We start from the raw sequence: 288,358 nt of genomic DNA, 5'->3' as shown, positions 1-288,358 counted from the left end.
TGAGGTATTGAGCATGTGCTTGGTTTGATAATGGGTGCCCACCACTGCCCACTGCATCCCCCAAACCCACTAGGTGCAGTCTCCTCTCCATCCCAAGATTGGGACTTCACAGTTCTTAGACTTCCTTTGTACCTAGAATCTCAAATATCCTCTCCTCTCCTGTCTTCTCCTGCCCTCTTCCTCTCCTCTCTCTCTCTCCTCCACACTCTCCTCTGGAAAGTCCCAATTTTCACTTAAAGACCTACTTAACCCCAAATACACATAACCATCAAGATACCCCTCTGACAAAAAAAGTCCCTTCTTCAAAGAAGGCTCCATTGTTCTTCCTACAGAAACAGCTCTCCAATCTCCCATAGAAAGTGGGGTCTAGCTGCTTAGCAAGATACCACCTGGTGACACATCTCACATTGTTTGTGTGGGATTTTTTTTTTTTTGTCAGTAGTGGGGTTTGAACTCAGGGTTTTATGCTTGCTAGGCAGGCACTCTACCACTTGAGCCACTCTGCCAGCTTGTGTATGATTTTCGAATGTTTTTCTTTTGTTTTCCTAATGAGCCAATGAGCTTCTGAGGCCAGGTCTTGGGTCTTACAATTCTGTGTCCTCACTTTGGTGTACAGACAACACTGCAATGCTTGGTGCTTCCCAATTTGAGGACCAAAAAGACTTCCTTTAGAAGAAAAAAATTCTCTGACACTCTAAGCTCTTGAAATATTGCACTAGAAACTGGCGATGACTTGGTTGTCAATGGAACAGTAAGTTTAAATGCACAGTTGAAAAATGCTCAATCAAGCAACAATTAATATCAAAGTGAAAACAGGAAATTTAAACATCTCATAAAACTCTTAGACTCTAAATGTATACCCATCCTCCTCTTTCACCCCATCCTTGCTCCTCACTTCCCCTCCCACTATAATTCAGGTTTGAGAATTATCAAAATATTGAAATAACTCACCCATTAACACCTTAGCTCCAATGATCTTGTTAGATTAGTCAGTTCTCACTTAGCAGAGTGTGAGGAGAGCTTGCAGGGACCAATGGTGGGGGGAGGGGAAGGCAGGAAAGTTCTAGAGCTTGAGATCTGCAAGCTTCTCTAGATACAGGCAAGAACCAGGAGGAAAACCATCAAGGGAAGCAGGAATTTCCAGAACCAGGAAGTTGTTCCTGGTGCCAGATGCTACAGACAGGCGGCATGGACTCTCAAAAGTGACAGATTTTGCAATGCATTGTCCATCAAGAGAGTCATGTCAGGAAAACAGGAAGATGAGATGGAGCAAGATTAGAGCAGTAGATCAGGTGTTAAGTAGGTGGTAAGAAAACAGAGGTAGTGAGTACATGGGGGAGCAGAAGCTGAGGAGGGACAGGGGTAAAATGAAGCCTTCATTTATGTCTTTTGCAGACAGGGAGATGAGCCAGCATGGGACAGAATCGGGGTGCAGGAGGAGGGGAATTAACTTCCCCTGCTGAGAAGCAGGTGAACATTGCTGATGTGATAATAGAGGTCCTTGTAAGTACAGAGTCCAATTTAAATCTAAGTTAAAAATAAGAAATAAAAGACAGAGTGTGGCTGGGGGTCTCCAGCCCATCCAGAACCATGACTCCTCTCTGTACTGTTCTCAGATTCTCTCCACGTCTGCCTCATTCTTCTCTTAGCCTCCACATCTTCAGTCTGCCATTAACACCCAGTGGTTACATCTTCACAGCTGCAGCCATGGGAGAGAAACTGGGCTGATTCTCTGCTCTAAGCCAAAATTCTAGAGAAAGCTTTCTCCTGGTCCATTGTGAGTTTTTAGGAGCCAAATCACGATCAGTAAATTGTGACTAGGCTGTGGACAGGAGGTCCTCCATAAGCACATACCAGCCCCCATGGGACACACAAGGAGTGGAAGGAGGGTGTTATGATGTGAACATGAAATGATCCCCCAAAGGCTTGTGATTTAGTTGCCAGCTGATGGGCTCTTTGGAAGTGATGGAATGCTGAGGTCTTTGACTTCATCAGTGGATTAATCTGTTGACGGATTCATAGCATGATGGTGTTGTTGAGGGTAGAGCCTATTTGGAGGAAGTAGCTTTCTAGAAGGATATATCTTGTCCCTCGCCTCTTTCAGCTTCCTAGCTGCTAGAAGATGAGTAGCTCTGCTCCTTCATGCCCTTTTCCCATGATGCTCTGTCTCCACACAGGTCCAGAAACAATGGAGCCAGTCAGTCATGGGCTGATGCCCGGGCAACCATGAGCCAAAATAAATCTTTCCCTCTTTAAGTTGTTTATGGAAAGCTGTCTAACACAGAGGGCAGTTTTCATCAAAGAGAAGGTATGGTAAACACAATGACAGGTGTCCAGTGACAGACCAAAAGTGGAAAAGAGTTTAGATGGTTTGAGAGTTTCCTATTTCAAGTTTTATTTTTTATTTTTTTTTTGGTTTGTTTTTATGTTGCTGTTCCTGGTGAAGTTAAGGACTTTTTTAAAGAATTTATGGGTAGATAGGGATTCAAACTATGGAAGGAAGGTTTAGAACTCTACCACATGAAATGAAAAGACCAACAAAATGAGTGAACAACATTGAGCTGCATCTGAGGGTAGAAAGTGTAATTGTGTCATGGGGTAAAACCTAGGTTTATTCACTTAATGAACATTATTGATGTTCTCTTTTATCACCCAGTGTCCTGGACACAGCAGCAATCAAAATAAGTGGTTGGTTGATCCGAGGTTGGAGAATGGAAACAGAGGTGCTTCAGGTACAGTGGGGCAAAGGAGCTGAGGTTCGAGGAAGGGCAGAAGTAGGGGGAGACCTGTCCACAGAAGGGGACTATGGACAGATGAGCTTGGGGAAGAAGGCAGAGAACTGGGAAAGACATCAGGGAGGAACTAACGCACTGATTTGTCTCTTATGATGCCCAATGGAGATGACCCCTTTAGTAGGACAAACACATCCTGGTTTGCTCAAGAAAAACCTATGCCATTATCAGTAGTGCCCTCTTTTTTTTTTTTTTTAACCAACTCATGTGACCAGCCCCCATACAAGGCCAGGTCTGAAGTGAATGAGGAAAATGGCCTCTTAGGGATGTCACTTCTTTGTGTGTTATAGTCCCCAGACCACATGGTCTGGAAAGAATAAAGCCCAGATCTCAACCTGCTCCCCTCCTCTAGGTCCTCCCAAGGGAAATGAAGACTCCCAGTAGTCTCTTGTGCTGGCAGACTTGGGGTCTAAACAGAAAGGATCCTAAACAGAAATTAAGCTACCATGGCCTGGCTTGGTATGCTGGTTCTCTGTAAAGAGAGGCTACACAAGCCTGAAGCAAGAGGAACAGCTCCATGCTTGTTGGCAGGAGGCATAGAAATATTGTCTGTACTCAAACTGGATTCCCCCAGGTGATCTGATATACCCAGGGTGCCTTAGGCCAGGAAGTCCCACACATCACATGTAGTTTCTGATCCACACTTCAGCTTTGCTTCACATGGGGAAAGGCAAAGGCCACACCCAATAATCTTTGTGTCTTTCACTGTGGAGACCAATGATGTCATGTCTAAAGTACATTCTCAACATATACTTCCATGATCATAGGGATGCCCCTTCAGAGTACACTGAAGCTGTCCTGTGTCATAGGTGTTCTGGTTGGTGGTCTGAACCTGATTTGTAGAGCTCAATGTGCAACAATTCGCCACAGAAGATGCGTGGGTAGGAGAAGCCTGGCAAGAGTGGAATGGAATTTTTTCCTGATCCCAGGTGGTGATCAGATTATACCCTAAAGCAGAAGGATTAATAACCTGGGCAATTTTATTCCAGTCAGAATGCAACTACAGATGTGGGCTTATTGGGTGAAACAACTAATCCTTTCTGCATTTGGCTCACTTATGAAATACGATGCCTGGGGTTGTCAAAGCACTGTTTCAGCATGGGCCGCTGCTGGGCACAGCTCTCCTCCCCAGGGCTGAGTGGGCAGCTGTCTGGGACTGTCTGGGCTCTTTTCTATTGGGTGAGCTGACTTCTTACTGTACTGATGATGGAGAGGAAAGGAAGAATCCCTCACCTCCGCACCCCACCACTCGCGCACGCGCGCGCGTGTGTGTCTGTACTCTGGGAGAAAAGGGTGAAGAAAATGCCAAGTTTGGAGTAGGTGAGAGAAAAAGAACTCTTGGACAAATCTGATGTTCATTGAAATCCCAACACCCAAAGCCTTGAGGGACAGGGAACAACAGGAGGCAGCAAGGAGGTTGAGGAAAGGAGTGCACCTCTGGGCGTACACATGTCCTAGATCTAAGCCAGCAGGCACCCGGGGATTTCCAGCGTGGTAATGGTCGGAGCCTCTAAAGCCAGGAGACTCGATTAATCAAAGTGCTACTGCTGATGGAGCAAAGATGAAAGCGTTCCCAGGCCAGCCAGTGATATGCTTGGAGCTTTTCCCCAGGCAGCCACCCCGGGTAGAGTAACAAGAGACGCGGTTCGCTCGGAGTGCACAGGTCTCAGCGTCTACTGCGGGGGCGGGAGGGAGCCAGTTGGGACACAGGGAGTGGGCGGGGCCCCGGACGAGGGGCGGGGCCCGCCAGTGACGCCCGGAACTCGCTGCGGAGTCCGCGCGCGGCTCCCATGCCCCGGCCCGGCCCAGTGTTCCCGCGCGCGCACGTGACTGCCCGCCCCGAGGTGCCCCTCCCGGGCGGGTCTCTGCGCGCGGCCGCCTGCTGGGCGTGGCCCACGGTGCAGCTGGACCCCAGGCTTGCAGTGTAGACGTCTCCCACCTGTCCCCAGCTGGGGTGCATGGCGGGCCCAGCCTGGGCGGGGCTGCACCTCGGGCACAGAAAGCCTTGGCTCACTCACCCCAACCAAACTGTCACAGGCTGGGCTCTGCGCGCCCAACCCAGCGTCCTTCTTTTTAGTCCTAAGATGAAGGCGCAGGAGCGGTTAAAACTTCATTCCAGAGTGCTTCGTTCCAGAACCTTCAAGAAATGTCCCGGGGTACTTGGAAGACGATGAGAGGAAAAAGCAGTGTCTGGCAACCCTATCCAAACGCTCCTGAACCAGAGACAACCTTTGACTAAGGAGTCCTGCTGAAGGGGAGAAAAGGCACGGAGACCAGGCGCTTTTTATAAAAACTTTTTGTCCGTTTTCTTCCTTTTTCCTTCTTACCTTTTGTCCTTAATACACGCCCCAACACCCCCACCCCACCCCAAAGAATATGGAGCCTAAAATCCCTCTCCCACAGGCGGGATGGGCCATGGGAGCGCACTGCCCAGCCAGGGAGGCCAATCGGGCTTCTCAGGGAAGGATTTGGTCTCCTGGGCAGGCCTCTGGATCTGGAGGCTTACATCGCCATGGCAACAGGTTCTTCCCGTGGGAATAAGGAACTCCCGAATGTGGAGCATATTGGAAAGGGACCTTCTGAGTGCCAGCTGGGGCTCCAGGAAGGCGGGGTGAAGGGAGGAGTTTTGCGCGGTGGGGGTGGGGCGGCGAGTCTGACCAACAACCCCAAGCATTGGCTGCGCTGTTTGGGGCCACACATGCCGGGCATGTGATGTGACACGCTCTTCAGTCGCTGCCAGTGAGCAGATGTGTTTGGTGACTTGCTTAGAACAGCCACTGCTAAGCATTGGCCTGGGCTAAGAGGGGCTGGCTGCTCCCTTCTGTGAGTCTGCTGGGGTCTCCCCTAGCTGGTGATAATGAGACCAGTAGCCTATTAGGGAAGAGAGGAGTTTAAACTATGGAATTCAATTCTATGCGGTTAAGGTACAGTGAGTTCTTTTTACCTTTTTTCAAGTTTTAAGAGTTTTTAAAATCAGAATTCTTTTCTGTTTCACAAAAAAAGTGTGAAAATGACCCACAACTCCCAATCATTTACTAAAAGATAACCGTTGTTAACATTTTGTGCTCATCCTTCCAGATTTTTCCTGTGCACTCACACACATAGCAGCCTAGGTGTATTTACAAAATTATATTACATTGCACATGTTTGTCACCTACATTCTCACTTAACTTGCCACAGACATGGAGATATGTAGAATATCTGTGTCATTATTTCTATTGACAACATAAAATATACCATAATCTGTTAACTAACTTGCTATTGCTGGAAATTTAAGTTGCTGCGCAAACTTTATGCCTCTACATGGTGATAAACATCCTCATACATTTTTTTCACATTCTGTTAGTTTTCTTAAGGTAAACTTCTAGAAGTACAACTACTGGATCAAAGGACATGGTATTTAACATATTAATGCACATGTCTATATTCTGGGTCTGTGGATTTTTGGGGGAGCCAGCAGGCTTTTCTTTTCTTTTCCATTCATATTGAGAATTATAGGGAAAGGCCTATTATATATGGGTCTTTTTGGATTCCCACCCCAAAACCTGAATCAAGTATTTGGATGCAAGTAATTCTTCTCAGAGGCAATTCAGAAAGCATTCTGAGTAGTGAGCAATGAAAGGAACATTCATGAAAGAGTTACTGCATGGGACAAGTGGGCCTCAGTTCTGCTGAGGACTCTGAGAGACCATCCCTAAAAACTGTTCCTGTTAGTGTCTCCTAATCTTTTGACTTTCTGCACTGTTACTTGGAAAATATCTACAGGTACATTTTGAAGTAGGCCATGGGGATAAGGCTGGAGCACCTCCAGCCTGGGCTACAAATGAATTATGACTCCTTCCCCGAACCCACGCCAAGGGATGAGGTTAATCCAGGACAAAATTGCATAATGGGTTAAGATTTTCATCTGTCCTCTACCTTCCCTCCCTGTTCCCTAAACCATCTCTTGGTGCCAACTCTAGCTGTCCAGTATCCCAATGGATTTAACTCTTCAAGGCACAGCAAAGATACAACTGATCTTCTCAACAATTTGGAGTGTTAAGAATAAAATCTGCTGCCTTTCTGGACACATTAACATTTTAAGACAGGAACCAAAGGGGAAGATGATGCTTAACTGAAAGAACTAATGACAATGCTGGCATTTTAGGCTCTGTGGCAGTTAAATGTTTCTTTGGCAAGGACCACTTAAGCCTGAAAATGTCCAGCAGGGGAATTCTGCTTGTTTCTTTTTGGCTACCAGCAGATAAGTGATGCCAGGATGAAGGCAGAAGTGGCCAGGGTTTTAGTTTCCTCCCAGATATGACACTCACTGGCATGAATTTTAGAAAATGAGGCAGGAAAAAGAAATAGAGCTGAATTTGTTTCTGGGGGGAGGGATAGTAAAGAAGTGAGCCCACTGAGGCAAAAGAGGAAAGAGATGGGCTGTTGAGAGAAGAAGAACTGAATAGAGAAGAGAATGATGAAGAAGCTGGACATGGTACATGCCTGTAATTCCAGCTACTCAAGAGGCAGAGATAGGAGGATCATGGTCTGAGGCTGGCCCCAGGCAAAAAGCAATAGACCTAATATGAAAAACAAACTAAAATCAAAAGAATTAGGGATATAGTTCAAGTGGTAGAACACTTGCTAGCAAGTGGGAGGTCTTGAGTTCAAAACACAAGTATCTCTGGAAAAAAAAAGGAATGCGCAAGGAGCTTGCCTGGCTCTGGGCTAAATGAGGTACTTTAATGAGGGAGTCCTCTCTGCAAGTGATCTCTACCCTTTCTGCAGGCTCATCTTGCCACCTTCCTCTTCTCCAGCTGTACATGCTCTCAGCATCACTGATTTTTCACAGCATACCTGCGCTGCACGATGGCTGGTCCAGCTCTTTTTCTTGGAGCTCAGGGCCTAGTAAATCCAGAAGTTGCAACAGTGGATGGGATCCCACTTTCTTCAGCTTCTGTTTTTGTTCTGTGGTTGTCTTCATATTTGAAAGCAAGTGTCCCCAATCAAGATGTGGGCTTCTTGAGGATGAGGTCATTGCAGGTTTTTACCTTCTTGTCTAGCCACATGCAATGACCATAGACACTGGTTGGACTGACCATGTAGGAGTTTCTCCACCAGTACCATTTGGGGTCAGGACAGGCTAAGGTCTTGCTTCTAGACAAGCACCTTTATTTTTACTGATACAGCCCCCACCAACCATCTTTAGTTAATAGTAGCCATGTGCTTACCAGATCTAGGAATCATTTCTCAGTTCTCATCCTTACTCTATCAGCAGAATCTGGCCCTGAGTCCAGTTCCACCATCTTGAAACTTAATCTTCTCTTGGCCTCCATAACATCATACTCTCTGATCATTCGTCTGTCCAATGAGCTGTTTCCTTTTGTATCCCAAACACAGTTCTCCCCTAGGGCTCCATCCTTCTGAGCAGCATGAAGTAGTGGAAAGAATGCAGGTTTTGGAGCCAAAGCAACTGTGTTTGATTCTGGGCTGCATCATTTATTAGCTGGGCAATCTCTCTGAGCCTCAGTTTTCTCCATTGTAAAACACAGATAATCATGAGGGTTGAGGAGATTGTAAGTAAAGGGCCAGCAAGAGGTAATTGCTAAACACATGGCAGTTATAGGTGTTTCTGTGTGACTCTGCCAAATGTTATACAACCGCCCACTGACTCCCTGCTCACCTCTGGGTGGAGGACTGCCAGCTCTGCTCCTCCATCCCTGACTTCCCTCCTACATCTGGTCCTTGTCTTCACATATCTGCTAAGTGTTTCCACTTTTGATGTCCTGCCACAACCTGAGAAATGACCTGTACAAACCAACCTTGTCATCCTTCCCTTTCCAAAGCTTTTCCTGTCAGGATTTCCACACTGCTATTTCCCAGACGCTCCAGCTTGAAAAGCTTAGGAGAGTCATGAATTCAGCAATCTCTTTTGCTATTTGGAAGTTATAATGGTTATGGGTAGAATGCCTGCAATGTCTTTCTAACTTGCCCTACCAGTACTTTGAAGCAGGCTAGAATACAAAAGAGGCCTGGAGGGGCAAAGTAACCAGGCTGAGGAGAAAGAGTGTGTTAGAGGACTCAGAGTCAAGCCCAGGACTTGCCTGTTTCTTGCAAATTCCCACCTTGGAATGACTGCTGGTACTAAGTCCCACTAACTAAAGATGCTGAAGTCTCTCTGTCATCATAAAAACAAGCTGACAGACTGTTCCTAAAGTCTCTCTTCAGCTCCCAGCCTTCTCTTACGTCCCCTTCATAGATAAATTTGTAGACACCTCTCAGCTTGACTTGTCCTCTGCTGTTTAGTTCTTTGGGCACTGAAATCTCACTTTCATCCCACCCCTGGAATGACCTTCACCAAGGTAATGAGGTGACAGGAACACTTTGTGGTGAGCTTCATATATAAGCTCTACTTAACTCTATAGAGGAGCCCCTCTTCTTCACACCTTTCCCCTGGTGGATTTCCTTCCACCGCTTGCTGTTCTCTCCTGGTATCTATTGCTCAGACTGCCACTTAAATGCTGAAAATCCTCAGATTTCCCTATGCCCCCATATTTTCAAGCTACACATTCTCCTTGGTTATCTCATTTATCCTTATGGTTTCATTTACTACCAATATGTTGGTGACTCCCAATTCTTTTCTCTTCTTCTCTCCTCTCCTCTTTTTTTTTCCAGGTATTTCTCCTTAGCTTTAAATCTACATATCCCACAAAAAAAGAGTTCTGATCCTTGATGCACCACTTATCAGCAGGGTGACTGTGCTGATTGACTTTTATGACACAATGTGTGTCCAGACATTTGGTCAAACATTATTCTGAGTATGTCTGTGAGGGTGTTTATGGAGGAGATTGAAATCCACCACCAACAATGGAGAGTGTATTTCCAGCTAGCAAGGGCCTCAGGTTTAAAATTTGTTCTGAAGAATACTCCTGTTGCCAACTGTCTTTGGGGGTGTCTCCTAAAGTCAAAGTCTGAGACTGGGTCTGGAGTGTGCATGACTCACTGAAGGGTGTTATCAGGAGAAAGGGAGAAGTAAAGCAGGATGGGATGGGTAAGGACTTCGGCAAGAAGGTGATCTCAGCTGGATTCTAGACACAGTTTGATGTCTGGTTGCATAGAGAACCACAGAATCAGCTCTATCTTGAAGCAAAGGAGCCAGCCTTTCTTAGCTTGCTGTCAGCTGGTCACTAGTTGCAGATTTCTGGAATGGGGGTGTGAGTGTGACCTGTGTGAGGCAGCTCCTGGCTCCTGTTTGGCTGAGGGAGAAGCTTGGTAGTTGGCAGATGGTACACTACCCTGTAAAGTGATCTGGGCTGGGCACCAGTGACTCCTAAGATTATTTCAGCAAATACCACCTCCATCCAACAGTTGCTCAAATTAGAAACCTGGGCACCATTTTTGTTTCCTTTTTTTCAACCCTCAGTCCAATCCAATCACTCTCAAAATATGTGTTGAATCTCTTCTTCCATTTATTCTTTTCTATTTTTGTGGTCATTATCCAAGTTGACACCACCACTTTTTTTTTCATTTTTCTTTTATTATTCATATGTGCATACAAGGCTTGGTTCATTTCTCCCCCCTGCCCCCACCCCCTCCCTTACCACCCACTCCACCCCCTCCTTCTCCCCCCACTCAATACCCAGCAGAAACTATTTTGCCCTTATTTCTAATTTTGTTGTAGATTGAGTATAAGCAATAATAGGAAGGAACAAGGGTTTTTGCTGCTTGAGATAAGGATAGCTATACAGGGCATTGACTCACATTGATTTCCTGTGCATGGGTGTTACCTTCTAGGTTAATTCTTTTTGATCTAACCTTTTCTCTAGTACCTGTTCCCCTTTTCCTATTGGCCTCAGTTGCTTTAAGGTATCTGCTTTAGTTTCTCTGCGTTAAGGGCAACAAATGCTAGCTAGTTTTTTAGGTGTCTTACCTATCCTCACCCCTTCCTTGTGTGCTCTCGCTTTTATCATGTGCTCATAGTCCAATCCCCTTGTTGTGTTTGCCCTTGATCTAATGTCCACATATGAGGGAGAACATATGATTTTTGGTCTTTTGGGCCAGGCTAACCTCACTCAGAATGATGTTCTCCAATTCCATCCATTTGCCAGCGAATGATAACATTTCGTTCTTCTTCATGGCTGCATAAAATTCCATTGTGTATAAATACCACATTTTCTTAATCCATTCGTCAGTGCTGGGGCATCTTGGCTGTTTCCATAACTTGGCTATTGTGAATAGTGCCGCAATAAACATGGATGTGCAGGTGCCTCTGGAGTAACAGTCTTTTGGGTATATCCCCAAGAGTGGTATTGCTGGATCAAATGGTAGATCAATGTCCAGCTTTTTAAGTAGCCTCCAAATTTTTTTCCAGAGTGGTTGTACTAATCTACATTCCCACCAACAGTGTAAGAGGGTTCCTTTTTCCCCGCATCCTCGCCAACACCTGTTGTTGGTGGTGTTGCTGATGATGGCTATTCTAACAGGGGTGAGGTGGAATCTTAGCGTGGTTTTAATTTGCATTTCCTTTATTGCTAGAGATGACACCACCACTTTTAATTTTCTATATTACCACAAAGCTCCCAACTAACTAGTTTATTACCTATGAGGCAGTCAAAGCAATCTTTCTAAAATCCCCATCTTTTTGTGTCACTTTCTTTATTAATCTTTGGTTTCTATAAGAACTTCAAACTGCTTTAGATGGCTTAAAAGGTCCGGCATGACCTTTGTTCCACTCACCATTCCTGGCTCTCCTCTCACTACTCACAACTTCAAATACCTGGCTCAAGTTGACTTCTTTCAGTTGCTTGAATATGATGCTATCTAGTTTCTTGAGCATATGTTTTTGCACACATTTTTCCTCTGCCTGCAACACCCTTACCATTTCTTTACATTCATCAAGTATCTGCCCCTGAGAAGCCCTCCTTATTTCTAACTCTAGACTCAAATCAGTCCTCTCTTTGCATGGGATTATAATTGCTTCATTAGTTCCTATATCCCTGGCTGCAGTACTGTCTCTCCACCTTCCTTCTCTTTATTCCACTTTCCTTCTCCCTTTCCACCCCTCCATCCATTTCCTTTATTTTTTTTACTTATATTTTTTACCTTCCCACATTTCCTATTTTTTTAAAAAATAACTTCCTTCTATTTTTTCTCCTGTAGTAGTTTGGCAGGAATACATCTGATTTCTACTCTTTAATTATTTAAGATGAACTAATAGCTACTTAATCTAAATTCTAAGACTTTTGCATCAGGGATAATACCTTCATTACTTATCACTCTATTGCCAGATCTAGTGTTTGGATGAGCCCAGTGGATGCTTTTTACATGAACTAAAAAATAAACAAAAATATCCTATTTTTTTTCCCTGCTGGTCTAAATGGTAGCACTGTAACTGTGCCTTGAGTATAGTGAGTACTTAATTAATTTTTATTATATATGTATCTATATGTATATTTATCTATATCTAAATCTATCTATCTAATCTATGTTATTTATCTTAATATTTATCTAGCTGTCTATCTATGTACTTACCTATCTATCTATTTATTTTGCCAGGTTGGGGATCAAACATGCTAAGCAAGTACTCTACCACTGAGTTATACATTCAGTCTCAGTAAATATTTATCTAATTTAACAATGAGCTTAGTTTTTCCTCTTTTTTTTTTTCCATTTGCATGAGAGCTTTCTTGCCTGATTCAGATTCTCAGCACCTTTGAGCAGTGTCATGTAGCAGAGAGTGACATCAGCACAATAGTGGATCAGGAAGCCGTAGGTTCTCATTTCCTCCATGGAAGCATTGTAAAAAATAAAAAATAAACCCAGAAGCTGTCTTAGTCAACCTTTTAGGAACTCTAGGAAACAGCAAAGGTTGTAGCAATCAACCAAATGCCCAATAAAGGAAAAGCTACCTTCATAATAGAAGGACATTTTTGTAGACTTTTTACTCATCCTGGTCCTAATGCCCTCCACTTCCACTCCAGTGATGGTTTCAGTCTTGAGCAGGCAGCAGCTCAGTTCCCAATTACACCCTAGAACTAGAGGAAGTCGAACAGCCATACTTGGAAATTATTGTGTACATCTGTTCTAAGCTAATTGGGGATTACCTGAGGACTAGTAAAGCACTATTCTCTCTTCCACACACCTCAGAGTGGGAAAATCAGCATGCACTACTTATAAAAGCTGCAAGACAACCACAAATCCAGAGACGCTGGGACAAGTGATTCTTGATGGAGACATACTTTGGACCGTCTAAGACCTGGAGGAGAAGCTGAGGTTAGAGGAAACGAGGACATTTGAAAGTAATCATATATATAGGGAGATTTAGGAATTTATGGATATGCATAGGCAGGGATTAGGAAAACCAGGTCAAGATTTTAAGCTTTCACTCTGGGCTGATCCCAAGGTTTAGAGCAGATCTAGCCAAGTAATGACTATCACAGAGCCAACCTGCAAAGACTGGAAGAGGGGGATGTTCTCTCATTTTGGTTTCATTTTGTTTGCTTCTTTCAGTTCCTGACATTCCAGAAATCTCTGTTAAAATATTTTCTGAACACAAGCTAAAGAATAGAAACTTTACTACATTAAAAGGCATGAATAGTCTTTGCAAAAATTATTGGTAAAAGTTTTGAAACACATGTAGTACTTATAGCTTTCAACAATAATGGAAGAAAGAAAACTAGAAATCGTAGCAAATTTTACTTCCAGATTTACTGCATTATAATAATGAAATGCCCAATTTTCATCAATAACAACAATGAGCGTCACAAGACATATAAAGAAGCGGGAACACGTGGTTCATTCAAATGAACAATATTGACAGAAGTGGTCTTTGGGAAGTAACTAGACTAAGGCTTTAAAAATAACTGTCTTAAATATGCTTAAAGAGCTAAGAGAAAACATGGACCAAAAACTGAATAAAATCAGGAAAATGATATATGAACAAAATGAGAATATAAATTATTAAAAGGAACCACACAGAAATTTTGGATCTAAAAAAGCCCAATAACTACAATTCACTAGATTGTTTTTGTTTGTTTGCTTAATTATTTTTTGGCAGTACTGGGGTTTGAACTCGGGGACTTGTACTTGCTAGGTAGGTGCTCTGCCACTTGAGCCATGCCATTAGCCCTAAATTCACTAAATTCTGGAACAGCACATTAAAGCAGGCAGAAGAAGGTCAAAAAACTTGAAGATAGGACAATTGAAAGTGTGGAGTCTCAGAAACAGGATCCAAAAGTGAAGAAAAGTAAACAGAACTTAAGAAACTTGTGGAAAATCATTAAGTGGACCAAATTTTCATTGTAGAAGTTACAGGAAGAGAGGGAGAAACAGGGGTCTAAGAATTATTTGGAAAAATAATGGCTAAACACTTCCCATTTGAGAAAAGACATAAATCTACTAATCCATGAAGCTCAGCAAACTCCAATAAGAATAAACCCAAGTTCATGTTCTGGTCAAGCCGTCAAACAAACAAAAACAAACAAACCAACCCAAAATTTTAAAAGTAGCAAGAGAAAAGTAACTTGTCACAGGTATATTACCAACTGATTTCTTGTCAGTCACTGAAGGCAGAATGTAATTTTATGCTATATATAAAATGCTGAAAGAAAACATTTCAACTGAAAATTCTTCATTTGGTAAAATTTATTAAGGAAGTAAATAATTCTGTCTACCTACCCAGATTAGTTGTCCTTAAGCAGGGCTTTTTGAAATTGTTATTTTACTGAGGATATTTCCATGGTTCCCCATTGTCTACAAGGTAAAATTTTAATTCCTTCCAATTTATATTCTTATCTCAATTTACCCTTCCAGTCCCACCTTCCACTGAACCTAGCTAATATTCTACTAGATGCCTCCATGTTTCTTTCCCTCTCTCTCCTTCTTGCCTACCTCAATCCTAATCTGGCCTCTTAGGGGCAATTTATTTTTCTTTTTTTAGTTCTGGGGCTCGAGCTACTCCACCGCCCTTTTTTGTGATGGGTGTTTTCGAGATAGGGTCTCATAAACATATGCCCCAGCTGGCTTCAAACTGCGATCCTCCTGATCTCTGCCTCCTGCGTAGCTAGAATTACAGGTATGAGCCACCAGTGCCCGGCCCTATTAGGGTAATCTTGAACTCCATTTCTTTTAGGAAGCTCTCCCTAAACTTCCTAATGCTGATAAGTCATTTCTTCCTTTTGACAGCAAAATTGCTATCTGTGTTCTCATGTGGTTTGGCCAAAGCCTTCATCCACTCCAGCTGCTCACCTTTATCTAAAACAGTGTAACTCTGATTAAGACTGGGGTAGGAGAGCTCTGAGGGCCTTTTGACCTGATGCTCAGCTGTGGGTTCTGGCCTAGTAATATCTTGTTCTCACTGGATTCTGCCTCTCTTTTTCCTGAAGTGATTCTTTTTGAAAATGCTATGGAAGGTTTTTTTTTTTTTTGTGGACATTTCTCAAAAACAAATTGTAAAGATTATGTGTTGGAGAGACTTTAGAATGGCTTCCATGATGTCTCCTGATGCCCATGACCTTGTGTAATTCCTTCCACTCAATTGTGACTTATGACCTGTGACTTACTTCTATCAACAGAACAGGGAAAAGCTACTGTGATGTCACTCTCATGATTAGGTCGCATTAGGTCTCTTAGCAGACTAGTTCTAGAGACCCTTCTTAAGAGTTTAATGAAAGATACGGCATGTTGAAGAAGCCCACATGTCAAGGGGCTGTGAGCACCTGTAGGACTCACAGTGACCTCTAGCCAATAGCCAGCAAATTGCTGAGGCCATCAGTAACATAGCCATAAGCAAATGAATTCTATCTACTTCCCCAGTTGAGCCCCTAGATACAAACATAGTTCATTTGCAACCTTGGGATTCCAAATAGGAGACTCAGGTTCTTGGCCCACAGGAACTCTGAGATAATAAATACATGCTGTTTTGAGCTGGTAAATTATGCGGCATAGGAAACTAACACAGACTGGGTTCAGCTAATAGATGGTAGCTGAGAATGGAATGTCCTTAAGGGAGTTTGATTGTACTACCCAGCCTTGATTTGAGAACCCAGGGACTGAGCAGTTGTTGCAATGGGTCATGCTTGCATGATGTTTGCTTTCTCAGCGTGAATTGACCTACTTAAAATTCAAATGTGTGGACACATAGACAGGCAAACTGTACTGATAGGCAAAGCCCACAATGGCAGTTGCTTATGGCATGGGATGATAAGAAAGTTCAAACTTGCTTCTCTCTTCACACCCACATGTGTACTCAGGTCCCACTTTTCCAATGGAATTGCTAAGGTGATGCTATTAAGGTACAGTCTAAATCCCAATAACCTGATTTAAGTGAGACAGGAGAAGGCAGGAGAAGAAAAGGAACCAGTCTCGAATGATAAAATCAGATAAAATATTTTGAAATAACTTACTTCTTAACACTTTCAAATAATTAAAAGAAAATCTAGTGTTAATGAATTCTTATTAGACTTGTTTTTATGATAAAATAAGCATTCTTTGTAATTAGCATATTAATTGCTGCTTTTCAGATAGGAGTTTGAAGATTTTAGCTTTTTAACATAGACTCGATATTATTCCATTCTTGGTTATGTTATTAGTTTGAGTTTTAAGATGTAGCTATGATGCAATTGCAAATAGCACAGCCCCTACTTTTTTTAAAGTCACAAACATTAAATGAGTTATATACAAATTAAGGAACGTCTACTCTGTGCTCAAAGGGTCAGCAGACTTAAGGCCCATTTTGCTGTCCAGTCACCCTCCATGAAATTGCCAGTGGCAACAGAGGAGGGAAGGGCATGTCTTGCCACTCTCTGCCCTTCTGGCTTTTCAACAGAATGGAGAAGGAATGGCACGGTCCCATTCCCCACAGCTTTCTTAAGCTGCTTCCCTTAGTGCTACATAACATGTATCTTTCTTCCCTTGGAAAACCTTTGAAAAACAGCCCTGGAGTCCATCGGGGGTGGACATAAGACCCTGTGGGGACCAAATGGTTGGGTAAATCAGATACTCTCCAGAGAATTTGTAAGTTTGACTCAAAATTGAAGTTAGCCAGAAAAAGTTGGCAATTGTAACTATGAGGTAAAGCAAGGAAGTATGGTCCTGAGTTCTGGGCCTCTGTCTGTCTCATAATGCCTCTTTTTCCTGTTTCCACTCATTCCAGAAACTACTGAGACCAGGCAGGCACCCAAAACTGTCACTCTTGAAGAGAGAGCAACTTTTCAGTTCTGTATCCTGAGGGAGAATCCTGACCTTAGAGTTGACTGTTCAAGTGCAGCTGAGGCAGTAACACAGAGAAGCTCAAATTCAGCTTTTGCCAAAACCCCAGGCTGCTTTTCCTTCCAGAAAATCTTACCTCAGAGGTTAAGGCACTGAACTCTTGTGAAACACTCAACTCTGGCACAGAGACTAAAGGGAGAGAGGCCACAGAATGGGCACAAACCTTGAGCAGGCTGCTTGCAGTCTGGACATACACTGTGTGGACAGAGAGAGCGACCCTGTTCAGTCTTAGAACTGTTCCTTGGGTGGGTCCGTTCCTTGGCCCCACATATTCCTGAGGCAACCAAAACAGGCTGCAACTGAAGGTGGCATAACCCATGTAACAAACAGGACAGAAGTCAGTCCTGCCTCCCTGGCCTAGCCATGTCTTCAGGTAGATCTCAGCTGCTCTCGGTTTCTTGGTAGATCTCAGCTGCTCTGGGCTTCAAACTTCCAGCAGACTTTCTTTCTCTCTCTCTCTTTCTCTCTCTCTCTCTCTCTCTCTCTCTCTCTCTCTCTCTCTCTCTCCTCTCTCCACTCACCCCTCTTTTCTGTGGAATACACCCTGTTCCCCCTCTGGTGTTTCAAATTCCTGAATGTGTTCCCATCTCTTCCTGGGTGTAACATCTTAGCAGAATCTTTGATAAGGAGGAAGGAGTCCAATTTTCTATTCCTTATGTTAAACAGGATTTACTTGGCTGTATGAACAGAGGCTCCAAATAACAATGACCTGCACAGATCAATTTTTCATTCATTCTACTATAAAAGTCTGAAGCACTTCGGGTGGTAAGATGGCTCAGAGGTCATCCCCAAAGGAGGCTTTCCTTTCCAGACCACCTGCTCAGCTCTTCTGAGGACATGGTTCTCAGAAGCTGCAACTGTTACATTGGCTATGTCTCCAAGCAGGAGGGAGAAGTACAAACACTTCCTTTAGCAAATTTCTTTCTTTCAAGGTTTATTAGTATATAATAGTTGTACAGGGGGTTTTGTTTAACATGTCCATAAATGTGTACAGTGTACTCCGTTTAGTTCATTGACTCAATTGTTCTTCCCTTTCCCCCTTCTTAAAATGACTTTAATAAGTTTCAGTGTTCCATATGTAAATAGAAAGTACACCACCCATATTCACCCTCCTTTTTGTCCCAAATGTAGTACACATTCTTTTGTCATCCCATTGGTCAGTAGAGTCAACTGACCACAGAATAGGTAGAGAAATATGGCCACAAACCCATGAAAGTATGGGGTGACTTATTGAATGAAAAGGAGGAAATAACTGAGGCTACACTTTTTTCCTTAAACATTTCTACTGTATTGCTTTTGAGATTTCAAAATGCTTGCTAACAACACATCAAACAACACAACGGTATATAAGGAAAACTCTAAGGGAACAGATGTTAACAGTGTGATGTGTATTCTTTCATACCTGTCTTTATAGTCATTCACAAAATACACAAAACTTTCTGTCTCTTTGTCCACTTTTAATTATTTGTTAAAGAATGAAGTTATTCTAAACACAATATTTTCTTCTTGTGTGCTATACAGAATGGACCTATTTATAGGCGATAATGTGGCTCCAACTGCTCTTTTAATAACCACATAATACCATAGCATGATTTCATAGTGTGGGTGTGCTGTATTTGCTTCCAAAATGTCCCCCAACTGAACAACTGAATATGCCTATATGTTATTTTTTGTCACTATAAACAATATTGCAATAAACCTAGTAAATGTATCCTGAGGTATTTATTTCTGTAGGATACTAAATTAAAACATATGTACAATCTAAATCACAGTACATACCAGCTGGTAACTGTGAAAAAATTGTCATCAGTCACACATTATAAATGGCTATGGCATGGGCAGCAGTCTCCTTGCAATTAGAAGGAGGGGCTATGGGACACAGCAAGATTTTGAGGAAGGCTTTGCCTGGTCCAGCCTTTGCTTGGGCATCCATCCTCTCTGCTCCCAGAGAGGGAAACAATGAGGTCATCTCCCTTCACTGCTTAGATGGATGAAATCACAGTACCTGCCATGCAGGCCAGCCCTGCCACAAGGGATGAAGACTAACAGAATGAGGAGGAAGGAACTATGTGTCCCATGGAAGGATGTGCCCATGAAGCCAGGTTGGGGAGCTGGGGGTCTGGAGGTGGGGCTTCAACCCCATGGCAGATGGAGCACAGGCTGTATTTCCCACCTGGGTGTTGCTTACCTGCTTTTCATAGATACTTTAATGCCCTGCTGCCCATTGTCCGGATGAGGATCCAGAGGCTCAGGGACCTGCCAATCTTGCCCACATTCACTGGGGAGAGCTGGTACAGTGTCTGGAAATGGGGATCCCATCCCCCATTCCCAGCACTCACAGTCCTGCATGTAGCCAGCAGCTCCAGGCTTTTTGCCTTGAGTTGTTCTTTGCTTCTTGGTAGCCTGGTGAAGCTGTGGGGATAGCCACTCCACAGGCTGGTCACGTGTAGGTGTGTGAAAGTTGGTGGTGGGTAGACAGGAGACCCCCAGTCCTTAAGGTAGCAGGAGCAGGGGCTATAGCTAGGGGGTGGTGGAGAAGCAGCTGCTCACTCCTGCTTCTCCTCTTTCTCCTGGGTCTTCTCAGCTTGCAGGGGAGCAGGGGATACATGGATATCCAGCAAGGGAGACCTACATGGCCAGGTCCTGGTAATAGACACCAGTCACCTAACAGCAGATGCAGGTAAGGAGGGAGCCAGCATTTCCTAAGCATCTAATTTTCTCTCCTCCTCTCAGCTCTAGCTGGGAATGAAGAGCTGGAGTCCCACACCAAGGATGACCAGGTGCTGGGGACTCAGCACCCCAGACCCTGGCTGCCCCTCCACTACCAAGGGCACTGTTTCTCCTTCACACAGCCCTGCACTTACTCTCACCCACATTCCTTTCTCTCTCATCAGTCAAAAAAAATGACCTTAGGGAAGGCAGGCTAGTTCTCTGCGGGGACTCCTGTTTTGATTTTGGAGTGTTTAGCCTGGACGTGCAAAGGCTGAAGAACTTAGGTGGCTCCAGATTACCACACCCCCTTCGGAAATCATTCTCTGTTTTCTAGATTCCTGGACCCTACGCTCCTAAGTTTCCTGTTCTCAGGAATGTTGTCATCCTCTCCCCCCGCTTCCCACAATCCTGTCTAGGGCATATGTCAGTAGGCTGACCATTGTCCAGTCTTAGCCAACAAGAGAAAATGATCTACACGCTTGGAAAGAGGAATGACCTACACACTTTGCAAGAGGAGGGAATTCTCCCATCTCTAGGGTCCTGTGCATCTTTTTGTTGTTGTTGAACTGGGGTTTGAACTCAGGACCTCATGCTTGCTAGGCAGGCACTCTACTACTTGAGCCACTCCACTAGCTCTTTTTAGTGTTGGGTATTTTCGAGAGAGGGGTGTGCAGACTATTTGCTGGGGCTAGCTTCAAACCATAATCCACCTGATCTTTACCTCCCCAGTAGCTAGAATTATAGGCATGAGCCACCAGCACCTGGTGTCCTGTACATCTTGTGTCTTTGGGTGAATAACTGCTGTCATTGTGCACAAACAAATCAAACTTAATAATTCTGAATAATTTCAGTTCAGAAGCTTCCACCCTCACTCAGGCCTGGGGTTATTCTGAATTTCAAAGCTTTCCCCAGCCAGGGTGTAGAAATCAGCACAGCCCACCATATAGAGCCAAGACAGGCACAAACCCCACACAAGGCCCCCATGTCTCACCTTTTTATTAGCAAGTGGCTTTCCCTGTGTGGAGACACCTTATTGCTGTCAACCTCCCTTCTGTTACTTACACATATAGCCCTGCTGTTTTTCACACTTGGGGAAGTACTGACCTCATGCCTTTCAAAGTGAAGACACAGGCCAAAATTGTCTGGGATATTTGCCCAGTAATTCAGTGAGATGTTGCATGTAAGGATGTTTCTGAATCTGAAAAAAGGAAGGAAATAAGCCCTTCTAAGATAGCAGCTGTCTTGTCCTTGTGAATAATCGTACTGTGAGCCCCCTGAGGGGCAGTGACTGTATCTTACTTATTTATGAATCCCCAGAATCTCTGCAAGGTCTGGCTCAGAGAATGTGCTAGATAAATATTCCTGGGTGAATGCAGAGAGATGAGGGCTCACAGACAGGCTACAGGCCAGGAATGACTGTGCTCCAGAACACAATGCCATCTATCTATCTATCTAATCTAATCTATCTATCTGCAATGCTGGGGATTGAACTCAAGTCCTTGCTCATGCTAGGCAAGTACTTTACCACTGAACTATATCCCCCCAGTTCCTACACAGGTCCTTTCATGGTAAGGAATCCAAGAGTGGCACAGTTCAAGCAGGAAGGATCCCCATGGCACCACTCAGTGCCCAGGTTTCTGGGGGACCTGGGGATTAGCTATGTGTTTGGCCCATTCTTTTCAGGACTGAACCATGCTGGACAATGAAGCTGAGTTTGTACCAAGTGACAGGGAGCAGAGCATAGGCCCATGTGCTTTGAGGTAGTGGGCTGGAATCCCTGAACCCTGAATGCTCTCTGGGGCTCTTTATTTCTGTGTGACTGCTCTGCTCTGGTGATTTAAAGCCACAGGTCATAGCAACAGTTGCCAAGATAAACAAACAACAGTGGAAGCCTGGATCACAGATCACCTCCTTCTGGGGGTAGCCATGAGGGAGACATGTTGGCCCCCACAGGATGGCCATTTCGGAGCGGGTGATGAAGGTGGGGCCCGTGAAGACTCTTGAGATTGCTGTACACCAAATGAGATGAGCATGGCCATTTGCTATCTGTAATTAAATTAAGCTAATTTCATTCTGTGACACAGAGCCAGAGAATCAAGGTTCTCAAAAAATGTTATTATCTTATCCTATTTTGTGTAAATGTCATCATGTGCAGCTGGAACAGGAAGAAAGGACATTTTTGAGCTGTTCCTGGTCCCCTAAATGGATTGCGTTCTGATCTTTCAGCATTAAAGTCAATCTAATGCCAAGGCCTCCAGTAGCTGATGTAGATGAAATGTTACATTTATATAATCATTCTGCAGACAGACAGGAAAGAGCTTTTTCTGGATAAATCTAAGAATGGAGGGAGGGAGGCTGAGGGATCAGAGGTGTGCCAGTTCTCTGGGGTCTCTGCACACAAACTAGCTACTGTCATTCATCTTTCTGGGTTTGCCCTGAGGAGAAATGATGGAGAGAAATGGAGAAAAACTCCAGGCAGCCAACTTCCCCTTTTAGTCACTGTTTTCCAGTGGTTCTGTGAAAGCAGGCAGCCTGCAGAACTGGCAAAAAAAAAAAAAAAAAGTCAGTGAACCAAAAAAGAATGACCTCACAATTCTTTTCAAGATAAAGATTTGAGATACAAACCAAACTTGGACACTCACTATGAGAGGTCAAAATCTGGACAAAGTCAGTCAACAATTTCAAAGAGTTATGAGCAAAAAGGCCCACAAAAGCAAAAAACAAGAGGGAGAGTCTCCTTCCAGGGGGCTGAGAACCTTCTGGGCCTTGCCGTTCTTTGAGTTCTAGCCAGGTATCCACAGCCTTGCTTTCTTGACTCTATCTTCAGCTCTGACCTCCTTCATAAGTCTCTCCTCCACCTGAAACAACTCGCTGTTTTGCCTTCCATCTCAACTCAACTGAGAAAATAGCTATTGGAGATTCTGAGGTACCCTCCAGGGTCAGCCTTGTTCACCTTACTTGGAGTCCTTAGAAGAACAGCCTATCTAGAGTGGCTGTTGCCCAGAGTTCTAACCTTCCTCTACTGCTGAACCATTGTGGTGGTCTCCTCAGTGTCCCCCTTGCTTTCTCTGACCTCCAACTCTCCACCACTGCTTTCCATCATGCTGGGGACTTGGAGGAGGAGCTCCTGTTGGGATTGTCATGCTGTGAAAGATGAACAAAGTTGAGTGTCTCATGTGTTTCTGCACAACAAGGACAGAAAACCCTTTATGAGGCTCTGGTAACCTTTTATCCTTGGTGACTATGGTCAGGCACAGCACACTGGTTTCTGGACCAGCTACAGCTGCTGTACTGAAAAGACCCATTATGGCTTCAGAGCTGAGGAGTGATAGCCCAGCTTCCCAAGGAGGTGTCTTAGATATTGAAGATGGCATGTGGCATTTTTGTGATGCTTGAATTTCCCTATAGAGGCAGCTCATATGACCACATTGACTCCTGGTCATCCCCAAGTGCTTGTGTCATTGAGAAGATGACTTGTCCTCATCCAGTTCCTCCCTCCCTCATGCTGCCCCAGTCCTGGCTTTGCCTACTCCCTCTGCTATGTCACAGAGCCACTGGCCCCTCTGAGTCTCTATGTCACAGAAACATACCTTAGCACTGGAAGGGAGTTCAGAGTGTAGTTGATATTTTTGTCATGCTGCACAGTTGCTTTCACATATGCTTTCTTATTTTATTATAAAGATCGTCTGAGATCACAGACGATGACACTGAAATCTGAAAAGTTTATGTGACTCATTGAAGATCATAGCTGACTTCCCTCCATGAGGGTTCAAACCTCAGAGCCTCTTCATCTTTTCTCTTCCAGGACTCAGGTACCAGTAAAATTTCATGGACTAAGTCACACCTCAGTTGGCTTTGGCCTTAGTTGTCTGTGGATGGGCCGCTGGACCACAATATGCCCTGCAGCTTCTGTGGGTAGCACAGGGGTGGAGGGTGTTAGAAGTAACTGTAGAAGTAGCTGGTTCTCCTGAACTGCATCTGGCTGGAGAATTTTTTTTTTTAATTATTGTTTGGGGTGGGGTACATTGTGGCATTTACAAAAGTTTTTACAATATATCAAATATGTCATACTTGAACTTCCTCCTCTGGCTTGAGAATCTTGAGACCTTTGCATAAATTCTCAACTGTACTGGGCTAAACCATAGATGCTCTAAAATCCTCCTTTGTCAAATGTCACCCATTTGGAACTGGAGACCTACTGCAGCATGAGTGATGTCCTGTGGCTGATGACTCATTGTGGTCTCATTTAAAATCCCTTGCAGCTTTTTATGCCACATATCTGATGGCCCAGATTCCTAGGGCCTTCCCAAATGCTCTCACTGAACAGAGTAAGGAATTTATGGTGGGACTTCACCCTGAACTTTTCATTATTAACAGGAGGATGAAATACCCAGGACTATGCTGCTAAAGGAGACCTGAAAGAGCCAAGGAAGTTTCTTGGGAGTCTCCGTTGTAGGTGTTCACAAGCTCAAGGTTAAAGGAAGGTTACTATCTCCTCCAAGACAGGTCATGCCTGACCCCCACTTCTTGTGGATGTGTATTTAGTTGAACCTTCAGGGTTCATCTCAGCCATGCCCATCCCTTCCAGGAGGCTGTGCCTTAGTCGTTGCAGGCAGACTTATTTTCAAAGACCTGATCATCTTTGGACACAGAGGAAAGGTACTGATTTATGGCACTGCTTCCTGACATCATGGGAGGAGGAGGAGATGGGACCAGGTACAGCCTGATGTGTGTCAAGTTTCCCAAGAGAGTGGCTAAGTGAGTGGGGCCTGGTAGGACAGATGCAGTTGAGGGATGAGGAGGTTTAGGCCTGGCTGGGAAGGAGAAAGTTGTGTGGGGTGCATTTTAGGTCAAGGGAGGAGGACATTTAGGGAATGACTCTTGGGCTGGAGGCCGCAGAATCTGTGGAGGCAAGCAGGGTAGTCAGCAGGAGCCCTGGCCATAGTTTGTGCTTAATCTGAAAGGCCTGGGGTGGCCCTAAGCCCTTCAAGTCAGATAGCGACATTCTGGTTGATTCTTACTTGTCCTCAACGTGGAGAAGACAGTGGTGTTGGTTCTGCTGCAGACCTCACAGTGTGTCACAGGGTGACCAGGACAGTGTGGTTCCTCCACTTTATCCCAGAGCCAAGGGATTCAAGGTCAAGGGCATACCACTCAGGATAAGTTGGTGTATTTTTTTAATGTATGTTTTTATTTTAGCCAAATTCCTGATCTAGAAGGCTGGAATGCTTCCTGAGGGCTATTTAGTTGGGGAGATCTTTTTAAAAAGCATACCAATCAGAGACTCAGGTCATGTCAGTGGGTTGCAACAGCATGGACCTTGGCCACCATCAGTGACCTCAGTGTCTGCACCCTTGTGATAGTTTGTGGTACTAGGAAAGACACTGAGGCCAAGGCTGGGCCTATGAAGGGTAGGTACTCAAGCTTGGATGGGGGAGGCAGAGATGCCTAGGTGGAATTCAGTCACCTATTTAATGATTTCAGATGGGCAAGAAGCCCGCTTTTTCTCCTCCTTGACTAAGCCACACTCCTGCAATTGTGAAACGAGAGATTTGACTTGGCTTAGGGCTTCTCTCCCTAATAAAGATAAAGTCCTCAGGAGTTCTGTCTTCACTCCCACGAGGCTGTGTAGCTTGATGTGGAAGAGTTTACATGAGATTGTCCAGGTAGAGGTTCTGGTACAGCAAGTTTAGTGAAAGCTGCAGGGTGCTGAATATCCCAGGGAAGCAATGGGAGAGCAGAAAGAAGAGGCTGTGACGCCATCTGAAGAATTCTGGGCATGCTGGCACTCAGCTTTGCAGTGTCTCTCCTCTGGAGCAGCAGAGTGGGGATAGGATGACACCCAGGTTGTCCACTAGAACTGCCTACACCCTTGGCCTGGTTTGCACTCATGAAGGGAGTAAGTTGTTCCAAGGAAACCATTCACACAACCAACTTAGGACTATGGTGTGCTCTGAGTGCTTTTTATTACTACCAAGAGGAAACCAGGTTCCTCTTGGTGGTAGTTTAGCATCCTTGGTCAACCCACAAAAGCTTGACGGACCTACCAGGTGCTGGAAGCATGTATATCTGTTTTAGTGCCTCAGGATTTCGTGTCCCTTCAAGCCTGATTCTGACTCTCTGTCTCTTCATGTCTCTGTCTCTCTCTCTTTCTCTTCTTTTTCTACTAAGATGTAATTCACATGAATGAGCACTTTTATGGACAGGAAACTTCTGTAAATTTCAACATAATGTGTACAGTTAGGTAACCACCATCTCAACTAAGATTTGAGCATTCATCACCAATTCCCTACCCCTCACTTCCCCAAATTCCTTTTCCCTACCCCAGCCTCTGGAAACTTCTGTTTTCTGCCCCTGTAGTTTCATCTTCTCTAGAACATCCAGTACACAGAATCATATGCTTTTGCATCTGATCTCTTTCAGTTTTGCTTCATCCATGTTGTTAATTCTATGGATGAATCAGAATTTATGTTTTCCACCATCAAGAGATGTTTAGGTTGTTTCCAGATTGGGGGCAATTATGAATGAAACTACCAGGACATTTGCATACAGGGCTTTGAATGAACAGATTTTCATTTCATTTGGGCAAATACACAAGAGTGAGATTACCAGGTTCTATGGCAAGTGTATTGATGATACTCCTTTGTCATCAATGCCAAGATGGCTACCATTTTGCATTCTCATAGCAATGTGTGAGAATTCCACTTGATCTCTCCTCACTCCTTTTCTTTGACAGCACTTGGTATTACCACATTCCCAGCCCACCCCATTCGAAATGTACTTAGTGGTATTTCACTCTGTTGTCATGGCTTTAGTTTGCATCTGCCTAATGACTAATGATGCTGAGCACATTTTCATGAGTTCATTTGCCAGGTATGTATCTTCTTTAGTGAAATATCTTGTTCATTCTGACAATGGAATTGTTTGTTTTGTGAGTTTCGAGAGTTTGAAATATATTCCCTACTCAAATCTTTTACCGGATAAATACTTTGCAAATATTTTCTCTCATTTGTGACTCTCATTTCCTTTGTGCTGCTTTTGAAGAGCCAAAGTTTTAATTTTGATGAAGTCCAATTTATCCCTTTATTTTCCATTTTGGATCAGGCTTTTAGCATCACACATAAGAAATTTTGGTCTATGATGAGATCACAAAAGGTTTTCAGCTATACTTTTTTCTTCTAGAAAGTTCATAGTTTCAGGTTTTACATTAGGCCCTGATCATCAAGATGCATTTAAAAATTATTTAGTGAAGATGGAGAGAAATTGAATTTCTTTTAGCAAAAGTTGTCTACATTAGTGATTGTTTTTAAAACAGGTAGATCAGAAAGTTCCAATTAGTTTGTGTCCCTGAATGGGATGGCAAGTCCATTTTCAGTAAATAGCATTAGGTAAGGTTATAGCTAGGCATCAACCATGTGTTTCTGTTTAAAGATACTTTATTTAATATATGTTTCTTACAAATAATTAATTCCTTAGTCTTTGAATTATTTAAAGGTGGGGGCTTTGGATGCTGTTTGTGTGTTATAGGCTTATTTGCCAATGTCCTTGTCAAATAACCAGTCTCATTCAGTGTTAAAAAACTGCTCTTCCACTTTTAACACTTACTGGGTATTTTTAAAATTCTTGTTTAGCCTCCTGAGCTGCCTCACCTGCAAGTGTAACATTTTTCATGCTGTGTCACCAATGAAATGTGCAAAACCGCCAGCAGTTGCCAACAAGGGTTTAACATCTTCCTGGCCTTCAGTAACGTGGTCATAAATTTCTTTGGCTTTCAACTTCACAAGTCTGTCTATGATGCATTTCTTATCAGTCATCATCTCATGAATCCACAAATTAGCTGTTTCCCACCTTTTCCGTAGCTGCCTCTTACACTCTGGATGTTACTTGGATTCTTTCTGAAGCATCCTCCCATACAGATTGGCAAATTTCCCCTTTCTCTCTTTAGATGTGCTGTATTGTTGATTCATTAACGCTGAACTGTCAGCCAGAACCACTGTAACTCATGCCTGAACCAAGCTTATCTCACATGTATGTTTTTTTCTGTAAGGCACATTATAGCTTCCTTGCTCAGGAACTCAGAACACTAACTGGCACTTCAGCAAAACCACCAAAACCAAAACAAATGACACAAAATACCCCACAGAAATGTGAAAGCTGTGGCACCAAATAGACCGAGAAAAATCACACCTGTCTGAGAGCTGAAACAAGAAGGCAGAGGATCATATTGTTCTGCCTCACTGGGGCCATGCATAGAAAGTGACTTGTATTTGTTCACTATTCTGGGCACGTCTAGGAATGACTGCTAATACCCTAAAAGAATTGATTTTGGTGTTACAAATAAACTTTAGCACTTAGTGAAGTCACAAGTGTAGGACCCACACACGACAAGGGTATTGGCTTTTTAGTTCTCTTTTCTGCTCCCTGTATATTGGTATGTTCTTGTGCCAACACCAAATTTTTATTACTGCGATTTTGAATTGTGTTAATGTCCAACAGAATGGATTTCTCTTTTTTTTTGCTTTCTTCTTCAAAATTGACTGTCTTTGAGCCCCTCAAATAATCCAGATGGAATTTTGTGAGGCATTGCATTCAATTTACAGGTTAGGGAATAATTGACTTTTTAATGTTAAATTATTCATCTATGAATATGTTACATCTCACCATTTATTCAAACTTTCTTCTGTACCAATTAAAATATTTATATTTTTCTTCTACATTAGGTAAATTCCAAGGTATATTACAGGTATTTTTGTAACTGTTGTGAATAGCATCTTATTTTCTATTATATTTCTAAGTTGGCTATCAAGGTGAAGAACAATACTATTACTTTTTGTGAGTTGATATTCTATCTTGCAATATTGATGAACTCTGTTCTGTTGTAATGATTTATATAATTATTATAACAGCTTTAGGGTTACAACATTACTGGGGGAAAGGTACAAAAATATCCCATACCCTCCCAGCTACTACACATGTGTAGACTTCTCCATCAACAAATTCCCCACTTCTTACAGTTGAGAGGCCTACACTGACATATCATTATCATTCAAAGTCACTGTTTATCTTAGATTCGCTCTTGGTGTTGTACATCCTACAGGTTAGACAAATGTGTAATGGCATTAATCTACCACTAAAGTATAAAACAGAATATTTTTATGCTCCTGCCCCAATTCTGTGCTCTACTTATTCTCCCTCCTTTCCACCCCTAACCTCTGGCAACCACTGATTTTTTTTACTGTTTCCTTCCATAGTTTTGGGGTTCTCCCCCCACCAGGATGTCCTATAGTTGTAATCATACTGTATATATGTATCTAGATTAGCTTCGTTCAATTAGTAATATGCATTTAAATTTCATTCTTTTCATGGTTTGATAGCTCATTTCTTTTTAGCACTTAATAGTGTTTGATTCTCTGGATGCATCATTGTTTACTTATCCATTCACCTGCTAAAAGGGCATTATGGTTACTTCCAAGCTTTGGCAATTATTATCAAAGCTGCTATATTTTGTACAAGTTTTTGTGAGGACATAGATTTTCAACTCATTTGGGTAGGTACTAAGGAGTATGACTTCTGCATCATGTGGTTAAGAGCACAGTCACCGTCTTTTTAAGTGGTTCCACCATTTTGTATCCCCACTAGCAAGGAATGTGAATTGCCATTCTAATAAGTGTGCAGTTATATCTTGTTGTTTTAATTTGAATTTCTCCAGTGACATATGATATGGGGCATCTTTTCATATATTTATTTTCCATTTGTGTATCTTCTTGAGTGAGGTGTCAGTTAAGGTCTTAAGGCTTATTTTTTAAATGAGGTTGCATTTTTGTTGTTGAATTTTAAAGGTTTTTGTGTATTTTGGACAACAGGCCTTTGTAATATATGTCTTTGGAAAACATTTTCTCCCAATCTGTAGCTTGTCTTTTCATTCTTTTGCAGTGGAGAACTTTTTAATTTTAATGAAATCTAGCTTACCAGTTCTTTCTTTTATAGATGTGCCTTCAGTGTTATATCTAAAAAGAAATTGTGAAACCCAAAGTAATAAGATTTTTCTCTTATCTTCAACTTTTATAGTTTTGCATTTTATATTTAGGTTTGTGATCCATTTTGAGTTAATGCTTGTCAAGGGTGTATTGTATTTAAATTCTGTTCCTCCATTTCTTCCCTTTCTTTATCCTTCTTCTTCCTCTTCCTCCACCCTCTTCTTCCTCCTCTTTCTTCTTCTCCTTCTCCCTTCTCCTCCTCTTCCCTCTTCCTCCTCCTTGTCCCCTTCTCCTCCTCTATTTTTTTTCTTTCACCCCCTCCTCCTCCTTCCTCTCTCTCTTCTCCTTACATAGATATCTAGTTGTACCCACACTATTTGTTGAAAAGACTAAGTTTTCCACATTGGATCGCCTTTACTCTTTTTTATTTTATGTGGGTCTATTTTTGGCCTTTCCAATCTGTTCCACTAATCTATTTTTCACCAATACCATGTTGTCTTGATTACTGTAGCTTTATAGTAAACCTTGAAGTCAGGTAGTGTCAACCCTACCATATTGTTCAATTTTGACTTAGCTATTATGCATGCTTTTTCTACCATATAAACTTTAGAATCAGTCTGTTGGTATCTACAAAATAAGTTGCTGGGATTTTGATCTAGATTGTACCAAATCTCTAGATAAAGTGTGGAAGAATTGACATCTTGATGATATTGAGTTTTCCTATCCATGAACATGGTCTATCTCTGTATTTCTTTCTTTCTTATTTGTTTTCTTTCATCAGAGTTCTATAGCTTTTCTCATAAGTCATGTACATACTTTGTTAGATTTATACCTTAGTATTTCATTTTTTGGCAGTGCTCATTCAGATGATATTGTGCTTTTCATGTTAAGTTCCATTTGTTCATTACTGATATATAGGAATGCAAATGATTTTGTATATTGATATTGTATCCTGTGAGCTTGCTATAGCTGCTTATTAGTTCCAGGAGGATTTTTTTTGTTGCTTCTTTCAGGTTTTCTGCAGATAATCATGTCCTCTGCAAACCAAAACAGTTTTATTTCTTATTTCCCAACCAATGTATCTTTTATTTACTCTTCTTGTATTATTGTTTGAACTCAGAGTTCCTATACAATGTTAAAAAGAAGTGGATGGAGAGAACATCTGGACTTTTTTGCCTCGTTTCTGATCTTTGTGGAAAAACTTCTAGCTTTTCACCAATATGATGTTAGCTTTAGGATTTTTTTTTTGAGATATTCTTTAAGTTCAGGAAGTTCCTCTCCATACTAAGTGTTAAATTTCATCAAGTTTTAATGATCTATTGGTATAATAAATGATTTTATACCACATCTGCATTATACTTAATAGATTTGTTATTTGATTTTTGAATGTTGACATAGCTTTGCATACCTCGGATAAAACTAACTTACTTATGGTGCTTAATAATTCTTTCAATATGTTGTTAGATATGATTTGCTAATACTTTGTTGAAGATTTTTGCATCTGTATTCATGAGAAATAAAGGTCTGTCATTTTCTTTTCTTGTAATGTCTTTGGTTTTGGTATGTTGCCTAGCCTCACAGGATATATTAAGAAGTATTTCTTCTATTACTGTGTTCTGAGTTTGTAGAGAACGTAATTTCTTCATTACAAATAAATCTAACTGGTGAAACTATCTGGGCCTGGTGTTCTCTGTTTTGGACTGCTATTATTGATTCAATTACTTTAGTTGATGTAGGCTTATTCGAATGTCTACTTCTTCTTGTTTGAGTTTTACCATATTATTTCTCTCAAGTAACTGGCACATTTCATCTAGGTTGTCAAAATTGTGTGTAAAAAGTTGGCCATACAATCCATTTATTTTTCTTTTAATGTTCATGTGAGTTGAAGTGCTATTTCCTCTTTGCTTCTGATATTAGTAATTTATGTTTTCTCTTTTTATATTAGTTTTCCTGGCTACAGACTTGTCAATTTTATTGATGTTTTCAAAGAACCAGCTTTTGGTTTCATTGATTCTTCTGTATTGATTTAGTATTGTCAATTTCATTGATTTCTGTACCAATTTTTATTATGTGTTTTGCTTGCATTATATTTAATTCTGTCTTCTTTTTCTTGCTTCCTAGGGTGGAAGCTTATATGATTGACTTTAGACCTTTCTTCTCTAATATAAGCATTTTATGCTACAAATTTTCCTCAAGACTGCCTTCATTGTATCCCACAAATTTTGAGTTCTGTTTTCATTTTTATTTAAAAATTTCTCTTGAGTTTTCTTTTCTGACTTGTTTTTATCAGTGTGGTTTTTAGTATCTGTCTCTTTTGGTATTTACCAATAATCTTTCTGTTACTGATTCCATTATTATCTGAAAGCAGAAATTGTATGATTTTATTCTGAAAGCAAACATTGTATGATTTTATTCTGAAAGCAGACATTGTAAGAAATCATTCATTGTATGATTTTATTCTATTCTTTTATTCAATTTATCCATAAAATAAGGTGTATCTTATGAACTAGAATGTCATCTACCTTGGTGAATATTCCATATGATCTTGAGAAGAATGTGTATAGCTGCTCTTCTTTCCATGGGTTCCATATTCATGGATTCAACAAATCATGGGTTAAAATATTTTTAAAAAAATAACAAGTATATGGAAAACATATGAACATCAACTTTTCTCTAAACAATATAGTATAACAACTACTTACATAGTATTTACATTGAAGTAGGTATTAAACTATAATTATCTCATATTTATAAATAAATATTTATATTTTATAGGAGGATGTATGTAGGTTATATGCAAATACTCCACCATTTTAATAAGGGGCTTGAGGATCTGTAAACTTTGATATCCACAGGGGGTCATGCAACTAATCCTCCACAAATACTCTGGTACAACTTTATTCTACTTTTGTGTTGGATAAAGTAGTCTATAGATGTCAATTAAGCACAATTGATTGATTGTGTTATTTAGTTAAACTATGTCCTTACTGATTTTCTGCCTGTTGGATCTGTGCATTTCTGATAGAATGGATTTGAATTCTCTACTCTAAGTGTGGATTAACTTATTTCTCCTTGCAGTTCTATTTGTTTTCACCTCATGTATTTTGAGATGCTTGTGTTAGTTTCATACATGTTAAGGATTGTTATGTCTTCTTGGGAAATTGATTCCTTTATCATGTAACACCCTACTTTTTCCCTTATAACTTTCTTTCCTTGACTTGAAGTTGACTCTGTCTGAAATCATGATAGCTATTCCCACTTTTTAAAATTAATGTTAGCATGATATATCTTTCTCCAATCATTTACTATTAATCCATTTGTTTCTTTATATTGAAAGTTTGTTTCTTGTAGAAAGCATGGTGTTGGGTCTTGTGATTATTTTGTTTTGTTTTGTTGTGTTGTGTTTTAAGACAAGGTTTTTCTAGGCTGGCCTTGAACTCATGATCCTCATACTTCAGCCTCTCAAATGGATCTTGTGTTTTCATCCACTTAGACAATGTCTGTCTTCTAATCTGTGTTTAGAATATTGACATTCAAAGTGATTGTTTATGTGGTTTTATTAATATCTTCCTTTTTGCATGTTAGCTGTACTTTTTAAAAAATCAATGATTGTCTTAGAATTTGAAACATATTTACAACTAACTCAAGCCCAAATAACACTATACCACTTCACAGGTAGCGTGACTATCTTATAATAATAAAGTAATAGTAATTTCTCCCTTCTATTCCTTGTATCATTGCTATCATTTATTTTATATATATAAGCAATATAAGCATGCATATACATACATACACACTCTCTCTATATATACACATAACACGTATCAAATTCTTTTTTTTCTAAGTGAAATATTTTTATTTTATTTTATCATGCTTTTATTTACTTTAGTCTTTTACATTTTTATTAGCATATAGTTGTTAAGGGGGTTTCATTTTGACATTTCCATATATGTTTATATTGTACCTTGGTTAGGTTCATCATCACCATCATTCTCCCTCTTCCCTCAACCTACTTAAAATGATTTTAACAGGTTTCAGTGTTCTATCTTCATACATGTATATAAGGTACATCAACCACATTCACTGTCCTCTACCTCCTCCATCCCCTCTCCCCTTCTTACTATTACTCTTTTCTCTAACAGGACTTGTTTTATATTTATGTCTTTCATTGTTTAAGTGTATACTCATTATTCAGAGGGGTTTTGCCATGGTATTTCACCTGTGAATATATTGTACTTTAATTAGTCTAAGACCCTCTATTATTCTTCTCTTTTACTCCCACCCTGTATTACACAACAGCTTTCTGTATGTTTCACTGTGCTTTCTTCCTACACAGTATTTCAGTATTATTTACTCTCTATCATTCTGAGAAATAAAGATTCTAAGGCAAGAAAAGAAAAAAACCTCCTCTCTTTCATGGAGAAGTTTGTTCTTTTCTAACGCAGTCTTTGTTTGCACTATTATTTACATTTCTCCCATAATTTGGAGTACCAAAAACTCATTGTCCAGACCAATGTCATGGAGGTTTCTCCCTTTGTTTTTCTTTAGTGGTTTCATACTTTGAAGACTCAGATGTAAATCTTTAAGCCATTTTGAGTTGATTTTTGTATATGGTAACATATAAAGGCCCAATTTCATTCTTCTACATATGGATATCCAGTTTTCCCACCTCCATTTATTGACGAAGCCATCCTTTTATGATTGCATGTACTTGTCATCTTTGTCAAATATCAATTGACTGTACGTGTGTGAGTTCATTTCTGAGCTCCCTGGTCTATTATGTTGGTTAAAGTGTCTACTTTTATCCCATTCTATTTTAATTGTTAGCACCTTGGAGTATAGTTGAAAAAAGGTAACATGACACCTACAGCATTATTCTTTTGATCATGATTTCCTTGGCTTTGTGTGAGTGTGTGTGTGTATGATTATTAGGATTGCTTTTTCTATTAATTTTCTAGAAATTTTCTAGAAATTGATTTTTGCTAGGGATTGCATTAAATCAGATCATTTTGGGTAGTATGGATATTTAACAATATTAATTCTTCCAATCCAGGGGCAAGGGCTAACTTTCCATTTACTTGTGTCTTTTTCAATTTCTTTCATTAATGTTTTATAGTTTTCAATATATAGGTCTTTTTCCCTCCTTGGTTAAGAATACTACTAGAATTTAATTTCTTCTGTAGCTATTATAAATGGGATTATTTTCTTTTGCAAAAAGTTTGTTATTTTGATCCTGTAACTTTATTATAGTTCTAGCAGTTTGTAGTGGAATAACTAGGGTTTTTCACATAAAAGATCATGTCATCAGCAAACAGTGACAATTTTACTTCTTCCTTTTTTATGTATTTCCTTTTTCATTTGAATGATTTTAATTTCTTTCTCTTGCCTAATTTGTCTGGCAAGAATTTCCAATTCCATGTTGAATGGAAGTGGTGAGAGTGGACATCTTTCTTTTACCAGGCTTCCAGATTTTCATCATTAAATATAATGTTAGCTGTGGGCTTCTCAGATATAGCCTTTATTGCATTGAGGTACACTCCTTCTACACCTAATCTGGTGCAATTTTTTTTTCTGCATGTAATGAGTTGGTTATATGGTTTTGTCCTTGATTTTGTTGATTTGATGTGATGTTTGTTAACTTATGTATGTTGAAGTATTCTTATATCCCAGGGGAAATTCCACTTGATTATAGTAAATGTTTCTTTTTTGTGTTGTTGAACTTAGTTTGTTAGCATCTTATTAAAGATTTTTATATTCATTATGGGTCTTGTCCTGTAACTGTCTTCTCTTGTAATGTCCTTGCGGTGTTTGGTATTAAGATAATTCTGGCCTCATAGAAAAATTTTGGAAGTAATCTCTCCTCTTTGATGTGTTTTGGGAAGAATTTTTGAAGGACCAGTATTACTTATTTAAATGTTTGGTAGAATTTAGCAATGAAGACATCAGTACCTGGACTTTTGTTTAATGGAAGACTTTTCATTATGAATTCAATCTTCTTAGTTTGTTCAGACTTTCAGTTTCTTCCTCATTCAGTCTTTAATTTTATGTGTCTATAAAGTTTCCACTTATTATACTATGCTTTCCAGTTTGTTAGCATATAATTTTTTATAATATTTTTTCCTGATTATTTATATTTCTGTGATATCAATTGTAGTGTCTCCTTTAATTTATGATTTTATTTATTTTGAGTCTTCTTTTTGCTACTGAAGTTAAAGATTCATTAATTTTCCTTATTTAAAAAATCATGTCTCTTATTTTCATTATTTTGTATTATTTTCTAGTGTCCATTTTATTTGTTTTGGCTTAGATATTTACTATTTATTTATGCTAAATTTGGACTTTGTTTTTTTTCCTATTTCCTTGAGGCAAAATGTGTTTTTTAAAAATTTTATTTCTTCTTTGGCATAGGCATTTATCACTATAAACTTCCCTTTTAGGACTGCTTTTGCTACATCCAGTAACATCCTACTTGTTTCAATACAAATTGGCTGTTTAGGAGTGTATTATTTAATTTCTATGTATTTTTGAATTTTCTGAAATATCTCTTATTATTGATTTTGAGTTTTACACCTTTGTGGTTAGGAACAATAGTGGATATGATTTCAAAATTCTTAAATTTTCTAAGTCTTGTCTCTTATAGCTTAACTTATAATCTATTTTAGAGAGCATTCCATGTGCATGTGTGAAGAATGTGTTTTGCAGTTGTTGCATGGAAAGTTTTCTTTTGGTTTATTTATTCATTTATTCATATGTACATACATTGGACTAACTCTGCCCGCCCCCCCCACATCCCCATCACTTCCAGGCAGAACCTGTTCTGCCCTCTTCTCCAATTTTGTTGAAGAGAAGACATAAGCAAAAATAAGAAAGACACAGTGTTTTTGCTAGTTTGAAATAAAGATAGCTATACAGAGAGATTCCTAGCATTGCTTCCATACAACCCGAATTGATTCATCTCTACCAGATATCTTCACTACATCTCGGTCACCTTCCCATAGTGACCTCTGTCAGTTTAAGGTTACCATACTAGCTCCTCTACAGTGGGCACATCAAACTCTTTCAAGTTTTGGGTTTCCTACCTTTCCCTTTTCCTCCTGTATGTGTTCCCCCCTTAGCAGGTGACCCATGTCCAATAATATTACTGCATTTGTTTTAGGACTCAAGTCCGCATATGAGGGAGTACATACAATTTTGGTCTTCTGATCCTGGCTAACTTCGCTTAAGATGATGTTCTCCAGTTCCATCCATTTACTTGCAAATGACAAGATTTCATTTTTCTTCATGGCTGAGTAAAAGTCCATTGTGTAAAAATGCCACATTTTTTTTCTTTTATTCATATGTGTATACAATGTTTGGGTCATTTCTCCCCCCTTCCCCCCCATCCCTTCCCCCTGTCCCTTCCCCTTCCCCCCATCCCCCTTGCTACCAGGCAGAAACTATTTCGCCCTTATCTCTAATTTTGTTGAAGAGAGAGTATAAGCAATAATAGGAAGGAACAAGGGTTTTTGCTAGTGAGATAAGGATAGCTATACAGGGAGTTGACTTGCATTGCTTTCCTGAACATGTGTTACCTTCTTCTTTTTCTTCTTTTTTTTTTTATAATTCTATTATTTATTTTGAGTGTCTTGTCTTCCAAATAGGACTGTATGTTCTCCTTCACAGTGCTGAGTTTATTACTCTAAAAACATTTCCTCTTTGTCCTCTTGCTCACAGCAGCCAGGGAGACTACCATAATACTTCCATAATAGATGGATGACTCACAAGTTAGGAAGTCACAACATTGGTATCTCTTCTCATGTTTAGGTTTCAGTTCTAGATTTTTGGGGGTGGAGTGTGCTTCTTGGGGTTGAATTCAGGGACTCCAGTTTGCCTGGCATGTGCTCTGTCACTTGAGCCCCAACCCTGGCCCTTTTTGCTTTTAGTTATTTTTCAAGTAGGGTCTCGCATTTTTGCCTGGAGCCAGGCTTAGACCCCATCCTCCTACCTATGGCATCTCATGTAGCTGGAACCACAGTTGCACGCCACACACCCAGCTTGTTTTTACCCAGGCTGGTATTGAACCGTGATCCTCCTGATTTCCACCTCCTGAGTAGTTGGGATTTCAGACAAGAGCTTCTGTGCCTAACCTCAGTTCTAGATTTAGATGATGTCCTTTTTCCTAAGTGTCTACAACACTTTATTATAGAGGCTTCTACTATCTGGCAATTTAAATCTCTAAAGGATCAGGGAAAATGGAGGGCAAATGGCAAATAGGGAGACATTAGAGAGAATAGCAATTCACTATTTATGTGAACACCATAAATGACTTCAATGGGCTCCTTTAAAGGTAAGTTGTGGTGACATAGCCTTGGAAAAGTGAGATGAAAGGAAGTGTGGGAAAGGCTTCTGGAATCCTCTGTAAAAAAGAGTGCCGGTAACATCTACACAAAGAAAATTGTTGCTTCCTTCTTGCTGGGAAGAGAGCTCATTTTTCAACTCCAGGTTCATTACACTTAGCAGGCAGGATCAAGAATTATAGCAGTACATGACTTTTGAAAATATACAAAGAACTGCTTTTACCAGCAATGTCAAGCCATGACTCACTAACCTGCAAGCAAAGGTTTGCAACTATAAAGGCAAATGAAGAAATATTAACCATGGGGATATGAGAAAGGTACTATTTTAACCTCTCTAGGGAAATTTCTCTGTACTCACCACAATACAAGACAAATTAGGTTGAACCTGTTTGATGTTAAGTTTTACTACAAACTAGAAAGACTCAATGTTTGTCAAAATTCTTTTAGTGTGAGTTTTGCATCACAAGATAGGAATCTTTACCAAAAATGTACTTGGTTTTGTGTTGTGTGTTACCTTCTAAATTAATTCTTCTTTATCTAACCTGTTCTCTAGTTTCTGGTCTCCTTCTCCTATTGGTCTCTGTCGCTTTAAAGTATCTGCTTTAGTTTCTCGGCATTGAGGGCATTTGGGCTACATTTTCTTAATCCATTCATCAGTAGTGGGGCATCTTGACACATAACTTGGCTATTGTGAATAGTGCTGCAATAAACATGGGTGTGAAGGTACTTTTGTAGTAAACTATTCCTATTCCTTTAGGTATATACCTAGGAGTGGTATTGCTGGATCATATGGTAGATCTGTGTTTAGTTTTTAAGAAACCTCTGTATTGTTTTCCAAAGTGGTTGTACTAGGTTATATTCCCACCAGCAGTGTATGACGGTGACTTTTTCCTCAGCATCCTCACCAGCATTTGTTGGTGGTGGTGTTTTTGATGATAGCCATTCTAACAGGGGTGAGGTAGAATCTTAGTGTGATTTTGATTTGTTGGATGGAAAATTTTTTATAGGTCAACTTGGTCTACATTGTTCAAATCCAATGTTTTCTTATTAATTTTTTTGTCTGGAAGATCTTTTGTTAAAAGTAGGGTATTGAAGACCTCTACTATTTTTATATTGTTGTCTAGTCCTTCATATCTATTAATATTTAGTCATATGTTTATGTGCTCTGATGTTTGGTGTATATTTATTTATAATTGTTGTATCTTCTTGATGAATTAACTCATTTGCCATTATATAATGGCCTCCTCTGTCTCTTTTTACAGTTTTTGACTTAAAGTCTACTTTTGTCCAAGATACAGATAGCTACTCTTACTTTCTTGTTCTTATTTGCATGGAATATCATTTTACATCTCTTTACCTTTAGTTTGTGTGTGTTCTTAAAAGTGAGGTGTCTTATAGGCAGCATATAATTGGGTCTTGGTTTATATACATTTAGTAACTATGCTTTTTATTGGAGAAGCTAATTAATTTACAGTCAAGACAGTTGGTATGTAAGGACTTACTATTGCCATTTTGGTCTTTGTTTTCTGGTTCCTGTCTCCCTTCCCTCTCTTGCTATCTTCATAGTTTTATAGTTTTCTGTAGTAGTGTGGTTTGAATTCTTTCTATTTTTGTTTGTGCTTCTACTATAGACCTTTGCTTTATGATTACCATAAGACTTACAGAGAATATTTTGTACTTATAATAGTCTGTTTCGAGATGATAGCATCTTAAATTTGGTTGTATACAGCACTATACTTTTATTCCCCTCTCCACATATTTTATGTTTTCATGTCAGAATTTGCATCATTTTGTAATATGTAACTTTTGATGATATATTTTAGTTTTATTTATTGATAGTTGTATTTTAACCCTTGTACTAGTGATAAAATTGTTATAAATGTCACCATTTCAGTCTTAGACTATTCTGGATGTATTTCTGTTTTGCTTATAGCACTGAATTGTGTGCTTTTGCATGTTTTATGATACTAATCAGTGGCCTTTTGTTTCAGCTTAAAGACCTTCCTTCAGCAATTCCTATAAGGCAGGTCTAAGGATTAACTGCTTTAGCTTTTATTTATCTGAGGAAACTTTTATTTCTCCCTCATTTAAAAAAAAACAGCTTTGCTCTGTATATTATTCTTGGTTGGCATTTCTTCCTTCCTTTGAGTATATCATCCCATCTGCTAGCTTACAGGGTTTTTGCTGGGAAATTTGTTAATAATTGTATGAAGACTTCCTTGTATGTGATGTATTTCTCATCTCTTGCTGCTTTCAGAATTTTTTTATTTGCCCTTTATTCTTCATACTGCAATTATCTTGTGTCTTGGTGTTCTCCTCTTTGGATTGAATTTTATTTGAAACTGCTGAAGTTCCAATGCCTAAATATTGGCATCTTTCCCCATATTGGACATTTTCAGACATTATTTTTTTAATGTTCTTTTTGGCCCCTTTTCTCTTTCTTCACTTTGTGGAATTTCTGTTGTGCAAAGGTTGGTACCTAAGCCTTTTAAAATCCTTTTAAATATTTTTTCTTCTTGTTACTCTGGTTGGGTAATTTCAAATGTTCTGTCTTTAAGCACACTGATTCTTTCTATAGCTTGATTGAGCCAGTTATTGGAGCTTCCTATTGCATTAAAAAATTGCATTGTATTCTTCATGTCTAGTATTTTTATTTGTATATTTTAGCTGTTTCTAGTTCCTAGTCAAATTTCATTTTGAGCATGTCTTGTTTTTTAATTTCATTTACTTTTTCCATATATTCTTTCAGCTCAAGGAACTTCTTTAACAGTGTTATTATGAATTCTGTCACACTGTCACATCCATTTCCATTGCTTTGAGGTCCATTGTTGAAGCTTAACAAAGATAACAAGTTTCTTTGGAAGGTTCTTTGGTTTCCTGAGTCTTTGTAATCATTATGCCATTACACTAGTACCTGTGCATTTGGAGAAAGAGCCATCAATTCTAGTTTTTACAGCTACTCTTTGATAGACACTGTTTCATGTAGCCTGTGATTCTTCTTTTTTTTTCAAGAGTTGCTCAATTTATTTATTTATTTTTATTAATTTATTCACATGTAACCTGTGATTCTTGATAGGCAAGATGGTAACACTGGGGGAGGCAGAGTGTACTTTTGGGTTCTGTAGATGACTGGGATTCTGCCTTTCCTCTGAGTTCAGGAGGTGCAGATGACTGGTCTGTGCTGTCTAGGCAGAGCTCTGTAATCAAGCAGAACTTCTGGATATGCCCTGTAATCACTACTGATCAGGATGAACCTCAGGTTTTATTGCTCTATCAGTTGATACCATTATTTGAATTTTGCAGTTAAATATGGTTCCAGAAAGCCCCTTAGATTAGTTGGTGTCACTGTTCAGGATGGATGGGAGCAGTTTCTATACTCAGTAGAAATGGATGGCTGAACTATGTTTCCATATCTTGGCAGGGTTTGGGAGTGAGCTTTGAGACTACACCAGGTGCTATTTAAGCTCCAGGGTATGGCAGAACTAGCCCTTGCACTTGCTGAAATTCATCACAGTTGTTATCTCCTTCCCTTGGCAGTGTCTTGGGATTGGTTTTGCAGCTGTTCCAAGTGCTATTTAAATTTCCCAGGGTAGCAGAATTTGCATCTGTTCTTTGCCAATAAGTAGAGTCTGGGGGTGGGCTTTGTGGCTGCACACTATTTAAACTATCCAGAGTACTTTCCCTTGCTGAAAGTTTTGTGGTAAGCATTGGGCAGGGCTTTGGGCTAGGGTCCAAATCTGATCCAGGAGGCTGACTGAGTAGGGATTCAATCCAGGTAGAACTTTCCACCACTATGGGAGCAAACAGCTCAGGTTAGCAGATGGGATGTGCTGTCAGCTGATTGGGCACCACTGCTGGCAGATGTATAGAGCTGCCACCAATTCTATACACTGGTACTGTTGATGGCACCTCCTTTCTTTGCTTCTACTCAGTCCCAGGTAGTCTAGCTGTGCCATTTCCCTCATGCTCATGAGAGACCAGAATTGGCTTCCTTTGAAGCATCTTGGATGCCAGAAAGCTGGATGTCCACCTCTGCTTCTCTTTTCTCATTGTAGAAACTGTGGGCCCTGGGGAATCCTGTCTGTAGGAGAAGGAAGGAGTGATGTGGTCAAAGTAAAGCCATTTATTTTACCCTTCTAATGCAGTTTGTATTCAGTTTTGTGGTCCTCATAGGTGTCTCAGGCTCATTCCCAAGTTTTGGGTTTTTCTACCTATGTGTTGCTAGTTGAAATTGTTGTTGGGTAATGATGTCTGGGATCTCCTATTCCCCCATCTTGCTCTGTTGATGTTATTATTTTGAATAAACTATCACTGTTAAGTCAGTTAAGAATAAAAAAATAAATTTTTTATTTTACCTTCATTTATTCTGTTTCCAATGCTATTCCTTTCTCCAACCTCTGAGCTATATTGGTTTCCTTGTCACTAAAGAAATTCTTTTTAGCATTTTTCTTGTAAGGAGGGTCTACTGGGAACAAATTCCCTCAATTCTCAATTTTTGTTTGTTCAGGACAGTCTTTATTGCTTTTTAAATTTTGAAGTACAATTTAGAGGTAGCAAATTCTAGGTTGAGTTTTTTTCTCTCTCAGCACTTTAAATATTTCTCTCCACTCTTCCTGCTACTTGGTTTCTGAGGAAGAGTTGGATGTAATTCTTACTTTTGCTCTTGTATAGGTGAGATGTTCCCTTTCCTCTGGCTTTCAGGTTTTTTTCTTTCTCTTTGATTCTCTGTGATTTGAAAATAATATGCCTGGGTGTTGGTTTGGGGGTATTTATCCTGTTTGGTATTCTGAGTTACCTGGTTCTGTGGTTTAGCATCTGACAATAATTTGGGGAATATTTTCAGTTATAACTACTCTCAGTATTTCTTCTTTTCCTTTCATCTCCCTTTCCAAAATTTTCATTAAGCATACATTATACCTTTGGTAGTTGTCCCACTGCTTGTGGATATTCTGTTCTGGTTTTTTTTGTCTTTTTCTTTTTCAGTTTTGGGATTTCTATGAGATATCCTCAAGTTTTTTACTTGTTGTCAGGATGGATTTATGACTTCCGAGATTTTTACTTGTACAACTGGAAGCCAGAATCTCCTGCTGGGTTTTCCATGTCGATTATCAAATTTGCAAATAATGGCTTCTTATCTCTTCACTTTGAATTACTTTAGCTCTTTTTTTGTTTGTTTGTTTCAGAGATTCTTTCCTCAGTGGTACCCAGACTACATATAAGTCCATCAAAGGCATTCTCATATCTCTTACAGATTTGATCTCTAGCACTTCTTTGTGGTTCTTTCCCAGGATTTCCATTGCTTTGCTTACATTTTCCATCTGTTCTTGCATACTGTCTACCTTATCCATTAAATCTCTTAGTATATTAATTATAGTTGTTTTAAATTCCTGGTCTCACAATTCCAATGTCTTCATCATGTCTGGTTCTAGTGCTTGCCTGTCTCCTCAAACTATGCTGTTCTACCTTTTATTATGCCCTATAATTCTTTTCTTGATAACTGACCATGATGTACTGAGTAAAGAGGAGTGCTGAAACCAGGTCTTTAGTAATGTAGTGGTAGAGAGAAGAAGTGTCTTCTAATCCTGTGATTAGGTCTTAGTCTTTTAATAAGCCCGTAGTTCTGGACTGTGAATTCTCTAAATGTTTCTCTGTTTTTTTCTCATCCTCTTAGGATGGCTAGAGTGAGCCCACTTGCACATTTTCTTCCCCCTAGACCACTAAGGTTCTGGTAAAATCCCAGCAGGTTAGGCTCTGATTAATTTTGTTCTCCCAAAAGCAGACTTTAGTAAGAACAGAGTACTCTGGCATACTTCAGAATGATTCTCTTCCCTTCCTCCTACTGAAAGCATGAGAGGATTTTTCTCTCACAGTTACTGTGAAAACCTGCTGGAACTCCCAGACCTGAAATTCACCAATCTGTGTGGCAGGGTCCCTTTATGATGGGTTTGCCTAGAGTTTTCATCCTTGGCTTATGCACACTGAGCCTCCAGCAACTCATCTATTACAGTTTGGATCTTCTAATCCTGGGACTTGTTCTCATGGAGCCTTCTGGTCTGATGTGTTGTGACCTCTGTATCTGCTATAAACACAAAAATTACAATTGAGTTCCAAGAAAGGCTGTGAGAGAAAATAAAAAATGTATTGACTCAGTTATGTCTGGGAAGATTTCTCTGAATAAGTTGACAGGCACTAACTTGCTGAGGAAGGTAAGGAACAGTATTTCACACAGGGGAAATGAACAAAGGCCCTGAGGCAGGAAGCCAGAGGGAATGAGTGACAAGAAAGAATAAATAAACACATTCAGGATTCCTGTAATCAAGGGCTTCTCTTGGTTATTAGAAATAGTAGGATTTGTTGTTTGTTTAAGTAAAGAGGTACTAAGAAAAAGAACTAGGTTATAGACTACAAGAGAAAATTATTAAAGTTGAGAAACAAAAAGATAAATGAAAGCCACAAATCTTAATTGCATTCTAAGAAGAATAACCGCAAAGACATCTTAATAACTAAGAGGGTGAAGTGACTCTCACCTGAAATTCTAGCTATTCAGGAGGCAAAGATTGGAAGTGTTTCAGTTTGAGGCCATCCTGGGCAAAATGTTAGTGGGATCCCCCCATCTCAACCAATAGCTAGGTGTGATGGCACACGCCTACATTCCCTGCTATGTGAAAAGCATAAATAGGAGAATCACAGTCCTGGCCAGCCTTGGCTAAAAAGCAAGATGGTATCTCAAAAAGAAAAAAGAAAAAGGGGCTGAGGCATGGCTCAAGAGGTAGAATGCCAGCCTAACAAGTTCAAAAAAGGCCCTGAGTTCAAACCTTATTACAGTCAAAAAAGAAAAGAAAAATAAAAAATATTTTAATAACTGAAGAAACTCTCAGGAAACACTCCTCACTAGCTTACTGCAAGGGCCTAGCAAATGTTGTCTTGGGAACTGTTTGAAACTGTTCTTACCTTGATTCAAAATAATTAAAACAAAAAATACCGTATCTGCCATTTTAAACACAAAATTCAAAATTCAAGATAACTAATTTAAAATGATTCTTTGGAAGGCAGCTATGCTCACCACCACACCACCAACGCCACACTAAAATGATTCTTTGAGAGCATATCATCCAAGGGAACATGCTGGATCCAGAGCAAAATTGTGCAACTGATTTATGTTCAACACTGAGGATCATTATACCGCCACCTTTTCCAATAGCATTTGCTCTTCATGTAAATTGAGTGAAAAGGTGTTGGTTACGAAAATTTCAAGTCTGGCTTCCTCAGAAGCAGACTCAGCAGCAGTGCATGACACTCTGAATCTTGATTCACTGAAGTAGTGTGTGTGTATTGGTGCCATATACTAACTTTTGGTTGAAAAATAATAACCACAGCACTAAGTATCTCTTGAAATGAACACATTTTCAGTTCACATAAAGGATACAAACTTTAGTGCCCCCAATATATGAGAATAGGCTACAAATCTGAGCCAATAAGAGGCAAGAAATTGAGGGATTGTGATTTACTGTTTCAAAGAAGTGGATGCAAAATACTTTGTTCATCCACATAGGACTTTAAATACTTCTTTCCCACAATGCTTATTTCAGAGAACATTAAACATGGCAGAAGTCTTAGGAAATGATAAACATTTCCTAGAGCAGATACCTCCATAGTGTCACATGATAAAGGACCAATATCATAGTGTGAAATACAGCTCCTCCGTGATCTTCCTTCTTGGTCTTGCCACTCTGTAGGCACACAGAGCAATATTATATTAAACAGTCTGTGTGTTCGTTCTTATATGCACCCTGTACCTCTCTGCCTGTGTAGTTTATGAAACACTGCCTGGAAAGTCCTTTTTCCTTTTATGACTTGTTCTATTGAAATCCTTCAGTTATGTGAGTCTTAACCTCAGATGCCTCATGGAGCTAGAAATGGGGCTAGAAGCTTTTTTTTTCTTCAGTACTGGGGTTTGAACTCAGGGCCTCGTGAATACTAGGCAGACACTCTACTACTTGAGCTACTTCACCAGCCCTAGAAGCTTTATCTGATCTTCCTAATTAAGATAAATGGAAGGGTCCCTCAAAACAATAGTCTTATAATCCTGTAAGGACTCTGGTTCCTGCAGTGTCACCAAACAAAGTGGCACTTTGAATGACTTATGTGACCATGGAATCATCCCCTAGCCATCACATGCATTAACATCCCAGGGAGCACCCTTTGAGACATGTTTCCCTGCTGCACTGTGTTCCTTCTTTGCACATCTTTATTCATATACTTAATCACCAAGTGTTTGTTGACCATCTACAAGATGTAGACAAGGATTTAAAAAAATGACTGAGGCTTAGATCTTGAGAGAAGTTTGAGAATTAGTACAGTAATGGCAGTGCAAGGTAGACTGTTCCATGTTGTGAGAGAGAGACAGATGAGGCTCTGAGGAGGCTCAGGAGAGGGAAACAATATTTTAACCTGTCAAGAGGCAGACTTCAATTCAGGAGTACATGTGCAAGGATTTTATGAGCTCTGAGAATACGGAGAGGAAGCTGAGAAAACCTGGCAGAGCCATCAAGCCACCATTAAAGCTTGATCCTAAGTGCAGGAAAGAGGAGTGGTTGGGTGAAAGCATATGTAGCTGAAAGAAAATTCAGCCAGGCTCAACTTCTTCAGAACAGTAAATCACATTCCCTCAATTTCTTGGCTCTTTTGTTTGTTTTTGCTCATATTTGTAACCAAAGTCAGTGTCAGAGTTGTTCTGGACCTCTCAGGAGTGAGCCTGCCTGCATGGTTTCTGTTCTAATGGGAGCCTCTGTGGATAGTGTAGCCTTAGAACCAATCAAGCAATGAAACACAGAGTACCTATTGCTTCACTGAGTTGTTAATTCTTTGGGAGTTAAGTTTTTTGGGCTTCCTGTAAATTTTGATTATTAGTCCCTTATCAAATGAATAGCTCACAAAGATTTTCTCCCATTCTGTAGACTCTCTTTGTCAAAAATCAGATGGCTGTAGCTGTGTGGATTTATTTTTGGGTCTTCTGTTCCATTGATTTTTTTTTGTGTCATTATCATGCTGTTTTTGTCCCTATGTCTCTGTAATATTCTTTGAAGTCAGGTATTGTGATACCTCCAGCATTGCTCTTTTGGCTCAGAAGTGCTTTGGCTATTTGAGGTCTTTTTTGTTTCTGTGTGAACTTCTGTGATGAATGTCATTGGAATTTTGATGGGGATTGCACTGAACATAAAGATTGGTTTTGGTAGTATAGCCATTTTCGTAATATTGATTCTGTTCATCCACAAGCATGGAGATCTTTCCACTTTCTGCTGTCTTCTTCCATTTCTTTCTTCAATGATTTATAGTTTTCACTGAGGAAGTCTTTTATTTCCTTCATTAAATTTATTCCTAAGTTTTTCCCCCCCTGAGGCTACTGCAAATGGGATTGTTTTCCTAATTTCTTTCTCAGTCTGCTCATTGTTGGTATACAAAAAAAGCTACCATTTTTTGTATTTTGATTTTATATCCTGCTTCTTCACCAGAAGTGTTTATGATTTCTAAGATTTTTTATGCTGTTTTTATGGTCTTTTGACTATAGGATCATATCACCTGTAAATAGGGATAATTGACTTCTTCCTTCCTATTTGAATCCCTCTTATTTCTTCCTCCTGTCTTATTGCTCAGGCTAGGAATTCCAAAACTATATTGAAAAAGAGTAGGGAAAGTGGACACCCTTGTTTTGTTTCTGACTTTCATGGAAATGGTTTAGTTCTCCCTTCTTAGTATAGCATTGACTATAGGTTTGCTTTTATTATGTTGAGGTATAGTCCCTCTATTCCTAGTTTCTTCAGTCCTTTTATCATGAGAGGATATTGAGTTTTGCTAAAAGCCTTTTCTGCATCTATTGAGAGGATCCTGTGACTTTTGTTCCTGCTTCTGTTTATATGCTGTATTACATTTATCAATTTGCATATGCTGAATCACCCTTGTAGCCCTGGAATGAAACCAACATGATTATGGTGTATGATCTTTTTGATGTGTTGTTGAATTTGATTTGCCAGTGCTTTATTATAGAGAAATTTTGCATCTATGTTCATTAAACATATTGGTCAATATTCTCTGTTTTTGCAGTGTTCTTGTTTTAGAATGAGTGTAATACTGGCTACATAGAATGAGCTTGCTAGTGTTTCTTCCCTTTCTATTCCATAGAAAAGTTTGAGGAGTTATTGGTATTAGGTTTTCATTAAAGGTCTTGTAGAATTCAGCTGTGAATCCATCAGTTCCTGGGCCTTTCTTTGTTAGGAGACATTTTATTGCTGCTCCAATCTCATTGCTTGTTACAGATCTATTTAGGTGGTTTATATTCTGTTGGTTCAATTTTGGTTGGTCAAATGCATCTAGAAATTTATCCATTTCTTCTAGATGTTTCTAGTTTACTTGAATATAGGTTTTCAAAGTATTCCCTAATGGTTATCTGGATTTTGTTGGTATTTGTTGCGATGTCCCCTTTTCATCTTTAATTTTATTAATTTGGGTCTTTTCCCTCTTCCTTCTATTCATATTGGCTGAGGGTTTATTGACCTTATTTATCTTTTTGTAATCTTTTGCTGATTATTTTTGAATAGTTTTTTTTTTGGGGGGGTCTTAATTTTGTTGATCTTGGCCTTAATTTTTTTTATTTCTCTCTGCTAGTTTTGGGTTTAGCTTATTCTTGTTTTCTTTTTTAGTTATTTTTTATTATTCATATGTGCATACAATGCTTGGGTCATTTCTCCCCCCTTCCCCCACCCCTCCTTTACCACCCACTCTGCCTCCTCCCTCTCCCCCCACCCCCTTGATACCTGGCAGAAACTATTTTGCCCTTATCTCTAATTTTGTTGAAGAGAGAGTATAAGCAATAATAGGAAGGAACAAGGGTTTTTGCTGGTTGAGATAAGGATAGCTATACAGGGCATTGACTCACATTGATTTCCTGTGCGTGGGTGTCACCTTCTAGGTTAATTCTTTTTGATCTAACCTTTTCTCTAGTTCCTGGTCCCCTTTTCCTATTGGCCTCAGTTGCTTTTAAGGTATCTGCTTTAGTTTCTCTGCGTTGAGGGCAATAAATGCTAGCTAATTTTTTAGGTGTCTTACCTATCCTCACCCCTCCCTTGTGTGCTCTCGCTTTTATCTTGTGATCAAAGTTCAGTCCCCTTGTTGTGTTTGCCCTTGATCTAATGTCCGCATATGAGGGAGAACATATGATTTTTGGTCTTTTGGGCCAGGCTAACCTCACTCAGAATGATGTTCTCCAATTCCATCCATTTGCCAGCGAATGATAACATTTCGTTCTTCTTCATGGCTGCATAAAATTCCATTGTGTATAAATACCACATTTTCTTGATCCATTCGTCAGTAGTGGGGTATCTTGGCTGTTTCCATAACTTGGCTATTGTGAATAGTGCCGCAATAAACATGGGTGTGCAGGTGCCTCTGGAGTAACCTGTGTCACAGTCTTTTGGGTATATCCCCAAGAGTGGTATTGCTGGATCAAATGGTAGATTGATGTTTAGCTTTTTAAGTAGCCACCAAATTTTTTTCCAGACTGGTTGTACTAGTTTACATCCCCACCAGCAGTATAGAGGGTTTCTTTTTCCCTGCATCCTCACCAATACCTGGTGGTGGTGGTGTTGCTAATGATGGCTATTCTAACAGGGGTGAGGTGGAATCTTAGTGTAGTTTTAATTTGCATTTTCTTTATTGCTAGAGATGGTGAGCATTTTCTCATGTGTTTTTGGCCATTTGAATTTCTTCTTTTGAGAAAGTTCTGTTTAGTTCACTTGCCCATTTCTTTATTGGTTCATTAGTTTTGGGAGAATTTAGTTTTTTAAGTTCCCTATATATTCTGGTTATCTGTCCTTTGTCTGATGTGTAGCTGGCAAATATTTTCTCCCACTCTGTGGGTGTTCTCTTCAGTTTAGAGATCATTTCTTTTGATGACAGAAGCTTTTTAGTTTTATGAAGTCCCATTTATCTATGCTATCTCTTAGTTGCTGTGCTGCTGGGGTTCCATTGAGAAAGTTCTTACCTTATCCTACTAACTCCAGAGTATTTCTTACTCTTTCCTGTATCAACTTTAGAGTTTGTGGTCTGATATAAAGATCCTTGATCCATTTTGAGTTAATATTGGTATAGGGTGATATACATGGATCTAGTTTCATTTTTTTGCAGACTGCTAACCAGTTTTCCCAGCAGTTTTTGTTGAAGAGGCTGCTTTTTCTCCATTGTATATTTTTTAACACCTTTGTCAAAGACAAGTTGGTTATAGTTGTGTGGCTTCATATCTGGGTCCTCTATTGTGTTCCACTGGTCTTCATGTCTGTTTTTGTGCCAGTACCATGCTGTTTTTATTGTTATTGCTTTGTAATATAACTTGAAGTCAGGTATTGTGATACCTCCAGCATTGTTCTTTTGACTGAGTATTGCCTTGGCTATTCATGGCCTCTTGTGTTTCCATATAAATTTAATGGTAGATTTTTCAATCTCTTTAATGAATGTCATTGGAATTTTGATGGGAATTGCATTAAACATGTAGATTACTTTTGGGAATATAGACATTTTTATTATGTTGATTCTATCAATTCATGAGCATGGGAGATCTCTCCACTTTATATAGCCTTCCTCAATCTCTTTCTTCAGAAGTTTATAGCTTTCCTTGTAGAGGTCATTCACATCTTTTGTTAGATTTACACCTAGGTATTTGATTTTTTTTGAGGCTATTGTGAATGGAATTGTTTTCATATATTCTTTTTCAGTTTGTTCATTATTAGTGTATAGAAATGCTAATGATTTTTCTGTGTAGATTTTATATCCTGCTATCTTGCTGTAGCTATTGATGGTGTCTAGGAGCTTCTGAGTAGAGTTTTTTGGGTCTTTAAGGTATAGGATAATGTCATCTGCAAATAGGGATATTTTGACAGTTTCTTTACCTATTTGTATTCCTTTTATTCCTTCTTCTTGTCTAATTGCTCTGGTTAGGAATTCCAGTACTATGTTGAATAGGAGTGGAGATAGTGGGCATCCTTGTCTGGTTCCTGATTTTAGAGGGAATGGTTTCAGTTTTTCTCCATTAAGTGTAATGCTGGCTATAGGTTTGTCATATATAACTTTTATAATGTTGAGGTACTTTCCTTCTATTCCTAGTTTTCTTAGAGCTTTTGTCATGAAATGGTGTTGGATCTTATCAAAGGCTTTTTCTGCATCTATTGAGATGATCAAGTGGTTTTTGTCTTTGCTTCTGTTAATGTGGTTTATTATGTTTATTGATTTTTGTATGTTGAACCACCCCTGCATCCCTGGGATGAAGACTACTTGGTCATGGTGAATAATCTTTTTGATGTGTTGTTGAATTCGGTTTGCCATTATTTTGTTGAGGATTTTTGCATTAATGTTCATTAAGGAGATTGGCCTATAGTTCTTCTTTTTGGAGGTGTCTTTGCCTGGTTTTGGAATATGTGTAATACTGGCTTCATAAAATGTGTTAGGCTGTTTTCCTTCCCTTTTTATTTCATGGAACAGTTTAAGGAGGGTTGGTATCAGTTCTTTTTTAAAGGTCTGATAGAATTCAGCAGAGAATCCATCAGGTCCTGGACGTTTCTTTTTGGGAAGACTCTTGATTGCTGCTTCAATTTCATTTTGTGTGATAGATCTATTCAGGTGATTAATTTCCTCTTGGTTCAGCTTTGGATGATCATATGTATCTAGAAATCTGTCCATTTCTTTAAGATTTTCGAATTTATTTGAATATAGGTTCTCGAAGTAGTCTCTGATGATTTCCTGTACTTCCATGGTGTTTGTTGTTATCTAGCCTTTTGCATTCCTGATTCTACTAATTAGGGTTTTTTCTCTCATTTTAGTCAGGTTTGCTAGGGGTCTGTAGATCTTGTTTATTTTTTCAAGGAAGAAACTTTTTGTTTCATTAATTCTTTGTATGGTTTTTTGGTTTCTATTTTGTTGATTTCAGCTCTTATTTTTATTATTTCTCTCTTATTTGTTTTGGGATTTGCTTGTTCTTGTTTTTCTAGGAGTTTGAGATGTATCATTAGGTCATTGATTTGGGATCTTTCAGTCTTTTTAATATATGAACTCATGGTTATAAACTTTCCTCTCAGGACTGCCTTTGCTGTGTCCCATAGGTTCCAGTAGGTTGTATTTTCATTTTCATTGACTTCCAGGAACTTTTTAATTTCCTCTTTTATTTCATCAATGACCCATTTTACATTAAGTAATGAGCTATTCAGTTTCCAGCTGTTTGCATGTTTTTTGTCTTTGCTTTTGTTATTGAGTTCTAGTTTTATTGCATTGTGATCAGGTAGTATGCACGGTATAATTTCTATTTTCTTATGTTTGCTGAGGCTTGCTTTGTGCCCTAGGATATGATCTATTTTGGAGAAGGTTCCATGGGCTGTTGAGAAGAATGTATATTGTGTAGAAGTTGGATGAAATGTTCTGTAGACATCAAGTAGTTCCATTTGATCTATTGTGTATTTTAGATCTTTAATTTCTTTATTGATTTTTTGTTTGGATGACCTATCTATTGATGATAATGGGGTATTAAAGTCTCCCACAACCACTGTGTTGGAGTTAATATATACTTTTAGGTCTTTCAGGGTATGTTTGATGAAATTGGGTGCGCTGACATTGGGTGCATATAGGTTGATGATTATTATTTCCTTTTGGTCTATTTCCCCTTTTATTAGTATGGAATGTCCTTCTTTATCTTGTTTGATTGATGTAGGTTTGAAGTCTACTTTGTCAGAGATAAGTATTGCTACTCCTGCCTGTTTTCGGGGGCCATTGGCTTGGTAAATCTTCTTCCAGCCTTTCATCCTAAGCCTATGCTTATTTCTGTCAGTGAGATGGGTCTCGTGTAAGAAAAATTGTTGGAGCTTCCTTTTCAATCCATTTTGTCAAACGGTGCCTTTTGATGGGTAAATTAAGTCTGTTAACATTAAGTGTTAGTACTGATAGGTATGTGGTGATTCCTGTCATTTAGTTGTCTTAGTTATTTGAGGGTTTGATTGTGTGTATCTAACTTGATGTTACTCTCTACTTTCTTGCTTTTTCTTTTCCTGTAATTTGGTGCTGTCTGTCCTTTCATGGTTATGTTGTGTTTCACTTTCTATGTGCAGAATCTCTTGAAGAATCATTTGTAGTGGTGGCTTTGTGGTCATATATTGTTTTAGTTTCTGCTTATCATGGAAGACTTTTATTGTTCCATCTATCTTGAATGATAGTTTTGCTGGGTAGAGTATCCTGGGGTTGAAGTTATTTTCATTCAGTGCCTGGAAGATCTCACCCCATGCTCTTCTTGCTTTTAATGTTTCTGTTGAGAAGTCTGCTGTGATTTTGATGGGTTTACCTTTGTATGTTATTTGTTTTTCCTCTTACAGCCTTCAATATTCTTTCCCTAGTTTCTGAACTTGTTGTTTTAATGATGATATGTTGTGGGGTAGTTCTATTTTGATCTGGTCTTTTTTGGTGTTCTGGAGGCCTCTTGCATCTGTTTGGGAATATCTTTCTCTAGATTTGGAAAATTTTCTGTTATTATTTTGTTGAATATATTGCGCATTCCCTTTGCTTGCACCTCTTCTCCTTCTTCAATGCCCTTGATTCTCAAATTTGGTCTTTTGATGGAGTCGGTGAGTTCTTGCATTTTCTTTTCACAGGTCTTGAGTTGTTTAATTAATAGTTCTTTAGTTTTTCCTTTAATTACCATTTCATCTTCAAGTTCTGAGATTCTGTCTTCTGTTTGTTCTATTCTGATGGATTGGCCTTCCGTTTTGTTTTGCAATTCTGTTTCATTCTTTTTTCTGAGGTTTTCCATGTCCTGAGTCTTTTCATCTTTAATGGTGTCTATTTTTGCCCTGAGTTCATTTATCTCTTTATTAATCGTGTTCTCTGTTTCACTTTTGTGTTTATACAGTGCTTCTATGGTTTCCTTTATTTCTTCTTTTGCTTTTCCAAAATCTCTATTTTTGTTATCTTGGAATTTCTTGAGTGTCTCCTGTACATTTTGGTTGACCATATCCAGTATCATCTCTATAATTATAAATTCTCACTGAGTACCTGTAGTATTTCTTTTTTAGATTATTCTTGTGGGCTTCATTGGGTTCTTCATTCAAAATGAAGTTTATCTTCATTTTGTTGGAGTCTGGGTCTGAATATCTTTTTTCTTCATTTCCCTCTGGTTCCTGTACTAATTTTTTGCTGTAGGGAAACTGGTTTCCCTGTTTTTTCTGTCTTCCTGTCATTGCCCTTGGTGTTGTTATTGTCCCTGTACTGTGTGCAATTAAGTATTTTCTGGCTTGTAAGAACAGAACTAGTGATATTTAGAATGGAAGGGTGAGAGGGGATGGAAAGCAAAGAAGTTAAAGGTAAAGGGAAAAACAAACAAGTAGGAAAAAAACAAAACAAAGAAACAAATAAAAAATGTTTCAAAGATATAAACAGGGAGAGACAGTGTACTAATCAACCGTAAGCTGAAAAGGCATTAGAGAGACAGAGAGAGGATTGAAAATAAAAAATAAAAAGAATAAAGATAAGAATAAAAATAAAAAAGAAGTAAATGAAAGAAAAAAAATTTGTAAAAAAAATAAAATAAAAAAATAAAAAGTAAATAAAATAAAAATAAAAAAAATCTCCAAGTTCAAATGCAATGAAGTTTCAGTCTTAATAATTTTGGTGTTTGTCCCTCAGTCTACAATTCTGGAGATGGTGCCTCAGATGTTGTTCTGTAGTTGTCTCATCAAAGGGGAAAAATAAAATAGAACAAAACCGCACAAAACAAAACAAACAAAAAACCCCCAAAAGTGTCCCAAGTTTAAATGCAATACAGTTTCAGTAAGTTTTTCATCATGCAGGTGTAGTTTGGTTGTTTTCTCATCAAAGGTAGGGAGAGAGAAAAAAAGAGTCTGGAGACAGGTCTGTGAATGGCTATCTGTGGCTGTGGCTTGCCTGCCCGCTGCTGTCAGCCTGCTGTTGCTGGAGGCATTATTTATGCAGATCTCTGGGGTGAGCTTAACACTCTCCTGGCCCCGCAGGCTTTGTTTACTCAGAGTTCTCCTGTGTGCGAGCCTCTGCTGCAAGCTTTCCCCTTTCCAAGCACACTTTGGGAGATGACACTGCACCTGCTCTCTCAGGCCTGCTTGTTTATGTACAGTTCATATGGGAAGTGGGTCTTCCCCCCTCTCCTGTGGAGTTTTCCTCCCTCCACCACTCTCACAAGCTTTCCCACTCCTGGTTGCTGGGCGCGCGCCACCAGCTCCTGTCCTCTCCAGCCAGGCCTGGCTTGTTTATTTACAGTTCCAGGAGGGATTCCCCTCTCCCTCTTCAGTGCTCAGGGTGCCCCACCCCCTTTGCTATGTGTTTTTATTGTTCTTATTGCTTATTACTCAGTTTCTCTTTTTATCCCTGGGTGGGGGTCAGTCTGTCCAGGGGGCTATGCTGACCTGGCCCAGGGTTGTCTGTGGGAGAACCGCATACGCTTAGCTCACCTTGTGATCCGCGTCTTCCCAAGCCATCTGGGTGCGGGTGACTGGCAGCCCGGGGGCCCTCCTGGTTTCTCCATTCAACATGAAGTGGAGATGCTCCGCGCAGTCTGAAGGTGTGGAGGGGTCAAAGTTTTGCCTCTTCTCTGTGGCCTTGCCTGCAAGGTGTGTCTCCAGCGTCTCTCCAAGATTTCACTTTAGGAGGCTCGCTTTCTGCTTCCTACCTCTAGCCGCCATCTTGGAATCCTCTGCTTTATTTCTTTCTCTCCTGGTTCCCAGTTCAATGACAAAGGTTATAATTCGGGGCAAATCTGGCCAGCCCCTAGAGCACTATTTTACCCAGCCTCTGGCCTGCTCTTGGGGAGACCTCCTTTTCTGTCACTCTTGTTCTTGTTTTCCTACAAGCTTAAGGGTCATCATTAGTTTGTTTATTTGAGATTTGTTTTTTAATGTAAGCACTCATAGCTATAAACTTTCCTCTTAGCACTGCCTTTGTTGCATCCCATAGGTTCTGATAGGTTGTGTTATCATTTTCATTATATTCTAGGAACTTTTTGATTTCTCCCCTTATTTTTTTGATGACCCGCTGGTCATTCAACATTGTTCAGTTTCCATGCATTTGAATATTTTCTGTAGTAGTTCTTTTTTTTTTTGAGCTTTAGTTTTATTCCATTGTGATCAAATATATTTCAGGGAGTTATTTCAGTGTTCTTGTATTTGCTAAGACTTACTTTGTGTCCTAGAATATTATCTATTTTGGAGAAAGTTCCATTGGCTTCTGAGAAGAATGTGTATTGTGCAGTAGCTATATGAAATACTCTGTACATGTCTGTAAAGTTCATTTGGTCTATTATGTCTATTCATTGTGATGTTTCTTTGCTATCTTTTTTCTGGATGACCAATGTATTGGTGATACTGGGGCATTGAAATCTCCCACTATGTGTGTTGGGGGGTCTATCTGTGCTTTTAAGTCCAGTAGGTTTTGTTGTTGTTGTTTTGTTTTTTAAATGTAGTTGGGTGCACCAATGTTCAGTGCATATATGTTAAGAATTGTTTTTTCCTCTTGATGAAATGTTCCTTTCATTAATATGAAGTGACCTTCGTGGTATCTTCTAACTGGTTTTAGTCTGAAGTCTATTTTGTCAGATATAAGTTCAGCTATTCTTGCCTGCTTTCAGGATCCATTTTCTTGGGAGATCTTTTTCTACCCTACACTCTAAGCCAATGTTTGTTTTCTCAGTGAGATGTGTTTCTTATAAGCAACAAATGGTCAGGTATTGTTTTTAAGTCTGTCTTGGTATTCTATGCCTTTTGATTGGGGGATTGAGGCCTATAATATTTGGTGAATATTGAGAGGTACACAGTATTTCCAATCATTTTGTCATTTTTTTCTGATGTTTACTTTTTTTGCTTATTCCTCATTTGCTAATCTACTTGGATAGTGGGATTTATTCTTTCTTGCTTTTTCATGGCTGGGTCTAATTTATTCATCAGTGTGTAGGATTCTTTTAAGTATTTTCTGCAGTGTTGGTTTGGTGGTCATGAATTCTTTCAGTATTTGTTTGCTGTGGAGGTTTTCATTTCTCCTTTAATTAGGAAGGATACTTTTGCTGGATAAACTAGTCTAGGTTGATAGTTGTTTTCTTTTAGGAACTGAAATATATCTTTCCATGCTCTCCTTGCATTTAGAGTTTGTGTTGAGAAATCTGCTGTTATTCTGACAGGTTTGCCTTTTATTTTTCTGGTAGTGGTGTTTGAACTCAGCCTTGCTAGGCAGGTGCTCCTCCACTGCAGCCATGCCCCCACTCCAGCCCTTTTCACCTGGTTATTTTTGAGGTAGGGTCTTGAATTTTGTCCAGGTAAACTACCACGCCCAGCTTTTCTTGTTGAGATGGGGGTCTCACTTTCCCCCACCCCCCCGACTGGTCTTAAACTGCAATTCTCCTAATCTGTTCCTCCCGAGTAGCCAGGATTGCAGGTGTGAGCCACCACACCCAGATCAGCTAAGTGGGTTTATTAAGTAGCTGATTGATACATAAGCCTGGAGCTCAAGGGGCTACAGATACACATTTGAGATAATAGGTGGTAAGTTAACTAGGAAACAACAGAGAGAGCCTATAAGGGATATGTGGGTATCTAACATTTTGAGGTCAGGTAGCAGAAGAGAGCCTGACAGAGGAAATAGAAGAATACATAACATTACTAAATGAGCCTTTATTTAGTAAGATATAAAAAAATAGAGTTAGCTAAATATTCTACTAAACTATCATATTAAAATCAATAGAAGAGCTGGCAGAGTGGCTCAAGTGGTAGAGTGCCTGCCCAACAAGTGTGAGGCCCTGACTTGAAACCCCAGTGCCACCAAAAAAAAAATAGGAGATAAACAAATAAAGAAGATAAACAAACCAAAAAACAAATTTTTGTTCTGAAACTTAAGCCAGATTTATTTTTGTCAAATCTTTTTTTCTTTTATCATGGAGACTAGAAATGCAAAGTCTGTTATAATGCAATGCTGCATAACCACCAATGCTCCAAACAGCATTCCAGAAAGAAAATCCTAACAGATTTTTTTTTCCTGGTTGTGGAATTTATTTTGCAAAGTGTTACTATTGGAGGAAACTAGGCACAGAACAAAAAGAATCACTCAGAAGTTTGGGGTTTTGGGGGTACTCAGAGCCTTGGGTGTGCTAGGCAGATGCTCTACCACTTAAGATATGCCTCCAGCCCTCTGCTTTGGTATTTCAAATTTTAATTTAATTTTTTATTTATCATACATTAATAATAAGAGGGAATTTCATTGTGGTAATTCCATACATATTTTTAAATTTGTGATTCATCTTGATCCAAAATTTAGCAAAAGAGAAAGACCATCTATGTAGGTCCTTGGTCTTCAACATGTCTTTTTTCTCCTATTTTTGGAGCAAGAATGGATTTGCAAACAGACACAGAGCCCAGAAATTAACCCTTGAATAATGGTCAGTAGCTTTTTAATAAGTGTATCAAGACTATTCAATTTTCAATAAATGTGCTGGAAATAAAAGGAAATCCATATGCAAAAGAAAAAGGTTGGATCACTCTCTTACACCATATACAAAAATTATCTCAGAATGGAGCAAAGGCCTAAGTGCGAGACCTGAGACTCTGAAAGTCTTAGAAGACATAGGAGAAAAATTCCACGAGATTGAATTCAGTAATGACACCAAAAAGCACAGGCAGCAAAAGAAAAAATACATAAACTGGACTTCATTAAAATGAAAAACTTTTATGCATCAAAGGACACTATCAAGAGAATCAAGAGACAACCTACAGAAGGGGAGAAAATATATCTGATAAGCATTTAATATCCTGAATAAAATAATAAAAACTCCTACATGCTGGGCTCTAGTGGCTCACACCTGTAATCCTAGCTACTTAGGAGGTAGAGATCAGGAGGATCGCAGTCCAAAGCCAGCCCAGGCAAATAGTTCATGAGACCCTATCTCAGAAAACAACAACAACAAAAAAAACTATTATAAAAAAGAGCTGGTAGAGTGGTTCAAGGTGTAGGCCCTGAGTTCAAGCCCCAGTACCACAAAAACAAAAAACACACAAAAACAAAACAAAACAAAGAAACTCCTATAACTTAACAGTAAAGGAGAACTCAAACAGCTCAATTCAAAAAATAGGTAAAGTGCCTGAATAGACAGTTCTCCAAAGACTTACAAGGGACCTTAAGCCCATGAAAGGATATTTAACATCAGTAGTAATTAGGAGAATGCAAATAAAAATAGGAGATAGCGCTGTACACCCATGATAATGGCTACTATTAAAAATCAAAACAAGGGGGCTGGGCCTGGTGGCACACACTTGTAATCCTGAACACACAGGAGACATAGGTAGTAGGATCACAATCCAAAGCCAGCTCTGGACAAAAATGCAAGACCCTGATTGAAAAATAACTAAAGCAAAAGAGGGCTGTATCTTATCTGTTCTCTCTCCCTCTTTTTATTAAGCCACAAGGACTCAGTCATAGAGGCTGTGCCTAAATGACCTTCTTTAATTCTAATAGCCTGTCAATGGCCTCTCCTCTAAACACCATAGTCAGAGTAAGTTTTCACCTCTTAGTACATTGCAGTGGGGATTACATTTCAATACATGAAGTCAGGGAATGTTCAAATTATATCCAAACCTCACCACTATGCATATGTGTACACACACACACACATACACTCACGATTACAGTTCTAGATCTGCTTCCTTCTTAAATATATGGTAGCTCATGAATCATGTGGTACCATCTTGTCTTCTTCAAATGCACAAACATCCCAGTATCAAGAGAGCACCGTTATTGCCAGGTCACATCAGTGTTCTGTTCAGACCTTAGGAGGTGTGCTCTGATTTAGGCCAATCGATGGCAGGTCCAGAAAGGCTCCATGAATCATGGACTCAGCCTCTCTAGGAATACTGTTCTAGAAGATTATTCTAGAACTCTTTCCTGGGCTGTGGTGGCATTGCAAGAACTGCAGGAGGCTGTGCCTCCTCTTCTACCAGAACAGTTCCACTTCCATGTGCCATACATTGAGGCTCCATGCTCTTTTTCAAAAGCTGGACAATTGTTTCCCTCAAGTGAGCCAAGTCTGGACTAACTCTGAAGGGGCCTAGCTCCCTGGCCATTCTGCAGATCAGAGATGACATGAGGCCAAAGCCATAGGTCGAGGTTTCAGCAATGGAAAGACAGCATTTTCTGGAGATCTGAGTGATTAAAGAAAATCTAACAATATGCCTGAATTGAAAATACCACTTTTCTTCCCACCTTCTAGTATTTGAAGACTGAAAGAAAAACAAATGTAATCCAATAGCAGAAACACTGAGTTACTAAACAAAAGGAATGCCACCCCTCACAAAGAACTTAAAGCTAGTGCTTATTTACTGTGTTTAGGCTGTGAATCATAATTTATGTGTAAATAAAACTGACACAATTTAAAATAGAATGGTTCACTTAGTTTTGGAAAATTCATATACCTGTGTAGCCACCACACATCACACTATGCTTAGCACACCTGTTTTTATCTTTATTCATGTTGCTTGCTGTGCATTGCTGAGTGGTATTCCATTGGACAGGTATAATACCATCTGCTTCTTGTCCTCTGGTAGATGGACATTTGGGCTATCTCCAGATTGGTTATCCTGACTAAAACTGCTATGAACATCTTAAAATAATTTTTCCAGAGGACATGTTTTTATTTATCTTGGATAAATCTCAGAGTAAGATTTCTCGTTGTGTGTTAATTATATGTTTAACTTTATGAGGCTGACAAACTATTTCCCAAACTGGTTGTACCATTTTCAATTTTCACTAGCAATGTATGGAAGTTACAGTTGCATTCTACACTGTGGCAAATGTTTGGCATTATTGATAGTCTTTTTAAATCACAGCAATTTTATTGGGTATGTAGTTATAGCACGTTAGGGTTTTGTCTTTCTCTAATGACTAGTGTTGTTGCTCATTTTTCCATTTTCTTATTTCCTATCCATATATGCTATTTGATAAAACGTCTAAAATTTTGTTTGCCCAATTTAAAAAACAGTGTGGATGAGTTTTAAGTCCTTTATTATGCTTTATATAGTCAACACACACATATTTTAACAGCTTTATTGAGATATAGTTCACAACTGTAGTTACCCATTTAAAACGTTAATTACATGAATTGGTGTATACACAGAGTTGTGCAAATATCACCACGATCTAGAACATTTTATTGTCCAAAGAAATATATAATTAGCAGTTTCTCTCCATTCTTTTTTCTGTCCCCAGTCCTAGACATTTACCTCGGTATTATTTTGGACATTTCATATTAATGGATTCATAGAATATGGACCCTTTTGTGACTGATTTCTTTCACTTAGTGTAAGTGGCATGTATCAGAATTTCATTCCTTTTAAAGGCTATTATTCTATTGAATGTATATGGCACATTTCGTGTATTCATCAATTGATGGACATTTAGGTAATTATCATTTTTAGCTATTATAATTAATGCTGCTATGAACATTCATGAATGGGTTTTTATGTGGTCAGTTTTAAATTTCTCTGAGATGTCCATGTACTTTTTGCAAATATTTTCCCCCAGTCTGATTTATTTTCTTAATATCTTTTGAAGGGCAAGTATTAAATTTTGATAAAGCTCCATCTATCAATTTTTTTCTTCTGTAATTCACACTTTTTGTTTTATCTAGGATATCTTTGTTTAACCAAAGTCACAAAGAATTTTTTTTTGGCGGTATTGGGTGTTGAACTCAGGGCTTCATTCTTACATGCAGTGACTCTACCACTAGACCCACACCCCCAGCCCTTTTTTGCTCTGGTTATTTTGGAGACAGGGCCTTGCTTTTTGACCAGGGCCAACCTAGACCTTGATCCTCCTATTTTAGTCCTACTTGAAGAAGCTGGGATGACAAGTGTACCATCACTACACCCAGCTTTTCCAGTTGAGATGGGGTCTTACAGACTTGTTTTTTGCCTCGTCTGGTCTGGAATTGAGATCCCCCTGACCTCAACATCTCGTCTAGCTTGTGATGACAGCTGGGCTATTCAGCCCAGCTATTGGTTGAGATGGGGTCTTGTGAACTATTTGCTACTGCTGGCCTTGAACTACAATCCTCCTCATCTCAACTTCCCAAGTAGCTAGGATTATAGGCATGAGCCAGTGGTGCCTGCCTTCACAAAGAATTTTTGTTTTTGTTTAGAAGTTTTAAAAATTTAGCTCTTATATTTAAGTTACAATCTATTTATTTTATTTGGTGGCACTGGGGTTTAAACTCAGGGCCTCATGCTTCCTAGCCAGGCGCTCTACCACTTGCACCACTCTGCCAGCCTCCATGATCCATTTTCAATCAATTCCTGTATATGGTGTGAGGTAAGGATCAAGCTAATTTTCCTGCATTATCTAGTATTATCATCATTTTCATTAATCACCTCGTCTTTGCATTGTCTTGGCACCTTTGGCAAAAATCAACAATGTATATGCTAACTCTTAATTCTATTTTCTTGATCTACATATATTCTTATGTTTAATACAACTGTCTTGATGACTATAGCTTTATAAAAATAACTCTAAAAACCAGGTAGTGTAAGTACTCCCAACTATTTTTTTCAAAATTGTCTTGCTTATTGGAAGTCCTTTGCATATAAATGTAGAATCAGTCTACCAATTTTTAGAACTATATGACTGAGATTCTGCATGTAGTTGTATATAGTATATAGTAGATTAAATTAGGGGTAGAATTGATACCTTAATGATATTTAATCTTCTTATCCAAGAACATGGAATATCTCTCCATTTTCTTTGCATCTTTAATTTCTTTCAGCAAAGGTTTGTAGTTTTAGAGCACAGGTTTTGTTTATATTTTGTTAAATTATTCCTAAATATTTCATACTTTTTGATGATACCGTTTTTAAGTGTAAACTTCCATTTTATTGCTTCTGTTTAATAAAATGATTGACTTTTGCATGACATGTAAACTTTCACTCATCTTTTCTAGTGGTTCTTTCCCCCTCCAAATTCCTTGTTTTCTGCCAATGTTGTCTTCAAATAAACATGTCTGCAGATGGAGACAGTTTTAGTTCTTTTCTCCCAATCTCTGTGCATTTCATTTATTTTGGTCATTTCACAGGGTGAGAGCCCCAATACAATTACTGCTGAGTAAAAGTGTGAGAGCAGTCATTCTTTACTTGTTCTTCATTTTAGGAGGAATGTAAATTTCAGGCCAGTATTATGTCAGCTGTAGGAATTTTGTAGATGCCCTTTATTAGGTTGAAGTGATTATCTAGATTGCTAATAATTTTTATGATTTGGAGTTGAATTTTTTTCTGATGCTTTTTCTACACCCATTGAGATAATCAAGCACTTTTCCTATTTCATTCTGTAAATGTGGTAAATTACATTAATTGATTTCTGAATGCTGGATGAATCTTACAATCCTGGGATAAATCCTATTTGACCACATTGTATTTCCCTTTTAATAAATCATTCCTAATACTCTGTTAACAAAGAGTTTTGCATCTGTGTTCATGAGGGATATTAGCGTGTAGTTTTTTCTTGAAATGTCATTGTTGGTTTTGGTGTCACATGGAGGTGGGAAACATGTTTCCTCTTCTGTGTAGAATTGGTACAACGTATCTTATTTTTTTGGTGAAAGTGAGGTTTGAATTCAGGGCTTTGTGCTTCCTCAGCAAGTGCTCTATTATTTGAGCCATGTCCTCAACTGGTTCATATATTTCATAGATGTTTGATTGTAGAGCCATCTGGGCTGAAAATTTCACGGGAAGAATTATACCTAGGAATATAATTTCTTTGATATTGGATTATTCACATTATTTATTGCCTCATAAATGAGTTTTGGTTATTTTGGGTCTTTTAAGAAGTGTTTCATTTTTATGTCAAATTTTATTGGCATAAAGTTATTTCCTGATTCTTTTACTCTGTAGGATCTATAAGGACTGTTGCCTTTCTTGATATTGGTAATTTGTGTCTCCTAGATTTTTTTCTTAGTCTACTTGCAGGTTTATTAATCAGAATTAGATTCTGATTTGATTACTCTATTTTTTGTTTTCTATGCCATTCATTGTTTTCCTTATTCGGTCCCTCTGATTTGGTTTGGGCTTAATTTTGTTCTTTTTTCTAGTTTGTTAAGGTAGAAGCTTAGATGATCAAGTCGTTTACTTTTCTATTTAATATGTGGCATTTTCAGTTAGTTAAAATTCTGTAATTTTTTTTCCACTCACAGATTACCAAATTTGTTGTTCACTTATTACTTTGGGGGATTTTTCCAAATACATATATATTACATATATATATATATTCTGTATATATATATATATTCTACATATATATATAGTGTTTATATATATACTTGTCTGCAAATGGAGACATCTTAGTTCTTTTCTCCCAATCTCTGTGCCTTTCATTTGTTTTTGTCACTTCACAGGGTGAGATCTCCAATTGCTGAATAAAGGTGTGAGAGCAATCATTCTTGTCTCGTTCATCATTTTAGGAGGAATGCATGTAATTTTCATGCCGGTATGATGTCAGCTGTAGGAAAATATATATATTTGTTACTGACTTCTAGTTTAATTCTTTTGTAGTCAGAGGAAGCACTTTCAATTCTTATACATTTTAGCATTCCTTTATAGCCCATAATATGGTTTTTCTTTTTCTTCATGAATGTCCCATGTGCTGTTAGAAAAAAAGCTAAAAGTGTATTTTGGCTGTTGTTGAATGGAATGTATTTTGTTCACTAGTTCAGAGAAGTATTTGTGGTTTTGTTTTTTGTTTTGTCAGAGACAAAATTAATATGTCCTATTATATTCTTGCATTCATCTTAAGAGGCGAAATCTAAGATTACATTTCCAATGCAACTTGATCATTGCACTTCAACAGTATTCTTTTCAAAGCTGTTTTTAAATTTGCACCCAGACTTTGAAAAATCATATGCCCCTCTATCATGCTGTGAAATGTATATTGGTCCTTTGGATATTTTCTGTTCATATTCTTTAAGGATGGCCTAAGTTTAAATATAGATAGTATGAGTGCATTTTCACATGAAATGTGATATAGGCTAGTTAAGAGTATGGATCTGGGAGGCAGACGGGCCTGTGTTTAGATCCTCATTCTGCTTATTATGTATGTGTTCATGGCACACAGCTTTTATTTGTATTTTTTAGGGCTTCTGTGAAACAAAAGAATTCTGGTAACGGTAGCAAGACACCTGTGCATAACACTTATAAATAGCACGGCACTTGCATTTTTGTTGTCATGTGTTTTGAAGGGATGGGGGAAGGATCCATGTTTTCCTTTGTAAAACTTCCCATAATGCCTAAATTTCTTTATTAACCATTTAGACATATCGTACTGGCCTCTTTGCGCTGCAGTGATTACAGTGTGATTTCAGAAGGGTGATTATTTCTTAATACTATAGTCAATTTGTTTTATCGGATTGCTGGTCTTAGTGACAAAGGAATGAGTGCCTAGGAATGAGGGGCCCTAGAATAGGAAGTGTACCCTCAAATCCCTTAAATAAAGACTGCCTAGTAGGATTTAACCTGCCTCTCCTATTGAAGTATTCTATCCACAAGCTTTGAATGCCTGTGCCATGTATCATAAAGTAAGTACCAGGAAGACACTTAGAAATAAACTCTTGACAAATCATAACAGTAAGGCCACAGAAGAGGAAGGAATAATTTATCATGTCTATTATTCCTAGTATTTAACAGAACTGAATAAGAAAATCATCACACATTACTAGAATCATTTAAAGTACATATTCTGGGATTAGAAGCAATACAAATAGTGAAAGTATGGCTAAGATGTGTAAACATGCAAATTATATTTTCTTTCAACAAATATTTGTTGTACCAACTAGTGCTAGACACTCTGTTGGGCAGTGGGCATGTGCAGATGACTGACAGACATGCCCTTAGTCTTAGGGGAAAGGAATATAAATAATAGTACAAAAGCTGTGATGAGAAAGGTACAAAGAGCTGTGGAGTACTGAAGAAAGGCATCTAAACACAGACATTTCTGAGTAACCTAAGGATAAGAAGTCATGGAACTGGAGGATGACTTCAGCTGTCAATTTTGAACTCTTCAGAAATATATAACCATAAAAAAATTTACAATTTAGTGGTGACTGTCTAAAACATTTAGTGTTACCCAAACTTAGCTCAAGATGAATAAAGTGCAGGATAACAGTGCAACATCCCATTTCACAGAGAATTTTCAAAAGAAAATCTTGATAATGATTAAAAGAAAGACAGCAGGTCAGGCTTGTTGATGCATTTTATTGTGAGATGGGGAAGTCTGGTAAAAAACTAGAAAATGACCATGGTGTAACAAGGAACTTAAAAATGAAGAGTCAGATTGGTAACTTACATACATGAATACAGGAACAAATTGGCACAAAATGTTAAACATTGTTCCCAACACTGCTTATATAAGATAATCCTAATTTGGCTTGCTAAGGAAATGAGAGTTTTGTGGTTAGGCTAAATCTCTTAATAAAACTGCAGAGCATCATGCTATTAGTCACACAGTGAATTTCAAAATTTAAGTTTTATATTAAAAACTGGGTAAAGGTAAAATGACTTGATTGTAGTTGTAAAACTAATACATTCCCATTTAAATTCTGTTCTACAGTCCAAGGCAAGTATAAATGTTAACATAACACTGTTAAATCAAATCTCAATGCAAGAGAACCAATTGCATCTCTACTTTAAATCTTATCAACTTTCCAAATTTTCATACTAAAATATATTATTGTATTAATACAAACTACAGTATTATACACTACACTGTGTAATAAATAAAGAAATATAAAAATAAGACACATAAATATAAAAGTTTTCTAAAACTAAAAGTACATATGTCAGTAAGAAGGGTATTAATACTGCCAGGTTTGAAGACATACAGTACAAAAATGTTGCACAGATCTATAAACTAAAAGAAATAAAATAATACTGATAGGTAAAAATCAGCTAATGTTGTTAATAAATTGGGTCCATAATAACTAACATTTGGAAACAGTAATGAGCCAAATAACAAAATGGCATGTCCATGTCTGAAATGCAAGTACATGGATAAAGCAGATTAGAAAATTTCCCTTTTGTTTCTGTAGAGAAATTCTGAAAGTCAATTAACACAAAATGAATACTGAGGAATTAAAGGATGAAATGTCCCAGTGTTTCAGTTTCTCTGACAGAGTCAGTGGTTTTAAGTTTTATTTGGGTATTTTGATACAATGAACAAATCAACAAATGCTAGTTATTGTAGGCCACACACTGAATGAAGGCGGATCAGAGCCTTGAAAATACTGAGAAATGGCACTTACAGCATTCAGGTCTTGCTTAAGGCCAAAGGAGATACAAGTTTCACACCATATCCTTCATATTTGCTACCACATACTCAAACACAATCACGAACACTGATTCTGATGACTTTGCTTGTCCTTGCCAGTAGCAACACTGTTAGTCCCTGCAATCAGAACTCAATGACAATCTTTTAAACTCCATTTTAAATTACATGAGTAAAAACTTCAGTTCTTCTATCGGCTGCTTCCTTAAGGCTAACAATACACTTTAAATGATAATATGTTCTAATAGGACATCTAAATATTAGAAATTACTACCTTCTAGATTGAATTTATAAAAGGTAGCTAGCATGGTTTGGAACTGCATTATACTTCTCTGTGAAGGGAATTTTGTAGTGCAGAATTTCTCACATTTTAAAAACATAATAAAATACTGAAGCAGATTTAGCATATGTTTACCAATAAAAAATTATAAAATCCCTCCCAATTGTACAGCTTAAGAATGAACCAACATAAAAGTGATAATACTGATAAAATGAAAGAGTGTCAGATGCTTATTTAATTATCATTTTCCTTTAACCTGTTCATCTTTCCTTTCTGAGTCATTAAGGTTTTCTAATCTGCTTCATGTTATAAACTTGTTCCTAACCTTGAAAATTGCATGAAAAATTACTAGCTCTGAGGTTCAGGCACACCTGGATTTTTATTTGTGAGTGTTTTTTTTTTTTTTGTATTTTGTATTTTTTTAGTTCTGACTTTACACAGTAGTGACAGGAATCACAGTATAGGGTACTGTGTTTCCATGAAAAGCATGGATAATATAGAACAAACTTCATGACCAATTAGAATTTATTTTCCTTCTAGAAAATGATTAGGCTTCATTTGTTTTTTCTTCAGCAACTTGCTCAACGTTCTCGCTTACTTTTTGTTCTAAGCTGCTTGCTTGACTTACAGCTCCATCATCCTTCATTGGATCTGCAGTTTTTGCTTCTTCTCCCTCATTCTCTGCCTCTTCTACCTCTTCTTCTTCCACCTCTTCTTCCTCCTCCTCTTCCTCATCCCCTTGTGGTTTTTCACATTCCTTTTCTTCCTGCAATTCTTCCATTTCTTTATCCTCCTCTTCTTCTTCCTCTTTTTCACTGTCTTCATCCTCTTCCCTTGTCAAACTCTCTCTCTCATCTGAGTCGACCTGTGAGGGAGATGCCCTGGCATCAACATGCTCATTTGTCAGGGCTTCTGGTCCTGCCTCTTCCTGCTCTGTGCTATCTCGTTCTTCTGCTTCTCTCTTGCAGTAGGAGTAGCGGTGATTCATGTGTTGAGAATAAGATCCAGAGTGTGAGAAGCGCTTTCCACACTTGTCACATTGATAGGGCTTTTCTCCAGAATGTAACCGCATGTGTTCTATCAAATGATGTTTATGTTTAAATGCCTTTTTACAGATTCCACACTCATGAGGTCTTTTACCTGTGAGATAAGAACACAACCATGAAATGTGGTATTAAGTGAATATAGTCCTCTTAAGCATTAAGGGGCAGTTTCAGTAGGATTATAGTTTCATGTTTAAAAAACTTCCAGGTACCAAATTCTCTGTACTGTAATACAGCAATATGGTTTGTTGTTTGTATAGGAAAATTCAGTCTTATATATTCTGCTTTGTAGATGAGAAAGTCAATGGGAATTATATAAGATTGAAATGTCAAAACATACAAGCATCATGACAATGTAGAATTAAAAAAATGAAGTTTGATGAGATATTTGGCAGTGAATATAGTGAGAACAAGGAGGGACAGAGGTGTTTTTCAACTTTTTTCCTTTTATTATTATTGCCTTTCTAGAAAATTTCTATTTTAGATCATTCTTTCTGAGTTCCCACGGAAATTACAATGCCTCGTATGGGCTTTTTATTTATGACCAAATCACATATATACCGTTTATGTACTGAGGGTTTTAAGCAACTGCAGTAGCTAAGAGTTTTTTGCCCCCGGAAGGCAATCCTGCCCTACCAAGCATGTGTGGGTTTGAGAAATGCTGTGCCTAAGGCATGAAAGTGACAACACCTGGGTCATAGCCAGAAGAGGTCACGTCCAATTTCAGTGCTACCACACAGTTAACAGTAAAAAGTGAAGAAGTCATTTTTTTGTGTGTGGGGGGGGGATAGGGTATTTTCAAATGTATTTTTTAATACTTAACTCTTGCCCAAAGAAGAAGCAAATTTAATTTTTTTCTCAGGTCTCAGTGAAAACAACTAGAGGAATGTGTTATGGGGTTTTGTTTACAGAGGTACAACATTTTCTTTTTAACTAACTGCCTGAGAGTCACTGCATGTATCTTTGAATCTACAGGCTGAAGAAGGAAAGACAGTTCTCTATATCTCTGCTCACAAAAATGAATGTATTAACACAGTTGATAAAAATATGAGATAAATATGGATACTGTAGCCAAAATGGCTGGTAAGTGTCAGGGAACAGTGGGTAGGGGATTAAAGAGCTCATGATAAAATCTGTACCCATGTTACAGAAATGATGGGTAGCAGCCAGTTTTTATTGGCTAGAAGTCTGCTGCTAAATTGTCAGGAATTCTGCAAGTTAACTGAAAAACAATTGAAGGTTAAAATCAGGGTTGGGAGTATTTAGGTCACAGAAATCTGCAAACACTACATATATATTAAGGCTCTCTCTACTCTTCAGAGAAACAGTTATTAAAATTTACTCACACTCCACTGGATAGAAGGAATCAGACAGGCCAGGAGTTGGCAAATGTTTTCAGTAAAAGCCAGGTAGTAAGTACTTTAGGCTTTGCTGGTCAAGTGGCCCTGTTGCAGCCCCTCAAGTTTATACTTTTAGAAGAGCAGGACAGTGACCACAGACCACATGCCAATCAGCAGCTGCAGCTATGATCCAACAAAAACTTTACATTTAGAGATGCTGAAATTTGATTTTTAAATATTTTTCACATCATAAGTAATGCTCTTTTCATCTTTTTCAGTCATGAAAAAATGTTAAAAAAAACCCAAACAACCCTCATTCTTAGCTCACAGGCCATACAAAAACAGGGGGAGGCCTATGAGCCACACTTGGTTAATTCCTGAGCTAGCCTAAAGAGTGTATATTTTGTTGGAGAATTATAGAATCACAGAGCTTGAAGGGATCTTAGAATATCTAGTCTAACCTCTTAGCAGAAATTCTTTTTAAAAATACAAAAGATCTTTCTGAAATCTTCAAATGTCATGGAACTAAGATTTGCCAGTGCAGGAGACTGCATGCTTGTAAAGCAGATCTCCCTTCTGTGAACCAGATCCTGTCTTTCTATAACTCTATGCCCCTGGTCAATTTTTACTAATGGGTACTACATTTTATTAACATGGTATAAACCTGCATTAAATGAATGTGTAGAGAATAAATGCTGTGTCAGTTTAAAGGTATTAAGTCATTAGAAAAATAAAGCAAAAGAAAAACAAAGGAACATAGCTTAAATACTAGGTCCAAGTGGGAAGACAGATAGATGAAAATGGCAAGAAAGGAGTGGAAAACAAAATCAGTAAATTAAGAACTTTAGTTTTTAATTTAGTATTTTCCAATATATCATAGGTACTTTTAGAAAGGATTTGTGTTCACTGACATACCTGTGTGTTCATATTTGTGTCTCAATAATGAACTGCTCTTCTGAAATATTTTATCACACAAATCACAAGCATACATTCCATTTTCTGTTTTCCGCATCTTCTTTTTGGGTGGTGTAGAATCAGAGTCATTCTGATCCTCTACATTTGATACTCCTTCTGAGCTAGTGTCTTGCCTTTCATCCTAAGGGAAAAAAGAAGAAAGATGATTTAACTCCAAATTAAGAAACAAACAGAAGATACAAACAAAGCATGGGTTAAAGAACTACTTTGATTTATACTTTCAGCAACCTGATCACAGCCAGATGCTGCTTCTTACTCCAGACGGGTTGTAAGAGTAGGGCTATTATCACAGGTGGGAACTGACATATGCAAAAGGGAATTTGGAGATAATACAGCCAAAATTGTATGAAAAACATATGCTCAGCTGGTAATGAAAAGAGAGAATAATAAAAAGAAAGAATATAAAATGTACAGTGACAAAACTTACTTGGTTTCATGTGAATTATGATTTTATGATAAATCTTGTTACTTAATCATTAATATCTAACTACATCATTTACCTTCATTTTTTCATTCTGGGTTTCACTAAGCAAAAACTGAGACTGTTTTTAAAAAGCAATCTTTAAACTGTACCCTGTAAGAACTCTGGATGCCTTTGAACCAGCTTCCATGGTCTCCTTGAAAAGAGAATTTGCTCTACATTTTCTAATGGAGCAATAATGAACAACAACACAAGAGGGTCTATATTTTTTAACAGGAGTACTTGCTAGTCAAAGGGAATCTTTAGAATTCGAGTAGATTAAAAAAAATCCAGTCAGTTTTAGGGAGATAATTTTAGACAGAAGGCTCTCTTGTAGATAGAATAATCCCACAGGGAGCCTGTTATAGAATTAGGTCAACTGAGATCTTTGTGCTTTTTCTAGAGTCTTCTAGTCTATTGCCTCTAAATTCATATATTTCCTAAAAGTTCAAAGTTTTCTACATTTCTTATGAACTTCTAAGGCAGAAGAGCTATAGACATAAGTTTGGGTAATCGTAAGCTGTCCATGACTTGCTGAAGTAACTCTACTTTCATTGATTTTGATCTAGTCAAACGATTCTGTGAAATGTTAAAAGTAGCTCTTTATTTTTGTACTCAAAAGTGTGCAAAGTATACTATATATAATAAATTTCAGATGAATTCACTGGTCATGTGAAAATTTTTTTCAAGAGCTATTAAAATTTCAGGAAACTCAGTAGAAATATTTAAGGGAAAACAAAAGCAAATACATATTTGAACAGGAATATTTTGAAATTATTATAGTTGTACCTACTTATAGCAAGTGTTTGCATTAAAAATCAAACAGCCACCTCTAGTATACATTTGATTTAATCATAAGTTGATGAAAAAAATGTGGAACCTTCAAAGTTAGTGACATACAGAAATCCTGGACAATGAATCACACAACAGTCACAATAGCACTCTAATCCAAAACTCTCATGATTTTGAAAGTTAAATAGGAAAATGCATATAAAGATTTATGGTCATGTTTGCTCATATATTAATTATGGCTGAATATTGTTTATTCACTGCTCATAAAATGATCAACCAATTCACTAGATTAGGTGTCCACTTCTTTGTTTATAATTAAAGCCTTTATAAACAGAGGTGTCATTAGTACATAAATGGACAACTAAGTCTGCCTGGTGTGAACTTGTGAATGGGAACAAATGTTCATTTACTAATGATCATTATCAAGGCAGGAACTATTACTAATTTTGAAAATTTAACTAAAAAAGAGAAATTCAACAGAAGTATTATAATTTCATTGTCTTTTTAGTTGCTAACTTTAAATAGGTCTCTATTTGAGATGTGCAAGTCATTTTTCACAGTAGAACAATTCTTTAAATTTTAATTAATACTCATACTTTGGATTGGTAAACCAGTGAAGAAATCATGCCACAAAAGTTAAAGCAAACATTTATCAATTTTCTTTTATACATGAGTTTCTAACAACCAAGTTGACTCTAAGTGACTGAAGATTTATTCATAAAAAGGTTAAATTAGTCAGCCTAGCACTTCACCTGGCTGATTTTTTTTTTACCTGATTTCCATTTGGCTGGATCACTTTCAAGGGTGGTTCCTGGACTGCAGGGCTGACTGTAGTCGAGTATGTATAAGCCACCTGGGGAATTAGAATAGTCTGCTTATTGGTAGCGAGTGCTCGTAAGCATGGAACACTGTTCTGGTCAGCGATGGCCACAATTGTGGGTAACTGGGCAGTGACTGTAGGTATAGCAATGTTTATGGGATTGGCACTTGGGATTACATTTACAACTGGTTCTGAGTCTGTAACACAATTGTCTTTTTGTGGCTCCTTTTTTGCACAAGACAAGTTCAAGGGTTCTTCTTGGACAGAATAAACACTGTTCTGGTAAACACTAGTGATAGTTGACCTTTCCAATAACTCTCCCTGCTGCTTTGGTAGTGAAAGATCAAGAGGTTCTACTTGTGGCTCTTCTTGTGTACCCTCTGCTGGGTACGAATAACCCTGTGTGTTTCTGGCTGAGGAAAGGTTAAGAGGTGATGGGGATGGCGTACTACTTCTGGAACCATTGACAGTTGATCCCACTGGTAAAACCGGGGAGTTAGACATCTTCAGAGGACTTTGTAGACTTGTGCTGTCCTGGGGTTCATTTGTATTTGTAGATTGAGGCTGTTCATCATTCTTTGCAGGTGTATTTATTTTGCCTGGTTCAGGGGAAGATGGTTCAGAAGACTGCACTGCAATCTGTCCAGCTTGCATCTTTTCAAACCACTTTTTAACTACATCCAGTGGTAGGTTTACAGAATCAGCAATTTTTGAGAGCTCTTCTGCACTTGGTTGTGCATTTAGAGCATAGTAGGCTTTTAGGAGTGATAAGAGGTTCTTTAAAGGTGGCTGACTGGGAGACAAATCGCCATCTCCAGTACCTGATGCAACAGAGGACTCAGGCTTCTCAGCTTCTGGGGCCAGGAGTGGAGGAGGCTGAGCAGGCTGCTTTAGGTCATAGTGCTTTAATTCTGGAAGTGCATTAAGATCGCCTGGACAATCATCGCATAGAAGGCAAGTGCTATCATTTGCTCCCTCTTCAAAGCTTTTGTCCTTCTCAGACTTAACAGTAAGATCTTCTGGTAACTTTTCACTTTTGCAACTGCTTGTAGGAACTGGACTTTCTTTTTTTAAATTTTGAGGAACAACTTGAAGTTGGCTAGGCTGCTCAAGACTGTAGTTGATGATAATTTTGGTTGTTCCATCTTGATCAACCAAAGGAAGACTGATGGCTGAAATGACAGAATGGCCACCTTGTTGTATGGATGAAGCACTGATTGTTTCTTGTTCTTTGGATGCAAGATTGGCTTGATTATTCTCCAAAACTTGCCTTATTACATTACTGTCTACTGCCACTTTAAGTACATTCTGAATATCACTTAAATTGATACTTATGGGAGACACCAAACCAACTGTTGGCAGAACAACAGCTTGCACCACACCCTGAGGAGAACTGGTTGCCTGTAATGGGCCACCACCACTAAAAACCCCATTTTGCAAAGGGGTCGAACAGTTGATTCCTGAAGCAACCACTATGGGTTTGAACTCATAATCCACAGGTTCAGTTTTAATTTGGTTTACAGAAAGTTGTTCTTGCAGGGGTTTATTCTCTATCTTTTGCCGTATCTGTGGTCGTGTGGGACTGCCTGGTGATGCCGAAAGAGATGGTGAGGAACACTGAGATGTCTTGAGTCCTGTTCTTGGTCGCCCATTCACAGGCATCAAGCTGATACATTTCTTACTGCTTATATGTGAGCTATAGGAACCAGAATGGGAAAAACGTTTCTTGCAGTTTGGGCATTCATATGGCTTCTCTCCTAAACAAAAAATTATATTCACTGAATTATTATGTAAAAGAATTTTTGTGTATTCACATTTTCTTCCAAAATAAGCAGTATCAATTTAAAAAGTATTACCATGTATGCTTGTGATATTATTTTATTTAGAATCATCATTTTAAGTTTAAAACTCACACAATGCTATAAACGCTAGTCTGAACTCCATGTACTTAATCAATCAGGGAATCTTCTTAGCATGTGCTATATAGCATTTCCAACCTCTGTGACTTCCAGTAATTCTTAAGTACCAAAAATAACTAATCCTACTTGTTCAAGTTATTTTTTCTTATCTTGTTTCACCAACCTATATAATTTTCAGTATATTACTCTACTCAACCTTTTGTAGGAGAAATTAACATTAGAAGAAAGCAAAGTTAAGTATCACCCTCCCATAAGGCTTAACACATATGAATGTTCTTGGTTGATTAAAATGTATATGTCCTATGATTTCTTTGAAAAGATCTCCCTTGGTGGGGGAAACCTTAACATAAGGCATTATTAGAATCATTGACTTATTAAACTGGAAAGCATATGCCGCTCCCTCACCCCCGACATAAAAGTTCTAACGGGTTTGCAAAATATAGAGGTTCAATTTTAATGAACCTAAATACTGCTTTTATGTTAAAATAGATTATCCTATGGACAAAATGCAACACTTGTATGAACTGATGAGAAAACCAACCTGACATCAAAGAAACTTGTTGTTTATGAAGGCCTTCCTTAAGTTGCCTGCCTAAACTCACCAGGGACATAAGGCATTTATTCTCTGCCATCAGAGAGACTATGATAGAAAATTCTGAGAAGCATTGAAAGGAATAAATTAAATGGAGTATTTTTATAGAAGCCTAATTTTTAAATTCTGGTTCTAATTTATAGTTATAGTTCATTAATTTGCAATTTATATATTATAGACTATCAGGTCCAATAAGTGGGAACCTTTGGTTTTTATTAGTCTTTTATTTTGTGGACCTATCAGAGTGCAGGTCTCAAAGATGCTCATTAAACATTTTTTAGATGAATGATGGCTAAGTGTGGAATTATAAAATGCTATGGTGCTGGCTTGTCTATTCAGTATTACAACAAAGCTCTTTTTATAAAAAGTCAACTTAAGCTCAGCTAATAATATAAATTCAATACTGCAAAATTAAAAAATTGAATTATATTTTCTAAGAAATATGGCTATATGAAGAGTTAGATGTTAGAATTAGAAGAGATCTAAGAAGCCTTCTAACTAGAATTCTTTCAAAAAAGACTTCCTTTTATGTTGTTTTTTTTTTTTTTGACATTAGTTAGTCTCTCTCTGCTTAATCTTCTAAGTAAAAGAGAGGTTAATGCCTGCAGGACAGCTTTATGGAAAAGAATCTATTCTGGTTTTACAGAGGACAATGGATTTGAGTTCACATTCTAGCTCTGTCATGTACTATTTTCTTAATCTTTCTAGACCTCAGATGTAAATATAGACCTTCTCACTGGATTGTTGTGGGGCTTATATGAGATTATACAGCAGAATTCTTAGTATATTCTGAATAAATGTAGTGCTTCTTTTAAAGAGCAGTTTACCAACAGACAGATTGAGGCCTGAGCCAAAGATGGCTTGCTCTCCATTCCCATTTCCCTGCCCTTGTTTGCTCTTCTGATGCCATACAGAACAAGTCTAACTTTTCTTCTTCAAGCCAGACTTTCAGAGCTGCAATGTGTATCCTTAAACTTCTGTTGTATAGATTAAATATAACCAAGTCCTTCAAACACTCCTCATAGGACATGGCTTTTAGGACCTTTATCTGCTTCTTAGCACACCTCTAAGACAATCACTGGTGTATCAATGTCTTTCCAATGGGATGTCTGGAATTAGGATTCAATACTCAAAATGACATCAGATAAAAGTTTTCAATGGGGGTTATATTGTAGTCTACCTCAACATTTTAAGTTATTTGATAAAACTTTAGGTGAGCTACATGAGTATTTTCCTGTTAAGAGATGATGGGAAGATAAACATGTATATTGATATCCTATCTTTACAAACGGGGAAATGGAGAACAGTGGCTTTGGAGTCAGGATGTCACCAACAGTGCCCCAGTTTTGACAAAGACTAGCTGAGTGACTTTGATCAACTTAATTAAGCTCTCTGAGCCTTCATTTTCTCATCAGAGCAAAAGGGAAATTATATAATTTACCTCATAGGGTTATTTGAGAACTACAGAAGTAAATATATATAAATAATTAGCAAGTGGCTATACATTGTCAAGTATTCAATACATACTAGGTATTATTCTTATTGTTCAGAATTACTTTGATACTTTATCATTGTGAGAAAGAAAGTCTACAGAGTAAGTATCCTGAAACCAAAGTTACTATGTTGGAAAATTGTTTTAACTTCATAGATTTATGGTGCATAACTTGAGCCCATTGCCTAACTTACCCAGGTTAGGTTTGCAACTATATTAGCTTAGCGGTTACATCAGCAAGCTTCACTACTCAAAGGTGGATGTCTTTAAATAGCTGAGGTGGGAGTTTAGTAGCTTCTCATGTAAAAATTTCCAGGCTAAAATCACTGAAGTCATAGAACAAACTTGACATTATTTTTGGGGAGGATTATAGCCTTTGTGTAGGTGCTCTTTTTCTTACCCCAGGGGAGATATGGTGGCCTCCTTACCATAGCTCAGATCCTACACACAATACATGGCTTTTAATGCACATGCTTTTGCACAGACTTCATTATTAAAATATATGGTGATCAGAACAGAGTAATAATCCAGGTAATTTCAGATAGCATAATTTTGGACCCTGATACTCAGCTCCTTTAAAAAGCCCATCTGAGAAAAAAAAACCAATCCATATAGGCACTAAGCAGTGCTTTTCAAACTATCTGTGGTAAAGAACCAGCTGGTTTTTGCCATCAACTATTGACTGATATTTAAAAAATATATAATGAAAAGTGTCACAGCAATGTCATTGTATAATAGTTTTTAAATGCTTGGTCTTAATTTCTGTATTATCTCTTCAAGAACCAGTAACACGTAGTTTGCAGCCTAGCACCAGTCCTGGGCTGATACTTGGAGGAATCCTGCTTGAAAATCTTCCTTGGCATTTTGAATTGTAAGTGTTTGCTGTATTAAAGGTGTACAGGCATATTAAGATTTTTTTCAATCCTGGTTTTAAGCTTGCTAAGCAAGTGCTTTATACCATTTGAGCCATACCCCCACCTTTTGCTTTAGTTTTATTTCTCAGATAGGGTCTCTTGCTTTGGTATGTACTGGCCTTAGATGGTACATCCTCCTGCCTCAACCCCCTGAGTAGCTGGGATTACAAGATTGAACCATCATGCCTGGTTTGTTTTTTGAGATAGGCCCTTGATACCGTTTTTGGTCAAGGTTGGCCTTGAACCATAATCCTATCTCTACCTTCAGAGGAGCTGGGAATAGGCATAAGTCACTACATCCAGCAAGAAAGTTTAATAAGACAGATATAAATACATAATGAATAGATAGTACAGAGCACAGTGGGAGTTTTGTGTTCTGTGAATTGGCTTAAATTTACATTAATTTTTCAGCAGCAATATAGTGTCAGCTCATATTAAGCTCTTAACCATTCAAATTTACTACTGATTAAGACAGATCTTTGGATATTAATGTAGGATTTTGCAATTAAACTTCAAATTCTCATCTCTAGGCCAGTATTTTAATCTTTGGTATAATCTATGCTTCCCAATTTCTATCACCTGAAGATCTGATGAATTTTATACAACTTCAATATGAATATTATTCTTATGTTTTATTTTACTTTTCTTTTTCTATCCTAATTCCAACTTTAAAACTCTCTTGAATTAACAATATCTTTATTAACAATTTCAAATCACCTCTAGTAAAAAGGTAGGTTATAGCCAGGCATGATGGTACACACCTGTAATCCCAGCTACTGGTGTGTGTGTGGGGTATGAAAGCAAGAGGATTGAGAATTCAAGGCCAGGTGGAGACCCTGTCTCAAAAACAAAGTAAAAACAAAAGGGCTGGGGTACAGTTCAAATGGAGGAGTGCTTGCTTAGCATGTACAAAGAGTCCTGGCTTTGATCACCAGCACTGCGGGGGAAAAAAGAAGTTAGGGGTTGTTCTCACTCTAGAGATGACCCACTCTCAGTCTGTGGAATGTGTACTCTTCTCCTAATAAACCTTACTACTATTTTCACTATTAAAAAAGAAGGTATGTTATTATAACTATATTGCTGATAAACATTGTTCTATAGCATAGGAACTAAGAAAAAAATATTGTGGCAGGCCGCAAAAGATAACCTCTACTTTTCAGAAATATTGATCAGCATGTGAAAATAAATGTTCCAAATATATCAAAGATATCACTAACCACCAGTCACAAAGTCACCCAAGTATACTTTTTTTTGTATACTTTGTGAAGTGTAAACATCAATACAGTAATGTTCACAAAGAAGGGCAATATGAAACACCCACATTTCCCCATTCATTCAAATTATTATTAACATTATTATTATTTTGGCAGTACTGGAGTTTCAACTCAGAGTCTCATGCTTGAGCACCTTAGTCACTCTGGCAACCTCATTAAAATTATTTAAATCTAAAACAATATATCAAAATTAATCAGGAGAATAAGAGATTTCAGAGTGTAATGTAGGATGCTATTAAGTTTTCTTTATACACTTGTTCAAGTATAATCTGCAAAGACATGAAAATATAGCTATTTGTCATAAGTTCCTATATATTTTCATGATATCATAATCATTTTGTAAGTAATGGTTTAGAAAATTATGTGGAATAGAATGGTGAAGATGATGGGAGCACATTTTTCTTCTTAATGCTGTCATTCTCTCTCCCCTACGCTGGCCCCATTCACACTACGTCTCATGATTTGTTACCATTTCTACTTTCCTAATGTAAAAGCTATCACTATCTTCACCTCCTTATTTCACTTTGCAAATTTCATGTCTATCTAAAAAGATACAATGAAATTAACATTCATTAGAAAACTAAAGTAGTTTTAGGTTATACTTGTTAAAACACAATATATTGTCTTCTGATTAGAAAACTTGGAAGTATATATGTTATTTTATATTATACTAAGTTGATACATTTTAAAGGTTAAGACATTAATAAAACACCATTTATAAACAAGAAATTTCTTCATATTGGTCTTTATCTAAAAATAAAGAAGCTATCATATTTATAGATCCCATGTTATATTTATTTATTACTACAGATACTATGATATGCAGGATACAGAAAGAAAGATATTTACCACTGTGAATTCTTAAGTGCTCTTTTAGGTGGTGTTTGTATTTGAAAGCCTTTCCACATTCAGTGCACTTGAATTTACGGTTACCCCCAGACTGTGTCACATGTCTCTGTAAGAAAGAATTAGTGTTTTATTTATAAAGTAAAAGAACTTTAGACATAAAGAACATCCAGCCTGCTAAAGTAATGCTTTGTATGAAACATTTAAACATTTTTAAACATTAAAAACATTAAATGAAACATTAAAAACATTTTAATGATTTTTTTTTGTTTCTTAAAGGCCTCAAATTGTAGCAATCACAAAAGTATTACAGAAGTTTTACCAAAAAGGATGGTGATCATGGGATCAGAATTCTGATAGAGAAAAATCTCCACTTTTCATTTAAATAACAGAGCCATACTTTATTAAGCAATATAGTATTTATCAAATATAAAGTGATATATACTTTACTAGGAACTACAGATTATCTTGTCTCACTCTTATTTAATGATCTGTTAAAGCAGTTACCCAATAGAAGACCTAGGTCTTAAAAATAATAAAGGCCTTTTCCAGTCTGTCTTAGACGTCTGATATTTTCAAAATGTACTTTGATGATTTAAAAAAATACTTCCATCTTTTTAGAAGATGAATTATCATAATAGCTTTCTGCCTGGTTTTCCAAATTCTCATTTATATATTTAAAATATATTCTGCACTTCATCTATGAGAGCACTGCTTGAATTGCATTATTGTGTTCAATACCTGCTCATAAACCTATGAAAGATCCCGAATAAAGATTCTGAGTCTACAGATTCCATGATTACAGCCCTGAGTTTCCAAAATTATTCTTTACCAGAAGTTTGTGCCTCAGCCATTTAATGAGTCTGGTTTATTTTGTACCATCTAGCTCCTCTCTACTTCCTTGCTGTGGCTTACATTATTCTTTATTTCTTGGCTATGTTTTCCCTTAATTCAATCTGTTAAGATTCTATCCACTACCTTCCAAAGGTTTAACTCAAGTACTACTTGCTCCATACTCACCCCAGTTGACATTTCCCTTCCTTTCTTTCTTACTGTAGACTAGACCCTATCTCTCCCCAAACTCATAGCTTAAAATACCAAACATATGGGAACAACTTTCAAATTTATAATCTCTCCTCCCTACAGACTCATAGCTTCTTTGACTCTGCCAGTTGGAAGGCACTAAGCATCTGAAACTTATCATGATTAACACCAAGCTTAATTCCCTCCTTCAAGTCATCTCCTTCTCTAGTTTTTCCTGTCTTTGTGACTAGTACCTTCATTTTTCCAGCTATTGCTTTCACCTTGAATTTTGTAATTATCCCAATTCTAACCCATCAGTAAACCATATGGATAAATTGTAACAACATTCTTCAGTGTGTCACATCTACACATGACCTCTGGCCTGCATTATAACAAAATACTCCAAATGGTCTTCCTGCTTCCATGATTGTCTCTCTTGATCCATCCTCCATCCTTCAAATAAAAATTTAAAATCCAATATTCTTCAAAGGCTTCCCTATCATATTTTAGAGTAAAATTTAAAGTCTTCATCTTGCCCTACACAAAGGCCCACATCATCTGGCTGTTCACATTGGCCACTTTACTGTTCCTTGGACATGCCAGCCAGGTCCCTGCCACAAGGCTTTTCACAGTTTCATTCTGTTCCCTATGACTAGAAAGCTCTCCCTCAATATTCCAAGACTGGCTCTTTCATTTTATTAAGGATTCAGTTAAGAAGTCTCATTCTCAGTTTTCCCTACCCTGTAAAAACTATAGCTTTTACACTACTTTCTGTCTTCTTACCCTTTACTTCTTTTATACTACCTGAATTCTACTTTATTTCTCTTTTATATCACCTAATAATGAACACTCCCTTGTTAGGACTTTGACTTTTTCATTCTTGTCTCTTTAATACCTGTAACAGGACCTGACATGGAATATATATTTGTTGAATGAATATAATAACAAAATATGGAAATGCTTATCTTTTAGTCACAGCATGATTTCCAAAGAGAGACCATCCATACTTCAACTTGCTGATCGTGACCTGAATTATTTCCAAGGCTTCTCAGTGACACTTCCTCACATTATAGGCTGCTGTGTTGAACACAGCTCCTTCCTGACCTTCCTCTAGCCCACAGTTTATGTACAAAACCCACTCTGTTTGTACCCCCCAGAAAAATAATACCAAGAGTGGCCTTTATGCTCATCAGGGATTTTAGATATTGCATTGATAATGGTGTCTTCTGCTGTCACCCTGCTTTTTTCCTCTGATAAGGGCCCTCAGTATAGAGAGGGTATGGTGGTAGCCCCTGCACGATGGATCTTTTTCCAAGTGTCACAGCACCAGGCTCTTTCCCCAAGCCTTGTCTATTCTGTGGTCCATTAGAAAAGTATTTCATTGTATTATCCTGGGTAAGATTCCTCAATAAGGGAACATGATAAGCAAGTGGTGTTTGTCCCAGCAGTTCCTTTTCTGTGTCAATTTCCTCCTTCTCTTCATACTCCATCCCATTTGGGGACTTCACCATTGCCTATTGTTGGAAATTCTGGCCCTATTCTCTTCACTGCTCCTCTTCCCCTATTATCTTGTTATTTCCTGAAGTCCTTGAGAAACAAGTTGACTCTGCTCCTTCTTTCTGTTATGCTTTTTTGTTTGCCATCATCTTGGCAAATATCTAACCTATTCTCTGTGGGACATGTGACTCATATTAGGCACCTACACTGGGCAGAGTTCTCAAAAATTCAGTATGTAGATACTTATAACCCTTTGATATGAGAAGCTGGACATGTGCCCCTGCCCCCAAAATGCCATATCATGCCCAGTGTAGTTGAATATTTGATTTTTAAAGTCAGTGTTAAATGGGTACTAATTCAATTGCTGATAGCTGACAGTTATTAGGAAAATCAAAATACAACATACCAGACCCTATGGGACACAGCAAAGGCAGTCCTAAGAGGAAAGTTTATAGCCATGAGTGCATCTATTAGAAGGACAGAGATCTCAAATAAACGACCTAATGCTACAACTCAAACTCCTAGAAAAAGAAGAGCAAGCAAAACCCAAAACAAGCAGAAGGAGAGAAATAATAAAAACAAGGGCTGAAATTAATGAAATAGAGAACAAAAAAACCATACAAAGAATCAACACAACAAAAAGCTGGTTCTTTGAAAAAAATAAACAAGAATGACAAGCCCCTGGCAAATGTGACTAAAATGAGGAGTGAAAAGACCCAAATTAGCAAAATAAGAAATGAAAAAAGGGGAAATAACAACAAATACCATGGAAATCCGAGGAATCATCAGAGACTACTTTCAGAATCTATAGTCCAATAAATTGGAAAATCTTGAAGAAATGGACAAATTTCTAGATACTTATGACCATCCAAAACTGAACCAAGAAGATATTAACCACTTAAACAGATCTATAACACATAATGAAATTGAAGCAGCAATAAAGAGTCTCCCAAAAAAGAAAAGTTCAGGACCTGATGGATTCTCAGCTGAATTCTACCAGACCTTCATAAAAGAACTAATAAGAACACTCCTTAAACTTCTCCATGAAATAGAAAGGGGAGGAACACTGTCCAAATCATTCTATGAAGCCAGTATTACACTCCTCCCAGAACTACACAAGGACACATTCAAAAAGAAGAGAACTACAGACCAGTCTCCTTAATGCACGTCAATGCAAAAATCCTCAATAGAATAGTGGTAAACCAAATCCAACAACATATCAGAAAGATCATTCACCATGACCAATTCAGCTTCATCCCAGGGATGCAGGGATGGTTCAAGATATGCAAATCAATAAATGTAATACAGCACATTAACAGAAGCAAAGACAAAAACCACATGATGATCTCAATAGATGCAGAAAAAGCCTTTGATAAGATTCATCACCACTTCATGATAAAAGCTCTAAGAAAACAAGGAATAGAAGGAATGTATCTCAACATTTTAAAGGCTATATATGACAAACCGATAGCCAACATTATACTTAATGGAGAAAAACTGAAACCATTACCCCTAAACTCAGGAATGAGACAAGGGTGCCCACTCTCCCCACTCCTATTCAACATTGTTCTGGAATTCCTAGCCAGAGCAATTAGGCAAGAAGAAGTAATAAAAGGAATACAAATAGGCAAAGAAATAGTCAAAATATCCTTATTTGCAGATGACATCATTCTATACCTCAAAGACCCAAAAAACTCCACCCAAAAACTTCTAGACACCATAAACAGCTTCACCAGTGTAGTGGGATACAAAATCAACTTACAAAAATCAGTAGCCGTTCTATACATAAACAATGAACAAACTGAGAAAGAATACAGAAAAACAATTCCATTTATAATAGCCTCCAAAAAAATTAAATACCTAGGAGTAAACTTAATGAAGGACGTAAATGACCTCTTCAAGGAGAACTACAAACCACTGAAGAAAGAGATAGAGGAATACTATAGAAGATGGAAAGATCTCCCATGCTCATGGATTGGTAGAATCAACATAGTAAAAATGGCTACACTACGAAAAGCAATCTACATGTTCAATGCAATATCCATCAAAATTCCAATGACATTCATCACAGAGATTGAAAAATCTACCCTAAAGTTCATTTGGAATCACAAAAGACCATAAATAGCTAAGCCAATACTGAGCAAAAAGAGCAATGTTGGAGGTATCACAATACCCGACTTCAAACTATACTACAGAGCCATAGCAATAAAAACAGCATGGTACTGGTGTAAAAAAGGTATGGAGACCAGTGGAACAGAACAGAGGACCTGGATATGAATCCACACAGCTATGCCCACTTTATCTTTGACAAAGGCACCAAAAGCATACGGTGGAGAAAAGACAGCCTCAACAAATGTTGTTGGGAAAAGTGGCTATCTGACTGTAGAAAACTGAAAAGATCCATGCCTGTCATCCTGTACTAGTATCAACTCAAAGTGAATTAAGGACCTTAATACCAGACCCGAAACCTTTTTAGTACATGAAAGAGCAGGGAATACCTTAGAAACCATAGGAATAGATAAGGACTATCAGTAGAACTCCATCAGCCCAGCAACTAAGAGAAAGGATGGGCAAATGGGACTATATGAAATTAAAAAGCTTCTACACAACAAAAGAAATGGTCTCTAAATTGAAGAGCCCACCCACAGAATGGGAGAAATATCTGCTAGGTATATATCAAAGGACTGATAACCAGAATATACAAGGAACTCAAAAAACTAAACTCCCCCCAAATCAATGAACCAATAAAGAAGTGGACAACTGAACTAAACAGAACTTTTTCTAAGGAAGAAACTCAAATGGCCAAAAAAAAAAGGCTATCATCAAGAACACCACCACCAACAAATGCTGGTGAGGATGTGGGGAAAAAGGAACCCTCATACACTGCTGGTGGGAATGTAAGCTAGTACAACCACTTTGGAAAACAATATGAAGGCTCCTTAAAAAACTAAGATCTGCCATATGATCCAGTAATCCCTCTCCTAGGGATATACCCAAAGGAATGTGACTCAGGTTATTACAAACGCACCTGCACACACATTTATTGCTGTACTGTTTACAGGAGCCAAGCTATGGAAACAGCCAAGATGCCCCACAATTGATGAATAGATCAAGAAATGTATTTATACACAATGGAATTTTACTCAGCCATAAAGAATGAAATTTCGTCATATGCAAGTAAATGGATGGAACTGGAGAACATCATCTTAAGCGAAGTTAGCCAGACTCAAAGGCCAAACTTTGCATGTTCTCCCTCATACGCGGATTATAGACCTAAAACAAATGCAGTAATATTGTTGTATATGGGCCACATGCTAAGGGGAGAATGTGCACGGGAAAAATAGGGAAAGGAAAGGAAGCCTAAAACTTGAATGTGGTTCATGTGCTCCCTGTTGAGGAGCGAAAAAAGTAATTTAAAATTAGCAGAGGCCACTATGGGAAGGGGACTAGGAAGTAGTGAAGAGGTATGGTAGAAATGATCCAATGTTGGTTGTAATACACAAGTGCATGGAAGCAATGCTAGGAATCTCTCTGTATATCTATCTTTACCTCAAACAAGAGAAAATGCTATGTCTTTCTTATTATCTCTTATGTTTTCTCTTCAACAAAATTGGAGAAGAAGATGGTGGAATATGTTCTGCCTGGAAGCGGGGGTGGGGGGAGGCAGTTAGGGGGATGGGAGGGAATTGGTACAAACAATGTATACACATGTAAGCAAATAAAAAAATGATAAAAAATAAAATGAATTGAAATTCTTCAAAAAAAAAAAAAAGAAACTGCACATGTGCCCCAACCCGAAAAATGCTGTACCATGCCCAGTGTAGTTGAATATTTACTTTTTAAAGTTAGTGTTAAATGGGTACTAATTCAATTGCTGATAGCTGACAGTTATTAGGATCTTAAAAAAAAGACAATTTATTTTTAGCCCCAAATATAGCTATGAGTTTAAATGTAGCTAAAGAGTTAGAGAACATCCTTGGCTTATACTTCTAGAAAATGGGCTCAGTGACAAAGAATTAGCATATGAAAATAGTCTTCTAAGTAAAAATTCTAAATTTTAGATTCTTAGGAGTCAACTTACTGTCGGAAAAAACCAGTTTCTTATACTGAGAATAAATAGTCACTGGTTCAAAGAAAATTTTTAAAACTAAATTTTCTTCTCAATTTGGCCAGTAGTAATATTTATTTTCCTTCACTGAACATTTTGGCAGAATGTAATCTGAAACTTTCCAAATTTGGAGGAATATTTGGTATGGTATAAGCAAAATAATTTAATCAAGATGGAAAAATCTTATCTGAAGAGATTTAAAAAGCCCACAAATAACTTCCATTTTTAGAAGGCTGCAGACAAGACAGTGTTTAGTACATCCTTTTAGGTATACTATAATACTTGTTGTTCACTGAGGGTTGAGTTCCCAAAGTTTGGAAAGTTAGTGATCTCTTGGTCATTTCACTTACTTGATCTCTTCCTGACTTATGTGACGTCATGTGACGTTCAAGCTGGGTTCGGTATGCAAAAGTGTAACTGCACAGGGAGCAACTGAAGTTATCTTCATTTTTTTCATGGCGATATTTAATGTGTTCTTTCAGAGAGGTAAAGCGTTTATAGCCTCTATCACAATATGGGCAGGTAAGTAATTGGGAAAACGCGTCTGGTGTTCCTGTAAAAGAGATTATATATTTTAAATGTAAAACATTTAGAAGATATTACTAAAGTTACTACTGCATCATATTCTATATGCCAAATAATGTGCTATCCATTTTGTATTTCATCCTCAAAACAATACAATAACACACATCCCTAGTGTATAAAGGACAAAATATGAGACTCAGAAAGGTTAAATAACTTAAAAGACACAAAGCCAGTATTCAGTCTGACTTTTAAGTCCCCTATCTTTTTCACCAAATCATAATTCTTCCCTTCTTTCTTTATGGTTACCCAGACAAAACACAAGATGTAAGATGTTGGTTACATTTGTAAATGTATACCTATTAAAGGCAACTGTATAATAGAACCTCTCTACTGGTAACAACTATCATTATTTATTTAATGTTAATTTTTTTGAATTGAAAAATGACACTATAAAATTGCCATCTTACAGAATAAGTTGTCCCAGTCAGAGTATGTTTCCAAGACCACCTTGCAGTTAGGTGTGACCACGTGACTGAGTTCAAACCAAAAAGAATGTATATGGAAAGTTCTGGAGGCCAGATGTAGGCCTGACCCATGAAGACCTCCATGTGTGACCTTTCATGGTCTTTCTACTATAGAAATACAGTGGCAAGTTTTATGTATAGTTTTACAGGTATGAAAAATATGTATAACTTTCAGAAAACAAAGGCATTCTGGATAAATTAGAGCTTACAGAACTAGATTTATAACAAACAAAATGTGTTTTCATTTTTGAAAAATATTTAAATCTTGTTTTATAAGAATCACCTTTTGGCAATGAAGGTTTGCTATACAGGGGGAAAATATTTCTTTTCAGAATTCCTATAGTGAACTGAAGGGATTAATTCAATGCTACTAGAAAATAAAGCCAACCTATATCTGACCAGTTTCAAACTGTATAATCTCTTCGTAAATCTGTAACCATGAATATTCTTATCTTTTTAAAACAAAACTTGTCAATTTTTATGCCATAGATTTCCTTTGGTGGGCAACATAACATTTCCAACTGGTAATAATTCTTAATGTAGAATCTTGGAAACATCCCCTATATCTTTTCCTCATTGACTGAGAATTTGTGACTATGTAACATGCTAGATGGTGGAGTTAAGTTTGATGATTTACAGCTCACTAGGAAATACAGGACTGCTTGTTTAATCTCCTGAAAATTTAAAAACTTAAGTGTTTCTGAGGATAATCACTTTTTCTATGTAACTACATATTGCTGGTGTGACAGGACTTACTTGGCAATACTTTATTAGCATTTAATTAAGTTACAATATAAACCTGAAAAATTAGAGAACATCTAAACTATCAACATAGTCTATAATTTGCATGTTTTACTAATTCAGAATAGTTAGCTCTCCACTGTTTAGGAGATTTTGGTGTGTTGATTTACAATGGCGAACTATTTATTGTGGTACTGGGTTTTGAACTCAGGGCCTCATGCTTGCTGGGCAGGCATGCTACCACTTGAGCTACTCCACCAGCTCCACAATGACAAACTTTACAAGGCTCAACCTTATTGGATCTATGTAATGAAACATATCTTTACTTTTTTCATTAAGGCTTTTTGAAAGTCTCTGTCGCATAAAAATTTTACCTATATACATATATATTTAATGTTTTTCTATTTCCCTTTCATTTCTATCACAACCTGTTTCTTCAGGTGAAATGGTACATTTTCTTTAGGAGAAAAAAATCCCCAAGCAATGAAAGTAGATATGGTAGAGTCTTCCAGCATTACAAGCATGGACTCTACAAACACACATATAGAGCAACTAAGTACTAATGATAAGATTTAGCTGAAATGCAGTTACCCCAGCCTCAATAATCTGCATTTTTCAAAAATGCACCTGTTAGCGCACTGGGACAAACAGTTCTAGAGTGTCCTACTTCTGTTTCTTTTGTCACAGGTTTGATTATAGAAAATTTAATCTATTCTACAGTAGAACCTGATTCTGCTTTTTTTCATTTGAGGCCTGGTCTCAGGATGCAGCACAGGCTGGCCTCAGCCCCCCGTCTGCCGGGTTTATATAGGCACGTGCCAATGCTGCCATACTGGGCTCCTGTTTCTCTTTTCATAGTTGATTTCTGATTTAAGAAAGATACAATTGACTCCTTGCCATGAAATCTATTCTGGCTTTCATGCCATCTTTCTCAATTTCTTCCAAAAACTTCAAAGTTGATTACTTGAATTCTAAGTTAAATTTATCTACTCAATTGGGAACTATGGAAAAATAAAGCAAGATTTAGGATATATTCTTTGTAGCACTAGCAATTAAACTTGTGGGCTCATACTTGCTAGGCAAGCACTTTACCACTTAAGCCATGTTCCCAGTCCTTTTGTTTTTAGTTTGTTTTTCAGATAGGGTCTCAATAACTCTTCTCAGAGCTTGCCTGGGACCAGTCCCAAGTAGATGGGACTACAGGTGCCACCATGCCTGGTTTGTTTTTAAGATAGTGTCTTGATAACTTTTGCCTAGGTTGGCCTCAAACCATGATCCTACTGTCTCCACTTGCCAAATAACTGGGATCACAGGCATGATCTGTAACCCATGGTCCCAGGTTTAAGATAATAATACTTCACCAATCCTTAAACATTTCTAGTACCTTCCTATTCTTGTTGTAGATGTTGCATAAAATTTCTTACAGGAACATGTGCATGTGATTTTCATCTCTTTATTGTGTTTGGAAGGACAGAGTGACAGTTGATTTCTTTTCAGGAGTGTCTATTACTGTGTTTTCACTATTTTTTTATACGTGGAGTGTTCATATCAGAGTGGACTAAAGAATATACAGAAAAACTATTCTCTCCAAATAGTAAGTATGTTTTGTGTCAGTAAACCAAGTTTGGCTTGCTAAAAGAATAGTGAAAAAGAATCAAAGGGCAGTAAGGGTCAAACTAGTCCTCATTTCTACTTCCTGCTGCCATTTGTGTGAATGGAAACTGACATCCAGACACTTTTCTAAGGCTTTACGTGCAGTTACCTCTACATACACAGCAGCTAATAATCTAATTCTGCACTGTTACCCTGGGTGATAATGCCTCAGTATTAAGTCTACTCTCTTATAGGTACCCACGATAAATTTTGGTCCTCAAAATTATTCCCTATAGTAAAACAGATTCCCATATTAGAGAAATAGAAAAAATGATCCTTTAAATTGAGGAAGAAAAATAAGTGTGAAGTTCTGCTTACCATTTTCGTCATGCCCACTGGCTTCCGGCGTGCCCTGCCTCTGGTCTTCTTCTGGCGCCTCAGGGTAGATGACAGCAGTGTCTTGTTGCTGAAGGAACTCTTCAACATTAGGATCGTGGTTTTGCTCATTTTCTGCATCTGAGTCGCATTCGTCATCTTTTACTAAAAGAAATGAATTCTTTATAAAAAGCAATTTTACCACCAAGTTGTCACATAATTTTTCTAAATAAGAAATTATCTTGAGACAGCACATGATCACTCTTGAAATAGGAAATAGTTACTGGAAACTAAAAATGAATTCTATTTGTTTTTTGAAATCTACAAAGAAGTCATTTTACTTTATACATTTAAAGAGTTATAAGCTGGGTATGGTTGCACATGCCTTAATCCCAGTACTTTGTAGATATAGGCAGGAGGATCTAGAGGTTTATGGTCTACCTGGGTTTCATAGGGAGACCTTGTCTCAAAAAACCACAGAGTGTTATAAATGTCTGAAATTCTCATATTCCTTTTAAGCTTTAGAGCCATTCTTCTATTCCATTTGAATAAACAAAACTCAGAGAAAGTAATAAAGTTGACTGAATTATTTCTCACTTGATAAAGCAAGAAATAAGAAAACCTTTGTTTTCACAGATCACTTTCTTAGCAGCCTATCATAATACTTCACGTTATACTTTGCATCTGAGTCACTCCCATATAACCATTTTTTCAGTTCAGTTATATGGTTCTTTTAAAAATAGCTTTAATAATTATATATAGTTAGAAAGACTTCTGAGTCAAAAGGGATCAAATCACCAAAAATTGTTATTTCCTCTAGAATTCCCTATATAAACAAGGCAATTCTTTCTCTATTTCTGCCTCAATAAATGTTTAACCACAAGATTAAGTCAGAGACTACTTTTCTTGAGTTAAAAAGGTATAAGAGAACAGAATGAGTTCACCTGAGCAGGCTGCCTAGAGTGTTGCTGAGTTCTTTGGCAGCCTTGCTGCACTACGGTTTCCTTCATTTGCTGCTCTAGAGGAGACTTTTCCAGACAGGCTCTAGAAGAGTCTTTTCAGACAGGCTCTAGAGGAGAATGTTTACTCCATGCTGGTGGTGAGTAATGAATTAGCATGACTCCTGGCTGACTTCTTTATAGACTTCAGACTGAATAGTTCATTCTAAATGTGTAAAATGGCACTTCCTAGCAGACTGAAATTGGTCCAGATTACAATGGTGATGTATGGGCATTTTTTGTTTGACAGTTACTGAAACAATCTTGCTAAATCCCCTGCACAGTAATAGAACCAAACTCCTCAGGGTGACTCATATTTAAAACCCGAGAATCAATGGAATGGTAATAACAGTGATTCATAATTCTTTCACCTTTTTAATATAGCCAGTAAGCTATCAACTACTTAGTATCTGCTGCACAGTAAGAATTAATACTATTTAATTCATGGTAGTAGGTCCCTAACTGGGGTTGCTGTATTTATAAGTAAGTGAAGACTTTTTAAGAGGTGAGCTGATACTGCTGGCTTTAAGGGAATCAATCCCCAGACTCCAACTCCCATGGATAGACTCTTTCTTAGCATCATCCTGAAGGTTCTTCTCTTCTCCACTTTTCACAGAACCCTTTGTTCCCACTTTCTGAAAAGAAAGAAAGGCACATCTCTCCACCTATCAGTAATACTAATATGGTACACTGCTTTGGAGTATAAAAATCTCTAGGGTGCCAAAGGAGAAAAGTTGAAAATACTGACTTGGGAAAACCTCCTTTATTGGTTAACACAAGTGACATAAAAACACTAGAGGCCTTCCAGTTTCCTGTTTACATGTCCTCCTGTGAGGTGTAAGCACTGCAGCTGAAATGGATAGCGGGCCCTGGTGGGATGCTGACATCAACTACGTGCCATGACACGGACAAAGAAGTGAGGGGAATTTTCCTTTAATTACGTCATGTGTTGCACCCTAAACCATTACTAAACAGCTTACTGCTCTCCAGGAGACTGATGAGAGCAAAGCAAAGAGCATCCGCAAACATTCTGTAGACACTATCATCAGCTGGAAAAATAAGCATTTTTGAATAGGTAAAGCAATACATTTCAGTGCCATCAAGTCTTTTCAATGCAATTTCAAATTTTCAAGTTAAATTACACAAAACTCATAAATTAAATTGGTATTTTATGTGATTTCTTGTAGACTCCATATAGTTAAGATTTGACAAGATAGGTTCAATTATTTTTTTTTTATCAAATTGTTACAAAGTCAGGTGTGGTGGTGCAGGTCTGTAATCCTGGTTACTTAGGAGGCAGAAGCATGAGGACTGTCTGAAATCAGCTCAGGTAAAATTACTAAAACCCTATCTCAAAATCAAAATAAAAAACAAAAGGGCTGGGAACCACAGCTTAAGTAATAGAACACTTACATAGCAAGGCCCTAGCTTCAATACCAAGTACCACCAAAGAAATGTGTTTTTTCAATTTAGAATTCATCTAATAAAATGTTAATATTTTCTACATCTTACCAAAAAAATTGTATATATGCTAGCTATTTGAGTAATGAGTTTTTAAATAGTATATACTTATCAGAATTATAGTCTGTATTATATAGGAATTTTTCTTCTTCAATAACAGATACATACATATATATTTATATACACACACACATATATATACATAAGCTTACCTATATACTGACTGGTTCTAAATGTAGTCAAAGATTTTTATAACTTATAAAAATTAAGTTAGATTTATAGCATCTTAACTTTGGCTTCAATACTGAGTAGTTTACTTTTATAAGATGTATTTATTTGCATTTTATATATTCTTATTTATTTCTAATTTATATATTCATCACATATTTCCTTATTGAATAAGTTTTTATAAAATTCCTCAAAATGTGTACTGGTAAAATGAAGACATACTTTTTCTCCAGGAAGTCTGATTTGGCTGACTGTATGACAGTAACAACTGGCTTTGCTAAGTTAGATTAGGTAGAAATTTTCCAGAAATTGGGTGAAATAAAGTATTGATCAAAAGATAGACAGCACATGTAGTATGATATGAAAAAGAATTTTTATTAAAAGTGTATTGGCAAAAGTACTGAAATGATTCTAATGGGTAGGAAACAAATCTGTTGCACATTAGGTGGCTTTGAATTTTTGTTTTCAACAATATTGAAGAGTACTTAACTGAATTATTAGTGCAGGACCTTAAAATATTTTTATTGACAGACAGCTATAACTCTTAGCATAAGTATGAAGATGTATAAAGAACTGAGTAACTCATAGTTATAATAAAGCATTTTATTTGATCTTCTCATTTGAGAATAAGGTTATCTTACTGCTAAATGAAAAAAAAAAAAAACCAGAAACAGCATTAATGCTTTAGGAATAATGAACATTAAGCTGCGTGGGGTGGTGCATTCTGTAATCCCAGCATTTGGGAGGCTGAAGCAGGAGGATCTTGAGTTTGGGCTCAGAAATTAAGAAAAACCTTATCTACTTTAATCTTACTTTCAATAACATTTTCTTTAACACTTATTTATTAAAATGTATAATATATTTAGGTTGGATCAAGTATGAACTATTAATATAAGTGACTAATTGGTCTATAATTTTTTAACCCTTAAGAATCTTGTGGGCCCTAGAAATTAAAGAGAAATTCCCAGTTTAATTTATAAACATACTCTTCTTATATGGAAATATGAGTTGATCAAAATGCCCTTAAAGAAGAAATTTTTATGTTAGCATAAAATTCTACAGGGCATACAGAAGGCAAGTAAGAGTTAGAAGTAAACATTATGCTATGACATTGCTGACTTTCAAAGAGCTTGCTGACTTCAAAAAAAAGAATTATTCTTAGATATTAAATTGCTGTGGGTTTCACATGTAAGAGTGATGTTAAACAAGTTAATATTTATAATATGCCAGAAACTGTTACTACTGACTACAAAATGAAAAACTTTTATGTCCATTAATAAGTTTGTGAGCTGTACACAATCAGTTTACGTCGTATACAATTAGTATTTAATAACAGTAACTCTTAAAGTTGTTGTGAAGATTAAATTAATAGAGTAATGTATTTATTAATACTGTACCTGGCATGTATTAAGTGCTACATAATTGTTAGCTATTTTTCTTAAAGCAGTCCTGTAAGGTGAACATCATGATTTCACAATTAAAATTGTTCTTAATTAAAAAATTAGGGTTAGAAAAGTTAACACAGCTTTTCCAAGATAATGCAGGAAAAAAGTATTATAATTATAGCAGATAATTTGGTGTAATATGTCTGATATCAAATTCTGGGCTCTTTATACTATCTTTATGAACCCACATTTATCAAGCCTAATTTCAAGCTGAAACCAGAAGTTCTATAGTTTTACCCATAAAATTTAAAGTGTCAAAAAAGTCAATTATAAATCAAGTTTTCTGGTCTTAAGACTGATAACCTTGTATTTAAATGTTAGAGAAATTTAATAAACATACAGAAATATGATAATTTAGTTTTCTTTTAGGTAGAACAGAACTCAGAGCTGACTGGCAAAGTATAAAATTATAGGGTTACAATCACAAATTAAATAGAGCAAATATTTAATATAAAGACTAAACAGAAATATGATAATTTAGTTTTCTTTTAGGTAGAATAGAACTCAGAGCTGACTGGCAAAGTATAGAATTATAGGGTTACAATCACAAATTAAGTAGAGCAAATATTTAATATAAAGACTAAAATGTTTTACTTAGCCATCAATATAAAGTTTTTTTCCTTATACAGAATAAAGTATCCTATGGTTTCCTCCAAACTTTATCTTCCATTTTTGAAACTTGGCAAACCTACTAACTATAAAAACAAAAAGGGATGTTCAGGAGAACAGAGGATATTAGGGGCGAATATTTGACTTGCTGAATATTAAGGGCAGTCTACAGGTACCTTAGCTTCAAGAACAGCAAAAGGAAGTCAGCTATGGAAAACACCTGACAAAGTTCTGAACTAATGATAGTGACCTTTGTACCATGTTTTTTGTCAGCTTGTTATTCCTAGAAGCCAAGAAGTAACAAAAGCAAAGGCAACATAATTTGAAAGTGTAACTGCTCAAAAGTGTCAAAAGTTCAATTTCTATCCTTTTTTCCTTAAGGCCACATTAATTGGAGCTTTATTAAATGTTTGCTTGCTCCTGACTCCTCCCCATGGTCCAGAGAAATTAATGCAGTAGGGATTCTCTTCTTATGGGTAGGCAGGCCTTAACATTTAGTGGCAACTTTGGTTAATACAAGGTTACTCTGCTTTCCAGACATGATTTTTTTGAGAGAATTTATATATACCAGTATTTCAAACTAAAAGTATTCATTTATTAATAAGTTATTTATAGTGAGATAAAATACTATAAACTTGGAACTATGCATGTCTTTTTTTAATAGTATTTTGCCTAGAAGGACAGATGGTCTTATAGATCTGGTCATACAGAGCAATAAATAGCATTCCTTTGTATTTATTAACATTGTTGATTTCCTAATAGCAAATATACAGTTTAAATATTTTATATGACATTATTGTTTTACTATTAACAAATAGTATGTTTAAATATTTTATATGATCTGTAGGCTAGCATGACAAATATTTGATAACAAGCATACCTGGATACATTATTCATGCAAGTTACACATGACCAAGGGAAGATTATAAAGCCTCAGTCAGTAAGTGCCACAGCTTATCACATACTCCATTATTAATTAATTAATTTGGAATTCACCTTTAATAATAGCACAAAGATTTACCGTTTGTTTTATGCAACTGACTGATAACTATGGGAGTACTAATATTTATATTACAGATGAAAATTTGTTTTTGACACAAAAAGATAAATTTATAGGGCTCTATGGAATACCCCTAAAATGTATTTCAAAGTCAAAGATCTATGAATATTAAAAACATAGAAAAGAAGGAAAAAATTGAATTAAAATTATATGATAAAGACAATCTATGACTGGATATAAATAATACAATTATATTTCTTTCAAGTACAGTAATCTGAGGAAATGTTTGAATAATTTGGAATTTTTCAAGTTTACATTCTAACAATTCTACCCGGCTTAGGGGAAACAATAAAAAGTGTCTGGTACTATCATGATTTAGTTTTCCACTTACTCTTTTGCTTCTTAAATATGATCTGAATCCTTTACAGAGCAATAGCCTTAAGTTTCAGGAGTATGTACTTTTTAGTCATGTAGAATTTCCTTGTTTACTACAATTCAACTTCATTGTGGCCCTTGCAATCACAGAAATTACAAGAAAAATTTAATTCTCTTGTTTGCTGTGACATGTTCACTCAACTCATCAATATTCATGATTATCATCTAACTTACAGACAACCTATGACATTTGCTTTCTCTCTTCTCTTTTCTGTCTCATGGGTAATTCAAAGCAGACCTTGGTAACTAATAATGAAACTCAAAACAGTTATTAGATCTATAATTCTATAACTTCAGTAAAAATTTAATGTATACTTGAATTTTCACTCACTTATTTTTGGATTATCATTCTTGTCATCCTTATAGAATGGAAAAATCTGCTATATTATATAAAGCTATAAGTCTACATTGTATTTAAATAATATTAACTTTGAGCTATGTATATGCCAAAGTGCTTAAACATTTAAGGAGGGCAAGATAAAAGAGGAGGAGAAAGACTAAATTTAGGGCTTAAAATGCAAAAAGCCAGTGTCACAAATGCCTCCTTCAAAGGCTGTGAGAGAAAACAGCAAGAGTACCTGTGCATCCTGCATCACCTGCCTGAGCTTCAGGCCCCAGGATTCCTTGCCCTTCCTTTCCTGGTGAAATAGAAGAACAAGGAATTAAATAGATATATGTGTATGTGTCACAAATATTTTAACTTCCAGAAATCTGAAAAGAAAACTCTTAGTTCAGATTATATTTAAGTTGGATATTTTCCTTTTATAAATATGGTAATGTATCCTTGAAAAGTAAAAGATTTGTAAAGAAATTAAGGGGGCAGTTTAACAAAATCACAAAGACATTTTAGAGAAACAAAAATTAGTGCAGATTTAGATATAAATCTATAATTATATATTTTAGACTTACAGGTTGAATATCCTCTATGTGAAATGTTTGGGACCAGAAGTGCTTGGGATTTTTCAGACTTTTTTTTCAGACTCTGGAATACTAGCACATATAATCAAGATATCTTAGGGATAGGACACAAGTCTAACTATGAAAATCATTTATGTTTCATATACATCTTATAAACATAGTTAATAAGCTATATAACAGCTAGCAAGATAAAGTTATTAATCTTTGTAACAACACATTTTATAAATTTAAAAAGCAAAATACAACTTGAGGTTTGGAGAAGCTAAATAACTTGTCTATAGACACATAGCTATTAGGTGGGAGAAGTGGAATTTGAACGCAGATCTGATTAACTCCAAAACCCACTTTCTACTACACCCTTGCTTTTTCTAATTTGAGGACTAGAAAGCTGGAAAGATTGAGCCAAATATCATTGTCCCCAAAACAAACACCTAAGGCACCTATGCCTTTTCTTTTAATCTATTTATTATTCTAACTACTGACAAATAGTAATGATAGAGGCATTGAGAAACATTTTTATGTTTATTATTCTCCCTTGACACCTCTATGTTTACAGAATAGATTTGCCATAAATTTTTTGTTATAGATAAATGTATCCTTTTTGGCAAGCAAAAATTATGTTGTATATCTTTAGGTACATGCTATCTATCATAATACTTTATTAAGAACATGTGCATGTATTAAAGACATGAAGGAGTTAAAACTGCTTTTATTAATACAGCAAAGTACATGTCATAATCATGACCAGAATACTTGCAAAGTCATACAAAAACATAATAGTTTTCTGCACCCCAATCAAATCCCACTGAATGTCAGTCAAAAATCCTGATTTAGATTTCTCCTTAGTTTGATTGTTGAGTAACAGAGCACTAATAATTAGCCATTATGAGTGCCACAATAAGGGACTAACTGACTCTGATCTCTGCTAATCCTGCATTACTGTCCCTGCTAAAAGAACTTATCAATAAAGCAAATGTCAACAAAATTCCTGAATTTTAACTTTAAGACACTGGAACATTAATAAGTAATGAGATATTCCACTGAGTAGTTTTCCAGACAGCTTCATTTTCCCTACCTTGTATCTTTTAGTCTACTTATATGCAAACACGTATGGTACAGGTTGAGCATCCCTAATTTGAAAACTCAAATTTACATTTTGGATTTTTAAATATTTTTGGATTAGGGCTGTTCAACCACTGAAGTCTATACAAGCATTCAAAAATGTGAAAAACTCCAAAATGTACTAGTTCTAGTCTCAACCATTTCAGATAAGGGATACACACAACCTACACAATCATCCATCAAAGCCACAATGACCATGAAGACCTGTTAATTTAGAGCAAGCTAAAACATATGTGAGGTAAGATTCAGTTAAGATGGAGAAAGCATAAACTACCTAGTGTCTTATACTGAATGTAGCTAATGCAGCTAACCTAGGAGAATGCATGGACTAGACATTTGATAATGCTTGAAAAGTAAATCACACCAGGCCAACTGAAGAAGCTACAAGAAGGTTTCAAAGCACCACAGTGTGGGCTGGCAGAGTGGCTCAAGGGGTAAGAGTGCCTGCATAGCAAGCCTAAGGCTCTGAGTTCAAACTCCGTACTACCAAAAAAAAAAAAAACAAAACAAAAAATGCAAAGCACCACAGGTTGATTCCCTCCCACAACTCTGGTATTCCTTGGCCTGAAAGTGCACTGGGGCACTCTAGTTTAAGTTTATGGAACAGGAAAGGGCTTAAAGAAGAGAGAAATATCCATTTCCTTCTCTATTTTCTTTTTCCCTCAACCCCCAGGTAATTTCAAAGTAGTAACACAGAAAATGATGACAACAGGGGCCTGAAGGTACCTAAAACTCTGAGGAGAAACTTCCTCTCCAAAATATTACCTCTGACCCTAAGAGGATGGCACGAATGTCTACTCAGTTCTCTCTCTCCCAGTCTTGCTACAGACATTGTTGCAAGAAGTGTTTGACAAAGTGGGGTGAGTAAAGTCCCAGATTTTTTGGCTAGATAACCAACAAGGGGAGTCCTAAGGAATGGACAGTACTGGGAAAATTGTAAAAGAGGGGGAGGTTCAGGAAAGTGATCTCATTAAGTAGTTTATGAACTCCGGGGATTATGCCCAAACTGCTCATGGATGAATCTGATCACAGACTTTGAGGACTTAAGTTCTATAGGGACATTACCCATGTCCCAAATGACCCCTGGTTGGTACACACAGGACAGACTCAAACATTGCTGCAAAGTCTTTAAACACTGAACTGTTTATGAAATTACAACCTACACACAGTTGGGTGGGGCTTAAAGCCTGGCTATACCTGGATAAGTTGCTTGCTAAAGCAAAAATATCAAATATCTCTATAGGACTTAAATAAGACCAACAGTCTCATAATAAAATACTCAAAATATCCAGCATTCAATCAAAAATGACCTGGCATATGATAAGCTAGAAAAGTCTCAACCTGCGTGGAAAAAGAAACACTGAAAAGACACAGATGTTGGAATTGTCAAATAAAGACTTTAAGGCAGTTATAAAAAGTACTCTAAGAAATAAAATGAACCGTCTTGTAAAGAATGAAAACATAGAAAATCAGCAAGTAGAATGTTCAAACAAAAATCAATATTTTTAGAACTAAAAATATAATAATAACAGAAATTTAAAAAAATTCACTGGTTGAGCTTAATAGTAAAATGGAGATAAAAGAAGTATTAGATAATTTGATAGTAAATGGCTAGAAATTATTCAATCTGAAAAACAAAGAGTAAAAAGATTTTTTAGGGTCTTAGGATGTGTGGAACAAAGATAAAATAACATTCATGTCTTTGGAGTCTCAGACAGAAGACAGAAAATATGATATAGAAAAAATATTTCAAGAAAAAATGTCTAAAAGCTCACCAAATTTAGCAAAAGTCAAAAGCCAATAAATTAAAGAAATCCACTGAATTCCAAACAGATGAACTCAAAAATAATCTATGCCCAAGCCCACCAATTAAACTATGAAAAAACTAAATTTTAAAAAATTACTGAAAAGAGCCAGAGAAAATGATACATAACTATCATGGAACAATGACTTAAAAGACTATAGATTTATCATCAGCAATCAGGTATTCTGTAAGGCAGTGGAACAGTTCTGAAGTGCTAAAATAATAATAAATACCCAGTCAACTCAACCCAGTGAAAATATCCTTCAGGAATGAAGATATAATAAATACATTCGTAATGAAGGAAAACTGATTTGAGTTCAGTGCCAACAGACCTATTCAAAGCAGTGCTAAAGGAAGACTGTCAAAAAGAAGGTAAAATGGTATCAGAGGGTCAATTAAAATGTCAGGAATGAAAGAAAAACAGAAACAATGTGGTATGTATTACAACTACAAAATAAAGGATGGAGGGTGACAGGACCTAAGTCCTCCTGGAGTGGTAAAAATACTGATTCTAAGAAGACTGTGAAAAGTTAAGTTTGTACCTTCTCAGAGTTTGCACTCTAGTGACTGAGCTAAATGGGTGCTCCAAATTCTATGTATTTCAATCTATAAAGTTACCACAAAGAGATTCAGTCAAAAATAAGATAAATAAAGTGGAATACTAAAGCTACTCAAACGATCCAAAAGAAGGTAGAAAAGGATGAACAGAAGAATGAAAAATAGGGAACAAAAAGAAAACAAGTACTAAAATGGTAAAAAAAAAAAAAAACCCAACAACCCTAAACATCTAAAATTACATTATATTTAAATGATCTAAACAAGCAACAAAGAGACTGTCAGACTAGATGGGAAAAAATCCAAGCTACATTTACATGCTAGCTACAGAAATTATTTCAAGTGTAATGCTATAGATAGGTTCAAAAGTAAAAAAAATGGAAAGTTATATCATGCAAATGCTAATGAAAAGAAAGTCGAAGTGATTAGTGTAAGACAAAGGAAATGACTAGGGATAAAGAAAAACTGTATGATAAGAGTCAATTTACTAAGAAAACATAGCAGTCTTAAATGTGTATGCATCTAACAAGAGCTTTTCAAACAGGTGAAGCAAAAATGGGCAGAAGTACAAATAAATCACTGCAAATGTCAATACTCCCCTCACATTAACAGCTGACAAACAAGTAGACAAAAAAATCAGCAAGGACAGCAAAAGAATTAGTCCACACTAACAACTAAATCCAACTGGCATTTTCAGGACACTCCACCCAGCAACAACAGAATTCACATTCTTTGCAAGTGCATACATTCAGAATCATAAAACGAAACAACAAACTGTAAAGAATGGCAGTAATACAAAGTATGTTTGTCTGACCATAATGGATTAAAACTACATGTCAACAGCAGAAGTATAATAAAATGTGTAGACATTTGGAAATTAACACACTTCTGAAGAATTCATGGATTAAACAGGAAAAAAATATTTGGAATACTCCTAAATCAGTGCTTAGAGGGATATCTGTGGCAGTAAAGGCTTATGTTATAAAAGTAGGCTTCAACAATTCTAAGCTGCTATATTTCAGAAATAGAAAAAAGAGGAGCAAAATAAACCTAGGAACAAGCAGAAGGAAATAACAAAGATCAGAAAAGTAGAGAAAATCCATAAAACAAAAAGCTTTTCTTTGAAAAGACCAATACAATGGGCACACCTTTAATAGGAATGAAAAGTAAAAAAAAAGAGGCAAGACACAAAGTACTAAAAATTAAGAATGGAAAGGCAATCACCTTTCCGTTTTCAGAGGCACTGGTGGCTCAAAAACTGCAATCCTAGCTACTTGGGGGGCTGAGATATGGAGGATTGCAGTTCCAGTTCAGTCAGGCAAATAGTTTGCAAGACATAGCTGGGCAGAGTGGCATGCATCTATCAGCCCAAGCTACACAGGAGGCTGAAATTGGGAGGATCACAGTTCCTAGGAAAAAGCTTGTGAGACCCCCCATTTCAACAGAAAACAGCTGGGCATGGTGGTACTCACCTGTCATCCAGCAATAGCAGGAAGGTTAAAACTGGAAGATGGCAGTCCAGGTAGGCCTGGGCAAAAAGGGAGATCCTACCTCAAAAATATAACCAAGGTGAAAAGGGCTGGGGGCTCAAGCTGTAGAACACCTACCTGGAAAGCTTGAAGCCTTGAGTTCAAACCCCATTACTTTAAGGAAAAAAAAAAGAATGAATGAAAAGGGAGTATCATTACAGAACCAGCAGATAGTAAAAGAGAAATACAGGACTACTATGAACAACTACACACATAAACTTGAAAACTTTGAGGCGGACTAATCCTTTGAAACCCAGAAACTACTAAAACGTATCTGAGATGAAATGGTTAACCTGAAAATTCCTATAACTATTTGAAAATTGAATTTTAAAACAAAACTCCATGCTCCAATCATTTCACTTGCAAGTTTTATCAGCCAGTTAAAGAATAAACATTAAATTTAAACTGTGATCAAGAAAATAAAAGATTAAGGATCGCTTTCCAACTCATTTTATGAGCTAACATTATTCTGATACCCAAACCATACAATAGGACAAAAATAAAAAGAAAACTGTAGACCTAATGAACATTGACACAAAAATCTTAAACAAAATATTACTAAGTCAAATTCAGCAATATATACAAATGACCAAATGGGATTTTCCAGGGAATCAGGATTTGTTGAATATTTGAATATTCAATAATGCATTCCACCATGTGTCAACAGGTTATACACATAAAACCACATTTTGATATCAACTGATGCAAACAAGCAGTTGAAAAACTTCAGTTATCTATTTGTTGGTGAAAACTCTCAGCAAACTAGGAAAAGAAGGGAACTTAGGCAGTCTGAAAAAGGGCACCTACAGCAAACTTAGGCAAAAAAGACTGAATGCTTTCTCCCTAAGATTGGGAAAAAAGGCAGGAATATTTATTGTCTCTACTCTTGACATCTTGCAACAAGACAATAGAAATAAAGGGCACATTACAAGCAAGGAAAAACTAAAACGGTTCCTATTTGCAAAGGACAAGACTGTGTACAGAGAAAATCCAAAGAAAACTATATACTATAAAGATCTTCTAGAATATGTGAGTTTAACATGTTCACAGGATAACAAGTCAACACACAAAAATCAATGATATTGCTATATACTAGCAAGTAACAACTGGAAACCAAATAAAGAAAAAAACTTAAGCCATCATAATAGTTCCTTCCTCCAAAAAAGAAGTATGTATGTGAAAATGTAACCTAACATGTACATGACCTATATTCTGAAATTATAAAATGCTGATGCTAGAAATGAAAGATCTAAATAAATGCAGAGACAAACCATGTTCATGAACTGGAGGGCTCCTCAACAAGAAAGCTTTGAGTTTCCCCAAACTCATTTATAGATTTAACACAATTCAAATAAAAACCTCAGTAGTTACTTTAAATATAGATAACACTATTCTAAAATTTACATGGAAAGGCAAAGGAACTATAATAGTTAAAACAATCTGGGAATAAATTAAGCTGGAGTATCTACCGCTATAGTAATCAGGATTTTGTAGTATTGGCAATGGGGCAGACACAGTGATAAACAACAGAACGGAGTCCAGAAATAGTCCCACACAAATATGGACAATTAATTACTGACACAGGTACAAAGCCAATTCAATACAGAAAGAGTCCTTTTCAACAAACAGTATTGAAACAACTAGTCACCTGTGTCAAACAAAAATTGAACTTTACCTCAACTTCGTATCTTATAAAAGTGGATTATGGATCTAACAAATAATGAAGTAAAAGAAAGCAAAGCAGAAATCCTAATAATCTGGAGTTAAGCGAGAACTCTTGGACATGACACCAAAAGCTTGATCTGTAAAAGGAAAAAGTGACAAATTGCACTTCGAAATGAAAACTTTTGTCCTGGGAAAGACTAGGGTAAGAGAATGAAAAGACAAGACATAAACTGGGAAAAAGTATCTACTACAACTATAAAGGACTCTCAAAATGTAACAACAACTAAGAAAATACATAAGAGATTAACCAATGCTTTACTGAAGAGGGTTTATCAATGGCAAGTAAACACATGAAAATATACTCAACTTCACTAGCCACTAGGGAAATGCAAATAAGCACCACCACCATCATGGAAACACATCTATTGGGATGGCTAAAGTAAAAAAACAAAAAAAAAGATAAAGTGCTTATGGGGATGCAGAGAAACTGTACCTCTATTGGGCACTGGTACATCTGCAGTAAACAGTTTAGCAGTTTCTTAAAGCATTAAGTATATACTTAATATATGATGCAACAATCCCACTTCATGACATTTGTCTTAAAGAACTGAAAATTTATGTTTACAATATCCCCTTTAGAAAATATTGTGCATGGAAATCAATGTGAGTCAATGCCCTGTATAGCTATCCTTATCTCAACCAGCAAAACCCCTTGTTCCTTCCTATTATTGCTTATACTCTCTCTACAACAAAATTAGAAATAAGGGCAAAATAGTTTCTGCTGGGTATTGAGGCGGGGAGTGGGAGGGGGTGGAGTGGGTGGTAAGGGAGGGGGTGGGGCAGGGGGGAGAAATGAACCAAGCCTTGTATGCACATATGAATAATAAAAGAAAAATGAAAAAAAAATTTGATTTAAAAAAAATAAATAAATAAAAAATAAAAAAAATAAAAAAAATAAAAATAAAAAAAAAAAGAAAATACTGTGCATTAATGTTTATATAAGCTGGAAACCACAAAAATATCCTTTAACAGGTGAATGGATAAACTTTGGCACATCTATACACTGGAACAGTACTCATCAATAAAAAGGATCAAATTATTGTTCCATGCAGTGATCTGAATTCAAAGGCATGCTGAGTGAAAGAAGACGATGCAAAATGTTTCACAATAGATGATTCCATTTTTATGACAATCCCCAAAAGAAAAAAAAAACTATACAATCAGAGAACGGATCATGATTGCCAGAGTTTGCAGTGAAAGGAAGATGTGACTAAAAGGGAATCACACACCTTTTGAGAATTTTGCTGATGGAACTGTTCTTTTGGTCTCAATGTGGTGTTTCTAGAACATGTATGTGCATCTACACGTGGATGACTAAGTTACAGTTTATAGAATTATACATCAACAACAGGAAAGTATATTTTACTATATGTTAATTTCAAAAATATTCTTGAGTCCTTAGGAAAAAATTACTTTTCTAATTTCAGGTGCTATCTAGTTCTATAACTGGTAATTAGAAGAATTAGAGTATTCTTAGATTTTTAAAGCTGGCTTGATGTCTTACTCTCAGTTACTTGAGAGGCCAGTTGGTGATAATATCCAATAATGGATTTCATAAAGTAATCAAAAGAATTATTTAAATCCAACTCATAAAGTAAAAGGGAAATCAAACCCAGAAATCAGTAGGTACTTTCTGGAAAAGAAATGAAGAAAAGGCTTCAGAGTCAGTTAAGCCTAGGTTAATCAAGGACTACTAGGTCCTTGATTCGTCTTGGGAGAGTGATATGAATTCCTCTTGTCCTAAGAGTGGTGAGAGGGGGGTTAAAGGAGAATTATGGAGAGGGTAAATTTAACTAAGATACATTTTAAGTGCTTTTGCAAATGTTACAATGTACCCTAAGTACAATAATAATGTGATATGAAAAAAACTAAAGAAAATAAAACTAGGACATTACCTAAGTATCGCTGTGAGGTTTGAGAATGTATGTAAGTGTTTAACCCAATGCCTAGCAATGCAGCAAATGTTCAGTAAGTCACAGTTACTATAATGGGTATTGTAATAGGCTAGCTATCAGACATTCTACTAGGCAGGCTAAGGAATGGGACAAACATCACAGATTTGAGAATGATCCTCCAGTAAGATATACATTTTGTAAACTGAATTACTGTTTCAGTAGTTTCCTTCTGTTCTGATCAAAATATTTTTTAAACTTCCAACTTTCCTCAGAACCCAAGAAAAAGGGTTTGTGCTTCATTTTGATTGGATTTAAAAAGGCTTTAACTCTGAAAAATTGTAGACTTGCAGGGAAGTTCCTATATACTCTTCAATAAGCTTCCCCTAATCAGAACATCTGATATAATCTTAGTACTGTTACAGAAAACATGAACTTGACAGTACTACACTACCATTAACTAATCTGTAGACCTTGTTTGACTTTTGCCAGTTTTCTACTATTTTTCTTTTGGTTCAAAAACCAATTTAGTATCCTACACTGCATTTAGCTGTCATGTCTTTAGTCTCTACCAAACTCTGTTAGACCCTGACAAGTTGCTTTCGTCTTTCTTTGTATTTTATGACCCTGGCACTTTTGAAGAGCACCAGGCACTTATTTTGTAGCATACCCCTCATCTTGGAGTTTGATATTTTCTATTGATTAGAATGGGGTTACACATTTTGAGCAAGAATACCACTGAAGTGTTGTTATGCTTCTAGTATGAAGAAGAGCTGGCCTTTCTCTCTCATATATTAAAGTATAGCAATATGGATACACTGATAATTGTTTTATTCTATGGATTATAATCAAATGCTATCATTATTTTCTATAAATATTGTTCCAGATTTTGCTATTGTAGCTCCTTCATATTGGGTTCTGTGTTCTTTCAATATGCTGCCAATAATTAATTAATACATACTTAATGTTCCAGGGTTCACCTTACATTATTTCATGCCCCATCTCCAAGGAGCCCTGGCACCTTTTATTGGAAAATGGTATTTAAATCCCATGTCTGGGCATCATTCATACTTACTGCTATTGAGTATCAATGCTTCTATGCCTTCTCAGCAGATAGAGCTAGAAATATATATAGAGTATATATGTACAGTAGCATCTACATACCTATATTTTTGTGTATATTTTAACATATATTTAGAACCATTAGTTCATATGGGTATTTCTAATTCCAACTGAACACCAGGGAACTAGGATTTTCTCTATCCTTCTCTCTTCTTTCATTTAAAACTTCTTTCTTACTGAGAAACTTGGATCACATCATCCTTCATTAAGGACTTATGTAGTTATCATTTATTAAGGGTATATTCAGTTATTTCTTCAGTACTAGTACACGTATAAAATAGTTCCAGTGTCACTCAAATCTCTGTGAGAAACAAACTTATTAACTTGAGGGAAAATGGGAATTAGGTAGTAGGCATCAGGGGACGGGTAACAGAGTATACCTTTTCACATTTCTCATACACAAAATAGATAATTTAAATCATTATCCACCAGACAGGGTGAATGAAAAATGAAACATGAACAGTAACAAATGCATCTATTACAAATGAATTATGCAAAAAGAAACAACCTATGTAACTATTTTGACTATAAACTGTAAGGTTAAGGAATGAAAGAACTATGTCTGGGCTCTAGGTAGCAAATTCTCTTCACAGAGATTTTAAAGAAGGAAGAGTATACAACTGAGGTTCAGCATTGCAGAGATGACCCAAATTTCTTCATTAGTGTCATCTGCAAATACTGAAATACCTAGAGACATGTAAATATTGGAGTTACATCTCTAGTGCAAATGGAAGTGGATCCTATATAAGAAGACCTGAAAAATCCTCTGGCATCATTTGGCCCAGACTTTTCATTTTACAGATGGAAAAGTAAAACTCAAGAGCCAGTGGTACAATGAAGACTAGAAACATGGGCAGAGATTTTCCTGCATCACACACCATCTGTAGTTGGAAAAGATTCCAAAGTCTTTAGGAATGAGTACAATTTGGCTCAAAGCTTACTTAGATGGCTACTGATACATTCTTTGCATAGACTGCTTACATTATGTTATTATGATTTGTGCCCAAAAAAGCCTTTACTATCATGGACTGTAAGATCAATCTTAAATACTTTTCATGATGTGTAAGTTTTTATGCCTTGGCATTTTAGAAAACATGTAATTTTCTACCATTTAAAAAACTTCACGTGAGAAAAATCTTTAGGTCTCTATTGGAACAGTTTTTAAACTCAACAATTTGAAAAATATTAGGACATAGCTAACATTAAATAATATTTCATGTTAACAGACTGGTTTTATACATGTGTTCTTAAACTGAAAGCATGTGAAACCTTTAAAACATGTGTCTCAAATTCAGGGTATAGTTAAACTGTAACTGGCATAAGCATGAGAGTTTGGGCCACAAGATCTCAAAAGATGAATTACAGATATGCTGGAATACTGCCAAATCACACTTTCTCACACAGAAAATTTAAAGTTGGTAGTATTTTAAGACAATATCACTTAATTATCCTAGAAATTCTGTTGGTTTTTTGGTAGTGAACATGTACTAGTTTATTATTTACAAAAAAACATTGTTTTTTCCATATAATCCTTTGAGAACCTAATTATAATTTGAAGTTTTAGTCAGATAAGAGTATTTCATGGGGAGGAGGGTGAGAAAAATGGGAATATAATGGAGGGGGAATTTGTTGAAAGTGCACCACACACTTGTATGGAATTACCATACATAAATACGATTTCTCCCTTCCTTCCCTCTTTCTTCCCTTTCTTGAAAGATCTCCCTGTGTAGCCCAGCCTGGCATGAACTCCTGTTCCTTCTGCCTCTGGATGTCTAATTTCAAATGATCCATCTTTAAGTTCACCAATTATTCCAAATTTGCTTGATCACATGTATTGCAGAAGTTTTGTTCTGAATGTTTCATTTCAGACATTGTATTCTCCAGTTTCAGATTTTCTATGATTTCTATCTCTGTTGGATTTTTACTTTTGTTCATGTATTGTTTTCCTGATTTTATCTACATGTCTGTGTTTTTTTGTAGCTCACTGGGGAGCTTCTTTAAGACAATTATTTTGAATTCTTTGCCAGGTAATTTGTAGATTGTCTTTTCTTTGGGGTTAGTAACTAAAGTTTTATTTTATTTCTTTCTTGGTGTTATATTTCTTTTAGTCTAAGTTCCTTACATTTCTGCCTTGGAATCATAAAAGAAGTCACTTCCTCCAGTCTTTACTGACTGGCTTTGGAAGATAAATTTGTCTTAGTCTGTTCTTGCTGCTCTAACAAAATAAGACTGGATATTTTTTAAGGAAAAGAATATATGTTTCTCACAAATATATTAGAGACTGGAAAGTCCAAGAACCAAAACACCAGCAAGTCTGGTGTTTTGTGAGGACCCAGTTTCTGCTTCCAAGATGGCATCTTCTTGCTATATCCTCCAGAAAGGGAAAAATGTGTCCACACATGATAAAAGGGCTAGAAATATAAAAAAGGCTAGATAATTCCTTTGAGCCCAGTTATAAGGGAATTTATCCCATTCATGGAGTCCTGCTTTCAGGACCTAATAACCTCCAGAAGCTCTGCATCTCCTTATACTGTTGCTTTGGGGATTAAGTTTCAACATGGATTCTGGAGGGGACATAAACATTCAGACCATAACAGACTTTCACCAGTGAGCCCCACTAGTTATCATGAAGATCTCTCAGACTTGTTCCATTCTTGTACCAGTTACATTCCTTTTGTTTCCTCTAATGGAGCAAGTATATTCTCTAAATCCTGCAAAACCAGGACTGGTGCTAAAAGCATGCCATTTATTTTCTCCAGGGCAATGCACTGAAGTGTACAAGGTCTGGGCCTTCTCCAAGATCAACAGAATCGACCTGGCTGCTAAGATCAATTTTTGCTTTTTTAGAACCAGTTTGTAGAAGTTCAATGCTGGCCAAATACAAGAATACTTGAGGTACTGTCTATAGAGAACATGTGGCTAGGATTGCGTATCAGTTGGGGATGTCCACTGATGAAGTGTTCTGATGGGTCTTTTGGTGGAGTCCACTATCTACTTAGCAGTATCTGTTGTGGATGATTTAGTCATGCTTCTCCATTCAGTGTTCTGGGAAAACCATGTGCTCACTCTGTTGTCATTTGTAGATAAGGGGCCCCCCTTGGTAACTGAGCTATGCTACCTTGGGAAGGGGTGATGTAGATACCATCAAACTTCTCTTTTAATCCTCAAATCCTCTTCAGTGCATCCATTCCTGATGTATTTTTTCTTTTTTTTCTGCACCAGGTGCTGGAACCTCTCAGTAAGACTCTGGGGCTCCACACCCCAGAGGTATTCTTGTCTGTGATTGCCAAAACTGGTGTTCTGTCAGAATGAGGGCAGGGGGAAACTCATACTATTCTGCCATCTTGTTCACATTACTCTCCTATCTACCCCTTTGAGATTTGTTGGTGTATAGTCTTACATCATTCATCAATTCTGAAACAATCTTAACCATTATTTCTTCAGGTATTACTGTTGCCCTAGTCTATATTCATCTGGAATTAAGACATATATTAGAGCCCAAAACTTTCTGAAGCAGGGGTTCCTCATGTATTTCTTTCTGTGACCCAAATTGATCCATCCATATTTAACAGGATGATGGTTCAACCATTAACTAGCTGTTACAATAAATTAGCAAATTAACTTCTCTATGTTCTCCTTTCCAAAAACCCTGGAGTCATCTGTTACCTTCCACATAATATCAAATAAAATAAACCAATTCTTATATATTCTACCTCCTACATTTATTCCCAAAAATCTTTCAGTTCCCATCCTAAGAGATACTCCTTTGGTTCAAAAATCCTCACCATTGCCTGAATTGTTACAGCACCTTTACTGAAGCCTTCTAAAGTTCTTTTTCTATATTTCTGCAGACATATTTCTAAATTTCTTATCAATGATGTTCTCACAGCTTCCAGGATAAAGTTCACACCTTTTACTCAGTGCAGAAAGCACTCTGTATGCTTCCCTTGTTTACTTCTGTGATCACATTTTCGATGAGCACTGCTTGCAAAAGCCTCTGAGGCATCATGGAGAGTTACCTAATTAACCTCTACCAGTGCTTTAAATGTCAAGACCCATCACTGTTTCACTCAGAAATTCTTCTAGGAATCCTCTAATTCAATGTTTCTCCTTCATGCTCCATATAACTTTAAACGTATGTCTACATCAGACTATAATGTATTTGTAACTTATTTATGTCTCTTCCATTCTAAGCTATAAATACTTTTTGTACAGAGAAAATCTTATTCAAGTATGGACATGTATTCCTGCAAAGCCTACTGAATGGACAAACGAACACTATAAAATTAGAGAAGACTGATTATGATTATTATGATATGATATGATTATGATTAATCATTATTATGATATAATTTATATATAATTATTATATTTATTATAATTATATAATATAATTAATTATATCATTATATAATTATGATATAATTATGATATGATTATGATTAGCAAGGAAATGACTTCACAATTTCCTTGCTAAACTATAAGATTTGCCATACTATGGAAATCTTACCTTTTGCTATCCTGTGCCTGTTGTTTAGATTTTTATTTAAACTTCCATATTTCATATCCATATTTTCTGACTTGCATGCTCGACCTATTTCTCCAAATTTTCTAGCTGTAGTTATTTTTTTACAATTTCATAGTTTATCATCTCTTGCTTTTAACAATTAAGCATCATGAAAAATAAGCTAGTGGAATGGAGATAAATATGAGGATTTTAATATATATATATATATAACAGACCATGGTCATAGACTCTGTGAAAGACTGTGACTTAGCCAAAAAATTTATACAATGTCTCTCTCCCCACTACACCTTATTACCACTCATATTTCCAGCAGCAGTTGTCAGAGCTAAAATTCACATAGTGTACTTGTTTTCATATCCTCTGTTGTTTTGGGGTTTCTCTAGGGATTTTTTCTTAAGGTTATGAACCTTGAGTTCCTTCAGCTATAATCTACTGTGACCTAGATCTATAATAGTTACTCACGGTAAGGACATATACTATATTCTCTGAAAGAATATTCTTCCCTCCCAAACTGGGTATTACTAGTAATAGCCTGTATTGGGTAGAGTCATAAAATTGTTCAGGCCCTGAATTCATTACACTTATAAATATATCAGTAAGACTTCTGACCTCAGTTTTGATAACTTGTTTAGATGGCCTCCTTGCACTTCATACTTGATGGGAAGCTTCTTCTTTGACTGACCTTGGATTTGACCTCTCACATGCTTTTCTTCATTTTGCTGATGCCCTTGTTCCTGATCCCCACCTTCTCTAACTCATGATACCTGCCACTTCCTTATCTTTTCTTCTTTTTAAAAAGTAACACTGGTACTTGTATCTTGGAAAGATAGGCTAAAAATTTACTCGAGTAAAAGTTAAAATTTTACTTTAGTAAAAAATTTAAAGAAAGTGAGAGAACTATATTACTTACAGAATTCTGACATATATATAGAAAGGCTTCCAAACACTAAAACACTCCCATGATTAATCTGCGTTTGAGATTTCTGTACATTGAACTATCCTTTTACCATACTAAATTACTGCTTATTAGTTTCTAAGTATATTATTCATTTTGGGACAATATTAAATTAAAGGTAGGTTCAATGATATCAACAGTATATGGAAAGCTTGATACTGATTAGTAAAATCTAATAAACTTCAATATATTGTCAACATTGTATAAATGCTCAAAACTTTATAATTCTGATTCATAATTTTTTATAAGTAGGACACCTAATATTGGTTAATATTCAAATAAATTTACTGTTCATTTAAAACTTTTCACCTGATTTATCTCTTCATTAATTAATTATTTTTCGCAGCACTGGGATTTGAACTCAGGACATAATGCTTGCTAGGCAGGCACTCTAACACTTGAGCCACTCCACCAACCCTCATTAATATATTTTAAAAAAGGAAACAAGGGGGAGAGGAATGATGGAGGGGGCAAATTCAGTATGATGTATTTGATGTATTGTAAGAATTTTTGTAAATGCCACAATGTACCTCCACACTCAGTAGAACAATAAAAAAAAAATCAAGAGAATAAAATGTTACAAAAATTAAACTTACCATCATCTTCCCAGCAGTTCTTAGCATTCCCTTCTTGTTCACTGCTTCCTGGTAACACTGTGTGGTCTGTAGGCAGGTCATCTTCTGGCACACCACCTTCACAATCGGCTGCATCTGTAACACTTTCTTCTTCCACAATATGAAGTTTGTCTTCATCATCTGAATCTGAGTTTGTTTCTACCACAGTGTTATAATTTGTAACTGTAATACAAACAAGAAATAATCAAAACTAGCATAAAAATCAGTTCTTGTAACTCAAGAAAATATATACAATAGTTGAAAAAGAATGTGATTCAATAATGTTTTCTTATAGATCATCACATGTAAGCAATCCATCTGACAAAACACATGTAGAGCACTTACTAGATACTAGATGGCCAAAATGACAAATATTAGTAGTACACTTACTGAATGCTTACTATATGCACAAATGCCTTGCAAATATTAACTTATTTAATTCTTACAACTTAAAAACAATCCTAAGAAATAGGGTTCTACCACTTACTACTTATACCTCTATTTTGTGGATATAAACACCAAGGAAGAGAAAGTGTAAGATTATACAGATAGAAGTCTCAGGACCAGGATGTGAAACCAAAGTTGTGATTCCATATTCTGTTCTCCAAACATACTGACCAAAGATATTAAGCTTATTGTATACAATACTGTTTATGTATCATTTTTATCTTTACATTAAATGTATCTTTAACGTATTACAACTTAAGAGGCAATCTTTTCTAATAAAGTCACTTATTATACAGAAAATAATTGTCAAGTAGCCTTGTATGTTACATATTAATCCCACACTGACTTTAGAATCAACCAATTTAGTCAAATTTCTATGTCACATAGTCTATAATTCTGAAAAAAATAATTTACATTCAGAAGTTTTCAAAGGGGCTCCTTTTCCAGTTATTAATTGAATTAATTTCAAGTGATTTACATAGTTCATAGAACACACAAGAAATAGTTGAGAAAATTTTTTCTAAAACAAATAATCTAGAATAAACAAAGTTTTCCTTCAGAGCTTTCATAATAAATTACTCTCTAATGGGATATTTTGTAGTTAGTAGGGGTACAGCCATGGGAATACCTTATTTCAATTATTTGACAAGCAATTGTTATTTGCCAAGATTGAGAGAGGAAAGGGAAGCTTTGCTTTGTTTAGTTAATTAAGCAATAATTATTTCCAATTTTCTTTCCCTTGCTTCCTTAACTTATCCAGCTATTCTTGAAAGAATATGAACAACCTAAATTTTAAAATGATATGCACATATATCCCTCCACTTACATAAATACACACACACACACAAACTGACAATATGAAGGAATATAATTTAAATAATGGATAAATATGTATAAGTGAGAATAAATCAAAGCTTCAAATTTGCTTTAAGAGACTTTGAGAAGAAGCCCTTTGTCCAAAAAATATTACATAAGTTACCATTGTGCTCATAGTGGGAATTCTTCAATATCTTGGGTCAAAAGGAAAATATCATTGTGTTGATTAATACTTTAACATTTTCTAGATCTTTTCCCAAGAGCAAATGTTTTCCTCTCTTATATGATTGTGAAATAACATGCTCTTTACAAAATTTCAGACAATACAAAATATGAAAATTTAATAAAAGCACCCCTATTTTTTCTTCCTTAACCTATTCTGTAAAAGTAAAAATAGCAGAATGCATTGCTCATTGCAGTACGAAGGCATGATACTAATCATTATCACATTCCTTGTCCTATTTAACTGCAATACAAACTTCCTCTCATATGCTTATATCAATCTTGTATTTAATATGAATCCCATTACCCATACCTAAGTGTGTGTGTGTATGTGTGTGTGCTTAGAATACACATATAGCCTCACATTATAGTGTTCTGACTTTATTTTTTGCTACGTTTTATCATGTCTTGGAAATTTTTCTGTGTCAGTGTAAATGCAACTTTCTTTTTCACTGGGGAATGGATAGACGGCATTCCATTGTACACATGTAATTTAACCAATCATTTATTGATAAAACTTAGTGTCCAGCTGCAAGCCCCGACAATAATGTAACAAGACATTTTCTTGTGAATATATCTATGGCCATCTCTTAAGTATGTTTATCAAGGCAGATTAGGAGGAGTGGAATTGCTGAGTGAGAGGGAGAACTTATTCAGTAATAGCTATTAAACTTATTCAGTAGCTATTAAACTGCCCGCAATTGTTTTCCATGTTTCCACAAATATTACCTGAGAAGTACTGTTCAATATATCAACATAATGAAGAAAAAAGTTCCCTTTAATATAGTAAAGAACAAGACAGAAACATGGGAAATTCCTTTTTAATTGTTGTGCTGGGTGGGGGTACATTGTGGCATTACAAAAGTTCTTACAATGTATCAAATATATCTACTTGAATTCATCCCTCCACTGCTCATTTATCCCCCCTCCCTCCATACCTGGAATTGTTTCAACAGCTATCAGTTTTGCATTTACATACATGTGTACACAGTATTTGCACCCTATTCACTTTCTTACCTCCTTTCCTGCCACCTCCTCCCTTGCCCCCACTACAAGACCTGTTCCACCCTCCTGTTCTCCAATTTTGTAGAAAAGAAAAAAAATGACATTTTTGCTTATTTAAGATAAAACTACACAGGGAGTTTCCTTCTGGTATTTCCATGTATATAGGTATTATAACCCCAATTGGTTCATCTCCTCTACTTTTCTTCATTCTACCTAGTCCCTTTCTTATGGTAGTCTCAGCTCATTTAAAAATTCTATGTTCATTCTTGTATAGAGAGTATATCAACCATATTCATCTTCTTAGTTTCCTTCTTTCACCCTACCCCCCCCCCTTTGTATGTAACCTCCCCTTAGTGTGACCAGTGTTTCATAATATTGTTACATTTGTATTAGGTCAATATTCCACATATGAGAGAGAACATGTGGCTTTTGGCCTTCTGAGCCTGGCTAACTTCACTTAAGATGATGTTCTCCAGTCTCATGCATTTACCTACAAATGGCAAAATTTCATTCTTCTTTGTGGCTGAATAAAATTCCATTGTATATAACCACATTTTCTTAATCCATTTGTCAACAGTGGGGCATCCTGGCTGTTTCCATACTGTAGCTATTGTGAATCATGATGCAATAAACATGGGTGTGCAGGAGCCCTTGTTGTAACCTTACTTTCAGGTATATCCCTACAAGTGGTATTGTTGGATCACATGGCAGTTCTATTTTTAGTTTTTTGAGGAGCCTCCATACTGTTTTCCATAGTGGTTGTACTAATTAACCTTCACACCAGCAGTGTATGAGGGTTCCTTTTCCCCCACATCCTCACCAACATTTGTTGTTACTGGTGTTCTTGACTGTAGTTATTCTAACAGGAGTGAGGTAGAATCTTAACATGGTTTTGTTTTGCATTTCCTTTATGGCCAGGGATGCTGAGCATTTTTTCATGTGTCTTTTTAGCCATTTGGATTTCTTCCTTTGAAAAGGCTCTGTTCAGCTCATTTGCTCATTTCTTCATTGGGACATTATTTTTTGGGGGAGTTTAGTTTTGAGTTCCCTGTATATTCTGGTTATCAGACACTTGTCTGATATATAGCTGGCAAAGATTTTTTCCCATTCTGTGGGCAGCCTCATCAATTTAGAAACCATTTCTTTTGTTGTGCAGAAGCTTTTTACATCTTACTATTTTTCTCTTGGTTTTCCTTTTGTATCAACATGAAGACATACATTGCATTTAAAGAAATGTGAGCACAGTAAAATGTGTGTTTCTGTCAGCTTTCAAATTTGTTGTTTCAAATCTTCATGATTATGAAAGTGTTGCCATTTAATAACCAGTCTTTGTAGGATATATGTTAGTTCTTGAAATGGGGAAGTTGCTTTGGCATTAAAACTCAGGCTTCTCGTTCTCTTATTGTCGATAGATAACCCCCATCTAACACAACAATAAAAAAAATAAAAGAAGCAGTCTCACCTGAGTTCTGTCATAGAATGAAAGAACGGGAGTTTTGTTTGAAATTCTCCTGTTTAGCAATTTTAATAAATGTATTTAATGGATTTGCACTTTCAGCTGAGGATGTACAATAACATCCGCACAAACAGAATCTTTAAGAAATGCAAAAGATCAGGAGTAGCTTAAAAAAAACCTTACTCTGGTATAGGCCACAGGGGATTGAGTCATTTGTCTCAATTTACTTTCTTCTTCTAAACTCTTTCTAAAATAAAACATTAATGGGCATGGAGAACACTGTGGTGGTTTTTACTTGCTTGAACTAAGTGGACAACTGGAAGGAAAGTCACAGTTCTACCTATTGAATAATGACTCAAATTTACAGAATAATACTCTATTACACTCTAACATAGCAGAATACATTACATTGCTTTTTTCCATTACTATAGAAATTTCTCAGATTTAACCATTTCACAAATAATTTTTCCATAGATGGCATATGTACAGATTGCTTAATGAATATGGAAATAAAATAGTTCAAATTGTTTAGTGCAGAAGCTTTTTAATTTCACAGAGTCCCATTTGTCAACCTTTTCTTTTAGTTGCTGAGCAATTTGAGCTCTACTGAGGAAGTCCTTGCTCTTTCCTGCACTAGTTTCAAAGTTTCAGATCTTATATTAAGGCTCTGAATCCACTTTGAGTTGATACTTGTACAGGGTGACAAACACGGATCTAGTTTGTGGCAGATAGCCACTTTTCCCAGCAGCATTTGTTGAAGAGGTTGTCTTTTCTCCATCGTATTTTTGGCACCTTTGCCAAAAATCAGGTGGACATAGCTGCGTGGATTCATATCTGGGTCCTCTATTCTGTTCCACTGGTCTTAATATCTGTTTTTGTGTCAGTACCATGCTGTTTTTGTTATGGCTCTGTAGTATACTTTGAAGTTGTATACAACTTCAAAGTTGTATCCAGCATTGCTCTTTTTGCACAGTATTGCCTTCTATTTGCAGTCTTTTGTGTTTCCAAATGAACTTAGGGTAGATTTTCCAAACACTATGATGAATGTCATTGGAATTTTGATGGGAATTGCACTGAACAATTCCCATGGTAATGTAGCCATTTTCACTATGATGATTCTGTCAATCCATGAGCATGGGAGATAGTTCCATCTTCTATAGTCTTCAACTTCTTTCTTCAATGGTTTGTAGTTTTCCTTGTAGTGGTCATTCACATCCTTTGTTAAGTTTATTCCTAGGTATCTGATTTTTTTATTTTTTTGAGGCTACTATAAATGGAATTGTTTTCCTATATTCTTTCTCAATCTGTTCATTCTTGGTGTATAGAAAGGTTACTGATTTTTGTAAATTGATTTTGTATTCTGCTACTTTGCTGAGGCTGCTTATGGTGTTGAGGAGTTTTTTGGTGGAGTTTTTCGGGTCTTTTAGGTGTAAGTTATGATCAGGGCATCTGCGAATAGGGATAGTTTGACTTCTTTCTTACCTATTTTTATTCCTTTTATTTATTCTTCCTGTCTTATTGCTCTGGCTAGGAATTCCAAAACTATGTTGAATAGGAGTAGAGAGAGTGGGCATCTTTGTCTCATTCCTGACTTTAGACAAAATGGTTTCAGTTTTTCCCCATTTAATACGATGTTGGCTATATGCCTGTTGTATACAGCCTTTATTATGCTGAGGTACATTCTTTCTATTCCTAGTTTTAGCAGAACTTTTATCATGAAAGGGTGTTGAATTTTATAGAAGGCTTTTCTGCATCTATTGAGATGATCAGGTGATTTCTGTATTTGCTTCCTTTAATGTGCTGTATTACATTTAATAATTTGCATATGCTGAACCATACTGCATCTCTGTGATGAAGTTGACTTTGTCATGGTGTATCATCTTTTTGATATGCTGTTGAATTTAGTTTGCCATTATTTTATCGAGGATTTTTGTATCTATGTTCATTAAAGAGATTGGCCTATAATTCTCTTTTTTTTATTGTGTCCTTGTCCGTTTTGGGGATGAGTGCAATACTGGTTTCATATAGAATGAGTTTGGCTGTGTTCCTTCCCTTTCTATTTTGTGGAAAAGTTTAAGAAGTGTTGGTATTAGTTCTTCTTTAAAGGTCTGGTAGAATTCAGTGGAGAATCCATCAGGTCATGGACTTTTCTTTTTTGGAAGATTCTTTATTACTGCTTCAATTTCATTGTGTGTTGCAGATCTATTTGGGTGGTAAATATCCTCTTGGTTCAGTTTTGGATGGTCGTATGTATCTAGAAAATTGTCCATTTCTTCTAGATTTTCCAATTTACTTAAATATAGGTTTTCAAAGTTTCCTTGTTGTTGTTACCTCTTCCTTTTCATTTCTAATTTTGTTAATTTGGGTCTTTTCCCTCCTCCTTTTAGTTAGATTTGAAGGGATTTGTCAATCTTATTTTTCCAAATTACCAGCTTTTTGTTTCATTGATTATGTGTGTGTGTGTGTATATATATGTCTTTACTTTGTTAATTTCAGCCATTATTTTTATTATTTCTCTTCTACTTGTTTTGGGTTTAGCTTGTTCTTATTTTTTTAGGCGTCTGAGATGCAGTAGTAGGTCATTTATTTGAGAACTTTCTGTGTTTTTAATATATGCAACTCATGGCTATAAACTTTCCTCTCAGGACTGCCTTTGCTGTGTCCCACAGGTTCTGATAGGTTGTATTTTCATTTTCATTAAATTCCAGGAACTTTTTGATTTCCTCCCTTATTTCTTTAATGACCCACTGATCATTAAGCAAAATGTTGTTCAGCCTCCAGTTGTTCATTTTCTGCTGTTTCTTTTATTGTTGAGTTCTAGTTTTATTGCACTGCTGTCAGAAAGTATGCAGAGGTTACTTCAATTTTCTTGTATTTGTTGAGACTTGTTTTGTTACCTAAGATATGGTCTATTTTGGAGAAAGTTCCATGGGCTACTGAGAAGAACGTATATTGTGATGTTGCAGGATGGACTACTCTGTAGATGTCTGCCAGGTCCATTAGATATAGGGTGTCATTCAATTCTAGAATTTCTGTTTATTTTTTTGTCTGGATGACCTATCTATTGGTGACAGAGGAGTATTAAAGTCTCCCTCTACCAATGTGTTTGGGGTCTATCTGTGTTTTAAAGTCTGTTAAAATTATGTTTAATGAAGTTGGATGCACCAACATTGGTTGCAGATAAGTTAATAATTGTTATTTCCTCTTGATGTATTGCTCCTTTTATTAGAATGAAGTGACCTTCTTCGTCACTTTTGAATAATTTAGTTTGAAGTCCACCTTATCTGATATAAGAGTTGCTACTCCTGCCTGTTTAAATGAGCCATTCGCTTGGTAAATCTTCTTCTACCCTTTCACCCTAAGACAGTGCTTGTTTCTGTAAATAAGGTGGATTTCTGGAAACAAAAGATTGTCAGGTCTGCCTTTTCAATCCAGTTTGCCAATCAGTGTCTTTTGATGGGGGGAGTTGAGTCCATAAACATTCAGTGTTAATATTGAGAGGTATTTGCTAATTCCTGCCAGTTAGTTGTTTTTGTTGTTTAAGGATTTGTGTGTGAAGCTAATTCTATGCTACTCTGATTACTTGTCTGTTCTCTTGAGGTTTAATATTTTGAGAATTCCTTATAGTCCAACTGGACAATGAGCAGTGAATTGTGTGTGGTAGAATAGGAGTGATTCTCAAAGCCTGGTGAATAGTTGACTGTAAAGATTTCCTGATGACAGCAAGATGCAAATATGTGCATCATATGCATGTGTGTACACACACAGAAAGAGAAAATTGGGATTCTTATTGGGAAATGATTCACAATGCTATTAAGTATAATTTTTTACCTCTTCCTCCTCCCTCTCCTCTCCACCCAACCCCTGCCATTGAACTCAGCCTCCATTGCTAGGCAGTAACTCGATCACTTGAGCCACACCTTTAGCCCTTTATACTTATTTTTCCCCTGTGTAGCTAGCTAGGATGACAGGCATGTGTCACCATGCCCAGCTTTTATTGGTTGAACTTTTTGTCTAGGCATGCTTTGAACCAAGATCCTTCCTATCTCTGCCTCCTGAGTAGCTAGGATTACAGGTTTGGACCACTGCACTCTGCTCATTTTTATATTTAAAGATTCTTCATTAGTAACCCTTTAAATGACCTGTTAAAATTATATAAAGTTGGCATTTATATACTATAAACTAAAATTAGAATATGGCTAGTTTGACTACGGATCAATCTATTCTTAACTCCAGTAAGATCTGGCTACCATGTAAAGTTTGGTGAAGATGCATACACAGATACTTGAAATTACTGCTATTTTATCAAGGGAAGCCTAAGCACTTTAATATCTTGTGCTGCACATATTTTTATATAGTGCTCTTATTACCTTTTAATGGTGCAATACTATAATTTAGCATTATCATTGTCAATTTTGGGGGGACATTTGCAAATGTCCCCTCAAATTAGGCTTTAGGACATATATTCATTGTGCTTCAAATACTAGCTTGCATGCTTCCATTCTTCATTGAGTTTTTTTAACCTGAGTTGCAGGGTATTCTATCCTGACCGGTTCAGTGTAACTGAAGGTGCTCTTAAAAGACTATCACTTTTTAGGACTCTAGTAAAACTCCTTCCTGTTTCCTAATACAAGCTGCCATTATGAAAGACTAAGTATACTTTATAGCTATCCTGTGAATTTTCCCAGAGCATATTTTGATATGCAGTGTAAAATTGAAAAAAATAAAGTGTTTTGGGGCTAACATGGGAAAAAGACAAATAACTATTTCCCAAGGCCTTTTCACTGTCTTTTGCTTCATACTTAGCTAAGAGAAAAAAAAAGAGTAAAAACTGCCTGTATTGATTATTATAACTTAGAACAGGGAAGCTTCTCTATTCCTGGATCTGTCCTTTTTCTGTGAATCTTCAGAATTAACTTTAAAAAGTACCACCACCAAAAGCATAAAGAATTATGCAGGCTCTGGGTAAAATCCAATAGCCAGAGTGTGTCAGTTATTTCCATACCTTCATACTGTTTAATTTTTTTATTAAAAATATAAAAATATAATTTGCCCAAAGAATAGTATGTTCTTTTTAATTGACATAATATTTGCATCAATTTATAGGGTATACCACTATAATAAGTCAATATATATACATAATGTGTAATGATGGTACTTTTCTGGGCAGTACTGGGATCTGAACTCAGGGCCTTGTGCTTGCTAGGCAGGGGCTCTACCACTTGAACCACATCCTCAGATCTTTTTGCTTTACTTATTTTTTAGGTAGAGTCTTGCATTTATGTCCTGGCCAGCTTGGACCTTGATTCTCCTATTCATGCTTCCTGCACAGTTGGGGCAACAGGTGCCTGCCACCCACCCAACTTTTTTTATTGGTTGGGACGGGGTGTTGTAAACTTTTGCCCAGGCTGACCTTGAGCCACAATTGTCCCAATCTCAGTCTCCCAAATTGCTAGGATAACAGGTGTAAGACACCGGTCCCAGGCTACACCGAAAACATTTTTCAACAACAGCAGAATTTTAACCATTAGAATCTCAAAGTAATACAGCAAGCAGTATACTATGGGGTACTATCATCATTATCATCAATAAAGCTTTAAAAGACTTTCACATCACGTATTACCTTTAGCCCTTGATTGCATGCAACATCGTATCAACTTCACTAATTAAAGCTCCCTGCAAACATCTCTTCTGAAGTGATATATAATTATAATAAAATAATTAGATAAATGAGATGAATATGGTTCCAAAAAAGCAATACAATCTCAACTTCAGTCACTACAAGATCATCTAAGTGCTTTATAATTCAAGAGTCTCATCATACTGGTTTTCTGTGCTTTCAATAGCAGGTTGCGCCTGAACAGAGGAAGAAATTTAGGGAACAGCTAAAGGAGGAGGGGATTCACTTTGAGGGCTTCAATTCTTAGCAGATTCTAACTAGTCACATTTCGCAGACTTTTCCTTCCAGAGAAGTTTCTGCTTACATTATGATATTAATTTATGCTTAACTGTATCTCATCCATTCCTATCTAATCCTTAAACAATACTCATCTGCATAGTAGAAAAGATAAAATATCACTTAGAAAAGACTTGAGACTAATTCTTAAAAACTAAGACGCTTTTAACAGACTACTTTCATATATATATATATATATCAGACTAGTGTACTGTCATAATGTAAGAAACATCTAGAAAAACATTGAATTCTGTCCTCCAGAACCAATGAACTATAGTTTTATTAAAAAGTATACATCTTACACACGTCAGCATTATTCTGAGAACACAAATGTAGGTGTGTGTTATAAAATATGAAGAGAAAGGTAGAGACACTGAACAAGTATTTCCATTACTTTTTTTAAACATCAATGGACCTCAGATAACATTATGCACCCAAAAACATATACATATATGTATGTATGTACATGTGTATGTGGGTGTGAGTCCCTGGTACATCATTGCCTTCCACATTGTAGACAGAGAGTTATTTGTTGAACTTGATACAGGACCACACATCCTTGTTTTCTCAGCGAAGAAACCAACTGGTATACTTAAGTGTTATGATAATTTAGGATGACAAAAACAAAAGTGTAGTTTACCAGACAAGGTAAAAAAGCACACCCAGTCATCTAATAATTCACAGGGCCTGAGAAAAGCTCTGAATATGACATTACTGCAGGAAAGGGGAGCTTATGCTGGCCATAAACACCACACTAAGCACACCCTGTAAACGGTTGTGAATCTGGCTTTCACCCTTACTAACAGCATTTTATATGTATGTATTTTACTGTATAATGAAGGATATGATTTGATTCTATACACATATTTAATATAATAGATACATAATATAATAATGTATAAAGTGTATATTACCTAATTTAAATTAAGTTCTTTGAAAATAGGCAGTATAAAGGTTTTAGAATGCCCCACATACTATTAATATCTATAGTTTTTTGGTACTGGGGATTGAACTCAGGGCTTCCTGCACTCTGCTACTTAAGCCATGTCCCCAGTTCTTTTTTTTTTTTTTTTTGCTTCTAGTTTATTTTTATAGATAGGGTCTCATGTTAAGTTTGCCTGGGCTGGCCTCAAACTGCTATCCTTCTCCCTGTCATCCAAGTAGCTGGAATTACAGTGATGTACCACCATGCTCAGTTCGTATTAGGTTTTAATAAATAGTAATGGTTCAGCAAATTTTGGGAGAAAATTTTTAATGCCTTTCTAGATAAAAATCATTCTCAGTCAAGGGTACATAGTAAATTGAACAAGTCATAAAATATTTTTATATTTAAAAAATACCTCTTTAAAAATACCTTTTAAAAATTTAACTCCAATGAGAGGCAATGATTATGAACTTTACATCTGTAAAGGGTTGGTGGCTTTTACTGTCTTCAGGCACTAGTTATTGTTAGAGGGAAAACTGATAGGCAAAGGTAGGAAAAGGATTGCCATCACTTACAGAATCCTAGTTCTCATTTTCTCCTGTCTCTCATTACATAAAAATTTTAAGAATTTGTTTTTAACACTCTCCAAGTTCTTATTGACCTTAGTCCTGACTCCCATAGGTTCTCTTACCTGTACGCCTCCAACAAGAGCCATCCTTCTTTTCCTGCCCTCTCAAAACTCCCACTCACAAACAGGGAGATGAAATAGTAGAGAGCCAAGTCCTCAACAGATTAAACTAAAGTAAACAGTGGCTTCTTTATGTATCTGAGGAAAGTGTATTAAGATAATCCACAGTAACTTAAACTCTGACTTTATAAAAAGAATGCCTTTTAATTTATATGACCTGTTACTTATGAATAAGTAGTATGATAAAGCCCAAGAAAAATGTGAAGAACCAAAAATAAAAATGCAGAAATTATTGAATCAAAATGAAGAGAGACCATATAATTGATAAATAAATACAATAAAACAGATGAACAACTAGCCTATTTGATTGTGGAAAAAACTAAGAAGTAAAAATAATCAATATTAAAATGCAAGTGGGGCTGGGTTGTAGCTCAGAGGCAGAATGCTTACCTAGCATGCATGAGGCCCAGGTTCCATCCCCAGCACCACACACACACACACACACAAATGAGTAAATAAATATATAAATGAATTAAAAAATGCAAATGGAGTTAAAGTGGTTATGACTACAAAGAAACTTAAGACACTTTATAAATGTTTTTACAAATCTAAGCAAGTAAATTTGAAAATGAGATGATAATTCCTTCCAGGAAAATGTACATTATTATATATTTTTTAGAATATATGCGATGATAGGAGAGATAGCCAAACACATACAACATAGAATAGAAGAATAGATTTACAAAGTTATCAAACAGTTAACAATCAAAAATTGCCAGAGTTTTTTGCACGTGACTTTCTTAAGATATTCCAAGGACAGATAATTCTGCTGTCTTTTAAATAAAGAAGAAAACAAAAAGAATCCAAGTTCTTTCTATGAAACCAACATAACAGTCAACTAAACTCTGAGAAAGAGCACTTATGCATACACACAGAGATACACACATATACACAGAGACACATAAGCTCAGTTTCTCTACTAATGACTGTGCAAAAATTCTAAATAAAATACTAAACTTATTACAAGAACATAACTGCTCAAAATTAGGAAATATATGAGAACTCACTGTATTAACATAATATAGACAATGACTCCTATAACACTGAAAGACATTTAAAAAATAATTTACTATGCCTACTGACAAGTACATTTTCATAAAAAACAAAACTGAAGTCGGTATCATGACAGATGTTTATGTATAAGAGGCATACACAAGATAAAGATCATACTGTTACTATTGTTAACAATGTTCTAAAAGAACAAGTTAATTTCTAAAAAGAACAAAAGAGAAAGTATAAATATTGAAAAGGAGAAAGCAAAACCATTATTTACAGTTGGCATGATAACATTTCTGGAAAATTCAGGACAAGTCACTAAAAGTTATTAGCATCAGGAATATATAGTACATGATTAATTATGAATTTAACAGAAAAAAATTAATAGCCTTCCAATATACCAACAACAATCAGGTAAAAATGCAATAGAAGAAAAATTGTATTAATAATAGTCACACAAAAGTAAGTAAACACATAAAAGAGAAAAACTTAAAGAAAACATGAAAATCTTATATGAAGAAACCCTTAGCACTCTATTGAGGGTCATAAAAGATTTGAATAAATGACAGATATATCTTGTTACTGGGTAGGATGATTTTATATTATAAACATATCAATCCCACCTAAAATACTCCATAAATTCAGTGCAATTCTGATCCAAATGCTAACATGACATTTTAGATTCTGAATCTAAACGATCCTAGAACTTATCCAGAGAGGTAGGAGCTTAGTTGCTGGGGCCAGACTGCCTGACTCAAATCATAGCTCACTATTTATTAGCCATGTTGTCTTGGGAATTTCACTTATTGCCTCTGTTTCCTCCTCTATAACAGTTGTCAAACTGATAGAAATAGTTATATATGCAAAACATATAAATACAGTCCTGCATGTATGTGTTCAGTATATATTGTTAGTATTATCTGGGAAAATAAACAAAATATTCAGGAACATTCAGAAAAAATATAGTAATAATGGTGGTAGGAGCACAGGGACTAGCCATAATAAGTAGTAAGTATATCTTGAAGCTACAGAAATGGAAATAGATTTATACTTCCACAAGTATCAGTATGCAATCAATGGATCTCAATAAAATCCAAAAATAGATTCCCAAACAAACAGAAGTCTTGCAAATCAGTAGAGGAAAGATGTTTATTCAATTAAAATCATTGTGGAGCCCAGGTCCCATACTTCATGACTTTCACCAAAATGAAATTCATATGAATCAAAGGTTTTTAACAGTGAAACCATAAAAGCACTAGAAGAAAACACAGGCAAACACTTTTGCAATCTTGAAAAAAGGCTGCTATAAGCATGACACAAAACCCACAACTGTACATAGAAAAAACCAGAAGCCAAAAGAAAAATGACAGTTGTAGCAGAGTGGCTCAAACAGTAAGAACACCTGTCTAGCAAGCGTGAAGCCCTGAGTTCAAACCCCAGTGCTGCCAAAAAAAAATAATAATAATGATGAACTGTGAAACATTTTTGCAATACATGTGAAAAGGCTGATGTTTACAAAATTTTATTTTATTTTATTTTTTGTGGTACTAGGCTTTGCACTTGCTAGGCAGGTGCTCTACCACTTGAACCACACCCAAAGCATTATTGCTTTATGATGTAGAAAATTCTTAAGTATCTATAAAAAATGTATCATCCAATATGAATAAGTAAAGGCAATTCACACACACACAGAAATATGGCATATAAACATGCAAAAAGATGTTCCACATCTAAGAGAAGAAACACCCAGTTTAATCCTATATTGTTATATACTCATTTCTCACTTACACTTTCAATTTTCTTGTCTTTCGCTGATTTCAAAACTCCTATTCTGGCTACACCCTTATCCGATTAAATCCCACTCTTCTCACCTATATACCTCAGTGTCCCTTTTTCTGAAAAGCTTCTTGAAAAAGTTGCCCATGGGTGATTCAAATTTGCTTCTTCCTAATATATTGTATTATATTAGGAATACAATATATTGTATTGTATAGTATATTGATATACTTCAATCATAATAGTATACTAACTGTTTTTGTCATGACGGTGAAAAATTTTCACACTGCTAATTCCAATGACAATTTTCATTCTTCACCATACTTGATCTAATAGCAGCATTTGACACAATCTGTTACTCTCTCCTTTTCAGCACAATCTCTTCTCTTAACTCTAGTTGTTTTCCTCTTACCTCACTGACTCCTTATACATTTCCTTCTTCTATCTCCTGGATTTTAATCTGCCTAATCTCTAATACTGGTTATTGACTTCTGTCTTTATATCCCAGCCCAAATCTCTATGAATACCAGACCTAGATACCAAAAAGCCTATATAAAACCAGCACTTGAATGTCCAATGGAAAACTTGTCACATCCAAAACCCAGCTCCTGGTCTTTCACAGTCTTCTCCATTTCATTAAGTGACAAACAATTCCATTCTTCCAGTTGTTCTGTTCAAAAATCTTGGTGCAATAGCTAAGCTATACAAACAGCCAAGATGCCCCATTACTGATGAATGGATTAAGAAAATGTGGCATTTATATACAATGGAATTTTATTTAACAATAAAGAAGAATGAAATTTTGTCATTTGCAGGTTAATGAACAGAACTGGAGAACATCATCTTAAGTGAAGTTAGCCAGGTTCAGAGGCCAAAAGCTGCATGTTTTCTCTCATACGTGGAATATAGACCTAATACAAATACAGCAATATTATGGAAAACAGGTCACACTAAGGGGAGGTTACATATGGGGGGGTATAAAAGAAGGAAATTAAGAAGGTGAATATGGTTGATGTGTTCTGCATACAAGAATAAATATAGAATTTTAAAATCTGTTGAAACTACCGTAAGAAGGGGACACAAGTAGAAAGAAGAAAAGTAGAGGAGACGAACCAATTTGGGTTATAATACAAACATACATGAAAATGTCACAAGGAAACTCCCTGTAGCTATCTTAAACAAAATGTCACTTTCTTTTTTTCTTTTACAAAATCGGAGAACAGGAGGGTAGAGCAGATCCCGTGGGGGGTGGGGGCTGATACCAGTGGGAAGGGGAGGATGTGGAGAAAGGACATGGGAGGGTAAATATGAGGCAAATATTGTGTACACGTGTATGAAAATGGAAAAATGAGAAATGTTGAAACTATTCCAGGAATGGGGGAGGGTGGGATAAAGGAAAATGGTGGAGAGAATAAATTCAAGTATAATATATTTGATATGTTGTAACAAATTTTGTAAATGCCACAATGTTCCCCCAGCACAACAACAACAACAAAAAAGAAAAAAATCTTGGTGCCATTTTTCCCCTTTTATTTCTTAATTAGCACACATTAAAAATATAAGGGGATTCACTGTTATAATTCTATACATGTGTATAGGATACTTTGAACAAGTTCACTCCCTCTATTATATTTCCAGTTTTGACTTCTCTCCTCCTCTCATACCCCACATCTAATCTGGAGGGAAATCACTTAAAAATACATGCAGAATCTGATTACTTAAGTACCATCTCCTCTCAACCACATACTAAAGGAAAGCAGCCATTATCTGTGGCAGAACACCACAGCTGGCTCCTATCTGGCCTTACTGCTTCTACTTGTCATCCTAAAGTCAGTTTTATGACACAGAGACAACAAAATCCTCTACAGCAGCAGTGCTGTTTTGTCCTCCTCTGTTCAAGCCACCTAATGGCTTCCTAACTTCTTCAATGACATCCAAAGGTCCTTTAGAAATTGATGCTAACTTACCTCTAATTGTTCAGATTTTGTTTTCTACTTTACACTCAGCCCACTGCATTCCAGTTACAATGGCCTTCTCCTGCAAGACTTCTGAGTTTCATAACCCTCCACCTGGAATGTTCATTAGGCTTAGCCTACTTTCATCTCCTCAGTGATGTTTTTATGAGTTTATTAGATACCTCAATCACAGCAGTGTTCCCCAGTATCTCCAGATGTATTTCTTTTTAAAATGTAGATGTTCCTTAATTTACCATGGGGTTTGATACCAAAGAATCCATCATAATACCATCCATACTGAATGCCACAGTTTAGCAACTCAGTGCATTGTATAGTATCGGTTATTCATCCTGGGATCACAAGCCAATTGGGAGCTGTGGCTCACTGCTGCTGCCCAGAATGACAAGACAGTATCAGACCACATATGACTAACCCAGGAAAACATCAAGATTCAAAATTTGAAATATGATGAAGACCAGTGGAACGGAATAGAGGACCTGGATATGAATCCACCCAACTATGCCCACCTAATTTATGACAAAGGTGCCAAAAACATATGATAGAGAAAAGACAGCCTCTTCAACAAATGTTGCTGGGAAAAGTGGCTATCTGCCTGCAGAAAACTGAACTAGATCCATGTTTGTCACCCTATGTAAGTACCATCTCAAAGTGGATTAAGAACCTAATATCAGAACTGAAACCTCGAAGCTAGTACAGGAAAGAGCAAAGAATACACTGGAAACAATAGGCGTAGACAAGGACTTCCTCAGTAGAACTCAAGTGGCTCAGCAACTAAGAGAAAGGATGGACAAACAGGACTACATGAAATTAAAAAGCTTCTGCACAACAAAAGAAATGGTCTCTAAATTGAAGAGACCACCCACTCTAATTGAAGAGTGGGAGAAAATATACAGAGAGCTCAAAAAACTAAATGCCCCGAAAAATCAATGACCCAATAAAGAAGTGGGCAACTGAACTAAACAGAAATTTTGCTAAGGAAGAAGTCCAAATGGCTAGAAACATGAAAAAAAGCTTACCATCCCTGGCCATACAGGAAATGCAAATCAAAATCACACTAAGATTCCACCTCACCCCTGTTAGAATGGTTATCATTAAAAACACCACCAACAACAAATGCTGGCTAGGATGCGGGGGAAAAGGAACCCTTATGCACTGCTGGTGGAAATATAAGCTAGTACAACCACTTTGGAAAACATTACGGAGGCTCCTTAAAAAACTAAACATAGATCTGTCATACAATCCAGCAATCCCACTCCTAGGGATATACCCAAAGGAATGTGACTCAGGTTATTACAAACGCACCTGCACACCCATGTTTATAGCAGTACTGTTTACAAGAGCCAAGCTATGGAAACAGCCAAGATGGCCCACAACTGATGAATAGATCAAGAAAATGTGGTATTTATACACAATGGAATTTTACTCAGCCACAATGAAGAATGAAATTTTGTCATTTGCAGGTAAACGGATGGAACTGGAGAACATCATCTTAAGTGAAATTAGCCAGACTCAGAAGGCCAAAAATCACATGCTCTCCCTCACATGTGGATTATAGACCTAAAACAAATGCAGTAATATTACTGGACACAGGTCACACTAAGGGGAGACCGTGCACGAGAAGGATAGGGCTGGGGAAGGAAACCAAAAACTTGAATGTGGTTGATGTGCTCACTGTATAGGAATGAATGCCATAATCTTTTTTTGGTGAGTGGAAATGGAGTTTATTAAAAGTTAGGGAAGGAAAATATACAGGGGAACATGGTGGGTCCAGGTGGAATCTGGAGGCAGAGAGTGTGATTATCTTCTCCTGATGCTTTTAAAACTTACGCTAACCTACGGGAAGGGAGGAACTAGGTGATTCCCATCCAATAAGCAATGAGTGGGGAGGGCCATGGGTATTTCCTGGTCCATTGAGGGTGGTCCCTGACCCAAAGCATGGTTAATCTGAGATGTAATATTTATTTTTTTATTTCATTGTTTTTACATTTACTCATGTATGTATATTGTTTGCCTATTGCTTCCAGTGTATTCCCTGGTCTTTCTTGCACTAACTTCAAGGTTTCAGGTCTGATATTAAGGTCCTTAATGCACTTTGAGTTGATACTTGTACAGGGTGACAAACATGGATCTAGTTTCAGTTTTCTTCAGGCAGATAGCCACTTTTCCCAGCAACATTTGTTGAAGAGGCTGTTTTTTCTCCATCATATGTTTTTGGTGCCTTTGTCAAAAATAAGGTGGGCATAGCTGCATGGATTCATACCTGGGTCCTCTATTCTGTTCCACTGGTCTTAATATCTGTTTTTGTGCCAGCACTGTGTTGTTTTTATTGCTATGGCTCTGTAGTATAGTTTGAAGTCGGGTATTGTGATACCTCCAGCATTGTTCTTTTTGCTGAGTACTGTCTTGGCTATTCACAGTCTTTTGTGTTTCCAAATGAACTTTAGGGTAGACTTTTCAATCTCTGTGATGAATGTTATTGGAATTTTGATGGGAATTGCATTGAACATGTACATTGCTTTACAACATAGCCATTTTTGCTATGTTGATTCTACCAATCCATAAGCATGGGAGATCTTTCCATCTTCTGTAGTCTTCCTCAATCTCCTTCTTCAGTGGTTTGTAGTTCTCCTTCAAGAGGTCATTTACATATTTTGTTAAGTTTACTCCAAGGTATTTAATTTTTTTGAGGAATTGTTTTCCTATATTATTTTTCAATTTGTTCATTGTTGGTGTATAGAAAGGCTACTGATTTTTGTATCCTGCTACATTGCTAAAGCTGTTTATGGTGTCTAGGAGTTTTTCGGGTCTTTGAGGTATAGAATCATGTCGTCTGTAAATAGGGATACTTTGATTATTTCTTTACCTATTTGGAATACAGTAATCTTAAACTGGCCAAGGCCACTATAGGAAGGGGACAGGGAGTAGTGAAGAGGACTGGTAGAGATGAGCCAATTTTGTTTTTAATACATATATGCATGGAAACATAAGGAATCTCCCTGAATAGTTATACTTATCTCAAATTTGCTGAAATGCCATGCTTTTCTTATTATCTTTTATGTTTTTTCTTCTATAAAATTGGAAAACAGGCGGGCAGAATGAGGGGGTGATTTCAATTATTCAATAATAATTCAATATTTGATACATTGTAAGAACCTTTGCAAATACTCCAGTGTACACCCAGCACAACAATAAAAAAACTAAAAAGTCTGAAATATGACTTCTACTGCATGAGTATTACTTTCATGCCATTATAAAGTTGAAAAACAACTTGAGTCATTGTAAGTCAATTGCCAATTTTATTTATTTACTTATTGTATCCTCTTACTGGGATGAAAGTTACATGGAATAGGATTTTTTTCCTGTTTTGTTCACTTCTGTGCTTTTTGCATCTGGTACATTTCCTATAAGTATTCATTGCTAGATAAATGATGCTCATTTAATTAACTGTTCAAAAATAAAAGGTCCCAGACAAAACTGGAATAACTAAGGGTTAAGGAAAAGACTACACTCTTAAATGAGGTAATTTAACAGTATTTATGAAAAATTTAAATGTTTACTTGATCCAACAAGTTCTTGGCATTTGCCCTACAAATTAACTTACATATGTGTGTGAATATACATAAATGTCTACTGGCAAATTTGTCTTTAATCACAAAAATCCTATCACTTTGTCCTGATGTAAAGAAAATGCCTCCATAACAGTTTAATTCAGTTCTTCCAGGAAATACAGCAAATACATTATAGTATACATGTACCTGAATATTAATTGCCAATGTCTGGAAGGACACACAGATGAGGAAATAAAATAATGAAAGAGTAACTAACTTGTTTTTTCTGCTTTATTCTTTTCACAGTTTGAACATTTATGTTGATTTTAAATATTTTAAAATAATAAATGTTAAATGTGCAAAGAAAAAGCCTGAAATATTTTTCAACAAACTTCAGAAAACTTAGCTGGGATTAGAGAGAACATTTTGCATAAAACTAAAAAGCTTCTGAATAACAAAAGATATGGATGTGGGGAAAAAGGAACCTTCATATACTGTTTGGTGGGAATATAAATTAGTACAATCACTATGGGAAACAGTATGGAGGCTCCTCAAACACTAAAAATAAAACTGTCATGTGATCCAGTCAGGTTACAATAGAGACATCTGCACACCCATGTTTACTGCAACATTATTCACAGTAGTAAAGCTATGGAAATAGCCAAGATGCCCCACAACTGATGAATGGATTGAGAAAACATGATATTTATATACAATGGAATGTTATTTAGCAATAAAGAAGAATGAAATTTTGTCGCTTAGAGGTGAATGGAAAGAACTGGAAAACATAATTTTAAGTGAAATAAGACAGATTCAGAAAGCCAAAGATCTCATGTTTTCTCTCATATGTGGAAGATAGGCCCAATACAAATACAAGCAGTATTATGAAAAACAGGTCATGCTGAGGGGAGGTCACTAATGGGAGAGAAAAGTTAAAGAAGGAAGTTAAGAAGGTGAGTATGGTTGATGTACTTTCTATACAAGAATGAATATAGAATTTTTAAACCTGTTGAAATCACCATAAGTAGGGGACTAAGGCAGAAAGGAGAAAAATAGAAGGGATGAACCAATTCAGGTTATAATACATATATACATGGAAATGTTACAATGAAACTCCTTGTATAGCTGTCTTTAACAAACAAAAGTGTCTTCTTTCAAAAACAGAGAACAGGAAGGTAAAAGCAGGTCCTGTCTGGGGACTGGTACCAGTGGGAGGGGGAAAGTATGTAAGGAAAAGGTGTAGGAGGGTGAATGTAGTAGAAATACTCATGCAAGAAAATGGAAAAATGAGACCTGTTGAAACTATTCTAGAAATGTGGAGGTAAAGGAGAATGCTGGAAGGGGTGAATTCAGCTATGATAAATTGTAAGAACTTTGGTAAGTGTCACAATATACCCCCAGTACAACGATAAAAAATGATTATTTGTATAGGCTGACTTTGGTAACAATTGATAGGAAGTATAATTAAAAATAGCAATCAAGATACTGAAATTAAAATTAAACAGAGCAATTAATATGACATTTTAAAGCATGATAAACACTCTGTTGTAAACCTGTATCTTGTGAATTTTGAAACAAAACTATTTTACATTCTTAGTAAACAAGAAGCTCCATTTTTCTTTTGTAGGAAAGGTATCAGTGTGTTATAAAAATATATATAGCATTTATCTTTCTATTAGTGGCTATATAAAGTGTGAAGTTCATCACACAAAAGGAAGGAAACCCCTGCAAAGACTTCTGTTCTTTCCTTTGGTGCTGACGGGGATGCTGCCCTCAAGTGCTCCAATACCTGGGAGGAAGGCCTTACGCAAGACGTTTTCCCTTGGTCAAAAGCAACCAACGCCCCCAAATACAGGTTATAGCAATACACACACTCAGACACACAACCAACTGTTCAAATAGCTTCTACCATAGTAGTTGGCATGATTCTCAGTTTTTCTCATTTTACAGAAATTTTTTTTAAATATATTTTTTTTCATTTACCAATCCCTGGCAGGTTTTCTCTAATTGATTTTGAGACTCATTGAGCAGGTGGTGAAAAGTAAATTAAAGAAAGAAAACAAAAGTTCTATTCTAATTAATTTCATTTGGTTATCTCAGATTTCCTTAAACTAGTAATATAGTTTGTGCAATTTAAATGGCTGACAACAGACAAGAAATCAAAAGGAGGAGAAGAAAAAGGTAAGAACCCCAAGGATGTACTCTGAACACTGATCCTTCTTGTTTCCAGGGGAGTGACAATCGTACACCAGAATCCAAGAATTAAGAGTCAAAAATGAGGGGACCCTCTCTTTGGAATATCTCCTGTGGGCTGAATTTCTACTCAAGGTGACATAGTCTAGTCTGTTCAAGAAAGTCTCTCTGTTTTGCTACTGGATAGACATGGAAGAACAAGTATCATATTAATAAATTTGAATTTGTTTCTTAATTAGGCATCAAAAATAATTTATAGGTGACTAGAGGTTAGTATTACTGAGATCTTAACAATATAATGTTACAAGCTTGGGAGTTGTCTAATGAAAATGAGTAATTTAGTTCTTCTGACCTAAGTGTTCTGGAAGGTGGCAGAATGAAGACATATAATATCTTCATTTCTGCTTCTGGGATACATTTTTATAAAATATGAGTAATATATATTAAATATTATAGTCAGAAATATGATGGTATATGATTAAAGGCTACATTATGAGTGATGCAGAAAATAAATGCACTAGGACTCCCCAACCACATCTAATCTCACTTTTATGCCTTGCTAATGTGCTACAGGAATAAATTCTGAGTCTTTTGTTTCTTTTTTATTTGAAATAGGTCACTGGAAAATTAAATGAATTTCAACTACAGTATAAAAGAATTTCTGATATTTTGTTTTACCTGAATTACCTGAGAAGTAGTGGGAGTTGTAATCATCTCTGGATATCAAAAAGTAGATCATGTGAGCCAATACACACTTTTTTTATAGTGTGAAAGAAGTGGAAATTCTTGGAAAAGCACACATGGTTAGCAAATATCACATACAAAAGTAGAGGAAAGGGAATTTAAGTTATTTTAAAGTTGTGACCTATCAAATTTCTACTACTAGAAAAAGGAAAAGTTAAAACAATCAATGTAGTTTGATCCTGCTCCAACTGTGACCCACAAAATGCTTCATATGCATTGAAATCAGTAAAGATTTAAAGGAGCCACCTGAAGAATTATTATCCCCACTTTATAGATCAGGAAACTGACAGTTTAGAGAGGCTATATAACTTGTCGAAGTAAACTAGTTAGAACTAGGGCCAGGACTCCATTGATGGCCATGAAGCCCTCTGAACCTAAACTTGCCTCAAAGCAAGCAGAACAGTAAAGTCCACAAATAAAATAAGAAAAAAATCCTCAGAAACAAACAACACACAAAAAAGTAAGGCTCCCAATGAATTATCAAACACTTCATTGATAAGTACTTAAACAAATCTTTCTAAACTCAGAATCCATGAGAATAGAACATATACATAATCACAAACTCTCAGTTCAGACATTGTTTTATTTCCCTGATTTAAAATTTCTGACATCTCTCCATTGCATATACCATAAATTCCAACCTTATATGCATGGCAAATAAGCATCTCGACTGTATACATTATAGTTACCTCTGTACTTTTCAGCTTTCCCTTTGCCCTTTTTACTTTTCTTTATGGAAAATTTCTATTTGCCTTTCAGAACACATCAACAATCCTATTGGTTATACCTCACCATCTCCAATGTCAGTATGCAGTACTTCAAACTAACTCCCCTTCTCTGGACTAGTGCTGTCCACATCATTAGTACCCTTGTCTGTTTACCACACAGCATCACTAGGGTGGTCTTTCAAAAACAAAATGCACAATTTATCACTCTACTTTTGAAACTTTCCAATGGCTTCTTGTCATTCTATCATGACCTGTCAGGCTTCCTTTGCTGCACTTTCACCTTCCCCACTATTATATCTTCTCACTAAATGAGCCTTTTGTTCTTTAAATGCCAAGTCTTTCTTCATCCTTAGCCCTTGTATTTGCCTTTCCATCTGCTTGGGATGCTCCATTTCCTACTCTTTGCATGGCTGGTTCTTTTCCTCCTATCTCTGGAGACTCCAATGTTACAACCTCAAGGAACAATTTCATGGACCACCTAATTTAACATGCTCCATCCTGTATGTTCTCCCTCATATGTGGACATTAGATCAAGGGCAAACACAACAATAGGATTGGACTTTGAGCACATGATAAAAGCGAGAGCACACAAGGGAGGTGTGAGAATAGGTAAGACACCTAAAAAACTAGATAGCATTTGTTGCCCTCAACGCAGAGAAACTAAAGCAGTTACCTTAAAGCAACTGAGGCCAATAGAAGAAGGGGACCAGGAACTAGAGAAAAGGTTAGATCAAGAAGAATTAACCTAGAAGGTAACACATAGACAGGAAATTAATGTGAGTCAACTCCCTGTATAGCTATCCTTATCTCAACCAGCAAAAACCCTTGGTCCTTCCTATTATTGCTTATACTCTCTCTTCAACAAAATTAGAGATAAGGGCAAAATAGTTTCTGCTGGGTATCTTGGGGGAGTGGGGAGGGGGGGGTGGGGGGAGGGTAAGGGAGGGAGTGGGGGAAGGGGGGAGAAATGACCCAAACATTGTATGCACATATGAATAAAAAAAATGCTCCATCCTTTACTCTCTCATGTCATCCTGTTTAATTTCCTGTAAAGCAGATGTCACAATTTTTTAACTCCTTAGAAAGGCTATAGGCCTTTCAAGAGCAGGGATTAGGACACTGAAAGCTATATTTATATATATGCAATAAACTGATATGATACTGATTTATAAATACACAAGAGTCTATATCCCATAAATGTCTTTACCTTCTTAGGCATAAATATCTGAGTAAGATAATTGCTAAACTGAGTATTTATTAAGTGAATAAATATTTACTGAGAGTTTTACAAAGACTAGATAATATGGGGTTATGTCTATTTTCATCCATATTTGATAGATTCCTGTACACATTTACAAACACTGGTTCTCTTTTTCTCTTTTTTTGTTTATAAAAAAAGTACTCTGTCAGCATTTTTTAAAAAAATTTTTTAGTAGGTAGACAATGATGCAATATTTATTGGATGATTTAAATTTTCTCAGGAAAAAAAATTTAAACACACTTTTTTCCATTATTGAATCACTGCCCAGGAGGGGTCTGCTAGAGATAATAGTAAAGAAGTGAATAAATATGTTGAGAAATAAAATGCTGCTATAGCCATATTAGGACATATATCATAATAATACAAATGAATATAGACAAAACATATTTCCTCTGTGAGCAATTCAATGCTTATGTTGCTTCACTTTGTATTTCCATCAATAAAGATTTAAAGACTATCTATTCTCTTGTCTGTTGGTCATACTAAATAAGTCATACAGCTTATAATTGTGAATTATTAATTGTGACTTTCATGTTTTCCAAAGAGTTCTGTTTATGTCGTTTCAGGTGGCCTCCCTAGTCACAATTTTACTGACTAGGGAGGGGAGGCAGACAGATCATGAGGTTGAGGTCAGCCTAGGCAAAGCTAAGGAGACCTTATCTCAAAAACAAAATTAAAACAAAAAGACTAGGGGTGTGACTTAAGGAGTAGAGCACTTGCCTAGTGAGTGTAAGGCCCTGGGTTCAATCCTCAGTACCAACAAAAGTAAAGAGGAAAATATAAAACAAAAGTTTTCAATAAATCATTACATTAAATCCATAAGCAATAAAATGATTAAACTTGTTTTGAATGAATTAGTATCACTTGAGGTTCATAAAATTTCATTGTCTGTATAGTTTCATAAGATTCCTAACTTGTAGGTTTCCTAACTTTTTGAGGTTTTTGCATCTATTGTTTTGATTTGACAATACATATTTTCTAGTAAAAGTAGTGAATAAAAAATTTAAAGCTTTTATTAAAACTAAAACTTAAAATGAATTTTAAAAAATACACGTCTGAGATTTTTATATACCAAGATCATTGCAAAGAACTTTGGATAGAAAAATACCAGAGTTGGCCTGCAGTGATTTCTCAGCCTTCCATTCCTAATCATCAAATAGTTAAGAGATTTATAGTGCAATGAGCACTGCTTCTTTTTTCCAGTTAAGTTCAAGGCAACGCTTTCTGATAGGCAAGGCCACATTTATAGGAAGAAGAATAACAGGAGAAATATGTAGGCTTCTGGCCAGGTACATTTTTCTGGTCAACAACTAAGACATGTACCTGGAACTAGGTGAGAGATCAGCTACTTGTACACCCATGCTCTTTGCCAATTTAAGGCTGTGCATCATTATATAACACAGATTCCTTCTGGAAAAGAAAAATTTTCATTTTAAATTCTCTTTTTGGGTGAGAGAAGCAAAAAGGGTACATAAAACTAATATACTATTGGTACAATAATAAGCAGAACTAATTTAGGCCTTATAAAATCACTCCTAATCATGCAAAAGACTATATAACCTAAGTTAAATCATAGGGATTTCTTTGATAAAAGCAAATAAAATAGTTGCTATTTAAATAAAGTAGTTTCTATAAACTATAAATTTTATATTATGTTAGCTTCTAAACCTTGTTTTCAAATTTTGTTTTGCTATGTAAGTTCATTCTAAATAATGATGTTGTAACTACAAAGGCTTATGATCTAAAAAAACGAGCTAACATAATAAACTTTGCTTTCCATATAAATTTTGTGTAAGCAGGTACAGCAATCTATTTCCCAAGTTAAACTAGCTTAAATCCAAGGGTAAAAAAAGTTACAATATATTCACAGTGATAGAAACTTTTACTCTCTCTCTCTAAGACCCAAATATAAATACTCATTTCTACTTGGATTCATCTTGATACTCTATACCTGAGTTAGCACAAAATGTAACATAGCATATTATTTCAAGTATCCTTTAAAAGTTTAAGTAAGGAAATTAAAAGATTTGTATTTCAAAATCTTATACAATTGCTTACAAAGAGATCAAAGCAGAATATCATGATCTTATGAGAATCCTTCTGTCAAGTATTTTACCTTTCACTATTCCCAACAGATTCACTAACTTTTAAAACTACTTCAAGCCCTTCACACTACAGATGAGGGGTAGGTGGGAGGGAGAGATGGAGAGAAAGAAAAGAGGGGGAGAGACTGTCTTGATATCGTTTGAGCCCTTATATAAACCAATAACTTGAAGTCATTTTCTCTTGCACTTTTCAGTTATATGAGCCAATATATTTGGCTTTTATTTACTGATTAAGCTAGGTCTCTAAAACTTACAACCAATACAAGTCTTCATTAATCTACAAATTACAGGTGAGAATACAGCAATCTGGTAGAAGGGAGGTTTCATTTTCACCTGGTAGAGTTCTTTTTTGCATATTGTACTCAAGACCCTGATTCCAGAGCCTGTGCCCCAATCACTGTAGTAAACATCAGCATTATTACATACAGTATCTGCATGGGTAGACAGTTCAAAGGAGACCAGTGCTAAGGAGAACTGAATCCTCAGGATGCAGAATTCAGTGTTGTATTGTATATGCTAGATTCACTTTCCCATAGTGCTGTCCAACTTCCACTTAAAGACATGTCACCTTTCAAAAAACCTCAAATTTCACCTTATCACTTCAATTAAGCACATTCATGCGCCCTTTTTGGTTGGGTTACCATAACCTTCACCTTGCTTTGTGGAGGCATATTTTCACAAAATGAAATGCAGGGAGACAGCGGATCACAAGACAACATACACAGTCGGTAATAATGTAGCGCTGACTGAGCTCTCTGCCACATCAACTGAGCTGTATGCACATGAGGGAATTTAAAATTTCTGTTTTTCAAATTTCTTTTCATTTTTAAAAATTTATTAGTTTTTCTGACTGCACTAGGTCAAAACTACATGTAATAAATCTGCAGATAAGACGGGCTAACTGTATATCCTTTAAACATGACAGTGGTATTCTTTTCTGAATCAAGACAACCTTAGATGTACCTCTACATGCATCTATTTGTTAACCATACAGACACTGTGATGATGCAAATGGTATTTTCACATGCTTAACAATTTAGATTTTTAAAAATTTAGAAAGAAATTCTCTTCCCAGAAAGAGCTCTTCTAGATATAGGAAGAGACATACAATTCAAAACCCACAGCCTTAGTTATATAGAAAAACTATAGCCCTGCATTTGTACTTTGGATACATCTCCCACCCAGACCAAGAGGAAGTGGAATTCAAAGCCTGATTGGAGATAGAATTAGGGATCTAACTTAAATGTATAATCTTGCCTTTTTGAGCAAAAAGCTCAACCTACAAGAAGTGCTTGTTTAGGTAGAAGGCAAATAAACTCCAGCTAGAGATCTATGCTCTAAAATGTACTATACAACTGGCAATAGGATTTCAAGGCACCCATCCAATTACTCACAAACAGGATACGGGTGGGATTAGCTTGTACACTAGGAACAGTCAGATCACAGGATGTCCTCAATTGGAAAACCTAAACAAGAGAGCTCTCTCCAACTACTCTAGGGTTATAAAGTTAGACTGACTCTATAATCAGAATGTCCTAGTAATCTAAAGACTTTGGGTTGAAATTACAGACATAAAACTGTCTTTCAAGAAAAGTGTCTCAGAAGGCCAAAGTGAGCTACAAGTCAATGAATCCACAGGGAGTAACTCAAACTGTTCTGTTTCCTGAAAGCATCTCTTAACTAAGTACAGCTGTCAAGTTAAGTCACATGGGTGAGGTGGAACCATGTTTTCTTTAGGCCACAAATTTTGTGTTTAACTTGCAACTTGAATCTTCAGGTTGACAATGTGTACATTATCACTGAATCTTACAATTCCACTAGGATTTACAAATTATAAAGCACAGAATGTCCTTAGAACACTGATCATCATTCCTTTTAAAGAAAAAGGCATATGAAGCTTAGTGAGGTTAAGCAAATTACTCAAATTTACACATAGATTATTTAGAAAGAAAGGATTAAATACAAGTCTCTACAGTTCCCCCCAAATCACCACAGTATTACAGGAATAAATGAAATACTCTTGCTAGATGCTTTGAATGTATAACCACATTTAATTTTTTTACAAAACCTTTGGGCTGTTTATATGCCTGCATGTGTAATTCTGTTTGATACCTTAAAAAAAAATCTATCCCTCAATAAATACTTGTACTGCAACTTCTCTAGAAAAATAGGCCTTTAAATACCACCAAAATACAAACTGCTATACAATCATCTGTCATACTTAACAAAAATAAGACAAAGAAAAAAAAATCAAGGTTTCAAGCCAGATACTTTATTTAAAATCATTAAAAATGGGTATGATTTACATAAATCAAAATTCACAGAAGACTTTAATGCCGCAGATCACAGCTGAGGAAAGTGGGTAAATGAGGAGTTGCCTAGTGGAGAGTTTGTCATGTTGATGATGTATATGGCATATACTGGATTTTTCTTAAATTAAGGAATTTCTCAGATTCACTGTAGAATACATTCATAGTAATTTTTTTAAATCATTATTTCTCTAAGCTTTGTCTTCCATGAGGCCCAACTTTCTCTGCTGTAGCTTGGCTAGTCACATTCTTTTTAGAAACATAACTTCCTGGCTGGTAAAGGAAAACTGCACTGTAATGATAAAAGGTTGTTTTGAGCATACTTAAGTGTTCCTAAATGACAAAGTGCTTACAATCTAAGAGAACTAACAGTGAAAACTCCTTAAAATGGCCTACTCAAAATTTTAAAACTTTCCTAGAGTTCCTGCATTCCTAAATAAAAATATTATCTAATCCAAATTTGGTTAATAAAAAAGAATTTTTCTTGTTTTTGTCTTTGAAATTAACAAGGGTTTAGTAAAATATAAAGTATACAACTCTTCTTTTTTGGATATATTGGGCTATTTCAAATTTCCTCAGGAATACCAACATTCCTCTCAAAGTAACAATGGCATTCAAATTCTGTATAAGAAAAGGGGCCTTTTCCATTAATAAGAAAGAAACTTCAGTTGCATTTATCCTATAGGAAAGCTTTAGATAGAAGGTCAATGCTCCACTTAAGAACAAATACTCTATTGACTATGTGTTTGATAACTTATACTAATCAAGGTTACTAAGCACAGAATGTTGAAGTATTTGCCTGGAGATTTAAACCTTTTACATTTCAAAGTGCAAGATAAAGCAATAAAATACCAAGATTTGTTAAACCAGTTAATAAGAAAAACTAACGCATTGTATTATGCCAAAAACCCACATGCCAAAATAGGAAAAACAAGGTACATCTGAGCAGCATAACACAAGTTTAGCCAACCAGGAGTTGTCAAGTTCCAATAACCTATTATTCACACCTCTTTAATCACTGCCAGAGTCAATTATAAATAGCCTCATACATTTTTAAATAAGGTCATTCTGAAATGAAACAAAGACGGTAGTAAATATTCTTGTACATAGGGATTCAAATTCTAATGTGCAACAGAACTGTATATTGCTCAAATGTTTAATACAAATTAAGCTAACAAAATCTTTTATTAACTATGTCAAGTATGTACTCTATGTGGATTCAGTGGAAAGCTTTACTGCAGCACAATTTAAACAAAGCAGGTTAAAAGAAATACTCTCCCCAACAAATTTCATTCATATTCCTGAGACCTCAGGTAGTATGCATGATCTGGTAAAACTGAATAATCAATCTGTTGATCTATGCAGAGTCATGGTGAAAAGCGTAGCCTACAAGGAAGATTTATAGTCTTGCTGCTGATGCCATCAGCTATTAATAACTCCACAGAGCTGATAATCTAAATGTATTTCTTCAACAGGAATTTACGTAAACACATGTTTGGGAAGAAAATTTGAAATGTTTTAATGGGATAGCAGAACATTTTGAGGGGGGAAATTAAATTAAAATTGATTATGATGGGATAAAAGACCACTTAGTAGGCAAAGATCTAAAACAATAAGCTGAAACCAACCAACCACAAATAAAAGAAAAACAACATGGATAGCAAAAATAAAGCAAATTTTGGTGTTACATGAAGGGTACTTTATAAAAACTGATCATTGCAGAATCCCTAAGAAAAATTTTAACTTTATTACTCCAGAGTTGTTTTCTAGCATTCTGGTATCTTCAATAATAACCTGAATTCTTAAAACCCTCCTTGAAGAATGTAAAGACTAACAGAATCAAGAAATGGCCTGAAGAAAATTGATAGCAAGTAATTACAATCAAACTTCCTTTTAATTGATATTTTTTAAATTTCCAATGAAGATTTCAAACTAAAAATTGTGATACTTTCTGGATGAACCAACTTCCTACACAGCCAACTTTCCCCACTTTTTCCTTCAACCGTGCCTGCTTATAGTTAACTCAAGAGACAAAACAGTACATTTTGGGAAGAGATAAATTAGAGGTTTTGACTACTTAGCTGCTTACACAGACCTTCAAAAATGTGCATTAGTTCTAAAAGTATATCTACTGCATAAATCTGTTTTTATCAGAATAATTTGAAAAAAAGAAAAGAAGTTACAAATCATGAAATAACAGTGGAAAGTGTGTTTCACAATCTGAAACAAACTATTGCATGTCCCAAATTTATATCTAATCACTTATATTTGCTTAAAAACATTTCTTGAACAAAAGAAAATTAGGCTCCTACTGGAGTCTGTTCATCCATTAAAGACACTTTTTTACACTTTTTTAAACAGAAACTTTTAGTTACCCATGATCACTTAGGTATCTTCTGACAGGTGAGTTTTTTTTCTTTTCAGTAAAAGAAACAGTAAAGTTTATTAGGAGAGAAACAGAGGGGAGAAAAGAGACAGAGAAGCATTTCCTGTTCCCCATGTAGGAAATGGGAGCAGACTCCTGACAAGGTGAATTTTAAGAGGAAATCGCTGACCACATAGAAAACCATGCAGCTAATGTCTTTACATTCCAGAAGAACAACTACATAATAGACTATGAAAGTTATGCATTGTTATACATATCAAAGCCTCTTAATTCTATATTCCTATGCTATAATTATCATTATTTTGTAGGATTAATTCTCATATTAAAAAACAACTTCTGACATGGAAGCTATGTTCTTCAAGGCCATGTATCTAAAAATGATACTACGAAATTATTCTCTTTAGTAGTTCACATATTCTATAATCTTAAATTTTTCTGCTTCTACAACCTTAAACGTAGATTGCATACTCACAATGTGGAGACTCCTAAAGATCTTCTTTGGCCTATTTTCAAAATTAAAGTTGCTGGGATAATAGTTCTACTTTCTATTTTTCCTATCTTTGCACCTTCACCCAAATGTGAAAAACTGCAATCAAGATCCTCTGCAACTGCTGCACCCCATGCCAAGCACTTAGTTTTTCCCATAGTCTCTGGAATTATAGTAGGCCTTCAAAACAGAAAGGCTTTGTTTCTGTCATAACATCTGTTTGGAAGACTGGTCTTATGACTAAAATGTGTAGGTCAGGGGCTGAGGGGGTGGGGTGGGGAAAAGCAGAGAGCTATAGGCCAGAGTAACCCAACTAACTAGAGAAAGGTCGGCCAGTCATTTAAATATCTATCCATTGAGTGGAAAAAATGTAGGTATAAATGGGGTCAACGTCTGTGTTAAAGGAATCAGATCTGCTCACCTGAAGTTAGGAGAGAGGAAATATGCTCATTGGTTGGTGCAATGATTGAATAATTTATTCCAATCATTTAGTGAGCATTTGTCATATGTCAGGTACTAATAGTTAAGAAAATAAGTAGGTTTCTATCCCCAACGATCTCACTCATAGGACAGACAGACATGTAAATAAATAAATTCTAATGTGTTATGACAGGTTTAACTGACAGAAACACATGCAACCCCAGGTAGAGAACAAAGATAGGAAAGAAGGGTTAAGGAGACACTGGGCAGGTTTCTAGAGATGGAAAGGCTTTAGCAGGGAGGAAACGTCTAAGCCTGTTTCTCTAAGCTGGGTTTTAATACATAAACCAATCAGATCAAAAGAGAGAAGGTGACTTCAGGAAAAGGAGGGACCTGCTCCCTCTAAGCAAATGCCACCATGCTATCCTTAAATTAGCTCCAGAAGAACGACAGCCTTAAATTATATCAAGATATTGGATTTTACTAGAAGGTAGAAGGTTGGGTTCAGGTGCAAATGCTGTACTTAAATTGTAAGAGAGTATTTGTTTTTGGCAATATGATTTGTAACCATTGGTGGGTTAATTACACATGGCTGCCCAAACGCAATAAAAGTCACCAGCACACCCATACTCTTTTAAGGCACCACAACACATCAGGACAATACTCCTTCATACCACTAAGGCTGCATCCACTAGACCCCACTGGTACCAGGGCCTGTACCCAACCCTCCTCAGGGTTCTACCTCATTCATGCAGCTTGCCCAACTTTGAACAGCGGTGTAACTAGTCATGCTCTGCCAGGCTTTTCCCTAAATGAGTCAGAATCATAAGAAATGGAACTCTGGGTTGCTTTTGTTTCATTCATTATCTAATGAGTGTATGTTCTTCAGCAAGTGATTAGAGGAGAAAGTACTTGCTCTTAAGTTTTACTGTTAGAACAAGGAAACTGGTGCTTAGCCAGTGGAAAACAATGGGTACAGGGGGCAAGAAAGAAGCTGAATAGTTAATGAGACATTTTGGGAAACCTCAGCATCTATGAAATGGAAACGAGAATGGTGAAGGAGACATCGAAGTCAAGGAAAAAAAAAAAACTAAAATGAGCATGACTTGTTGGAAGCAAAAGGACATTAGTGAGTTCACAAAAAGCCAAGTGAGGCAGGCAGAATTCTAAGGTAACTGACCTCCAATAACCCATGGCCTTATACACTCCCCTCAAGTGTGGACAGGATCTAGAAATACGACGGTATATCACTGGTGTGATTATGCTGTGCATATGCAATTAAGGTGCCTATTGACTTTGTGTTTATCAAAGGAGAGCATCCTGGGTGGGCCTGATTTAATGAGGTGATTTTTTTAAAGAGGACTTAGGCCTTCCCTGAACTCACAGACATCAGCAGAGACTTTTTCTTCTGATACCAAAAGCAAAGAGCCATGTGTGAAATACATTTGGGCAAGAGCAGCCTTCTTACAAGCACAAGGAAGTGAATTGTCAATAACCCGGATGAGCTTGCAAGCCATTTTTGAGCTACAATGGGAATGGCAGCCTGGTTGATATTGAGCAGAGGACCTAGATAAGAGGTATCTAGACTTCTGATCATAGAAACTGTGAAATAATAAATATGTGTTGTTATGATCATGAAATTTGTGGTAATTTTCATGAAGCAATGGAAGGTTAACCAATAAAACTAAGAGTCAAGGCAAGCTGGTATTCAATCTTTAATTGTCAGATCCTGCCGCATGAGTTAGGACTTCTAGGAGGGGTACTTCAGCATCATCAAAGAGAAACTTGGCAGTGTATGTTAGAACCAAGAGATGGTAGGGGAAGATGTATGTAAGTTGTTAAAAGGGTCTGATATGGTTTAGAGATGATGTAAATGAATCCCCCAAAGGTTCATGTACTAAAAGTCAAGTCCCTGTATGGCAGTGTTGAGGTGGTAGGACCTTTAAGTTGTGGGGCCCAGTGCAAGGTAATTAGGTCTCAGGGCACCATGCTTGAAGGGATTAATGCAGTTCTCATGGAGTGAGTTAGTGTTTATGAAAGTAAGTTGTTACTAAGTGAGGCCACTACACACATTCGGCCCCTTTCTGCACACAACCAGTTCCCTTACTGTTTCTCTGTCATGTTGTTAATACAGCGAGGGGGACCTTCAACCGGAGATGGAACAGATTGGGCTACTTAATCTTGGACTTTCTACCTTTAAAATTGTGAACTAAATATACCTGTTTTCTTAATAAAGTACCCAGCATCAAGTATTCTGATCTAATAACACAAAACAGACTAAAGCAGGGTCTCATGGACCCTCATGTCTCAGCACCTCATGTCTGTAGAATACCTCAGTGAGGTTGAGACAAGCCTTGTTCTAAACCCCATCATAAACTGACACACTACCTACTTTGCTCAGACCTGCTAACCCAGCTCTGAGTAACAACATATACCAGGTCTATTTTGTTCATCCATTCTTTATCTTAACCTGTATTCTTTCTAGCTATTCTCTTAGCCAATCTCTATACATTAGCCAGAATAAAAACCACCTTATATTCCCTCCTATTCAAAAACTTTTAATGGTTTTTTGTTGCACTGAGAATTAAATCCAGAGTTCTTCACTTGGCTCTTTATAACCTGGCTTTGCCTCCCTCTCCAGAGGTGCCACACACTACCTTGAGCATTTGTGCATGTTATATGCCCTGCCTGCAACATTCTGTATTTGTCTTCACCCACTCATCCTTAGAGCTCAGCTTAAGTATCTAGTTAAAAGTCATGACTTTAAAGATGTCTCAATATAAAACATACCTTTTGCATGGCATTTATCACATAGCTTGTAGGTAAATCATATGATTACTTTTAAATATCCGTATCTTCAATTATACTAGAAGCACCATGAGGTCAGAGATTGCATTTGTTTTGTTCAGAAAAGTATTACCAGTACTACAGAATGACTAAAACAACTAAATCTCAAACATCACAAATTTTTCAAAAATTTTAAGTGAGAATAAGGGGTACATCCTTGCAGAAGAATGACAATATACCAAGACAAGGAGTGAGAACAGGTACACAATGATGGGAAAATGTTACTGAGAAGAGACTGTATTGAAAAGTTAAGAATTCTGCTGGGGGCTGGCGGCAAATGCCTGAAATCCTAGCTACTTGCAAGGATGAGATAGGGAGGTGGTGGTCCCAAGCCAGTCTAGACAAAAAAGTAGTTTGTGAGACTCCTTTCTCAATGAAAAAAAGTGGGTACAGAGGTACAAGCCTGTCATCCAAGCCTAGGCAGGAAGCCTAAAATTGGAGGATCATGGTCCAGGCCAGACTGGGCAAAAAGCAAGACTTTATCTCCAAAACAATCATAGCAAAAACAGCAGGAGGCATGGCTCAAGTGGTACGGTGCCTACCTCACAGGCTCAAGGCCCTGAGTTCAAACAACCCCAGGATTGTCCTCCCTCTCCATCCCCCCAAAAAAACCCTGAAGAGCTCTGGAAACTAAGTTTTAGTTCAGACCCAGTATAAAAGTAAACTGGGGACTGTAACTCCTAACATGAGAATAGAAAATATAAAAACATTGCTTAAATAAATGTGTGACACCTGATAAGTTCTCAATGTATACTTAACAAATAAATTCATGCTAAATGCACTTATGCAATGGATGGGTAAAGCAGGTAAAATGCACTGTTAGGAAGAGGAGAGCCTGGACTAGGGCAGCAGCTCACAGACAATAATGGCTTTGTACATATTCTAATAGCCCAAGTGTTCACACTGAAATTCATTTCATTAATGAGAGAATGTCACAATACAAATTTTGTTCCGATACAGTCAAGAAAATGTTTGTTGGATAGAAGCATTTCATTTGTTAAATACATGCCCATATAAATGCCGTATTTTACATTTTGCCTCAGTAGTTTATAGGAAAAATGACCTATTCAAGACCATTATGTAGACAATTGTAAGCTTTATCATTACATCGTTTGAGAATACGAATGACCAGTTTTATTTCACTTTGTATTGCAATACTAAAATATAAAAATGAATATGCTTAACAACTGTGCCAGCTTTGGCTTAGAAGTCTAAAGCACAAAAAAGAGAAAAAAGACTAAGAGTTCACTTAATTTTAATAGAAATTTTAATAGAAAACAGTACTTCACACTTAAAATCTGAAAAAAAAAATCACTTCTCAGAAATCACACTTCTACAGGGTATAAAACTGTAATTGAGGAACTAATTTTAAACATTTTATCCATCCTTATACCAGCAGTGATAAGGAACAGAAGAAAGATAAGACATTAGTACTAGTGATGGTACATGGCTGTAATCCCAGCTATTTGGGAGGCAAAGATGGGGAGGATTGCACGTTGAAGCTAACCTGGGCAAAAAGCTAACAACACCTCATCTCAACAAACAAGCTGGGCAGGGTGGCTCACAACTGTAATCCCAGCTATGTAGGAGAAACAGATTGGGAGGACTGCCCAGGCAAGGCAGGGCAAAAACATGAGACTCTACCTGAAAAACAATAAAGCAAAAAGGGCTAGAAGTATGGCTCAATTGGTAGAGCACTTGTCTGGAAAGCTCAAGGCCTTGAGCCCAACCCCAGTATTGCCATAAATAAACAAACAAATAAGACATTAGCACTTCCATCTAAAATTATTACAAATAATTCCAGCCCAAATTAATAATTAGATCTCCCATGTTCTAAATCCTGCTTACATTTCTAGGTGTCACCCTATGTAGCTTTGAAAACACAGGATATTCTGAATAACATTTTTGGTTTTGTTCACATTGGAAGATAAATTTATTGCTAAGAATCATCTAGAGAGGGTTATGAAAAAATAAACAATATTAGTGTTTATAGATTATTCTTTAGAAGGAAAAAAGCAGCAAATATCTAAAATATGCACTTTACATTCAAATAAAATATTAGTTTGATATATTTAGAACAAACCCCTTAAACTATATTTATAAAACTGAAAGAGTATGTTAAAATATTGAGCAAAGAGTAAAGACTCTATAGATGTTAGAATTACATAACTGTGAAAATCTGATGATTCATTTTATTTTTTAAATTATAAATTTTTAAAATATAGAATAATCTTTCATTGAGAAAATTATAAAATAAAGTTGAGCAAAAAGGTTTTAAAAGAGAAATGACACCAGCACCCATAGGTAATGTCTTTATACTCCTCTACCCTCCCCAGCACACTCAAGGTCAGAGACCTTTGTCTGTACCAGTAACAGTAACAGCAGGAGCAGCAGCTGGAATTCTTAAGGCATCCTTCTTAATTTGTATAATACATCTGAGCTAAACATTTTTATGTTGTATTACCATTTCACAGAACTCACGTCCTCCCTCTGAACAGCAAATTATACTGAGAATGTAAGATTTTGTATTCCAAGGGGAAACTTCAGGGCATTGTGTGCCACCATCAGCAGTGCCTAAGACTAAAGTTCTTTATGAAGTAAGGGTAACAGAGGTAGAAGTAGGCACAAAGGACTGTAAAGTGATCTTGAATAAGAAGCAATGTACAACTGATAAAACGGGAGCAAACTGAATCTGTGACTACTGGCTCTCGACACCTTGTCTGAATGCAGCCGACCCCCATTCTGGTCTGTTTCAGTACCAGTCTTTCATTAGTGGTTAAGCTTTACAAAGCACGCACAATGCTTTTATCATTCTTTGAGATCTGTGCTCTTTATTAAGTATATCAGGGTCTACTTGCTAAGGTGATTTATAACCAAGTGAGAATGGAATTTTACTTTGCTAAGGGATCTTGAAAGACAAAGGAGAGGTAGTTAATGATGGGTAAAAGGCTTTTATAGAAATATTATGAAGTGTCCAGTATGACACTAGCCAGGAAAGGGATATTATAACCAGATACTCAGTAGTAAATAATTATATGTAGAAATATGAAGATAATAACCTCTAAAAATCACAGATTCGCTGAGCGAGATATAGAATTAAGAGTTTTTATTTTATTATTATTATTACAATGCTAAGGATGGAACCCAGGGCCCTACATGTGCTACACAAGCTCTACCACCAAGCTATATCCAAAGCTCCAGAATTAGAGTTGAGAAGCAAATAATTTCATAACTAAACATCAGAAGTAAGTCACTTTAAAACTTATTTGTAAGATAATTATGCTTTTATGATTCCTTCATAGGACAGTAATGCTATATTTTGCTGTGCCTCAATCAACTTCTTTTTTTTTTTTTTAGAAAGTATCAAGTTTATTATAAAATTGATGTGGTGATGCAAAGAACCTATATTAATTAAAACAACTTTGAAAGGGAGTTAAGTCAACATGGCATAATTTCAATTGAAATTATGAAATTAACAGATCATAATTTAACATACATTGGAATTTAACAGATCAATGGATAAGATTATGGAGTCCAGAAATAGGCCCACACATTTACAAGCAACTTTTGTTTGTAGGGGTTTTTTTTCCCTTTGGCAGCTCTGGGGTTTGAACTCAGGACTTCACAATTGTTAGACAGGTATTCTACTGCTTGAGCCATACCTCCAGTCCTTTTTACTCTGGTAATTTTGGAAATAGGGTGTCACTTTTTGCCCAGGCCAGCCTGGATCACAATCCTCCTTTCCACTGTCACTGGAATGATGCCTGTACCATCACTGGTTGGTTGAGATGGGGTCTTGTAAGCTTTGTGACCCTGGGTGGCCTTGAACTGCAATCCTCCCAATCTTAGCTTCCCAAGTAGTTAAGATTACAAGTGTGAGCCACTGGTGTCTGGCTGAGCAACTGTTTTTTTTGTTTTGTTTTGTTTTGTTCATATGTGCATACAAGGCTTGGTTCATTTCTTCCCCCGCCCCCACCCCCTTCCTTACCACCCACTCCGCCCCCTCCCTCTCCCCCCCAAAACCCAGCAGAAACTATTTTGCCCTTATTTCTAATTCCCAATCAACTTCTTTATAAGGTAAATAAAAAACATGTGAAATGTATAAATAGAAACAAAAATTTTGGCAAATATCACACCACAACTCATCAAATTTTTTTCTACCTAAGAAGAGAAAAGAAACAAATCACATTGCCAAAGTAAAGCTTAAGTATTACACACTGCATAATACACGAGGCACTTTCAAACATTAGTTCAATTTATTATGAAAATGGCAATGTTAACTTTTATTGACCTCATGTTCCTCATGAAATAGCTGAGCACAGAAGCAGTAAGCAATTTCTAAAAGATAGTATATATTATCAAAAAGGATAAAGAGGAAAGAGAATTAAAAAATGGTTCTCAACCTGTTAGTACTCACATACGCCATCAAGAGGAAAGGGAAGAAAAAAAAAGACTGCACGTTTTCTCTCATATGCGGAATCTAGATTTAAAACACAAACACCCATACACAGATGCACACGAATGCCAAAGAGGAATGACTTGGGAAGAGAAGAGGATGGGGAGTACAAGAGAGGGCAGAGGGTGAGTATGATCAAAGCATGATATGCATGCACATGAAAGTGTCGGAATGAAACTTGTTACTTTGTGTAGTTAATATATGCTGTAAGAAGAAATTAGCTTTTAGAAAGGCAAGTGTGGACAGGGGCCTGTGAGAATGATGGGTGGAGAGAATGTGCTCTGACTTACGGCAGTACCTGAGCTGTTGGGTGCAGCTGCCGACAGGCTGGCATGGAGATCAAGTTCTTTTACCTTTTTATGTTTATGAACAGCATGTTTGTTTCAATTCTTGTGAAACTATAAAAATGTTCTGTCCATAAACAAAATTAAACTATAACTGAATGTCAGCTTTAAAGTTGCAGACCAAACCTGCATGAGTAATAGTAAAATTATACAGGTAGCATTAGAGACTGAAGTTTGTCTCTAAGTAAAAACCACTGTAATGCTTATTAGTGGGCTTGGTCAGTTAGGTGGCCATCCTGACCACATCATCCTACCTTCTCATTTTTTCTGATTATACTTTTCCTGTCCTTTTACAAGTATGTTCTGTCCCTTTGCCCAGGAGATTTCACCTTCAATCCCCCAATAGTACATGCTCCCCAATCCTAGGTCAGTGCTTCCCTATCACATTCCCTTCCTTTTTCACTAAAGGTTGTCAAAAGCAATTTCTCCTATTATCTACATTTCTTACCCCCATCCTGTGGAAGGTTTCCCTAGGCTACAGAAAAAGATGCAATTTTTTCTAGACTATTCCAGCAGAAATAAGGCGCTATGTCTATGAGGTCAAAGTGAACTTACCATTTTATTGATTTGGTTTTTGATTTATGCTTCTTGTTCAGCTGCTTGCTTATCTTCCGTAAGTCTATGCTGATAAGTCTGTTTTAGCCTCTGGTGAGCAGATATTATGTTTATTTAACTTCATTTTCATAATTATTACCTTATACAATGTTATGCAAAACTGGTGTTCTTCTTCTTCTTAATGCTTCTGTTGTTGAGTCAGAGTCTTGCTGTTTTACTCAGACTGGCCTTGAACTCTCAATCCTCTTGACTCAGCTTCCTGAATGCTGGGGTTACAGGTCTGTGTCACCACATCTAGGCATTAATGCTTCTAATGTAGTTAATTTTCTATGTAAACTAAGTATGTAATCTTTTAATTTTAAATGAACATCAATGAAATAAAACTATTGTTGTCTAGAATGTAGGTACTATGGCACTTAAAAAGTCCCAAGTACATGAATCTTAAACTTGTCATTTTACAACAGAATAAACTACAGGGTTAGTCAGCTGGCTTTAAATTGGGATTCAGCCTTTGAGTCACATTTCCAGAACACGGGACAGTCTCAGCATCATCACTGGGCTGGCAGCAATACTCTCTGCTGAACCTTCAGCATGATACTTCCTGAACTTTCTACTGGAATTCTTTACAAACTCAGTGCACATTCTGGACTGAAACCAGAGATCTGCAACTGAGCCAGTGAGACCTTAAAATTCCTCAAGAAAAAAGTCTTACTTTAAGGTATAAGATAAAAGGTATTTTATCAATTTTAAAACAAATTTCGCAAGAAAAGTCATTTTATAGTAAAAAATTAGCATTCTTTCCTTATCTAGTTTCAAAAAGTTAGTTCCCTATTATGTATATAAACACTGGGGGAAAAGAACATGCTTTCATAAAAGTGGTCACACACTTTGACTACATTTGCAGAGAAACACCAAGTGTTGCCAATAATTCTCCAAATTCTTATCTTTTCCCTAAAAGGAAATAGGAGGTTGTTCTATACCAATTGTGGCTCAAATATAATGAATTATGATTGGTATTTATGAAGTAGAATTTAAATTTTTCAGAAAATAATCTTATGTTGACTCATTCACTCCCTTTCCCATCCAGTATTCCATAGTTTATTAGAATAAAGTACAACTCTTTTGTGAAAAATGGAAAAAAAACCCAAAACCTTGCTTTCAAATTGATTCTGCAGTAAATAAAACTAGCAAAACTTTAGCAAGAAGATCTAGAAAAAGAACACCTTCCATTTGAAATAGAAATGTACTATCATAGTATCTATAGCAGCTATCATCAAAGTTAAAAAGCTGACAGGCATTCTTAAAAATCACAATGCTTGGGGCTTTGAATTTCTAAACTTCAAGTTCTAAAATCTTTTAAAAATAGTTTACAATCACTAAAAAAGCAGGAAAGAATGACCATTTTAAAGATAATATAAGGAAGAAATAATTCCCACACAAGGAAGTACTATACTAAACACGAAGCATCAGGCTTTATGAGTAAAGAAAACACTATTCTGAGCTGGGAGTGCAGCTCAATGATAAGAGCACTTGCCTAGCATTTGTGAGGCCCTAAGCTCAAATCCCCAGAACTGCAAAAAAAAAAGATTGCATGAACATGCAGTATATAATTCAGGAATATAATTCTATGGTTCCAATCACTTTTGCTTCTCCAATTCTGAGTATTACATTCTGTTTTGACTTGGAAAAGTTTCTACTGAAAATCTGATCACCTTGTGATACTTTTATTAGAAAAATTCAACAAGCTTCTTCTCTTCTCCCAAACACCTTGGCAAATTACTGAATATCTGAATGCACAGACTACTGCTTTCAAATCAGGCACAATTTTTCAATGTCTACCATTCATACTTAAAAAAAAATCCCATTCTGGCTACACTGGAAAAGGAATGATGAATCAAAGGGAAAAACTGCTGTTTCTTGTTCTCTTGCTGTTTCTTCCACAGGATAGGCTGCATAATACACAGAACCCAGGATGAAATGAAAATGATGGACCTTCAATTGAAAATTAAGAATTTCCAGATAGCGGTAGAAGGCCTTCAAAAAACACACGAAAAAATGCTCACCATCCCTGGCCATAAAGGAAATGCAAATCAAAACCACACTAAGATTCTACCACACTCCTGTTAGAATGGTTAGCATTAAGAACACCACCAACAACAAATGCTGGCGAGGATGTGGGGGAAAGGAGCCCTCATATACTGCTGGTGGGAATGTAAGCAAGGAAAATGACTCTGGAAAACATTATGGAGGCTCCTTAAGAAAATAAACATTGATCTGCCATATGATCCAGCAATCCCACTTCTAGGGATATACCCAAAGGAATGCAACTCAGTTTATTACAAAGACACCTGCACACCCATGTTTACAGCAGTACTATTCACAATAGCCAAGTTATGGAAACAGCCAAGATGTCCCACCACCAACAAATGGATTAAGAAAATGTGGTATTTATACACAATGGAATTTTACTCAGCCACAATGAAGAATGAAATTTTGTCATTTACAGGTAAATGGATGGAACTGGAGAACATCATCTTTTAAAATAATTAATCATTTATTCACATGTGCATACATTGTTTGGGTCATTTCTCTCCCCGGCCCCCCTCTCTCCACCCTCTTTCCGCCTCCCCCTCCTCCCACTTCCAGGCAGAACCTGTTCTGCCCTTATCTCTAATTTTGTTGAAGAAATAACATAAGCATAATAAGGAAGACAAAACATTTTTGCTAGTTAAAGACAGCTATACAGAAATATTCCTAGCACTGCTTTCATGTACACATGTGTTACAACCCATGTTGATTCATCTCTAACCAATCTTTACAGTGGTTACTGATCCCCTTCTCATGTTAACCTCTGTTGCTTTAAGGTTTCTGTATTAGTTCCTCTGGAGTGGGGACATCAAACGCTTTCATGTTTTAGGTTTTCCACCTATTCTTATATCTCCCGTTGTCATGTGATCCAAGTCCAACCACATTGCTGCATTTGCCCTACATCTAAAGTCCATATATGAGGGAGAACATATGATTTTTGGTCTTCTGAGCCTGGCTGACCTCGCTCAGAATGATGTTCTCCAGTTCCATCCATTTACCTACAAATGATAAGATTTCATTCTTCTTCATGGCTGAGTAAAATTCCATTGTGTACAAGTACCACATTTTCTTGATCCATTCATCAGTAATGGGGCATCTTGGCTGTTTCCATAACTTGGCTATTGTGAACAGCGCCGCAATAAACATGGATGTGCAGGCGCCTCTGGAGTAACCTGTGTTGCATTCCTTTGGGTATATCCCCAGGAGTGGGATTGCTGGATCATATGGCAGGTCTATGTTTAGATTTTTAAGAAGCCTCCAAATTGTTTTTTACAGAGTGGTTGCACTAGCTTGCATTCCCACCATCAGTGTACCAGGGTTCCTTTTTTTCCCACATCCTCCCCAACATATGCTGTTGTTGGTGTTTTTGATGATGGTTATTCTAACAAGGTTGAGGTGGAATCTTAGTGTGGTTTTGATATGCATTTCCTTTATGGCTAGAGATGGTGAGCATTCTTTCATGTGTTTTTTGGCCATTTGGAGAACATCATCTTAAACAAAGTTATCAGGCTCAGAAGGCCAAATATCACATGTTCTCTCATATGCAGATTATAGACCCAAAACAAATGCAGTAATATTATTAGACATGGGTCACACACTAAGGGGACAACTTGCATGGGAGGAATAGGTAAAGAGAAGGAAACCTAAAACTTGAATGTGGGTGATGTGCTCACTGTGTAGGAACGAATATAGTAATCCTAAACTGGCAGAGGCCACTATGAGAAGTGGACCAGGAAGTAGTGAAGAGGTCTGGTAGAGATGAACCAATTCAGGTTGTAGTACACGTGCGTGGAAGCAATGCTGGGAATCTCTATGTATAGCTACCTTCATCTCAAACTAGCAAAAATGCTGTCTTTCTTATTATCTCATGTTTTCTCTTCATCAAAATTGGAGAACAAGATTGCAGAACAGGTTCTGTCTGGAAGCCAGTGAGAGGTGGGGAGGGACATGACGGGGCTGGGGAACTGTGGCCCAAACAATGTATATACATGTGAGTAAATGTAAAAATGATTTAAAAAAATTATGGGGCCTTTAAGAAACCTGGCCCTGTATGACTGCATAGGGAACACATACATGAAGCCTGCCTGCTCTTTTGTTTAACCATCTGTCAAACACTTATTTCCTCTAAAATCAGCCATCTGTGTCTTCCCCAGTCATAGCTACTTCATGGCTTACTGGCAGACACCACATTCTCTCTCTGATCCTGCTACTATCATCAGGTAGAAAAAATAAAAGGAGAGACAGACATAGGCAAGGTGGCTCATACCCATAATCCCAACTACTTGGGAGGTGGAAATAGGAGGACAAAAATTATCAAGACCCCATCTCAAATACAATCTAGATGTGGCAATTTATGCCTATAATCCCAGCCACCTGGGAGGAGGAGGCAGAAGTATCATAGTCCAAGGCTCGTCCCAGATCAAAAGCATGAGACCCTATCTGAAAAATCACTAAAACACACAGGGCTAGGGACATGGCTCAAGTTGTAGTTCTTGCTTAGTTATTACAATCTCCTGAGTTCAAACCCCAGTCCCACCAAAAAAGTTAAAAAGGACACAGACTTTAGTAAGAGTAAAAAATAAAAAGGAAGAGTATACAGCAATTATAGAAGCAACAACTGTATTAAAGATTCAAACAGAACTGCAGTCACAAAATGAATTTGCTTCAGTGACATTGTTCCTGTTCTTAAAAAGTTAAATGTCCGCCAGATGTCAGTGGCTCACACCTGTAATCCTAGCTACTCAGGAGGCAAAGATCAGGAGGACAGTGATTTGAAGCCAGCCCGGGCAAATAGCTTACAAGACCCTATTTCAAAAATAACCCACCACAAAAAGGACTGGTGGAGTGGCTCAAGGTGTAGGCCCTGAGTTCAAACCCCAGTACTGCAAGAAAAAAAAAGTTAAAAAATTCAGGATAATGTACTGAAATTTTTATAATTTAGTGGAAATTTAATATATAAATGGAGGCTAGTCTGCTCATGGCCAACACATCCATCACTTTAATCCTTAAAGACTATGTGAATTTTGAGAAATTTCCCTTTCACATTTCTGCATCTATTTTAGAGGTATTTATTATTTCAGAAAATAAAGTGTGATTGCTATAAAGACATGGTAGTTTTACTATCTCATTAGCATTACCAATCTGTTTTTACTTCAGGCACAAGAGACATTAAGCAGTATACATTTTAAGCTAATTCTGTGACATGGCTAAAGTAAGTTTAATAAAGAAAAACCAAATATGTAGTGCAAATAATATACTAGAAACAATCTTTAATAGCTACTACATTGGGTGTCTTTTAAAGGAAGTATTTTGTCAGACACAACAAATAACCAACCTCCTAAAGACTGCTTGCTATTTTAAAAATGAGATTTTCACGTACTTATTGCAAAAAAAAAATGCCATTTTTAAATGAAAGAAATGGAAGATAGCTGGGCGCTGGTGGTTCACACCTAAAAATCCTAGCTACTCAGGAGGCAGAGATCAGGAAGATCCAAGATTCAAAGCCAAACCAGGCAAACAGTTCACATGACCCTATCTCAAAAATATCCAAAACAAAACAGGACTGGCAGAGTGGTTCAAGTGGTAGAGTGCCACCAAAAAAGAAATAGAAGAGAAAGTCATTCTAATTCTATACAGCAATTCTTCCCTAAACAAAGGAGTAATGCTGGAGTTTAAAGAAAAGAAGATAATAGTTTCGACTACCTGGGATGAAGTCATTACTAGTCTCAGTGGTGTACAAGAGTCACAAAAATACCCTTGAAGACTGCAACTCAAAACTTTCTAGTTTTTAATTGTTTGGGGGTAATGTAAAGCTTATTCTGTTATTAGCTAAGTTCAGGGGTTCTCAAAACCCAATCCTAAACCAACAGTATAACACTACCTTGGAACTTGATAAATCTTTTTGCACATTCTGAGGATCCATCTCATATCTACTGAATGGAAACAATGGGGATAGAGTTCATCAATCTTTGCTTTAACAAGATCTCCAGGTGATTCTGATACAAATAAAGCTTAAAAAACAGTGGCTTAGTATGTCTTTAAAATTTATTGTGAGGTTTTAGAATAAAACTGTCCAAGTTTCATGTATTTTTTTCTATTGAGAGTGCCCCCAGATCAACTGAATAATTCAAGTACAACTGAGAAGAAACAAAAAATCAGTTTTACAAATACATGAAACCTACTCTTTTCAGCAATGACATTATCAACTATCTGAGGAAACAACTGAGAAAAAAGATATAAGATTTCTTTAAGTAGCAACTGTATACCTTATGAACTGAGAAATCATAAGTGCATATCATCTAAAGAGATTGTGTTAGATACAAAATAACACAAAAGAGTGCAAATATCCTGTTCCTTAATGGAATGAAAGTCATCATTCTGAAAACATAGCTATCCTACTCCAGTTTGTATCAACTCTAGCACAATATAGGCCCTCTGATAGCAAGTTATTTGGCATCAATATTTATGTCTTTACAACTTTTTATAACTCAATATGCTTTTTCTCACGACCTCATAGAACTATTTCTGCTCCTATCAATATGTTAGAGTCTCTTACAATTTTTCTTCTGATTTTATCATGTTTTCTTATTTTGCTTTCCTGATTAACATCTTTCATGATAAGCCACAAAATTGTTTCCATCCATCTTTTCTTCTTGAAGCTACACAATCATCACTTCCTTCTATTACTTTTTCCTTCCTAGTACTGTTATTTCCGCCACGTCTTTGAATAAAGAACTTTCTAGACCTACTTTAAAAGGAATAAATCAAGCCAATGATGCACACCTAGTTTCTTTAATGCCCTAAAAAAAATAAAACTCCCAAACAAGACCACTGAGCCATAGGAACCCTCCTCTATTTAGCTCTTCTGGCTCTGGAATTAGCAAGTAATAAATTTGTATGGCACACCAATACATTGTTACAACATTTGTTAATATTAAAATATAACCAATGATCTCTGGGGAGAGGGGGCACACTGGGAATTAAACCCAGGGTCTCATGCATGCTAAGCATACAAACTACCATAGAACTACACCCCCCACCACAACGAATAAACTTTGGGAAGAACTTAAAGTTCTGCTAACTATCACAAATTTTGCATAATATGGTCCATGTTCTGTAAAAAGTCTACTTCTAGTGATGTATTTGGACTGTGGTTTGAATCTAACAAGGGTACTTACAAGAGCAGCACAAGAAATGCATTTATATGGAAGAAGCATGTCACTAAAAAGGATCATTCCATTTAAGAAGTGAATATGTGGAAACTCTAGGATAAACATTTTGAAAATAATTTTTTTTGCCAAATCATTTAAGGTGCCAAAAACCTGAGTATTACAGATCCCATTGTCACAATACAAAAATGCACACATTATAGGACAGGAATATAGGATAAGTACATGATACAGGTAAAACTTTGAAAAGCACGTTTATTAAGTGTTCATACTATAATGATAATCATTATCTGATAAGTGAAGAAGGTATTGCCTACTGAGTATCAGGTTATGTACTTAGTTCTTTACAAGCATCTTCTCTAATCCTCATGCTAATTATCTTAGCATTAGTATTTCCGTTTTACATGGAAAGAAAGGAAACCATCCACCCAAATCATCTTTTCAGTTTGCTTAAGGTTAAACAATGGGTAGAGTAATAAAGCTGATACTTGAACTGGGACTGTACAATTCTAAAGCTTTCACTTTTTTATATGATGTTGTCTCACATAAATTATATTTATTATGTACATATGCATGCTTACATAACTCTACTGCATTTGTATTGAATTATTTTCTTTCTAAGTAATTTATTGGGATTTTCTGATAGTAATAAGTGTCCCAAAATTATGTACTAAGGAAAAGTCCAGAATGATTTTTCTGAGTTTGGCTTTAAGCGTTCAGTTATCCTTGCTCTAAATTTTGATCTACAAGAAGTTTTTTCTGGCAGAGAACACGGAAGTGAGATGGCAGTTTTGGCACTTCTTGTGTCAAATCAAGCATTTCAGTATTAAGGAAAGCTTAATTTCTAATAGACTCAGGATTGAGCATTTTATTGTCCTTTTATTGTAAACCACAGTCTTTATAAAAGGTCACCAGAAAACAATCATGAAGAAATAGCAGTAAAGGTAAAATAAAACAAGAAACAGCAATTGTTCCAAAGCTAAAAGAGATTTCAATAATCATCCAGTAGTTCAATACTTGTCTCACAGAAAACTGAAAGCCAGAGAAGGGTTGTCTCTTCTCTGAACTGTTGTTCAGGGTCCCCTGGTGACTAATCAAAACTCTTTTTCTTTTTTGGCAGTCCTTGGGTTTGAACTCAGGGCTTCACATTTGTTAGGCAGCTGCTCTACCACTTCAGCCCTTTCTGTTGGCTGTTTTGGAGATAGGGTCTCACATGTATGACTAGACCTGCTTGGTTTGCCCATTTTAATGCTTCCTGCTGTATGTGGAATGACAGGTACTCTATTAGAGTTTTGTAGATACATAGGGAGAGTGTTATGGGCAGAGAGAATATCCAGTAAAAAGCCTCTAAAACACAAACTTGCCCTGTATGTTCCAAGAGGAGCAAAGAAGACAGCATGACTAACATGACAGGAACATGACAGGGACAAAAGTGGGTGACATTCAGGAATAATGAGCCCAGAATACAGAGTATGGAGGCATACAGAGTATGGACTTTGGTTTTATTCTGGTTAAGAAGTCGATGGAGGTTTTCACTGAAGGATGACACAATATAACTCATCTTTTAATATACTTACCTTCTGTACAGTCATTGCCATGAGGATGTTTTAGTCAACAATGGACTGCACAGATGACAATGGTCCCATAGGATCAAGTTCCCTAGTGATGTCACAGCCATTTTAGTTTAAGTTCATGTCATGTTTGTGCAGTGATGAAACCCCCTAAAAATACTTTCTTCTGAACACATCCCCATTGATAAGCAACACATGACTAAATTAAAAATGGACAGAAGGAAGTGAAGGGCAGAGGCAGTAAGAACAACTACAGAAGGTTTTTGGAGAGACATGAAGGTGACCTAGGTCAGGGTCAGAGAAGTAGAGATGGTGAGCACCGATGGGATTTTAGATATATTTTAGGGGTAGAGGTGAGAATTTTTCTTAATTGAGGTGTGAAGTGAAAGGCTGGCATCAAGGCTGATAAAGACTGCAGTTATTATTGAGGGGGAAAACTGCAGGAGTATGTTTTTGCACAGGAAGCTAAGGAATTCAGTTTGCTATATTATAGTCTAAGAAGACCAAAAAACTTCTGCAAGAGGACAGTCATCTAAAGCCATCATGCCAGATAAGGTCACCAAGTGCTATGGTTGGATGTGATCCATTAATTCCTGTAAAAACTAATACTGAGGCTCACCTCTGTAATGCTGTAATGCAAGGAGATAGGCCTTTCAGAGATGATTAAGTCACAAGGGTACCCTCCCTCCATGAACGAATTAATATCTTTCCCCAGAGACTGGATTAGATTTCTTGAGACATGGGAGTGAGTGGATTCTCTCAAGACTCTCTTTTCTTATAACTTACTCAGTCTTAGGTATTTTGTTATAGGAACATAAAGAATTGAGACTGCAAAGCAGTGAATGTTAATTTTTTAAAAGTCCAAATTCCAAATGTTGGAGCATTTTGCTAATTCAGAGTTAGCAGAGACAAGAAGGAATCACCCAAAGAGACTGAAGAGGTTGCAACCAGAAAGATAAAAGGAAAAATAAGAAGAGTGCCTAAAACTCAAGCAAACCGTTCAATGCTGTTGCCACAAAAAGTAAGGGGAAGACTGAACTCTGACTTAGCCCCATGGAAGTCATTAATAGGAATGGTTTGGGTGGAGTGGCAGGGGTTACAGAAACTGAATTTAAAAAAGTGTAGATAACTATTCTAAAGAGATTAGCTGTAAATGGAAAGAAAACCATAGGGCAGTAATGAATCAGAAAAACTGGACATAGAATGTTTTTAAGATGGGAGAAAAACAGATTTATTTGTATGCTGGTGAAAAGAACTGGGAGTGAAGAAAAAATAATGTTACATGAGAAAAAAAAGGAAGAATTAGCCTAACTTTTTGAGACTCATAATAATCCTCAATTTAAAAAGTATTTTAATATTTATGTAAAAGTTGGAATCATAGTACTTCACACAATAATAACATTAAAAATTATAATATATTTAATGGTTCTGGAAATAAGCATAAATACTGAATAAACCGATAAACAATATACTTTTTAGCAACTGCCCTGCCCAACACATTATCGAATTCATGTACGATTTCTTTTGCCTTTGTCTTTATATTATGTGTACAACTAAAGATTACATTTTCATATTTTTCAATTGATCTGAACTGTGGCTGCTACATAATACATTCACCCAGACCAAAATTTACATGTAAATCACATAGTTTTTAGAATGGATTGCTAAGTCTACATTTTGTCAATACACTTTATAAACTCCAGACTTTAGGAAGCTGAATTGTTAGCTGAACACCCAGTATATAAAACAAACATAAAATTACCTTGCTTACTCAATTTTGCTAGAATTATACAATATATACCTGCCTTCAAAAATATTATCAATGAATTTGCTTAGGAATAACACGTGTGTTTGGGAGAGCTTAAAGACTGTACTACTTTAACACAAGGGATGGCAAACAAAAGAAAACAAAAGGCTGATAGTAAATATTTTAGGCTTTGAAGACCACATTCAATCCCTGTTGTATATTCTTCTTTTTAATAATCTTATTCCCTTGTAATGCTTTTTAAAAAGACAATTTAAAAATGTATAAACATTTCTTACATTATAAGCCGTTCAAAGCTGGCTGAGAGAGGGGCCATAATTTGTTGTATGCAAGATTAAACATATTTTACATAGTACATGTGACACATACACTGAAATTATATTTATAGGTAAAAAATTAAAACCATTGTTTGGTGGTAAGAGTGTATTCTTAGCACACCTGAAGCTCTGGGTTCAATTCCTATCACCAAAACAAAACAAAGACAGTAATTCGTGCTCTTATGATGGTGATTTTATGAATGAATCAAACTTGGTCAAACCTTCATGAAATGTTTCTCTCCTCATACCAGTTTGTGCTTACATTACAGTTTGGTGAATTTTTCACTCTGCCTAATCTATGCCATAATTTTTCTGCAATCTGTTCTCATAAGATGTTATCCTTTGCTTCTATTACTCTTGCCACACCTATTCAAGTGGTACCTATCTATGAAGACCAAAATTAAATTCCACCACTTCCATCATTCCTCTTTTTTATATCATAATGCACAACTTATTTCCCTGGAAGTCATTTTTTAGCAATATTCAGTTAGTCATCTAATAATTTGTATTATCATATTGTTTCTGAATGTTTTAAGTCTCCTAACATGATCTTAAACTACAGCACTATTACCAGTCAGATATCTAAAAACAATGTTTTGGCTGTTCAATGGACATTACAGATAATAATTTTAAAGAAAAAAAACTCAATGAAATGAAATTGAGCATTTAACTTTAAAAAGTACACCTTATTATAAGTGACAGAGACTAAAAACAGATAAAATTCTATGAACTGAAATGCATGATCTGATTCCTTTGTTGTTGCTCTCTCTCTTATATATGAGATAAGAATAAACTGCCTTGATTTTAGTTCAAATTTTGTGAAGCACTGAGCCTGGGTACTGGTGGCTCACGCTTGTAATCCTTACTAGTTGGGAGGTTGGGATAAAGAGGATCATGGTTTGAAGCCAGTCAGAAAAAAGTTCACAAGTCCCCAATCTCAACCAATAGCTGGAGGTGGTGACAGGCACCTGTCATCTCAGCTACTACAGGAAGCATTAATAGGAGGATTGTGGTCCAGGTCAGTCTGGGCAAAAATCAAGAGCCTATCTCCAAAACAACTAGAGCAAAAGGGGCTCAAGTGGTAGAATGCCTACCTAGCATGCATGAAGCCCTGAGTTCAAACCCCAGAACCGTCATAAATAAATAAATAAATAAAGCATTGAATCATGACTTATTGGTATAAACTGCAATGTCTACTTAGCATTCTGCTATTTCTTAGGCATTTATTTCATTTGGTGTTATACTTATTATTCACCTGCATATAAAATTTTCCAAAGGGACAGTCTCAAGCAGCACTTTAAAGGAGGCAAGTTGCCTATTCTGTAGTTGTTACTACTCTTCTGGCAATGAAATGAGGTGCTTTCAACCTGCTCTCTGATGCTCAAGGCTCTCCTTTCGCACCCTGGCTAGGATTATGCTCAAGTCATAGCTCATCCCTATCTTTCTTTCCTTTAACAAAATTTAATGAACATTTATTTTAGTTCATTAAAGTCTTGTCAAGTAACTAGCTTAATCACTTTAAGGTGTGGTTGTTGTATAATTAAAGGACAAACTATAATAGGTAAACTATTTTTTAAGTATGGAGGTATTTTAATGATGCCTTTCTTGAGAACACACATATCCACATATATACACACATGAGGACAAGACACTCCTAGAAACATTCAGAAGTATCTAGTGAGACTTTAAGATGAAGAATAGAGAGAAGATTTTCAGTTTTCTATATGCAGAAAAACCTTTGTTAGCACACTGTATTAATGAGTGAGGCTATTCATTAACTCAATAAAGGTTTTTGTAGAAAGCAGATCTGTGCAGTATTTCATACACAACTCAAATATATAAAAAACTGAATTCATTATTCTCCTCTATCATTAAAACTCAAGCAGTGATCGGCTTTCTCTCTGGGTTTGGACTTAAAAGGATACCACCATGAATCTGTGCCCAAGTCAGAAACTCATTATTTACAGGGTCTGTGAATTCCTCATTCCCTCATCCAGCTAATCCATACATCCTATGGATTCTAACTCATAAATATCTCTCTAATATGTCCACTTCTTTCATCCTCATTGTAGCTCACGTCCATAATCTCTTTCCTAGACATATTGTGAAGCTTACTGAATTACAGAACATTATACAGCCATAAAAATGATTAGAACTTTGCTCAACAACATGGAACAATCTTATAATCACAATGTATCTGGCTTCTTTCTCTCAATGAACACAGAATAAACCCTCCTATTTACATAAAGTACAATACAAGTAATACCATCTATACTGTAGAAAGTAAGGTAAGAGACTCCTTGGTAAGTAGGGGACAGGATTGACTGGAAGGAAAGATAAAACAGGGACTTTCAAGATGCTGGTAATATTCTGCTTCTTCATCTGGTGCTGGTCACAGAGATGTGTTTGGTTTGTGAAAATTCTTGAAGCTACATACTTACAATACGCCCACTGTTCTATTATGTCAGGCTTTAATAAAAAGTTTTAGAATAGAGTACAAATCTATGTAAGCATGGTGGCATGTGCCTGTAATCTCAGCATATGGGAGGCTGAGGCAGGAAGATCATGAGTTTGAGGGCAGCCTGGGCCCTATCTCAAAAAAGAAACAACTCCCTTCAAAACAAAACAATTCTCAAAACAAAAGGTAAACTACAAATCTTTTAGTGTCTTAGTGCTCTGAAGCTAAAGTCCAAACACCAGACATCTAATACAAAGATTTGGAAGACAGTTCACTACCCATTCTCATCTTTCCCTTTCTTCATAAGTCTTTGAATATGTCTTGCTCTCTCCCTTCCTCCAGGGTCTTCGCATCTGTTATGCCCTCAGCCCAGAACACTATTTTGCTTTCCCATTTTGTTTTACTAACTCCTAATGGTGCTTCAGGTTCACAAAATTTCATTTCTGCATTCTGAAGTAGATTGTAGTTTTGTTTTCTGACCCAGATTAGGTTAGCAATTCCCTCTGTATTCCCTTCCCATCAGTCTATCATAGGTCTTTAGGTGACTATGAATTATGTGGGGGCAGGAAACGTGTTTTGTTTACTACTCTTGCCTCAAAGTTATGGACATACTTAGTAACGGATTAAACAGGCTTACTTTATTCCCTATATAGGAACTTGGCAGATAGTTGTGGCAAAGTTTCAACATCTAAGTACTCTAGTAAAACTGTGGAATTGCTAAGAGTTGTTGATAAGAGTTAAATGCCAAATCATTTACACATGCATGTAGATACAAGAAGTACTTTTAATGATTCCTAAGTTTACTTTAAAGTTATACTATAAGCAACAACCTATAGTAATAAAATTCTGATATAAAGTTCATCATAAATAAATTTCTACTCACTGTCTACATTATAAATATTGGATTATTTTTGGTATCATGAAAACCAAGGATCCACCACTGATTTAATGAGTGAGTTGGTCAATTAACTAATTGTTTCCATTTTTCTTTTAATGAGAAAGCCAAGATTATTTTTTCTTTTCTGACAGTGCTGGGGTTTTAATTCAGGGCTTCATGTTTGCTAGGCAGGTACTCTACTACTTGAACCACATCTCCAGCCCTTTTTGCTCTAGCTGTTTTGGAAATACAATCTCACTTTTTGCCTGGGATGGCCTTGAACTATGATCTTCCTGATCTCACATAAATATTATCTGGTGGGCTCATGCCTAATATTTATCTTTTATTAAATATTAAGGACAATATCTATCTACTTAAACTTTAAAAGAATGTATTAGCCAGGTTTGATGGTGGATACCTGTAATCCAAGCATTCAGGCAGAAGCAGTAGGTCTGAGTTTGAGGCTAGCCTGGGCTCCACAGTGAGTTCAAGGCAAGCCTAAGCTACACAGTGAGACCCTGTCTTATTTATAAATATTTTTAAGTGTTTTTGAGAAGAACTTAAACTTCAATATATTAAACATAAATAATTTGATGAGTGAAAATATAACATTTACTTGCTAGAATTACCCAAAGAAAATTATATAGGTAGTCTATCAAGCAGCATTCACAAACTCTTCTTCTTGACTTAAAAGCAAAATCTGGCTCACTTTAAAAGGTCACCTTCACACACTAAGGGGAGAATGGGTACAGGAGGAATAGGGAAAGGGAAGGAAACCTAAAACTTGAATGTAGTTGATGTACTCACTGTAGAGGAGACAATATAGTAATCTTAAACTGGTAGAGGCCTGTATGGGAAGGGAACCAGAAAATAGTGAAGAGGTCTAGTAGAGATGAACCAATGTGGGTTGTAATACACATGTGCATGGAAGCAATACTAGGAATCTCTCTGTATGGCAATCTTTATCTCATACTAGCAAAAACTCTATACCTTTCCTATTATCTTTTATTTTTTCAACAAAATCAGATACAAGAGGGTGGAACAGATTCTTCTCGGCAGGAGGGAGGTGGCCCAAACAATGTATACACATATGAGTAAATGTAAAATGATAAAATGAAAATAAATAAATAAAAGGTCACCTTCTATGGGGCTGGAAATCCAGATCAGTGGTATAGCACATGCCTAGAATGCACAAGACCATGGATTCAGCCCCTAGCACTGCAAAAACAAAAATTTTTAAAGTCACCTTTTACAAAGGTGCAAGGGCATGAATGAAAGTAACCTTGAGTGATAATGACAATGGAGGAAAAACTATATTTTGTGTCAGAAATTAATATCCTTTTATAATGAGCTTTTTAGTATACATTTTAGAACCTTTAATAATTAAATAAAAATATAAGTAGTGTCCTAAGTTGTCTTTTTTCCTATATATATCATAAATTTTTTATTTTAATATTCAATTAATGTTATGTTCACTAAATCTTAAATTAGGCAGACTCCATTGACTAGCACTAGGAAAGAAAAGAAAAAGAAGTAGTATCTTCCTTGTTTTGAGAGGGAGGTGCTAGCTTCCCCAGTTAATATATAACTGGCTTACTTATTATTTTAAAAGTACCATTATAACATCAAAGTTATCTTATAGTCAAAATATCATAAAACACCCCAATCACTGAAAAATACCCTGAAATAACAGAAATAATATTATTTACCTATTTTCTTGACTTTTAAGTTACTTTTTGAAGAAAGGATTCAATAAGAGAAAAAAAGATTTAAATTATTGTAGATGACTCACTTTCTCTTGAACCCATTTTCAAGAATTTAGCATACAGTCTCACACTGGGAAAGGTCCCTTTAAAGCACAGAAGAGACTATTTGCAAACTTACTGCTCCCATTTAAGCTGGTGTCCTCCAGTTTCATCAATTAAAGTTAATTAAAGTTAAAACCTGTTTTCTTAATAATATAACTTTTAAAGAAGCATGCTTTAGTTTTTATAAGTTATTAAATTTCAAATGGATGAGGCAAGTTTCTCAAATTCTTTGAAATGATCCCATTGGATCGTATCAGTGGTGGATGACCAATTTTTTTGTTAGAAAAACCCCTTGAGCGTATGATGAAAATTAAGGACTTTATCCCTAGAAAAAGCACCTATATACAAAATAATGATTATAATGTCAGGGTACAGGGGACTCACAGGCTGTCTGAAATTCAGCCAAGCATCTCTGGGTTAAAGGAGTCTCGATGCTATTTAAGATTTTTGTAGCTTTAAATTATAGTTTTTTTTTTCTTCAGAAACAAGGTTAAAACCATTAAACAAAGGAAGTCAGTCTTGAGAATAAAGTGAAAATCCAAACACAATTTATTAATTTACTCATTGATGTTAGAGACATTAACTAGAAAGGCTGAACACCTTGCTTATATATAGATGTAGATATTCATTTGACAAAGCAAATCACGCCTTAGAAAACAGAAGTTCGGCAAAATAGATACTCACATAAACCTAGGATATTTCTAGACATGGAAATGTGTGTCAGTCACAGCTTTAAAAATGATAAATTGTCCCCTCTACTCAAATCACCCCCCCACCAGCTTCAATTTCTTTTCAGAGTAAGGAAGGAAAATATTACACAATGTAGACTATGTTTGAGAACTTTTGGGGTATCTTTTTAGGGGGTAGGGAAATACTTTCAGATCCAGAAATGTCTTATTTGAAAATAAATACTGGATTGCTTAAAAAACTTACCTGAAATTCTTGTTCTCTGAAGGAAATGCAGTAATTATAAACATACCCACACTCTTGGGTACATTCTCCTAAGTATGAATGGAGTTGGAATGCGCCATATTTTAAGCTCGGAATTGCTACTGCTGCAGTTACTAGCAGCTGGTTAACTACCTGCCTAGCTGGTAATGATGTAGAGCTGACACCTATAGTCCTTCACATGGGGAAGCCAGTGTTCCCTCTGACAGGGAGTACAAAGCAGTGTAATCTCTGGCCTTAAGAGACCATGAATGGACTCTCTAGAGGCTAAGGAGGGTAGAGCCACACTACTAAAGAGGCTGCCGTACACTTTAAAAGCAATACTGAAATTAATACATTGAAAATTTAAAGAATAAAACTGGAAAAATGTTCTGTGTGAAAGAAGCCAAGAGAAATGAGAGATATTGATAAAATGACTGATGATTATTAACTGGGTTAGCATCTAATGGTCAATATCAGAGTAAAGAATTACAGGATTTAAATATAGTAATATAAAGTAAGTCTTATCCTAATACTCAGCAACTTAGTATTTTGTGGTAATCCATGCCAACTCGAGAGTTAAGTGACAGAGTCCATATTAAACAATACTTGGAAAATATCTTGAAATGGTCAGGACCCTGAAAACTGCTGAGATTATTGCCACGATGAATTGTTTTCATAAGGTTGTTCTATTAGCAGTGCACTGTTAGGACAATTTACATTTTATAAACTCAAGTAATTAATCATTCAATTTATAAAATTTCACACTTTATGCCTGAATGTAATTTAAATTTAAAATGTTTAATATGTAAAGACTGAGTCCCTGTCATAAAAAGTACCTCTTCTGTCTTAAACATCCTAAACAACCAAGATGAAATAGGCTATATACAGTTTCTGGTTTGCATACTGATTTTCAGATGATTATCAAAACCTTCCACGAAAATTCTCTATTCTATAGTCTCCAAGTTTCTAGGCAATGTGATAATGTCTTTGATACAAGCTAAACCATGGCAGAGTTGCCAGATTTAATACAGGACTCCTAAGAATAGCATGGTACATAATTACATTAAACAATTATTTATTTATCTGAAATTCAAATTAAACTCGGCATCCTGTTTTGTTTTTTGCTTTCTGTTAAATCTGGAAACTCGAAGCCAGCTGAGCTCAAAAGGCTACCCAACGGACTTTGGCATGGATGAAGCTAAAATGGGAACCCCATTCTTTGTCTCGATTTGTACTTTGAAATATAACAGCTACTTGCCACATGTGGTTTATGGAGTTCTTTAAGTATGGCTAGCATAATATGAAATGTCCTTGTGAATACAGACTACACACTAGATTTTGAATGCTTAGTACAAAAAGTAAAATACCTCATGATTTAATAATATTGCTTACATGTTGAAATATTAGTGTGAATATGCTGGGTCAAATAAAATGCAATTAAAATTAAATTTGCCATGTGGCTACTAGAAAACTTAAAATTACACATGTAGCTTATATTCATGCTCTGAATTATAACTGGAGGTATCTATCCTAGATACCTCCAAGAAGAATGTGAGCTAGACTCTGCATACTGTCCCATCCCTACAAAGCAAATGGTAGTAAACATAACAGGGCTGTCTTTCTCACTTCCATCTAGTTATTAGAGTAGGTAAGGGAGCAGAAGGAAATGAAATTTCTAGTAGGAATCATTTGCTCAGACTGATTGCGGTCACTTTAAAAACAACAGGCTGGCAGAGTGGCTCAAGTGGCATAGTGCCTGCTTAGCAAGCATGAGGTCCTCAGTTCAAACCCCAGTGCCACCAAAAATAAAAAATAAAATAAAATAAAATAAAAACAATAAACATAGCATCTGAATACTAATGAAACATAATTCAGAAATCTATTTTATTTATTTATTTTTTACAATGCTAGGGATCAAACCCAGGGCTTTGTGCATGCTAAGCAAGTACTCTACCACTGAGCTACCCCTGAAACCTAATTTTTAACAAATCATTCTTACATAATTCCAAAGAAGAAATTCTAGTATCTGTGTAAGCATATTTATAAAAATAAAATCTTCTAGATCCCAGTCTCAACAAAAGAATCCCTCAGTACCATTAGGTTTCCCTTGGTGTTATTAAGTTTGTTTTTCACGCCTATATTATTAAAAATCATATAACAATGATTTATTCTGTTCCCTAATTGAGATGACATAAGTTATTTTTAAGAACTGTTGGGACAAGATCTTATTTTTTATATTCTAGATACAGAAAGCAAGATCTTAGTGGTCATATTTTACATATATACCTGCTACAAAACTGATCTGAAATTAGAACACTAGAATGGTGAAATAATTTTTTCTTTCTAAAAATATATTCTATAAAAAATTTATTGTCTTATTATATATATATTATATATATAAGACAAAGTTAAATTTTAAAAAGGTGTGTGGGAAAAATTTTTTAGTTTAAAAATAATTTTAGTTATATTAAAGCTTTAGTTTGGGTAAAACAACACCCTGTGCAATTATCCTTATGTCCTACCTTACAATTCTACTGTTTAAGTTTTAATTCCAAGCTTTTCTTAATTGGTTAGAGTTCATTCATTCTCTTCCACATTATTTCAGGGCTAAAAATATTTAACATGTTTTGATAAATAAAAATTAAAAGAAAACTATACGCACATGTATAATATCTAAATTCTCAATAATCTGTATTTTTCTCTAATATAACCTAACATATCTACTTTGAAAATTTAAATCTTTTTAAAATTATTTTCAGCAAGACTAGTTGTAACTCCTCAGCTATTTACATACATTTAAGTAAACTGGTTCTCAAACTTTTACTGAAAAGTTCTAAGATGTGTTCTTTTCTCATTCTAACAACAAAAACAAAAGTCTATTTCTCTTTTTTAATATCTATCATTAAGAAAATATAGGAAGAGCAGTGAAAACATAGGGAGATCATGAAATTTCTCTATTGGAGGTAGGAATGCCAGATAAAAATCAGCACATTTCTTCCTAACTTTAATGGTCCATAGAGAGATTCACATCTGGCACAATGGTTTTTAAGATCTCTTTAAGAAAAGATAAATGAAATGAAATGGACAGACTTGATTACAACACTTAAGCTCTTCAATGTGGGTACTACAGTATGCTGGGGATATTAAGCATTTAGTTTCTTGTTGGCAGCCAAAGTTATTCTTATCTAATACTGATCAACTTCCACTGCGGATCTTTTCAAAATCAGCATCTTCTTTCTATTCTTCATAGTTAATGAATGATATCCAAATGACACTTTAATTTAGGATTGGTCATTTTGAGAGGTGCCAATAAACTACACAAGAGAAGGAGGATGTTTTATTTCTCCTTCATAAGGATTCCCTGATGGAAGAAATGCATTTATTCTTCATTTCCTGATGATAGGAAGAAATTGTATGAGAAAAAAATGTTTACATTTTTAGAGATTTTTTTAAAAATTAGGACCTGACATAAGAAATTTTATGATCATATACCTCTTAAAGATTAAGAAAGCCTTTATTTCCATTCTTTCTGAAGTTTACTACAGATTACCAAGTAATTTGAGGAATTTTCTCTGAAGTAAAGGCAAGACACAGTTTAAAAAAGATGATGAAAAGCAATTCTCAAGCTGTTTGTTATCAAGTTACATTGTATGTCATCAGATTGCTTGAATGCTGTGATTGTTTCAAAATTCTTGAATGTGAATCTTAAGACATTCAAGAAGAGTTCTTGATGAGGAATTAACTCTGCAGTTGTTAACTGACTTCGATGTAGATCAGATTAGAAAATAAACTTTACTATAATTTGGATTTTTAAAATAACAAAACAAAAAACCTCCATAATTCCTAGGGCATGCTTTACTTGTAAAACAATGAAATACGCCTTTTCATGAATGTGTGATGTTCTGCACACAGTGGCTGCCTGGGTCACCCATCTATGAAGAAATCTGAAGGTCTCAAACCCTCAATGGAGCATTCCAAAACCAGTCCTAAGTTAGGAGTGTGGGCCCATGAGTGTGCACTCACTACCCAGTGCTTACCTTTAGAGAACAAGGTGCTGACACAAACTGATCAAGCTCTCACCCCACCTCCAAGAACACTGAAAAAGATCTGAAGATCTTTCTTGGTTGCAGGAGAGACCACTTTATAATCTTCTTGTACTGGAAGTTTAAGATTTTCCTGAAGGAGAGAAAGGTAAAAACATTTACTGAGATCATACCATTCGGATCAAGTTTATCTTTTCATATTACAAAATGAGGCTCTGAAAAAGGAAATTGGATATTATCAAAAGTATTCTAATAATCACATTCTCTTCTTTAAAAAATATCTCTCATAAACACTGTGTATTTCAAATATTACTCTTTAAACAAAACCTTCAGTAGTTCAATTTCTACCCTGTCTGTGGGAAACTGAGAAGCTGAGAAGTATGTGAGACAACTCTGTGTTGTCAAGTGATCACAGTTCTAAATTATATTTAAAAACTAATTAGTATAGCAAAACTCACTGAAAAGCAATGAATCAAAAAAGCTGGGAGAAACTGTTTCCCTCTATGTCTCTAAATAATGACACATGGATTTCACAACTGTCAGAAAAGAAGCCCTCTGAGTTGTAGAAAATGCCACCACAGACACATGTGATTAAGCGACTAGAATGTAAAGCTCCATGAGGGAAAAGTAATTTGGCTTTTTTGTTTTTTAACATAATGATTATCTGTAGAGTCATAACTAAGTCTTGGCATGTTTAGAGAGCACTAAAAATTCATCAATACAAAGAACATTAACCAATTAGCCAATATTTTCAAAGTCAAAACTTGGCAATAAAATAATTAGAAGCCTACGAATGTTTTAAAGAGTTTGAAGAAAGTGATATATAAAATAATATTCTTAATGTAAGCCTTTAATTGCATATTAAATAAATGTTAAGAAAGTAATGTTTAAAAATGCTTTGTTCTAAAATGTTCCTAAGAAAATGTTGTAAATATATCATTATAATTCAAACTCTTGAAAAGAATGGAGTACTTTAGGATCAGGAAATCACACTATGTCCCTTAAAGTACATTACTAGATATTAATTACAAAAATACCAAGAAAATGAAATGTAATAAGCCTTTTACTACTTCAGTTTTATTTTTCATTTTATAGAGAAGCTTCAATAGAAGCTTAGTGATAAAATTATCTTATCTATAAACTGTGCCTAAGCAAATATTAATTTACTTAATATTTACATATTAAAATGAAATAAGATGCCATTCTATCAGTATGATTTTCATATGTATTTTAAGTATATGTGTACATTTTGTTCAATTTTTAAAACACAAAGTTTAATTAGGAAATACTAAATCCTATTCATTTATTTATTTTCCTGTAACTTAGAGACTATTATTAAAAAACTCAGAGACTGACTTCCTTGAAGGGTTTTCCAAGTGTTTCCAAATCTGATTAACTGGGAAGAAACAGATGAAATGCTAAAGTCACTAAATGGGTCAGTGGTGTTAATAAAGAACTGAATGCGTATGTTTAAAATTTCAAAAGGCAAGGCCACTAGAATTAGAAGAAACAATTATTTGCAAAGTACTATTTGAGCACGAATTCTGAAAATGTGGAATCAGTCCTCAAGATAAACTGCACAGGATATAAGCTAGTTATTGTACAGCAAAAACAACAGTAAGAAAACAGGTAGGCAAGTCAGGATTTGTACTTACTTTTTATCATTGAAAAAATGCTGTACTTGACAGATTATACCTTCATTATAGTACTAAAAAGTTTTCCACATTTCACAAGTAATTTGATTTAATATCTTACATCAGGGAATTGGGTTTGAATGTTTAAAAAAAAGTCTGGCTAAAGAATATTAGCATACACAAAAGTTCACTTAATTTAATTTTCTTATTTTGGACATCTTGTAAGCTTCTGAACTAACTTTGAAGGGGAAGGGGTAAAAATATTTAACAAAAAAGTGCAATAATAATAGGCCAAAAAAACCTAAAGGGGAGGTAAAGAACAACACAGAGTTGGAAATTTGACTAAAAGGAAAATATTCTACAAGTTGATTGAATCTCCTAGGCCAAAGAGGGTGAAAGGAAGAAACACTCTCCCAAGGCAGATGAACTGGCTGGGAACTCCTTCAAAGTCCTTATTTATACTGGTAGATAATGGACACTTTGCCCCAGTTTCACTAGCAGGAGAAACAATGTCTAAGTTTACTACATTCAGAGATTTAGTGTGAGATTTTAAATTTCTCTTCCAAGTACAGATCATTAAGCCACATTAACAACTCATTTTAAATTCCTTACAAAACTGCCTGAGCAATATACTCATTTCCTCGTTCTTACTGAACAATGTTTCTCATACCGTTGGAAGTGAAGGTTGTTGTTTTTCTTTTTTAATTTTTTTCACCCCCAAGGGGACCTATGCTCAAAGAGTTACTGCTCATGACTAAAATTGAGCTCACACTAGACAAAACTCTCCAATACAGGTTCATTAACAAGCCTGGCCTAACCTTCAATCAGATGACATGGGTGATATGCTTGGATAACAATAGGAAATATCAATCACATTGAGCTAAGAATTTCCTAAAAAGTACAGAAATTGAGAGGAAGCATTTAGTCATGAACTGGTCTGTAGCTCCTCCTTAAAGGAGCACTTATCTATGTTAGGAAAGTGTGAGGAGAAGGAGAATAAATGTGGACTATATACTCCAGAAAATAATGTGTTAGTTTATAACCTACTTTGAGTTTCTAAACTCACAAAGTGCTTCATTTTTGAAAATTGGTGAAGGGGCTGGTTTCACATCTGCCAGAATGCAAGCAGTCAAACATGCAGCTGTAACTCAGCCACAGGGATTGTTGTAAATCATAGCATGGAGGCTATGCCTCTTAATTCTTATTAACCATAAAGCCAGAGGTTCAGGGAAATTTTATAGTGAAGACAGCAAGGGCAGACAGCTCTCTTCTGGTATCTGGATTACACATTTATTCCTGCACCAATACCACTGTTTTAGACACTGCTGCTTTTTAACACCTTCTGATTCAGTAGGGTGAAATTTCCCCTCAAATTGGAAGTGAACCCAAAAATCTATAAATTACTTTTGGTTAAATAATTCATTAATTTCTCAATCTGGAATTAGGTTCTACTTATTTCCATCTTAAAATTTTGTCAAATATAATGATTTTTCCTAAAAATCTATTCTCTCTCAAAATTTACCACTAAAGATTATATTGCTTGTTATAATTCTAAGTAGGGCCTTTTCAAAGTGTTTTTTTTGGCTGATATGAAGAAATAGCATATTATTTTGCATTTAATTAATTTTTTATTATTTAATTAAATGGTTTTAAAACTGTTTCCCTTAAATTTTCTAGGTAATCCTAATATGTAAACATTAAAATTTAGGTTTTATTTCTTTTTGAGGTTTTGTTCATTAACAATATTAAATAAAAATAGGATTAGTGGTAATTGATGAACGAACTAATAATAAAAATAATGACTCTCATTCCTGAATTTAAGTTGTCACCACTTATCTACTGCTCAAGTGATATACTGTTCAGCTTGCTGATTTAATGAAGTATCCTACTTCTGAAGCTCAATTTATCTCCCACAACTCATCACAACATAGCATATGTGACCAAGTAGAAATGAGAGGTCTCCAACTCCTACATGACCAACATTACATATGCTGACTATATATATAAAGTTATCCCAACATTAACACTGTTTATGAAAATCAGTAAGATATCTTTATTCTACATAAGCCCTCACAATACATATAAAATGGATACTCAACTGTTCTATATGGTCTTAAGTTACCTCTGGATCTTACATATGTATTTAAGAGACCATATTTAAAACATTAAACTTCTTTACAGGATGACAATCTCAGGGAAATCAAAAAGTTTCATGAGGAAAATTTCTTCTAACGGAAGAATTTCTACCAATACACATGGAAGGGGTAGCAGATTTAAAAATTCTTTGCCTTTCACACATAAGTGACAGAACTGATTCAGAGACTGACCTGTAATGGATGACACCATGGGAAGAAAGGTCATTGGAAAACTCTCGAAAGACAGATTGTGCTGTCACCACTGTCCAGTTTTAGCACTGCTAAGTATGTGATAAGCAGACACTATATGCTCCCTAATATAATACAGTACTGAGAAACAGCACCACATATGAAGTATTCCTACCTCCTCCCCAACCTTCAGTACCAAAAGCAAAGCTGAATGTGAATCTAATTAGTTTCTGAGATCACTGCTAATTTACAGAAAATCTAGAGGTTAGAACAACAACTTTAATGAGGAGAAGCCATCAGAAAAATCAAAACCAGGAACATACTACAGTATCATTTACCCAGTTTCAATAATTAAAAGTCATCTACAGGAAGGAAAAGAGGCAGAAAGAGAGGAAGGAAGGGGGGAGGAAGAAAACAGAACAAGGGAGGGAAATAGAGAAATAGTGAGAAAGAAAAGACTTTTTTGTTGTACTGGGGTTTGAACTCAGGGCCTCACACTTGCTAGGCAAGTACTTTTCCACTTGAGCCCCACTTCTAGACCATAAAACAGTCCTAATAACCAAATGCTACATTGATCATGTTTGGATTCTGAATCAACAACCTAAATGTAGTATGGCATTCTATAGTCAGAAAGAGAGTAAACTGAATATAGATATAATGGTGACATAATAAGTCATTATTGTTAATTTTGCTGGATATGATAAAAGGCTTTGTGATTACATAACAAAAATGTCATTTTAAAAAAGATGCTTACTAAAGAATATAGGAGTGGAAAGTCTTGAGGTCTGTTATCTGTTTTAAAAACAAGTTGAGGAAAAGGAGCTAGTATATGAAACAAATGTGGTAAAACTTTGCTAATTATTAATATCTGGATTTATTATATAAATTATACATATAATTACATAAATTATTATACAAATGGGTTTTATTAAACTAGTCTCTCTTTTTTGTCTATGTCTGAAATTTTTCACAATACTTTTATTCCAGGCTTCTGGACCATCATCTATTAAGCCAAATACATTCTACTATAAGTAAACAAAGAAGTATTTACTACTACCCTATTACAGAATAAAAACTCATAGCCAAAGCAAAGCAAGGATATAACACACATGACAGACTGCTCTGTATGTGACTAGCATTGACATGTACTTTAAAATATTTACCTTAAAATTAAATCTGACTTGCACATATTGTTATTGTGCATATGCAAAGTTGTAGAGAAAAAACATTTTGTAAGTTCTAGTTCAACTGTACTTTAAGAAACAAAATTATAGAAAAATGAAATGTGTACCCACCATACAAATAAACAAAGGTTTTAATAGTTTGTAGGATATAGTGAACTGATACTTTATTTTGTTACCTTCCTTCACATCTCAGTAACATCATGCTGCCCTCTGATTTTATTGCTGCATATAAATTAGGTCTGCATTTTCAAAAAATATCCTGGGATTCACATGATTCCTTCTTTAACCTACTGACATTCCCTTTTCTAAGTGACACTGACTGGTTTCAGCTAAGTATTAGAAGACTACACCGTCACAGACTCACATAAAATAGCGTATTTTATATTTAGTAGGTACTCAGGTATTTAAATGAATGACAAATATAGATTAAATACCCACCAAAATACTTAAATTTATATGTTCATCTTAAAATTTAAATGAATTTCTAATGAGTAAAGTCCATGGTAGCAATGTCTGAACTAGTCTTTCTTTGGCTCTTGTGTACTGCACCACGTACACCTCTCTGGCAGAACAGTAGTCACCACTTATTCCCCTCTAATAAAAAGTATTCTACAGCATAAGATGGGATTATCTGTTATCATATCTTCAAGCAATTAGAGTGGTTATTTTTGCTTGTCCTTTACCACTTTTGTTATGTTAACTACTGCTTAATTTTCCCCAATAAATCACACTAAGCAAATCCAAGAAAAAAGAAGCTGTTTTTGTTTATTTTAATTATATTTTCTTAGAAACACCAGTTTTCTATATTATTGTATATTAATATTTAATATATATTTTCTATTATTTAATACTTTCCCTTTCCCCAAAAGGTTTATATTCAAAGTCCTTGCAAATATCTTAACATCTACAATGTACAGAATAGTAGCTCACAATATAGATAAGTGTTCCTAAATCATCTATTAAGTCTACAAAGCACATCTATTTTAGCTGATTTTTATCTGCGAATTATTCTAATTATGCCTATATCAGCATCTGATAGTTAAACAGGCATACCAACTAACTTCTGATGGTTAGTATATATAATTTAAACACTGGTATTTAATAAATAGAATGTAAGTAGTATATAAATGCTATCAGTATATATACACACGTATATATAAGAATGTATATAACATAAATTATCATGCTTCTTTTATTTTCTTTCCCTTGAAAAGCTTATTGTAAGCCATTTAAACACTTTAACCATACTTCAGTAGATGTTTAACCTGTACTCATTCACTTAAGCTTACTTTCTTTCCCTTAAAGTATTTATTTTTATCTCCTTTCCCTAAAGTACTAGCTTATCATAGTCTACTTTTTCATGAATTAATCTGAAAACTCAAGACACTATTTGAAGAATTGGAAATGCCCTAAACAGCTTGTATTAGCAGCAGAGTTTGTAATGACTTGCAGCAATTTAAAAACTTATTAATAGAAAGTTAGTGCAAAGGTAGAAAAAATTGGTAGCTACTGAAACTTTATTATTAGAAAAAGAATTTTACCTAGCAGAACAAGGGAATCAATCTGAAAATTAGTCAAACTAAAAAAATTTTACATTTCTCTTGTGACATTAGGAAATAGAACACTTGATCTCGGTCAAAAGGCCAAGAAGCAATAAAGTCAAGAAATACTAGGTAATTCATGCAGAAATATTTGGGAAGTTCTGAAATTATATATGTAAAAATCAATAATGCATTTTAATTTGAAAGCACTGTGCAAGATGTTATTTCTGAACAGAATTCTTTAATCAGTTAATTTAGAAATTAAAAACAAACCTGCATAACTTCATAACTTCACTTCAATTGGAAGAATGTGCGATGTCAATGTGTGTGTCTACACACATGAGCATGTGTATGTGAGATACACATGCTACATATAATGAGGAGACTCAGATGCTAAGAGGGCCTTACAGTCTTAGCGGATTCACATAGCTAGGATCTCTCTGCTTATTAGTGGCAGATCAGGTACTACATCTCGGAGTTCCTGATTCTAGCCCAACGTTTAAATACCTCTAGTCTTTCTAGGGCCTACTGAGAGTCATAGTGCAATTCATTTCGACATTATTAATAGCAAATGCTAGACAGTAAGTTTTCAACAGACACTGTGTATGACTGCATTAGAATCAACTGTGGCCATGGAAATCTGTATTTGCAGTATTCACATAATTTTCTCTCACTTAACATCTTACAATGAAAGAAATCGTTCTCTATTACAAGCGAAAGGGTACTGGGATACACAACACGTATTTCAGTGTTAATTCGGATGCTTAATCCGAGAAACACTTACACAACTGAATTAATATGCAGACCACAAAGCCATGGGATCACAGCTCAAAAAAGCTAAAAATTTCACCCTGAAATCATTTCTCAGCAAAAAAGAATTACTTGCCAAAATTAATTTAAGTCTTAAACATATTTTTGTAGGGGCTGGCTGAGTGGCTCAAGTGGTAGAGCATCTGCCTAGCAAGGGTGAGGCCGAGTTCAAACCCCACTACTGCCAAAAAAAATTTGGGGGGACATTAAAAGATAAAGTAAGTCTATGTAAAATCTATCACAAATTTAAATATAAACTTTCACAAATTATATGAAGTAGATAATATGACTACCTTAAGAAAGAAAACAATTTTTTAATAAGTAAGAAGTACTGTTATATACTTTAAGGTTTACAAATACTACAAATATAGACATATTACTAAAAGGATCCTTTGATGGGGTTTCTGCAGGGAGAAAAATATTTGCTATTAACATAGTCTTTTCATTTCCACACTTACTCTACTTTGATTTGGGTTTATCTTCCATGATATAAACAAGGTATTTTTGCTATTTCCTCTCTTAGTTGAGAATAAGGTTCAGTTTCATGATGGCTGGAGTAGACTGAGTCTTGGGTTAAATGCTGAGATAACACTGGTCCCGGAGATGCAATCTGTGTAGGGTTTTGAGTGACTGTTGAAATGCTGCTAAACAGGTCCCAAAGATTATGTGAGAATTTTGCTGACAACTTATTTAGCAGTAATAATGTGATAGCTCTTTGTAATTACTAAGTTTTGTATGTGTATAAAAGTCACACTTTGTAATGGTATACATGACACATGTGTACACATACACAACACAAAAGCATAATTCTGCAATTGTTTCAGGTGACCCAACTCTGTGAATCAGACAGGACACTGAGATGAAGAAATTATTATCATCATTGTTACTGTTGGGAACTGTAACATATGGAGCCATTTTTTGAGCACTTTCTATGTGCTAGATATTTTATATGCATCAAATAACCTACTTTTTGGGAAGATATATACTCTTATTATTCCCATTTTAGAGATAAGAAAACTGAGGCACAGTGGCGCTACACATCTTTCTTAAGATTGCAAACCTTTAAAGTATCAGAGTTACTACTCAAATATAGTCTAACTCTAGAGACCACCTTCTTAACTACAATTTGGAGATGTTTAATGTAAAACTACTTTGTATAATTTTATTAAATGGCTTGCATAATGGATAATACGTAAGTTCATTCTATGCACATTCACATTTTTGATACCTTAGTAACTTGAAGATCTTTAAATAGCAGTTTCTTATATTAAGTAAGCCATACAAGGAGTGAGACTATCCCAATCTCACTAATTTTTAAGATACATCTTGAAAGACTTCCTGTTCAACTTATGCCAAAACAAATAACCAATTCATGAGGAAAATGAACTGATTAAGTTATTAGTGTTCTACAGATCAATTCTCAAGTTATCCTTGTGAAAGGACTACTTTGTTTTTATAATGTCACAAGGCACTATAATATAATTGCTTTATTACTCATTTAATTTCTGTGTTCCCTGCCAGTCTACAACCTAAAGATCACAGTAGTCTTACGTTGACTATGCCCCCAATACCCAGTGCAACGTCTCACACATAGCAGGTTGTCAGTAAGAACTGAGAATGAGCAAGTGGGATTTGCTCTTCTATCCTCTTAAGGTTACTTAATAAGGATCCCACCACAAGTGGTAGCTTAATATTGCTTGTAATATCTACTTCATATAACTTTTATACACTTATAACTATTAATACATTAATCTTTAAAGATAGAGTAAAAATTTCCTTCAAATAAATCCTGTTATTTGTATCACAAGAATTCCTTCTTTATAAACTTGTCATAAATTCCTGAAATTATGGATTTTGGAAGGCACTCCATTTTATCTTCCACATTTAAAGATTCTTCCTTATACTGAACTGAAAACATTCTTTTCCTTCCCAAACTATAAACAGCAACTTTTATTAAAAATTTCCTTTCTCATTTAAACCTCCAACTCCATACCATTGTTAATTCCAACTTTCTTCTGATAGTAGCTCCCAAATTCAAAAGAGAAGCAATTACATTACAACATACACACACACTACATTATTCTCTATACTAAAAAGTTATGAAGTTAAAAATTGATGACTATTGGTAGAACTCTGTATGCTTTAGAAATAATTAGTAACTCATTTCAATAAAAAATGTTATGTATCATCACCATCTATAATATTTAAACAACTCTGTGTTTGTTTTTAAATTTTTTACAAGAGTATCCTAATTGTACAAAATAATTGTTTTCACTATGACATTTTCATACATGCATATAATAATGTACTCTGATCACATTCACTCTTCTTCTATTACCCTCTGTTATGATTTTGTGTCTTAAATATTTTTGTATAACTAAAAGCCTAATTCTCCACCTGACATCAAGGACCAATCAAAAATAACTCACAGGACCAAGAGGAGCTGCCCAAGAACACTGAATGCTATGAACACTGCCAGGCATACTATGTAGCAAGGAATACTTCCTCAAGACAGCCTCTCTGAGAGGTCCGGAGAAGGCATCCTTCTTCTAGCACTGACCAGTGACTGTCCAGATCTCTGAACTGAGATATTAAAAAAGTTAATAAAATGCTTAATTTTATTTAACCATTTGAAAAAGATTTATATGAATTTAATATTTTAAATATCTTATATGTTTCAGTAATAAATTAGGGAAAGATCATTTCTATTAAAAAGTAAACTTTCCTGATTTTAGTTTCACACTACAGTATTCAGTACTGATTTGGTTCATTTATACTATCAGTTAGATAAAGAAATTCTAGTACAGTGGGATGACTGTAGTTTGCAATAATTTATTATATATTCTATGAAGAGCTATAAGAGAAGAGTTAAAAGTCACCAAACATAAAGAAATGATCAGTACACTATGTATGTGTTGAAAGAGCCCACCAAACCCACTCATATGTACATGTTAATGAAAAATAAAATTTAATCTTTAATGAGAGTTTTCAAAAATATTTACAACTAACTTTATTATCTTTTAAACATCAACATTCCTTTAGATGAGATTCTTTTTGTCCTAATAGAAGAAGTATAAATGTTTAGGCATTTAAACACTTTGTTTTTAAATAACAAATTTTATTTTTCAAAGCTTAATAAATACATATGCTTTAAAATAAGTATGTAAAAGGAACATAAATTTTATATCCTTTTCTTTTAAAAAGGAACAAAACTGACTAAGAAAATCATACTAACATTTAAAAAATGTCTGCATGGGCTGGCTGTGGTATACATATCTGTAATCCCAGCTACTGGGGAGGTAGCCATAAAAGGGATTGCACTTGGAAGCCAGACACGGCAAAAAGTTGGTGAGTCTTCATCTCAACAATCAAGATGTGGTGACACATGTATGTAAGGAATAGGTAGGAGGATCACAGTCTGATCTGGCCCAAGGGAAAGAAACATGAGATCCTATCTGAAAAATAACTATAGCAAAAAAGGGCCAGAGGCCAGGATCATGGCAAGCACTTGCCTATTAGGCATTATGTCCTAAATTCAAACCCATCCACCCAAAAAAAAGTCTGCAAGGAAAAACTTTGTAGCAGTTGAAAAAAAATCGGGGTTATCCTTTGTGACATTCATTCCTGAAATGTTAAAGGATCCTATAAGAACTTCTCTCCTAAATGAAATTTTCATGTAAGCATTCTGCTTTGATAAGGAAATATAAGAAAATGTAAAAGCAGCATAACTGCATTTCTCTATGATTAAAAGTCTTTCTAATGTTTTACTTAGAAGATAGTTAAAAGAATTATAAACTTCAATTAAAAAGTTCAAAATTAACATCACTTTCAAGAAACAAATTTGTGAGTCCTGTGCTTTCATATACCAACCGTATTACTTCTACTCTCATAGTAAATATGTCTTTTTTCAGGTATTGGCTCCAATTGCAATTGTACATTTGTCAGTGTAATTATATCTACACTATAATTACCACCTACAGTGGAAGTTCAAGAGTAGTTAGAGAATTCCTCACTTTTAATGGCACCAGTTTGTCCTTAGTACCTAGCTGTATGGATGACACACAAGTAGTCTAGATAAAGATTTAAATTACTGGATAACTGGCTTGAAGATGGGTGTTGCTATCTGAAGTGCTTTGTCAACTGTCAACATTTGAATGATTACATGATGAGGGATCCTTGGGTTAGGGGCTTTTCACAAGTGCTATTCCTGATATGTTTGTCATTAAACTTAGAAATCAGTTAAAAACATGGAAAGATTCAATTAATATAATTTGGCCCCTCTAATTAAGAAAAAATAACCTCAAAAATCCTGAGTTTGATAAGTCAATAGAACAGACTGTTTGATAAGTCAACAGAATTACAAGCTAGTATTCATATGCCAGTCTTCATCAGCCATCATCTATCATAAAGCTAAGATGTCTATGGAGACAGTGAAATAAACCTTGATAAACATCAATTTTAAATTTCAATTTCCACTCCTGTCCACAGTTAACATAGGTAATCATGAGAGGACACAGATGTCCAAATAAAGGGATATGTGTAAACAAAATATATTCAGAAGAAAAACCTAAAACTCATTTGAAGCACATAAAAATAAGGCAAATTTAGGAATTGTTTTTTCCGTGCAACATTTGTAAGGCAGAGGAGAGATGTCTGATTTTAATATTCTTACCAAATTCTGATATTCTGCTCTATTATGAATAGCTACTCTGTTTGGGGTATGTAAACATCTTATCTTATAAACTTATTTTACATTAAGGTATAATAGCAATTTTCAAGGGATAGCAGCATTATTTTTGAGATAGGGTCTCATTAAGTAGCCCAGGCTGGCTTCAAACTCGTGACCTTTCTGCCTCTGCCTCTAGAGTGCTGGGATTACAGAGGTGTGTCACCACACTCAGCTCCTATAGCAGCATTTTAAAAGGAATATATTAAATGAAATGGATTTTATTATGTGTTATTATAGTTCTTATTTCTCCCTATTATTTAACAATGGAGGTAAAAAGCAAAACATAATAGACTTTTATTATTTTCTGAACATTTAGTATGTAAAATCTCTTGACCATCCATAAAATCATTCTTGTATTTGTTTTATTAAAAGTATAGGTAAAAGACATATAAAATTTAAACATCTGGCATTAATTATGCTCTAGAGTTAAATGTTCTTATATTTTAATTTAAATGTAACTGATATTTACATATATACACACATAAGAATTATAATTTAAAGGAAAACTCTTACCATTGATTTCCTTTTGACAGCTAGTCACTCCATTAGCCTTTCTTGATAGTGCTTTCCTACGTCAAGCAGACAGTAGCCATTCACAAAATGAAACTTGGATGTTCACGTCTTCACATGGGAGTTTTCGGCCAATTGCCAGTTGAGAATTTAAACTGAAAACTAAATTACCCAAACTTTATTAAATTGTTCCCATACTCACCAACTGATAACGAGCAATTACTCTACACTGGAAAATAAAGTGCCTACCTATGATCTACATCTTTTTAAGCAGTCATAATGTTATATTTGAAAAGAAATGCTATAACCAAAAATAAATTTCCTAAAAAATTCCCTAAAAACCTAAAATATCCCCAAAAGTTCCCTCAGCTGTCCTATAACCCAAATTAATATATAACAAAGATGGTTATTTATTCAATGAGTTAATAAATTATGAATTCATAAATTTAAATACTACCAAACATTGCCTTTACCTGGAAGTAAGTTGTAACATTTGGAAATTCTTTGACAGTATCAACTATACATATAAACTAGTTATTAAATCATCAAATACTTACAGTACTACATATAATAAAAGAAATTAAAGATTACACTGAAGAGATAGTTCCTGCCTGCAAACATTTTTTGTATTAAGACAATATTTATGGTTACCAATCAATAATTATAGTACAAAAATGCCTCAGTTCCTTTTCTGTACCAATTTAACTCTTTTTTCTCTCTTGGTTATTGTAACTACTATTTATAGAACATGCCAATCTTATATGATTTCTGAGCATTAGGTTTTATGATTATTTAGTTATACACTGTTTGATGCCTCTCAAATATTAGGCATATCAAGTTGTTCTCAAAAGTTTTTAAGATATACCTCAGAGCCCGAACATCATTTATGCCTAACTATAAGTTGGTTAGTTTCAATATTAAATAATCTTTGATAATTTAACTTTTTAGTAAAAGTATACTAAAGCTAAAATGAAAGAAAAACATTTCCTAATCTTCTTAAAGCATCAGGCCTATCACTGATTTAAAAACTGTTTCTGAATGTCTATTATAATAGGTTCAAAATTAAGTCAGCATAATTAGATAGCTAAAAGACTCAGTTTAGAGTCCTAAAAATGATACATATCCCAAATCTCCTACATATTCCATGCACAATCCTCTTCTCTCTCTCTCTGGCCTCCCTCTCAATCACACACACAAACATACACCATGTACACATGTGTGCACATATGCACATGCATCTAACCTACACCCTCACAGATGTTTTTGTATTACAACCTCAAACCAGTACCAAGGTATTACATAACAGAGAATATAAGACAAATATCAGTTTATGATTAATCAAGAGAAAATGACTTCAGAACAAGACCTCCAGTTTAAACTACTGTCTTTGAATTAGTCACACTGACCTCCGAACAGTTAGATACCCAGATACAGGCTTACGCTATTATGTTCAATAGTTTTACTGCTACTCCTTAATAGTCATACATTTATAGACTGTTCAGGAACTAACAAGTTCTGTCCTTAGGTGCTATGAGATATAAAGGGAAGGTTATCTCCTTTCTCAAGGAGTTTGTGATCTGAAACATGACAGTGAATGGATGTTAGGTTGGCATACAGACCTGTAAATGACCACATTTCCAAAACAGAAGCAAGCACACTTAGGCAGTTCAAATGGTGTGAGTAAGTTGATGGCATGTTGGACTAATCTGAGAATACTTTATATCATTACGTTTTTAAAGCAGAAAATATCCAACCACTTATCCAAATAAAACCCATAAACAAACTGTGATTAATTAAAGAATATGACTGCAGAAGTATTCATGTCCTCACTATGGAACCCCACTGTGGAATACCGAAGAGAAATTCCTGAGGTAAATGAAATTGCACAACATAGAGATATCCCCTCCCCACTCCCCAAATCAGGCTTTCAGTACAAGAGAAATTCTAAATATGTTCAGTTCACTCTGTGATTACTATCACCATGGCTGTAATTTGATTTTAATACAGAGACATAACACTGAAAAGTCACAATAATTAACAAAAATCATGAACCAAAAAAACCACAAGAATTAAAAGTCTTAGTGTAAGACTTTTATTAAGTAGAACGTAATACTACCTTTTCATTGTATAAATGAAGAAACTTCCAATAAGCTGTCATTATTTGCCCAAAGGCACATAGTCAGCAGCAAAATCAAGACCCCTTAAGAACAATGCATTCTTCTTTTACTATAGCCAAGGAAAGAAACACTTACACTTCAGAAAGAGAGATGCTAGTTTAAAATATTCAGATAAATTATAAGCCCCAGAAAATGTAAAGAATCCACTCATATAGTTTTAAAAAGTATGTGATCGCCCTAAATCTGATACCTCCTTCTTTATGGCAGCCATACAGCCATGTATCCCTCTCTTACAGATTAAGAACATGAGGGTCAGAAGAGTATATAAAATCTTAACAAAACTCTCTCTGAAAGGGAAAATGCCACAGAATTTTCCATGACATCACATCTATTTTTCTTTCATTTCTTGCACCTTATTTTATTCAGGTTTTGATAGGACTGTCTAACATTTTAAGAATGCACATGCACAGCATCAGAAATACAGTATTATTTTGAAGGTTTGAAGTCATTTTACTCATCCCAACTGTAGATATAAATGGACAGCAAGGTAAGTTCAGAAAAATTATAAGAAATATAAAAGAAATAGTAGAAACACTATTTAGATTTAGTTGTAATGATAAAAGTTGTCCACTAACTCACTTTAGATTCCATTGTCCACTCAAAATTATACTTACAAGGTGTTTTTAGCAAAGTATGCATGCTTTCTAGTTCAACTAATCTCAAAAGTCAGCACACTCATTAGGCAGCACCTAAATCACTCACAAAGCTTGTGAACAGGGAATGATATTAAACAAATTAGTTCCATACTCCCCCCAACCACCACATTCTCCTATACCCACTCCTCAGAGTTTGTGAACCAAAAGGGCATAAAATATTTTTTACCAATTATTAAAAGTCAACATTTTAGCAAATAAAGTCAAGATTTTCTTATGCTACTAAAACAACATATATATGCTTAAGGAGTTTTACTTGTATTTAATTTGGTCACAAAGTAACATCTCAATATTTCACATATGTGATTGTTTATCTCTATGTGTGAATGAGTATATGTGTATATACACATAGGTATGTATAAACAGCAGTCTACCTAAAACTATATTAGCGTATTAGAGAGTACAATATTTTAAAGTTTTCCTAACGTGCTAATTGTGTGTGTGTGTGTGTGTGCTTACTTTTTCAGCTAAAATTGTGACATTTCTTCAGGGCAACAGAAAAATATCTATATTTAGGTCTACTTGTTAAATTATTATAGTAGAGTTAGAATACTGATATACTAATCTATATAAGAACCAGCTTACGTTCATATTACCCACATTATTTAGAATGATCTTTTAAAAGCCAGGTTTTAAAAATTAACCAAAGAACTATGCCCATCATTTTCATGGATGTTAACTGTGTTTATAAGAAAGTTATTTTTTCTATCACATCTTTTTCCTTTGGAAAGTACAAGTAACAATAGCACCTTACCACATAGGTTTGTTGTGAACATTAGGTAAGTTAACAGTGATAAACTGCCTAGAGGAGTGACCCAAGCACATCAGAAGCCTTCAAAAATACAGCCATTGTAATCACCAGTATAATTATCACCATCACTGTCACTGTCGTCACCAATAACAGCTTATATTACCATCATCTTCACAGGCATCTCAACTTATTCTTAGATAAAAACAGTCTCAGGCCATATTCCCAGAGATTCTAATTCAATATCACACCAATGCTTGAAAATGATGTATTAAAGATAAAGGACATAGATAAATATACAAGACACTACTTATACAATATCATCTTATAACTATACTAATAAACAAGAAGCAAAATACTTGAAGGCAGAAAAAGAGTTTTATAAGTGTAATGACAGCTTTACTATCTTCTTCAAAATACATACAACTTATGCCCAAAGCCAACAAGTTATTTTCCAGTGACCCAACTACTTGAGAGATGATATAATACAGAAATAAGAAATGGATTCTGGGCTCAACAGAGTTGAAGAAAGTCATATATCTGATTCCTTCTTGGGTAAGAGAATAGCAAGAAAGTTCATGCACAACTTCTGTGAGTAAAGCAATTATTAAAAATTTTGAGCACTCTTCATATGTGGTAGGCTTTGATAAAAGGAGACAGAAGTATAAAGCAGTAAGTGCTTCTGGACTCTCACTGGTGGAAATAACTCCCACCTTGTTTCTAGGTATCCCAGAAGTATTGTTACAGCCCAATAAGTAGTATGAGCTAGGAACATAGAAAAGAGATTGTAGTTATGGTGGGCAGAAAAGGCTTCACAGAAGAGAAAAGATCTTTGCTACACTTTATAATAACTAGCATTTATTTTTTGGTGGGACTGGGGTTTGAACTCAGGGCTTTGTACTTGCTCAACAAGTGCAAAGCGCCTAGGCAGGCACTCAACAGCTGGAGCCATACCTCCAATCCAATAGCTAGTATTTTTCATAAACAGAAAAAAACCTGCATTTCAGGTCAAAGACGATAGTGCAAGCAGGAAGCAGAATCAAGTATTTGCCAACCCTGGAAAGGCTGATCTTATCACTCTTAACTCAAAATACAATTATTATTTCAGGAAGATTGTTTTGGCAATGGTGTGCATAATGAGGTATGTTAAGACAGTTTAACTCTGACTAAATAGTAAGAGACAATAATCCAAAGGATTATTAAAATTAATCAATTGACTATGAAGAGAAAATGGGCATCAAAGTTTTAAGCTTACTTTCTTTTCTGGAAACTTCCTATTTTGTCCCGCTACAATCTTGATGAAGGAATGGCAGACAGTAGAAGCTGCCAAAAGTGTTCTTAGAGTTGGTCACAGACAGCTCAGAGAGGGAAAGGAGTACCATGGCAGCAAAGGTGGCGGACCATGCAAGTAGAGACCTGGAAGTGGGGAAGCATAAACTTCACTCTCGTGTTAATTAATACTCATTTGTTACTTGGGACGAACAACTCACAGCTGCCTTTTCTTTTTCATCAACAGGCCTTAACTATGTTACAGAAGAAGAAATAAAAGCAAGATAGTTTAATACACAGAATGCCTATAGATGATGATAATCTAGGGTTTAAAGATCAAATATGTTCCTTATATTTAATAGGACATGCAAATGTATTTTAACACACTTAACAATGCAAAATAAGTAAAACAGTCACAAACAGCCTATCCAGCAACAGGGACCAACATGAAAGCTTTGCTATATTCGGTTCCAATGAACCTATTAAGTATTTATGGTCAAATTTCAATAATGAACAATGACTAATTTCTTTCCTTTGGAAGCAAGATGATCCATATTTTAAAGAATATATAACAGAGAACTTTTGTAGGCTTTCATTATATTACAAATATGGATCTCCCCAAACAATTGGCTTATATTACTGTGAAATAACTCCATAAATGTTGAGACCTTGCTTTGGTTCCCTACCCCACCCCCATACCATCAACACCGTGGTACTAGATATGTATTTAGGATATAATTAAATGAATTGTATCATATAATCTGATACAAATGTGTTAAAACCTATTATATTACATAGGCAGAGCATGGTGGTGCACATTTGTAATCCCACTTACTCAGGAGATAGAGGCTGGAGGATCTCAGTTCTAGTGGTTGGAGGCTAGCCTGGGTAAAATTAGCATGAGACCTTATCTGAAAAACAAACTAAAAGCAAAGGAATTATAGGCCTGGGTTAAGCTTATAAGCCTCTGAGTTCAATCCCCAGTACTACCATAAAAAAATAAACAAACAAAAAAAACCACACACACACACACACACACACACACCAGAAACAAAACATAAAGCCTATTATAGATATGCAATTTACTAGAGCACCTAACGCAGTATTGTTTCAGGTTACTGATACTCACTGTAAGAGTACAGCACTGCTGTGGTCCTAGTAGATGCAAAATGGCCTTGAGAACTCTGGGCTTTGTTTTTTTTAACTGTAAACAGTTCTTGGTACTTACGTGTTCCAAATATGCATGAAAAAATGATGTTCTTGCTGACATGTACTATGTAATTAGGTCTCTGCTTGTTGTATCTGTACTAAATATGTTGTTCTTTTCATTATTCCCTAAACAATACAGCACATCAACTATTTACATTGTATTAGGTATTATAGTCTAGAGATTATTTAAGGTATACAGAAGATTAAGCAAGTTATATGAAAATACTATACCAATTCATATAAAGGGTTCTGAGCACTCATGGATTTTGCTATCTGTAAGGGTCCCTGAATCAGTTCCCCCAGATGTCAAAGGATACTTGGTTTCTCTGTTATCATTATACTTATTAACTAAAGAAAATCGATTTTCCACATTAAAATTTTTCCTGTATCTGAATTTGTACTTTCAGCCTTTTAAAACAATCCAGCACATTTTCATTCATATGGTCAACAAATTAGTAATATTTTATTTCATAACATTTCTGAAAAATTAAAGGTATCTTAAAAGCTACCACACTTTAGTGATACTGAACTAATCCTTACAACAGTATGCTAAAATGCCATTTCCAAAGTGTGTGAGTCAGTTATCTTAAAGCATAAGGAGAGGGAACTAACATTTGTTGAAATACCTCATAAATTAAAGACTCATTTTTTAACCCTCACTCAATCCTGCAAGATAGTTATAACATACCCATTGAACGGCTATGAACTTGCTCAAGGCCCAGAACTATTAAATGACACAGTTATAATTCCTATCATGGTTTGTCTAGCTCCAAAGTCTAAGCTCATCCTTCTTATACCATCTGGAACACTGCCAAAGAGCATATTAAAGATGAGTTTAAAGTGGGGGGGAGAAGGGCATACATGGCAGAAGGGAGGTGCTAACTGATATAAAAGCAAACATCATGAAATGCAAGTACTTCATTCACTGAAGAGCTCTTCAAGACCTTCAAGAAGCCTATCAAGACCTTCTTTGTCTTACTTTATACTTCTCTGCACATGAGTAGCTCTATGAATTAATAACAAGCTTTGCCAAACAAGGCACTATTTACAAAACTCAAAACAACAATAACTACTGAATTGTTTTTTGAAAGGGCAAATGGCCTTCTGACATACTTCAGTAGCCCTTGAAGAGATTATATTCACAAATTTTCATCAACAATCCCAACTCATTTAAATACGTAAAACTTTCTAATATATTTTGTAAGAATGGCTGAGGTAAAATGTTCTAGCAATCAAAGAAAATGAGTATCTGGAAAATATATTAATCAAAGGTCCAATAATGCTAGATGAATAAAGTATTAATTTATCTAGAAACATTTGGGGAGTTCTATGCTTTTTATACTTTTATACTTTCCAAATCAGATGCAATGGGCAAAATCAGGCATCACAAATTTAGTGGTAATCAATCTAAATATTCTAAAAGATATAAAGTTCTTAATTTTAAGAAAAGGAAAATTATGAACTATCAACACAAGCTGATGGTAAAATGTATCCCTTTGAAAGTTAAGAAAGTATTTCAAAATGGAATTTTAGCTCCTATAGCACTTATAAATGAAGGTGAAATTTTTATTGCTCCAATTTATTCCCCTCTTTCCCTTTCTTTTGCCTTATCTTTATATAACAAGACTTCTTAATTAAAAACACTATACCATCTAATATGAAAAAGTAGCCTAGCTTTATGTTTTAAATTTACTTAGGCATTTACATTTAAGAGTTTTGAGGCTCTCAATACCAAATTGCACATAGGTTAGTTCTTTAAACTCTAGGCTAGGGGTTCAACTCAGTGGTAAAGCACTTGATCAGCATTCAACCGGGCCCTGGCTTAATCCTCAGAATTAAAAAAGAAAAAGTTATGGTAGAAGAGTGAAAAATGTCTCTTCAGGATTTTAAACAAAGTTTCACACAATTAACACTGTAGCAGGTAATTTAACATGTGTGACCTTTTGTACAGCAACAATTCTAAAACTCGGAAGCCACAAGCAGTCTTTAATTTGCTTTGTTACCTTGATTGGAGGGTCAATGCACAAGAAGACCCATCCTACACCAAGAATTAACACAGTATTCTGTGAACAGAAGTAAATAAGGTTTAGTTGAAAGAGAACCAAATAATGAAAAGTCAGAGTGTAGTCAAAGAACTAAGCTGGCAAATGAGAAGCATAGACCATTTGGCCTAGATTTGTTTGTAATGACTGTATGATCCAGATACTAAAATATGTGACTAATACCCAGAAATCTAAACTCTGAAATAATTGAAGTAAATGGTCAACTGGTTAACTCTTTTAGTCAAATGACTTAAGTTACTTAAACTAAATAATTAGCATTTTCCCTACAGAGATTTTTAAAACTTTAAAAATAAGATATCATTTTTGCTTTATGAATGATCCCATAAACTAAAATTCACCTTTATTATCAGACAATACCATACTGTTTACACTACAGAGGTTACTACAAAAATTGTTTGAAGAGAAGAGCAGAAGGAGAGTACACACCTGTAGGATTTTTAATTTTACTTTTTATTTTTGGTGTGCTAGGGATCAAATCTTGGGACCACCACTTGCTAAGCAGACACTACCCCAGGCTACACCCTTAGTCTGAGAATGTGCATTTTTTTCAAAATAATACTTATTTAAGAATCTGCATTTTCCTCAACAATGCAGAATGCTTGCTTTATTTGTGGTTTATAAAGTTTATTATATACAGAAGTGTCTATATAGTGTCTTTAATTCAGAAGCTGAGGAAGCTTTGCTAATAAAATTGCTGGAATGGAGACAGAGTAAATTCATCAGAGACTCACTTCACTTCATACTCATAGGCTTGATAGGGAAAGGTGGTGTTTCACATAGGTAAAAATTTCAGATAACGCAGAATAATATAACTATAGTGAACTATGCTGAGTACCTGTCCAATGCTGCCCTCCTTCTAATGACTGAAGATTTCACTTCTTTACCTATATCTCTCCTAGTAGTTGATGTGCCTGAAGGGAAGCAGACTGACTGGGAGTCTAATCCAATATGGTAAACTCATCCCCTTTGCCAATGATTTGCTTAGGTATATTTTGCACTAACAAATTTAGGCCAATAAGAAGCAATCTTGGGAGAAGGGTGAACAGGAACTGCTTTGAGAAAAGAAGCTATACTGCTCATGAGAAAATCAAGAGAATTTAGTTCTCTTCCCTTTGGATTTGAAAGAGGAAACTGCACAATCCTAATACAACTAGTAGACATTCTGTAACTACAGTGTTGGGGGACAGACACTACAGAATAGAAAGCATACAGTAGAAAGTCAAATCTAGCCCATGAAAAAAGCCAGACATAGAAAGCAAGTATTGCTCACAAGTAGAATTTAGGGGGAAAAAAGGGACATAAAAGTAAAGAGAGAAGGAGGAGAGGGAAAAGGAATAGGGGAAATAAGAGGAGGCAATAGAGGGGATGAATATGATCAAGGTATATTATATGTATGTATGAAAATGTCAAAATAAGTCCCATTACCTTATATGATTAAAATGTTAATAAAAATCATCGAGCCACGGGAATAAGTAATCCTAATGTGTGTTTTACTTCTGATACTTTTTTTATGTGAACCAAACAATACCCTTTTTATTTAAGCCAAAAATAGATCAATTTGGAAAATAATTAGCTGTCAGGAAAGTAAGAATTGCTAAGGTCTATTTAATTACTTATAGAAAAATTTATAATCTATCTTATCTTATTCTTGACTTAAAAAAAAACACTGCTATTTTTTCTAGGTTTTCAGATGTCCTACAATGATTGTGCATTGATTGTATGTGTCATTGGGAAGGGAGTATTTAAAAATTGTGAATGGACCAAACAATTTGACCCCTTTTTTTTATCAATGTAAAAGTCACAGTATACCTTCAGAAAATAATACTTTCATGGGCCCATGTTGTACTCAGATTACTATATTCTTAGAGTTTGACTTTGCTCTGATATCAACTGTCTCTTTTTCCTGCCATATTTACTTTACTCACACTGTGTAAGAACCAACAGACTTTACTGGCTACATATTCTCATCCAACTCTAAGTTCCCAGTCATGCGTTTTTTGATAGTTGAAGTTCCCAGAAGTATGCCTTGAAGCACATGATAACTATTCTGGGGAAAGTTAAGTTGATCCTTGAACTTGAACTAAAAAGATAAACATGTAACTAGTTTTGTACTTTTTAAAAACCTCCTTTCCTCCTCCCCTTCCTCTGTTCCTTTTCTCAATTTATTCTACCTAGACAAAAATTTGATCTCATCTTTAAATAGTGTGTTAGGAGAGGCTATAAAACTCTTATCTTTAAATAGTATTTTGAGAGAGACACACTATTCCATAGGCATAGTGTACCTTGTACAGTGATAAAGACATTTGAATTAGTTAACCAACTAATTCACAGAAAATCTATAGTTTTTGGATCCTTCTCAAAGTGCTGGCAAATCAGCCTGAATACTCACATGGACAAAATCAGATGAATATTAGATGTCACCTTCTCCATTTACATGAGCACAAACTCTCTAGATCATCAGTCTCTGTATTATTTCCCTAAATGGCATAATTCTTCATAGCCAAGGACTTTATAGGATTTGATCATATTACCCTTGAGAAAGCAGACTAGTAATAGCCATAGATACATTCAAGAAATACTGTTAGTTAAGAAACTATATGAGTTCATAAGAAATCCAGGGAATTATGCTTTCAAAATGTTTTTCTCCTGAATCCTCTGGAGTTTAACTAAGAGTCTATTTCTAGACCCAGTGATCAAATAATAAATTCCTATAATAATGGATAAAGATATTTTGCATAGAATGTTATTTGGGGCAAAATAGTTTAAAAGATCTCATCTAAGTTTCAATGAATCAAGCAAGACTAGGAAAATCTTAGTCACTATTCAAATCTGATATTTATTAATAAATGGTGTAAACAAAGTGATGACATCCACTGTATGTTACACATTGTGTATGTACAAAATTGCTTAGGTACTTTAACATATAAATTAATATGCCATATTCTCTTAAAAACTAAGTTCTTTCTATTCTATTTAATGGAGTCAAATAATAAAATGAATTCGCTCAACTCACAAACCATTTTTAAGCAACTAGGCTTTCTAAATTGTATTCTATAATACAATCACTTCCTAACATTACACAAGCTACTGAAAGGGTTTTAGAAATGATCTTACCATCATATTCTATAGATAGAATAACAATACGTGTTTTATATTTCTTCAAATACCAGGCTTTGTTTACATCCCAATTTTCACGTTTATTCCCTCATCTTTAACTCTACCTATCATTCCCAATCTAGTCTACAAAACCAGCTTCTAACAACATTGCTTCTACATACTGCAGTCAGATTCAAGTTTTCTAAATGGAAATTTAATCATGGCATACTCCTTAAAGCCTTTCCTTCATTTCCCAAATACCCTTAGGATAAAGGGAAAAATCCTGAATAAGAATTGTAATGTTTGGTGTATTCCCCATCTTTATTTCTTCTTTTTCTCAATGCTCAGTCACACTGGAATCCTTTAAGTTCATTCTTTTATTTTTGCAGGTTCTTTTATTTTTCTGTTGCCTACTAATGTTCTAGCTAACTCTTCTCCCAGTGCCTAGACTTTGCTAACTCATGCTGATTCTTCCCATCTGAGCTTAAGTTACTTCTCTTGTCTTTCCTTGACTTTACCATCAATACTCCCCTATCATTCCAGAACATATTAGGTGTACCTATTATAGCTTCTCATATCTCCTTACAACTCTTCCTTTGACACTAATCTTAGTCATAACTAATGTTAGTTTCAGTCTTTCCCAACACTGTTGGTTTCATGAGGACATTAGACCATATCTTGTTTATTGTCTTATACCATCATTTAGCAAAAATTCTAGCATATAATAATATTTCATAAAAATGTGTTGAATAAATGAATTTTATTAAATTGAAATTACCCTATAACTAAGTGGTTTATTATTGAAAAGGTCTACTTTTCTACATTTTTATAGTAGATAGTATAAACATCTGAAGTCTAGAAAAACTGGTTTAGAATCCCAGATCTATCATATATTGTGTCACCTTAAGTCTCAAGCACTCAAATTCTTTATGTTAACAAAAACAATATCCATTGTCTACTCTGAATTCCTTATACAGTTTTTGAGAGGAAAAGGAAACTATTTCCTCAGCACTAAAAGGTTTATTTTTGTCACATATTTTTCAAATAAAGTGTTATGGTAGATATCAAAAGAACCTCAGGAGGACAATGATACTTCTCTGGACAGTGACCTGGACCTGGAGGAGCTGGCAGTAGTGGGAAAACATCAGGATCTGAAGGACCAAATGTGTGTGTGATTTGCTTAAGCAAAAGATGATAAAAAGGAGGAGGGGGAAGAGAATCCTCTGGTGGTATCACTGGAGTAAAAGGCAGTGCTGCAGGAAGAACAAGTCAATCTGTGATTCTCAAAGCATAGCTTTATGGAATTAAGAATGATGCTGATAAAGCTCTGGGGATAAGTTGGGTCAAACTGTCCTAGGAGAGCCTTCAGATGGTGCAGCAGCAGCAGCTGAAGCTACCACCACCATTATCACTCCCACCCTCCAGCTTGAAGACTGAGGGGATACCTCTCCAAGTGCCCAGATGAAGCGCCTAAGAGGACAGGAATGGCCACTGACCCTGAGAGGGTAGTTAGAGGTGACAGGTCAGACAGTGTTAGCAGTAGAAGTAAGGATGAAGAGAAATGATAGCCATCCCATGGTAAGAAGTGAAGCCATGGACCTAAGTCAGATAAAGATGGGATTGAGGCAGTGCCTATGGAGAACACAGGATTCTGGACCTTGAACACTTTTCTCTAAGTGCAGTTATTGCATCTTCCAAAAAGTCTAAGAGAAACCTCATGGATAATTCCTTCAACCAGCACACATTTAATGAAGATGAGGGATTTGTGCAGGAAGAGAAGCCATACAAGATACAGCATTGCCTACTGGCAAGAAGAAGGTGAAGCATTACTTGAAAATTAGGTCAAGTCCAGAAAGAAACAAAGGATGCTGAGGAAACTGGAACAAAACCAAGAAGGCAGAAGTTGCAGTGAATACAGTGGACATCCAAGAACAAGAGAAGGTGGTACAAAGTCTCTATAAGAAGGCTGGGGATGGCAAGCAGAAATGCCAAGTCACTTACGTTGTAGCCAAAAAAACTGAGGGCTGCGAGGTGTGGCAGCCACCTTAAGTTAGAGGTCATTTCAGAGTGGCAGATGAAGAAGGACCAGGGAAGGGCTGGTGGAGTGGCTCAAACAGTAGAGCACCTACCTAGCAAGCATGAGGCCTAGAGTTCAAACCCCTGTACCACCAAAAAAAAAAAATAAGTAAATAGACAGATAGATAGATAGAGAAAGAAAGAAAGAAAAGAAAAAGAACCAGGGAACACAGCAACATAAGGAGCTGGAGAATAAACACAAGCAGAAGTGAGCACAGCTGCCTGGGTCTTCTGGGAAGATAAGACTAGGAAGGAATGCAGCATAGTTCACAGCCCACTTGATACAAGCCCTGCCCACACTCACATCAAAGCTGAAAAAACATGGAGCTACAGGATACTCTTGAGCTGCAAGAGGATGTCCTCCTCCTGAAGGATGGTTTCCCATGAAAGCACTGAGGAACTGTCTTGTACTGACAGACTCCACAACCCTCCATGAAGAACTTGGGGTGCTGCATGGAAACAATCAAATCTTCTTTAAACCTTAATGGGAAGTTTGGTGTTGGTGGCATTTGTTGTAGCCTATGTTGTAGCATGTGGTCCTTTCAAATATCCCCTATTCCATTCTTAGCAGAATAAAATGAAAGAAATAAAAAGAATCTTGCCAGACATTACTTAAAATGTTATAATTGCTGGCATTATAACCATGTGTATTGTATCCATGACTAAGAATATACCTTTTTAATCTGTGATTTTAGTTGTCTGCATTGATAAAACTGTATACAGTATAATTTTAACTTAATTTTAAAATCCCTAATTACCTCTTAAAAGGTCTTTATAAATACCAGTATAATGCAGCATCAGAACAAAAAGTTATTATGTATGCAGAACTATCTGCGATGTGTGGATGATTTCTCTTTAGTGAAGATTTACCAGCATTAATCCTGAGCAGATACCAAATATCTGTCTGTTAAGTCTTCTGGATGATTTTCAAGAAAAATTATTTAACTTCTATGTAATATAATTAGAAAAAAAACTAATTTAATTAAGTACAAAATGGAAATCTAGCCAAAGTAATTCCTATATGTGCCTCAGAATTATGCTACCAATCCTAAAAGTGCTAGGTGAAGACAAGCTGCATGTGGCTGCAATACTTATAGCCAAAAGTAATTCAGAATGATCGTCAGATCAAGTTTTTCTCCTCTTTCAAGGAAAGCATCTGATGTTTCCAAAAAAGGGAAAAAAGTTGATCTCAAGTCAAAGGATGAGTTTTATAACTGATAATATCTTAGAATCAAGAAAATATAGTAATATAAGAACAGTCTGCAAATTAAGTGTTACATACTAGGTTATTATTATTATTTTTTTAAGATAGGGCCTTGCTATGTACTCCAGGCTAGCCTTCTGAGAGCTGAGCCACACTCAACATAAATAGGTAATTTTAAATGTACCTATTTTGTAGTGGTACAAAAAAGGAGTGATTTACATGAGATCACTTGTAAAATCAATGTTTGAAAATGAGATTCCAATATTAATGATTGTTAGAAAAAATGACATTCTCCCTAACTTTCATTAGACAGTCCTGACAAAATGAAGTCCATATTATTTGTTCTCCTACCACTTTGAGCACTGCCAGAATAACCCATAACAATGTCCTATGTTAAATTCTTTACAATATTCCCGTGGGGGCTGAGGGTGAAGCTCAGTGGTAGAGCATGTGTAAAGCCCTGGGTTCAATCCCCAAACACAAACACACACACACCCTCCCCCTCCCCCCTTCACATCCTTCTGGGAAACATATTCTAAGATCTAATCATTATTGTCCAAAAGTTCTCCTTATATCTATCTCCATTCTTTCAGTTATCTGTTACATAGACCTAACATTTTATTTAGTTTTACCTTTCACAGACATTGCTTAAAACCAATACAGTCTTTAATCATATCTTCAAAAGCTAATCAGGACATGTATTTTTACTTACTTTTCTCTAAGTAGTAGCAGTTTTCTATAACGCCCTTCCCAGGTGAACAAAATTCTGTATCCACAATATTATAGGTTGGTGGCGCTGGTGATTACTGAGACTAGAACCACTAACAGCTGACTCCTAAGAAATCAAACCTCTGGCTATTTAGTACTATGCTTTTTAAAACAAAGAAATGATGAGTTATCCTGAACATTATTTTATTTAGAAACTTCATTAAGGAAAAACACTATATTGGTAAAAGATCAGTGTACTAGAGAGGCAGCAAAAACAATTCATAAACATTTCCAGTTGACAGGAATCTGAATTGCAGTTCATTACCTTTAAATTTCTGTTAATAAACTCAAATTTCTTGTTATACTACAAATATGGTGAATATACACAAATTTCATTTTATATGTCTTAAGAGTATCAGATAATTATTGTAAAAATAAGGATACAGTTTATTTAGAAAAGGTAAACATCATCTTCGACAGTGTCACTGTCAAAATGATTGGACTGATAGACAATTACCCTGACTCAACAAAGCACTATGATTTAAATAGCAGAGAGAAAATAATTTGGCTCTTCCTACTTCTTTAGGATAATAAAAAGGTAGAAAAAACTGGAATGCCATATAAATATTTATTCTAATTTTTAAAATTCTTAGAAAATAATTCTAAAATATCAAATAAACAATTTTGAGAATTTCATTTTACCAAGACTTTGTTATTTAATCTAGTAAAAAAGGTTTCTAAAAAAGTAGAAATTCAATGATTTACTCAACTTTGGAAGTTAATTTTGTTGTAAGGCAGACACTACAAAAAATTATATATCCAAAAATAAAAATGTACTTTGCTTAAAAGAAATTTCCAGGACAATTCTACCATAAGGATAAGGCCTAGCAATTTCTAACTACCATACTTTCTTTAGTTTCTTCTAGAAGATACATATTCAAAACAGATTCTTCATTCTCTCATGTGACCCTAGATATTCAGCCAACACGGAGTTTGAAACTGTGCCCTAGCCCTTGCACATTCATGCAAAGTTGCTCTTTGGCTATAAAGGAGCCTTTAAAAGAGATAAAATGAATATAATAGGTGGGAAAGGAACAGGGGATAAAGAAAAGGCCTCTTTTGTGCCATCTGAATTATTCAGTCTAGCAATGAACTCACTATTTCTAACTCTAACAATCTATCAGGAAATTCTAAATAGTAAACTCTAAGACTAACAAAGTTTAAAAATATCACTAAATCAGCCAACTTGTGATTTCTTCCACTTGAAAATATTTTAATAATATAACAAATTAAATTGTATACAAATTTTATATTTCTAATTTATGAATTTTATACGTAAGACCAAAAATGCTAATTTTAAAAACTGATCCTCAAAGTTAGCTAATTAATTTTTGTCACCAGTTATTATGAATCAACAAACTATCCCCTTTTTGTTATTCTTAAGAAGCCAATTATAGGCATGCTCACTCATGAGCCTTATTATTGTCATTTTTGTGTGAGACATGACCAAATATTTTAAACTGTTTCAAGAAAATCTTTCTCCACTGGTGCTATTCCATATTTTACCAAAGAATGAAAGGTAGTCCTAGCTCTTCATCAGCAGAGACAGGCTAGAGTCAGATTTCTCCTGCAACCATTAATGATGCTTGGTTACATAAATTATTAATAGAGATTAAGACTTCTTTGAATAAGGGCAAAGATGAGGTCATTCCTTCTTAAAAAGAAAAATAACTATGTCTACTTTGTTTCCAAACTACTTTGCCATATATATCTGAGATAAAGCAGAACTTTTCACTTTTCTAATCACAAAATAATTTGCTTTAAAAACATGAACAGAACCATTGTAAACATAAACATAAATGCCACAAGACATTCCCCTTGTATAGCTGATATATGCTAATCAAATGGTTTTTAGAAATATGAATAGGAATAACCCAGAAATAAACTCATACATTAACAGCTGGAATACTTTCAAAAAGCACACAACAAGGAAAGGAAAATCTGCTCAATAAACAGTATTGGATAAACTGGATGGGCACCCACATACAGAAAAATGAAATTAGGCCTTCACCCCACACTATTTACAAAAACAACTAAAATGGATTAATAAAGACATAAATATAAGACTAGAAACTGTGAAACAAACCAAAAGAAATCATAAGGGAAAGTTCCAGGACATTAGTCTGGGCAATGAAACTGGTATGAAGATGTCTGCCTCCCACAACCACTGCAGCACTATTCAGAACAGCCAGGCTACGGAATCAGTGTCAGTGTTCATTAGATAAATGGAGGGATAAAGAAAATATGGTATATACACATGATGGAATGATATTCATCCTCTAAAAAGAAGGAAATCTTGTCATTTACAGTATCATGGATGAACCTGGAATACACTATGTAAAGTGAAGTAAGTCTGGTCAGACAGAGAAACACTGTGTGATCTCAATTACATGAAGAATTGAAAAATGTCAAAGTCATAGAAGCAGAGGGCAGAAAGGTAGATACAAGAGACTAGGGGCTGGAGGGTTGGGAAAATATTGATGAAATGGTATAAAATTTTAATATTGGCAAAAGATCTATTGTAAATCATGGTAAATATAGTTTATAACAATATATTATATACTTGATTTTAAGTGTTTTCACCACAAAAAAGTAAGTATGTGAGGTAAAACATGTAATAGTCTTGATTTAGCCATTCCACAATGTATTCATATATCAAAACATCATGTGATACACCATAAATAATAATTTGTCAATTTAATGAAAATATTTGCCATTTGTATAAACAAATGAATATTTAATAGTTTTTTTTGCTTCAACTGAGTCATTCTGTAACCGAAAACCTACACAGAATACTACTTCTTTTGCAAAGTTATACACCTGTCTCCTTATACTTTAATTCTCTATTTGAAAATTCCTAAGTCTCAGCAGAAGTGTTAATACAAGTTTACTAGACTCTATTCTTGTTAACATAAAAAAGAAAAAAACAGAAGAGTTTACTAGATGTCTTGTGCATTTTCCCCAACTTCTTCCCTTCTCTAGGAACATCTAATTCTCTTCCCAGACAAATCACCTGGTAAGATATCAGCACTGATCTTCTTGATTAAACCCATTTTTATAGAACTGAGAAGCAGGACTACAGCATACGTAGGATTCACTTAAGTGTCACCATATGTTGTTAACTAGCTATATAGATGTTCCGTGACAGAGCAAAGGTTTAGAAACCATGTGTCTGGATACCACCTGGTGTTCTCTTCAACATGTCCCCACTAACTCTTCAAAATGATCCTGGAATTCAGATTGGAGAGTGTGAACTGATAAAGGCTTTACCAATGCACTTTAGCAATATGTACTGTGAGGTATATTTGCCCATCATTTCTACTCCTGGAACTCTATTGTTAAGATAAAGATCTAAATTTTCAAACTATGTACAAATGTTCATGTCAGGTGTTTATAATAAGAATATTTTAAAATATGTCCAACATTAAGGGACATGGTATATCTAGCCACTTGAAAATCTCTTTAGATTGTGAATAAAGATTCCTAAAACCAAAAAAAAAACTGAAATAAAACTTCAAGGTCTTCATTATTGAAGTTGAATTGCATTTTATTTAGGAAAACTACAATAAATAGCTTCCAAGTGTTTTGAGAGATTTGGAAAAATGGCCTCTTTAAAAGATGGTATCTCACTTATTAAAGCTCTAAATTATTTTCAGTAGTTGGGAGATTTATACTCTGAAAATCTATGAAGTTTGTCTTATCTTAACACCAAGGAGAAGGCTGAGTCAGCAGAAGTACAAAAGCAGAGCATGGTGGTGCATGCCTGGAATCCCAGCACTCAAGAAGTTAAGGCAGGAGGATCCTGAGTCAAGGCCAGTCTGGGCTGCATAGCAACTTTCTGTCTCAAAAAAAGTATAGCATGAGAATAGCTTATTAAACATGTAAATTATACTTTCAAGACAGAAATGGGACTTATGATGTATGGTAAGTTAACAAGACTTACTGAGTCCCTTTACACAATATAGAACAACCAGATATTTTTTTTTTAAAAAAAGCAGGAATAAATGGTTAATTTTTTTCTAACAGATTTTTTCAGTTGCTATTTCATTGCTCTCTTCAATAAGTGGTCTGTTCTTGACTTATCGAGACATAATAAATAAGAACATTAGAAAGCTTTATCTGCTTCAAAAAGAAGAAACAATATACATGAGTTCCATTTGTATATTCATGTTTTGCTAAAAGAAACATCAGTACTCAAAACCCTCTAATTTAAAATAAATCATTAAGGACAATTACTAAAACATCTCAAAAAGGTACTGTTTCATTGAAGTTTAAAAGTACTAAACTCCCATCATTCTACATCTTTCTTTTGTGGCTAAGGTTTTCATAGATGAGTTCTCATACTCTTTTACTATTAAATTTCTGAAACTAGGATTCTAAAAGTCAACTATTCAGATACTAGAAATAAACCGTGAAGTAGATGAAATACCCAAGTTAGCAAGAAATGTCTCATAATTCTGTTTATAGGAAGGTAAGAGTCTTTCACACAAGGCACTGAATAGTGCTTTTCTTCTAAAACAATGGATGAAATACAGTGTCCAAACTGCAAAACTGATTGGTAGTTCTTGTGTCATATGGTCCTTGTAACTTCCTTACATATCAATATGATTGTTCCAACCAACCAAACCCAGTGAGGAAACTGTAGCTGTGCTTCTCACTACCTCTCTCATCCAAACCTAATCAAATCTATAAAATTGATCAGATCAAATCTTTTTCAAAGGTATCAAGGCACTTAGAGTAAAACAAAGTGTTTTTACCTCTTTCTGTTACTCTGCACAGAAAGGTTTTCTAATTTTCCTAGCATTTTTAATACTCCCTTGAAGTCTAGAAAAGCTGACTGTCTTTTTAAAAAAATTATCCTTACAAATGAATGGGCTATTTCTACTAACAGCTTCCTTTTAATTATTCTCCTTTTAGACTACTGGCCCCTAATGCTAAAATGCGCAGCTTCCTTACATGTCTGAGGAAAAAACCCTCATATACCACAACAATTCCACAGTTTCTCTTCCATTAAAAGTGTTATTTAATTTGGTCTTTACACCATTAAGGAAACATCAGGGCTTCTGGAAAGTAGTTTCGTATGGGTAGGGAACTCACAGCACTTAGGATCTACATTCACCACACTAGCTAAAAAAAGGTAGCAAGGCCAATGAGAAAAATTAATTTAAGACAATTTTGAAAACATGAAATTTTTCCATTTTAAATAGGTTTAAAAGGATTTATTACATCATACAATACAAATCTCCTAAAATATGTTTTCATCTTCCAAAATGTATACTTTAATCTTCAGCTAAATGGAATTACTAATAAATGGAATAATTTAAAAGCCCAAAAATGAAAAGACTAATCAACAAAAATTCTGAATACATAGATTATTTAGTGAAATGCGTGTGAATTGAGATTCAACATCATAATAGAGGCTGACCACCTCCTGGACTCCCTTCCTCTTCCCCCAAATTCTTGAATCAAAACAAATTCTGGGAATAACCTACCAAAACTTAGCACTTAGACAAATTTTTAAATATTTTGATTTTCTGTGTTTTCTCACATCAAAATTATTGGATATCCCCTCTATGTAATTCTTGCCAATAACTCAAATTTCAAATTCATATTTTTAAATAAACCTATTAAAAGACAAGAATTATTTTCACTTAAAAACTATTGATTCACCAAAACAAGAAAAAATTAGTTTGGTTCTCAAACATTCTAAAATTACAGTTCAATATGCTCAAAATAACCTAGAACAAGGTGAAATGTCCATGTTAGCAAGAAATTTCCCATAATCCATGCTTTAAGGAAAGGAGGTAAGAGTCTTTTCAGCCAAGGCACTGAATAGAGCCTTTCTTCTGAAACAAAGCGTATGAGGTATAGCAAACAAACTGTAGAGGTAACTATTCTTTGTTATATGGTCCCCTATAACCTCGTTATAGTTTAACAATTAATGACTCCAGCTTCTACTCAACTACATACAGCCAGTAAGGATATAATAGTTCCTACTGCAGAAAGTTAAGTGAGCGATCATCCTATCACTATTTCTAATTTCAGACAGATATCAGAATCTAAATCAAAAAGTTTAAAAAGAAAAATAACTCAAGAATTATTAATTTTTATTACTATAAAATTAAGGCATTAATTAAATACAAATAGTTAACTACTGTGAGATAATCTGCTGTAGTTTATTGGTAAAGGAACAGTTGGACATTTCCACATACAGTGTACATGACTATATAGTTAATTCATATAATCTGTCAGTTAACATGCTATTACATAACAGAGGCACTTGAATCAAATGAGAACCACAAATACCAACCACTACCCCACCCTATCTAATCTGCATTACATTAATCCATGAAATCACCAGGACTCTCAGGAAGGTTGTTGAGGTAAGTGTAGAGGAGAAAGCAGCACATCTACTTTTCGCTTGGCTTGTACTTTCTCTCAGGAAGAATGTCACTCCACCCACTAACAAACTTCTACATAACAGAAAAAGGTAAACATGAGGATTATATCAAGTTGACCCCAAGCTTTGTTCTTCTTAAGGAACATTCATTAAAAAAACCTAAATATGCATCTGATTTGACAAGCACTTAGGTTTACAAAGAAGATGGTGAAACGAAATCATACTTGGGGCATTCATGGGTTCTGTGACAAAGGTCATTGAGCAGTATTTCAGCTGTTGCCTACTAAGATTTAAAGAGGGCAGAGCACAGAGAACCACAAAATCACAATACATCTGCCTTGAAAGTCACCTTTGGAAATAATCTCCAACTTTTTAATTATGCAACCATATCCTGTAACATATTCAATTAAATTTGAATTTCCTAAGAGCTATTCATAGGATAATATGAAACTGAGGGGAAAGACCTTCACCTACCAAATAAAAAGTTAACCATATTAAGCACCAAACTAAAAAAATTCTATAAATCAAAGGCTGTGCTTTCAATGTACATGATAAATAACTAAATCTTACATTTAACACAATCCCATGATAAATTTTATGTTAAAATAGGTTTTAATATAAAATATATCAATATTTATATTGAATATTATTTCTCTGAAGAGAAATATTCAAGATATAAATTACAATGGCACTGAAAAATATGAAAAGAAATCAAAGCTTTTTAAGGCATATGAAATATCAGATTGAATAATTTTTTAAACATGAAAAAGTATTGATTACCTACAGTTATTGAAACATTCAGAAAATGATCAACTTAAAATGTTAAGTACGGTCTAATATAAAGTGAATTTACTTTTTCTGTGCTACTACTGTGTAAGGTAGATGAAAGCTCCCCAGAATTTCTTGAAACAGAAGCATCCAAAAAGAAACTTAGTGGAAGAGAAAGGTAAAAGAGTCAGCACTTGAACTGGGACTAGGCAGTAGCTAAAGATTTAGAACAGCAGGTGAATTTTGTTTTTACCATCCTCAAGATGTGTACTCAACAGCTAACAAACAAAAAGGGGTGAGACATGCTGCCACAAACAGAACGTTTGCTCTGCTGCTGTACAAAACAGTGAAATAGGTAAGAAATATAACATTTAGAATTCAAACCTTAAGTGTGGCTGGCTTATCAGATAACTTTTAAAACTTTTGCAATTTAGAATACTTCTGTTAGTCTATGACAGGGCGTTTCATTGTGACAGTTTCATATATACATATATAATATATTCCATATATAGCACATGTACATATATGTACATAAATTCTATTACATATATACAGGTAACCCTGCATATGTGTAATATATATACATACATACATATATATCTGTATATATATGTATGTATATACCTGTACATATATGCAGGTAACCCTGTCTACTACTTCTCCCTCAGTGGTTATTTTCAAGCATCAAGTCTTTGAAATTTAACTTTTATGAACAAAAAAATGTACAGAATCTGAACTACTCCCTCCTCTCCATCTGTATTAACACAGTTCTATTTGAAGCCCTCATCAATCCTTACCAGCCAACTACTCCCCAAAAGGCCTTCAAATTTATCCTCCAGAACAGTTACCAAAGTAATCTATTAAGTCTAAATACAATCAAATCACGTCTCTGCTTCAAACCCTTCAATGGCTTCCTAGAGCACAGACTAAAAGATGAAGCCCAAGCTCCTACACACAGTTCACTGTCTTTCCAGACTCATCTCTCACCTCTCTGACTCTTATTTTGTACTCCTACCAACTCAGATCTACTTGTGTTTTATTCACGTGCCTGCTCTGTTCACACTGAGAACAGAGGGAGTGCACATCTGTACACACATACACACAAATCAAACAATCTCATCAAAATCAATCCACCCCCCAGTTTTCTTCCCTCCCACAGTATTCAGTTCAGACATTATCACTTTTTAAGCTTTCTTTGGCCATTCTATTTCTCAATACTATAGTGACTGTAGCATATTAAAAAGTTTGTTTTTGTGAGTCTGCCCTCATTTACTGTAAGCTACTTAAATGTAAAATCACAGCTCTATTCATCATTGTATTCTTAGCAATTAGCACAGCTTAGAACACAGTAGACAATAAATGTTTGTTATATTATACCATCTAATCTCATAATAGCAAGCAAGTCATAAAAACCAAACTGTAAAGTTACATAAAACTGAAAATGAGAAGGTAACGGATTTAGTTTTTCTTTCTGAATGTTAAATGCTATAGCTAAAATGTTGTCAATGGGTCAGTCCTAAAGATTAGCTGCTATTCCATTCAACAAAAAATCAGACTTCTGCATTGCTCTACTTTATTTTCTAAATGGTTTCAGATTTGTTCTAAAATAAGTTAATACTTCATAACGCATTCCTAAGTGTCTTGGCATCTGCAAAAAATATATATCCTGTGACAAAATCACGATGTACTTGGTAGGAAGAAGGAGTAACAACATGAAGACTTGAAATCACAGATTAAATAATGTAATCATCCTACAGAATCTATTTAACCCAATTTTTCAAAGGAAAAAATTTAATACAAATACCTATGATCCTTCCACTAATGCACACAAAAAATTAGGGAGTATCATAGCAATTTTTCATCAATTAAAAAAAAAGAAATATTTCTCAGTTGGGTGTAGTGGCACACACTCAGCAGCCAGAAGCAGGAGGATCATGACTTCAAGGCCAGTATGAGCTACATATAAGTTCAAGGCCAGCCTGCCCTACACAGCAGAACACTGTCTCAAAAAAAAAAAAAAAAAGAGGAGGGTGGGTTAGGGATGTAGCTCAGAGATAGAGCACCTGCCTAGAAGCCTAGAATGCCCAAGGCCCTGGGTTCTATCCCCAGCATTGAAAAATAAGAAAAAGAGATATTCCTCACTTTCTGAGAAACACTTCATAAAGGCAATTTTCTCTCCTGTGCTATGTTAAGATGGATTAATATCAAAATACCATATATTGTTTGACCTACTCTTCTTATAGAGAAGTGGAGCAAGTCAAATAATAGATGTGGATGGTACACTGTCATAACTACCCAGGATTCTTTGTGAAAAGCCCAAATCATCTGACTTGATGGTCACAGCTATAACTGCTTTACATTTGTATGGGTTCTTTACTCAGCTACTTGCTTGTAAGTAACTTGCTTACAATATGCTACATATGTGCTTACTCTCACAAAAGAAAAGCAGTCTAGAAAATTAAATATAAGATACTGTCTCTCTGAAGAATCTCTACAAGTGAATTTGGGGCACATCCATCATTTCTACTGTGATGGAGAAATCATTAAAATCATGTGTTTTACCCAAAGAAACCATGACATTGAAAGTTAAGCTATTTGAAGTGGCTAACAAAAAGCAGCACAAAAAAAAAAGCTGAAATTCATAAGAGATGACATCTACCAGAAACATTAGCTGTAGGATGAGAGAACTCTCAAATGAGAACCTCTAAAGTAAGCTGGGTCTACCTCTCACAGTGGCTCAGGCTTGTAATCCCAACTACTTGGGAGGTATAAGATTGGAAGGACTGAGGTTCAAGATTCAGCCCAGGTGAGAACACTGAAAAAAGAACTAGAGCAAAAAAAGCTTAGGGGCATGGCTCAGGTGGTAGAATACCTGCCTGGCAAGCACAAGCACAAGGCCCTGAGTTCAAACCTGAACATCGCCTAAATAAATAAATAAATAAATAAAAACAAAAATCTCTAACGTAAAGGCTCTAATTAGACTGTGGCTCTGATAAACAAAGAACTGTTTCTATAAAGGATTTATCAGATTCTTCTCTAACTCTAGTGCTTCACTTTATAATATTACTACTAGATTCTTCTTCACAAATCACTTAAAATTGCCCAAACTTCACTACTTAAAACTTAACTCTATTTGAGTAAAAGAAATTCCCTAAGTTTCATGTCCACATCCCAGAATCAAGTATCACTTTCCCAAATTTATACATGTTATTGTTAAGCGTTATTTCAAATTGCAACTTCATCAACCCATCTTTGGAAGAAGAATGATCACCATCACAATATCTATTATGGCCAGATCTATAATCAGGCTAACAGGTACTGTATGTCACTGTTTTTCTTACCTCATGAACGTACAGATGCCATCTGCATTATGTATATGAAGATACCATAGTAAAATGAACTGAAAGTTGTTGAATAATAGGGAAGCAGGACAATAGAGAAAGAGTAAGCAATAGAGGAGGTTAATCCAATTAAAGTATAATATATTCATGTGTGAAATACCAAGGCAAACTCCCCTTGAACAATCAATATATACTTAAAAACTGTAGGACAGGAAGGTAAAACAGGTCCTATCCGGGGGTAGGTATCAGTGGGAAGGGGAGGGTAAGCGAAGAGGATGAAGGAGGGCAAATATGGTCAATGTACTTTGTATGCATGTATAAAAATAGAACAATGAAGCTTGATGAAATTGTTCTAGGAAGGGGGGAGGGAAGATGAGGGAGAATGGATGGAGGGGATGAATCTGTCTAAGATACATTATAAACACATAAATAAATGTCACAACAAAAACCCCCTATACAATAATATGTGCTAATAAAAAAAGAGAAAATGTAAGCAAGTACAGGAATATATGATTTACCAATATTACTTTTTTATATTCTCAGATGAAAGGGAATCCTAATCATTGTATCACAGTCTGAGGATATGTTTACAAACTTCAAAAATAGCAGCTTTTTATCAAATAATACTGAAAAAGACGGTGTACTCCCCTTAGAGATACACTTCATATAGTCTTTTATAGCTTTGTGGTTGAGTGCACAGAGAAGACTGTGGAGGCAAATAGCTGAAGCTTGAGTACTAGCTCCACTTACTAGCAATATTATCTTAGGCAACTACTCTGTGTCTCAGCTTCCTGACCTATCAAACAAGGGTAACAAGCTCTTGTAATGAAGAGTAAATGAGTTAATATTTTTTTAAGTATTTATAATAGCTCCTGACAATAAATATGGTGTTTGATAAATAAAGCAAAATAGTAAGACTATGAAATAGTCATCTAGTGTATCTGTATAGAAGTTTCTCTAATACATATCTTTAAGGAACACTGGATCACTTTCTTTAATAATGTCAAATCATTTTCCAAAGCAGATGTGCCAATTTACATTAGCATCAACAGTGCCTAAGTGCTAATTCTAAATTTGCTCTGCATCTACACCAATGGCAATACCATTTGGCTTTAAGTTTTTGAGAATCTATCTGGTATGAATGTCTTCTCACTGTGGTTTTAATTTGCATTTCTCTGATTACTAGTAGGTAAACTACCTTGTAAAGGTTGAGCATACCTTGTCTAAAAGGCTTGGGACCAAAAGTACTTCAGATTTTTGGATATTTTCATATACACAATGAGATATATTACAGATGGGACCCAAATCTAAACACAAAATTCATTTATGTTTTATATACACCTAATACACATAGTCTGAAGGTAATTTTATGCAGTATTTCTAGTGTGCCTGTGTTCTGGCTGCAACCTACCACAAGACCAATATGAAATTTTCCACTTGTGGTGTTATGTTGACACTCAAAAAGTCTTAGATTTTGGAGCATTTCAGATTTCAGATGCTCAACATGCCATATGTGTATTAGCCAAATGAGTAGTTTATTCTCTTATGAAGGGCTTATTTGATTCCTTTGTCCACTAGTAGATTTTTAGATGTGCTAAATATTAAAAATACCCATACCTTTTTCCATAACTATCACTGAAAAGAAATTGTTAATTATGATGTAGTTCTTATTTGCAATCATTTCTTCTGCTTTAAACCTTTTTATCTTGTTTACTAAAAGTCAGTTATCCTATTCCCTTTATCTTTAGAAAGATGATGATTTTATCTTACCTACAGATCTAGATATATAATCCAGCTTACTTGATTTCTCTAAATAAGTGAGAAATTGGTTTCCATTTAATGAATCACCACCACCACCACCAATTCCTAAAAGTATCACTCTTTTCCCACTGACTGGTAATTCAGTGCCATAATAGACAGAGTTTCCAAAATGAGTTATGTTGCTACTGTCTATTAGCTTTTTGCTTTAAGTCTTAGAGCCAGCTTGTTAACTTCCACAAAAACCTGTTTATAGTTCGATCAGATGGCACAGAACCTATGCATAAAACTTGGGGAGAACTGCCATCTTCACAATCCATGAACATGGTACATTATACCACTTAATTGGGCATTTCTTCAGGTCTTCCAATGATGTTTTATAATTTCCTCATAAAGATACTACAAGTTGACTAGATTTATTTATACCATCTATTGTAATGATACAATAATAGCTTTTAAATTGCATATGCCAGCAAAGAGTTTAAAAACCTAATTGACTTTCAGCCTCATGTTGTTGTGCATTGTGCAGCAGAGAGAAGACCAGATGTCGTAGAGAGTCAGCCAGACGCTGCTTCTCAGCTTAATGTGGCTGCTTCTGGAAATCTAGCAAAAGAAGCCGCTGCAATTGGAGCATTTCTCATCTACATTAGCTCAGATTATGTTTTTGATGGAACAAATCCACCGTATACAGAGGAAGACATACCAAATCCCCTAAACATGTATGGCAAAACAAAATTAGAAGGGGAAAAGGCAGTCCTGGAGAACAACACAGGAGCTGCTGTTTTGAGAATTCCTGTTCTGTATGGGGAAGTTGAAAAGCTTGAAGAAAGTGCTGTGACTGTCATGTTTGATAAAGTGCAGTTTAGCAACAAGTCAGCAAACATGGACCACTGGCAGCAGAGGTTCCCCACCCACGTCAAGGATGTGGCCAGCGTGTGCCGGCAGCTGGCGGAGAAGAGGATGCTGGATCCATCAATTAAGGGAACCTTTCACTGGTCGGGCAATGAACAGATGACAAAATATGAAATGGCTTGTGCCATAGCAGACGCTTTCAACCTCCCCAGCAGCCACCTAAGACCTATTACTGACAGCCCAGTCATAGGCGCGCAACGTCCAAGAAACGCTCAGCTTGACTGCTCCAAATTGGAGACGCTGGGCATTGGCCAGCAGACACCATTTCGAGTCGGAATCAAAGAGTCACTCTGGCCATTCCTCATCGACAAGAGATGGAGACAGACAGTCTTTCATTAGCTTATGTGTTGGATTTTCTTTTTAAATGAAAAGTATAGTATGTGGCACTTTTTAAAGGAAAAAGGAAATAGTTTTGTATGAGCTCTCTTTAATTGTGACTTATGATCTTTCAGGTAAATGATGCTCTTGCACTAGTGAAACTGTCTGAAGAAACCGAGGCGCAGCACTGCCTTGTTTGCAGTGATGATTCTTCTGTTTATCACTTTGCTTGTTCTGGCTTACCTTGTCGTCTGAGTAATGTAAATTATGATTCTTAGATATCTGAGAGCCAGATATGCTGTAGACTTACTTTGGATGAAATGCATTGTTTGTTCCTGTAACTTCCATCTTTTCAGGGTTTTTTTTTTGTTGTTTTGTTTTCATTTTGATTTGGTTTTTTGCAGTTGTTAACTCTTGTTGATTGTTTTAAAGTACGTGAAAATCATATGAAAATCATTGGTGTTCTTTATTTGCTTTGCTCGAACTCAGATCAAAATGTTTGAAGAAATTTTATTTTTGCAACTTGAGTACAGTACAGTTTTTATGCTTGAGATACTTCAATATGCTGTGTATATCAGGATTCCTACAGCTTGATGCTTCCTGCTTTTGTGGCAGCATACGTGAACACTCGTGTGTGTCTGTGTGTTTTGTAATATAAATACACAACTACCCTTTCAGTCCATGTGTTGACATTTCATACGTGTGGTTGTACCAGTGATAATGAACCTCTAAGTCTTTGACCACTTATGAATAACAATAAATACTACTGCTGGCACCTCAAAAAAAAAAAAAAAAAAAAAAAAAAAAACCTAATTGACTTTAGCATAATGATTTTGCATCCATATTTAAACTTTGGGTAATCCTAATACATCTGTGGATTTTCTGGGCTACATAATCTACAAAAAATGATAGTTCTGTTTTTCTTTCTAATGCTCATATCCTTTTAAAAAATTTCCCATACTAGCTATACCCTTAGTACAAGGGTAACTATTAGTGGCATTAACAAGCACTCTTGTCTTTTACCTTATACCGTAAGTGTGACAGACCAGGTTAGAGATTTTCTTTGTAAAAAGTACCTTCATCATGTTAAGAAAGGGCTCTTTTATTCACTGGCTTGCTAAAAGCTTTATCACAAATAGATCTATTGAGATGTTCACAATTCTTTTCCTTCAAACAGGTGATGTGGCCAATTATATTAACTGATGTTCTAATATACAACCAACTTTGAAGTTCTAAGATAAACCCAAGTTGGTTGTTTATACATTGTTAAATCAAATATGATAATATTAGTGCATGAATTTTTGTGTCTGCGTATTTTTCTAGGAATTTGATTGATCTAAGCTCTCAACTATATTAGCTTAGATTATTATATAATAAGCAATAAAGTTGAGAATTCCTGAAACATCTCTAGTCACATTCCCTTTTCATTCCAGATACTACTTTGTGGCTTCTCTTTTCCCTTAATTAATTTTATCAGTGTTTTGCGAAATTGTTAATTTTCTCAAATAATCTATTTTAGCTATATTGTTTCTTCTCTGATTTATTTTTTTATTTTCCAGTTCATTCATTTACACCCTTATTTCCTTTTCACTTCAATTAGAGACACATCTCATTATTCTTTTCCTAATGCTTGCTTATTATTCTTTAGCCTTTACTTTATTTCTTTAAGGTAAATGTTAAAATCTACAAATTTTGATAAAGTACCACTTTAGTTATACACAAGTTCTGATATTCTTACAAGTTTTTCCTTGACTCACAGGTATTGGAAAATAAACATCCAATATTCCAAACCCACAAGGAAAATTTTGTTTTTACTTATATCTAAGTTAATAGCATTATAAATAGAGGAGGTAGTATGAAATTTGCTAAAATTGGTTGTATTTGACCAGAATATGGCCTTTTATGTTCTTATGTGCTTAAAAAGAATGTTGTAGTTGTGTAGTGCAGTGTTCCATACCTCTTCACTATGGCAAGCTTGTAAATCATACTATCAAAATCCTTAAAAAATTTTTCTCTGCTTGTTCTAACACTTATTAAGAGAGACTGTGTCATATAAGCCAAAATAATAATAGATCTTCTGCTTTCTTTTGTGATCCTATTTTTGCTTAATATATTTTGAAAGTACATTATTAGTTACATACTTATTTAAAATTATATCTTTCTTTTATCACTGCTTAGTGACCCTCGGTCTCCAAGAATTTGTCTCAAAGCTAATATTATATGATATCAATATAGTCAAATCTTTTGGTTAGCTTTTTCAGACATATATTTTAAAAATATTTTGGTTTCAAACTTTCTATTATGCTTGTTTAGTATGTTTCTTATAAATGGCATATAAATGGACTTATTTTATCTACTTAACACCAGCTTCTGTTAATTGTGGCATTTTGTCAAGGTACTGTAATTACTAATATATTTACATTTATTACTACTACATAACTTTGTGCTTTCTACTTGTCTTATTTTTTATCAGCATTTATAGGTATTTATAGTAGGTGAGGGACCCATTCCTATCAGCTCTGTGTAATACATTTCTTTGGGTTTATCTTGGTGTTCTTGTTTTCTGTCTGCTTGGAACTATTTAGTGAATTTATTCGTATTATATTTCTTACATATTTTGTTTATTAGCATACATTAATACAAAATAATGGATTTCATTATGATATTTTCATATATACATATAATGTACTTAAATTATAACCACCTCCCATTACCCTCTCCCATTCCCTCTCCCCAAGTTGTTCCTCTTCTTTTTAAAAAAGTTTTATTTTTTAAAATTTAGATTCTATATACATCTTTTCTGTTTCACTCCCCCACTTCCTCATATTGTTTTGGTTTGTTTACTGTTGTCTTCATTTTTTTCTCATTTTTTTCCTTCCTCTACTACTTTGGAAGATACACTATTTCTATGTTTTCATTCCTTTTCACAGAAATTTTAACATAGACACATAACTTGCCAAAGTCTACAACTATTCAGTAATTTTACCCTGCTCCCAAATTTTATTCAGCATTTGTCTGAACCCACCTCTATTTATCACTTCCTGGGTTACTTATCCTTCTTACATCCCACCTTCCATCTGCAACCACTTTTCTTATCTGTGAGAATGAGGGGATCAGAAACTCAGAGAATGTAGTGATGGAAGTATGAGCACTACTGTCACCAACACTAAGAGCTTTACAGTAAAGAGAGATGCAATTTCTAGGCTCTACACGACACAGATGAAAATGAACAAGATGAGATTGAACTTTGAAATGAAAAGTTCAATCTTTAAACAACTAACTTAAAATAACTAACACCTTTCATACCAGAATAAACTTGTCAAGAAATACCATACTGCCCTAAACTGTTTTTGAAGTTGGCACTGTAAAACTGCATATACATCTTTTATGATAAAAGATGTTCCCTACCCCCCCCCAAAATCAGCCTAGTTTGGTAAAAGTTAAAATTACAAAGCATTTTGTAACTATTCAGTTTCACTATTGTCACACATAATACATAAGCAAGTTAAGCACATTAAGTATAGTGAAGTAAAAATTAATACTAGTAGTAAGATGAGGTGAAATTTTAAAGTTTTGATTAAAATTATTCAGTATATAATAACAGAACCAGCACCAGTGGCTTCTACCTGTAATCCTAGTTACTTGGGAGGCTGAGATCAGCCTCCCAATTTGAGGCCAATCTGGGCAAATAGTTAGACAGACCTCCATCTCCAAAATAACCAGAGCAAAATAGACTATAGGTGTGGCTCAAGTGGTAGAGCACCTGCTTTGCAAGCACAAAGACCTGAGTTCAAACCTCAGCTCAACTAAAAAGTAAACAAATAACATATAGAACACAAGTGCCTTAATTAACATATAAACCAGATCACAAATACAATATTTAGAAAACTAATTGAGTATAAATAGGCACTAAATTTTATGTAAGCATTATTAAACTTAGAGGTCAAAATATGATAAAAGCATATTTCATTGTCTTTGAAAGGTCATTGATTTTAATCTACCTTGTAGCATACAGTGTAACTTCCAAAAAGAGCTTCATTTTTTTTTGATTCAGGATTTTACTATGTAGCCCACTATGTATTCAAGAAGGGAGGTCCTCCCACCTCCCCTCCAGAGTCCTGGGAACAAAGCACTACCCAATTTGTAATTTACTAAGAGAATCAGACAGTCAAGTCTGACTTGCAGTATTTTGGGTAAGAAACATTCAGGTAAGCAAAGCTGGATTTTATTTAGAGTTGGAAAATTTATCAATGCCTAGATATTTTGATTCAAACAATAATAGTCAGCTCACTTATCACTGGCATTCAGATACTCAACCATGCCAGCTTTAAGAATGGCAAGAATCAGACTAGGTGTGGTAGTGGACACCTGTAATCCCAGCACTCGGGAGGATTATATGAGGCCAGCCTGGTTACATAGTGATGCCTGGTCTCAAAGAAAAAAAAAGGTATGGCAAGAATCATCTAATTGTATTTATTAGGAAACTATGATAGACAACTGATGCCGAAGCACAGTAACAGGTTCACAAGTAGTGCTCTACTTGGAACCATTAATAAATGCCAGAAATAATCTAGAAATTAATTAAATAATAAAGTAATAATAAAGGCAGTTTTACACTTTTGGAGGAGAACAATAATTAATGACAGTAAAAGTAGCTTATTCATAGTAGGTTTTCACAACACATTTGGGTTGTCATTTATTGATTTAGAAAGAAGAAAAAAGAAAATATGTATTTCCCCATAAGAGTGTAGGGCTCAGAAATGCACAGCCAACTTGGTGTATAGATCTTTCAACTACCCAGTCTAGCCTATACTTGCTTCTAATAAAGAAAGGCTTTTAGTGATATGATTATGGTAGGAGAAGTGGTAGTAGGGACAGTGACAGTGGTGTCACCACCATTTCAAAGTCATCACTGTATGAATCTGTTAGGCTTATTAGAACAGAAAAGCAAAAACTTAGGAAAGCAGGATGAATCCGCTTTTACTTTTACAATTTTTCCACTTTTCACAAAGTAATCATATATATTCTTGAATTTTTAAATGTATAAAGAAATATAAAATGATGAATTACATAAATATAATCATGTCATTCCCTGCTTCAAGACCTTTCACAATTCCACATCATATCCAAGTTGAAATCCAAACTTAGTATGGCAACATAAAGCCTTTTCCTTCATCTGCTTCCTACCTAATTCTCTAGCCTCATCCCCACCTATTCTTCCACTCACCCTTCACATCTAAGATTACATTTTTTTTTTTTGGTGGGACTGGGATCTGAACTTTGGGGTTTTTTATTTTTTTTCACTTCTAAAGCAGGTGCTCTACAGTTTGAATAATGCCTCTAGTCCATTTTGTTCTGGTTATTTTGCAGATGGGGGTCTCTGGTCTAGAATCTAAGACTTCTATATGACAGTGCAATGCACTTTATATACCATATTAAAAAGAATTAAACATTAATATGTAAAATATTCAAGACACACACAGAGCTAAAAGGAACATTTAAAATGTGAAAGCTTTAAAAACAAAAAAAGGATAATTAGCTATAATGAATTTCAAGGACTAGAAATAGATAATAATAGAAACAGATTAAAAAAAAATAGGCTTGGCGTTGTGACTCATGTCTGAAATCCTAGCTATTCAGTACACGGAAATCAGGAGGATCGTGGTTCTAGGCCAGCCCAAGCAAAAAGTTCAGGGGATCCCCAGCTACATGAGAAGCATAAATAGGAGAATTGTGGTCCAGGCTGGCCTGGGAATAAACTTGAGACTCTGTTTAAAAAATGACTAAAGCAAAAAGGGCTGGAAGTATGGCTCAAGTGGTAGAGTACTTGCCTAGCAAGTACAAAAGCCTTAAGTTCAAATCCCAGTACCACAAAAAAGAATTAATAAAATGGAAACTAATCCAGTGATATCTATATCTTTTAGAAAATGAAATAGATAAATATGAGTAAGTAAATAAACTTATCAGGATCAATTTATCAAAGTTCAAAGTAATTTTTTTCCTTTAGCCATAACAAAGTGAGAGGAAAAATATACAGCTAAAAATCAGTATTTATACCAAAGATAAAATTATATCCCTTTCATGAACTCAAAATGAGTAGTAGATTTAAACAAACCCCCATGTAAAGATAAAAGCTACAGCATGTGAAAAGGACAGGTATAGTGTTAAGCAAATTAAAACCACGTGACATAAGAAACAAGAGAGAAAATTCACATCCTGCTTAACAATAGCCCTTCTCCTTCGGCATCTCTCTCTGAAACTGTAGGCTTCCTAAATCTTGAGCTTTGGTTTTCAGGTGAACCAAAACATTTTTGAATTTTTCAAATACAAATTCTCATACCAAATTTTGGTGAGTTTAAAACAAGTTTTCTATATCCTGCAAACTACACAGGTTGAATCAGGCAGGACTATAGATGAAGATCAAAATAGAATATGAACAAAAATTGACCTGAAATGGATCATAGACCTAAAATGTTAAAGTTATGAACTTAAAAAAAGTAAGAGCAAATCTTCACCTTGAGTTGGCAAAGATTTCTTAGACAGGACATAGGAAGCATAAAGCCTTAAAAAAATAAAATTATAAACTGATCTTCATCAAAATTTAAAACTTTTGTATTTCAAAGACACCAATGAAAAATTAAGAGACTAGTCGCAGAAATGGGGAATGTTTTTAAATTCCTATATCCAACAAAGAACTTAGGTCTAAATATACAAAGAACTTCTACAATTCAATAATAAAAAGAAAAGCAACCCAATTAAGATGGGCAAATGATTCAAACATTTTACAAAAAGACCCAAAAAACTCCACCCAAAAACTTCCAAACACCATAGTTTCAGCAATGTATCAGGATACAAAATCATCTTATAAAAATCAGCAGCCTTTCTATACACAAAAAAAGAACAAATTGAGAAAGAACATAGGAAAACAATTCCATTTCCAATAGCCTCCAAAAAAATTAAATACCTAGGAGTAAACTTAATGAAAGATGTAAATGACCTCTTGAAGGAGCACTACAAACCACTGAAGAAAGAGAATGAGGAAGACAACAGAAGATGGAAAGATCTCCCATGCTCATGGACTGGTAAAATCAACATAGTAAAAATGGCTATACTGTCAAAAGCAATCTACATGTTCAATGCAATTCCCATCAAAATTCCAATGACATTCATCACAGACATTGAAAAATCTACTCTAAAGTTCATTTGGAAACACAAGAGACCACGAATAGCCAAGGCAATACTCAGCAAAAAGAGCAATGACAATACCCGACTTCAAACTATACTACAGAGTCATAGCAATAAAAACAGCATGGTACTGGCACAAAAACAGATATTAAGACCAGTGGAACAGAATAGAGGACCTGGATATGAATCCACACAGCTATACCTACCTGATTTTTGACAAAGGCACCTATGATGGAGAAAAGACATCCCCTTCAACAAATATTGCTGGGAAAAGTGGCTATCTGTCTGCAGAAAAAGGAAACTAGATCCATGCCTGTCACCCCATACTAGTATCAATTCAAAGTGGATTAAGGACCATAATATCAGACCTGAAACCTTGCAGTTAGTGCATGAAAGAGCAGGGAATACCCTGGAAACAACAGGTATAGGCAAGGACTTTCTAAATAAAATCCCATCAGCCCAGCAACTAGAGAAAGGATGAACAAATGGAACTACATGAAATTAAAAAGTTTCCGCACAACAAAAGAACTGGTCTCTAAACTGAAGAGACCACCCACAGAGAGGGAGAAAATATTTGCTAGCAATACATCAAAGGACTGATAACCAGAATATACAGGGCTCAAAAAACTAAACTCCCCCAAAATAAATGAACCAATAAAGAAGTGGGCAACTGAACTAAGCATAACTTTTTCTAAGGAAGAAATCCAAATGGCAAAAAATACATGAAAAAATGCTCACCATCCCTGGCCATAAAGGAAATGCAAATCAAAACCACACTAAGATTCCACCTCACTCCTGTTAAAATGGCTATCATGAAGAACACCACCAACAACAAATGCTGGTGACGATGCTGGTGGGAATGTAAGCTAGTACAACCATTTTGGAAAACAGTAGGGAGGCTTCTTAAAAAACTAAACAGAGATCTACCATATGATCCAGCAATACCAATCCTAGGGATATATCCAAAGGAATTCGACTCAAATTATTACAAAAACACTTGCACACCCATGTTTACTGCAGCACTATTTACAAGAGCCAAGCTATGGAAACAGCCAAGATGCCCCAAAACTGGATCAAGAAATGTGGTATTTATACCCAATGGAATTTTACTCAGCCACAAAGAAGAATGAAATTTTGTCATTTCCAAGTAAATGGATGGAACTGGAGAACATCATCTTAAGCGAAGTTAGCCAGACTCAGAAGGCCAAATGTCGTATGTTCTCCCTTGTATGCAGGTTACAGAACCAAAACAAATGCAGTAGTATTATTGGACATGGGTCACACACTAAGGGTAGAATACACAGGGGAGAAATAGGGAAAGGAAAGGAAACCTAAAACTTGAAATGTGATTGATGTGCTCCCTATTAGGAGCGAATAAAGTAACCTTAAATTGCCAGAGGCCTCTATGGGAAGGGGACCAGGAAGTAGCAATGAGGTCTGGTAGAAATGAACCAATGTGGGTTGCTACACACAAATGCATGGAACCAATGCTAGGAATATCTCTGTATAGCTATCTTTATCCCAAACTAGCAAAAAACGGTATGTCTTTCTTATTATCTCTGCTTTCTCTTCAACAAAATCAGAGAATAGGGCAGAATAAGTTCTGCCTAGAAGTGGAGGGGAGGAGAGGTGGCACAAACAATGTATACACACGTAAGTAAATGTAAAAATGATAAAAGGAGAAAATAAAATAAACAAATAAATTGCCAATAGTGTACCAAAAGATCTTCAAATATCATCAGTGAATTCAAACTAAAACCAAAATGACACTCTCACACACTTACTAGAGTGGCTAAAATTAAAAATATAAATGAGTTATTTGCAAGGATGTGGGGCAACTATAACTCTTCCACATGGCTGGTGTAATTACAATTTCTTATCAAGTTACGCATACACTTACTATATGACCCCAAAATACTACTCAAGAAAAATGTCAGCATATAGTCACATAAAATGTGTATGTGAATGTTCATAGCTTTATTAATTACAGCAAAAAATCAGAGACAACCAAAATTAATAGGCCTCGTGTAGGTGAATGGCTAATGCAAACTGTAGTATATTCATATAATGAAATACTACCCAGCAATACAAAAGGAATGAACTACTTATGCTATGAATCTCAAGAACACTAAACAGCACGAAAGAAGACAGACAAAAAAAGTACATGCCATACGATGACAACTCTAGAAGCAATAAACCCAATCTCTTGTGATCAAAGGCGGATAGATCATTGCCTGCTTGGCCAGAGGTAGAGTAGACTGGCTGAGATTAGGTACAAAGGAACTTTTTGGTATGACAGAAACATTCTGTATCTTGATTGTGGTGATTTCATAAGTATATTTCAAAACTCATCAAAATGGACTTGCACAATAGTGTATCTTATTGTATTTATTTATACCTCAAAGGAGTTTATTAAAACACACTTTTGTCTTAGGACTGCTCTGAACTACACTACAGGAACACAGTAAGACCATCTTCTCAAAATATTCCAAGCCAAATCGATTTACGAAAAGTTTAAGACTCATTACTTCTTCAGTTATTCAAATATAAAATATACAGTTTAGCTTTTTTGGGCTTGGGTTCTTTGATTTTGTGTCAGTATTTTACATAAAAGGGATATGGTGAGGTCTCTTTCTACATAATTCTGCTTAAAAATGAGTCCAAGACAGCTTTCCTTAAGTAAAAAGATATTATCACAAGTAGCATTAAGACAAAGCTTCAATGTGTATTATTAGTCTACTATTATTATTTGTTAATTAGTCTATTAATAAATAGCTTTGTCTAAGTGCAGAACAACTAAGCAATACTCAAAAGCACAATGAACACATTTTTAACAGCATCCTTTTAGAGGGTGGTTATATTAGTTAGTTAATATTTTGACAAGATATTGTCAATGCAAGATGTATTTAAAACATAAATTTAAAATGAGCATTTATTGAACACTTTAAACATGTACTAAACATGGTACTTCATATGCTTCATTTAACCTTCCCACCTCTGAGATCATCATGTCCATTTCACATGTAGAGAAACTCAAGCATAGGAAGACTAAGTAAATTGACCACAGTGAGACAGGTAATAAACTATAGGATCAACCTGAACTCTTTTCTACTATGTATTCCTTAAAAAACAAACACTATATTCAAAAGGTGAACTGCAGATATATAAAAGACATAAACATGAAAGGTAAAACTATGAAATGATTCAAAGAAAATATCTTTGTAACCTATGGATTAAGAAAGAATTCTTACTAAGACTTTTGAAGTCAAGAGATGACTGACACATTGGGGATTATTATATTGAATATACAAGAAATCTAAGAAATCAACAAGAAGTAGAAGCACAATCAAGTAGACAGGCAAAGGGTATGAGTAGACCAGGCACAGGAAGAGACCCAAATGGCTAAAAAGGATGTGAAGAAATGATTAATCCCACAGTAAACAGAGAAACAAAGCAACCATGAGATTTTATTTAACAAATTAGCAAAATGGAGGATATTGTATAATACCAAAGACTGGCAAAAATGTGAAATAGGAGAAATTCTTACATGTTGTTCGTGAGAGTAAAAACTGATGTTGCCGTTTTAGTAACTATCTGGCGGAACTTAATGATAGTAAATTAGTGGCTGACCTATACTTGGCAAAACCATGCCTCCTGACTGTCCCCAAACATTACTAACACACAGGAAGGCATTTATTCCAGAACTATTTGTATCTAAGAGTTGGAGTCAATGTAGGCATACATCATTAGGGAAACTGATTAGTAATTTATGCTTGCTGTTAAAGTGAAATACTGCAGTCAGAAACAATGAACTAGATGTAACTCCGGCAACTCAAACAGATCTGAAACAATGCTAACAAACACTAAAATACATAGCAAAGCAGCAGTTATGTAAATGAAAACATGCAAAAAGCAAACTTTTACAAGGGCAGTTACATGCCAAGAACATACATAAAGCACATTATATTGGGTACAAAAAGAGATAAGATGAATGTGTGTGGAAACTGGGAATGATGACAAAGAATGCAATCCAAATGAGAGTATTCTTTATTCTTCCAAACCAACTCCCTGTATTTGAATTTTTTTTTTTTTTGGTGGGACTGGGGTTTGAACTCAGGGCTTCGTGCTTGCAAAGCGGGCACTTTACCACTTGAGCCACACCTCCAGTTCATTTTGGCATGGTTATTTTGCAGATAGGGTCTCCTGAACTATCTACCTGGGCTTGCTTTGAATGTCATTCCTCCCAATCTCAGCCACCCAAGTAGCCAGGATTACAGGTATGAGCCACCGGCACCTGACCACAAGCACCTGACATGTTTTCAGTGATACAGTCACATTACCTACTAAGTTTAAAAGATTGTGAATATGTAGTGGAAATTGTATTTTTCTGGGATGACTGAACATTCTATGTAAGACATCTGGTTTTAAGTATGATAAGCTTGAAAATTAACAGCATCTAGCTCTTGCTTATTATCATCAGAAATAAGACTGCTCAATGGTCTAATAAAAGGAGCACTGAACTAGCAGTCTACAAAGCTGTGGCCTCACCCAAGCTAACTAGTAACATAAACATGGTAAAGTCATTCTCCCTTCCCTTCTCTTTTTGAACTGCTTCCTGTGTCACCAAGGCCAGCCTGGCACTCTAAATTTTCCTGCCTCATCCTCAGAAGTGCTGGGATTCAGACATGCACCAGCATGCCCACTGTCATTTTATCTCTTTCAATATGTTTGTATCTCTGTAAAAATAGCTTTGGATGTTTTTCCCTAATCTCTTCACTTTTAAAATTATTTCACTTTATTTTCTTATTATTCATATGAAATTATTTTCCATCTACCCCAATTCCTCCCTCCCTTCCAACTCCCTCTTAACCCCCCCAAAACAGCAAAAAAAAAAAAAAAAGAGTATCAAAAGGGATCAGAAAAGCAATATAGCAATAGAGGTCAATAGCAACTTAGTTTTACGGTAGAAAGGAGAAAACAGTGAAGAGATACAGTGATTTTCAATTTTTTCAAGTATCCAACACAGAAGCCAGATTTCAATTTTTTCAAGTATCCAACACAGAAGCCAGATTTCAAACACCCATGAAGGATTTTATTGGCTATATGCTATCCCACATATCACATATCTATCTGGCATTACACCTCAAAGCACACGTTCGAGTCTCTCCTGGAGTTTCTAGGTAAAGGTCCTAAATTTCAGTTTATCTGTATGAGTTTTCAGATAAGACATGATTTTGGATAAGACAACCTTTCACATTAAAATGTGTATTTCCAAGAAAATTATGCATTTTTTTAATCAGGAAAAAAGTGCTAGTTACACTCAAGTGCTATCCACTTAAGAACAATAATCACAGGAAAAAATAAGCATTATGTTACAATTGTAACTTAAGACATTAAAAATAGAGACATCAAAATGTACTGCAAATTAGTAAGCATGAATAGTAACTAAAATATCTAAATATGAGATCCGATTTTATTAAAATAAAGTTGCAATCAGAATGTTTAGACTATCTAAAAGTTTGACTATCTAAAAGTGACAATGGGACTTTTTGCAAAGTAGAATGCAACAATAAACATGAGAAACTGGCATTACTGTAGACTTATACTGAATTCACATTTAATTTTAAATATGGATGGGGAGGGAAGGATGGGATATGAAGGAAGTAAGAGATCAGAAAACATCTGTTACCAATAATTCCAGCACAGATGTAGTTGTTACTGCAAAAGAGATAAAGGCTTTCCCAGGTTAATATAACATAGGGTCTTCCATGAACAGCCATAGTTTCATACCTCAACATACCAAGCCTCAATAAATACAGTGTTGTAATGCAATAGTTCTTTCTCATACTCAGTTTTACCTTCAACAATTTCTACTACCAATGGCCAACGATGGTCCAAAAATATTAAATGAAAAACTATGAAATAACCCATTAAGTTTTACTTTTACTATAGTACAGTTATAATTATTTGATTATTAGTTTCTGTTAACCTCTTACTATGCCAAATTTATAAATTAAATCTTATCACAGGTATGCATAGGAAAAAACATAGTACCATATATATAGGGTTCAGTACTATCCAAGACTTTGAGCACTAAAGGAACATCTTGGAACATATCCCCATTGGCTAAGAGGGGATTTTACTACAGTTATGTGACACATAAAGACATTTTGCTCAAAGACAAGCCATGCATCCAGTGGTATCCCCCTAAAACAGTATCGTCTAGTGATGTCACAGCTGTCTTAGTTTGGAGGCTCAAGTACACTATGATATTTGTGCAATGAAATTATCTAAGGACACATTTCTCAGAATGTATTCCCATTCCTGTAGTTCAGTAATGCAGGACTATTTGTGGATGGATAAACATAATCTCTATGTATAGAGGACACATGTATTAAATAACAGGAAGCAGTGTAAAGAAATAGAAGAAAAATAACTTCTTAAACAATGAGACAGTAATAATGCAATAAAGACCATAGCTATAATACAACCATATGGTTGAACCTGACTTGTTTTGCTGCTATTTTGTAAATCTTTCAATTTATCTACATCCCTATGATATACACCAGAAGACATCTTAACAAAATAAAGTTAAATACTATTTTTTTCCTCAGAGCATAATATTCAGACAAATTTTACTTACTGAAAAGCATTTCCATGTTTAAATAATGTACAATATTGCCATATTTTCAAGCAGCTCAATTTTAGGTTATAAAATAACATAATCTACCTCCATCAAGTTTAAAATCCACATATGCCCACACCATACTGAAAATGTTTATGTAGTAAAATTGATGCTTTTAGGAACACAATACCACTGTCTCATGCAAGGGAAAGAGTATGTCCTCTGGTAATGCCTACATAAGGATCAGATTTAACTTTCTGAAGATGTGTGTCTTTAATTTATTATCATTTTCCAAAAATTCAAGTGCATCCTCAAAAACTGCTACAGTAGCAGAGATATATAAACTTTGCTTTATATCAACTGGGTGAATCTTCTATGAACAATAGCACAGTTCAAGTACAAAATTTTAAATAGCGTTGTCACAAACCTTGTTCTACTATACACATATCAACCTACACATTTATGTCACGATTATTTAGATAGTAATATGTACAACATCTACCTTTTAAAGGGCATTTAAAAAAACTGTTCAATTGTATGTCTCAATCAGAGTACTTTTCTAGTTTAAAATCTTTTGAATTTACAGCAATGCAGTTTTATTTTTAGATTATAACTCTATTACAAATGAACAACATACATTCCCCCATATATTAATGGTCATGCTACAGAGAGTAAGAAAACATTTTTAATCTTAAATATTATTTCCATAATTTCATCAAGTCCTCTAATCTCTCATTGCACTTTTGCACATTAATTCATATCTTCTTCTAACACCTGCATGATTTTTCTCTTCCTCTTACTGAAATTCAATATAAAAAGTTAAAAGTAGCTAGCCAAGCATGATGGCTCATGAAGGTGGAGTTCAGGAAGATCCACGTTCGAGGCCAAACCAGGCAAAAAGTTGCCAAGACCCCATCTCAACAAACAAGTCAGGTAAGGTGGTTCACCCTGCAATCCCAGCTACACAGGAGATGAAGAAAGAGGATCGTGGTCAGTCTGAGGCCACCTGGGCAAAAATCATGAGACCCTATCTGAAAAACAGTGTAAAATCAAAAACGGCTATAGGCATGGCTCAAGTGGTATAGCACTTACCTAGCAAGTTCAAGGCCTTGAGTTCAAACTCTAATACCACCAAAAAAAGTAACTAACAGCATAATTACACATGATGTTGCATCTGTGTTTACATTTGGCTCTAATCACATGCTTAGAAGTGATTTATACAGGGGAAAGCAAAAAGAGGTGAAAAAATAAAACATGACTGAGAAATGATTACACTATTATTTTTAAATGTCATTCCCAATTTTCTCCCATGTTTTAAAGCTACTAACATTGCAAACATGGGAAGTATGCGACCAAAAAAACTGGAGACGAGAAAAAGAAACAAAACAAAAAGTACTGATGTTTTGGCTAAACCTTGCTGAATTCGTTTACATTACACTGCCATTAATATCCTGCCATGCAAATATATTCTAGAAAGGAAACTAAAATGTTTTAATGAATAAAAATATCATTTATACATTCTTTTATATCACTACCCATGCTTTTATATCTGGTCATCTTAAGGAGTGATCAATGTTCTCCATTTATGAGAATCTTTAAAGTTTTGCTCCATGCTATGATCACATATCATGACACTGTGGTACAGTTCCTCAGTTAGTAAGTAAGTGAATAATACCTACTCACTACTGAGCTTTCATGAATTCTGAGCGTACCCAGTAAGTACCTGTCAGGAAATGAAAAACTGTATTTACACACACACACGAAGACCCATGAGTTCACACAGGTTCATCACAGGTAATTCCTACTTAGTTCAAGATAAACAGTATAATATTGTATTATGGTACTAATAACAAAGCATTCACAGATACACCACTTAAAATTAGGGAACTAAATACTTCTAACATTTGACCTAATTTAAAGCACAACATTTGTAGTAACATAATAAAATGGGCATAAAACAAAGACCTAACTAAATTAACTTTCATAATTCATTTTGTGTAAAGTAAAAATGTCAATGTATATAGTTTGCTTCTAAAGCCTCAAAACAAAATTAGAGTCTTAATTTATAATTGGTTAACTTAAAAATCATATGCTCCCTGGTCCTTAACTAGGAGATGAGATGGGGAAGGGCCACCGGTAGGAAAGAAAAAGATAAAACCTAAAACTCCCTAACATCTGAATGACCGCTCCTTAACAACTACCTCAGCAGCTATCTGCCACACATAAGTCTACAAAACTTATGGAAAAATTGCTACACAGTATTATCCATCACTTAACTAAAATTTCCTTATGGCACTTCACCACTTACATCTTTTAACATGCAAGATTTTATTTTCAAGAATCCTACTATGAACAAAAAGAAGAGATTTTTAAATTATAGAACTGAACAAAATTATATTTTCTTCTCCAAGTCTAAAACCATAAAACAGAACTTTTATTTTAAAAGTCTGCTTTAAAGGAAAACTGAGTATCAATTTCAATTTCAATTTTAAAAGCTAAAATTTATAAAAGTATTCAAGTTAAAACACTCCTACTTCATTCTAGTGTCAGTAAACTCGGAAATACTAATGCCTAATTTATCTGTGGCTAATTTTATATAAGACTCAGAATTATCCTGAAGATCCCAATCAGCACAGAAGATAGACTGGTTTGTGACATTACTACATAATAATCATTTTTGTGAGCATCCTCTACTGGTGGTTTCCAAAGACAGCAAGAAGGAAATGGTGCTAATGACAGAAAGATATGTACCTGCTGTTTTATCTAAGGTAAACTAATCAGCATGTGGTCATTGGTATCTAGAGTATATTTGTCAAGGAAAAAAAAAGGGGAAGCAGAAAAAAAAAAAAGAAAAGAAAACCACATAGTATATTGGAAATGAGAAAAGACAGATTTTAAAAATCCAATAAAGCATTCAATTATACTGGTAAAATCAATTTAAGCAATTCTAATGGTACTCCTTTATAGATGACTAACATTACCATAAAGGTAGCACACAAGGTTTCATGTTTTGGCACAACCTTGCTCAATTGGTTTACCCCTGTCAAGTCATATTACTCGATACTGCCATTAATATCCTACCCTCCAGATTTCCTATATTCTACAAAGGAAATTAAAATGTGTTACTGAAGGCTTAGCAGTAAAATATCTGCATGCTGTATTTCAAAATGGATAAAAATATCATTACACATTAATAACAAAATCTGTATATGACTGTCTCCCACGGTATACATCAGTATTTCTTCATTAAAAAGACTTAAGAGTTGACATTTTCTAGGCAATTCTCTCAAACAAAAATCTGCAACTTAAATATGACTGCATTGCTAATATTAACCAGCACCTATCCTGAGGTTTCACAACACAACGGCAGCATATAACTTCATTTTTAATTGCAAAATATGAGGCTAAATCAAATGGTATGGCTGTAATGATCTGCAATGGATGAAATACATTTGAGAACAAAAAGGAATGACAGGACTGAGCCCAAAGTGATGAAATGGAAGGTACCTGTAGTAGCACAGTGCTATCTTAAACACCTTTTGTTTTCTGAGAGCAATGCGTAGCGCAGACAAGACGTTTTTGCAAACAGCCCCAAATCTATTTTTCTAATATTAAACACAAAGGAAAAACACTGATAGCAAATGTGGTAAATAAATCCCTCCCCTGAGAAGGAAAGCAGTAGATAGGAGGGGGCTGACATACATGCAGGAGAAAACTAAACACCATCTTTTTTCTACCTGCACAAGTTGCCATTTGCTGCAGCGAGCAAGAATCTCTTTCCTGTTGATTTCAAGTACCTTGCAGGATAGCTTTTTCCCCCTTAAGTCATCTGTTGATATGCCTTACGAGTGTAATATTCGTATCACAAGATCTCTAGGAGAAAAATCCATTCTTTCCTGTTCAGGTAAACATGTTTACAGCAGCTGCACAGACGCTGGGTGGTTCAGACTCACATGTCACACACATGTCGTCAGCAACAAGAAAAGCCCCTTTCTCTGGCTATCAACATTTCCAATAAGGTAAAAGCGAACACCCCTTTCAGAACCAACTTACCTTTCATAAAGCCACATCAGCAACAGCGGTAACAGCCCAATATAGAACACACACTATTTGACGCTAAAACAGGAAATTAAAATTTCAATAGCCTATGCTCCACTCCTTGCCATAACAAGTCATCTCTACACAATGAGGATACCAAATATACCTTTTCACCGTAACCCGCAGACGTCTTTAAAATACATTTATTTGAAAAACTAAAATCATTCATGGAAGAGGTGATTTTAATGTCGGTTCAAATATATTAAAATATGTTTACAGTTGAAAGGAAACATCGTGCAACAAACTAAAATCTCGTATCTGCTTCTAGACAGGAAATCCCACACAAAATCTAAAATTGCCAGCAAAGGTTACAAAACCTCGCCTTTCGCATCCCAGAGGGGAGGGAGAAAAGGAGCCCAGGCGCGGGGGTGGGGCGAAGTGGGGGCAGCGCGCCAGACTTTTGACTTAAACACGTATTTCCCCATTTTTTGGACACTACAGCAATTTCATCAGGGGCGTATTTATTCGCCCACTCTTAAGAACTGGTCGTGAAAATAACGCAAGAGCCTTAAGGAGCCCCTGGGTCCGAAATGCACGCGTAATTCCTTATATAGCCGCGGCTGCAGCCTGCGCAGGGCCGTTGCCGCCCATTATTATACAAACAGGTACCCGCGCGGCGGGCGGGGGCATCTCTCTGCCGCTGCGCGCCCGCCGCCCCCGGCAGGCAAGTCTCGCCCCTCTTGCCACAGGAACTGTCCAGACAATAACAATCAGCAGACATTTCACCGCTCCACCAGAGGCGGAGAAGGCACGGGATCGACCCCAGATAAGCAGAAATGCAATCAACTTACACTGTCCCTCCAAACTGGAAAAGGCCACCGTGCAACCACCACATGTTCCTTAGGTCTCGGTCTCAGTGTGTGTGTGTTCGTGTCTCTCAATCTCTCCTCATTCTCATTTATTTCTATTTCTCTTTCTCTCTCTCTCTCTCTCGCTCTCTCTTAACTCTCATGCCAGGCAGAGGGGGGGTGTGTTTCCCTAGCACATCAGCACAAATCGATAAACTGCAGCTGCAGCGCTAGCAGCAGCCCTGTGAGTCCGTCGGTCTGTCCCTCCCCCTCCCCCACCCTCCTCCACGCGAGACCCGGAGCGCCATCCCAGCTCCATTATCCGGCTTCAGCGCTCCGCGCGTCCGGTCCAGGTAACAACTTCCCCAAAAACCGAAAGAGAACAGAGCCAGGCTACGCACACAGCCCCATCCCGGCGCAGAAAGCGAAGCTGCAGGGTGGAGAATCTCTGTCTGTGGTCCTTCCAGGTCTCTAAGACCAGGTAGTAACTCTACAAACACACCCGCTGCCCTAGCTCGCCGTCATCCACCAGCAAGTAGGTGCCCGTCCCGGCCCCAGCCCCCCGCGCCGCCCCACCAGTTCCCCCAAAATGGGGATCCCACGCGTGGGGCTCTGCTCCTCCGCGCGCCCGGGCCGGGCCCGGGGCAGAGCCGTCCGAGGCGCAGGGGAGGAGGGGCACTTAGAGACCCGCAGCTCCGCGCCTCCCTAACCCCGCTCCGCGAGCGCGCGGGTCACAACTTTACCGCCGCCGGCCCAGCCCGGTCCGCCGCGGCGCGCACCGCCAGCGCCCGCGCACACGCGCGCACGGACGACACGCAGTCCGCGGCGCCCGTCCCGCCGCGCGCCCGCAGCCCGGCCCGGCAACCCGAGCGACGGAGCCCGCCGTGGCCGTGGCGCGCGGAAGCCACACTTTGCACGGGCAGCGCCAGGCGCAAGTTTGTTCCTCAGCTGCCAGGGGGCCTGGGCGCCGAGGGGGAATAACGCGAAGAGGGCTGCGGAGGAGGGGGAGCGCGAGGCGCCCAGAGGCGGAGAGTGGGGAAAAGTGCGGAAAGAAGCAACAGCCGCTCCACCCGGGACCAGAAAAGTGGCCAGCCGCGTCCCGGCCGCCCGCCCTGCTCCGGGGATGCGGCGGCGGCCGCGGCGACTAACGGTCCAGGGAGGCGGCAGGGGCGGCAGGAGCCGCTAGGCGGAGAGAGACCAGGTAAGAGACATAACGGTTCAGGGAGAGCGAGCGGCCGCGGCGCGGCTCGGCAGCGGAGGGGGGCAGAGAGCACTACTTTCTACTTTCCCACTCCACTTTGCCCGTCCCTGCCCCGGCCGCCCCCAGCCCGGCTCGCCCCCCTCATCCCCGGGGCGCCCCGGCTGCCCGGCTCCCCCTGACTCCGCCGCTCCCCGGTCCCCTCCGCCACTTACCGTTATTGCGCCGCGGGTTCGCCTGCTTTCTGCGCTTACACCTGGGGCCATCCGCCATGATCCTCTCGCCTGTGTCTAAATGCTCGAGTCACCTCCTCCCCCTCCCTCCCTCCCTCCCCCTTCCCCCCCACCCCTCCGCCTTCACCCCTCCCCCTCCCCACCGCACCTGGTTTACGACACTCGCGGCTTTACGACATCACCTTCCTTACACCTAGAGGCGCTCGCTCTACGGCCGGAACCTTGTTGCTAGGGACGGAACGGTTTGCGGCAACCGTGGATTCTGCGGAGTTTGAATTGAGAGGAGAGGGAAAAGTTTTCCTCAGGTGTGGTGGGGCGAGGGAGGGGGCGTTGGGAGACTGGGGCACCGGGTCGGAAGGGCGACAGGCTGGTGACCCGGGAAAGGTAATGTCGGAGGGCCAGCGGCGTCGTGCCTCAACACTGGCCACACCCGCGCGGCTGTCCAGGCGCGGACGCGTGGGCTGGTTCCGCCCTGTCCCCCGTGTCCTCGGAGCGACCCTTTGGCCGTCGCTGGCACGCAGCACCCTCCTCTTTCTGGAGGTCGGGCTCCGCTCCCACACACCCCGGGGCTGTGCCGGGTCAGCGTGGTGACCGGGGCTACCCCGGGGAGTTCCCCTGATTGACAGGACACGCGAAGTCATGACGGGCTACCTGGCCCGCGCGGTGCCCACGCCCTCCACGCACGCACGCACGGTCCCCCCCCCCTCCGGCATGGGAAGTGACTTCAGTTAGGGTGAACTTCAGCTGGACCGAGAGAGGGCCGAGAAGTTCCGCTAGCAGGAAAGCGGAATGAGTAATGCCCACACCGGGCCTGTCTCACTTCCTCATCCGCGCTCGGCTCACCTGCTGGCACCTGGGACCCCGCGCGCCGCCCTCCCGGGCCGTGGGCGTCGTGGCAGGGCTGCGAGGACCTCAAGGAAGAAACTGCGGCTGGCACATGTGGACTGTGAAGCTGAGAGGTCGCTGGGCTTTATAGTCAGCCCTTCACTTTGTACAAGGTTGGGGATTTCTGAAAGACCATGTAGATGACACCACCAATACCGAGAAAGTCGGCTTCAATATTTAGTAGGATTTGAATTTAGCTTTCTCTTCCTGCTCCCCACCCCTTTCAAATGAGGGTGCTTGGGAACGACTTTATGGGATAAATGAGCTAAGCTGTGTTTCAAATGACAGAAGAGTTACTGAGCAAACTGAAACATGATAAGGGAACATTAGGACTAGCACAGCAAGACACCTAGCACATTGCAGGCACACAATAGGAGCTCAGTAAGTTTATGCCTATAAATTTTGCCTATTGGGGGATTTTTTTTATTATGTTAAAATTATCTTCTTACATACCTCCCTCCCCCCCAAATTTTAGAAGATGCATTAATGAATTCAGATCTTTAATTGAAATGACTTTACTGCTTAAACCTGACAATCTGGTCAGAAAGTTTAATCTCGATTATAGGTGAAAAAATGTCCCACATTTGCTTTTGGCATTTTGAAAAGTGCATTACTCATCAGTGCATGAAATGTGACTATATTCTTTGCTATACATCTATGTCTGCATTCTTCCTGGATGCCAAAAGTAGAGTCATTATTCTTAATGATTATTTTAAGCACGGCCAGTGCTCATTTTCTTCAATACCATGTTACCTGAATCTCATGTAAGTTAAAATAGAATTCTCGCTTTGCTTGGTTAAGTGCTATTTTTTCCTTTTAAGGGTTGTATAGTATTCTTCAGTTGCCTTCTGAATCAAGATATAATTTTCCCCTTTCTTATTTATATCACTTACCCTAATTTCCAGCCAGGAAAAAAAAAAAGAGCAACAAAAAATAAGTTCAAATTCCAGCACACATTTTTACCTACCCATAAATTTAGGAAGTATTACACATACCACTTTCTCTTTCTGGCCTATAAATCCTTACCGAGCATTCTTCAGTTTTCATCCTTACCTTAACAATAGTAAAGAGACAAACTGAGTAAAAGTCATTTTCTTCCATACTTCAGTGGTTACTGGTGTCATCAGCTTGGGCCAGACATTGCTTAAGTAGGTGGACAGGTACTTTCTCAGGTAGCTTTTTTTTGGGGGGGGGAGGTTAACTCATTTCTGTATCTTAGCAGAAGTGTCTAGCCACATAGTAAATGCTTAATAAATATTTCTGAAATCAGTATTGTTGCTTTTTTCCTGAGCTAATATCATGAAGATGGTGTCTGCCTTCATTGTGTTAGTTCCTAGGAACAATTGAAATGGTGAGTTTGAAAGTCACTTACTGTCATTTATATCCAGTGTCATGGCTCTTGATTTCAGTTTCTCTATGATCATTTTTCCTAAATAATTAACTGCAAGCTCCATTTTTAAAATATGCACAAAAATATTGATAGGACAAATCTAATACAAAATTTCCATTTTGCAGAAGCCTGATAACTATTATAAATTAAATATTATGTCTCTTGCAGTGTTCTTGAAGACACTGAAATGCAGACAAAAGTAAATCTCAGAATAAAATGCCACTTTAAATCTGATGCATGTGTGATTGTCACTTATCTTTTAACTAAAGAATCGGAAAATCTTTAGAATCAGTTCATAAAAAAATAAATTTACTGGGATTTATTTGTAACTTAGAGTAGGGGATACTAATAAGAGTTCAACATGTATCCTGCATTGTCAGTTTTCAGTAATTCTAATGCCAACATACAACATGCATTCAGTATATAATGGCCTTGTTGTGTAGCCCAGGCTGGCCCAGAACTCTCCACCCTCCTGCTTCAGCCTTCCTTCCAAGTGCTGGGATTACAGGTGTGCACCACTATACCTAACACAGGATAAAACTTCACATATAAAATTATTTTCAAATTTAAATTGTACATATTTCATGGTGTTCCACATCAAAGGTGTAATTTCCATGTGCCTCACTTCCCAAACACATTTGAGAACTGTAACTTAATCTGCAATCTTCATCAAAATCAAAGGTGGTTAATTTCATGGAAGGATAGCATGTTGTGCAGCATGCCTTCATTCAGTTCCTATTTTAAATCTTAGAACTTTGAAGGAAAAGAAGTATATTTGTTGTGTGTTGCACCTTACAATAAAGAGTACTGAGGTCCTCACCAGCTACTTGTTGATCCATAGCTCATTTGAGACTCTGGATTTGTCTTCCACAATGGAACAAAACAGGGCCATTGTCGTTTTGCTGCTGTGGTTTCACCAAGTTCTGCAGTCACGGAATTGAAGGAAACATGGCTATAGGGTGATACAGAACCAACACTTGTCCCTAGGACATGCCCCCTTTTCTATAAATCCTGCTAGAGGCTGATAAAAGGGAAAATTTTGTCTCCGTGTCTCCATGTTATTTTACTACATATTGTACCTGCAAAATTCCCTTCTGAGGACTATGGCTCCTATTTTTAATGTAAGTCAATATGAAATGCTAACAAGTGGAGTTTTGTGTATGGGGGGGTCAAGTTTTCAGGGGCATGTCTAACAGATGGAAGTGTAAATATAAGTAAAGAGGTGTTTGCAGGATGACAGTGAACATTCCATAAAATCACAATAATGAAAATGGATTGCCTTCAAACACAGCCTCCACAGACAGTTTCTATAATTGGTATTGCTTGAATGACATTATACTTAAAATTATAGATAGGTAATTCACACTAGAGGGAGAGCAACATGAATATTTTGGGTCTGAGTGCATTTTAAGTATCAATATCCGAGGCTGATACCTGAGTTCCATTGCTGTCTTTTCTTTTTTGTTTCCATGTATTCACTCTGCTGGCATCTTGAGCAGCTGGCTGGTCCTTTTATAGACTTTGGTTGTTTCTTTGACCTATAGGCCTGGCTTTCTATAATCCATAGATTCTCGGTTACAGTCATTACTACTGTTCAATCCTTGGACTATATGTATTTAAAATAGCTGCAGTAACAGGTTTTAGGTCTTTAACATGTGTTAAAGACACATGAAAAGTTTGGTGATAAAAAAAATAGTCTGTGTTCAGGTATAGCCACAATTTTAAGATCTCTACTCAGACATTTCTCATTATTTAACCTCATGCCTCTATTTCTTTGCTCCCTTTTTCTACTTACATAACTAGACCAGACATTGTGCCCTCCCTACTGTTTAATTTTAAATCATTCTCTTCCTCTACCTTTCTTTGTTCCAGGTCTGACATAGCTGTCTTTGGATCATTTCCCTTTTTCTTTCAGGTCAAGATTTTTTTGATCATTCCAACTCTGTAAAGTACTTTGCTTTTTTTGTATTATGCTTGTTACTCTCTGGTTTGCAAAATCCATTCTCTGCCTTTCCCATGCTCTGAGAGGCTGATTTCTGGGCCATACCACCCAGGCTCCTTTGCCCCCTGGTTTCTATTTGGTTTCAGCCAATTTGGAAAGCATTGCCAAAGGATGAGAGAAAGGGACAGCAAGAGGGAGATGGAAAATAAATGAATCTGAATATTCAGGATACTTATTTCACCTCCTTCCTGACATGCTGTGGCTGCTGTTTCACTCTTCTACTAGGGCCCACAGCTCCTCTCAGACACCTCTGGCCCATGGCTGTAGTCCCTACCAAGTTCCCAAAACTGCTTCTTCCCTCTGTGCCTTCAGTTCTACGGATAGTAATGGTTGGATACTTAATCATTTCTTCCCTTAAAACATGAATAAGTTTGTAAGTAGTCTTTTCATTAAGCTCTCTTTAATTACCCTTTGAGCATGCTCTCTGCTTCCCAACAGGCCCCTGAGTAACACAGGAATTGAAAATTAAAAATTATTTTAAACCTTATCAACCAAGAATACTATTCTTACTAATTACAACATTAAACATTAAAAGTGATGTAAATCTCTTATGACATTCATTAAACAAGTATATGTTCATGTTTTTATGTGTGTATATGTAAAATATGGCAAATGCCAAGACATAGAAATTACTTGTATAGCTATTTGTGGAATGAAAGTCCCTGTCCTAATTGATGTAAAATCTAGGCACGACAACATTCACATACCCAAAACAATGAGAGGAAAATCATCACAATTCTACTATTCTATTGAGTAGAGATAGCTAGTTGTCCCCAATACGTTTCATATTCTTTTTGATGCTGGAACCATCCATTCTATATCACTTGAAATAATGGCTCTGTTTTCCTCCCTACATGTACCTAGGTGCTACTGTGCTACTAGCTCTGGCCAGTGAGATATAAGTGGAAGTGTGTGTGCCACGTTGAGAAGTTCTTCAAAAGGAAAGGGTTCAGCATTCTTCTTTCTGCTGCTTGAAATCAGACCTGCTGGCTCAAGCTCCATAAAGAAGGCAGAAAACAAGACTAAAGGAGCTGAGTCCTTGACAGTGGAATACTGTAACCAATCCATACTTCCTACTTGCAGACCTCTTTTATATAAAGAGAAATAAACTTTAATCTTGTTTAGGCTATCATCTCAGGTTGTCTGACAATATACAGCCCAGGTTACTCGTGTTCAGTGTGGTTTGTCTGTATTCACTTTCTGTTGCTACAGGAGAAAAAAATGCCACAAACTTAATGGCTTAAAATTACAATTTTAGTATCTTACTATTTTGGAAGCCAGGCATCCAAAATGGGTCTCATGAGGTTAAAATCAAGGTTTTGGCAGGACTGTGTTCCTTCAGAATGCTCTAGGGGGGACTCTGTTTCTTTGCCCTTTCCATTTTCTAGAGGCTGTTCACATTCTTTGGCTCTTGAGCCTCTTCCCCCATCTTCAAAACCAGAAACATCTGGCAGAGTCTTTCACACATTCCCAGCTTGCTGGCCCTTTCAGTTTTGCTTCTTCCACATGTGAAGGCCTTTGTGATTAATTTAAGCCCACCTAGATAATTCAGGCTCTCTCCCCATTTGAAGAGCAAATGATTAGCAAGTTTAATTCTATCCAAAACCTTACCTCCCCTTTATCATATTAACTATCGTATTCACAGGACTAGAACATGGACATCTTTGGGAACCACTATTCTAGCTACTACAGTACACAGGTTTTAAATTTTGTGATTGAGAAGTTTTTATTATCTATTTCATCTCCAACTTGAATTTATATGTAGCTGTATAGCACTATGTTAACTGATCACTACTGTTAATAGAACATTTAGTATTCTGCCATATAGAAGTTTTAATAATTATTCATTGGTTCATTTATTCAACTTATATTCTTGAACACCTTTTATGTGCCAGACCACTGCATGGGGCTATAGAGGCCTAATACAGTCCATGACTTCAACAAGCTTACAGGTTTGTGGGAGAAATGGATTTACCAAAAAGCCATTATATAAATGTCAAGGAAGCATGGTGTACATGAGAGAGAGAGGTCTGAGTCTTTCTTGGAGAAGTAATGGATCTTTTAAGGAGCAGAAGGGAATTAAGTCATGGCATTTGCAAAAACCTCAGCGTGGAAGTATAGTGCTTTTGGGGATACAAATTCAATAGAATTAACACACTGACTAAAAGGAGATACATGGTTCCACATGAGGCTGCAGAGGTGAGTGAGCTGGAACCAGGTCATATGAAGGTGCTAAGGATTTGGGAACATTATATTGAAAGCAACTGTAGCGCATTTTTGTGGATTTCAAGTTCAAGTGTGTGCATTCTACAAGATGTTAATTAGTTTCAGTGGGGGAAAAATAGCAGTAAGCAGAGCAAGTCCTAAGAGAACTTCCTTTTTTTTTTCCCTTAGAATAATCATTTAAGAAGGAATAATTCAACAAGGAAAATCAACACAAATAATCCATGTGACTATCCAAATAAATCACACATAAAGTAACATTTCCAAATTATATTAACAAATAGTGTCATACTGCTGTTGAAAGTTAAGCAATACAAAGCGTAAGTAATATTTCCCCTGTTTTCAATGTTAATAAAATTGTCCCAGCTTATTTACTCATGTGGTGGTATTTAAAACTCCGAATACTGTCTTAGTAACATGACTATATGATACAGGAATAGATATATTAAAGGAGTTCCAAATGTATCCATTAATATTTGCTATTTTTCCACTATTCACCACTGCCTAACACACAAAAACTAACATCCTCCCTCTTCAGATTCAGTAGTCTTCTAGATACCTTATGTATTTCCAAGAAGGCAGATGTGTTTTTCCCTAGATTTCAGATTATCTCAGCACTTCACATCAGAATTCCTGGGACTTAGACCACCAACCCTACATAGCTATTAATCCCCTCACAAACCTCAGAGCACATTGTACATACCACTGGTATATCATTTATCACGTTTACTGTGGTTTTTTTATCTGGCTCCTATCTTAGTCTGAGGTTTTCATCATTGCATTTCTGATACCTAGAGCAACTCCTGTCAAATGAGAAGTACACCCAATAATTATAGAAGTGAGGACAAGTTCTTACCATTGGTGAATCATTCCAGCACATGAGATGTGAAGAGTAAATGAGATAGTGTATGTGCACTATTTTACATGTTATTTGGCACCTGGTAAACAGTAAATAAAACATAATATCAGAAACCAAATTCACAGGCAATGATTAAAGTCAGATGTTTAAGGCCATAATGCACTAGAATTCCTACCCAGTGCTTTCTTGTTCAAGGCTGAAGGATAATTTTTATCACTTCAGGCATAGGTGAAATGATTCTAACTAGATAGCAAAAGGAAGAAGTGATATTAGCATTTTGTTTGTTTAAAATTAGTTGGAATGTTGTCTAGAAATACTGTTGGCTCACAGTAACTAATATTATTTAAGGAACTGTCTGTACAATAAGTAAGCTTCCTTCCCTAGGATAAATAACACTACTTGTGATGCAATCAGATGGCATTTGGCACTTGCTATTCTTACAGATTCTTTTTAAAATACAAGTTAAAGATTATGAAAAATGCGAAAATTCTGTTAGTTTTGTTTCTTGGTTTGCATGTCACAGACACCAATTTGAACTTGAATGAAGCAAAAGTACAGGAATTTATCATAAAAATAAGACCCACCTACCTGCCTCTCTCCGTCCCTTCTTTCCTTCCTACCTTCTCCTTCCCTTTTTAGAGTATAATATAGAAGGCATGAAGCTGCATTTCACAAATGAAGACTCTCAGGCTGGAGGTGTGACTCAAGCTGTGGAATGCCTGCTTTGCAAATACAAAGCCCTGAGTTCAAACCCCAGTCCCACCAAAAAACAAAGATTTGGAACACTTCTAGGTATACTAGAAACACTTCTAGGACAATGCCTCTGCATTTCTTGCCTCTGGGTCTCTGAGTTTCTGTTTTGTTTGTGGGCCAACTGCTGGGTATGGAGGTGGTAAAGCCTCAGAAGAGGGATGAAGAGACACCTAGATACGCATCCACCATAACATCATTCCACAGTGCTTAGAGAAAAAAGTATCATTTCTACCCACAATTGTGTTACTCAATGAAGACTGCGTGTATTATTCAATCTTTTTTTCACACAGTTTGTGTGATTATTAAGATGTCTAAGTTTTGATATGTACATAATGAGAATTACATTCAGCTTAGTATTATTCTGTGTTCTCTTAACATATTTTCCTATATAGGCATATCAGCTTTATATGCATCCCTTTTTATTTGACTAATGTTCCTCAAATTGATAAATGTACTATAATTTATTAAGCCAGTTTCATATTATTGAAATTTTAAATTACTTATTTTTGTTTTGTTTTGGAAAAAATAAACACTGTTACCATCATAGTTTTTGTTTGATTTTTTAAATCATTTTCTGGGAAAATATCCTCCACACTGGAATTACTAGTAAATGGGAATGAACACGATCATGTCTTTTAAACATACTGTAAGCTTATTTACTTTTGAAAAGAACTGAGGCAATATGTAACATCTCTAGAAGTACATAGGAGTTTGTCTCACCATGATTAAAATTTTTTCAGATTTGGTAGCTTATTCACACTAGAAGCATGAATTTTCTCAGTGTTTTAGAATAGATATAAAAGAAGACACTTAAGTTGTCTTAAGACAAGACCATATATAAATATATACTCCATATTAGATTAAATCTGATTATTCCAGCCCTGTATCTTGAGACCTAGTCTCATGTTAAGCTCACTCTGATTACAAGGGTTTTTGCTGGGCTTTTTTTGTAGAGCTGAGGATCAATCTTGCCTCACTAATGTTAGGCAAGCACTCTACCACTGTGCTATACCCCTACCACGTTGATACAATTTTGAAAAAAAATTCATTTTTATTCCTGAAGGTTTTTGCAAAGGACTAGTTTTGGCTTTATGACCAGTTTTGTCTCTAAAATTATCTGTGTAGACTTGGCCAAGGTACTCAATTAGCTGTCAAATGTAATCAAATTTAGTCATGTTTCCTTTTCTACATTATTTTATAAGGTGTTCCTACAGATCATAAAAATTGCCCACAGGAGCCAAGTTATTTTGTTCCTAGCTTTGATGTTGTCTATATTGCTATCATATAGATTTGGGTAATTGTTTTACATTCAGTTAGCCATATTTTAGTCATAGGTAAAGTCATATAACTAAGAGTTATAATATATAAAGTTTACCTGTTAGAATCAACATTATTCAATTGTTGAATAACGTACAACCTATAATTTATATTATCTTAGTATTATAAATATTTGTTATTTATTGTCTTAACATTTAATTGATTATGGCCATTAAATAAATACTCTCATTTTACTAGCTCAACGTATTTCCTGAATCTATCCATTGATATTGTGCTTATGATTGGTAAAATCACCAATAAATTTCTGTTACTTCTTTTAAAATGTCATAAAATACAGAAAATTTCTGGCAGATATTTTCATTATCTAACTGATAACATTTTTAGTAGATTCCAAATGGTAATATATGGACATGTAAAACATCAAATGTTTAGCACAGACTGTATAAATAGCAAAGTTGGTGAGTAGAAGAAATTACTCAGAAACTATCACTAAAAGAAAATGATTAAAATATTGATTATATGAGAAAAATAGTCTCGAACTAATCAAGTGAATTTATTATAGTTCTTCCCTGTTTTATTTTCTGTGTCTATGGAAGACTTAGTAAATCAAGAAAATGTATGGTTTAAATTCTGTTTGAGTTCTTTTTCCTTATTATCTACTTTACTTACATTTTTGTCTTCCCTTGATCTCATTTTTGCCAGACTTTGGTGATGTTATGAGCACCACTATGATCCACTTTTGGAGGTTGATGTCAGTTTTAAAGCATGTTCTTATTCCATCTGCTTGCCTTCCATTGCTACAGAACTGACCAAAAGGCTATCAACCAGACAAAAGTACTTGATGCAAAGAATTTTGACAACCTATTAACCAGAAAACTATTGCCTGAATAACTCAAAATCAATCAAAGCCTTTCTGCCACATATAAAATTGTTGTCATTCTATTCATTTTTGCATTGCTCTTTTGTGTATCCTTGGAAAACAGACCAGTGATAGCAGCAAAAGACAATAAGAAACAAGCACTTAGAAGACACTTTGGACCTCTTAATTTCTAGGCCACTTGACAGCAGATACAGTTCATTACACAAGGAAATTGCTTGATCTTGGGAAAAGAGGGTGCTGGAGGTGAGGGAAAATGAGTTAGTCACCAATACAGTTCACCTTGCAATTCAATAATTTAGATTTAAGTAGAGAATGATTGCTGCCATGTTCCAGACAAAGAATGAAAGCTTTTTCCTACAATAAGTTGGTGAATCATATAAGCCTTATGCTTAGAATCTAAAGAAAAAAAGTAAATGGAACAATGGAAGGTCCTTTTCCTCTTTCTTCCTACCTCCACATCTGTACTTTATTATTCCTAACAACAAATGCCATCTTTAATTCTGTTGTACGTAATAATCACACCCAGGGCTCTGTCAGGACAGGATTCTCAGCACAAAGAATGTGAATAGTCAGAAAAAATTTAGGAGCTGAAGTATTTTAAACTACATTTTGTCATATATCCAATATTTCTATACATGTTCTAATAACATACAAAATTTGGGACCAGGGTGTAGCTAAGTGGCAGAGCACCTGCCCAGCTTACTGAAGGTCCTGGGCTTGATCCTCAGCGCTGTAAAATATTTTTAAATGACTTATGATTCTTTGTATGGTTACTCTTTAGTTGAGCAACTTCATGAACACAAAATGTTGCCCCTACTCTGATGATTTACTTGCTAGGAAGGTCCTTTCTTTCCCCTTCTTTCTGTCCTTCCCAACAGCCCTTTATTCTTCATTGATTGCCCTGGTCTCTGACCACCCACCCCCAAGTTTCTATCATATTTATTTCCTAATCAGTTCCATACTTTACCTCTCATGCTATATTATAATCACTTTTATGACAAAAACTGTCACAGTCATGAGTGTATCTGAATATATTTGTTTTATATATATATGTACATATAGCATAGTTGTCCCATCTATGGGAGGAATAGGGAGAGGGTCCTGATTGGAAGAAGATGACACAGTTTGTCTCTAGAGCACTTAATAACCTGAACTTTACTGAAGAGGAGGCACAAAGACTGAAAAGGTGTAATCTTACCTGTCACATGTAATTTCCATTGCATTTTAGTACCTTCACATGTGGTATTAGTCTATTGCATACCTGAGTTCTGTGAACCAAGGAAGAAATATTGGGTTTTGGAGAAAGTATCTTTAACGTGGGTAGGTAAAACAAAACAAAAAACCACCAGAAGTTGATATCCATTATGCAAAACAAGTTAAATTCTAAATTAGAATTTGATAGCCCTGGAATAGGAATGAATCTAGATATCTAGATTATCCTTTAAAGTGAGTGCACATGGCAATACATCTTTGAAATTATGGAGACAGAAACTATCAAGAATATGTGAATGCCTCGAATGGGGAGAACTAAGAGCTCGGAGGACAGCTACATGGCTTGTAGCATAACTCCCAAACACAAGAAGATTCTTTGAAAACTTAAAAACGGTCTTAGCCAGGCATGAGGGTACACACCTATAATCCTGGCACTCGTGGGTAAAGTAGGAGGGTTGCAAGTTGAACGCCAGCCTGGGCTAAAGAGTGAATTTGAGGCCAGCCTTGGGCTAAGGAGCAAGACCCTGTCTCAGAAACATAAAGATCTTGTGTTAATATTAAATATGAAGCCAAGAGATAATAATTGTAGTATGTCTTTTGGACCAAAATAAATTGTGAACTACATACAAACTTGTAGAATTCTCAAGACCTTCTAAATTAGTTGAATAGAAGAGTTAAGAATAGCAAAATAGAGACTAGGGAATGCAAAGTTCTCTAAAATATAGTCAGACGTAGGTGCATGGAAAGGAATTTAGACAACACAGCAAAAAGATGTACCATGGGACAACCTCTAGTCAAAAAAGACTGCAGAGTAGGAACAAATCTCAAAAGCTTACCAAAAAAGATGATTTAGGGCAAAAAATAAGGAAAGAATTCCCAAGCACTACCTTAAGAAAAGATTCAGGAGACTTAATATTGCATCTCAGAACCAACGTTAGTTTCCCCAAGAATAAAGATAGTTTTATACAGACACTTTTATAAACACACATAGATAAAACATGCAGTGATTGAGAATTTGTTAAATGAAATAAAATGTGTATTAACAAATAGCTGAGAAAAATGATTATGACAAAAAGAACCTAGCTGCACTATCCAAGTAGGGAAGGGGGAGGAGACTGGAATGAATGTAAATATAGGTACAGGTAATGCAAGTTTTCCAGAAAGGATATCAACAAACAATACCTTTTAAAACAATTCTTTTTATTTTCACAGCACTGGGGTTTAAACTCAGAGGCCTCATGCTTGCTAGGCAGATGCTCTTACCTCTTGAGCCACTCTGCCAGCAGGAATACCTTTTTAAAGTCAATGAAGAGTTGGGAAAACTAGAATCCACACAGAGAAGTATTAAATTAGGTTTTCATATCACATCATATATAAAAATCAACTCAATGAACTCAAGACTTTTTAAGTCCTGCAACTGTAAATCTACTGGAACACCACCTGAAGAAAAAGCTCTAAGACGGTCTAGGAAATGATTTTATGGCTACGATCCCCAAAGCACAGAAAACAAAAGCAGAAAAAAATAGAACTCTGTACAGCAAAAGAAACTATCAACAGAGAGAAGATATAAACTAAGAAATAGGAGAAAATGTTTGCATACCATACATCTGATAAAAGGTTAATGTCCAAGATATATAAAGATCTCAAATACCTAAACACTTTAAAAAAAAGTAACCCAATTAAAATTGGGCAAAGGATCTGAGTAGACATTTCTCAAAAGAAGTCATACAAATGACCAACAGGTATCTGAAATGCTCAGTATAGCTGATCATTAAAAATGCAAAGTAAAACCACAATAAGCTATCATCTCGCACCTGTTAGAAAAGCTGTTATCAAAAGATGAACAATAAATATTAAGGATGTGCAATTCTATTTTTAGTTTTCAGAGGAACCTCCATACTTATTTCCACTAATTTACATTCCCATCAATAGTGTGTAAGGGTTTCCTTTTCCCCACACCCTCACCAGCATTTGTTGTTGTTTGTTTCTTGGTGATAGCCATTCTGACTGGAGTGAGATGGAATCTCAGTGTCATTTTGATTGCATTTCCTTTATGGCTAAGGATGTCAAACATTTCTTCATATAGATTTTTTTTGTCTGTCTGATTCCATGAATCAAACACATAGAAGCACATCAATAGCACATCTAGGCACATAGAAGCAGATCAATAAAATTTGTCAAATGAATGAATGAATGAATTCTTCCTAAGCATTCCTCTTTTAAAAGGTCACATTCTCTTGCATCCAAACTATAAAGTAAAATGGGATGTTTTGATATTTTTTGGCTTAATATTTGGTTTCGGTTTTATCTTGTTCAGGCGCATTACTCTGTTCAGTTTCCTAAAAATAATTTCGCCCTATTCTCTGCAATGCCCTACCACACTAACCTTTCCTTCTTCTGAAAGAACAGTAATTCCTGTGCATAAAGCCAATACTTAGCTCCATCAAGAATACTTTAAATAATTTTTATATTTCACTATACTTTCTTTTGTTGTAATATCTTTGATAGTGACTTGGATGGCTTTTTGTTTAAATCAACATGTAAAAATTGTACACCAATTGTATATGTGTTCCCTGGTATCAGCTATGACACTGTTGGACATATGTCTGAAGGAACATAAGTCTGCATATAGTACAAACACCTGCACACCCATGTTTATAATAGCACTAGTCACAAAAGCCAAGCTATGGAATCAGCCTAGGTGTCCATCAACAGATGAAAGGATAAAGATAATATGATATATATGCACAATGAAGTATTATTCAGCCATAAGAAGAATGAAACTATGCTGTTTACAGGAAAAAGGATGGAATGGGGGGGATCACCATGTTAAGTGAAACAAGCCAGACTAAGAAATACACATATAACATGTTCTCTCTCAAATGTAAAACCTAAACCTAAAAACAAAAGACTGGCACAGTGTAAAACAGAGGACTTTTGGGAGTAGTAACCAACAAGAGAAGAAGGGTGAAAGGGGTGAATGTGGTCAAAGTACTTCATATGCATGTCTGACATAATGAAACCCATCAAATTATTCAAAAAGGGATGGCAAGAAAAAGTAATAGAAGTGAATTAAAGTACATCATATGCATGTATGGAAACATCACAATGAAACCCCTTTGTACAATTAATATATAATAGTAAAAAAGAGGGAAAAATCCTATTGAGCAGAGCTTACATTCTGACAGGAAACAAATAATAAGCATTTTAAAAGTAAATTATGTAACATGTTAGAAGATAAATCCAGGGAAGGGTAAGATTGGTGATGCTAAGGCTTCATGGTTTCTTTTTTTAAAATTACAAAGCATGAAAACCCAATGCTCTGTAATAAGTACACAGAAAGAGCCATGCTAGTATACTGAGGAGCACGAGCATGCCAATGGAGCCAGTAAATAAATAATCATTTGATTTTCAACTCCTCAGTAATCCATATTCAGTTTAAAGCAGGTGTCACGGCAGAAAGTAAGTTGCAAAGCATAGTGGGTTCTGTTTAGAGAAATACATAGTTTTCATGAATTCTATAATAAACAAAATCTGTGATATCTCCATTAATGAATCCCTAACACCTGTTCTTTTTATTTACCTTACTTTTGTTTTTCATTTTGGTAAATACTATTTCACTACTGCTTTAAAAACAAAATAATTGAACATATGTGCAATTTTAGTTATAAAACATTTACATTTTTTTCCATCAGTGTTAATGAAGATATAATTGTCTATGTTTGTGTGCGTAAGAAAATAGGGATAATTTATTTAACTACCTCAGATGAATATGTATAGCTCATCTGTTTAAGCAGAGGCTGAAGAACATGACAGGATGCACCATGTAAGGGAGGCTAGGGATCTTCAGTTTGTATTTTTTGTTCAGCTCTTTTAATTGTATCTAATTGTATTACTGCTGTAATTGTCCCACTAACAGATCACTGTTAATAACACTGAAGTTTAAGACCAAAAAGATATAAAAATCTTCTGACTTCTCAGTCCTTGAAAGATCATTATAATTAAGAAACAAATAGATTATTATTGAAATATAATAACAGTTTAAAGAGATTTATGTTCTTTACTAGTTAAAATCTCACTTGGTCCCCATATTAACAATTATGGTATCAGGGAGATTCATTAGAAATTGAGGTTCACAGGGATTACTTAACCGAAGTCTCTCACCTAGCGGAGTAAGAGTGCTAAGTGTGTTGGATTGAAGTAAATAAATACTATGCTGTCCTTAACAAACAAGCATCTGAATTATTTCTGTTTAGGTAACTTGCTTTTGTTGTGAAAACTGAAAAAGTATGCAAAAGGGCTGACCATACCTAGATATGGTATTGTTCAGCTAAGTTCTTGTCACTTAATGTCCTGCTTCTTGCCTCAGTCAACAGCTCAGCTCACCTCTTCTCACCTTTCCTTTGTACCACAGGGGGTGGAAACAGAAATCCTGTGATCTCCAGTGAAGGAAGCCACCAAGTAGACACAAGTACTTTGGTTGCCTTATTTTATTTTTTTTTTCTTTTATTATTCATATGTGCATACAAGGCTTGGGTCATTTCTCCCCCCTCCCTTACCACCCACTCCGCCCCCTCCCTCTCTCCTACCCCCTCAATACGCAGCAGAAACTATTTTGCCCTTGTTTCTAATTTTGTTGTAGAGAGAGTATAAGCAATAATAGGAAGGAACAAGGGTTTTTGCTGGTTGAGATAAGGATAGCTATACAGGGAGTTGACTCACATTAATTTCCTGTGCATGTGTGTTACCTTCTAGGTTAATTGTTTTTGACCTCACCTTTTCTCTAGTTCCTGGTCCCCTTTTCCTATTGGCCTCAGTTGCTTTTAAGGTATCTGCTTTAGTTTCTCTGCATTAAGGGCAACAAATGCTAGCTAGTTTTTTAGGTGTCTTACCTATCCTCACCCCTCCCTTGTGTGCTCTCGCTTTTATCATGTGCTCATAGTCCAATCCCCTTGTTGTGTTTGCCCTTGATCTAATGTCCACATATGAGGGAGAACATACGATTTTTGGTCTTTTGGGCCAGGCTAACCTCATTCAGAATGATGTTCTCCAATTCCATCCATTTACCAGCGAATGATAACATTTCATTCTTCTTCATGGCTGCATAACATTCCATTGTGTATAGATACCACATTTTCTGAATCCATTCGTCAGTAGTGGGGCATCTTGGCTGTTTCCATAACTTGGCTATTGTGAATAGTGCCGCAATAAACATGGGTGTGCAGGTGCCTCTGGAGTAACAGTCTTTTGGGTATATCCCCAAGAGTGGTATTGCTGGATCAAATGGTAGATCAATGTCTAGCTTTTAAAGTAGCCTCCAAATTTTTTTTCCAGAGTGGTTGTACTAGTTTACATTCCCACCAACAGTGTAAGAGGGTTCCTTTTTCCCCGCATCCTCGCCAACACCTGTTGTTGGTGGTGTTGCTAATGATGGCTATTCTAACAGGGGTGAGGTGGAATCTTAGTGTGGTTTTAATTTGCAGTTCCTTTATTGCTAGAGATAAAGCATTTTTTCATGTGTTTTTTGGCCATTTGAATTTCTTCTTTTGAGAAAGTTCTGTTTAGTTCACTTGCCCATTTCTTTATTGGTTCATTAGTTTTGGGAGAATTTAGTTTTTTAAGTTCCCTATATATTCTGGTTATCAGTCCTTTGTCTGATGTGTAGCTGGCAAATATTTTCTCCCACTCTGTGGGTGTTCTCTTCAGTTTAGAGACCATTTCTTTTGATGAACAGAAGCTTTTTAGCTTTATGAGGTCCCATTTATCTATGCTATCTCTTAGTTGCTGTGCTGCTGGGGTTTCGTTGAGAAAATTCTTACCTATACCTACTAACTCCAGAGTATTTCCTACTCTTTCTTGTATCAACTTTAGAGTTTGTGGTCTGATATTAAGATCCTTGATCCATTTTGAGTTAATCTTGGTATAGGGTGATATACATGGATCTAGTTTCAGTTTTTTGCAGACTGCTAACCAGTTTTCCCAGCAGTTTTTGTTGAAGAGGCTGCTATTTCTCCATCATATATTTTTAGCTCCTTTGTCAAAGACAAGTTGGTTATAGTTGTGTGGCTTCATATCTGGGTCCTCTATTGTGTTCCACTGGTCTTCATGTCTGTTTTTGTGCCAGTACCATGCTGTTTTTATTGTTATTGCTTTGTAATATAGTTTGAAGTCAGGTATTGTGATACCTCCTGCATTGTTCTTTTGACTGAGTATTGCCTTGGCTATTCGTGGCCTCTTGTGTTTCCATATAAATTTAATGGTAGATTTTTCAATCTCTTTAATGAATGTCATTGGAATTTTGATGGGAATTGCATTAAACATGTAGATTACTTTTGGGAGTATCGACATTTTTACTATGTTGATTCTACCAATCCATGAGCATGGGAGATCTCTCCACTTTCTATAGTCTTCCTCAATCTCTTTCTTCAGAAGTGTATAGTTTTCCTTGTAGAGGTCTTTCACATCTTTTGTTAGGTTTACACCTAGGTATTTGATTTTTTTTGAGGCTATTGTAAATGGAATTGTTTTCATACATTCTTTTTCAGTTTGCTCATTGTTAGTGTATAGAAATGCTAATGATTTTTCTATGTTGATTTTATATCCTGCTACGTTGGTATAGCTATTGATGATGTCTAGAAGCTTCTGAGTAGAGTTTTTTGGGTCTTTAAGGTATAGGATCATGTTGTCTGCAAATAGGGATATTTTGACAGTTTCTTTACCTATTTGTATTCCTTTTATTCCTTCTTGCCTAATTGCTCTGGCTAGGAATTCCAGTACTATGTTGAATAGGAGTGGAGATAGTGTGGTTGCCTTATTTTAAATATTATGTTCACTTAGCATATGAACTGTAAATATGTTTAAAGTGAAACAATATCTCTTGTGCAATAATTCCTGACTTTTAAGATTGAAATAACAAACTCAAACTGGATATTATAAAATGAATATTTCAAAGCTGGTTTTTATTACTTTGTATATAATTTATCTACCAAGAAAAAATTTTATAATTCATATTTGTAAAGTGTTCACAAATGAGCATGCGAGTATGTCTCAATACTCCTTGTTGCAGAAGTAGAATTGCTAAGCACTGGATCATTTTAGTCTTTTACTATAAATTAACGAGTGTCTGTAACATTAACTGCCAAAGACAGGTGTCTTTCTAACTCACTCATTAACTAAACTTACAAAACAATAATTTAGTGCATTTTGTTTTATGAAAAAGTGACAATAAAAAATTGCTAGAAATCCAAAGGGGTTTCTTTGGACTTTTAAATTTTGTACTGTACTATGAAATTAGTAAATAGTTTTAATTACATATTAAAATTTATATTTATGAAATGAAAATTAACATTATCCAATAGGAGCACCCCAGCCATTTTCACCTTCTCAAGTGAAAAGTATCATGTCTCCAAAGATTAAAATAATTTCTCAAGTAAGGAGAATTACAGTCTTATTTCAGATCTTTATGATTAATTAGGACATTCTTCCTTGTTGTCCAAATGACTTACTACTTTGGGATTTGGGGGTGTTCTGTCTGGTTTGCTTCTTAACTGGAAATAAGGCAAGGTGAGCCCCTCTTCTTGAATACTGACTCCCACAACCTTTCATCCACTCAAAGACTTCGATCCTAAAATGACTGAATGACCCCCTTTCTCCCGTACCCCTAGTCCCTTTATTAATAGAGCATGCTGCAGCGCTGTTAAGAGCTTAGTTCTCACCCTCACACACGTTATATAGCAAATGCTTGTAGTTGGTCCTCTGTTCTTGAAATACTTCCTGCCCTCAGCCTTCAGAATGCCATACTTGTCTGGTTTTCCTAATAACTTTTCTAGCTACTCCTTTTCAGTCTCTTACTTGCTGATCCTTCTCTCCTCAAACTAAGTTCTAAAATGCTGTACTCAGTCCTTGGATATCTTTCCTTCTCTGTCCACATGCCTTCCCTTATCAGTTTTCTTAGCTTTAATTCTCATCTACATGCCAATGATTCCCAAATACTAACTCCAGCTGAACCCAACCCTTTAACTTCAGTCTCTTTCAACCTTTCTGTTTGGATGGCTAACAGACACTGCAAACTTACCTAACTCCCAACTGAGCCTTCCCCAAATCTGCTGCTCTGCAATCTCAGTCTCTTACTCCACACAGTAGCAATTCCACCCTCCTAAAGGCTCAGGACAGAACCTTGGCGTTAACCTTGACTGCTGTCTTCCTTAAATCCTTTGTTCAAGTTTCAGAACATTCACATGTTCTATTTTCAAAATACATCTAGGATTTGATAACTTTTTATCAGTTTCTTTGCCACCACATGGGCCAAGCCACCATTTCAGCCATCTATATTACTATAATCTCTCCCACTGGGTTTCTGCCTTTATCACCCTTTGGCCTGTTTTAACTGAGCAGTTAAAGTTGTGTTAAAAATGTCTAATCACATCACAGATAAAATAAGATCATGGTCTTCGTTCAATAATTAAATTATACCCAAAGCTCTTATAATTTTCCTCAAGGTACATGATCTGTCACCCCCAACTCACCAAACTTAACTTCTTTATCATTCACCCTATTCCAGGTACATCAGCTTCCTCAATGTTCCTTCAATATGCCAGGCATGATTCTGCCTTAGAGCAAGGTTAGAACACAAAGCCACTCAGATTCCAAAGCCTGTCTCTAAATTAAAGTAATTTAATAGAGACTCTCTGGGGATCCTAATCAGAATATTCTCATAAAGCATGGTCCATTAATCACATAATAACTTTTAAATGTCCTTATTAAAAATAATTCTAAACAAGATATTTCATTTTGCTTGACTATTCCTAAAGTCTAATATAAACAATTATGAGACTAAAAAGAAAATTACGTAACTGATTTCTTTGATGCCTGGTATATACAGGCTATCTAATTATGAGTAATTCAGCTAAAAGCACATAGATACTTCCAAAACTAATTAGTATCTATTAACTGCTAATATCTACTATAACTCCATAGGTGTCATCCCCCTGCACCTTCACACACACACACACACACACACACCCCTACACACACCCCTACACACATCCCTACACACGCACACACATGCAGGATTTTCAAAAGGGACTGGAAGGTGATTTTGTCCAAAAAGAAATACAACAAATGATGTTAAATGAATCTGGTAATACAAGTCTTAGTTAGCATTATGATATCAAATAATGAATTCATTGTATTGACAAAATAAAGAAGAAAATTGCAAGGTTATTCCAATAGATACCGAAAACATATTTGCTAAAAGTAAACATTCACTCATACTTTTAAAAACAAAACTCTTAGGAAATTAGAAATGAAAGGAAAATTAATGACTGTGACAAAGGATGTTAATTAAAAGAACTTACATCAAGTATGGTATATTATTGGTGAAATGATTTTTAACAAAACTCTTATTAATAAGATCCAAATGAGATAATGGTGTTCAATAAATATTATGGAGGTCTTTGCCAGTGCAATAAAGCAAGAAAAAGACTTCAAATGTATAAGAAACAGAAAGCACGAAACAAAATTCATGATTGACATATGATGTGATTGAGTCAAAGAAAATCTGAGAATCTTCAAGACAAAATTTTAGAATGAAAAAGAACAATTAGCAAGAATGCTGAGTACATAACCAACACACAACAATCTGTTTAAAAAAATCTCTATATTGGCAGTAAACATCATTTAGGAAAAGAAAATAATAAAGATATTACATAAAATAGTTTTTCCAAACATCAAATGCCTAGGAACAAGCCTAATAGAAGATGAACACCTCTATACAGAAAACTATACAACATTTGCAAAAGCATACAAGAACTTAATAAGCATACACACATTGGAAGACTCAATATTGTAAGGATGTTAGTCCTTTCTAAGCTCAGTGGGCTTAGCCTAATGAGTATATTCAGATAAATACAATAAAAATTCCAGAGAGTTCAAAAACTGATTTATGTATACTTATGGACTCTTGATTTATAATAAGTGGCATCTTTTCAATAAGTGATATTAGATCAACTGGCTATCCACTTTGTAAAAAATGAAACCTGACCCTCACTTTATACCACACACAAAAGTCCATTGCACAGAGACTGTAATCACTTCATATAAATGTGAACTATAAAACATTAAATCTCTCAGTAAATGAAATAGAAGATTAACTTCAGAGCCTTGGGATAAGGTTGTTGTTAAAAAACAAACCAAACAAAAACTATCAAAAATGAAAATGATAGGCTGGGTGTGATGGCTCATGCCTGCAATCCTAGTTTCTTGGCAGACAGAGGAGTATCATTGTTTGAGGCCAACCAGGCAAACATTTGTGAGACCCCATCTCAACCAATGAATGGATGAGGTGGTCATCCCACTTATGCAGGAAGGCACAAATAGGAGGACCACTGACCAGGCCAGCCCCAGCAGAAAAAACAAGACTCTATCACAAAAATAACCAACACAAAAAGGGATGGTGGAGTCGTTCAAGAGGTAGTGCACCTGCCTAGGAAACATGAGTCCCTGAGTTCAACCCCCATTACCGCCAGAATGAAAAAGAAAAGAAAAAGATTGATAAATTGGACTACATGAAAATTAAGGACTTCCACCATTCAAAGACATCAGGAGAATAAAAACTGAAACCCACAGAGTATAAGATGATATTTGCAACCTGTCTAACCAACAGAGATTATAGAAGGAGTTCTACAGATCAAAAAAAAATAGAAAACAAAATTTAAAAAAGTGAATGGAGGACTTAAACAGACATTCCACAAAGCAAGGTATGCAAATGAGCAGTGAAGACATGGTAAAGTGACATCATTACTTTTCAGGGGAATAGAAACTAAAATCAGAAAGATAACACGACAGAGGCCACTATGGGAAGGTGACTGGGAAGTAGTGAAGAGGTCTGGTAGAGATGAACCAATTCGGGTTGCAATACACATGTGCATGGAAGCAATGCTACGAATCTCTCTGTATAACTATCTTTGTCTCAAACTAGCAAAAACGCTTTGTCTTTCTTATTATTGCTTATGTCTACTCTTCAACAAAATTGGAGAAGAGGGTAGAACAGGTTCTGCCTGGAAGAGAAAGGGGTGAGGGGGAGAGGAAGGGAGTGGGGGGCAGGGGGGAGAAATGGCCCAAACAATGTATGCACATATGAATAAAAATAAATAAATAAAGGAAAAAAATGATAACACTTTGAATTCATCAGAAAGGATGAAATAGAAAGGCTTGACAGTACTCTGGGGAGGGATTGCTGAGCAAAGAGCAGTCGTACATTGCTGGTAGCAGTGTTAATTGGTACTGATAATTTAGAAAATTATTGTGTGTTATCTACTAAAACTTAACAAACTCTCACCATATGCCCCAGTAATTCCATTCCTTTGTGGAAATGCATGCACCTGTGCACTGTGCACATGCACCCAAAGACATATGAAGTTCAAAAATAGACAAAAGTAATCCATGGTAACAAAAATTCAGATTATTGGTTACCTTTGAAGAGGAGAGAGGGTTTAGATATGGAGAGAGAGAGAGAGAGAGAGAGAGAGAGAGAGAGAGAGAGAGAGAGAGACCAAGAGGAGGCTTGGGGTTCGAGTAACACTTTGTCTCTTGAGCTGGGTGTCAGTTACAAAGGTATTCCCTATGTGATAACTCATTGAGCTATATACGTATAATCTACACTTTAATATAGTCTGTGATATTTCAATAATTTTTAAATTGCAAAAATTCAAAACAGTTGCAAACTCGTACTTTGTAGTTGCCATTTTCCCCTAATTTGTCAGTTGATTTATTTCTGCTACAACTGTTGGAAAAAGCAGTGTGCATACTAATAAATATCGTAGAATCTTAGGAAACCATGCTCTTGGCCCTAAAAAATTACTAGATATTTTACTGGATATTTTGAATTAGCAAGCATGTGAAAAAAGTCTTAAGAGGTCTTTTATCAAGTGAATACTTTTAAAAATATGTTTTAATTCCAAATGAATGCACTCCTGTATGGGTCTAGACATTAGTCAGCCTGCATTTTTCAACACATGTGAAATACATACAATTTTTAAAAAGAATGTGATCATACCTTGCATATTATTTTGTGATTTATTTTTAAACCTAAAATATATATTTGAAATCAATTTAGCCATTAAAAGACCAAATATCTGTCTTATTCTCTAAAAGTAAATGCTAAGATATTCAAATTAAAAGAACCGGAATGCAAAGCAACTTCCTCCAGAGCCCTGCTCTCCTGTCTCTAGTTCCCAGAATTAAACATGCTAACAGATTTTTTTTGTGCCCTTCCATAAACTCTCTATGTGTATGCCAGTGTGGGTTTTTCTTTACCTTTTACAAAATTTGAGATCATATTTTCTTCCACAACAATTTCTTTCATCGATACAGGTTCAGCATACTTACTTATCAGTGCATCATTGCATTAAATCTAAATATTATATTCCTCACTCTTTTAAGGGTTGCATAATATTCCAACTCAGGAAAGTTTCTTAATTTACTTAACCTTTCTCCTACTAATAGATATTTAGATGGTAGAAAAATTTCTTAATTTAGCCTTTTCCCCACTAATAGGTATTTAGATTGTATTCAGGGTTTTTTCATTACAAAATATTACAACAAATATTCCTCTTTTTATGTTCACACATCATTATGCATTTGAGAGAAAGTAAAGGAGCTGCTGTGTCAAGGGTATAAATATTTTTATATTGAAAATAACTCAAACCACACTTTACTTCTGTGAGTAATTATTGAGAATTAGAATCATCACCATAGCAAGAGAAATAATTAAAAGTTAAAATAAAACAACAAGATAAGAACCAATGAACATTTTAAGGCAGGCAGAATATGTTAAATGTTAATTGGGTGGATAAAACGGGCAAGGCATGTGACTCAAGTGATAGAGCACCTGCCTAACAAGCGATACTCCAAGCTTAAGCCCCAGTACCATAAATACATAGATGAATGAATAAATAAATTAAATAAAACAAATATAGAATGGGCAAGCAACATAACACTGAAGTCAATGTTCACAAGTATAAATTGTAATACAATATAATTTAGCTATCACTTTATAATATTGACAGTCAAGTAAAATATTCCACTTAGATTCCTTGAAATTAGAACATTGCATCTTTACATTAGACCACATTTACTTTGAAAAGTCATCATCCTGAGTCATGCTGTTCTAAGAATTGAGTTTTTCTTCTAATGGAGAATTGTTGATCATTTACTTCTGTACCTACTGCTGATACTAGTTTTTAGTTTAACACCAGGACATTAAGGCATCAGAACCTCTCAGAAATGAAGCAATGAGCATTGTATGTATTAATGTGCTCTAAAGATAGTTGAATTTAGACAGGAACAAATAAGATTTCTCTACAAGCATCAAATTAGAACCCTGGCTCCTATCTGTGTTATGCATCAGAATAAAATATTTCCTGGGCTGGTGGAGAGGCTCAAGGGGCTGGTAGAGAGGCTCAAGGGGTTAGTGGAGTGGCTCAAGCAACAAGAGAACTTTGCTAGCAAGTTTGAGGTCTGAGTTCAAACCCCAGTGCTGCCAAAAAAAAAAGAAAAAGAAAAAACAAAACAAAATAACTAAAATCTTTACTTGACATAATACAAGATTATTAATAAGTGAGAGAACAGGAGATAAAGAGGGAATCTAGATAGCTGAATGATTTTTAGCCTTTGTGTATAATATCAGATAATATCTGAGTGAGTGCTTATTATGTACTTAGGGCATTTATAAGTACCTAATTTGTATGATTCCATTTATTCATCATAACAGCCCTATAAGCTAGATAGAAAATAAGCACCATTTTACAGACTGGAAATAGAAAATGTAGAAAGGCTCAGCCAAGTTGACAACTAACTAGTAAGTAGCACAGCTGTATTCACAACCAGGTAATCTTGCTACAGAGCCCCGATCCTAATCATTTCACTAGAATTTATGCTTTGTTAGCTGCTGGATAGGGACTTTTAGGATCCAGTACTGTGCTTGTGGAGAAAGAAGCTGCTGATTCCCATAATAACTATGGGAATCAATTCAATTCAATCTATTCAATTCAAGTTGTTGTTTTGTTTCAGATAAGGCCCTCCAGAGAAGACAACAAGGAGCCAGTTTAAAACACCCAAAGCCGCCTATCCTTTCTTACAAGGGACCTAGAGAAAACTCTGCTTTCTATAATCACATTATAATGCTAGATTCTCCATCCCCATCTGCATTCCCATCTGCCATCTTTAAAGGTGCGATGTATGAAGAAGCATGCTCTTTAGTTGTACATACACAGGGAAGGTACCCACCTCTCTTTCTTAAGGGCACGAGTTTCATTCATGAGCCACCACTGTCATGATTTAATCACTTCCCCAAAGACCCCACCTATGACTTACTACTCCAATAGAGCTTAGGTTTCAACATGAATCTCAGAGGGACACAATCAGACCACAGCAGATTGTATCTCTAAACTTTATATTTTTACAAATGTAAGCCTTGTCATTTCAATAATCGCTCACAGTGAGGAGATGTTTCCATCAAAATGACAGTACTTCATTTTGACTGCATATTTGAAAGTTTTGTTTTTGTTTTTTAATATTGATGGCGTGTCTAAATTGAGTCAGAGTGTCTGGAGGTTAGGCCTGGGTATGTTCCCCTCCCCTCATCTTTCCACATGTAGCCAGAGTTGAGAACCATGGCATACAGCAATGGCTCACATTGAACTTTAGCATGGCTTTCAGAATCATCAGGAAGACTTATAAAGATTCAGATTGCTGGCCCCCAACCCTAGAATGTGTGACTCAGTGGGGCTAGAGTGGAGCCAGGAATTTGCCTTTCTAAAAATTACCAGGTGATGCTGATGTTACTCTTTTTTCTGTTTTCATTTTTATTAGCATATTATAGTTGTACAGAGGGTACATTGTGACATTTACATAAATGCTTATAATATGTCTTAATTAGATTCACCCCTTCCATCATTCTCCTTTATCTTCCCTCCCCCACTTTGTAGAACAATTTCAGCAGGTTTTATTGTTCTGTTTTCATACACGAATACAAAATATTTCCACCATATTTGTCCTCCTTCACTTTTTCCTTATACCTTCCCCCGCTCCCACTGATATCTACCCCCAGAAAGGACCTGTTTTACCTTCCTGTCCTTCATTCTTAAAGCAATTTTTTGATAGTTTATGGTAGTTGTACAGGGGTTTTGTTGTGACATTTCTATATATACATGTATTATATTCCAAATTGATTCATCCCCTTCTTTATTCTCCCTTCTTCTAGGGGGCCATATATTTGAACCACTGCCAAGAGAGATCCTAAAAAAGTGATCACAAGATTTGACATTGGTGATTTGCTTGTTCCTCTTAGAAAATGAGACACCACAGCTTCCCATTTTTCCCTGTTAACTCCTTGAGTTCAGAGTGCTTAGTTTTGGCTCCTCTTCTACTCTTTGTATATCAAATTTTCCTATCTTTCTAGGTTCTGTCTATAGCCTGCCTCTTTTTACATTCTACCTAACTTTCCTTCTGGGCGAGCTTATATATTCATATAGTGTTGATTCCATCTAAGTGCTGATTACTCACAAATCTATTACTCTAGTTTGATTGTCTAAAACCAAGAAGTGTTTCTGCCCCAGTGTCCCTTTCTTTGTGAACCCTATTTATCAAGCCAGAAAACTGCATGTCAACCCTGATTTTAATTCCTTACCCATTGTTCCAATTGATCACCAATACCTACAAATACTATCTCCTAAATATCTCTCTAATCCATTTCAATCCACTTATGCCCATTCCACTGTCTACTTCATAACACTCCTGGTAGAATGCTTCAATGAAATCATTGAATTTTGTAAAATCTAAAGCTCTGCCAACTATCGGGCTCTGCTAAGGGCGGGGTGCTATAGAGGGTCTGGAAGGTTAAGACAGGTCTAACAAAATACCATAGATTGGGTGCCTTATAAACAACAGAAATGTTTTTCTCACAGTTCTGGAAGTGAGCTGATTCATTGTCTGGTAAGGGCCCACTTTTTTCTTCATACTTGATGCCTTTTCACCGTGTCCTTACATAGTGGAAAAGGAAACGTTTCTTTGTGGTCTCTTTTATAAGGGCTCTGCCCTTTTGACCTAATCACCTCCCAATGGTCCACCTCCTTATATCATCATATCAAGGATTAGGTCTCAGCATGTGGATTGGAGGAGGCACAAATATCAATCATGACAACAATCCTTTATGTTATATTGTCTTTGTTCAAACAATTAGAACAGTTTTTTCTCCTACACTCCAGTCAATACAAGTCATTCCACTGATATCACTATAAAATACTGATAGAGAAAAGTACTCCTTTCGCTCCCTTCTGAGGTGCTGGAGCACAGAATAGGAAAGAGAAGCATCCTGTTATCTCCTCTCACAGGGAGCCATGCAGCTCTGTACTATAGACAAGATGAAGGAAGTGCCTCAGGATCCAGTTGTGCACATATAATGCGGTAGTATCTGGTGGGCTTGGCTGGCCCAGTGCTACCCAGTGGACATGGAATGCCCGCTGGACTGATGCCAACCAGTGGAGGGAACATGCAAAGCAAAAGGGATTGAAATCATATATAAAGGTGAATTATCTTACTGACTTCTTGGTGAAAACTGAGCAAATTTGTTAGTGAGCTCATGTGAGAGTCTTTGGGAACTCCCAGAAACACTTGGGGGGCAGATCCATAGAGAACTAGGACTTGGTATTAGAAAGTGTCAGAAAAACCCACTGAAATCAGATTACCTTAGTTAGCTATATATGTTTTTAATTTTAGTATTAAAAGTCATAGATTTTAAAATAGGAGCTGTTAAATATCATTTCTTATTTTTGTCTCTATATTTTTGCCATCTGAATATCCTTATTTCCCATTAATCTAGTTCTTTGTGGATTTGATTACAAATCCACAAAGGGGCTCAATTATCTTAGTTTAGAGCTCTGATCTGCACAGAAGCAAATGCAGAAGAGAAACAGACTTGGAGTTCAAATGCAAGTGCATGAATTCTCAATACAGTCCTCCAGTGCTCTTGGCTTGGTGGAGAGTGGGCAGGGTTAAATGTTCAGTCTTTTTTTCTGCCCTTCCCCCAAGCTCCTTTTCCCCTCTCTACGCCATGGTCCTACTAAAGGTAATAGAGATTCAAAATATGACTTTGAAAAATGGTGTCTGCACCTATGCTTCCTTAGTTTCTCAATTCTGAAAGTTTTATCTTTCATTTCTGAAAAGTGGTTTGATTTTTTTCATAATTATTCACTTAGTCAGTAGATTCGAGGATTTGTCTGCCTAGCAGCTGTTACACTACAGCTCCCAAGCTGTGCACGAGGTGCCCTGATGTACTACAGAGAAACACCAACAGCAGTGTGAGACATTAAAAAATTTTGTGTTAAACTTAATGTAGCATTTCTCTTACATGTTCACATAGGACACTGCATGAACTACTGTTAGGAAGTGATTTGAACATGGCTACTTAATAAAGAGAACAAAAAGGACCTATTTGATGCTTCTTTTGACCCAGGTGAACCATGAAAAAAATTACTGAAGAATTAGGGGTACTGTGAACAAGTAACTCTTATGTCTCTTTGGGAGTCCATTGCAGGTTTGGAACACTAAACTTACCTCCAGATTCAGGAGACAATGCATAGGATTGAACTAAATTCCTGGCCTTGTTAAGAACCAAACTAATTAGAGTGAATGTGTGACTTGTTACAAGGTGAAAAGGTAATCAAATTCAGTCAAATCAGAGTGAAGAGATTCCAAGGAAGAATTCCACCTTGGAATGGTGGGACAATCTCAATCAGTCTCTCTCTCTCTCTCTCTCTCTCTCTCTCTCTCTCTCTCTCTCTCTCTCTTCCTGAAAAATCATATAGCTGCTGGAGTTGTTGGTAAACATCCAGATGTTACCAAAATGAGGAGCAGCTTTTGGATGAAGTTCACACAGTAGAAGATAGAACCTGAAAGAAACCAGAGCCACTGGATCAAACCCTGCCTGAAGCCTGATACGTATTTTCACTTATGTATATTCCTCTAAATAGTATTGCTTCAGTAAGTTTTCATCAGTTGTATTTTTATTTTTTTGATTCACAGCTCTTTTTATATTATGCTTCTTAGTCAGATATAGGGCTGCAAATGTTTTTCCATTTTCTTGCCTTATCATTCTAAGATCTCCAATACAAGGTTGAATAGAAATAGAGGTAATGGTATAATTACCCCATTTCCCAATCTCAGGAGGGAGCTTTCAATAATTCACCATTAAGTATAATGCTGTAAATTTGGGGGAGTTGTTTGATTGGCTGGCTGGTTTTATTTTGTTCTTTTGTAAATACTCATTCCACAGATTAATGATGGCACTTTTATTCCTACTTGCTGTTTTTAACAAGTATTGAATTTTGTCAGATGCCTTTTCTGTATCTATTAAAATGACTTTATCATTTTTCTTCTTTTTTCTGTTAATGAAGGAAATTAAATGAATTAATTTTCAAATGTTATGTTTTCTCTTTCTATAATAAACTATTTTTACACATAGCAGGATTTGACTTGCAATCATGTGATTTAGAAATTTTGTCTTACTTTCAGAACTAGTTTGTCATTTCCCTCTAATGTCTTTGTTGAATTTTGGTATCAAGATTATTCCTGTCTCGTGAAAGAGTTGTGATTTGTTCCACTTTGTGCTCCAGAAGAATTTATTAACAAAAAGTCTTACAACTTTTGGAAGGTAAAAATTGGTTGGTCCTTTGAAGGTAAAAATTTTCTCTGGCTGCTTTCAGGATATTTTTTAAGAGTTTTATTTTCGCCTTCCAGGAATATTTATTGTTCTTTGTATTTTTCCTTCTTGAGGTTTGCAGGGCTTGGTGACCTATGTCTTTATACATTGTGTGTTTGGGAATAGTCATTTTTTATTTCTTCGGATATTTCTTCATTTCATTCTCTCTCCCCACACTTTCTAAGAGTCTAATTACATGTTCCTTGGACATTTTCTCTCCACCCCACATGTATTTCATAGTTTTTTTTTTCTGTGTCTTCCATTCTTTTTTTTTAACTTACTTTGTTCTTCAGTATTGATATTTGACATTTAACATTGATCAGTTTGAGGTGTACTTTATGTCTTTAATCTTTTCTATAAAATCTATTAAATCTATATGTTGAGTTCTTAATTTCAATTCTTGCCTTTTAAAATATTTTGGTGTATTTTTCCTTTTTTTCTTCTATTTTATTGAGCTGATTAGTCACCATTATTTCAAAGTCCTTGTCCTGCTCAATGTAATCACTAAATCACATACAGTTTTTTCTCTCTCTCTCTTGATTTCTGGTCATGTGATACTTTTCTTGGCATCTAAGTAACTTGTAAATTGAATTCTGGACCTAATGCATTAAAAAATCATAGAGGCTCCAGATCATATCATCTTTCTCTAGAGAAGTCTCCCCTCTTCTCTTCTTCTTGTCTTCTGGGTAGACAGAGTAAGGACTATCACTTAAGTACAATCAGGGCTGGGCTAGGAAAGGCTCTTTTTCCTCTTCAGAGTGGAGCTCTCCCATGCTCCCACATGGAGCCCTGGGGTGCTCACTGGAGTTTCTCCTTCTGCCTCTTCTTTTAGTTTTACTATTTTTTTTTCTGTTCAATAAGAAACTCAGATTTTCTTTCTGGGGGTCTTTGTTCTCAGTTTCTTAATTCCTCAACTCATGCAGCTTCAGAACTCAGCAAATATCCTGGGTGGAACCCACTATGTGCCAACGTTAGTACTCCACTCATCTGTTTTCAGTCAAGCACTAGCTCTTCCAGTCTCTACTTTTCTATACCTGATACCACAAGACCACCCAAAGTCTGCGTGTGTCTCTCTCTTCCCCATAAGCACTCAGTCCAAGCAATTCTCAGATTCTAGGGCCAGGAATTGGCAAATTTCCCCAGGATAAATGTAGCTGCAGATCTCAACAATTCCCTCCATGGTTGGCTTTTCTCCAGCTTCTTCAGAATCTTAGCTTCCCTTCTTCTTGGTTGCTTCAGTAGGTCACTGCTGCCTTTAAGTAGATGGTCTATGTATCTCATACAGCTTTTTCTGTTTTCTCTGTGGCAGCATTGGTGGACTCTGTGTCACTCTATCATATCCTAACATGGAAGTTGATTTTTCCCCTGGTGTTTTGTTATCTATGACGGACCAGTGTTCTTATGTGTTGCTGACTAAGGTCAGTTAACAATATTAAATACTAAGCAATTTATATCAGACAAATTGTAAGTAGTTTGGATGGAATCTGAAAGCAATTCTAATTTAAAGGAAAGATTGTATTTTTGATGTTTGTAATTGAAACATGCCTTTTAAAAGTGTTTCTGCAATTACAAATAATGTAAGGCAATCTCTGCATGTTGTAGGCAGCAGATCCAGCTGAGCATATAGAAAACCCGTGATCTGTTTTCCTCCATGCAGTGTCTGACTCTTAGAACAGGGAAACACCTGACCATTGCAGAGAGATAAAGCAGTCCGCTGACTCACAGACACAACCCTATTTCTAATGACCAATGTAGGAAATGTGGTATGACACTTTGTTGTCTTTTTCAAGGAAAAGACAAGGAAATAAAGATCACTATAACCAAAGACCAAATTGACAATAAAGATAAGCTGCTGGATATGGACGCCAAGTGAAATTAAGGGTCTGTAATAAAGGTTAGTACATATTAGCAGCCAGAAAACCATAGGAAAAATCTAACCTTTCCAGTAAGAAAGAAGGTTACCTTTCTCAGTATGATGGAGTCCGGTGCTTATTCTTAATATACCCAAATACACATTTATATTTATTTATCACAATGCCAGGGATTGAATCAGAGCCTCCCACATGTGAAGCACATACTCAATCACTGAGTTACAGCACTGAGTTACAGCCCCAGCTCTCAAGCATTTATATTTAAAGTGAAGGTAATATAAGGCTCTGGAACAATCCTGGACCTGTTAGCAGAAGAGGAGTTTGTTGGTAAATCACTAATTGAAGTCCTGTCAGTGAACTCCAATTCTACTGTACCATCCCTGTCACTGACTCCCACTTGCTTCTCCCAATCACTCATTCTGCTTTAACATTTGGAAGCTTTTATAACTTGCCTTCTGGCCTTATCCTTCCCCTGCCCCACAACCGGTACTTGGATTCAGGTCATACCAGACTGAAGTCTGCCCTCTGTATCCATGGGTTTTCATCAACAGATTCAACTTACCACAGATCAAAAATATTTTTTAAAAAGTAGTTGTATCTGTGCTAAACATGTACAGGCTTCTAAAATTGACATTATTCTCTAAAAATGTAGTATAAAAACTATTTACAGAGAATTTACATTTGTATTTGGTATTATAGGTAATCTACAGATGATTTGTTTTAGAGACGGTCTCATTAGCCTGGGCTGGGGCTGCCTTTAAACCATGATCCTCCTGGCTCAGCAGGTGATTTAAAGTATATAGGAGGAGAGTCAAACATGGTGGTTCACACCTGTAATCCCAGCTACACAGGAGGCAGATATGGGATGATTGCTAGCCTTGAGGAATAGAGCTGTGATTTTTTTTAACCAAAGCTGGGCCCACCAGAGTCTAGCAAATAGTAGTCAGCTAATAAATACTAATTCAATTAAATATAGGTGGCAGGTGACTCCCAGAGGCAGTATACAACATGGATTTCTGTTTTCTCCCAAGCTATCTGGCATGTGGCAGTCTTGCCTCTTCACCTTTAACTCTCCCTGAGAAAAAATTGTAAACTATACATCTGACAAGGGGATACTATCCAGAATAAATAAGGAATTCAAACAAAAAAATAGCAAAAAAGAATAACACAATTAAAAATAGAAAATAGACCCAAGCAGACATTTTTTAAAAGAAGACCTACAAATGACCAACAGGTATATGAAAATGTTCAAGATCACTAATCATCAGGGAAATGCAAATTAAAACCACAATGAGATATTACCTCACTCTAGTTAGCATAGCTATTACCAAAAAGACAAAAGATAGCAAGTGCTGATGAAGATATAGAAAAAAGGGAACTCTTACATACTATTAGTGGGAATGTGAATTTGTAGAGCCATTATGGAAAACAGAATAGAGGTTCCTCAAAAAATTAAAATAGAATTACTATTGGATCCAGCAGTTCCACTACTTGGTATATATACAGGAAATGAAATAAGTGTATTGATAAGACTACTATACTCTCATATTCATGACAAAACTATTCACAATGGCCAAGAAATGGCAACAACCTAAGTGTCTATCCACAGATGTATCAGTAAATAAAATGTGGTGCATATGGAATACTGTTTGAAGAATGAAATCTTGTCATTTGCAACAGTGTGAGTGGAACTGGAAGTCATTATGTTAAGTGAAATAAACCAGGCACAGAAAAAGAAGTACTGCATAATCTCACTGATATGTAGAGTCTAAAAGTGTTGATCTCAGAGAAGTTGAGTAGAATGGTGGCTACCATTGGCTGGGAGAGTAGGGGCCATTGAGGGTTGGGGAAAAGATGATCAATGGCTACTAAGTTGTAGTTTAGATAAGAAGAAGTTGTGTGTTATTGGATTGTAAGATGACTATAGATAATGATAATGTACAGTATATTTTAAAAAAACATACAAGAAAGGATTTTTGAATGTTTTCACCACAAAGAAATTAATATATAGAAAATATATTTACCCCAACTTGACTGTGCCACAATGTATACATGTATGGAAACATTCCATGGTAACCCATAAATATATACACTTTTTATATATCAGTTAAAGAAAAAAGGCTCACAAAGTAGCTAAGATACAACCAAGTTAGTGTTTCTTTGAATTGTGTCATGTCAGCCTAATCACTGCAGTGATATCCAGGTTTTGTCTGTACTCAAGTGGAGAGCCTAAAGACAACGGGAACTGTTTTTAGAATTCTGACTACTAGAGGATCCAAGATGGTGACTAGAGTACAGAAGCAGACAGTGTGAGCTCCAGAAATCAAAAATATTGCTGAGATGCTGGATCCACACTTGGCAGAAATAAAGCACCAAGAAGAATCAAAACTTTGACACTCTGAACCCCTAGCCCATGGAAAGCTTCTCCATGCCAAGTTACACTGGGAAAACAGGATGGCTCCTGAGCTACCAGATGCCAGCTCCAAACCTACTTGGGAGACATTCGGCAGACCAACAGGAGAGCACCAAGCATCATGCAGTGTTCCCCCAGCCACCCCAGGGATAAACCAGCACAGCCCCCTGGGCAGACTGACCCCCATGCCCCGCAAACAGCAACAGCAACAACAACAACAAAACCCTGAACAATAAACAGGAACTGAAAACTAACACACAGCAGAGGGGGCGGGGTGCTGTAAGTGCACTGGAGAAGGGGCGAGGGGCAAGGAGCTGATCTCCACATGAACTTTCAGTAAACAAAGGCTGGAAAGGGAGAAGGGCTGACAGCAGGCGGGTGATAAGCAGCTGCCTGAAATAGGGCAGGTAGCAGTCCACAAAGCTCATCTCCTGAGCCAGTAGGCAACATCCAAAGTCAAATGACACTGCAAAATTGAAAAATAATCAGCAAACCATCACAACACGCTGACAGCAGGGGCTGGCTGATGGATCACTGACCTTGCTCCAGAGAAAGGGGCAAGGCAAAGAAACAAGGCCCCAGTAAACTAACACAGTGAAAACTCAACTCTAAAGCAGAACAACTGGTGAGCTACAGAGCTGATCCCCAGAACCTGAGGACACATACAAACTCAAACTGCCACACCTCACTGAAGGAGGAGCTGACTAAACAGCTGCCTCTGAAAGACAGAAGAAAAACTGGCAAGACTCCCCCCAACCACATGGTGAGACTAAGACAGAGACTCTGCTTAAATACCAACATCAGGGCTGGATGCTGAAGGAGTTACACCAGAACTACTAAGACTAAAATTCTATTGTTCCTGAACCTGGAGGTTTTTTTGTGTGTTTGTTTGTTTGTTTTGTTTTGTTAGTTTTACTATTGTGAGTTAGTTGATACTAAATTACACCCAGACCAGGGACAGAAATAGCATACATACACTAAGCTAAAAATCTAATACACCCATGAAACAAAATTAAACCAAGGGAAAGAAAACAGGTGACTGAAACCACCAATAGCCTATCAAGAACATAGTTACATAGTACCAAGTGGAGCAATGGGAAAGAAAAAAAGGAATGGAAACCATTCCCCCACCACCAAAATAATTTAATACAGGATTCAGAGGGAAATGAAGAAAATGGATACCCAGTTCCAGACTCCAACCAAACAAAGATAAATGAAGCCAAGGACCCCAACAATACCCACAAAAACACCCTCAAAGAAGATATCCTGCAAGTCATCACTGACAATTTCATGGAGATGTTACTAGGCATGGTCAACCAAAATATACAAGAGGTACTCAAGAAATTCCAAGACACCAACAATAAAGAATATGAGAAGACACAGAAGCAAATAAATGAACTCATAGGAGCCCTAAATAAATACCAAAGTGAAATAGAGAACACTATAAATAGAGAGATAAATGAATTAAAGACAAAAATTGACAATATTAAAGAGGAAGTGACTCATGATATGGAGAACCTCAAAAAAAAAAGAATGAAACAGAAATACAAAACACAATGGAAGACCACTCCAGCAGACTAAAACAAGTGCAAGACAGAATCTCAGAACTTGAAGATAAAATGGACATTAAAGGAAAAATTGAAGAACTATTAGTCAAGCAACTCAAGACCTGTGAAAGGAATATGCAAGAACTCACTGATCACATCAAAGACCAAACATGAGAATCATGGGCATTGAAGGAGAAGAGGTGCAAGCAAAAGGGATTTGTAATATACTCAACAAAATAATAACAGAAAATTTCCCAAATCTAGAGAAAGCTATGCCCATTCAGGTACAGGAAGCCTCCAGGATGCCAAACAGACTTGACCAAAATAGAACTACCCCACAACATATTATCATTAAAACAACAAGCACAGAGAATAGAGAAAGAATATTGAAGGCTGTAAGAGAAAAAAAAATAACATAAAAAGGGAAACCCATCAAAATCACAGCAGATTTCTCAATGGAAACCTCAAAAGCAAGAAGGCATTGAGTGAGGTATTCTTCAACCCTAGGATACTCTACCCAGCAAAACTATCATTCAAAATAGATGGAGCAATAAAAGTCTTCCACGATAAGCAGAAACTAAACAATATATGACCACCAAGCCAACACTACAAAAGATTCTTCAAGGAATTCTGCACCAGAAAATGAAAGCAAACAAAATCATGAAAGGACAGGCAGTACCAAACCACAGGAGAAGAAAAGACAAGGAATCTGAGAGTAACATTGATTCAGCTGCACACAATCAAACCCTTAAACAACAAAAACAACTAAATGGCATACCTATCAATACTAACACTGAAATTATTATATGGACTTAACTCCCCCATCAAAAGCCACCGTTTGGCAAACTGGATTAAAAAGGAAGATCCAACAATCTGTTGTTTATAGGAGACCCATCTCACTGACAGAAACAAGCACTGGCTTAGGGTGAAAGGCTGGAAGAAGATTTGCCAAGTCAATGAGCCCCAAAATCAGGCAAGAGTAGCAATATTTATATTGGACAAAGTAGACTTCAAACTTACATTAATCAAAGAAGGACACTCCATACTAATAAAAGGTGAAATACACCAAAAGGAAATAATAATTATCAACCTATATGCACCCAACTTCATCAAACATACTCTGAAGGACTTAAAAGCATATATTAAACTCTAACACAGTGGTAGTGGGAGACTTTAATACCCTCCTATCACCAACAGATAGGTCATCCAAACAAAAAATCAATAAAGAAATTCTAGAACTGAATCACACCATAGATCAAATGGACCTAGCAGATGTCTATGGAATATTTCATCCAACTTCTGCACAATATACATTCTTCTCAGCAGAATGAACCTTCTCCAAAATTGATCATATCTTAGGACACAAAGCAAGCCTCAGCAAATATAAGAAAATAGAAATAATCCCATGCATTCTATCTGATCACAAGGCATTAAAACAAGAATCTAACAACAAAAACAACAGAAGAAAACATGCAAAAAATTGGAAGCTGAACAACACATTGCTCAATAATCAATGGGTCATTGATGAAATAAAAGAGGAAATTAAAAGGTTCCTGGAAGTTAATGAAAATGAAAACATGACCTACCAGAACCTATTGGACACAGCAAAGGCAGTCCTAAGAGGAAAGTTTATAGCCATCAGTGCATATATTAAAAGGACAGAAAGATCTTAAATCAATGACCCAATGCTACATCTCAAACTCCTAGAAAAACAAGAGCAAGAAAATCCCAAAACAAGCAGAAGGAAAGAAGTAATAAAAACAAGGGCTGAAATTAATGAAATAGAAACCACAAAAACCATACAAAGAATCAATGAAACAAAAAGCTGGTTCTTTGAAAAAATAAACAAGATTGACAGACCCCTGGCAAACCTGATTAAAATGAAGAGGAAAAAAAACCCAAATTAATAAAATCAGAAGGGTAACAGGAGAGATAACAACAACCACCATGGAAATCCAGGAAATCAACAGAGACACTTTGAGAACAAATATTCTAATAAATTTGAAAATCTTGAAGAAATGGACAAATTTCTAGATACTTATGACCTTCCAAAATTGAACCAAGAGGATATTAATCACCTGAATGGAACTCTAACACAAAATGAAATTGAAGCAGTAATAAAGAGTCTCCCAAAAAAGAAAAGTCCAGGACCTGATGGATTCTCTGCTGAATTCTATCAGACCTTTAAAGAAGAGCTAATACCAACTCTTCTAAAATTTTTCCATGAAATAGAAAGGGAAGGAACATGCCTAACTCATTTTATGAAGCCAGTATTATACTCATCCCAAAACCAGACAAAGACACATCCAAAAAGGAAAAATATAGGCCAATCTCCTTAATGAACATCAATGCAAAAATTCTCAATAAAATAATGGCAAAGTGAATCCAACAGCTTATCAGAAAGATCATTCATCACGACCAAGGTGGCTTCATCCTAGGGATGCAGGGGTGGTTCAACATTTGCAAATCTATAAATATAAAACAGCACATTAATAGAAGCAAAGACAAAAACCACTTGATCATCTCAATAGATGCAGAAAAAGCCTTTGATAAGATCCAACACCATTTCCTGATAAAAGCTCTAAGAAAACTAGGAAAAGAGGGAATGTACCTCAGCATTGTAAAGGCTATATATGACAAACCTATAGCCAACATCACACGTAATGGAGAAAAACTGAAACCATTTTCCCTAATATCAGGAATGAGACAAGGGTGCTCACTATCCCCACTTCTATTCAACATAGTACTGGAATTCCTAGCCAGAGCAATTAGGCAAGAAGAAGAAATAAAAGGAATACAAATAGGTAAAGAAACTGTCAAAATATCCCTATTTACAGATGACATGATCCTATATCTTAAAGACCCAAAAAACTCCACCCAAAAGCTCCTAGGCACCATAAAAGCTACAGCAAGGTGGCAGGATACAAAATCAACTTACAAAAATCATTAGCTTTTCTACACACCAACAACGAACAAATTAAGAAAGAATATATGGAAACAATTTCATTTACAATAGCCTCAAAAAGAATCAAACACCTAGGAGAAAACTTAACAAAGGATGGGAATGACTTCTACAAGCAGAGCTACAAACCCCTGAAGAAAGAGATCGAGGAAGACTACAGAAGGTGGAAAGATCTCCCATGCTCATGGATTCATAGAATCAACATAGTAAAAATTGCTATACTACCAAAAGCAATTTACATGTTCAGTGTAATTCCCATCAAAATCCCAATGACATTCATCATAGAGATTGAAAAATCTACTCTAAATTTCATTTGGAAACACAAGAGAAAACGAATAGCCAAGGCAATACTCAGCAAAAGAGCAATGCTGGAGGTATCACAATACCTGACTTCAAACTATATTACAAAGCGCTAGCAATAAAAACAGCATGGTACTGGCACAAAAACAGACACAAAGACCAGTGGAACAGAATAGAGGACCCGGATATGAATCTTAACAGCTATGCCCATCTTATTTTTGACCAAGGCACTGAAAACATACGATGGAGAAAAGACAGCCTCTTCAACAAATGTTGCTGGGAAAAGTGGTTATCTGCCAGAAAAAACTTAAACTAAATCCATGTTTATCACCCTGTACTAGTATCAACTCAAAATGGATCAAGGACCTTAATATCAGACCCAAAACTCTGAAGGTAGTACAGAAAAGAACAGGGAATACTCTGGAAGCAATAAGCATAGGCAAGGACTTCCTCAATAGAACTCCAGCAGCTCAGCAACTAAGAGAAAGCATGGACAAATGAAACTAAATAAAATTTAAAAGCTTCTGCACAACAAAGGAAATGGTCTCTAAACTGAAGAGACCACCCACAGAGTGGGAGAAAATATTTGCCAGCTATATATCAGACAAAGGACTGATAACCGGAATATACAGGGAACTCAAAAAACTAAACTCTCCCCAAATCAATGAACCAATAAAAAAGTGGGCAACTGAACTAAACAGAATTTTCTCAAAAGAAGATGAATCAATTCGGCTTGTAATACACCTGTTCATGGAAGCAATGCTAGGAATCTCTCTGTATAGCTATTCTTATCTCAACTAGTAAAAATGCTACATCTTTCTTATTATTGCTTATGTCTACTCTTCAACAAAACTGAGAAAAGGGCAGAACAGGTTCTGCATGGAAGCGGGGGTGGGGTGGGGGCAGAGGGAGAGGGCTGGGGACAAGGTGGAGAAATGGCCCAAACAATGTATGTACATATGAATAAAAGAAAAAGAATTATGCCTATTAGGTCCTCTTCTCTTTCCTGTATCTTTTTTGCACATCTCACCAAAATGATTGTCAACCTGTGATCCCTGAACTCTTACCATTGGCACATCTGAAAACAACTAGAAATTCTAGTTCTCAGGCCCCATTACAAATCTACTGCATTGAGAAGTCTGGAGGCCCAGCAATCCATGTTTTAAGCCCCATGGGTAAACTTTAAGGCACACCAGTTTAAGAATTACTGTTTCACCCACTGGTGTTTTAGTTTAGTGTTATATAATAAATAATACCTCTCCTCTCTGCCTTGATTAAAAATACAACACAATGAAAAAATAAGCCTAACCACATCCTAATCCTCATTAATGAGGAATTCAGTAGGAACATCTACATCTAAATTTTTCATGCTGGGAGCTCTCCCATATTGATCACGGCTCCCTCACATCTCCCCTTTCACCCACTTATTTTTGTTGTTATTTGACTTGCAAGGGGAAGTATAGTAATCATCCTATATATAATAAGTCAACTGGATTAATTGGATAATTCTTTGCCCATCCCTTCCCAGCTCTTCATTCCCTTTAAAAAATCTGAATGATTGGTATAACTCTGGGTTTCCTGTCTTTTTGTTGTTATTCTGTTGCTGTTGCTATGTGGGAATATTAGAGAATTTTCATGTAATAAATATGCAGCAATTGATTATTCTCAGATAGTAACACTAAAATTGTATAACGACCATTTCACAGAGATAGATATGGCTGCAATTAAATAGAACCATGTTATAATACAGGAATTGTCGTATTATGTAATACTTTTTCATAGGCTGTGTGTGGGATGAGAGGTTAGACATAAACACTAATGTGTTTCCTCCAGAGTAAAATATATAGTTGAGTTGCTGAATAACTGAATTTCACTATGCTTTCATGAAAATTTAACTGCAAAAATTAAAAGCAACTGAGGCCAATAGGAAAAGGGGACCAGGAACTAGAGAAAAGGTTAGATCAAAAAGAATTAACCTAGAAGGTAACACACACGCACAGGAAACTAATGTGAGTCAACTCCCTGTATAGCTATCCTTATCTCAACCAGCAAAAACACTTGTTCCTTCCTATTATTGCCTATACTCTCTCTTCAACAAAATTAGAGATAAGGGCAAAATAGTTTCTGCCGGGTATTGAGGGGATGGGGGGAGAGGGAGGGGTCAGTGTGGGTGGTAGTGAGGGGGTGGGGGTAGGGGGGAGAAATGACCCAAGCCTTGTATGCACTTATGAATAATAAAACAATTTAAAAAAAGAAAGAGTTCAGAAATAGAAACAATACAAGTTTCCATCAGGGAAGGAACAATAGAGAAAATGTACAAGTATAGCATTTGTTGTTCCATATAAATGGGATACTATTTAGCCATGAAAATAATGGAATTTTTTCATTTGAAACCGCATAGATAGGACTGGAGATCAATATGTTAGTGAAATTAGCCAGGTACAGAAAGACAAATACATGTAAACTTGCTCATATGTGGAATCTCAAACAACTGCCTTTATAAAGCTTCAATGTAAAATGATGGTTACCAGAGGCTAGGGAAAGGAGCAGAGAGGGAGAAAAGGGTAACAGGCTGATCAATGTGTACTAGATTATAGGTAGATAGGAGTGAGGATCTCTGGTGTGTTATGGCAGTGTGGTGATGGTACAAGGTAACAATAATGCTTTGTGTGTTTTGAAAAGCCTAAAGAAAGGAATTTGAATGCTTTCATCCCACATAAGTGATAAATATTTGATGATACAGGTGTGTTTAACCTGGTTTAAGCATTATACCATGTACATGTGTATCATTATAATTTTTATATATCATTCAAAAATATATTTAATAATAAAATTGAGCTTCTAATTCCCCTTTTCATTTTACAGTTCATTTCTTCTGCATACTGCACATCTGTCCTTCAAAATATATGTCTTAATGCATAATAGGGTCTCATCACAAAAATTGTCACTTGTAATAAACTACATAACATCCAATATTAAAATGCATTTTAATAGTAAAAAAAAAGAAATGTTTTACTTAGCAATAGCCCATATTTATGAAAAATGTAAATATTGACTCAACAGCACATTTCTGAAAAAAAAATCTACTTTTGCATCGACTTTCTACCAGTATCTTCTGCCCTGAGGTAGGTTCCATGAAGGTAGGGCTTCCTATGTATTTTGGCCTACTACTGAATCATGAGCACCTGTGAGAGAGTGCTCAAAAATATTTGTTTAATACATGTGCTTTTTCTATCATTTTATTACTGTGAGGGAAATAGAATTGACTGAATTGCCTGAGCATCCTCTAAGACAAACAAGGACCACCAGCTGTTTTAGTGAGAACTTATTCTGAGCAAAAAGATGGGCTGTGTCTTAATCATAACTCAACCACGTAGATTATGTACAAAACTAAATTTACAGACTTTCATCCAAGCTTCTCAACTTGTAAACAGAGGTTTCCTACTGCAGAGGTGTATTCCACAGAGTATGTGTGTGTGTGCCCAGAGGAAATACATTTTTATGTACTTTCTATATTCATGTTTATTTTATTGTTTGGTGGCACTAGGGTGTGAACTTGGGACCTCATGCTTGCTAGGTGAGCACTCTACCATTTGAGCCACGTCCACAATCCTTTTTGCTTTAGTTATTTTTCAGATAGGGTCTTGCATTTTTGCCAGGAGAGGGCCTTGGACTGCATACCTCCTACCTCTGTGTCTCATATAGTTGGGATGACATGCCTACTCATTCTTTCAGATAGGGTTTCATGAACTTTTTGCCCAGACTGGCCTTGAACCATGATCTTCCTATCTTTGCCTCCTTAGTTGCTGGGATTACAGGTATGAGGCTCCACACTGGCTCATGTCTCTTTTTAATCATATCAAGGTAAATAAAATCAATTTACTTGTTAACTTTTGCAATAATCAGCCCCCACCAGGATGTTACCATAGATGAACCAACTAGAAAAAGCAATGTGAAGACAAAATCTGAGAGAGAAAATCTGGTAGGAACTGGTAGGGAAAGCCTCATGCCCACCTCCTCTTCTTCGGAGGACAGAAACTGTAAGCCAGGCCCAGATCTCAAGGGAAATGAATACTCCAAGCCTAGGCTAAGTTAATCCTAGAATTCTTATGAATATAATTAGAAATGATTTAAAATAAATCCCGTGTAAATTGTGGAATAAATGCCAATGTCCATACTTACCTTATAGAAACGAGTGTGTGCTTTTCCTCTTTTAAGACAGTTGAAAGGACTTCAGACTTCTGGTGCTATAGGCCGTGGTGGTATCCAGATGCCTGCTTTCACTTCCATAGAGGGCACAAGCTTTCCAATTTCACAATGCTAAGACAGATGGAAATGAGGCTATAAATTATCATTTTACTCAGGAACTTGGAACATTTGGAAGTAGGTGCAACATAACTAGTCATTAAAGTAATGAGGAAAAGCGTTTTTAGGGGAGTGGTGGTACGAGAGTTTGAACTCAGGGCTTCATGCATGGTAGGCAGGTGAAGTGTTCTACCACTTGAGAAATGCCTCCAGTCCTTTTGCTCTGGTTATTTTGGAGATAGGGTCTTGCATTCTGCCCAGGCCGGCCTGGATGATGACTCTCTTATTTTAGGCTTCCTGCTGTAGTTGGGATGACAGGTGCACACCACCATGCCCAACTTTTTTCCATTGAGATGGGGGTCTCACAAACTTCTTTTGTCCCAGCTGACTTGAAACTGTAATCCACCCTTGCTCAACCTTCCACAGTTTGGGATGACAGGTGCAGGTCACTGCACCCAGCTTACTGATTGAAATGGGGTCTTGCAAAGTATATGCCTTGAAAGAACCAAGATCCTCCTGACTTCTAAGTAGCTAAGGTTACAGGCCTGAGACACCAGCCCCTGGCTGGAAAGAAGTATTTTTATTAGCACATATTAGTAGAAAGTAATGGGTTTCATTATGACCTTTCCATACATGCATACAATGTACTTTGATCATACTCACCCCCCATTACCTTTTCTCTCCACCCACTTCTCCCCCCTTTTCCCTTCCATATCCCTAATAGGCCCCCTTTCACTTTCATATCCTTTTCTTCTTCCCAAATTCTACACATGAGAGAAAACATGCGACACTTGTCATTGTGAGACAGATTTATTTCATTTAACATGATAATTTGCAGCTTCATCCATTTTCCTGCTTATGAAATAATTTCATTTTTGTTTATGGCAGACTAACACTACTCCATTATAGGTATACACCACATTTTATTTGTCCATTCACATGTTGATAGGCACCTAGACTGATTCCAGAACTTGGCAATTGTGAATAGTGCCGTGATAAACATGGGTGTACAGGTGTCTCTATAATAAGTTGGCTTTGATTCTTTTGGGCATGTGCCCAGCAGTGGTATAGCTGGATTATATTGTAATTCTGGAAAGGAGTATTAGTTTAGACTAAAAACCTATTTCTAATTAGGAAACAAGAATCCTACATTTCTGAGTAGCCTTTTTCTCTGTTCTGTAATGCCCTCAACCTCCTCTGTCCCAAAGAAGGTTTCCCAGTGTGTAAATCTGTTCCTCTCAGACATAGAGGAAGCGCTCCCAAGCCTGGGCAGTGCACTTTTCCCCATCAAAATGCATCAGTTCTGTTCTGTCTTTTAGGTATGTATTTTCATAGGTTTCCTTTCTAGGCTTAAAAGAGAAAGAATAAATCTTCTTTAAGTAACCAGTTTTAAATCAATTTCCAGTAATTTTTAAAAAATGATTGGCTATTTGCCTGCCTTCTATCTTTCCCTTCCCAGTGCTGTTGTTTTGTACAAATAAATGACTAGCAAGGGTCTCTGGGTCCATCTTCTTCCTATTTCTAGCTGAATAGGTGAACTTTTCCACAGTTCCTCAGCTTTCAATGTTTGCATCTTTCTCTAGTTCTTTTTCTGACTTAATTGGTCTTCTTTCACTTTCTCATCTTTTCCTTCCTCTCACTTTTTGAGCTCTCTCACTCTTAGTTTTTCCTGCTTAGTTTCTATTAGTTTGGGGCATTAGAATTAACTTCCTAAATTCAGTTGCTTTATTTTTTAAAGAATAAATTGTAATCTTTAGCCATCAGATTGGAGACAATATGGTTCTAAAAGCTGTTTCTTAAACTTAGTAGCATTTCTGAGGATGCTGCCTTCTCAAGACTAACCTTCTCAAGACATTTACTTTCTCTGGGTAAACAACTACGTGATCTACTTAAATGCTTAAAAATTAAAACCCAACAGTCTTACTGTTGAATTTCAACTCACTCCTCCCAAACTGACTATCCAGAGTCAGCCAAGTTCAACTATTTGTCTCCATATTTTAAGTAATACTCAGTAATACTGCATCTTGGTCTATGAATTTTAGATAGCATCAACTTGATATCATGGTAGGTGAGGCTGTTGATGTCTTACCCCACGTCATCCACTCCCCACTCCTTTCTACCCAGTAGAGTTAGTTTTCAATTTTTATCTAAATTGTTAGTCATTGATCACATTAATAGAACTCTGTAAATCTTTCATTGCCCATTCAGATAGTGTACTTTGTATCTTTTTTCTATACCACTTACTCTTCCTAAGAATAATAATTACCTTCTTTATATTTCATTCACTTAATTTCTGTGTGTCTATCACGTTTTCCTAATGCTATAACGTATCAGTCACACAACTGAAATTACATTCCCCAAAGCTAAACATAAAGCAAATCAGTAAGTTCCGTTTTCTCCATCTTTAGCAATTTCTCTCCTTCAGCTTTCAATTCTCTTGTTTAAGTGTACACTAGACCATTCTTTCACTAACTTCTGAGAATTTCCTTTGTCTCCTATATCTTCTGTTCCTGTATTTCAGCACTTCCTTTTTTTTCCCAATAACTTCCTCTTTTTGTGGAGCGTATTCTCCAGTGGTCTCCTGATAAAGAGCATATGTAGGAGGTGAAATTATGAGCTTTTGAATATTATAAAATATCAGAATCAATTGTGTTTTGAGGTGTGAAATATTTTGCAGATATTTCTTCATTCCCTTCTAGTTTCCTGTGTTTTGAGAAGTTTGATGTGTTTTGACCCTTCTTTGTATGTTAGCAGGTTTTTTTGCTTATTTGTCCCTTTTGGGAAGGTTTTAGGATCTTCCTCTCTTTCTGATGCTCCTAATTGCATTGAATATGTGGCTTGTCTTTCCTTGTTCATCACACTACCCTTTTTCAATCTGGAAACTCTTATCTTTTAGTTTTAGGACATTTGAAAAAAATGGATGTATTCTTTCCTCTATTTTCTCTCTTCTCTCTGGGGCTTGTAAATAACTTCAATTTTTAATCATATCAGCTTTGGAGAACTGTTTATATCACAAGGCTCATTTGCAGTAAGTGGTTTTCCTGACTAATCATCATTATGGAGAAAGAAGCATGGAGGAAGAAATCATCTTGAAGAATGATTTGCCTTATTCCTACTCTCTGTTTTCCTGTAAAAGTCTTGCATCTATAATGTTAAGTAAAGAAATTCCTATTGGCTTTACTTCCTTTCACTGTTAGCCATTAATACTTTAAAACACAATACTAATGGCATGATTATTACTAATAGTAATAGCTCCCCAAATGGCCGGTATTGTGCAACGGGGTCCCCATTGTAAAATCAGGATTACAATAGATCCTATCTCTTAGTGTTGCTGTGAATATCAAATGTTAAAACACATAAAGTGCTGGGAGCATCATAATTATAATAAGTGACAGATATTTTTATCATTATAATCCAATTATTTAGGACCATCATTATCCTCATTTTACAGATGAGGGAACTCAGACCTCAAAAGGCTAAATTCTGTGCTCAAATAGACAGAGCTAGCAGGTAAGAGGCTAAGGGGAAACCAGTTTTGAGCTCTGAAAAATATGGTATTTCCATTCTGCTGCACCACCAGTGGAGGTGTTCCTGTCTTTCTTACCATGTCTTTTTGTTCAAAATAGTAAAGGCCCATGTTAGCTCCCCAAACACTAGAGACTGTGGTCTTCCTTGAAGACATTGAAAAAGAACATCGAAAATATCCGTCCCCAACCAAATTTATTACTTGCTAAATGGATGCAGGAACCAAACAATGCATTTTTGACATGTTATTCCATGACATCAAGGAAAGACAAGGGCTTATCTAAAATTAAGATTGTGGTGACTTTCAGTTAGTTGCATGTTCAAAACATTGCTAATTGATATATGCAACTTGCATTAAAACAAGCAAGATACATTATCATAAAAAGTAACTGAATTGACTATCCATGTTCTTTAAAACACTTTCCTAAAAGAAAAGTTTTCACTTGTGATTGTACATCCAGTAAATACATTTTCCCCATTGGTCATACACAGTTCAGTTCCTACAAGCTCCTCTGAAATGTCCTTACATGGTGGCCAAGAGCTGTGAGACGGAACACTTCCCAGATCCTCAACTCTGGCTCTGACAGCCAGCTCCTTCCTCTGCCCAGGAGTGTGGGCTGGGGACAGTAGGCTTTACCTCTCATTTTGGAAGTGGAAAATGACAATATTGGACACACTGTGGACAGGTCCAGGACACTAGATAAGTTTTGAACTAGAAATAGCAACACAAGTTAGCAGGAGTAGAAAATAGTGACCTTTCTCACCATTTAAAATCTTTTAAAATTCTTGATAAATGGAAAATTTAAAAAAACACTGTAGGAGGTGGTGGGTTGTGTTATGACAAAGGTCATAGAAAGGAAGTTACCCAGGGTAAAATTTTAAGATTTTGAGACTACGGAAATCTTTAAAATTTATAACAAATACGTAAGCAAAAATATACAACAAAATTTAAAATCTGTTTCCTTGCCTTACAGCATCCCTTTCTCATTGAAAATCCAGTTCTTCAGGACTGCTTTTGTTTTTTGATACCAGAGAAATAGCTGAGTTTGGAAACCAAAGAATCAAGCTAAAAGAAAATATATCATTTCCATTGTGCAGATTAAATAATTGGGTCAGGACCAGTGGGAAGAGGAGATGCTAACTCAGAGTGGGCACCTACTATGAGTCACACACACCTAAGTCTTCCCTTTTAATTTCTTAAACTCAGTTCTCATCTCATTAGTGAAGAAACCAAGTCATTTAAAACATGTGCAAAACTACATAGGATATAGGGAGTGATCTGCAATTAAATTCAGTCTTGGATTGACTTTAAAATTCATGGTCACCAGACATAGTGGTACACCCCTGTAATCCCAGCACTTGGGAAGCTGAGGCAGAAGAATCATGAGTACAAAGCTAACCTGGGCTACATAATGAGACCCTACCTCAAAAAAACAAGAATAAAATCTGAAATAATATTCTACATGCTTTTCATTATACACACACGAGTGCACACACACACATAAGTGTAGCTATTGCAGATGAACTGATCTTTATAGATGTAGCATAATGTGATTAATAAGAAAAAGCATGGATCCAAGCTGTCCTATGCAGATCCTCACTCTGTTAGTGACTAGGTGTGTGGCAGTGGACGAATGATTACACTTAATCTCTATGACTCAGTTTCTCCCACCATGAAATGAGATAATGCCAAAACCTACCCCATGAAGTTTATTGCAAGGTATAAGTGAGTCTTATGTGAGAAATGTTTTGCATAGGGCCTGCACAAAGGAAGCACTCAACACACAAAAATTGTTTCCAAGAAAACACCATATGGGGAGAGTACAGATGATTCAGGTAGAGTGGTCACTAGAACACTGTTATGAGACAATCTCATTTTTCAGACAATCATTTTTAATACGACTGGTTAGCATGTAAAAGGCATTTCAACTAATTTGCAAACTTATAAACATGGGCAGGTCTCAACAAGATATCACTAGTGTAATGGGAGTCACAGGGCAAAAAGGGACTCCTGAAGTGCTATACTTCTAAGGACAATTGTAGTGATAATATAGGAATTTAGCCTTCTAACTGGAAGACATTTTTAAGTAGCTGGATTTATTTATGTTAACATTGATTATAACACATGGAGGTAAATAATTCTGAAGTTGTTTAGTGGCTATAATCTTTATACACTGTCTCTTCATGGAACCTGAAGTTTTATTTGTCCACTCCTTTGCTTGCCTAGGAGAGGGACAGTAAAGATGAAAAGAAATAGGAGACAGAAAAGAGAGGCAAGTGCTTAAAAGTTCAGAACAAGCTTCCAAAGAAGGCCTGAACCAGGCAACAAAGAGTGCAGTGACTATGTCTCATTCTCACCTCCCATTGCTCAGCTGCCCTCAGCCTGAATGCAGAAGTAGGACAAGGTCTGAGGACTGGAACCATGTTTGTGAACAGTGTGTCTCACACACAGATGTGGACTCAGGGTCATGAGACTTGGATTCCCAGCTCAGCCACTTGTACTCTGTGAGATCCAGGCAAGTCATGTGAAAGATCTGGGCTTCCAAACATCAGGGCAGTAACATCCACAGTTCCTCTCATTTCTCACATCCTATGACTGCTCCAAGAGTCTCTTGCTCCTCGGGCCTGGAAGTAATCTGGTGTATCCAAGAAAGCATCTGGTTCTACAAAGATATACAGATGATGGTCTGAAAGCCAACAGCCACCCATCATTGCTCTTAATCCCCCTTGTCAGTTCCAGGTGGCATGAACTCCACCCCCCTGGGATGCTCTGTCCCTTCCCGCCAGCTCAATAGCAGCCCTGCCTTGGAAGACAGGAGATGAATTATTTCGTCTTGACCTTGTTGCTCCTTTCTGACATATCTTCATTACTTCCATCCCTCCCAACCATTATTCCTCTTCCCCTTCCCCATCAAGGGCCAAGCAGAATCAAACACAAGCAGAGGAAGAACCTCAGGCAGTCCTTTTTGCTGTGATTTATTACATTGCACAATAGTTTTCCAAGTCCCTGTGACCCAAGTCAGGAAAACCGGCTAAGTCTCTCACAGGAAAATAAAATATTAAGAAAAATGCAATCCCAAAGGTAGGCAGGAGGGATAGAAAGAACTTTCCATTTTCAATTCTAAATGTCAAACAGCTATTCTACTTTTTATTGTAGGGCAAATAGTCATTATTTGTCAAAATTCTGCTGCAAATAACACATTTAAGGCTTTTTAGGAGAAATTATTTGAGGAATGTTATTTAACTCACTACTTAAAATTCGCACTAGGACAACTATTTTCAGTACAATGAAATGCCATTTTACTAATTCCATGCAATGTGGCAGTGATGGACAGCTACTTTAAATCTGATGCCAGTATGTAAATGGCCATAAGTGATTTTTCATTATCCTAAATGGTGAGTCGTTGGAGATATTGATGTAAGTGCAATGTGGGCAGAGCATTTATGGTTTATTAAACTAACAGGATGCTAATCAATTATTATATTTAAAACAACACCTACTGGAGAAAGAAATTGATTTGCTACAATAAAAAAATTTAAGAGTTAGAAAGTAAGTAAACTAGTGATGAGTGTACACAAGTATAGTTGCTTATAATTAACTGATCTCAAGAAATAACTGTACCCTTATTGCTAAGTGGAGTAAGGCCTAGTGAGAACTCTTTGTAGACATTCTCTGTAGATGGGCTGGTGTTTGCTTAGCTCCCCTGGTCTAAATAAGATAGTGATACTTGCACGAAAAGGTCACAATGGAACCTGTTTTAAAAAATTATGTGAACCCTTATGTTAGTCACCTTTCCATTACTATAATGAAATACCTGAGATAGTTGACTTATAAAATGAAAAGGGTTATTCTGGCTCATAGTTTTAGAGGTTCCAGTCTATGATGGATTAGTTAGCCCCATTGACTTAGGGCATTGACTTGACACATCACGGTAGGAGGATATGGTGGAAAAAAACCACTCACCTAATGAGCCAAGGAGTTAAAGAGAGGAAGAAGAGACCAAGTCCAAAAACCCCCTTTAAGGGGACATCCTAATGACCTAAGGATATATCCCACAAGGCTCCTCCTCTCAAAGATTCTACCTCTTCCCAATAGCATTGACCTGGGGATCAAACCTGCAATGCAAGGGCCTTTGAGGGACATTTAGCAGTGCTGGAGATTGAACTCAGGGCCTTGTGCTTGTTAGGCAGATGTGCTTGCTACCACTTGGGCCATGCCACCAGCCCAAGGGGCATTTAATATTCCAAACTCCAACAACCCTAGAATTCAGAGTTCATATATTGACCTCTAGACTCTGTTATGTTTCTTTGGTTTTTCAAA

The 288,358-nt window shown here is 36.2% G+C and overlaps 1 protein-coding gene across 16 annotated transcripts; it reads right to left on the bottom strand.

Moving 5' to 3' along the window:
• Positions 1-66,363: 66,363 nt before the first annotated feature.
• Zeb1 (zinc finger E-box binding homeobox 1) lies at positions 66,364-237,161 on the bottom strand. 16 transcript variants are annotated; one of them, XM_074056206.1, is made up of 13 exons: positions 193,671-194,989; positions 192,822-192,982; positions 187,992-188,150; positions 175,251-175,389; positions 113,508-113,708; positions 102,768-102,803; positions 97,340-97,399; positions 90,589-90,750; positions 87,178-87,380; positions 80,203-80,308; positions 73,115-74,919; positions 71,031-71,211; positions 66,364-68,872 (listed from the first exon to the last, which is right to left on the bottom strand). In XM_074056206.1, the coding sequence occupies exons 6-13, from the start codon at positions 102,799-102,801 to the stop codon at positions 68,280-68,282; spliced, it is 3,144 nt and encodes a 1,047-aa protein (XP_073912307.1). In that variant the 5' UTR covers positions 102,802-102,803; positions 113,508-113,708; positions 175,251-175,389; positions 187,992-188,150; positions 192,822-192,982; positions 193,671-194,989; the 3' UTR covers positions 66,364-68,279. The 16 variants fall into 16 exon arrangements, with proteins under 16 accessions (XP_073912307.1, XP_073912315.1, XP_073912316.1 ...); XM_074056214.1 differs by adding an exon at positions 185,179-185,332 and having other exon boundaries at positions 192,822-193,733; XM_074056215.1 differs by adding an exon at positions 183,208-183,359 and having other exon boundaries at positions 192,822-193,733.
• Between the last annotated feature and the right edge of the window lie 51,197 nt (positions 237,162-288,358).

This window comes from Castor canadensis, chromosome 15 (assembly GCF_047511655.1).
Source record: "Castor canadensis chromosome 15, mCasCan1.hap1v2, whole genome shotgun sequence".
In the NCBI taxonomy this organism is placed as follows: domain Eukaryota; kingdom Metazoa; phylum Chordata; class Mammalia; order Rodentia; family Castoridae; genus Castor; species Castor canadensis.
The sequence above is the reverse complement of the archived record's forward strand: the minus strand, read 5'-3'. Positions and strand labels throughout refer to the sequence as shown.

Coding starts and splice junctions, on each gene's coding strand:
- Zeb1 (XM_074056202.1), bottom strand. CDS start 236,915: ATGGCGGATGGCCCCAGGTGTAAGCGCAGAAAGCAGGCGAACCCGCGG. Junction 87,381..90,588: donor CAGTGGGCATGACGAAAATG/GTAAGCAGAACT, acceptor TCTCTTTTACAG/GAACACCAGACGCGTTTTCC. Junction 74,920..80,202: donor GCACTTAAGAATTCACAGTG/GTAAATATCTTT, acceptor TTTTTTGTTTAG/GAGAGAAGCCATATGAATGC.